The 288,358-nt window shown below is 38.4% G+C and overlaps 1 pseudogene; it reads right to left on the reverse strand.

Annotated features, from left to right (window-relative positions):
- Positions 1-42,866: 42,866 nt before the first annotated feature.
- Positions 42,867-183,359, reverse strand: LOC149175728 (UDP-glucuronic acid decarboxylase 2 pseudogene; annotated as a pseudogene).
- Positions 183,360-288,358: the final 104,999 nt, after the last annotated feature.

Below are 288,358 nucleotides of genomic sequence, written 5' to 3' on the forward strand. Positions count from 1 at the left end.
TCTACACTTAGACGATTGTCTGTCCTATGTACATGAAAATGAATTTATAAAGTTGAGCATGGGAATGCCCGCCTCAGCTAGATCATGAAAATATTATGAAGATAATGTATTGTATTGTATCTTATTATAGGTCTCCTCCAAGCTTGAAAGAACTTCGGATCCTCATAATAAAGCATTTCACCCGACATCAAAAGATTAATGACCTCATGCTTTAGGGGGCAACTTTTATAGACATTTTTGGGCACTACAACCCCAAGCATAAAATGTCCATAAACCAAGGGCTCCTAAGTCCCTAAAAGTGTTGTTCTAACCCCTAAAGGAGCTAGGTCAACTGATTACAGCTTCTCCCAGAAGTTCCCCATGAAAAAATTCTCAGAATTGGTCAAAACAGGATCATTTCAGCTGCTCCATAGGCTAAGTGCATTGCATCTCACCCAAATACACTGTGTGGGTGTGTTGCATTTCAAAAATCCATTCTATGGGGTGCGATGGGTGAGAAATGACAAATGGCAGTATCATTCCGCGAGGTGGAGAGGCATGGAATCTTCCAGAAACTTCTCCTGTGACACTTGCCTCTCTGAATTCGACCAAGGATGAGTAAGAGATCATCAATCTCCAAGTGGAAGCAAAAACTATCAGAGGGAAGAAACTAATGAAATCACAAGCTGACTCATCTCCCTTATAGATATCTATATATGGATCCCTCATCCCAGAGATCAGGAGGCTAGAATTTTGCATATTGTAAGGAATTGTTGTTGGTTTCTTGAGATAAAACATCATATTGTTGGGTGATCTAAGCTTTGTATGAGGTGAAGAGGGGCTTCCTTGCTGAGAGGATGATGCTGGGTCAGAACAACTGGTTGTAACTCCCCTTGGCTCTTTCTTGTTTATCAATAAAAGCTATTCAAGTTTTCCTCCATACTCTTGTGTCATTTATATTTGCTGCATTTGTATGGTCAATTTACATCTGATCCTAGATTGTTTATGATTATAGATCCATGTTCTTGTATAGTGCTATGCTATTGTGATCTTACAGGTACTCTGTGAAGCTAGGCGTGTAAGGGAACAAGTAGCGAAAGACTATCAAGGAAGAGAGGAATCAAACCAGGAGATTAGCGGAAGACAGAGGTTGGTCTTCTTTGTTCTTCTCTATCTATACTTCATAAAGGAAAAACGAAAGTAGCTTTACTTTGTTTGTTTCTAAGGCAGCTATCACACCTTAGTGGGATAAGCAGTTCTGAGTAGACACTTTTCCCTGTAACACCCACTAGCAATTGATTGGGCCTTTGACATGGATGCGGTGATTAACCTGAAGAAGTGGAAGATGAAATTTGAGAGGAAGGCACTCAGGGTTATTGTGCCACTAGACCTTGTTGAAGGAGTGCACTATACTGAGCCTATTCGTGACTTTGTGGAGGATGATGATGATCTAGATGAGATATACAAGATCATGGCACGAGACGAAGATTGCATCAATCCTACAATTGATGGATGAATTAAGCGGGAGAGGGATATTTCCTGTACCTCAGACTCGGATGAAGAACTCGAGCACTGGAAGAATTTGTTGCATGAAGTATCTACGTTGTGCTACAATATGATGACAATTTCACTACAGGGCATATCCGCAGAGATAAGAAATCTTCCTCACTATGACAATTTGAATGATGTTAATCCCTTTTTGGATGATTTTGAAAAGGAGATGCCCAAGGAACATCGATTCCAGGAACTATAATTGGCGTTGCACGCTATGCCTGCCCAATGGTGGGGTAGGCACAAGGAATGTTTCATTGACTAGAAGGAATATAAAAGTATGATGAAGCTAAGGTTTCGATATGCTAATACCCAGATGACTAAGAAATATAGTACGAAGGATGATCCACGTGAAAACTTGGCACGGTGGAATAAATCTTGGGGAGAAGAACCTCAACCAGAGTGGGTTCATGTTTTCTGCCATAACTTAGACACTATACCTATGAATTGGTATCTAGAAACTAAGCTACATCATGGAATATATGAATGGGATATTCTGCGGGAAAGGTTCTTATTAACTTTCATCTTTGAGGATGGGTTTCACTGCATTGATGAGATGCTACAAGAAATTAAGGTCACTATTTTTAGAACGCCTGAAGAGCCTATGGAATGGGTACAACCAAACTGGTCTACACAGTTGCACCATGCATTGGAATGCTACAGTATGACTATTGAAGAAGAGGAGGATGATCCATGAAAAATCAACATTCTAGAAACTAAAGGTTAATGCGAGGTTGAAGGACCTAAGACAGAGAAACCTGATGTAACAGAGCTGCTGAAAGCCTGACAAGTAAATATTGGATCTGAAGCAGAGCCTAAGTTCGTGAAGATAGGAGACTATTGGGATGATGATACATTCGATAAGGTGGATGAACTGCTGCACGGATATCAGGATATATTCCCAATGAAGTTCTCAGACCTGAACGGTATTGTATGAGACTTAGGGGTTATGAAAATTACTTTGAAACTTGATGTGAAGCCCATTAAGAAAAGACCTTATCGGCTCAATCCAAAGAATAAAGAAAATGTGCGCAAAGAGCTTGATAAGATGTTGGAGGCTCAAATTATTCAGCCAGATAAAGAATCTGATTGGGTGAGACCCATGGTGGTTCAAGAAAAGAAGCAACATGGTGAAATTAGGATATGTGTAGATCTGAGGCGATGAATGATGAAAGTTTGCATGATCTGTTTCCAACACCATCTATAGATGAAGTGTTAGAGAATGTTGGAGGACAAGAGGCTTATTCATTGATGCATGGGTTCTCAGGATACCATCATATTAAGATCACGTTAGAGGACCACAACAAGAAAACCTTCACAATGTATTGGGGTTTCTTTGAGGATATAGTAATGCTATTTGGGTTGAAGAATGCACCCATGATCTTCTCCACGGTAGTAATCATGGTGTTTAAGGAATTTTTTCATAAATTCTTGGAGGTATATTTTGGTGACTGGATTGTGTTTGGATTAGTAAAGCGTATTGTTGCAAGTTTGTCCTTTATGCTGGATACATGTTGTAGATACCAAATCATGCTAAACTTGAAGAAATGTATATTCTATGTTCCTTTTGGAATTTTTCTAGGCCATGTAGTATGCAAGCAGGGATTGATGGTGGACCCTATGAAGATAACAGTGATTGTGAATTTAGAATCTCCCAAGAATGTTAAGTAGTTGCGTGCAATGTTGGGCCACATAGGCTACTATAGGAAGTTTATCAAGTCTTATGCCTAGATAACTACATCGATGGAGAAAATATTAAAGAAGGATGTGACTTTTTTTTGGGATGAGGAGTGTCAACAGAGTCTGGATGTGTTAAAGGACAAGATGGTGATTGCGCCCATCTTAGTATTTCCAGATTGGAAGAAAGAGTTCCATGTGCATGTAGATGCCTCATGTATTGTGTTGGGTGTGGTATTGACCCAGCTTGGCGAAGGTGATATTGATCATCCAATAGCATTTTCCAGTAGGAAACTGTCAAAAGTCGAAAAGAACTATTCCACTACAAAGCACGAGTGGCACGCAATGGTCTATGCATTGTAGAAGTTTCAACAATATTTGTTGGGTGCATGCTTCAAATTGTACACAAATCACTCCGCTCTCAAGTACCTGGTCAACAAGCCTATGTTGGGGGGGCGGGGGGGAATCTATTGGTGGTTGTTGCTATTCCAAGAGTATGACTTTGAAGTAATAGTGACGCTGGGATGGTTGAACACAAAACCATATCGCCTAAACCAGATTGAGATAGGTGAAGAACCAACCAATTTGGAAGATGTGCAACTCTTTGTTGTGTGCATTGCAGATGATCATTTCGCAGATAAAATTCAGTTTATGACTACAGGAAAAACTATGGAAGGGTATTCTACTCAACAGAAGAAGGAACTGGTGGTCTGCACTGCTAATTTCTCTATTATAGTAGGGCATTTGTATAATATGGGAAGAGATTAAATATTGTACCTATATGTTCCTAAGTTTAAACGCACTAGTATCCTCACTAATGCAGATGAAGGAGTGGTGGGAGGACACTATGTAGGTAGAGCGACCATACAGAAAATTCTACGCCCAGGGTTATGGTGGCTGACAGTGCATAAAGACTCTAAGGCAATTTGTAAAACATGCCATGCTTGTCAAAGGATGGGCAAGCCTTTGCGAAGAGATTAATTTCCCTTAAATCCTTAGGTTTCATTACAAGTATTTGGAAAATGGGAAATTGACTTTGTAGGTTCGATACAACCACCAAGAAGGAAGACAGGCATGCAGTACATTATTACTACGATGGAGTACTTAACCAGATGGGCATAAGAGCAGCCAATGAAATATTATACTACTGCTACTGATCCGAATTTACTGTTTGAATAAGTCTTAACATGGTTTGGGTGCCCTAAGGAATTGATAAGTGATAGGGGTACATATTTCCTAAATGAAACAATTAGCCCAATTCTCGAAGAATTCTAGGTGTACCATAAAAAAAGTGTGTCCTATAATCCTCAATCTAATGGTACAATGGAAGCATTCAATAAGGTTCTGGAGAATTCATTGAAAAATGTTTTCAACGTGAAGAGGAACCACTAGGATGTACGCATCCCAAACATTTTATGGGCATACAAGACAAGGTGTAAGAAGTTGATAGGTCAAACTCCGTTTAGGTTGGTCTATGGGATCAATGCAGTGATGCCTATGGAATATATTTTTCCAAGCTTGTGCATTGTGGCTTTGCATATATGATAGATTGTAGACCTTAGATGAATGGCTTGCACAGTTGGTGGAGTTGGAAGAAGACCCGTTTCTTGCAGGAATTCACCAGCAAGTGGAAAAGGAACGTCAGAGGACCTGGCATGATAGGCATATTAAGTTGTGCACCTTCAAGGTAAATGATCTCATGCTGTTGTATGATAGAAAGTTCACAAAGTTTCCAGACAAATTCCAAATTCACCGGTTAGGCCTGTATGTTGTTAAAGAAATCACGAATGGTGGCACAGTTCAACTCGTGAAGCTGAACGGTGAATTTTTTGCTGGAAGGGTGAATGGAATTCAGTTGAAGTTGTATACAGGGGATCCTACGCCTATGCAATGACTATATGGTAGCAAGATAGTCTTAGCACTCCAAGCAGTTGCAAGGGAGAGTGGGACTATAAAATACACTACCCCAAGAAGAAGAAAACACAATAAGGGGGTTGCGCGAGGAAAGAAAGTAGCGCACCAAGAGAAGGTGAAATAGAAGAAGTTGTGATGGATGAACAATGTGCCATGGGGGTTGGTGCCATGTAGCTGGGTCTGAAAGTAGCTGTTGAGGTCACTGTTCATGATTGGATAGCAAAAATGTCATTAGGAGAAGAGAGCAGGTGACATTTATGGCGAACATATTTGGAGATCTACCACCAAAGACACATTGATGATCATAAAATGAGGGGAATGGTTGGATATGAATTTGAAATCTCCTATAAATCTCACATTTTGGTCTGCCAAAGAAAACTTTTCTTTCTAAAAGTTGTTTATAAGCCCTCTTGTTTTTGCTCTATGAATTAGAAGACTTGAGCCCAACATTCACGAAACTTCCCGAATATATCCAGAAGATTATCCTTGAATAGATGGCTGAGCCTATGAGTTTTGAAGTCACTGTCTTTCAAGAAGAGGCCCTTGAAGTTGTGTCAATGGAAGTTATTTCATTTGTGCCTATGGAACTGAGGACGCCTAGGGTGAAGAAATCAGCTGCTAAGGAGAAGCAGAAGAAACCACAACTTGTATCACCGAGCAAGAACCCTGCAGATATTCGACGGAAAGAGAGAAAGGACAAGGTAAAGCAGCTGGAGGAACCCATGGATTTAGATGCAAAAGAAATATGCAATGGAGTTTAGGAATTGGATGCTAATGAGGGTGAGCCTATCACTAGGCGCCCGATTTATATCCCTCCATAGAAAGGGAAAGAGAAGGTAACCAAGGACCCAGATTCAGGTAAGTTCATGATCTCTATTTCGCTACTACCGGAAGAAGTGGTATTTAAGGCATGCTATTAGTGCGTATCCCTGTGTTAAAACTAGAGGATTGGGATCTCGCCGACCAGGAAAAGTTTCCTCATTTAGCCACCAATAAATACGTGACCAAGTTTTACTATGAAGAGGCTAGGGTCACAAGGTTGGAATTGATGAAATGGGTAAAAGGCATCGAGCAAGCAGGGTTATTACATATGTTATGTGTGCCACACTTTCACAGATCAATTATCAATACTTTGGGTGTGCGCCAATTTCTCATGCTGGTGCACGGATGAGGTTCCGGTGCTAGTAATTTCACTGGCTACACAATGCAGAAAGGTGGTGCAGTACAACTAGGTGCAGTACCTCTACAAAGAACTTTTAGCAAATTTCCACGAAACATAGGAGGAAAGCAAGGCATTTCACTATGCCTGGCTCCTGCTGCTGGTTGTACTAGTTGCATGGTGACTATCACAGGATAGTCAGTTCCCTTCATATGATGAGGAATTACTAGAGGTAGCGAAGTTCGCTTCGCTATGGGAAACGAAGGATTCGGAGAGGATCATGGAGTCAAAATTCTTCTGGATGTTGGTTGATATGGACCTCTACACAGTGATTAGTTAGAGGCCAAGGTTATTTCCAACGTTGTTTTAACATTTGTGGGCCTTCGTGGAATTTAAAGCCAATTTTCATAATGTATCTATTCGCACAAGGAAAGACCCTAAGAAGATATGGCACAAGCTGCCATACCTAGTTACGGAGGCCGATGTACAGGAGATTAGGGGGTCATGGCCAATAGAGTGGCGACAACCAATAGATCTTGGTGCAAGTACTAGCAAAGGTAGAGGAATATCTTCCACGTAGACGACAGCTACACAAAAATGGAAAGAAGCATCACAAGTAGCAGCACGGGAGTTGGCCGATCAGAAGAAGAAAGAAGTTGTCACTCAAGACACTGTTGCTAAGGCAGTTGCCGATAAAGAGAGCGTTGTAAAAGAGGGAACATTAGAAGTTGAAGCATCAAATTCCCCACATACTAAAGAGAAGGAAAAAACCGAGTCAGAAGGAGGTGGGGGTGATGAGAAGAGAACTCCCTTCAGGCTTCCAAAGCGACAAAAGGAGACAACTACTAGACAAAGGAAAATGAAAGAAATCAAACAAACATGCACATGCAGATCCAATGGTCCTCATTAAAGGGAACTTGGATGAGATTGGCGACAAGGTCCAAGATACAACAATGGAACTATGGCAAGAGTTTGAGCAACAATACGTGCAAACACTGGGAAACATCTAGAAGGATCTATGCAAGCTGTAGATCCAAGCAAGCAGAATTCAAATGAGCATTGGACAAGCGAGCAGGGTTCAATTGAGCCTACAATGTGCGAGAAAGAGCATAATGGAAACATAGCGGACTCTGGACCTCATAGTCATTCCCTTGCCAGAAGGGACATTACCCGTAGAATCATAGGAATATAATGTCCAACTCGAAATGATCAAGGGCGTGGGTATGAATTTACTCATGCTTCCCCTTCATACCCTCCATGCACTTCATCATGGAGTTTTAGATGAGCTTTGGATCAGAGAACAGTGCGCACTATCTGTGATTAATGAAGTTAAAATGAACAATGATTAGATCTTCATTGAAAAGGTTCAGACTCTTAAGGAAAATGAAGAGCTAGCAGTGTGAAGCCAGAGCCTCGAAGCAGTAATTACACAAGTGTGTAATTCCATACCGGAGCTGCACATTCCAAAGGATGTGACCGCTTCAACAAAGGTTTAGAAATTTTCCACTGCATTGCGATAGTATAAGGAGGATGTAGGTTGAGTCACTTTTGATTTTTAGATCTCATAATTTCAATTGAGGCTGCAGTTGACTACTCCACCGAAGGTGAGGGAGTAGCATAGTGTAGCGATCAAAGAACACATGTCTACCATGGATAGTACAGTAACAGGCTGCAATTGTCTCTTTGAACATGCAATGGAGCTATGGACCATTTTGCAGGATGACTCAAACCTATAGAGATTAGGTACAAAGGTCAGAGAGGCACAATATAGGGTTGATGAGATCAAGGTGACTCCGTGCACTTTGGTGCAGTCCAGTGCGTCGTGCGCTTACAAGAAATGAAGGTGTTGCAAGCACAAGTTGAGGAGCTACAACACAAACAACACTTTTTGAAGGCTCAGATTCAACCATGGACAGAGGAAGAAAACTGGATTACTCTAGCTATCCAAGAGCAACTAAAGAATTTCCAGCAGACATAGAGGACCACGTGCCTTGCGATGGAGGGGCCAGCTACAGAGACACTTGTTGAAGAAGTGAAACATGCCACCGTACAGAGCATAGTGGACCTTGAAGTCTTGAAGATGAAGTTTAGTGAAGTATGCCACAAAGTAGAGAAGCCAGCTGAGTGACTCGAGCGAAAGTCACCATATTGGTGTTGGTGGCTTGTTGGGATGGGATTCCTATCATCAAATTTTGTGAGTAAAGTCAAGTTTTCTAATAGTTTTTGTGAAAAATGTAATGTCTCTGCGAAGTATGGAAGTGGAGCGCGAAGCTAAGTAAGAGTCAAAGGGGCATTAGTCCCTTGTATGGATAAGTGATAGGTTGGTTTTGAGACTCACCCATGGTCTGTGGGCCATGGTATTGTAATGAAAATGTTATATATAGTTGAGTCATGGTGAGTCTAAAAGATAATTTTTGATAGAGAATCGTTTCAGGGGCAAGGTGTTAAGGCAGGAAAAGTATATTTCCTACACTTAGGTGAAAGGGGAAGCCTCTTGCAGGTGAGTGCACAAAGACCTTGGTAAGTCTGTAGCTAAGTGTGCAAGCCCCTACAACTCAGTGCGTAAGGATAAGAAGCTTGTATCTGAAGGTTTACATCTTGATCTTGATAAAGACCATTTTGAGCTGAATTTGTGTATTTGTGCCTTGTTTATTTACTTCTGGATAAGTTTATGTATCTTCGCTCTATGATCTATTTTATGTAAATTAATGCTTTATTTCTGCGCGAAATGGATAGATCTATAATATTTATGCATAATAAGTGTTAGCCTCACTCGCTGATGAAAATGCCCACTGGCTACTTCACTGATGTTGCTGAGACTTTCAATCTGACAACCACTGTCAATTTCATTGGCATTTCCCCCATTTGTGAGCTAAAAGGAGAGACAATCTTCTTCAAATTATTGTTGAACTCCCCCCCTTGAGGTGTAGGAGTGTTTCACTGGTGTACTCTCCCATTCAACTGCATGAGAGTACCATCTTCATTTTTACTGTTGGTTGCATTATGTGCGAGTGAATTCGATTGTAAAACTTATACAATCTTTTAACCATTGGTGACCATTACCAGGGATCAATCCATGAATAATTTATCTTCAATCTAGTTGATTGTTGTTGTTTGTTGCATTGTACTGATGGATGATTTGACTTGCCACAATGGTGACAATGATGGAGATCAAAACATTGAACTTCGAGATGACCGATTATTTGACAATGAAGGCATTTTGGTGTGACTGCAACTTTAGTGTACGTGTATTTCTGTTTTTCTGCAACTTCAGTTTCTGTGTATTTTTGTTTGTCTTCAACTTTCTTAGAACTAGCCAATGTGATTTGTGCTAGAAACCCTACACTGACAAACTTAATGGGCCTTGAATAATCTGGGATATGCAGGTTGGTGTCATATTTGACATATCCTAAGCCTCATCAATTTCTGTTACTTTGGATTTCTTCCAATGGCTTCATGATTGATTTGGAAGAAAGTTGAACTAGATCAGGGACCACTTCGACAGTTGATGTTGGTTGGATCAGTGACTTGGAATCATCAGTTGTATTTGTATTTATCAAATACTTGGAAGCATCACTCTTCTCTAGCAACTCAGTTCTTTGTAGTTGTGACTCTAGTTGAAGGAACTCAATCATTTCATGTGCACATTGAAGATGCACTTGAATATCAGCAAGAGTTATTTTGTTGATGTTCACCATGTCGCCAGCTGATGGTAAAATCAAATTGTTAAGAATTGGGATAGTTGAATGTGTGTCACCTTGATAGCTTGCTCACTTTGAATTCAGGCTCACTTGTACTGTTACTTATTGTTGATGCTTTAAACACTTTCTAGAGTTTTATAATGTGGTTGCTTGAACTCTTGATTTCACGCTCACTTGATGACAATCGCTTTGTTTGAATGCTTCACTGACTCTTTGTGAATTCTTCAATCAACTTCACACTGGCTCGTTTGTTATAGATGTCGTGCTTGATGGTTGTTTGAATATCACATTTTCTTTCTCTAGAGCTTAACTCACTTGCTTGATGCTTGCTTCAACCAGTTTCACGCTTGCTTGATGTTGTGAACTATGCACGTGCTTGAACTCACTCTCATGACTGATCAAAAGAAGGGTGTCGAATAATATCGAGGATGCACCCAAGAGACAAATGTGGCAAGTTCAATCTTGATGACTCAGTTGAAGACTTACTTGACTTAACGTATAATAATTCAAATTAGGGTGTCCATTACAACTGAGAATGCACCCATACAATTTAGTTAAAAAATGTTTATCAATGAGTGATACAAAAAGTGTTGATGATGTTGTTGTCTTCTTAGCTTGAAATTCTTGATTTTGTAGCATCCTTAAGTTGATTGCTTTGATTACATGATGTGAACTGTGCTTGCTTGGAAGATCATCTTATCAAGTTGATGAAGTGACACTTTGTGCTTGTGTACTTTAAGCTTGATTACAGGAGCTTGATTAAACGTTCTTATACTTAAGCTTGCTTATGTGCATGTAATTGTTTAATCATAATACAAAGAGATAATTTGAACACAAGTCAAGCACATGCATTCATTACACACTGTGTACCTAAGATCCCCTTATTCAATTTCAGGTGGATCTAGAACACAAGCACCACAAAAATTATGATTTTATTAATTACTGGAGTACATCATTCTTTGTCACAACTTTGTAGTGTAAACTTCTCAATCAGAATGTCACACTTGGAAACTTTAGAAGCCAGTTGTCTTCAAAAACTTTTTGCACTGACTCAATCGCTCTCAAAGTAAAAAATTACTTTAGAGTACAACATTGACTTTCTCTAAAAAAAATTCACTTATCACTCCAAATACAAAATATGCATCTTATGACTTCACAAAATCACTTATTTCTCCATTACATAAAGAATTAGAAAAACTCTTTATCCCTCCAAAATGTACAAGAATCACTTCAAAAAATATCTATTACATACTAACCTTCTCAAAGTTCTCTTATATCCAATAATCTCCACTTATATGTTTCTCCACTTTCTTAAAAACAACCATCAACATAAAATTTATTATTATATGTTTTTTACTTTCTTTAAACTATCCAATGCACATGTGAGAAAGTAAAAAATTTATGCACTTCAGAAATTCACCTTTAACTCCACAAAACAACAAACTATGCAATCACGCATGTTGGACTCAATGTTTCTCTTCAATATTCTGGTAGAAGGTCTCCACATTGATTTCTTAAACTCCTTTTTACAATTTTTTTTGGCCCGAAGAAGAGACGATTCATGTTTTCCAATTCCACTGTGTCATAGCCATACAACAAAATGCACCCAATTCCACATCAACAATAGATTCTTTGCTCAAGCCGGCTCCAAATATAGGTGCGAGGGTTACTGATTGTCTTCTTTCTTTGTGGCTCTACATAAAATCTCCTCATTACATTTTTGCCATGCATGGAGCACTATACTACACAAATCTCACTACTGAATAATTTAATACGTTCTCTCAATTTAATTCAGACTTCAGGAAAATTCAATGCTTGATACATCTATGCATTTTCTTCATGCCCAACATGGGTTGCTCATGTTGGTGATGTTGTGCTTCATACAATGCTCGAACTATCATATATCCAAGGTAGCCAACAACAAATACAGCATTCAACCTTCCATAGTTACACAAACAATAACATATGCACTGTGGCTGGGATGTGCAGAGTTGTGTCAAGGAATAACAAGGTTGAAGCCTTGCCTAAATTCTTAAAATTTTGTAAATTCCTCACACGTAGAAAGTGTACATACGTTGGCATCTGCTCATGAGAAACGTTCTTCTCTATACATCAGTGTATGCACTGAATTGCATACATCAATGAATGTCATACAACAATGAATTCCTTATAGTCACCACTATAATACATGAGACATTAAAATGGCATCTATAATCATGTGCCAACGTGTTACTCACCCTGAGTTAGACTCGAACAACTAATCTCATATATTGCAGGAATTTATAGCAGTCTGCACCGCTTACTTCCTCGCCAAGGGAGGAGCACAAGTGACATTGATAGAGAAATTTGGTATAACATATGTGGCCTCGAGCAAGGTGGGGGGTTTCCTAGCCTTAGACTAGTGCAATGGTAGCCTAGTGTCGTCTCTTGCAAGGGCCAGCTTCCTTTTCCATCAACAACTCACCGAGGAGCTAGATGGGTTGGCCTCTTATGGGTATCAATGGTTGAACACTCTGAGTCTCAGTATTCAAGAACAACTCACTTCGAATTCAGAGAAATCAAGCCTTAAATCCACTTCGCATTCATAGAACTTGGAGCTTATTCCATCTTGGGTCGATGGCAATGGTGTTGTCAATCCTACCTCCATCGAAACCCCTCAGACGACTACCCAAGTTCATCCTCAGTTCTTTACCAAGGTAGTTCTCTCGGCTGCAGTTGAGAAGTATGGTGTTGTCTCTTTTCTCACCATGCATTTGATGGAAAAACTAACACACTCTCTAGCAAATGAAAAACTTTAGTCTACTCTCAACAAACACACATATTCTCTATTTCCTTCAGCACTCCCATGAAGGGCCAGGCCAATATGGGCTCTGATACCACATGAAAAGATTTAAGAAACTAATAATAAAAAAACTCACACTCATAAAATAAATATCAGACATAAAGAAAACCAGACATGGTGGAAAAGGCCTCAGCCTTATAGAATTCCTCACATTCTCATTATTAATCAATCTAATGTACAAAGAATAATAATAGTACAAATAAATACATGAGGAAGTTGGTCTCAAGAGAGTACGTCTATCTTGGACACTATGGTTGAGAAAATATCTCAACAACACACTAATCTAGGAGAACTAGTTGGAGAGAATCTCTCATCCTATCTAAACTCCCTAGTTTGAGAAACTAACTCCTAATTCTCAAGATTTGATTTATTTAATTATAATTTTGGATTTATAATTGTCTTATTATGAGAGTGAGGATAATAATAAGTATAATTAACCACCTTCACAGAGCTCTGGAATTTGTTAAATAAATCTGTTGTAGTTAACTTCTCGAAAAGGATAAATTTGTGTGAAGACATACCTAGGTTACAAAGGATTCAAAAGATATAGTTTATTGCGTGAAAGTAGCGAATCTATGTCTTTTATGCCTATTAAGTACAATCAAGTACCTTCGTGAAGACGTGAAGGTCATTTCGGTAGATTTGTAGTAGCTGACAATCGGAAGGGATAGGTTTGGGCCAAGGAAAATCTAAGCTATAAGAACCTTAGGACACCATCACATAGGCCTCTAGATGTAGAAACCTCGTTCTAGAATCCCCCAATACTGCTACGGATGAGACTACAGTCTGTGCTACGTAGGTTGTTGCCAAAAGGGCCAACAGTTAGGGTTTTGTTGGTTGGCGTGAATAACTCTGAACTTGGGTCAGGCCCCATTAACCCAACAATTTAGCTTAAAACGTAGCTACAAGTCACTTCTTACTCCTTTTCCTCAATCATCATTGGGCTTCATAAAGATGCCCTAAATAGAACAATAGGGAATTAGAAGGAATTATAAATATCAATGGCATAAAATTGCATAAAGTTCTTGTTCTTTCACCTTGCTATGGCCATTCTTACATAAATGAGGGAGAAGCTATATTAGGATGAAGAGAGGTGTTTGGAAGCTATATTGCACTAAATGATCCTCAATTACAATGTATATTCATCACAATGTGCATGAAGTATTTATCCCATCATACTTAGAGTGTCCTTGGGGTTATCAAATTTGATGGCTAAGAAGGATATTGTGGGCTATTAGTAGTGCAACTTGGAACCATCACTTTCTGCAAGAATTACAAGATTTGACCATACATTTTTTACTCTAAATAATGGGAATGGCATCCCTCAAAATTTATCTTAGGAAAAAGTATGGTGTCTCAGAAAATAAATTTAGCAGATCCTCAAAGGATTAGAGAAATGATTTTTAAGGTTATAAAACCCACATAAGACAACAAAGAAATCTCAACAAGGAAAATATCCATTAGATATTTCTTAAAGAAAAATTACAAATAGGTGATGGGTTGAATACTCCCACATAACTAGATAGAAATTCTCACAAAGGAAAATCCAATTAGATGGCCCTTGATATACCACTACAAATAAGCAATGTGGGTGAATGCATACTAGTTTAAGAACCATTTGTACTTTAATGCAAACCAACGTCCAACTCAATTGAATTCATTGCATATTATAGCATTTAATGCATGGCAAACATTCCAAGAAAGCTAAACTCCACCTATCACCAGCCCACACCACCTTCTTAGAGCCAGATGAAATTATAGATAAATTTGTTCTTAAATTTCTTAAAAAAATAAAAAACTCTAAAAAAAACTAATCAAACCTCTTATATATATATATATATATATATATATATATATATATATACAAAAAATAACACTATATATTCTTTACATTGATATGATAATATTTAAAATGATTAAAAAAAATAAAAATACTATAATATATGAGTTTGAATCAAATTTGATATGACACACATGGTAATCTTTTAGATATTGAAACTACAAATATGTATACTTAATAACTTACATTTAGAATACACCTAGATTGGGTGTATGACATGCTCTACCCACATGAAACAATGGTTACTCAACTATTAGGTCCCGTCAGCCCTTTGCATGGAAGGATAGATGTTGCACTAACATGAAGCTCATAACATGCAAACAACTAATGTTAAAAATAAGAAATCTAACACTTTTAAGCTCCCTCAAGTGTTTTTTATATATAGCTTGGGGAACAAATTCATTCCACCCTTGTGACATTGTTCAACTGTGACCATAATAGATATTGAAGGTTTTCTTTGAGGCCATAATAAGCCTGGTTTCTTGACATGTAGACAAAGTTCATCACCTATTTTAGTAATTGTGTTTTTCTAAACTATATTGGGATCTTTGAGGCCATAACAAGCCTAGTTTCTTGGCATGTAGACAAAGTTCACCTCTTTTAGTAATTGTGTTTTTCTAAACTATATTATCCCAATTTTCTATGTATTTTCTCTTTATTTGGATTCTTCTAGTTGCTCAGTGGTGGAAGCTCTCCTTCCCCATATACTTTGTTTCCTCCTCTAAACCAATTCATCTCATTTTCTTAGGCTTTTTACATCCTTATCTTATTCATCATTTGTTAGGTTTTAATTCCTTGTGGCCACTCCCGCTTATTCTTCACACCCCTTTTCCTTTTACTTCCGTGCATGATTTTACCATGCCTTGGATAAGTCCTAGTCATGGCCATAAGTCCTAGTCATGGCCATAAAGGTAATTAGAGGAACCAAGATTTTCCCTTTCCATGTGCTCATTAAGTTCTTAACGCTTCTACCACCCTCTACTGGGAACACACTTGTTCAATGACGGTGTGAAGGTAAATTCATGAAGGCAAAAGCTTGCTTTCATAGGAGATATTTATGCCATGATTAAATTATAAAATATGGTACATTAAGTCCCATATATAGGTAACACATAACATAAACACCAAGTATCTGCAAATGGTGAATCAGTAATAGAAAATAAAAATGGTAATGAGAAATATGCTTGTGGAGATAGAAAAATATGAGTAGGAGATTATCTTTTGCATAAATTCCCTTCAACTGTAAATCAAGAAACTAAAATATAAGGTATCATTCCTAGCCAAGAAGATTTCTCATTTTAAAATTGTAATATTGGAGGAGGAGAATGGCAACCTTAAAGCCTTTTTTGTTGACTCTCTTAATACTTAATATGTTTAGGTTGAAATTTTTCGTTTATCTATTTTTTAATAGTATCTTTGCTTTTTATCTAGATTGGATAATTATATTGTTTTTTATCCATCTCGATGCTTTTAAAGTGAAAAAAGTGCATGAATTAGTGCATAAGACCATTTTTATCGGTGGGACCCACTTTGGAAAATTGGAGTCTTAAACCTTGCACAAGTGTTTGAGGATTTAAAAGATGGTTTTTGGGGGTAAAACGTCGTAATTTTAATGCCGCACCTTTTTTCATATTCTTCACACAAAGACCTTTCCAATGGCACACAAGCCACCCCAATCGATGTTTGAATGGAAAATTTATGCCACCCAAAAGTTTACCTTGTTTTTTTCAACACCATAGTTCAAGAGAATGTCACATTAGCCCCCTATAGCCACATGATTATGATGAATAAGACTCAAACAGAACCTATATTGTAGCTTTGGTTAATAGTTGAGGAAGTCAAACTAGACCACTATTAGGGTATTAAGTTGTGTAATAATTAGGCCACTAGCGGGAAAGGGGTTTCCAATCTTTTCATCTTCATTTGTTCGATGAACAAGCAAAGTAGCTAAGATTGTGGGAGAGAGAAAACAGAGAGGATTTTTGCATTGTAGTAGCCCAAATGCCACATATCATACTTCTTCATACTCGCAACCCTTTTCTATTCAAAGAAAGAGAGTAGAGTGGCCTCAAATTTCTAGCGTGGTTTTCTCTCGAAAACCTTTCCCATGATATATCTTGTGCCAATCATGTTTTCTGAGTTTTTATTTTGATGTTCTTCATTTTCTACATAAATTTTAATCTGCATCTATACACAATAAACACTAATCTATATATCGAAAAATCTAAAGATAAACAAACCCTAATAGTATATATTTTCATAATTCTAAATACAGTTTTATTGATTTGTTGTGGTGAACTCTTTAATAAAATATCTAGAAGACACCTTTCATAATAAACATAATTTAAAATTATTTAATAATATTACAAATATTAATTTTTTATTTTACTTTACTATGATTTTTTTTTTATTTTACTTTACTATGATTTTATCATAATAAGATAATAATAGTTAATTTTTTTCCAACTTCTCATCTAACCAAAAAAAAGAAAAAGAAAATAAAGGAAATCAAAATCAAAAACTTATATTTAAAACAATATATATTAACGTTGTTACATATAATAATCCATTCTGAAATTGATAGAGGATAAAATTTTTAGATATAATCTCTAACATTGAAATGATACTTATATTATATTTTAATTTTATTTACATAAAATATTTGTTAATAATATAATAATAATATAATAATGAGAAAGGAATGTTAAATATTATTCATTAAATATTATTGGTGTTTGTAAAAAAGAAATTATATATATTTAATTTAAATTTTTTATTATAAAGTTAAATTAATAGATTTAATTATTAGTGATTTGATATCTTTACACTTATTTATATTGTTGGAGATTTCTAGAAGTGAATTGCGTAATGTTTTTGATTTATCCAAGATTTACTCCATCCATCATCAGGGACCAAAAAACTTTTGTCTCTTTGCTCTTTGATGATGGATGGAGTAACCATCTGAAACTTTGGTCAGATAAAAAACATTACACAATTCACTTTCAGAAATCTCCAGCAAAATTCAAATATGTTTTGAGTTTATATATTTATTTTTAAATATGGTGCATATTTTTAAAAATTATGAGTTTAAGTTGTTTAATTTAAAAATATTAAGTATTTTCCAGATTTTCCAAAATGCTAAATTTATTTATGTATTGAAAAATATGTTTTAAATAAAAAAATATCAAGACTCACTAAAAATTATATTACTAAATTCCTAAAAAGACCATTTTATTTATTTTTAAACTATACCTTTACTTATTAAGATAATAATATAAAATATAAAATTTTAAATTAAATTTTTATTAATATTTAAAAGAAAAGTGGAACATTCTTAACCATAAACCTATTTAACATTCAATAAAAATAGGAATATAAATTTCAAAAAATAATGATATAAATTAGAACCATGGAAAGAGATAAGAATGTATAAGTAATAGTTCTTTGTCCTTTAAACGAATTAGTAACCTATTGCAACTAAATAATCACTAAACTTAAATCTCAACAAAAAAAACAAATATGGGATTTATGCATCAACGAGATTTATGTATTGACTTTTGAATTAAAGTATGATAGCTAAATCAAACCACTTTATGTTTTTTACTCCATTCGGAATGTATGATTCAATACAAATGTTTTTTACTTCATTCTTCTTGTAAAATATCGTGATGCATTGAAATGTTAGACTATTTTAAATTAACTAATTTGATGTATTTATTTAATTTGCAATTTAGATATTTATTATAGTTTTATTCCATCAATCTTATTGAATATTATTGCAATGCATTCCAATGTGGATGAACTCTACATACATCACTTAAAAATAATTTTAACCAATAATAATCAATTATCTGTTTTATAAAAAAAATATTTAATTATAATTATGATATTATAATTGACTATATTAATAATTAATTAACATTAACTTATCATAATTAGTTATATTATAAATAATTATTGTAAACCATCATTCATAAATTGAATATCAAATTGTTGAATATCATAATGCACAATAACCCTTTACAAAGAAGTTGGCTTTAAATGCAATATTTTTGAGTTTTTGTGGATTTTTCACTGAAATCCGACAAAAAAAATTATGGTGAAATCTTGACTTGTTTCGTTTAAACTGGTTTTTTTATTGCACCTATTGATTCAATACTCTCGAAATCCCTAATGCACTTCGATTGTGCGGAGATTGCCCATCAAAATTTTAATTTCGGTAAATCCCTGCAAAATTCTAGACAAATTAGATCCAAAAATAAACGAAATAACTTTTCAAAAAACCATACTTAACGACAACTCAGTTTACAATATTCTATAATATGAACTAACCCTCACAAAACATCATAGTGTGACATTAATTAAAATGAATCAAAATCAAACATCGTCAAATTTAACCACATTAAACAAAGTCAACTACAAGTATCCAAGCTAAGCCATAAGTAATTAAAGTAATTGAAAATTAATGAAAGTCAACCTTAATCATTTAGCTCAAACATAGAAAATCAACTATAGCCAAACACATTCAACCATAGTTAGAAACATCGACAATATTAAAGTTAAATCAACGATACTCCAACATATCAACCACAATCAACAAGTGTCAACCAACCTCAACCATGGTGAACCATATCTATCCATATCAAGACATAATAAACCACAATCAACCAATGAATCACATTCTATCATATTAACAAAAAGAAATGAAAGTTAATGATAGACAACCACATCATGTAAGGGAGACAAGAGTCATCAATGTCAACCAATTCCATCTAAGGGTTACAAACGTTAACTATAATTAGCTATAGTTAACTACAATCAACCAATTTAAATAAGTTTAACCGTCCTCAATTTCATTCAATAATAATCATTGAAAGTCAATAAAGGCTAACCATACTTAATTCAACTATAATCCACCTAGGTAATCAACCTCAATCACTAATACGAAAACACAATGAACCAAGTCAATGCTTGTAAAAGTCAACCACACTTAGCTTAGACATGAATAAGTAACTATAGTCATGAAAGTCAACCTTAATTATTTAAGTCATTGAAAGTAGACAAACTATATTTAAGCACATTTGATCATAGTCAACTATTGTCACCAAAGTCAACCACAATGAACCAAAGTTACCAATGGTTATATGGATCAACTACGTTTAACTAAATCAATATAATTCAACTAAACACCACGACGGCATTAATTTATAGTATGTTAATGCAAGGCATACTAAAGCATTATTAACCATAGTGAACAATATCAACCACATTCAACCATGCTAGCCAAAGGAAACAATTGTCAACCATAATCAACTACCCTACATGAAGTAACTAATTTGAGTAAAATCAATCAAAGGTGACAAAAGTCAATTATAATTATCGCAAGTGAGCCAAAATCAATTTATTTCAACTAAATTCAACCATATTTTATGCCATTCACCCATAGTTAGGAGAAGCTAATGATGATTGACCATAGTTTCCAATTTCAACCACAATTACCAAATTCAATCACACTCACAATTAGTGTATGTGATGATTTTACATAATGGAAACCACAATTTACCTAGTTTCCAAGATTAGCAAAAACCATAATAAACAAATGTCAACCACATTCAAACTCATTTTTCTTTACACATGTCAACCACATACAACTATAATCAATAGAAATTTACAATGGTAATTTAAGTCAATCGCAGGTACACAAATATAATTAACCATATTTTATCATACTCAACTAATGTGATCAAAGTCAACCACAACCAATTATGCAAAACCATAACCATCCTAGAATTAAGCCACTACCAAAATTTAACCCCTATAAAAATAAATAAATTACACCAGGATCAACTATAATTAAGAAAAACAAAAACAAAACCAATAACATTAAAACACACTCCACCCTAACTAACTAGGATAACTCCTGCATATCCAACCCAATTTGAAACCAACGAAAAACAACAACTCAATTCGAAACCAATCAAAATCAAAATCAACAGGAACATGATACATCTCTTTTTTTCAATCAACCAACTCAATTGAAAGCAACGAAAAACAACAACTCAATTTCAAACCAATCAAAATCAACGGAAACATCATATATCACCTTTTATTAAATCAACCAATATTAATCAAAGTTAACAAAATTAAGTGAACCAAAAAAACCAATGTGAATGACATACGAGGATGTCACAGACAAAGATGTCAGCTGTGTAAAAATAAGTCAACTACAATCAGACCTCGTCTCTCGCAATTAATGAAATACAACAACAATGGACTACACTACCACTTTCAACCAATGTGCGCTGTGAACCACAATCCACTGTACCTCATGATAACAGAAAAAGAATCACAACCAATCACACTAAACGAAATTGTCAATACAAAGTATCCAAGTCAAGTAAAAGCAGGGAAACTAAAACACAACAAAACTCAATCATAACTTTGACTTCAGACGACCGATGCCAGTGAACTTTAATTAATGTTAACGAATAGCAATTCAATTTTACTGAAGCCCAACACTAATCTCACCAACCATTTATATCAACCATGACGAAATTTTTCTGCGACTTCATAGGATTTTTTCCACTGTATGAATTTCCAAGTAACGCGTCCCAACTTCTGGAAGCTAGAGGGAGAGCAAGCCCTTACGTGCTGCAGGTTTGGAATTGGGAAATTGTCCAAACATTTCTGCCCGTTTGTCAATTTCAACTGCCTCTTCTGCGCATTGTAATAGGCCTCGCTGCTGCAAAGTCAGACGCTGCCAGTTGCAGGAAAGTCCACATGTACATTTTTTCTAGACATATTTGATTAACTGAGCCAAGCTGTGTCAATGTCAACAGTTTTCCAGTCCATTATAGTACATCCTCTGCTCAATCTGCCTTAAGGTCAACCGTTTTCTGAAATTTGTTATCATGATTTTACTTGGCCGAGTGTCTTGTTTGTCAAAATCGATCGTTTTTCTGCTCTTTTGTCGTCTGGTTTTTCTTAGCTGTGTCTCGTTTTTCAAAATCATTTAGGGTTCCGAGCCCTCTGTCCGTATTAATAGCATGTTGAACTTGCCGTTATTTTAATTACTAAATTATATTGAGTCATTGTCCCATGATTCGTCGAACAGTTTTCTGGTTCGTCCAGTTGATTTCGATTTCATTACGAAAACGATATACGTCAATTACATAGCAAATGGTTTATATCACCGAAAAACTGCATCATGCGAATTCAAACTTATTCTGTAAAAGATAATAATTCGCACGGTTCTAAATGTATCCTTTTCTTATATAATTATTTATTTAAAATATTATACAATGGAAATTATGCACATATACTTGAAGATGTGAAAGTATTTTTTTCTTTCACTTAGCTAGACTAGGGGATTTGAATACCTGAGCTTTACTACCAATTATTCTATGGTCGTTGACTTTTACTATTTCTTTTTTGGTGGTTGATATATGGGAAGCATTTCAATATAAAAACAATCACCAATTGAGTTACCTAAAAGAAGAGTTATCTTTAATTTTTAAAAATATCTTTTATTATATTTAATATAATTAATATTGGTCTAGTCTAAGTGATAGATTAAATAGGTTTTTTTACAATATGAATTTAAATTGTTTAATCTATAAAATTCCAATATCCTAGAGGTTTTTCATGGTGCTGATTTCATTTATATATTAAAAAAGCATTTTAAACAACAAACAATCACATTCTTTCTTGAAATTGTTTTGCGAGATTCTAGTGAAAAAGTCTATTTCGTTTATAAGTTAGACTACACGGTTATTATCACATTTCCCATCAAAGAGACAAGGAAACCTAAGATCATAGAGCACTTCACACTTTTCCTTGAACCCCTTAATCTCCCGCCACATGTATTTTGGCTCTTCTTCGATGAGTTCTATCAATCCTTGTTTCTTCTTCATTTGGTTAGTTCAGTTCAATCCTGCTTTCACCACCTCTATTTTGGCCAGTCGATTCAAATATTTGACAATCTTGTCTACTTTATTCGGGTTCTCCCCAAGGGGTCCCTTGAGTGCTTTCATTTCCCTGCGGGCTAATTTGACAATTGTTATCATCCCTTCAATGAGATTTAGGTGCCTCCACTTGTTGTGCATTAATTTGGTGATCTTATCCCAAATATTTCTCCTGACCATCTTAAACTCTGACTTGGTGGCATGGGGGCTTCACTCAATGAACCTCTGACATATCGTGTGCGTTCGTGGCATACTAAACAATATCCCTAATTTGATTACATATTGGAAAATACCTTTAAAAATTACATTATTTAACCCCCAACCAATATGAACCCAATACACCTTGCCAATTTAAAAACCCCTACTTTCAATAGATATTTTAGGTATCCACTTTTTTTATTAACATTTGTTATAACCATTTATATTTTTCCATTAACCTTCAACTTCATTTTTCAATATAATAACCCTTTATCCCCATTATATCCCCCAATATATTACGTCATTTTTTCCTCAATATATATCCCCCAATATGAACCCACATGGTATGGTATTTCTCGCTTAGTGAAGCCCCCGTGCTTGGTGGGGTGTTTCTTGCTTAAAACATTCAACTCAACCTCAATCTTATCACCACTCTCTTGGGCCTAATATAATTCTATCTTTCCTTTGTCTAGCTCCCACTCCAAAGTCCATCACATGCCTAGATGTCAGCCAATTATGATCCAGCCTCAGATGTAGTTCTATAGATTTTACTAGATCAGGTATCACCACTTGCAGTGCCCACTTCATGTGTGTCTCATGTAGATGATCAGTTCAGATATTCAGTTCCCTTTCCTGTGAAACTGTGATTCTTTGTTTGTGATTCCCAAACACCAAGTCAAATTGAGGGGAATGTTATCTCATGTACTTAAATATCATTATATTCAGTCGTGACCTTTATTTTCCAACAATATTATCTATCTCGTATGCATTGTATCATTGTATCACATTCTAACCCATTGATGCCAACATATCATGTACCATGTATGATGTACTTTCTAGCTGAGTTCGACATTGCTGGGCACACATTATTATTTTTACTTAGTTATCTCAATGGGTATGGGTATGCCTCCCTTGCCTCATTTGCGATCATGTAATACAAACTAAAAGGAGAGTTATATTAGCTTAGTAGGTCTCACCCCTTCCATTCCTCTATCCTTCCTTGCATTGTTTCATCTCTCTCTCTCCCCCCTTTCGTGTCTAGTGGAAGTATAACCTACAACATATTCCAGTCATACCATTCACTTCTGACTCTCGTCGTACATTGTGGGGGAATTTTTTGTCACCTAATGGATGATCACCTAGCCATTTCTAACTAGGTGGATCAAAATACACCATGTAGGATTAATTTTACCATAGTAAGATCACTTTCACCATAGGAAATAATTTAGTAAACCATTTTTATTAGATTATTTCTAATTAAAATTTAAAAAACTCATGAGAGTAATTGAATAAATCATTATTTCTTTAATATCTATAGAAATAATTATTAAATCATTATTTGATAATCATTCCTTTTCACATTTGACTAAATCGCCATGGAATAACTAAATAAATCACTATTTATTTATTATTCCTTATTCTTATTTTTAGAATAATTGTTAAACTATTATTTAATAATTATTTCACATTTACACTTTTCTTAATCTTCACAAAGTGATTAATAAATAATTTTATTTGTTAATTACTTCAACCATTTTCTAAATAAAAATATTTGACCATTTTGAATATATTTCCCCTCTCCAAAAAATAAAATAAAGTATTCCTAATCGCTAGATTTTCATTTGGTCAATAATATTTTATTATTTTCCAATTCGTAACTGAGCCCAATACTTTTTTAATAAATAAGAGGGTTTTCCATTCATTATGTTGGCATTATGACTAATGTGTTGTCCTTGATGGAAATCTACTTCATAAAAATGTCCACATGATGTTTATGTAGACGCTACAAGTGACATAGACAAAGGAATATCAGTTAAGAGAAAAATAAATGATAAAGGTGAAGGTTGTAAAGTATACATGATTCCTCTAAATCAAAGCCGCATCCATACGCTGGTATGGTGACTAAGAGTCGTGTAAAATTTCCGCACCATGGTATTTTCAATACAAGGAGCAATGAAAACGCACAAATCTAAAAATACGAAGTATGGTATCATATGTACTTTTTTTATTTGCTTATTATCTAACTGTGATAGGTCTATGGTGTTAATGATAATCTGACATGACTATAAGATATTAATGGTTGCAAAGTATATTATTTGGTTGCAGCAAAAGTATGACTCAATGATTTCAGATCTATACACTGGTTTGCCTCTGTAAGATCGTCTACATATCTGGATGTCCTTTTGACTAGTAGTATATATATTCTGCAGTATTGAAAGATCTTTATGTTGGTGTGAAGTCTGAAAATCATGTACATAGGAGAATGTGATTTATAATAGTTTTGTACATCTACTAGGGTTTTGCAGTATGAACTCATCATAATGGTTCATTTATTTTGTTTTGTTTTCTATTGTCTATCGATGTAGTCTCTCTTACAATAATTTGTGTTGAACATTACTGATTGGGTTATAATGATTATGAATTAGAGGTTGACTAAGTGATGATGTTACTTTGTGATACTATGTGTTTGGTTCAGTGATCTATGTTGGCTTCAATATCTGTATGGGTGATTGATTTAGTGGAAAAATGATTGAGATTTAGTTATAAATATTTTGAGATATATACATGGGTATTCTTTAGGAGAAGCACATACATATGTAGGTATGATTAATAATAGTAGTGTATACAATTTGATGCATTATTGATTAGTATTTGCAGTGGCAACAATTGGTTCCTATGATGGGTAACAAAGTTTGACTTTGTATAATAAGGAGTGGTTATGCATTGGTATGACTTATTCCAATTTTATAAAGTTTCACTGGTTACATTATTAGATTTGATGATTCAGTCTTTGAATAGTTTATTTCAGAATTGTTGAGAGTGGATCCAGCTTGAAACATTCAAAAAAGTGATCGACAAAGAGATGAGGATAGGAGTCTTCACAAGGGGGGTTGTAGCTCCTTTCTAGTAGGAGCTAGAAACCGATAGAAGATTGTATCCTTCTACAGGTACGAGCCTATGTACTTGTTAAAGTATATGCCAGTACAAGATTGTAAGAAGATTAATTTTAATAAACGAAGAAGACAAAGATGACACCAAAGGTGGTTGTCTCCCACATTGGGTTTCAACCTAAAAATCCTAGTGTTCATATGGTTGTGTGTGTTAATGTTATATCTACTTCACAACTTCTCATAGTTGTTGTTTTATTAATGAATAATGGAATAATAATGCATTGATTAATGTTGGAGAGATGGTCAGATAAGTTATCTAGATATACACAGGTTTCTATAGTAACAATCACATACATACACAAGTTTCCTTTACAACAGTTGTGTATAGTAATCATAATAAGAAATTGAAATTGAAGTGTGTAAAAATGATGATTCACCGCCCCTTTCAGTATTTTTCGTAACAATTGGTATTAGAGTAAGTCCTTAAGAATAAGCTTGATCACTTGAAGTGGTACCAGAGTAGGTTGTCTTGATGCGATCTGCATGAGTGAATGCTAACTAGGGACAGGCTCCAAAGAGGAGAAGGAAAACTTAAATCCTTTGATATCGAAGTGGGCTGTGCACCACAAAGATGGAACATGGAAGATGACGAAGGTCAAATGGAGGAAGAGAGAAATTATCGCAAGATCTTCTTCACCATGGTAGAGAAAGTTGACAAATTGTTTACAGAATATGAGAAGACAATCAAGCCTGAGAAGAAAGAACCTGATTACGATGCATCGATAAATCATGAAGGTCGAAGAGGAGATCCTCCTTAACTGCCCTCTCCATCCTCTAGTGACGTTTTTCCTTCTTCTTCTTCTCATCACTCTAATAGGAATCATAGTAATACATCTAAGAAGCCATTTTTTAAGCTAGATGTAAAGTTTGATTTACCCACAGATAATGGAGAATGTAATGCAGAGAAGCTAAAAAATGATATTAAAGAGATCAAGATTTATTCCTGGATTCAACATATCAAGGAATATGTGGCCATGATCTAATTAGCATCTCTTCGGCTGAGAGGAACTGCTCTTGTCTGGTGGGAGAGAAAGTTGCAGAAAGGCAGCACAAACATGGGTAATCTCCTTTCTTTTCGGTCCAATTTTCTTTCTACATTAAAAGATCAGTTTTATTCTTTGGGTTATCGACAAAAGGATTTAATGGAATGGCAATATTTCAGACAAAAAAATGGGTCAAAATGTACAAATATTTAGAGAATATTTTAGAAAACAGGCATTGAATTTGGGCATTTCACTTGATTCATAAAAAGACTATAACAAAGTATATTGGTGCTTTACATAGTTACATCAAGAATTCTTTATTGTTATTTGAGCCTACTACCATTGATGCGGCTAGTGTGAAGGGCATTCACCTTGAAAGCGGGGGAATGAATGATAAAGAAGAGAAACCAAAGAAATCATATTTCAAACCTCATCATGCTAAGTTCAAAGGAAAATGAAAGGGAAAGGACAAGAAGGTAGCTACAACCAAGAAGGATGATGGAGAAAAACCATATTGAACAGATTGTAAGAAGGAAGGCCATGATGATGAATAGTGTTGGAAGTTGCATCCATAGTTGAAAGCAAAGAGATTTGGTGGGAAGAAAAAGAAAATGATGGTGATGCCATGTAGTAGGACCTTGGATCTGATTTCGGTGATAATACATTGATCACAGAAGTGAGCACACAAGGTACTATTTCTCTTCATGCTAATGAAAATTTTGAATTGCATGCAACTACAAGTTCTTCAAATGAGCCACTTGTTAATGAACGAATGAAAATTGCATTATTCCACATTAGAGTCATAATGAAACATACTAAGGTGGAAACATTGTTTGAGCTAGCCTCACAAGGAAATTTTATTTTAGAATCCTTGGTTAAAAAGTTAGGATTAGAGACAAAGTCTCATCCAAAACTTTACCCTCTTTGTTGGGTGTGTGATAAAGCAAAATTACATATAACCAAGCAGTGTAGAGCTAGATTTTTGATTGCATCCAAATGAGTAGATGAAGTTGACCTTGATGTTGCAACCTTAGATATCTATAGTATTGTATTGAGGAGTCCATATTTTTATGACAGGAAAGAAGTTTTCTTTCACCATGAAACGAAGTATCATCTCACAAAAGATGAGGTGGAATACATTATTAGAGCTGATCGCTTTAGAATCAGTGAGAAATTTGTAAGTGTAAGTTATATGAAGATGTTGATCAATTCTAGCAAAGTGTGCATGCTCATGGTTGTGAGAGAAAAATATGCAGAGACATATGAAGCTTTCCAAGGTTGTCATCCTACTCATAAAAAGGAATTGTAAGAATTTGTTTCTAACTTTGATGGGATTTTTCAGGAACCAAGTGGGTTGCCTCTGAAGCATGAGATCCAACATGAGATTCAATTGCAGCAGAATGTTGCCTTACCCAAAATTCATATGTAAAGTTTGTCATCCATTGAGATGGAGGAGATAAAGAAGCATGTACAAGAATTGTTAAACCAAGGGGTCATAAGGCTAAGTTCTTATTTATGTAGTTCACTTATTGTTTTGGTGCCAAAGAAGGATGAAACATGGATGATGCATGTGGACAAGAGGAAATTTAATAAAATAAGGTTGAAGAATCATTACCCTCTCCCTCACATTGATAATTTGTTAGATCAATTGACAAATGTTGTCTATTTCACAAAACCAAACTTGTGGAGTGGTTATCATTAGGTTAGGATTGTAGAACATGATGTATGGAAGACTTCATTCAAGAGAAAATAAGGGTTGTTTGAATGACTAGTGATTCCATTCAGACTATGTAATTCTCCGACCACATTCATGAGGGTGATGAATGATATTTTTTGACCTTTTCTTGATGATTTTGTGCTTGTGTATCTTGATGACATTATTTTCTTCAGTAGGACATGGGAAGATCATGTGAGTCATGTTAAAAAGGTGCTTGATGTTTTTCAGAAAGAAAAATTGTATGTCAAAATATCTAAGTGTGAATTTGGTAACACCTCTTTGGTTTACTTAAGTTACATTGTTTCAGGTGGTAAATTAAAAATGAATTCTTCTAAAATTAATGTGATTGTAAAGTGGCCTATACCCACCAATGTTACAAAGATTCATAGCTTTTTGGGTGTAGTACAATAATGGAGAAGGTTCATTGACAACTTCTCTGTCATTCCATCTTATGAGCACCAGTATTGCAGCAAGAATGTTGCAACTCCTAGGGCTACAAACTTTAATTTACCAACCCGGGGTTTGTACAAACTTGGAGGTGACAGTGTTGTATACACAAGTAGATGTGATGTGTCTTCTCTTTTTCACTTCTAAGTTGGTGATAGACCACTAAGGTTTCTCAAACTAGCCTTCTGTTGATTTAGAAGAAGCTTGATTACCAATCAAGAAAAGGGAAATTTGCACTAAATGAAATGTTATCTACTGTAGTAAGGAAAAGACTAAAATCCAATGCTTAAACAAACCATTCATCTAATTAACTACTAAGAGGCTTTGATTCAAAATAATGTTAATTTAACATGTGTGTAATCCTACTATCCTAGGCATGCAATTTGAAACATCCAAAAATTCTACTGTTGTGCATGTAAATGAACAAAATAACCCTTTTTCCTTTTTGTCTTTTTGTGTGAAAATGTGAATGCTAACTTCTCTTGCTGATGTGGCAGGCGAATTAGGGATGATGGTGAATGGTCAGATGGATTGGGAGGAAAATAGGCATCTTCCCATATCTTCCTAGATGCTTTTCCCAGAATTCGGCCTCAAACCAGGCCACTACAAGTCAACCTACAGGATGTCCTAATGCTCCTACAGGATCATATGTGTTCCTACAAGATATAAACGAGAAAAAGAAGATTGATTTGGAAGGTCTTGTAGGGCTTAGGGAAGGTGAATGGTGGGAGAAATGAGGCAAGGTAGTGCCTAGGACACCTTCAGAGCTCAAAATAGAGTTTTTGAGATGGTTGGATTTTCTCAACAAGCTTGGAGAAGTATTCTTATGGAATGATGAATTTCGTGAAGGGACTTAGTGAAAAAATTCATAATCATAGATGGATGAAGCTAGGATGGGGTTGTTTGTCATGAAATCTCTCTGTACTGTTGAAACTCCTATACTACATCAATCACTAACATTTATCCATAAATAATGTCAAACAAGAAAGATTCAATTAACTAAAGAAAAACATAATTTCATTATCTAGTTGCCTATTTTCTGCATGGGAAAACTTGCAAAATAATGTGAAACCTTTAGGAAATCTAGTGCAAGGCTAAGTATATCAAAAATGAAAACTAAATCCTACTCTTAAAACTAGTAAAATGCTGGCCTATCAAACAGAATACCCTAAATTCCATAAGGAATCAAAATTCAGTCTTTTTGGGGTTGCATAGGAGTTCTTTCCTCAAACTATGGTCCCTGAAGCGAGGAGTGAGGAAAAATCTAGCTACTATCAGTTTTTTGATATTTATTTATCTTCCTAAGCTAATGATGAAGCAATGCACAAATGGAAAAAAACTAATTAAATTGACAACTACTTGCAATGAAATGATGTTAAAGACAATTCAACCATTAATCTATGAAATCAACTAAGCATACAAATACAAGAAGAGGAGCCTTTGCTATTAGGGTTAGAGCCTAACCCAAGAGTTCAATATCTTTGAGTCAACTTAGTGTTGGATCAAGAAAATACTCAATCTCATTATCAAATAAAAAATTACATAACAATATCTTCCACAAGTCTTGAACTCGAAAAATGCTTAGTGCTTTTACATAAAAAATTTGAAAGCTAATGAGTCTCTAGGCCTCCTTATTTATACAACTAAAGTCTCCAACGACTTCCTTAAATCTAGGGAGGCTTGCCTGTCCTTTGATCTTTATGAATCGGCTTCTTGCAACCCCTAGCTAGTGTGATTTGATCGAGGAATATTCGAATGAGTGAGGAGTAAATGAGGAGGATATATCTCATACAATCTCTCCTCCTTGTCTCATTCAAGTTTCTACCCTTAATTAGCCAAAATTGCCAGTATTTGCTCTCAAAAGCCTACAATCAATACACATTAGTCCACTAGGCATAAAATCTCACTTCTACTCATCTCATTAAGCAAAATATACTCAAAATATGTAAGGAATTATGAGAAGTATTGATTTAGATAAGCTTGGAGGTGTATTAAAGTTCATATAGTTACCCACTGAGGAGGCTCATCATCACAATCCTACTAAAAGTGTTGCTCATCCTCTAAGAAAATCAATCTATATCCATGTCTTTCATTGCTCTAGTGGACTCCTTGACATCCCATGCTTCTGTTGTAGTTTCCTCTTCTTGTGCATAGAATCCTGCCTTCCTCTCTTTCTTTCTTCCTCTTCCTTCCTTCCTTCCAACATTCCTAAGAGCAGTGGTGGACTAAGTCTCAAGCCAATCCAATTGACTTTGAGTCTTTGGAGAGCTTTCTTGTACATAGGTGCTTTGTTTAGTGCCTCTCTCATTCTCTGAGGAGAATTGTACTCTCTCATTTTCTATCTATAGGGAAAAGTGTTCCATCTCCTTTGGCAAGTTTGTGTCCCCTAACAACCTGAAAATGTCCTCAAAGTGTGTGACTGCCTGGTCTTGGGCAGCAAGGTACCTAGGTGAAAGTTTAGGGTCATTTTCAATCAGGTTGTGGGTGTTGATGACAACCATTGGATTTGATTGCTCAACTCTTATCATGAGGGGTTTTGTCTCTTCTCTTTCCATTACTTTCTTCATCTCTGCAGCTCTTCCCTCCTCATGATTCATCCATGATGCCAAGGCCATCAATTGTAAGTCCCCTAGTTTTGAATTAGGGTCCCACACATTCAGATATATCAAGGCCAAGTTATGTAGATAAAACTCAAACATTTTAGCTCTATACTCCAAGGTGCTTTGATCACAGAGACCAATGATTTTTCTGTAATCTTGGAAGGGCATAGTGCCTCTCTGTGCTAAAGAATTTATTTGGAATTGTAGCCATTTTTCCTTAAGATACAATGCGTAGGACTTTGCTGGCATCCTACAGTGGATTGCCTCTAAAGATAAACTGGCCATGGATGCGAATTGACTTTCTCTCTCTTGTAATTGTCCCCTTAGCCATGCATTCTTTGCTTCCAACTAAGCTTTCATCATTGCCTTTTTGTCCCTTAAGTTGCTTAGTTCGTTTCACATCTCCTTTACTTTGTCCTCCATGTGGCCTATATCCTCCACTCGTTTAGATTTGGAAATTTGCATCCACCTATGTGTTCTTGCCCTTTTTTTCTTAAGCTCAAAGAATAAGGGGATGGAAAATTTCAGTGGAATGACCCTGCCCGCTTCAATGAACCTGTTGTAAGTGTCAAGGTTGGGTTGAGGACTAGGTTCCCTCAGTTTTGGATCCTCCTTCGTTGCTCTTGATGCATGATCCCTTCTTGGTCCATCTTCTCAGTTTCCTATAGGTTTAGCAGAGTTTCTTGTAGGATGGCCTCTTCTTCTTGTAGGTCCTTCTGTGTCTCCTATAGGAGACCTTTTCCTTTGGATGAGGTAGATTTGGTGACTGGCCTCCTAACATAAGTGATGGGAAATTTTGGAGAGGCTTTCCCTCATGATCCTTCTCCCTAATTTTTCTGAAGGGGAGCTACATTTTCCTGCTGCTTTGGGGAGTCTTCAATGACAATAGGAACTTTGGTGGGTGTTTGAGGTTTTTCTTAGTTGATCCTTGTACTTTTTCTTGTCCTAAAGTACAATGGGGTTTGTATCTATCTCTTCCCTTTTTTCTTGATAGGGGTACTTAGGTCAGTGAGGGTGGCTGTTGCCTCTTTCTCTATAGGTTCCAGAGATACCATTGGTGATTCCTCCCCTTCTTTGCTTGGAATTGTAGACCTTTGCTTTTCCTTGCCTTTTTTTTCCTATTTTCCATTCGCCTTCTCATCCTTGTCTCTCTCTTCCTTTTCTCCACCCAGTTCCTCACTCTATTCATCAGTTTCTTCTTTTGCATCTTCTTCTGTCTCTTCATCACTTTTCTCCTCATTTTCTTCCTCTTATTCCTCCTCTGTTCCTCTTCATCCCTCTCTGTTTCCTCCTCATCCCTCTCGCTAGCAGTAGGGGTTTTGTCATATTTAAGAGCTTTTATGTCTCACTCTGCTTGCATGTCTCTAAATGTTTTCCATGTAATAGGGAGTCTTAGGTTTTGGAGGGAATATTCTAGGATAAGTTTAATTAACCCATGATGGGCTAATTGTTGATGTTTTCCTTCCTACACCTTGATTCTCATAGCTATCACCGATTAAAGAGGAAAGTAGGGTATGCTTAGTCTGTTTTGAGGAGGTGTGTCTACTTCAAACCTCAGTTCTTGGAGAAGCATGAAATGGTATCCATGTACCACACTGTACCTACCTTCACCTGATATATACTTAATGAGGTGGTATCTAATTTCATTCCAAGGATATGGCAGGCTTTCTCTTCTAACCCCATTTTTGTCTTCCATTGCCTCCTCTCCTTCCAAAAATAATTTCTTCTTTGAAATTTGGTTGTTACCCTTATCTTCCTTTCTCCAAGGCAACCCTAAAGGAACTGTGGTGATTCTTCCTATGACTTCAGGGCCAATTTCTCTAGAGAGGCCTTTCACCACAGTAATGGCATGGGTCCTAGTCAGTGGTATGAGTAAGAGAGCAAAGTCTCTAGCTACCTCATCATCATATCCCCTCATTTTTCCAAAGAAACCCATCCAATTGTGTCTTGTGAAGATCTCTACTACTGGAGGGTACCGATGAATTATCACTGTGTTTGTGGGTTCCCTCTTATTAAATCCCCCTGTCATTTTTCCTCTGATGATTATTGAAGCTTGTAGGGGTTTAATTCCAAATTATAATTGGTGAGAGATTTGAAATGACAATTCTATATACAATTTCCCTAGACTACAATCTCCTTAATGCAATAGAAGGTTTTTTATTATATTTCTAACTTGGAAAATGTGGGAAGGTATAGCTCCTACATCCTTGTCACTTCCTCATGAAGCCAACCTTCGGTTTTTCCCTTCTAAAATTCTCACCGCAAATCCTTTAGATGACTGTTATGTATCATGTAGGTTCTCTTGTAGGATCTTGTAGGTTTTCCTGTAGGATCCTATAAGTGTTGCTATGTTGTCAAACTACTCACTGTTGCTTCTGTAGACATTACTTCTGGGGCTGAGAGAAACCTTGCTTCAATTTATCCTTGAGATTGTGAATGCCTCCTAAGCAAGGGAATCAATGATTTATTTCCTCATATGGGTGATTGAGTGGGATGGTGTGCTAGCGACCAAAGTACAAGCAGCCACGTTTGGACCATTGGTCCCACTACCACTTCATCATTTCTCCTTTCCTCGTAATTGTCTCCCACTTCGGTCATCCGTAACTTAACCACTTTTGGCCTTATCTCCTCTTTCTCTTGGTGTGACTGTTTCCACGTTTGTAGGGAACTAAATGTATTCTCCTCGTTGACTGGTCGAAGGTGGCCAAGTTAATTGGCCACCTTTTCTTATAAAACCAACTCTTTAACAAATCTACATGTTTGATCATATTATGCTAATGAGAGAGTTTAAGCAAGGTGACATACCTGTGGTAAGATTCCTTGATGCTGCTTGTTGGAGATTGATGTCCTTGTTGTGTATTTGTCGTGTGTGTTTTCCTCTTCTTATTTTTCCCTCTGATGGTTTTTTATTTGATGTGCAGGTACTGGATGGTGATGTTGTTGATCCTGATACTACTACTAAGCTTTGGAGGAGCTTCCTTAACATTGGGATCTCCATGCTGAAGCTGACTGCAACCTATGTAATTTTTGTTTTATGGGATATGTTGCTACAGGATTTCCTACAGGAAACCTATAGGATGTCCTGTAGTTGCCTCTGCCCTAATTTTTCGGTCATTCCTTCACTTTTGGAGCATGAGGATTGTTGTCATGGGAAGAGAAGGGGTCTAATGGTCGATAGGTGAGAGGTATAGCCTTCAGGTGTTGTCCCCTTGTCCTCTATTCTTATCCTCTTTTATTTGTTTTTTTCTTGAAAACTGTAACCTTTTTTAAACTGACTTATTGGATGAATGTAGGCGTAATCATGGTGGAGAGAGGCATGATGATGAGGTGGTGAGGTAAACATTTATTCTTTTGAGACAACCATGTCATCCCCTTGCTCTAGTGTCACTTTTCTTGGTATTCCCAAGCCACTGTAATTCCTACAGGATCATCCTGTAGGTTTTCAGGGAATCCTGTAGGTTTACAACGAATCCTATAGAAAACACAGAACCCTTGCAAACTAAGCTAGATGAGTGCAAAAATGGAGGGAATGTAGGGATTATGAAAAATATGTAATGGAGGAATGGAAATATGAACTATATATGTCCTTTTTCTCCTCTCTTAGTGCTCTGATCCTCCTCCTATTGTCCTACAAACAACATTTTCAAATTTTTTATTTTCTCTCTTCTTTTTTTTCTATATCTTTTTTTTTGTTTTTTTCTCTTTTTAGAAAACAACTAGTCTGCCTCCAAGAGGTTTTCATCCTAGCTGCTTGCCCTTAGTGCCTCAAAAGAGGATTTCAACCCAATAGTGGGACTCAGGTGCCTCATGGAGGTCTTCACTTGAGTCTATTTATTTTTCTCTCTTTTTTTTTTTCTTTTTCTTTTTTTCAATGACTTGATGGGGTAGAAGTTGAGACTTGCTCCACTACCATCATTGTATTGTTGATGCCATTAATGAATTATTTATTTGACAAGGGCTTCTTGTAGACCTTCAATCTATGCCCATTGACAAGTAAAGGAATAACCTCTACATCAATGGTTCTTATCTACACTGAACCATTACGATGACATTTTTCTATGATATAAGGCCCAAACCATCTAGTCCTTAACGTGACTTTAAAATCCTTGTATCTAGAATCATAAAACAAAGCACAATCAACTTCTTAAAATTGTTTGTCCTTATGTTCTTGTCATGCCAGATATTCCTTTGAACTTGAGTCACCTCTGTGTGTAAGAGGGCCTGCATTCTAAACTTATATAACCCATTCAACTGGATCAATCTCTCTTGTTGTGCCCCGGTGAGATCTAGATATAGTTGTGCTTCCATTTATTAAGGTGTTTTATTCAAATTCAATTGACAACAGGGCCTTTTTCCCATAGACCAACTCATAAGGATTGAACCCAGTGGTGGTCTTCCTGGTGGTATTGTAGGCCCAAGTGGCCTCAACTAATCTATCTACCCAATCCTTTCTACTGCTACTGATTACTTTGGTCAGAATTCCCTCCAGCACTTTGTTCCACATTCCCATTAGCTTGTGGCTGGTAAGGAGTGAATGCTCTATGCTTGATATTATGTTGGCTTAACAAATTTTCAATCATGTGAGATGTAAACTGGTTGCCTTGATCAGTGACCAGTTCTCTAGGATACCCAAACGTATAAAATACATTTTACCTTTCTTTATATCCTTGGTCTCAGCCAACTTGGTTAAATAATTAGTGAACACAATGATGTATTGCTTTGCCTTGATGGAGGTCAATGGGTCCAATGAAATCGATGCCCCACTTGTCAAATGGCTCGAAAGTCACTTGAGGCTATAGAGGCATTCATCCCTTGGGGTAGGTTTCCCCATCCTTTGGAATCGATCACACTAACTAGTATACCTCCTCACATCCTCGTGAATGGTGGGCCAGTAATAACCAGCTTGTAGCACCTTGAATGTTATCCTCTTGCCTACAAAATGACCTCTACAAGGACCATCATGATAGGTTAGAAGGAAGTCAAAGACTTCCTCCTCCTTGACACATCTTCTCAGAATTTTATCTAGGCCTAGTTTGAAGAGGTTACCCCCAATCCAAGTGAGTTCTTCCTCACAATCTTGCTTTTTTCTTTGGAGGACAAGTTTGGTGGAAACTATGCAGACACCAAGTACTTTGCTAAGTTAGCAAACCATGGAGAGAGAATTGAAATGGAAAATAAGTGTTCATCTGGTAACTCATCATCAACCATTGCTTCCTCCATCGTAGGCAAAGTTAATCTCGATAAAAAATCTCCAACAACATTCTCGTTGCCAGCCTTATCAATAATAGTAAGATCAAACTGTTCTACTAAAAGTAACCATCTAATAATCCAGGCATTTACATCAGGTTTATTCATCAAGTATTTAATTATAGCATGATCAGTATGTGCAAATGTTTGGTAACCTATAATGTAATGCCTAAATTTTTTCAATGAATTCACAACAGCTAGGAGCTCCTTCTCAGTCACTATATAGTTCAGTTCAACTTTTGACAAATTCTTACCGATGAAGTAAATGGCATATGGTAACTTGTCATCCATCTGGCCTAGAGCTACTCCTATGGCTTTGTGAGAGGCATCAGCATGCATAGGGAAAGGAAGGGCCCAATTTGGGTCTCAGAGAATAGGGGCAGTGGTCAACTTGTCCTTCGAGGTGTCTAGGGTCTCTTGACAACTTTCTGACCATACAAATTCAAATTCTTTAGCCAATAACCCAAATAAAGGAGAATCTAACTTGCTGAAGTCTTTTATAAATCTCCAATAGTATGCAGCTAAACATAGAAAACTTCTGACATCCCTCTGTTTTTGCAGAGGTGTGACCATTTGGATGATGGGTATTTTATTTAGGTCCATCTGTAGTCCTTTTTGGGATATTGAATAACCTAGAAAAATCCCTGCAGTCATCAAGAACTCACATATTTTGGGACTAAGGGACAAGCTCATTTCAATGCATTTTTTCGGCACCTTACCCAAGTTCGACAAAGCCTCCTGGAAATCACACCCATAGGGTGGAAAATCATCCATAAAAATTTCTACTACGTCATGGAATAACTCAGCAAATATACTCAAGACTACCCTCTGGAAAGTGGCAGGGGCATTACATTGGCCAAAAGGAAGGACCCAATAAGTGAAAGCACCCCAAGGACAAGTGAAGGTGGTTTTATCCTGGTCTTCTAGGGGATTTGATTGTACCTGTTAGGTTCCTATACCAATAGGTTTCATTTTTCATGATTGACTATGGAAGTGCCAAATATGTTCATCTTTTCATGCTGCAAAGGTTCCATATTTTGTATACAGATAAAGAAAATTAAAAAATGTAAAGAGGGTATGCCCTAAAAGAAAAATCAAAGGGAAAAAAGAGTAAATTGGTCAGAAAAAATAATAGAAATGAACCCCAAACCAAAAGACCAGGAAAGTGGCCAGTCAAAATGCCACTGCTATCTTGTTTGCAAGTTCACAATGTGCAAATATTGTTGTTTATCATATTTGATGGATGGCCCAACAGTTCAATCTAGACCATGCCATGTTTGAATCTGTTGTTGTAGAATAGAGAATGAATATATGTCCAAACATTTCAAGCTTGGTAGATAAGTAGATAGGTAGAGAAAACAAAGGAGCCCGACTGCTTAATCTGGGCCCTTGGAAGAGATAAGGGTAGACTTAGACAGGAGGGCAGTCAAAAGAAAAGAGGACAATCAGGGTTTGCTAGTTTAAGTGCACCCAATCAAAAGGAAGAAAATATGTTAGGTGTATTAGCCTGGGTAGGCAGTGTGAGGTTGCAGAAGCAAGTTTATAACCAATTTTGTCTTGTCAAGAAAGACTCATCTCATCAATGACATTGGTACCATGGCAGTTGTTTGGTTGCATAACAATGGAAGAATGACTAATTCCCCTTCATTCCCCCAAAGATCACTTGCTAACATCCCCTCAAGGACCTTGGGATCTGCCCAATAAGTCCTGTTTCACTTCTTTCTATGAGAAATGCTAAGTTAAATTCTAAGTTTACTTAGTGAAAAGAAGCCACATTTCTTGTGTAAAAATCATCATTCCAAACTATTTCCATTTCCCTATGTCTAAGTTTCACTCTTTAAACTTAGCATTTATTTATCCTGTTTCATGCCACAAAGTCATATTAGCATTTAACTCTATTATTTTAGCTCCCTAAATCATTTCCCCATCCCTATCATACAAAAACTATATAAAGGACCCAAAAAATGTAAATATCCCCACCCCTTGGCACTATAGCGATATAACCTAAGTTTGGGAAATACTAAAGTCCATTTGGGATTTTTATTAGCCCTTTCACATCCAAAATACTTTGGGGTTAATTTAACATTTGGTTAAATTAATAACCATGCTGACCCCCTCACACATAAACCTTACCATATTACCCTTCGAGTTCATATATTTCGGGTTTTGTTTGATATTTGATTAAACAAATAAACCATATCCCCGGCACCGAACACATAACCCATATAACCTAAGTTTTATACCCCGCATATATTACAAAATGTTTGAATACAGCGTGGGCCCCCTCGTTATGAAACCCCGTGGCTTTAAATACCCGTCCGCCATTCAATCCTGGACCCGCAATCCAACGGCTGGCGGCGAATATCGCGTGCCCCGATCTACCGGAGATTAGCGTTCGGGGAATTGGCGATATTGCTACCGTACCCCCGCCATACGTCAATCGCCCGGTGTGATCAGAGCCCCCCTTGCAATATCGCCCCGGGCCAAAAGCGGTGCGGGGAAAATCGGAAACCACCCGCCTCCTTCCGCTGACGTTAGGCCCATGTCACCGCCTGACCGCGCATCCACGTCACCCCCCAGCCCTCTGCAGTGCTACCACATCATCTGCCGATATCACCGCCCTACCGCCGTGTCACATGCCATGTCACCATACGAGTCAGCCACCATGTCACTCTTCGTACCCGCTATGTGCCAAAAATACGTCATGCTGACGCCATCCTCGAAAAGTGCCAAAAGCGCTAAAATGTCCAAAATTCAATAAAAAGTCATGAAAACGACTATTTTGGCTTATTTTCTATTGTTATGCTGGCGAAGAACGTGCATGCGGTTTATGAACAATCTGCCACCAAATACACATAGTCTGTCAACCTACGAATTCGGCTCCATAGCCCGACCCTGAAGCTCGAATTGTACCTGCTAGTTGCCCTCGGTGCCATAAAAAACAGGTATTTACCCGCTGTTGACCCATAAACCCTGTTTTTCCGTAGTTTCTCCATTAAAATTGATTGAACATCTGCGAATTCACACCAAAATGCACTCTTGCCCCTGAAATTCCACCTATAAACTCACTAGTTGACCCCCTGTTCAAGAGAAACCCGACAAATTTTCCCTCCTTTGCAAATTCACTATTAAAAACACATTTTTCGTTTTCGCCGACAGAGTCTGCAAACTGCCCATGCATTCACTCCCTTTGTCAAAATCCTCTACAAAATTTCACTCATTTAGCTAAAAAACATTCCCACTTCCTCTGCAGTTTACCCACAGAACCTATCAATCGAGTGAATTCATTTAAAAGCCTGTCTAAATTCTGCAGAATTTGCTCTTTTACCATAAAAATTTACACAGTATGGCCACATTTATATCAAGGTCTAGTCTGCTAGCTCCCTTACAAAGCTTCAAAGACAAGTTTTACTGTTCAGTTGTTACCCCAATCCAAATTTCAGATTATAGACATAGAGCATTCAAGATGGCCACTCCAGCAGCCTTAAACATCACTCCTCTCAATGCACCTCACAAGGAACTTGAAGCATTGCCTTTGGCTGATAGGGACCACCTAATTCAAGACCTGGTTGGTGACAAAAACCACTTGCAGACCTTCTGTCAGCTAAGTAGCAGTTAGCTGAACAACAATGACATTTATGCCATTTGGGAATCAAACTTGCCCATTTACTTCCTCCCTTCTGTCAATATTTTCCCTGAAATTATTCGCCTCTGCTGTGAAAACTATGACCCAACTCAAAGAGCAGTCAAGTCTCCATCTGGGAGCACCCTCTTCCAAATAACTCCTGACTCAATCAACGAAATGCTAAACTTCAAGCAAACTCAGCTTCTGATGCCTCTCTCTATGAAATTCCTGCTTGATGAAGGTCCTAAACTTTCCAGCTCTGAGATAGCCCGAATTGCCAAAGTATTCATGAGAGCAGATCGCTAGCCAACAGGGCCACCTCCTTTCCTCTATGTGTGCTTCAATTAAGTGGGCAAGTTACTAGTTGATATGATATCCTATGTACTAGGTTTCAAAACAAGTGAGCACATTGATGAAACTATACTAGTCATGTTGCCTGCATTTAGCCCAGGACAACCCCCTGTTGTCAAGTATAATTATGCCAAATTCATCTCCAATAAGATACATGACCAAATAATAAAACTAGATAGGGAGAGAGTCTTCAAATACTCTTCTTACATCTACCATCTATTTATGTATTATCAGCCAGACTGCTTCTAATGCCCCATCAAACGATTGGACTCTAAAGGGGAAAAAAGGTCTGTGATTTTCTGGACCTCAGTCTTTCATGAAATCCACAATTCCCCCTACTCTTACTGTGAGATCATTGACATGTTTGTCTATCCAGTTTTTTGTCTCTTGAAGAGAACTCCTCTTGCTAGGTTATCCTATGACATGCAGAAAATATTGTAGCTTTCAAAGAACTACAAAATAGGTGACTGGTACTTTTACCAGAATCACACTGTCATTAGGATCTATGGCTGTGAGCTCTGTCCCTACAGGCTGCCCAAATATGTGCCAATGAGACTGTTTGCTTTGGAGTATTACAGGCAACTCATCAATTCAGATTTAACTCATTTTCACAGTGCCAAGAAAAAGGCTCGCCTGAAATTCAAAGACCAACTAGGCCCCTTTGTCATGAACAAGAAAGAAGGTTGGCAAGATGTTGATCAAATATTGGGGGAGAAACTCAAGTTAAAGAGGAGTTTTTTGTGGGTCCCTTATGACCCAGATGGCTTTATTAATGCTAGAAAAATAAAATATAGGCTGTCAGCCTATGAGCATTGTAAAATCCAACAAATTGAACAATTTTCCAACCAGGATGAGTGGGTGCAAGGGACACTAGTTGAGGAATTCACCCAAGAAGAAATTATGGAGCAAAATGTAAAAGATTTGGAAAAGACTCTTGACTTGGATTCTTTTGAGCAGGTAATATTCAAACTGCCACAACAAGTCGGAGAGGGCACATCAACCGCTGCAGCTTCACAAGCTGCCCAAGAAAGATCTACACCAGCAATAGGTACAACAAAGGGAAAGGAGGTAATGGATGCAAAACAGGAAACAGTGATAGAACAACCTAGCACCTCAAAGGAGCAGAGTCAAGGGCAGGCCCCTCCATAGCAAACTGAGGCACTACAGGTGCCAGCTTTACAGACTCCTCTTAATGAGGAAAGAGGTAAAAATAAGGATAGGGAAGCGACCACACCCCCAAGTGGGTCAATACAGCAACCAGAAGCCAAAAGACAAAGAGTTGATCCTCAAGTTGAGGAGGAAATAAGTGAAGAAGTCATAGAAAGCCCGAGGAGTGGAAGAGAAACTAGCCAACAAACACCTACTAGCTCATTCCAGCAAGAGCAAGAGAAGCAGCATGGTATGGAGGTGTCTTCCTCAAGGCAGCAAAGCAAGAAACTGCCTGACATTAAAGGAACATTCATGGAAATCAAGGCTCAAAATGAGTTGTTAAGAGTATAACTATATGATCAATTCCTCAAGACAACACCCTCCAAACGACAGAGATTAATGGTAGCTTATGACTTTAAGGAGGAAAAAACGATTCTGAGTCATTTCAAGCCCAAGATACCACAACCCCAGACAACTGTAGATTATATAAAGACAAGCTTAGAGGTCCTCTCCAACGGAATACACCCGATGGACCAGATAGAGCTACATAAGCAAACGTGTGAAATGGTCTATGCCACCCTAGCAGACAAGGCCATGCTGGCTCATCAACTCAAGGAATCATTGAAAAACACAAACACTCAATTGGACTTGGAAAGAATGTCTTCCTCTGCCAAAGATAATAGAATAAAGACATTGGAGGAGATCATTGTAGAACTAGGACATGATCCTAAGAAGGATGCTAAAGCCATCCAGGCCCTCATAAAGAAAAAAAAGGAAGATATTGTTGCACTAAGAAAACAATTGAGGATACTTGCAACCATGCACCCTCAAACTGCAGAACTTGTGCAAGAGAAAGAAGGTGAAGATACGATGGATTTGCTTATGAGGATGAATCAAAGAATAATCCAAATAGAGGAAGAGTTGGAGAAAGCATTGCAAGGCAAGCAGGGAGAGTCAACCTCCCAGCCACCTCAAACAGCTCCAATTGTTGTCACTATTCCTCCCACACAAGCAGTAGCAATCCCTCCTGTTATCCCAGCATCCACAACAACTACATCAACTACAGATGCTACAGCAGCAACAACAACAACAACACCTGAATCTAGCATGAGCATGGAAGAAATGATGAAATCGGTCAAAGAGCTAGAATATCAGGTGAAAGAGATGAAAGTGGTGACACAACAAAGACAACAGGACAGTAAACACAGCAACCGCAGATTAAAGACGCAGCTCTAGCCGTCTCACTCAGCCAAAAAAGTCAAAAAATTTCTAATAGACTAAACCACCAGCACACCAACAATTACTGCAGCATTTATTTCTTTCATTTACTTCTTTTGAAGAGTTGGTGAGGGAACTTATTGCATGAAGACTCATCCATAAGATATTTTGTATCTCATTTTTTGTATAAGTACCTCCCCATAGAATGTATTAGGGGTTGGTGATTTTCTTTCTGGACTGCATTGTAAACTATCAGACTGTTCTAATACAAAAGTTGTTGAAGTTCACTGTTGATGATCATCTGGATGTGGATTTGATTTTCTGGGACCTGCTATAGAATTCCTGTGTCATTCTATGGAACAATAAGTTATTCTAAACTGTGTTTTATGTTTTCTGTGTCTGCAAATTTCACATATGTTCCATAATCTTAGTAACAGGGAAGAAGAATAGCCCAGGATTTGTTTTAATGCACCCTCTGCTCAATCTCTGCTATTAGTTATGTTTTCTTCAGGATTAGTCATAAATATGAATTCTGAACTGCTCATGTTTGCACTAATTCCTTCATTTCAATACTGTTTAGGAATTCTTAATTGCTCCTGGATAATATTCATACATTTTCTCTCTACCAGCATAATGAAAGATTCTTGATTGCCTTTCATTCCCTGACATCATTCCATCAATTTCCATATTTTAAGTTTGCTCCAAGACTGCCTATCTTTCTCTGTAGCATTACCATTTACCCAAGAAACACTTTCAGCAGTACACCATCATTGACTCCATTGCCCAATAGTATAAACTGTTTTGGACTTGCATCTAGATCTATTTGATATCACCATCCAACAGACTTAAAACAGAACCCTGTGCATCATAACTAGCATAAAATATTTCAAAACAAAGCTAAATTACAAAGAGAGAGCCCTCTCTGGTTATAGGTAGGCTAGGACATGCAGCTAAAAGATTGGTTAGTGGTTACCTCAGCTGTATTCCCTCCAGGAGGCCGGGAACAACCTGAGTGATAACATCATTGGTGACTCCACTGGGGAATCTGAATGTTTGTTTATAACTGATGTCTATTTTCTAAAGCTACAGATGGAGCCTGAAGTTAACCAGGTAGCCTTTGAAACTGTCTTTGCTCTGCATTTACAGGAGTAAATAAAAGCTGCTTCAGTCAATATCCAGTATAGTTTTAGGCTATAAACAATTGTTCCAAACATTTGATCAGTTCCCTTGTTTTAACATATTCAAAGGAAAGCCCAAAGCCTCCTATATTTCAAAGAAATCCTTGTAGAATATTGTAATAAAAAAAAAAAAAAAAATTGTGATCTTGAAACATTGCTAGAAAATACCAAAAACAAATTTAGAAGCTGGCTCCAAAGAAGAAAACTCGTTACACAAGGTCAAATTTTGACCCAGATCCTCCAACTGTTTTTGAAAATCCCAACTTGATCCCGAAGACCCTTAGGAAACAAGAAGAATAAGAAAAATCTACTGATTCAAACCTTCAAACAATTCAGCAGAACTATATCCCAACTCCTATGAAAGCATCAGTCCGTCCTCAGATTACTGTTGCTTCTCCTAGTTCTTCATCCACCTCCCAAAGCACCTTCTCCACACCTCCATCCACTACACATATTTCTACTGCAGTCCCTGTTGTTTCAGCTGTCCCATTTCTTCCTGTTGCCCCATTTATCCCTGTAAATATGGCAAACCATTATGCTCCTCTTCAGTTGCCTGGAAATCCAGGGGCTATGCCTCAGGATTATCAGAGTAAAATCACATATTTTGATGGTACTAGCTCCTATACAACCCAGCAACACACTAAGAAAATGCAAGATTATTTTGAAAATTATGAAATAGATGATGATGATGTGAGAATGAATATTTTCGTCCAAAGTCTAACTGGTTATGTAAGGATTTGGTTTAGAGCACTTGCTGCAAACTCAATAGCTGACTCAGAAGCTCTTTATCAATCCTTCTTAAACAGATGGGAAAAGAAGAAAGACCCTTTACACATCTTGACAGAATATGACAATTTGAAAAGAGGCCCACAAGAAACTATCCAAGACTATTGTGCTAGGTTCAACAATGTTTATAATGCTATTCCTCAAAACCTTAGACCTCCACCTGATTTAGCTTTGATCAATTTCCCTGATGGATTTGATTCTGACATGACATATCAACTAAGGGAAAGAGCCCCTCCAAGCTTAGCAGACATGCAGAATATAACTATTTGTGTGGAGGAAAACCTAATTGCTAAACGAAATCGGGCAAGAGTTGAAAGAAGAACAACTTTCAAAGAAGAACCTTCAGCATTCGAACAAAAACTAGATGCAATCATCAAAGGTATGGACAGAATTGGGGATAGGGTGGAGACTATTGAAAGAAAGTCATCATGGGAAGGTCAACCAAGCAACACTGCAAGAAACCCAAACTTTAGAAAAAATCAGAATCCAAATGTTGGAAGGGCTGGCCCTGACCAGAACATCAGAACTCCATTTCAAGAGAACTATGCCAGAGCCTCAACCTCTAGTGAACCAACAGAGGACACCCAAATCAATCTAATGGTGTTAAACAGTGAGCAACAAATTTTTCTAACGCAAGAGGACCAAGAAGCTCATAATATCAATCAATTTCAAACCAAATCAGGTGAGTCATTTGATTTTAGGGAAGGCTATGATGCAGCAGTCTATGAGGTTCATAAACAGTACAAATTAAGAAGTAGAACCATAGATGTGCCTGAACCTATCAAGCAGAAGGATACCAAACAACTAAAGAAAACAAAGAATAAAGTTGTCATGATAGAACCCTCTAATAAAACAGACCCAGACCCAAACGAAGTCACCGTGGAAGATATATGAGACTTACAGTCTTCAAAGAACCAGTCATTCACATCCTATTCTTCAAAAGAAAACTTAAACTATTCTCTTGAAAATAATTTCAATCATACCTCATAACAGCACTCATAATCAAGAGAAGATCACTGAAAATCTAGCTAAAAAGGAAAAGCCTACTGTCCATAATCCAAAAATACAGATAGAAAAACCTTTTAACTTAGAAACAGAAATAGGTAAGCTAAAAATAGCTATACCTCTCTCTGAATTGGCCAAACATGAAGTTTACAGACAACAAATCAATAGGTCACTCCAAATACCAGAGAATAGGGATGCAGTCAATGTTCTAGATGATCAACCAGAGTTGATTTTCGGTCCGGAAGTCAATGGTAAAATAGTAGATGGAGGGGTTCCTCCATTCTATGTGAGCTTAAACATTCATGACAGGGTGTTGCATTATGCTATGTTTGATTCAGGAGCCTCCCATAACCTAATGCCTAAATCTGTGATGGAGAGACTAGACCTAGATATCACAAGGCCATACAAAGACATGTTCTCATTCGACTCCAGCCAGGTCAGGTGCCTAGGCCTAATCAAAGATCTTTGTATATCTTTATTCCAATATCCAGCTAAGACAATCTTGATGGATGTGGTGGTAGCTGATATTCCACCTAAGTATGGTATGCTTTTGTCCAGATCTTGGGGTGCAAAACTCCAAGGATATTTGCAGCTAGACATGTCCTATGCCACTATTTCAATCTTTGGATAGCCAAAGAGATTATACCAGGAAATACTAATGAAATATGTGGTTAGCAGTCAAGAAAAACCCCAAAACTTCCCCATCTATTCAATGAATTCCTACATGGATTCACTCATTTTATTTAATGCTGGGATGTGTCCCAAAACTGATGTCAAATTCCTAGAAGTAGCACAAACAGAAAGCATGAATGAACAATCTAGTGCCCCAGATCAGAAAACTGTTGATGTGATTGATACAATAAAGGGAAATGACATATCATATGAGTTACAAGAGCCAGATTGCCCACTGAACAAGCTTCTGAAACTCTTAAGGCTTATCATGACCAAGAGATCTTATGGTACTTGGAGTTAGATGGCTCTGTGAACAAATTAGGAGTAGGGGTAGGAGTTTGGATACACAACATGCAAAATGACCATGCTGAAGGTCATGCATATAGGTGAAATTTCAGATGCACAAACAATATGGCCGAGTATGAAGCCCTTTTGTTAGGTCTCAAACTGATTAGAGGTCTAGGGGCAACCAAGGTTTCAATTCTAGGGGATTCAGATTTGATTATACAACAGATGAAGGGAAATTTTGTTACAAATGATCTTAGGCTGAGAGCTTACAGAGGGGCAACTATTGAAATACTTAACACTTTCTTAGAATCTCAGCCCACCAAAATTCCAGGAAAGCACAATTTACATGCACATAGCTTGGCAACTTTTGCTAGCACTTGCAAGCTACCATTGGAACCCAACCACCATTTCACTGCTGAAATCAAACACAGACCTGCTATCCCAGATAATGTCAAAAATTGGTAGGTCTTTGAAAATGATACACAGATAAATAATTTCCTAACTTTGAAAGGGGAATTCTCTAGCATAAACATTGATACTAGCACTATGGATGATCAACAGCAAATAGACAAAAGTGAGCAAAGCATATTAGCTGAAACAACAAATCTGGTTTTGCACCCAACAACTTTTGATGAAAAAAACTTACAAGAGCTGAAGCAAACAGATTTTGATGAAATGGCTGAGGCAGAAGCTGAAGTAATTGAACTGAAAGACAATTTTCTGCCCATGGGCTTAACTCCTTTAGAGGACATATTTGATTCAAATGATATTTCAAGGAAGCCAAAAATGTAACCTCTCAATGTAGAAATCGAGGACTGTAACATTGGAACCACAGAAAATCATAAAATGATACAGCTATCTAAGACATTATCCGCTGATCAAAAGCTAAAATACATTGAGTTGTTTAAAGAGTTCCAAGATGTCTTCGCCTGGAGTTATGAGGACCTCAAGTCCTATGATACTTCGGTCATCCAACACACTATACCTTTGAAAGAGAATAAAAAACCTTTTAAACAGAAGCTTAGAAGGGTGACTCCCGTCCTTCTTCCCTTAATTGAAAAAGAAGTTAAACGAATGTATGAAGCTGGAATCATTGCACCTATCAGGTTCTCAGAGTGGATTTCAAATCTAGCGCCTACTAGGAAGAAAACCGGAGAGATAACACTGTGTGTTGACTTGAGAAATTTGAATAAATTCTCTCTTAAGGACCATTACCCCTTACCAAAAATGGATCATATCCTACAAAGGGTAGTGGGAGCTTCTAGGATCTCATTGCTAGATGGGTTCTTAGGATTTAATCAGATTTTAGTCCACCTAGATGATCAAGACAAAACTGCCTTTACAACACCTTGGGGAACCTTCAAATATGTCAAAATGCCTTTTGGACTCAAGAATGCAGGGGCCAAATTTCAAAGAGCAATGGACATAGCCTTTGCCAAAGAAATCCATGATTTCTTAGTCATATACCTAGATGATCTCACTGCGTTTTCAAAATCAGACAAAGAACATTTAGAACATTTGAGACGGGTGTTTCTAATTTGCAGAAAATATGGCATATCATTGAATCCAAAGAAATCATTGTTTGGCCTAGAAGAAGGCAAATTCCTAGGTCATATAATTTCAAAATATGGCATCAGTATTGACCCCGACAGAATTCAAGCTATTCTCCAAGTCCCTCATCCAAGAAACATTAAAGAACTGCAAGCTTTTTTAGGAAAGATCAATTTCCTAAGAAGGTTCATTCCCAATTTGCCCGAGCTGATAAGACTATTAAACAACATGCTGAAGAAATATTCTAAAATCAAATGGATGATGGAAGCTAAACAAGCCTTTTAGGACATCAAAACAGCCGTAACAAAAACACCAGTTCTCACAAGTCCCAAGTTTGATAGAGATTTCATCATTTTTTCCTTTACATCTGAGCATACTATTGCTACTGTCCTATTACAAAAAGATGACCAAGGATGTGAAAAGCCCATTGCTTTCTTTAGCAAAGCCCTTAGAGATGCTCCCCTAAAATATCAGATCATGGAAAAGCAAGCTTATGCCCTTGTAAAAGCCATCAAGGATTTCAGAGTTTATATCTTGTACTCACATGTGATAGCCTATGTTCCAAATGCTGTGGTTAAGGATATTTTAACTCAAGAAGGAATTGAAGGTAAAAGGGGCAAATGGATAGCCAACATTTTAGAGTATGACATTGAAATCAAGCCCACCAAACTGATAAAAGGACAAGGATTAGCCAAGCTAATGACTGAAACCAATTTTCAAGCCCTTGACATGAATGAACTGGATAACGAATAGGAGATGGCAACTCCACAGATCAATCAAGCCTTTTTACAATCACCTTGGTATGCTGACATATGTTTTGTCTTATTAAATCTGCAAGCTCCTCCAGGGTTATCCAGGACTAAAAAGAGATTCTTGAAAATGAAGGAATCAAAGTTTTGTATTATAGACAATGTTTTATTTTGGAAAAGTCATGAAGGTATTTTGCTTAATTGCCTAACATTGGATGAAACTCACAATGTGCTCAAGGAATTTTATGTAGGAGACTGTGGAGGACACTTATACTCGAAATCAATAGCTGATAAAATCCTAAGGGCTAGATTTTATTGGCCCTCCCTATTAGCTGATGTGAAAAAATTTGTTGTTTCATGTCATAAATGCCAGATCTTTGAAGGCAAGAGAAAGTTGTTACCTTTACCCCTAAAACCCATTTCGACTGAAAGACCATTTCAACAATGGGGTCTAGACTTCATTGGTGAAATCCACCCTTCCTCCTTTGGCCAACACAAGTGGATTTTGACCGCCACAGACTATTTTACCAAATGGATAGAAGCCATCCCTTGTAGACAAGCCAATGACTCAATCATCATGCAATTCTTAGAAACCAACATCTTGTCTAGATTTGGCTGTCCAGAAAAAATTATTACAGACAATGCAACAGCCTTCAAATCCAAAAGAATGATCAATTTCTGTCATAAGTACCACATTACCTTGGGCCACTCCACAACCTACTACCCTCAAGGTAATGGCCTAGCTGAGTCATCCAATAGAAGCCTCATTAACATCATCAAAAAGGTCTTGGAGGAGAATAAAAAGAATTGGCACAAAAAGCTTGTGAATGCACTATGGGCAGACAGATTGACCACCAAAAGATCTATTGGAACAAGTCCATATGAATTGGTATATGGTCTAGAGGCTGTTTTCCCCTCCTCCTTAGGAATCCCTGTGATCAAATTACTGCAAGAAATACAAGCTGAGCCTAATGATATTCATAGAAGGATCAATCAAACTATTCACTTGCAGCAGACAAGAGAGGAAGTATATCGGAGAACCCAGGTTCTGCAAGATAAATTCAAGAAGATCTTTGACAAAAGAACAAAAGCTGAGGACTTTTTCATAGGAAACAAAGTGTTTAGATGGGACTCTAGGAGGAAAGATAAAGGGAAACATGGGAAATTTGATTTTCTCTGGAAAGGACCATTTGTTATTCAGGCTGTACAAGGTAATAACACCTATTTTTTGAAGAGCTTGGATGGCACTGATACTGAGGAAGGCCCAGTCAATGGGCGAATGCTCTAGCATTATTTTGATTCCCTATGATCAACATAACACAACTGTATATTGTACATAAATATTTGTATGTCCATCAGCTTTCATTTACAACGATTAGATAAGGAACAAGATGCAACAGATTTAGAGGACAAGGTCAAGGAATTACACCACTTTTGGTGCATATTTTGAATTTACCACAAGAAATCGAAAAGAAGACTTGGGAATTATAAAGATGATGATAAATACTTAGAGAAACCAAATACTCAGAGAAAATAGCAAAAGACAGAGCTATAATTTTGCACAGATCAGCTCATAAGGACTGCATACAGGCTACAAAGATTCAGATCATTAGTTTCCAGGAGAAGGAAGTTTTGAATTACAGCAGCCATATAAGAATAAGGCCATCTGACCTGCTGTTCTTGGCTTTTCACCAGGAAAATCCATCCCCAAGTGGAGCCATTGTTAGGTTCCTATACCAATAGGTTTCATTTTTCATGATTGACTATGGAAGTGCCAAATATGTTCATCTTTTCATGCTGCAAAGGTTCCATATTTCGTATACGGATAAAGAAAATTAAAAAATGTAAAGAGGGTATGCACTAAAAGAAAAATCAAAGGGCAAAAAGAGTAAATTGGTCATAAAAAACAATAGAAATGAACCCCAAACCAAAAGACCAGGAAATTGGCTAGTCAAAATGCCACTGCTATCTTGTTTGCAAGCTCACAATGTGCAAATATTGTTGTTTATCATATTTGATGGATGGCCCAACAGTTCAATCTGGACCATGCCATGTTTGAATTTGTTGTTGTAGAATAGAGAATGAATATCTGTCCAAACAGTTCAAGCTTGGCAGATAAGTAGATAGGTAGAGAAAACAAAGGAGCCCGACTGCTTAATCTAGGCCCTTGGATGAGATAAGGGTAGACTTAGACAGGAGGGCAGTCAAAAGAAAAGAGGACAATCTGGGTTTGCTAGTTTAAGTGCACCCAATGAAAAGGAAGAGCTAGATCTGTTTCTTCAACTTGTCCTGACGATGAACCACACTAGTTGGTTCGAAACGCGTCGACAAATGAAATTCTATGTGATATGTGCCGAAATCTTTCTCTAACTTGATATGGATCCAGAAGCCTAAACTCTATATAGCTATTGGAGGCTCAGCTCAGACTCTTTAACATGAGGAGCTAGATCTGTTTCTTCAACTTGTCCTGACGATGAACCACACTAGTTGGTTCGAAACGCGTCGACAAATGAAATTCTATGTGATATGCGCCGAAATCTTTCTCTAACTTGATATGGATCACAGAAGCCTAAACTTTATACCAATTATTATTTAACTTATAAAGTTTTGTAGGTCTCATTTTTATTCATTAGGTCATTTAATTAACTAATTTTCCTTTTAATTATTAATTAAATTATGATTTTTATTATTTATTTTGATTGTCTTTATTTCTAATACTTTTAAATTAAAATTATTTATATTTTTTTGAGGCTTTTATTTGACTATTTATTAATTAACCTATAGTTTTTAATTATTAAGTTTTGATTTTCTTTATTTCTAATACTTTTAAATAATATTATTTATATTTTTGAGGCTTTTCAGGGTCATTATTAATTAACTTATAGTTTTTAAATTATTAGGTCCTTAATTTATATTTTTAAGAATTAAAATATTATAATTATTTTTGACCCCTGTACTTGAGTCAAACTAGCCGTTAGAGATGATAGCTGTTGGAGGCTCAGCTCAGACTATTTAACATGAGGAGCTAGATCTGTTTCTTCAACTTGTCCTGACGATGAACCACACTAGTTGGTTCGAAACGCGTCGACAAATGAAATTCTATGTGATATGCGCCGAAATCTTTCTCTAACTTGATATGGATCACAGAAGCCTAAACTCTATTATAGGAAGAAAATATGTTAGGTGTATTAGGCTGGGTAGGCAGTTTGAGGTTGCAGAAGCATGTTTATAACCAATTTTGTCTTGTCAAGAAATACTCATCTCATCAATGACATTGGTACCATGGCAGTTGTTTGGTTGCATAACAATGGAAGCATGACTAATTCCCCTTCATTCCCCCAAAGATCACTTGCTAACATCCCCTCAAGGACCTTGGGATCTGCCCAATAAGTCTCGTTTCACTTCTTTCTATGAGAAATGCTAAGTTAAATTCTAAGTTTAGTTAGTGAAAAGAAGCCACATTTCTTGTGTAAAAATCAACATTCCAAACTCTTTCCATTTCCCTATGTCTAAGTTTCACTCTGTAAACTTAGCATTTATTTATCATGTTTCATTCCACAAAGTCATATTAACATTTAACTCTATTATTTTAGCTCCCTAAATCATTTCCCCATCCCTATCATACAAAAAACTATATAAAGGACCCAAAAAATGTAAATATCCCCACCCCTTGGCACTATAGCCATATAATCTAAGTTTGGGAAACACTAAAGTCCATTTGGGATTTGTATTAGCCCTTCTGCATCCAAAATACTTTGGGGTTAATTTAACATTTGGTTAAATTAATAACCATGCTGACCCCCTTGCAATAAACCTTACCATATTACCCTCCACGCTCATATATTTCGATTTTTGTTTGATATTTGATTAAACAAATAAACCATATCCTCGACGGTGAACACATAACCCATATAACCTAAGTTTTATAGCCCGCATATATTACAAAACGTTTGAATATAGCGCGGGCCTCCTCGTTGTGAAACGCCGCGGCTTTAAATACCCATTTGCCATCTGATCCTGCACCCGTAATCCAATGGCTGGCGGCGAATATCGCATGCCCCGATCTGCCGGAGATTAGCGTTTGGGGAATTGGTGATATTGTTGTCATACCCTCACCATGCGTCAATCGCCTGACGTGATCGGAACCCCCCCTGCAATACCGCCCCAAGCCAAAAGTAGTGCGGGGAAAACCGGAAACCACCCGCCTCCTTCCGCTGACGTTAGGCCCACGTCACCGCCTGACCGCGCATCCACGTCACCCCCCAGCCCTCTGCAGTGCTACCACATCATTCGCCGACGTCACCGCCCTACCGGCGTGTGACATGCCACGTCACCATATGCGTCAGCTACCATGTCACTCTCTGTACCCGCTACGCACCAAAAATACGTCATGCTGACATCATCCTCGAAAAGCGCCAAAAGCACCAAAATGTCCAAAATTCAGTAAAAAGTCGTGAAAACGACCATTTTGGCTTATTTTCTATTATTATTCTGGCAAAGAACGTGCATGCGTTTTATGAAAAATCTACCACCAAACACGCATAGTCCGCCACCCTGCAAATTTGGCTCCATAGCCCGACCCTGCAGCTCGAATTGTACCTGCTAGTTGCCCTCAGTGCCACAAAAAACAGGTATTTACCCGCTGTTGACCCATAAACCCTGTTTTTCCGCAGTTTCTCCATTAAAATTGATTGAACATCTGCGAATTCACACCAAAATGCACTTCAGCCCCTGAAATTCCACCTGTAAACTCACTAGTTGACCCCCTATTCAAGAGCAACCCGGCAAATTTGCCCTCCTCTGCAAATTCACTATTAAAAATGCATTTTTTGTTTCAGCCGGTAGAGTTTGCAAACTGCCCATGCATTCACTCCCTTTGTCAAAATCCTCTACAAAATTTCACTCATTTAGCTAAAAAATATTCCCACTTCCTCTGCAGTTTACCCACAGAGCCTATCAATCCAGTGAATTCATTTAAAAGCCTATCTAAATTCTGCAGAATTTGCTCTTTTACCATAAAAATTTACACAGTGGGGCCACATCTATATCAAGCTCTAGTCTGCTAGCTCCCTTACAAAGCTTCAAAGACAAGTTTTACTGTTCAGTTGTTACCCCAATCCAAATTTCATATTACAGACACAGAGCATTCAAGATGGCCACTCCAGCAGCCTTAAACATCACTCCTCTCAATGCACCTCACAAGGAACTTGAAGCATTGCCTTTGGGTGATAGGGAACACCTAATTCAAGACCTCGTTGGTGACAGAAACCACTCGCAGACCTTATATCAGCTAAGGAACAGTTACCTGAAAAACAGTGACATTTATGCCATTTGGGAATCAAACTTGCCCATTTACTTCCTCCCTTCTGTCAATATTTTCCTTGAAATTATTTGCCTTTGCTGTGAAAACTATGACCCAACTCAAAGAGCAGTCAAGTCTCCATCTAGGAGCACCCTCTTCCAAATAACTCTTGACTCAATCAACCAAATGCTAAACTTCAAGCAAACTCAGCTTCTGATGCCTCTCTCTATGAAATTCCTACTTGATGAAGGTCCTAAACTTTCCATCTCTGAGATAGCCCGAATTACCAAAGTATTCATGAGAGCAAATCGCCAGCCAACAGGGCCACCTCCTTTCCTCTATGTGTGCTTCAATGAAGTGGGCAAGTTACTAGTTGATATGATATCCTATGTACTAGGTTTCAAAATAAGTGAGCACATTGATGAAACTATACTAGTCATGCTGTCTGCATTTAGCCCAGGACAACCCCCTGCTGTCAAGTATAATTATGCCAAATTCATCTCTAATAAGATACATGACCAACTAATAAAACTGGATAGGGAGGGAGTCTTCAAATACTCTTCTTACATCTACCATCTATTTATGTATTATCAGCCAGACTGCTTCCAATGCCCCATCAAACGATTCGACTCTAAAGGGGAAAAGAGGTCTGTGATTTTCTGGACCTCAGTCTTTCATGAAGTCCACAATCCCCCTACTCTTACTGTGAGTTCATTGACCTATTTTTCTATCCATTTTTTTGTCTCCTAGAGAGAACTCCTCCTGCTAGGTTATCCTATGACATGCAGAAAATATTGCAGATTTCAAAGAACTACAAAATGGGTGACTGGTACTTTTACCAGAATCACACTGTCATTAGGATCTATGGTTGTGAGATCTGTCCCTACAGGCTGCCTAGATATGTGCCAATGAGATTTTTTGCCTTGGAGTATTACAGGCAACTCATCAATTCAAATTTAACTCATTTTAATAGTGCCAAGAAAAAGGCTCACCTGAAATTCAAAGACCAACTAGGCCCCTTTGTCATGAACAAGAAAGAAGGTCGGCAAGATGCTGATCAAATATTGGGGGAGAAACTCAAGTTAGAGAGGAGTTTTTGGTGGGTCCCTTATGACCCATATGGATTTATTAATGCCAGAAAAATAAAATATAGGCTATCAGCCTATGAGCATTGTAAAATCCCACAAATTGAACAATTTGCCAACCAAGATGAGTGGGTGCAAGGGACACTAGTTGAGGAATTCACCCAAGAAGAAATTATGGAGCAAAATGTAAAAGATTTGGAAAAGACTCTTGACTTGGATTCTTTTGAGCAGGCAATACTCAAACTGCCACAACAAGTCAGAGAGGGCACATCAACTGCTGCAGCTTCACAAGCTGCCCAAGAAAGATCTACACCAACAACAGGTACAACAAAGGGAAAGGAGGTAATGGATGCAGAATAGGAAACAGTGATAGAACAACCTACCACCTCAAAGGAGCAGAGTCAAGGGCAGGCCCCTCCATAGCAAACTGAGGCACTACAGGTGCCAGCTTTACAGACTCCTCTTAATGAGGAAAGAGGTAAAAAGAGGGATAGGGAAGAGACCACACCCCCAAGTGGGTCAATACAGCAACCAGAAGCCAAAAGACAGAGAGTTGATCCTCAAGTTGAGGAGGAAATAAGTGAAGAAGTCATAGAAAGCCCGAGGAGTGGAAGAGAAACTAGCCAGAAAACACCTACTAGCTCATTCCAGCAAGAGTAAGAGAGGAATCATGGTATGGAGGTGTTTTCCTCAAGGCAGCAAAGTGAGCAACCCCCTGGGATTAAAGGAATTTTCATGGAAATCAAGGCTCAAAATGAGTTGTTAAGAGTACAACTATATGATCAATTCCTCAAGACAACACCCTCCAAATGGCAGAGATTAATGGCAACTTATGACTTTAAGGAGAAAAATATGATTCTAAGTCATTTCAAGCTCAAGATACCACGGCCCCAGACAACTGCATATTATATAAAGACAAGCTTAGAGGTCCTCTCCAAGGACATACACCCGATGGACCAGATAGAGCTACACAAGCAAACGGGTGAAATGTTCTATGCCACCCTAGCAGACAAGGCCATGGTGGCTCATCAACTCAAGGAATCATTGGAAAACACAAACACTCAATTGGACTTGGAAAGAATGTATTCCTCTACCAAAGATAATAGAATAAAGACATTGGAGGAGATCATTGTAGAACTGGGACATGATCCTAAGAAGGATGCTAAAGCCATCCAGGCCCTCATAAAGAAAAAAGAGGAAGATATTGCTACACTAAGAAAACAATTGAGGATACCTGGAACCATGCACCCTCAAACTGCAGAACTTGTGCAAGAGAAAGAAGGTGAAGATACAATGGATTTGCTTATGAGGATGAATCATAGAGTAATCCAAATGGAGGAAGAGTTGGAGAAAGAATTTCAAGGCAAGCAGGGAGAGTTGACCTCCCAGCCACCTCAAACAGCTCCAACTGTTGTCACTGTTCCTCCCACACAAGCAGCAGCAATCCCTCCTGTTATCCCAGCATCCACAACAACTACATCAACTACAGATGCTACAACAACAACAACAACAACAGCACCTGAATCTAGTATGAGCATGGAAGAAATGATGAAAGCAGTCAAAGAGCTAGAAGTTCAGGTGACAGAGGTGAAAGAGGCCAAAGAAAACTTGGCCAAGCTGGAGGCAAGCTATGATAAGTCCAAGATGACAGTGGCTGAGAAACAAAGAGAAATAAAAGCCTTGGACAGCAAGATAAAGGCCTTAGAGAAGGAGCTGACTTTAGACAAAACTCTAGCTGAAATCAAGAAGATTTTGTGGGCCAAAATTGGCCAGTCAATCATTGACCAATGGAAATCGATTCAGACCATACATGAACAAATAGAATTGATAGGCCTAGCTCAATTTGAGACTCAAAGGGCTAGAGCAGCATTAGGAACCATGCCTGAGCAAGCAAACATAATGATTCACCTCCTAAGCACTCATACCAAAGAGGAATTGGCAGCATTAGACATCAGTAGTAGGACAGATACTATTCTGACAGCAAAAAAGGTGTTGACCCTAAGAAATTTTGTCCAAACACTAGAAAGAAAGTGTCAGGAAATGTAGGCAGAAATAGATGATTTCAAGTTAAAGCTTGCGACATTACAGAGCAGAGGATTGCCCAGCCTATTAACCAGCGCTGGAAGACTATTGACCCATGAGCAATATGCTACCAGGATGCACAATTATGTTTCAAATCATATTACAGCGTCCTCAAGTACCTCAGAAGAAACAAAGCCTCCCTTTGGACAGAATCTTTATGACAAGCTAGAGAATCTATTCTTCATTGAACATAAAATAAATCATCTTTTTGAGGTTCCACCCAATTTTTACAGATACACTGAAGCTGATGAAACACTAGTTAAAATACAAAGACATCAACTGCCTACAGAGGATTGGTGGCAATCAATGCTGGAAATTCTACCCAGGTAATTTGATTTCTGTTCCCTTTTTGATCAGTTACAGACTTTAAACCAACTACAAGTCAGTAGATTTGGATATACGGGCCACCAGTTAAAGCATGAAAGCAACACAAAGAAAGGGTCAAATTATGACTGCAGCTTATTAATAAAAGACCAAGCAGGACAACAAAGTGGTGACACAGCAAAGAAAGCAGGACAACAAACACAGCAACTGTCGATTAAATATGCAGCTCCAGCCATCTCACTCGGTCAAAAAAGTCAGAAAATCTCTAACGGACTAAACCGCCAGCACACCAACAATTACTGCAACATTTATTTCTTTCATTTACTTCTTTTGAAGAGTTGGTGAGGGAACTTATTGCATGAAGACTCATCCATAAGATATTTTGTATCTCATTTTTTGTATAAATACCTCCCCATAGAATGTATTAGGGGTTGGTGATTTTCTTTCTGGACTGCGCTGTAAACTATCAGACTGTTCTAATACAAAAGCTGTTGAAGTTCACTGTTGATGATCATCTGGATGTGGATTTGATTTTCTGGGACCTGCTACAGAATTCCTGTGTCATTCTATGGAACAATAAGTTATTCTAAACTATATTTTATGTTTTCTGTTTCTGTAAATTTCACATATGTTCCATAATATTAGTAACAGAGAAGAAGAATAACCCAGGATTTGTTTTAATGCACCATCTACTCAATCTCTGCTATTAATTATGTTTTCTTCAGGATTAGTCATAAATATGAATTCTTAACTGCTCATGTTTGCACTAACTCCTTCATTTCGAATATTGTTTAGGAATTCTTAATTGCTCCTGGATAATATTCATACATTTTCTCTCTGCCAGCATAATGAAAGATTCTTGATTTCCTTTCATTCCCTGACTTCATTCCATCAATTTCCAGATTTTAAGTTTGCTCCAAGACTGCCTATCTTGCTCTGTAGCATTACCATTTACCCAAGAAACACTTTCAACAGTACACCATCATTGACTCCATTGCCCAATAGTATAAACTGTTTTGTACTTGCATCTAGCTCTATTTGATATCACCATCCAACAAACTTAAAACAGAACCCTGTGCATCATAACTAGCATAAAATATTTAAAAACAAAGATAAATTACAAATAGAGAGCCCTCTCTAGTTGTAGGTAGGCTAGGACCTGCAGCTAAAAGATTGGTTAGTGGTTACCTCGACCGTATTCCCTCCAGGAGGCAAGGAACAACCTGAGTGATAATAGTACCCACTAAACCCATCTAGGAAATAGAAAAACTTCTTCCCTGACAAGCCATCTAGCACATGGTGAATGAAAGCTGGAGGGAAATGATACCTCTTTGTTTCTTTGTTTAACTCTCTGTAATCAACACAAATCCTCCACTTCCCATTTTTCTTTGGAACCATCACCAAAGGAGAAACCCACTCACTTTCTAAGATAGGGTAAATGAATCATGCATCTAGCAGCTTTTCCAGTTCTTCTTTGACTATATCCTAGAGAGATAGATTCATTCTCCTTTGTGGTTGTTGGATTGGTTTGCAACCTTCTTTGATATAAATCTGGTGAGTACACACTGAGGGGTGCACTCCCTTCATTTCCTTGTAACTCCAAGCAAAGGCATCCAGATGTTCCCTTAGCATATTGCACAATTTTTCTTCTTGGTATACAGAAAGAGAAGAGTTGATTTTCAAAGTTCTTTTAGGGTTGAATTATATGGTTTTGACATGGTTAGGGTTTGAATCAGCTAAGCATAGATCAATTTGATTGTTTCTCTTGGTTTCCTTTACTACTTCTTCTAAGGATAAGGTGCTGGGAGTTGGACATTGGAGTATGTGTTCAATCAAATCATCTTCATTCAATTTTCCTCCTCCCATGGCTATCTCTAAGGTATAGAGTTTGGTTGAGTAGAATTCATATTCTTTCTCCTCTTCTAGCCATAAAGGTAAGTCATGTTCTAGAGATGGTTGAGCAAGAAGGTACAAGGCTAATTGCTTGGACAGATTCCCATTTTTTATAGTCATATTTCCAGCCCTGCAGCTAATGTAGGCATCAACAGTGGCTAACCAAGGCCTCCTGAGTATGAGAGGATAACCAATAAGCTTGGCCTTAGACTAGAGAACTAGGAAGTCTTCAGGGTACTCCCAAGAGTAAATGGAGACCATCACATCCTCAATAATCCCCCCAACGGTTACTGTGGATCGGTTTGTAAGTTGCAGGATTGTTGTGGTCTTTCTTAATGAACCCTAGTGTCATAGACATTTTTGTGCCTTACAGCATTGAGCATCAAATGTCCATAATCTAAGGGATCCGAAGTCCCTAAACATGTTGTTCCTACCCCTAGAGGAACAAGGCTAACAAACCACAGCAATTCACAGAAGTTCTCCACCAGAAACTGCTCAAAAACAAGTCAATTCAGGATCAATTCAGTGACTCGACTAGCTGTCTGCGCTGAATGTCAAAGCCAACACTGGCTACCTGCGCTGAATGTCAAAGCCAACACTGGCTACCTGCGCTGAGTGAGATTGGACATGTGGCAAGTTCATTCCACAAGGTGTCAAAACCCAGGAAGCTTCCAAAATGACACTTGCCTCAGGGAATTCGACTATGATGAGTAAGAGGTTCCAAATCTCCAAGTGGAAGCAAGAACCTCCAAGTGGAATCAAGAACTGATAGAGGGAGAGGACACTAGTTAGATCTCAAGCTGACTCATCCTCTCTCCAAACATCTATATATGGATCTCTCCTCCATGAGATCTAGAGGCTGGAATTTTGTTATTGCAAAGAATTGCTGTTGGTTTGAGACTTTAATCATTGGGTGATTAATGCTTTGAAGGGAGGTGAAGATAGGAATTCCATTTTGCTGGGAAGGAGATGCTGGATTGGAGCCCTCTGGGTTGTATCTCTTCCTGAACCTTGTTATTCATCAATAAAGCTATCTTGGTTTCTCCTATATACTGGTGTATCTTTGATGTATGATTGCATTAGTATGTTTAGTTTACTTCTAATCCTGAACTAGTTATGAATATGAATCTATGTCTTGTGTAGTGTTCTTCTCTTGTGATCTTGCAGAAACCTGTTGAAGCTGGGCGAGCGAGAAGGCAAGTAGCTGGGAACTCTCCAAGAGAAGAGAAACTGGATCGAGGGACAAACGGAAGACACCGGTTAGTCCATCTATCTCTCTTCATTCTTAATTCATAAAGGAAGAATTCTAGAATAGCTATCTCTGTTTGTTGCTAAGGCACTGTCACACCTTAGGTGGATAGGATCGTCCTGCATAGACATTTTTCCCCACAACAAATTGGCAACTCCACTGGGGAGATTTGTTTAGTCATTTTATTTTTGTCTCTATCATTGTTTGTTTCATAGACTCAACAACAACAATCGAACTGCTTCTGCTCTTCTCAGATGCAAAGTAGGTAGTTGCTGCTTTGATCCAATCATTGGATTTGTCTATGATCTGAACAATGGACTCACAAATGATTTGACGATCCTTTGTGATAGATCTTAGTACCCCCTCAAAGCATCCCTTTGATTGTACCTTGCTTGTTGCTTTTATTTGGCCTGAAACCGTTGATTAATCAGCAATCTGTGACCCAGAACCCAGTGAGAAACTCTCGTTTCTCCTTCAGCGCAAACCCTGTGAAGGAGTTCTGAATTTCAACGCAGGTCCCGTGAAGGCTACCTGCACTGAATGTCAAAACCCCAGTGTTGAGGTTGCGCTGATCTAGTTTGGCCTTGTGCAGCTGGGGTTCTCTGCTCTGTTTTGCCTTGTTTTGATCTCTGATTTTTGCAGCCTGTAACCAGCATAGGTACCAGTCTGATAACTCCTTTTCTCTACTTAAATTACGCCTCCTTTTGTACAAAAAGAATGTGAGTGTTTTTATGTGTTTGTGGCGTCATTTACAGTTTTCCTTTTCATGAGTGAAATAATCATCCTGTAGCCCTTGATTCAGATCTGTTCATTGTGATCTTAGGAGAGAGTTCATTAGTTGTTTACAGTTGATTATACATTTACTTTTGCTTATTGGTTTGAGTTTGTCTCTTTTAAGTGTCGAAACAAGTGTTCATTTCAAAAGTCGTAAAGTGTTGTATTCTCTTCTACCCTTTCTGATTTCGAAAAAGTAAACTTGTTTGTATTTGTCATTTAAAAAGCGAATTCAAAGTTGTACAAAAAGCTTTCTTTGTAGGCATCAATACTAAGAAAGCGGAAAACAAACACCTGCATTGTGCATTTTCTTCTTGATAGTTTGCATGCTTGATTTAGGAAAAGTGCATTAGAGTGTGATGATTGCTCTTTGAGAAAAGATGGTGTCTTTCTCTTCCCTTTGTAGCTAGGATTTTCAAAGTTGAAAAGATATAAAGCTTGCTTATCATCTTTAGACTGCATTTAGGAATTGTATCATACATCTCGTGGTGATCCAGAAAGGCAAACTTCTAAAAAGATCAACTTAAAATAAACTGAATGAACTTAAAAACACTTTGCAACATAACGCACAACATAAAGGTCTAGGCTAGAGACGTGTTCTGGCGTCGTAAAGCCTGGTGACTGTCGATCTCGTTGAAGGTGGGTGATTCCTCCTGAGGGACGATAGCGCCAGTACGGATTGTGCTCCCACGTACCGTCGCGTATATATTGGGAGACCCCTATAGGAATAAAACCTTTATCCTTAGGAAGCCGTGTCGGCCGCCCTACTGATCGCAATGCACTGAACACAGCATTCAGGAAGATCGACCGCGCGTACCTTAAAAAGTATTCTGCGGTTTTGCGAAAAGTTTGGCACACCCTCTGCCTAGAACTCCAGAGCAGTTCCTTTTGGACTTTTTCAGACTCTATAACAGAAAAAGTCCATCTGAGCATTTGTCACTTCGGGCTCATTAAAACATCGAAGGAGACTAGAGTCATCTTTAGCTTTTTCTCGACTCTTTAAAAGTGAAAAAGCAAGTTGTGTCTAAAGCGTCGTTAAAAAATTTATTTTAAACGAAACAATCACCCTTTATTCCTGCGTTGATCTTTAGGTTGAAAAGATGGAGCCCACCAACCAAGGAATTCCCCTTGATGGAAATCCTAGTCCCTTCTCCTCTTGGGGAGATGTTGGTGCGCCCCATATGGCCACATTGTCGCTTCCAGGACTGACAATTGGCCTGTCGGTCTGGCTCTTTTCAACCAATGTCATTCAAAACACCATTATTCCTGAACAGTCGAGTCAACAGTTAGATCAGACCAGAATTGCCCACCAGCCTTCGACTTCATATAATTCTTCCTCTCATCCTTCCTCTTCGCTTGATGGAACTGGTAAAACAAAAAACTGAGTTCCTAAGGAGAAGAAGGAAAAGAAGAAGAAAGAGAAGAAGAAGAAGGAGCCAAAAGTGACTGGGGGAAAACAAGTGTCGTCTGACAAAAATCCACACACAGCACTAGCAAGGCCTAAATCGCCATGCGTCATATGCAAGGGAGACCACTTCCACAGAGATTGTCCCTGCATCCCTCGGATACTAAGGGACTAGTCTCCCTGTCTGCACAATTCGGTGGCGTCAACCTCTGATAACCATGTTGACTGCACACCTTCAACTAGTGAAAGTGAAGCCCCAGGACAGAGAGGGAAAGCTAGATTTCCCTGCAAACTGTGTGAAGGCGACCATGCCATCCACCGTTGTCCCTTCTTAGACGAGGCAAAAAGAGTTTTGGAAGATCGCCCGATTTTACGAGCGCAACTTCCTCCTGGATATCAAAAACTCCTGCCAAGTCCTTCGCTAGTTGAGAACCCGGCTGGCCCGCTCAGGTGGTCAGTCGAAGCACCTATCATTGAAGATGAATCGTCTGAATCCATACCTAACAAAAGTCAAAAGGTTGAGGCGGCAGTTGACCCAGTTTTGCCTTCAGAGGCTCTATCTTCGAATGATACCATCACAGAGGAGAATAAAGACGACACCGTCCAAGTTCTCTTCATTAACACAGACTCTGACAAACAAGGGGGCAATTTGCCCATTCCTTTATCGTAGGAAGGAACTTCGTCAAGGTCATACCCGGCCGTCTATTCGGTCCCACCACCAAGCAACCTAGTTGTCTCGTTTGACTGGAACCAACTAGGCAGACCCCGGTTACCAGCCAGTATACCATTCAGAATTATCGTTCAAATATACAGAATGGTAACGACTGGCACTATTATTGATGAGGGGGCATCTGTGAGTATCCTTTCCTCTATTGCTTGGAAAGCACTTGGTTTGCCAGCGCTTTTGCCTGAAATGAGAAATCTATCAGGCTTTGATAAAGGAACCAGTCGACCTTTAGGGATCCTCCCCAATGTGCCTATCACATTGAAAGGGAAGACCATTCAAATGAACGTGATGGTCGTTCAAGGACCCTTGGATTATAACCTACTCCTTGGACGAGACTATATATATTGCATGGAAGCCATCGTCTCCTCACTCTTTAGAGTAATGTGTTTTCCGCATGAAGGAAGAGTGGTCAAGCTCGTGGACCAACTTTCGTTTCTCGGATCACGCATCGCAAATAGTCATACACCATCCCTAATGTTACACTAAAAAATGTCACCTTGACTACTCACAGTTAGTATGGCTCAAATCAACAGTCATGCTACCCTCTTAGGCAAGTCTCATGCCTCTGTTATCCATCTCAAACTCAAAGAAGAGAGAAAGTCTTGTAAAAACTATGTTTATCTCTGGGGTCGCAGGTTCTCTCTAGCCTTACCTGCGGGGACGCTGACCATGTTCACAAAATCTGCGTCCATGGACGCTCTGTATGTTAAGGGACAGGTGCGTCCCTCTGTAAAAGGCAAAATGCGCGAGTTTTATCTTGAAAAAGTTACTTGTGGTTACTTCTAGAACATTCTAGAGGTCGGTTTGATGAAATGGATGCGCCTCCAGTTGGTTCATGTATCTCTATTAAGGGGGAACTTATCCCATCAATAAGGGAGCTATCCCACCCAAAGAGGGGGATGATCCCATTGATAGTGGACCTGAATAACCTCTTTACAGCACTATAAATAAAGGCATTGAGCCAGAAGGAGAAGAGGTTGGAGCTATACATTTTCTTTGGGTAAATGCTGCAGGATTTAGGTCTTCCATTAGAGCCTTTGTGAGGAGAGATTGTCTTCACTTGATTCTACTTGGGAGAGGGTGAGCTTTGTCAAAGTAGAGGAAAACCCTTGATGGACCCTGGGAGGAACTTGCACAACACCAAGGCCAGGTTGTAAGAGTTTCTTTGTTTCGTTATTAATACAAACTGGTTTATTTTTCTCAATAGCTTGTGTTAATGAGTTATTTCATGTGTTCCTTGGTCTGCATGTTGAATATATGTTTTATTATATGAAATGCAAGTGCTTGGTAATTGTTTGATTGTTTGTGGTTGCAGGAATTGACTTGAAGGAGGAGCTCATCCGGATCGTCAAGAACGGACTTCAACAACAGCGTTTTGGAATAAGGTAAGCCTAAACACTTGTAGTTTTCATGTTGTAAAAGGTGTATTTAGAGAAAGATCACTCCATTTTGTCTTGTTTGTCATTAGAATGTCTTAGACTTCTAGGAAGGTCAGTCGTGTCCGCACCCTTGACAAATTCCGTGTGACAAATTGGCGACTCCGCTGGGGAATCCATTAATGAGAGAGTCTTTTCCTTTATATGAACTTTGCTTTGAGAAAATCATTTTTATTTTCTGGTTTTTGACTGTGAGAATTAGTATTTGGGTGGCTTAGCTTTAGATTTAGTTAGATTTGGTTTTTCTTCATTTTTCCAGAAGGACGCACCCTCTGAGTACTGCACAGTGCGTCTTTGGACGCGCTGTTGCCGTCTGCACAGAGCGGGGCCGCACCTGTGACAACGGGTTGCCTGCGTCTTCCTGTAAAACTTAAGAAAATTCCATTTTTGCTTTAAATTGCTTTTAGATTTTGTTTTTCCTTAGTGTTTTCTGCCCAGATCCTTTAGTACCCTGTCAAGAATTTTCACCTGAACTAGTTTTGTGAGCTTTGAGTGTTTTAGTGGTTTTCAACGAAGTTTAGACCTAGGGTTTGATTTTTGGAAAGGCTTTGTAGTGACTTTGATAGTAGAAAGTTGTCCAGCCTTAGATCTCTCTGGTTAGTCAACCTTCTTAGAAGTCGGGCCTGTCGTAAAGTCTCCTTTTGTGAGCAACTTGCCATTTGAGTTGTTTTGGGTCAAATTTCGAATTGCTTGTTTATAAAGTATTGATTTCCATTTTACAAAAAGAACAAAAAGATTAGAGTTTTGTTTTGGCTAGTTTTTGGTTCTGCAATAAGCTAGTCCTTGATTTGATTGTGATCAAGTAAAACACCTTAGAAATAATCATTGTTAGTTTTGGCCTCGTTAAGATTGCTTAGAGTAAATTTGCCTTTAGTTTGCTTATGAGTGCATTTTCATAGATTTTAAGAGTTGTTAAGATTGATTTTTGGTTATATTAGATTTATTTGCTTTATTAAAAGAAAAATACAAAAACATCTTCTTTAAAAGTCTTGTTTCAAGTAGCTTTTTGTTTTTGAAAGAAGAAAAGAGTTTTTTTTCGTGCATGTAAAGAGAGGTTATGTTTTTATGCTTGGAAAAGAAAAACGAATTGTTTCTTTGATTGTCTTCAATTAAGAAGTTGCTTTTATAAAGATTGCATTCTCTCAACTTTTTAGTTAAGCAATTCATCGAAAAAGTAAAGTAGTGGATAAATCATTCTAGGTGCATTTTGTAGTGGTTTCGAGTCGAGTCAACACACCACTGGTTTCACTTCCATCACCTTTTGACTTAAGAAACAACCTTAAAAGTAACGCTTAAATTAAAATCAATCTAGTAATCTTTATTTTTCTAGGGCTCTGAAGCACCAACATAGCTTAGGCTAGGGTCTTGGAGTAGGTGAGTACTTAACTCTCCAAGACTACAAAACCAAACAGATAGTCTATCTTGAGTAGAACAAATCCAATTGTTTCAGTTACATTCTGGGAAAGCTCCTCTTAAAGGAGAAGCACGAGCTCGTGTCCGAACCAGTGAGGGGATCATTCCTCCCTCGTTGGGAACGACGCCAGGCAGTACGTATTACAAACGGTAAACCTCGGATTAACCATTGTCGAGGAGCCAGGGGTCACTTATCGGTAAACCTTGGATTGTTGTCAAGGAGCCGGTAAGGGGATTGGAGCTTGCTACTCTGCCCTTGCGTGCTGTCGGAGTTTAGACTGTTCCCCCAGGTGTAATTGTTGTGATTGGTAACCTTAGTGGCCATAATATCTAGGATTCTACCCAAGGTGACGGTGGAGGGAAGGTCCCACTGTACCTGGAGCAGACGTCGGTTATACTCACTTGGATTTTCTGGGGGGTTCGCTTCACTTCGAGACGGTTAAAGTGGAGGAACTTGGTCCAGTCTATTCATTAAGCAGGTTGCCGGGGTAACTGTTCCACCCACCATTTCTGTACTGAATCCTGCGAGGTTGGGCCTAATCACCAACTAGCGCTTTTGGTCCGGAAGACTACTGTTTGTGTGTGGTTTGACGCTCTAGATTATTTAGGCGTGTGCTTCAAATTTGTTTGGTTCTTTAGAAGACTTTAGGTGGTTTGATTTGAAATTTTTTACTTTGTTTTCGTGTGTTGTAGTTAAAATCTTTAATTGTGGCGGAATTACCGAGACAGTCCCGTAGACTTCGGGGCAAGTCTCCTGAGATTGTTACCGGAATAGATTTGTTAAGAAAACTCCGTAAATCGCGGGGTGAATCTCCTGAAGACATTCCGGGTCATTTAGAAGGGTTAAAGGTCCTTGTAACTCCTCCTAGTGGCAGTAGAGTAGGATCACCTGAAGAAGGAGAATTTTCCTTGGTAGTCCATCCAGATTACCAAAGTTTAGAAACAGGTTACAATCCCGAAGCTGTTACAGTTTCCGAGCTTGCTGGTAGTTTTTCATCTGCCAGTGAAACAGGCGAAGAACCTGAAATTTCCGAACCTGTTACTCCAACTCCTAGTGTTCCTGATTCACCAAGAATAGAAAGAATTATCACCGAAAATCTTCCTGTTGGATTAATTGCTATAGAAGAACTTGTTCCAGAGGAAGAAATAGGCGTTTCTGATTCTGAAGATCTAATTACCCTTGATCTAAGGGAGCGTGAATCCATCTTTTACAGTCCTCCTAGAAGTGAATCTTGGTACCTTGCATTAACCAATTTTTTAGACAACTCAGTAGGTTTTTCTACACCTCGTACTCCGGTTCCACCTAGAGGAATTCATTCTCCTGTAAATATGTCTGGTCAGTCATCTGTGTTTTCACAAAGTCCTGAATCATTTTTACATGGCGGTCCTTCTGTTCCTACTGGGTATCAATCACTTTCTGGTACCTTTGCGGGAGCATCTCCTCAACCCATTGATCATGGGTTATTAGTTGGAAACAGTGGTAATGTACCATTGAGTATAGGTGACGTTTATATGATGTCAGGTTCAACTCCCATTAACCAACCTCAAGGTGGCCAATTACCGCCTGGGGGGCAACCTTCGTTAATGCCTGGGGGGCAACCTCAAGGTACTTCATTCGTGACTGGGGGGCAACCTCAAGGGTATCAACCCCAAGGGTATCAACCCCAGCCTCAATATGTACCCCAAAGTCAACCTCAGTATCAATATCAACCTCAAGGATGGCAACCTCAAGGATGGCAACCCCAAGGGTATCAACCCCAAGGGTATCAACCTCAAGGATACCAACCTCAAGGTCAAGGTCAACCCCAGTATTCGTATTTACCTCAAGGTTATCAACCTACGGGTCAATACCCTGGTCAAGGTTATCAACCACCTCAAGGGCAATCATATGGGACTGCACCTTACAGTTATCAACCCTATCCTCAATACGGCTATGGATCTCAGTATCCTCAACCTGTTACGAGTCAATACCCTGGAATGTTAACATGGGATCCGTCACAGGGTCAACAGATGTCGCAACCAAGTATACAGTCGGTACCTCAAGCAGGACAACCTGCAGTTCCTGGTCCACCCCAGCAACCGCAACCTGTCCAGTCAAGTGTTCAGACCCCTGTAACTTCTGTAGTTACTCAGCCGCCAATTGCACCTGGTACTCCACCTCACACGGCTGCAGCAACTACCGCTTCATCTACCATGCTTACTTCTGGAGTATCGGCAGCTCCGGTTTCTACTGTCCCTGTAACCACTCCTCAGACATCTGTACCGTTGTCTGGACCCACGGTTCAAACCACAGTCCAGATGCCTGCAGGCCAACCTGGTACAAGTACGGTTGTTACTACTCAACCTCAATTTGTTCAACCTCCGTACCAGGGACAGTATCAACCTGGGCAAGCTGCCCAACAACCGGTTTACCAGTATCAACCGTATCCTGGGTACACTTATCAACCTCAGCAACCCCAGTACGGTCCGGTTAATCCTGGTTTTCCAGGAGGATATAATATCCCAAATGCGACTCCTGTTCCTAGTTATCCTGGATATCCTCCTCCTGGGGCTGGTATTGTGACTCAGAGTTTTAGAGATCCTAACCGGCAGTTACCGTTTATTGCGACTTTAGATTTACCCGACTTGACGCGCCTAACGAACGATCCAATTCAATATCTTCAGTTCTGGCCGCCAATGCCAAATAAGTTGCCCAGCGATATACCCAAGTTCGAAGGTAAGTCTGGAGAGGATCCGTCTAATCACGTGATGACTTACCACCTCTGGTGTGCATCAAATTCCATCTCAGATGATTCCATCCGCTTACGTCTTTTCCAGCGTACACTCATTGGTCTCGCAGCCAAGTGGTACATTGAGTTACCACGGGCCTCTTTTTACAACTTTAGCCAGTTAGCTACCTCGTTCTTAACTCATTTTCAGTTACCAGTCAGATACGATAATGGTACAGAATTATTAACTTCGCTAAAACAATCGACATCCACGTACATTTCTGATCACATCCATGAGTGGAGACGTCGAAGGAGATTAGTGAAAGTTTTTATCCCGGACCAAATCTTAGCTGAATGGTTTGTCAAATCATTATTACCAAGAATTACTGAAGATGTAGCTAAGGCCGGAGTAGTTACTGAGGAGCAAGTCATTGCTCAGGCACAATACCTTGACTTAGTTTACACTCAGTCGGGTACGTTACACGAGAAAATTCCGGATCTTCCAAAGTCAAACCAAATCGCTGCTGCTCCTTCGGGATCTCATGCCGCTGATGGTATGATTGGTATCGTGACTACGAAGAGTAAGAAGAAGTCTTCCAAGGCCTCCAATACTCCAATTATCACTTTGCCTGATTCTCCGACAGGAGAGTCTTCTCCTCCTGAACTTACCGCCGACATTCACGCTGTAGAGTCATCTACGGCCAAATCAAAAAACGGTGGAAAGAAGAAAGGAAAGAAGAAGGCTAAAGCAGACAAGGCTCCAAAGGAGAAAACGGAAAAGTCGGAAACCAATGACGAAAAGCGCAAACCTCGATATCCTTGTCTTATTTGTGAAGAAGATCATTTTACGAGAGACTGCCCTCATCGGGCCGAGGTAGTGAAAATAGTCAAAGGTTCTCCCACTCCTGCTGTGTTAAAAAATCCATTTCCAGAGCAGGAGAATAAGATGATAGGTTCTTCTTCGAATGCCAGTGAAGAACCCATTTTGATGATGTCTCATGTCAGGATTGCGACTCGATCGCAAGATTATGGTAGTAAGGCTCCTGTTGATGGTAAGGAAGCAGAATCTTCTCACTCTAACCCATCAACCTCAGCTCCTGGTTCCGATCCACTACAGATCGAAAAACCTAACCCAGACTTAGTGATTAAGCCGCCCGCCAAGGGTGTACTTCGAAGGTCTGCTTTCAATCCACATGCGAGAGCAGCCCAGAATTACAACATTGTTGAAGACTTAGCTGTTTCACCTTCAGCAATGTCGGCACTCGAAGTGCTGCAATCATGTCCAGCGCAACGAAAATTGCTTTTGTCGGCTATTGGAGCTGTCGATGTTCAGGACCCGAACCTAATGATCTTTGATCTAGAAAGTAGTACACCGCGTCTCCCCCATCAAATGGCTTTCCAAATTCCAGTGATAGTCAAAAACAGGCCTATTCATCGGACTGTGATTGATGAGGGAGCTTCTACGTGTATTATGTCGATTCAATGTTGGAGATCGCTTGGTTCTCCTTCGTTGAACCAATCCCCCACCATCCTTAAGGCCTTTGATGGCCGTGGGTTCCGTCCGTTTGGTATTCTACAAGAATTGCCTATAGGGGTCGAAGGTAAAACCGTTAGTCTGGATGTGGAAGTGGTTGATGCCCCTCTAGACTACAACCTTCTTTTGGGTCGAAGTTGGTCATATGCTATGACAGCGGTCGTTTCATCGGTCTTCAGAGTCATTAAGTTTCCACATAACGGTAAGATCGTGACTATTGATCAGCTGACATACTTTTCATCCGACCCAACCTCTTCAGAAACTATCCAGCATGTTGGTAAAACGACAATCCCTTATAGGGACATTGGTGTAGGTTTAGTTAAGGATTCCGGTTTACTGGGAACTTTTCCTCTCCCTCCACTCAATGCAGACCCTTCGTTTGCAACAATTCATATGATCACGTCAGAAAACATTATTTATGATGATCCTTGGTATGTTCCCTCTGACTCTGAGCTAGACTCACTCGGTGATGTTATGCCGTTGAGTCCGTATGAGATTGCTTATGAAGCTCTTATGTCTTTTACCGACTTTCATTCAACCGAAACCGACCAAATGAATGTGGTCAGTGAAGAGTCACTTTTCACCTCACCCTTAGAACGGATAACGTTTCCCGAAGAAGTGTCATCTGACGAACAACTTCGCGAAATCCTAAGTGTAGATGATCTACCATGGGAAGATCTCCATCACAGATCTTCGTTTTTACCTAAGGATGATGCATTTGAAAATGATTTTTCATCTATCTTTACCGCTGAATATGTCAAAGACGCTCAGGATCCAACGAAACATTCTGATTCAGAGCTGAATTTAGGGAATATTTCTCGTACTATTCCCATTGATATTTCAGTGAAGCCCGGAATCGAGGAGAACATTCATATAGGTGCCGCATGTACTGAAGAAGAAATCCAAACTTACAAGGCCCTATTCCAAGAATTCCGCGACGTGTTTGCCTGGTCTTACGAGGAAATGCCGGGAATTGATCCTGCCATTGTTGTTCATGAAATCAAAACCTACCCGGATGCTAAACCCATTCGGCAACGGTTGCGTCAGATTCACCCTCGAAAAGCGGCTGCGATTAAAGCAGAAGTCGAAAAGCTGTTGAAAGCAGGTTTCATTTATCCGATCCCGTTAACGGATTGGGTATCGAATATTGTTCCCGTCAATAAAAAACAAGGAACAATAAGAATCTGTATCGACTATAGGGATATCAATCGAGCTTGTCCAAAAGACAACTATCCTACGCCTTATATCGATCAAATTATTGATGATTGTGCCGGAAGTGAGATGTTTTCCTTCATGGATGGTTTCTCAGGCTATAATCAAATCAATATTCTACCTGCCGATCAACCAAAAACGGCATTCATTTGTCCATGGGGGACATTTGCTTATTGCAAATTACCTTTTGGACTTAAGAATGCCGGGGCCACTTTTCAACGGGCGATGTCTTATGCATTTCATGACATCAAGCACATTGTGCAACCCTATCTCGATGATTTGCCTGCTCATTCTTTACAACGAGCTGATCACCTTGTCCACCTACGAGCAATCTTTATGAGGTGTAGGCATTATCGAATTCGGTTGAATCCCCACAAGTGTGTTTTCTGTATAGAAACAGGTCGATTGCTGGGATTTGTTGTTTCAAAAGCCGGCATTCGCGTCGATCCCTCGAAAGTCGAGGCTATCATCAAATTGCCTCCTCCTTCGAGTTTGCGCCAACTCCAAAGTTTGCAAGGGAAAGCGAACTTTTTACGCCGATTCATCCCAAACTACGCCGAGGTCACTAAAGGTTTTACACGGTTGTTGAAACAGAACGCACAATTCTTTTGGGACGAGATTGCCCAACAATCTTTTGATGCATTAAAACACGCGTTGACCCATGCACCGTTATTGCATCCTCCCAACTACAACCAGGACTACTTCTTATACCTCGCAGCTTCGCATTCCACCATTGGAATGGTGTTAGTTCAAGAAGATGAATTCAAAGCAGAGCATGTGATATATTATCTTAGTAGAACCTTAAATCCCACTGAGTTAAAATATTCGCATGTGGAGAAATTGGCCCTGGCAGCCGTTCAAGCTGTCCAGCGTTTTCGTCACTACATTCTTCTCCGCAAAACTACAGTTATTTCGGATTGCAACCCTATGATTTATATTTTGACAAAACAACTGCTAGGGGGCAAGTACTCTAAATGGATTGTTATCCTGCAAGAGTTCGACTTGGAGTTCGAGAAGTCCAAGTCTAAGAAATCTTTAGTTTTTGCGGAATTGATGTGTGATTTCCCGAGTGCTGACACAGAGACTGTGGCAGAGGAGTCCATTGCGGACGAATCTTTGTTTCTTATTAGCACTTTAGATCCGTGGTATGGGGATATAATCATCTATCTCCAAACCCAAACCTTTCGGCCTGAAGCTTCCAAGGAAGACCGTCGAAAAATTCGGTTTCGATCCCAGCAATACAGAATTATTGGAGATACACTTTATCGCCGGGGGGCAGACTTAGTTTTTCGACGTTGTTTAACTCACGAAGAGGCTGAGAGAGTTTTGAATGATTGTCACTCTGGAGCATGTGGCGGTCATATGTCTGGGTATGCCACAGCTCAGAAGGTGTTGCGCGCTGGCTATTTCTGGCCGTCTATGTTTAAAGATTGTATCCTTGCTGTCAGAACATGCCACAACTGTCAAGTGTTTGATCGAAAGATGCGCGCTCCACCTGCTCCTCTCCACCCTATAATTGCCGCTGGTCCATTCGCCAAATGGGGCATTGACTTTATTACTTGTAACCCTCACTCGGCCGGGGGGCATGCGTATATCATCCTCGCGGTTGATTATTTTACAAAATGGGCCGAGGCGATGCCTACATTCGACGCAAGCGGCAAGACAGCTGCAGTTTTCGTATTCAATCATATCATAACTAGGTTTGGTGTCCCACAAGCAATCATTACTGACCATGGGAGCCATTTTCGAAACGTCATGATGACTGAGCTTACAAGCCAGCTTGGTTTGCGCCACGATAGCTCTACTCCTTATTATCCGCAAGCCAACGGTTTGGTTGAGTCAATCAACAAAGTTCTAGTCATCATGATTCGACGGATCATTGGTATCCATCGAACGAATTGGCATAACATGTTATTTTCGGCGCTATGGGCATATCGAACTTCAGTGAAAAATTCAACAGGTTTCACCCCTTTCCAGCTAGTTTATGGCTTAGAAGCTGTGTTACCTATTGAATGCGAAATCCCATCACTTCAAATGGCTGTCGAATTACTTCCAGCTACTTCCGAAGAGGAGAAACGGTTATTATACTTGGCTAAATTAGATGAGACTCGACGTGACGCTACTTTAGCTATCGAGACTCACGCGAAACGAATGAAAGCTCAGTACGATAAAAATGTAACCCCTCGAAGTTTTTCGGAAGGAGACCTAGTACTATTATATGATCAAGCTAACGATAAGCTAGGTGCCGGAAAATTCGTTCCCATGTGGCATGGGCCCTACATTGTAAAGCGAAAGCTAGCAAAAGGGGCTTATGAGTTAGTTGATTTTGATGGGGACTCTTTGGGTAAACCCAGAAATGGACTTTACCTAAAGAGGTATTATGCTTAAAATGATGGGTATGGAGAAATTTTTAGATAGGTTAGATTTCCTTTCTAGCTAGCAAGTGTGTTAGTTTAGTCAGTGTGCTTAGCTTAGCGAGTGTGGTTTTTCGTCATTATTCTGGCTTATCTTGGTTTTACTCTTGATATTGTAGATGTCGACGCCTCTCCAAACATACATTGGATTTGCTGATGGTGCTTGTCGTAGTACACGGAATATCTCTTCCGCAGCTTGGGTTATCTATTCGCCCTCTGACGAGTTAGTTTCTATGCATGGGGTAAGCCTCGGTCAAACAACGAATAACATTGCAGAATACAGTGCAGTGGTTGAATTATTATCCGAATCTATTTCATTTGGAATTCGACGTTTGATAGTGAGGTTAGATTCTGAACTTGTTGTATTACAGCTTAATAGAGTTTATGCCATTAGAAATCCTGTGTTATTAAGGTTGTTTTTGAGAGTGCGTCTCTTGGAACGTGAATTTGATTACATTGAATATCAACATATTCCAAGGTCTTTGAATACATTAGCAGATGCAATTGCTTCTCGAATGTTGGACAGACATTTACGATAATCATGCAAGTAAATTTAAAAACATTTCATCACATATGTTAAACAAGATAAGCCGGTAATAGTGATATATATAGATAGAAGTGTGTCAAAAAATATATACATCGTCTTCGATCATAGGTTTAAAACACCTTATGATCGGCAAAATGATAGTACAAAAAGTCAAAAATGTCACATGTGACTACAAAAGTGACTAGTCAATCACTGGTGGTGCTCTCTGTACGACACCACTGCGCGGGCTACCTTACGCAAAAATCTCCTAAACGGTCCAGGGACCGCGACTACGAAGCGCTGAAGCCTGATAGGAATGTCGTCCATAGTAGTCTCAGGTATATCTGCCGTGAGACGCTCTAGATCATGCTCCAACTCAGCTAGTACTTCTGCTGTCGCATCCTGTGGGGCCGGTACCGGTGCAGCTGGATGTAGTCTATCATAAGGCCGGAGGTTGGCTGGACGCTGTGGACCAACATCTGCATTTTGAAAGATTTACTATTAGTTTTGAGACGATATATATAAAAAATACAAAAAATACATAACTAGAAAACTTGTGAAAATAAAAAGTACCTCTGTCGTCCCATTGTTCTCCCTGTGGAAGAACCATGTCCGGATCACCTCTGAAATCCATTCCGGCATACGGAAAGTCCTGTATCACAAAAAGCTGGCCCTCTAACCAGTCAAAATAACTATCTGAGAATCGAACTACTGTCGCGCCCTCGTCAGGATGCCGGGCCATCACCGCAACCCATCGTATCAGCTTTGGCTGCCGAGGACCCAAGATATCAACAGTGAGTTGCTGAGGGATCAGCATTGGAATTCTCTCCAAGGCAAAGCTCACGACTATAGGCCCATATCCAAAAGTCTTTAGTCGTCCGTTCTTTGCCTTGGTCAGTTGGCTCTTCATATGAGCCGACACAGCTTCACACCAGTTGAAAATGGTGCCTTGGTAACAGTCAATTGCCATCCGCATTTGGGATCCGGAAGCAATGTGTAAAGCGGCCGCGCCGCAAATTCTGGTAACCGTGAACGCTATGACTTTGAGTTCCGGTAGAGTGATGTGTTTTATCTCTATGCCTTTTGAATGGTGAGCCCCACGTGTGCACCAATCCTCGCGGAGACTATCAAGGGATTGGCCACCCGGCCTAGTCCCCGCAAGACTGAGTTGCTCACCTCTGTTTGGCAAGCCAGTGAGAAAGTATACATCCGAGGGCTCTATCTCGAGCTGGTGCCCTCCTATGTAAAAGCATTGTTCTTGTACGTTCCATCGCTCAACCAGCCATTCCAAGAATCTTACCTGGCCCCTCATGCCCGGTATGGTCCAATATTTGTATAATCCGCATGCTCTTAGGGCATCCAGGGAAGGTTGATGATTTATTGCAGCTTCATCTTCCTCTACATGCTCTCTTTCTCTCCAGTCTAACATGATTAATGCCCTGCATATCAAAAATAGCAATTAGAAATTGATTTGGGAATTTTTGGTGGTTTTTTGAGAGAGTTGGGGTTTTGAAATGCGCGTTTCTCGGAGGACGCACCCCGGCTTTGTAGCACAGGGCGCCCGGACGCAGCTGGCCTGAAGGCGGGCTGCGTCTTCCGACCGTTTTCCCGTATGAGAAAAAGTCGGGGGACGCAGGTCACCCGAAGGGCACCTGCGTCCGCCGAGAGGCGCATTCCAAAACCAAAACCCCCCCAAAAAATGAAACTAAGACCTAAAAATTAATTCTAAACGGATAGAAATGCAGAGTAGGATGTGTAAAATACCTGGATGAGACGGCGTTCGATTCCGACGGTCAGATTTTCCGCAGCGACCACGGGAAGTTTCTTGTCAAAAGCTCCTTTTTCAACCTCAACAGTGAAACGGTAAAAATGACATGGTAAAAGGTCTTTTTATAGGTTTTTTGGATGAATTAGTTCATTTTTTACCATGAAAAGATGTTTTTGAATGTATTTTTGCCTATTTTAAACAGGTATGAGTAATGTGTTGCTTTTGTGCAGGACAAAGGGATTTCGAGGGAAATTGTAATTTTTCACAAACAAAAATATCAGAGTCATCTTTTAAGCCCTTTTCTGACTCCTAAAACATGAAAAGATCGCCGAGTGTTTCTTTTTCACTCGTTAAAACGGAATTAAAAGACGGTCCCCTTTTAGCTCTTTTCTGACCGCAAAATCAGGAAAAGATTGCCGGGTTTTTGTCGTTTCGAACTCGATAAGGAAATAAAACGACGTGTCCTTGATCGCTTTTTACTTTTCAGGTCAACGACACTATTATGAAAGTACTCCTTGGTCGCAAGATCAAGCGGTTCCCCCAGGTATTATTTTATACTTTTTCGGGCTTGAGGGACACAAATATACGAAAAAGTTCAACGTGGAGTCTCCTTTAGTTTTTTCAGACTCTCTAAAATTGAAAAACGCCGAGTTTCTCCTATACTGGGCTCGTTAAACTTTTACAGTAGAGGACCTGTTCAATTACAAACAGGAACGAACCACTCCTTCCTAGGGTTCGAATTTAAACTAGGTTGGACTCGTCCGAAGGATGAGCTTATAATCAAGCATATGTTATCCTCCTCAAGCTTGTTAAAAATAAAGAGGTACTTGCCAGAAATGGTGGGGGAAAAGAGAGAAGAATGAACCTGTTTGTCACCTTTTGTCTCAGAAGAAACTTTATTACCACTCTTGAACACGACACTTTTCATTCACCTGGGTTGGGAAATCTTTTACCTCACAGTTGACCAAATCACTTTGAAAGTCTTTAACCGGTTTCGGGGATTAACTTTGAGTTATTCGTCACCAAGCCATCTGTTGTGTCGTTATGTGTTCAAGAGGTCTGCAAGCAAAACTTTCATCTGCAAAATACTTGTCATCCATTTGACCATCCCTGAGTCAGTCCTTACAGCAACATTTCTTCAACTTGAACAATGATTTCGTGTTGCGGGCTTGCCTGCAACGGGTCGCTTTCTATCGACATCGACACATTATCTAGAAAGATGACTTAGGAATCGACAGTACCTTGAAGTCTGCATGCATCAATGGCAGGTTTCTCGCCTTTGACGTCAGTTTACATCATTGACTTTCGATCAAAGGATTCCGTGAAGTGTTCGACATCAAAACATCTATTCACATTTCACGGGTTGTGCTTGGTACTTTGAGAACCATTGACATTACTGGTGGTTTCTCTCACGCTTGTTAACAGTTTACATCATTGACTGGTAATCAAGTGGTTTCTACCATGTTCGACATCGAATCATTTAATCACATGGCTAGAATCGTACCAATTCGGGAAGTAGAAGTGAAGACCCTGGATCTAGTTTCTACCATCCAGGCTGCGAGGAGTTTTGTATTCATTATCTATGTAGACTAATCATAAACAGATGGCTGCGTCCATACTGTGTCTACAAAAGTCTATAAAAATGATGTACTGCAAGATCATTCCTGTATCAGAATAGTTAGTCCATTAGTTAAAGTTTTGAATCTGAGTATGGGAATGCCTACCTCAGTGATGATATAATCTTATCCATGTATTTTGTGTTGAAAATTGCAGGTTCCAACCAGGCCATCCACAAGACAATCCTTGAAATGATAAAGCGCTTCACCCTTCCTAGAATTACAAAACCCTATTCTATTCCAGGCTTCGCACTTTAGGGGGCAATCTGTTACACTAAAAAATGTCACCTTGACTACTTACAGTTAGTATGGCTCAAATCAACAGTCATGCTACCCTCTTAGGCAAGTCTCATGCCTCTGTTATCCATCTCAAACTCAAAGAAGAGAGAAAGTCTTGTAAAAACTATGTTTATCTCTGGGGTCGCAGGTTCTCTCTAGCCTTACCTGCGGGGACGCTGACCATGTTCACAAAATCTGCGTCCATGGACGCTCTGTATGTTAAGGGACAGGTGCGTCCCTCTGTAAAAGGCAAAATGCGCGAGTTTTATCTTGAAAAAGTTACTTGTGGTTACTTCTAGAACATTCTAGAGGTCGGTTTGATGAAATGGATGCGCCTCCAGTTGGTTCATGTATCTCTATTAAGGGGGAACTTATCCCATCAATAAGGGAGCTATCCCACCCAAAGAGGGGGATGATCCCATTGATAGTGGACCTGAATAACCTCTTTACAGCACTATAAATAAAGGCATTGAGCCAGAAGGAGAAGAGGTTGGAGCTATACATTTTCTTTGGGTAAATGCTGCAGGATTTAGGTCTTCCATTAGAGCCTTTGTGAGGAGAGATTGTCTTCACTTGATTCTACTTGGGAGAGGGTGAGCTTTGTCAAAGTAGAGGAAAACCCTTGATGGACCCTGGGAGGAACTTGCACAACACCAAGGCCAGGTTGTAAGAGTTTCTTTGTTTCGTTATTAATACAAACTGGTTTATTTTTCTCAATAGCTTGTGTTAATGAGTTATTTCATGTGTTCCTTGGTCTGCATGTTGAATATATGTTTTATTATATGAAATGCAAGTGCTTGGTAATTGTTTGATTGTTTGTGGTTGCAGGAATTGACTTGAAGGAGGAGCTCATCCGGATCGTCAAGAACGGACTTCAACAACAACGTTTTGGAATAAGGTAAGCCTAAACACTTGTAGTTTTCATGTTGTAAAAGGTGTATTTAGAGAAAGATCACTCCATTTTGTCTTGTTTGTCATTAGAATGTCTTAGACTTCTAGGAAGGTCAGTCGTGTCCGCACCCTTGACAAATTCCGTGTGACACCTAAATGGTCTCTTCACGCAAGAAGTGTCTCAACCCACGGTCCGTCCTCCTGATGACCGCGAGTAATCCGGGAGGATATGACTGGAACCCAGGGGGCATGCGTCCTGGTCTACTTCGGCAGGAAAACTTTGGGTATAGGGTAGGTTTCCGCGGGAGAACATGACTACTCCATACCCCGTCCGTCTAGGAAGAGGGGTTGTTCTAGAATAAGATTCTTTTGTCAAAGTTATGTGAGTTGGCGGGCATCGTCACTCACCTTTGTCTATTTCGGTAGACATCGCCGAGGAAGTGTTTTGTTTGAAAGATTAACGAGACAATCTTTGGGTAACCTGAAAGAGGTAAGCCTCTCTCGTTAAAACAATTGTTTTGACGGAAAAGAAGTAGAGGTAACCTTGAAATCGTACTTTATACCTGGGGGCATGCAAACCTTTTGGAGTGCAAGCAAGGGGTGGCTATTTATTTTTTAAATTTTTAGGTCCTCCCTTTAAACCTGTAGGTCTAACCCTTTAAACTCGTAGGATTAGTCGTTTCCGAACTTGCATAATGAAAGGATGCGGGGCATAGCTTTGTGAGATGAAGCTCCATAAAAAATAGAATCTTAATGAGACACTCTTATCATATGACTGGGTTAATTCGAGCAGTTTTAGCACAAAGTTCATGCTCGTTAAAAAATAAACGCAAGATCCGAGCAGTTTTAACGCAGACTTCATGCTCGTTAAAAAATAAACATAAGCAATGAGCAAGTGTTTCCACCAGCGTTTAAGCTCATTTTAAAATAAAAAATGAACCACTACCCGGTAAATAACCACTGTGAATGTAACCTTATCAGCCATTAAAGCCTTGGTCGTGTTTGCACCGTCACCTCCACTTTTCATTTGGCCGATCGTTCACTTCCATATGATTGTTTACCCATTTTGAGGAACAGCTGCGAAGAGTGATTTCACCTAGCCATCCTTGTGACACTGCCGTGATTGGAAAATTCCAACCTGTACCTGGAATCAGCTGCTAACCCTGTTTATCACTCGTTCCTCAAAAGACGAGTCTTCTTTAAGCTCTTTTCAACTGACTCGTAAAATATGAAAAGATTGCCGAGTTTTGGCCTTCCAGCTCGTTAAAGCGACAGGAAGTGCTATCCCTCCTCTAGATTTTAATCTTTTTGGACCTGAGGGATTATTGCACAAAACGATCGAGCGCTTGTTTTGTTCGGCTCGTTAAAACTATCGAAAACTCATCCCTTCTGTATTGTTTTATACTTTTTCAGACTTAAGGGATTAGATGACGAAAAAGGAACTTTGGAGTTATCTTTACGTACCTTTTTAGACTCTCTAAAAATGAAAAGGAACTGAGTTGTCTTTGTTGTTAGACTCGTTAAAATCATTAAATAGCGACAAACTTGTCTTTAGACGAGAACGAGTTTCACTATCGCTAGGCTCGTTAAAACATAGCGATGGGCTTGCCCAAAGGGCAGGTTATAGAACAAGCATATGTTATCCTCCTCAAGCTTGACAAAAATAAAGAGGTACTGGTCAGCAATGACTGGGGAAAATTGGGAGAAACTCAAGAAAACTTTGATGGTAGCAAGTCGCTCTTGAACATGACACTTTTCCTCCGTACCACAATCGGGTTGGTTTGTTTCATTCACCGGTCACATCACCATGGTCTCGCCATACCATCCATATTTGGGGTAATGCTACCGATCCATCGCATCAGTGTCGCCGTATGTTCAAGAGAAGTCGTTCAGAAAAGTCAACCGTGTCCCATCCACTGCCATACATTATCCTTCATCCTTTCATGACCGCCACCCTGAATCATATGTCACAGATCGTTTTCACCTCCATCAAAATCATTAGCTCTGTTCCGTGTCACTGATGTGGGATTCATTAAGGCCCTCCTTTGATGGATCGCTTCTTGTCGACATCAGCTCATTATCCAAGAAGTTGATCTAGGAACAACCCCTTCAGTACTTTGAAGCTTGCATGCCTCAATGGCAAGTTTCTCACTTCCGGCGACAGGTATACATCAGCGACTTTCGACCGAAATATTTTGCGTGGTGTTCGATGCCAAGTCCTTTATTCACACCACGTGAATTGTACTACAGTACCTTGAGGGTCATTATCATTATCGGTGATTCCTCTTGCGCTTGTTAACGGTTTACCTCATTAACCGGTAATCAAGCGATGTCTTTCCATGTTCGACTTCAAAACATTTCTCACATGGATCGACTTGTACTTAGAGTGAAGATCGAACGATTTTGAAGACCCCGGATCTAGTTTCATCCATCCGGGCTGCGATATATATTCAGGAAAAATAAAGACATTGACATGTACATCATTGCAGCAGATAATCATCCTACTCAAAGGATGATAATTTCATCAAAATTATCAGTCTACCATCAGACGATTGTCTGTTCTATGTACAGAAAAATGAATTTATAAAACTAAGCATGGGAATGCCCGCCTCAGCTAGATCATGAAAGCAGTATGAAAAATAATGTATTGTATTGTATCTTATTACAGGTCTCCTCCCAGCATTGGATGAACTTCAGACCCTCCTGGATAAAGCATTTCACCCGATAAACGGCCTCATACTTTAGGGGGCAACTGTTATAGACATTTTTGTGCCTTACAACATTGAGCATGAAATGTCCATAATCTAAGGGATCCAAAGTTTCTAAAAATTTTGTTCCTACCCCTAGAGGAACAAGGCTAACAAACCACAGCAATTCACAGAAGTTCTCCACCAGAAACTGCTCAAAAGCAAGTCAATTCAGGATCAATTCAGTGGCTCCACTAGCTGTCTGCGCTGAATGTCAAAGCCAACACTGGCTACCTGCGCTGAATGTCAAAGCCAACACTGGCTACCTGCGCTGAGCGAGATTGGACTTGTGGCAAGTTCATTCCACAAGGTGTCAAAACCTGGGAAGCTTCCAAAATGACACTTGCCTCAGGGAATTCGACTATGATGAGTAAGAGGTTCCAAATCTCCAAGTGGAAGCAAGAACCTCCAAGTGGAATCAAGAACTGACAGAGGGAGAGGACACTAGTCAGATCTCAAGCTGACTCATCCTCTCTCCAAACATCTATATATGGATCTCTCCTCCATGAGATCTAGAGGCTGGAATTTTGTTATTGCAAAGAATTGTTGTTGGTTTGAGACTTGAGTCATTGGGTGCTTAATGCTTTGAAGGGAGGTGAAGATAGGAATTCTATTTTGCTGGGAAGGAGATGCTGGATTGGAGCCCTCTGGGTTGTATCTCTTCCTGAACCTTGTTATTCATCAATAAAGCTATCTTGGTTTCTCCTATATACTGGGGTATCTTTGATGTATGATTGCATTAGTATGTTTAGTTTACTTCTAATCCTGAACTAGTTATGAATATGAATCTATGTCTTGTGTAGCGTTCTTCTCTTGTGATCTTGCAGAAACCTGTTGAAGCTGGGCGAGCGAGAAGGCAAGTAGCTAGGAACTCTCCAAGAGAAGAGAAACTGGATCGAGGGACAAACAGAAGACATCGGTTAGTCCATCTATCTCTCTTCATTCTTAACTCATAAAGGAAGAATTCTAGAATAGCTGTCTCTGTTTGTTGCTAAGGCACTGTCACACCTTAGGTGGATAGGATCGTCCTGCATAGGCATTTTACCCCACAACACCTAGAGATTGATCTTGAGCATGGTGTCCTTAGTCATTACATTAATGGAAGCCCCAAGATCAATTAAAGTGTGTGGGACAATGGTCACATTGATGTGCACATCTACTACAGGGCTTCCAGGGTCTAAATACTTTGGGCAAATTAGCTACCCCAACATTAAGTCAGGCAATTTTACAACAACATTAATGGTAGGGGTGTCCCTTTTTCGCCTCCCTGGATGTTTGAAACACTTCTATTTAATCAAATTCTTATAAATAGGTACGTCCTTGATGACTTGGAGAAGTGGAATTTTGACACGCAGATTTTTCAATTCACCTAGAAGTTCATTCTCTTCTAGGGTAGGCTGGACTGGATGAGTTAATCTTTCAAGAAAGGGTGGTGGATTCACTCTAAGCATGTTTTCCTCTTTTTCCTCCTCAATGTCCCTAGGTGGAGGTGGAGGTTGGTTACCTGGGAGTACTCTCCCAGATCTTAGGTTGATTTCCTAAATCTCCACAGCATAAGCATGGTAGGATGTCTCTCCACTATACACTTGTTGTGCCTGCCTGTTGTTCATGTTCAAATTTGGCTGGGTAGGCATCTGAAGTTGTTTAGGAGGAGTAGGGTGTAAAAGTTGTTGTTGAGTAGGAGGTGAAGGCAATAAATCTAGATCATTGTTGTATGGGGGCCTCCACCCCTGGGGTGGTGCATTCCACTGAGGCTGTGGCGAAGCATATGGCTTAAATGACTGGCTGGTCAGCTGGGAATGGTACTAAGGTGCAAAAGACCAAGGAGGAGGTATAGACCAGGAGGGATGAGCAGGGGGTCCCCAAGAGGGAATGGACTTGTTCTGGTTATATGCATGGGATGACCCTTACATGCCCTGCAGGTATGGTTGAGGCCCATGAGGTCTCATTTGATTTGTGTAGCAGAGTTGTTCAGTCACCCCTTCAATTCCCTAATACACAAATTTTAGTCCACGTAGAGAAGGGCACTTATATGTGGAGTGGTTTTCTTCATAGACCAAGCAGATTTCAATCAGATTTAATAGACATTCATTCTTAGGGTGCTTCCTTGTGCATCTAGGGCAGAAAATGGCTAATGCTCTCTCTACTTCCTCCTGCGTTCTCTTCATGTGCATAGTTTCCATCTGTAGGGAAAGGGTTTGTATCATTTCACTCTTGAAATCTTCCAGCATATTTCCAATTTCACCTTTGATGGATGTGTTGGAAGAGGATGGGTTTCGCATTGGTTGACTACCCCTACCCTTTTTCCTAGCTTCTATAGAATGATTCTTAAAGACAATCTTGATATATTCATAGGGTGGTTGGTAGATGTCCCCTCGTGCTAGTAGGTTTATGGTATCCAAAATATCTTCCCTTACCCCTCTGAGTAGGACCAACTTTAGTGACTGAGGATCAAGTGTGCACCTGGCCCTTGTGTAGCTAAGCTGGAATCTTTATTTATAATCCTCTAGGGATTCATCATGCCCTAAGGTCATCCTAAAAATTTCTTCTTTAGTGTCTTTGGACCTACAGTAGTCTTGATACTTGTTGTTGAAGGCTTGTTGCATCCGAACCCAAGTTGTAATGCTATCCCTAGGTAAACCCATGAAACAACGCAGAGTTGCATCCCTAAGAGTGGATGGGAATAATTTCAAATTATTTTCATCAATGGTGTAATCATAATTTCTGCATATAACAACAAACTCAAACAAGAAAGTATCTGGATCTTGTGGGGTCAGGACATGGAAATGAGGAAGAGGAGAGGGACTTATGTTTTTCATCTTGGTATCCCCATTAGTTTCTCTGATGGGAAAGGCACCCTCAATTCTTTCTCTATCTCCTTTGTCATTTGTATTCTTAGCCATTAGGTTAGTTGGAATGGGTTCTCCTTCTTCTTCTCCCCTATAGGCTCTTCAAATATCTCTAGTTGTTCACCTAACAGGTCCTCCAATTCACAGCCACAGAAGAAGAGGGAAGGTTTGTTGTTTGAAGTGGTGGGAGTATTTGGTAGAAATTTTCCTAAGTTATCCCTATTACTACGAGGCATGAAAGAAGTGTTTTTGTTTTTTTCTTTTTTTTTCAAGCTTTGAGACTAATTGTAGAATTGAAATCACAAACTGAATGGAAACTCACTGCTTGAATGAAACCTCACTTGTAGAATGTAAAAGAAAGAAAACTGAGTTACAATTACTTATGAAAAAATGAAGCTAATAGAGGAATGTCAGAGATAAGAAATGGAAGAAAGAAAGTAGAAATCACATCTTACTCAGATACCTCCCTAGCAACAATGGTAAAAAGTGATGAGCACTAGTATTGTAGCAAGACTGGTACAACTCCTGGGGGTACCAACTTCACTTTATCAACCCGGAGTTCGTACAAACTTGGAGGCAACAATGTTGTATACACAAGTAGATTTAATGGGTCCACTCTTTGTCACTACTAAGCTAGCGATAGACCACTAAAGTTTCTCAAGCCATCCTTCTATTGATTTAGAAGAAGCTTGATTACCAATAAGGAAAAGGGAAATTTTCACTAAATGAAATGTTGTCTATTCTAGTAAGGAAAATACTGAAATCAAATGCTTAAACACACCATTCATCTAACTAACTTCTAAGAGTATTTGCTTCAAAAGAATGCTAAGTTAACAGGTGTGTAATGCTATTGTACTAGGGATGCAATTTGAAACATCCAAACGTTCTACTGTTGTGCATGTAAATGAACAAAATAACTCTTTTTCCTTTTTGTCTATTTGTGTGAAAATGTGAATGATAACTTCTCTTGGTGATGTGGAAAGTTAATTAGGGATGATGGTGAATGGTCAGATGTCTTGGGAGGCAAGTAGTGGTCTTCTCCTATATTCCTAGGTGCCTTTTCCACAATTCTGCCTCAAAACAGGCCACTACAGGTCAACCTACAAGATGTCCTAATGACTCCTAGAGGATGTCCTCACTCTCCTACAGGATCCCCTATGTTCCTATACGATACAACCAAGAGCAAGAGGAGGGATTTAGAAGGTGGTGTAGGGCTTAGTGAGGGTGAATGGTGGGAGAAATGAGGCAAGGGAGTGCCTAAGACACCTTCAAAGCTCAAAACAGAGTTTGTGAGATGGTTGGATTTTCTCAACAAGATTGGAGAAGTATTCTTATGGAATGATGAATTTGGTGAAGGGACTTAGTGGAAAAAGTGATAATCATATATGGATGAGGCTAGGATGGGGTTGTTGGTCATGAAATCTCTTTGTACTGCTGAAACTCCTGCACTGCATCAATCACTAACATTTATCCATAAATCATGTCAAACAAGAAAGATTCAATTAACTAAAGAAAAATAGAATTTCATTATCTAGTTGCCTATTTCATGCATGGGAAAACTTTCAAAATAATGTGAAACCTTTAGGAGATCTAGTGCAAGGCTGAAGATATCAGAAATGACAATTAAATCCTATTCTTAAAACTAGTAAAATGTTGGCCTAAGTAACAGAAAACCCTAAATTCCATAAGAAATCAGAATTCTGTCTTTTTGGGGTTGCATAGGAGTTCTTTCCTCAAACCATGGTCCCTGAAGGGAGGAGTGAGGCCAAAGCTACCTACTATCATATTTTTGATATTCCTTTATCTTCCTAAGCTAATGCTAAAGCAATGCACAAATGGAAGAAAACTAATTAAATCCACAACTACTTGCAATGAAATGATGCTAAAGACAATTCAACCATTAATCTATGAAATCAACTACGCATACAAATACAAGAAGAGGAGCCTTTTCTACTAGGGTTGGGACCTAACCCAAGAGCTTCATCCCTCAGAGTCAACTTAGTGCTGGATCAAGGAAATGGTCATTCTCATTATGAAATCAAAAAATTACATAACAATGTCTTGCACAAGTCTTGAACTCGAAAAATTCTTAGTGCTTTTATGTCAAAAATTTGAATCCTAATTAGGCTCTAGGATTCCTTATTTATACAATTGAAGTCTCCAATGACTTCCTTAAATCTATGGAGGCTTGACTCCCAAACTCAAGATGAATTGGCTCTTCAACTATTAGTGGCTCGGCTGCCTTTTGATCTTCATGACTTGGCTGCTTGCAACTCCAAGCTAGTGTGATTTTATGCACAAATATTCGAATGAGTGAGGAGTAAATGAGGAGGATCTATCTCCTACAATCTCTCCTCCTTGTCTCATTCAAGTTTCTGCCATTAATTAGCCAAAATTTCCATGATTTTCTCTCAAAAACCTGCAATCAATGCACATTAGTCCACTAGGCATAACATCTCACTTTTACTCATCTCATTAAGAAAAATATAATCAAAATATGTAAGGAATTATGAGAAGAGTTGATTTAAATAAGCTTGGAGGTGTATTAAGGTCCATAAAGTTACCTAATGATGAGGCTCATCACCATCCCCCTTACATGCATTGACGAGTGTGAACAAAACCTTTCAATGGGGAGGAAAATAACAAAAGGCCTTTGATATACTGATAGAGAAGATCAATACCACACCCGTTTCGGCCTTACTTGACCTCTAGCAGCCTTTTGAGATCAAGACAAATTCCAGTTGATACGCCATGGGAGAAGTGTTGATGCAGCAAAACAAACATGTATGTTACCATTCATAGACATTCTCCCAAGTTGCTGTGAACTATCACACATACTAAAAGCAGTTGTATGCGTTGGTTCAAAGCATGAAGAAGTGGAAGCATTGTTTGATCGACAAGTAGACCATCATTCACATAGATCACCAACATTTGCATTACCTTCATTTGCAAACCAAACTTCAACAAGCATGTCATTTGAGATGGAAGGGATTCCTCTATAAGTTTCACATGGTAATAAAATACAATAATGGCTCTAGCAACAAAGTGGCAGATATGTTTCCTCGCCCTCCTATTTATGCATCTATAGTTTTGAAAAATGTTTTTTGTCCTTTGAAAGTTATGTTGAAAAGTATCTTCATTATGATGATTTCAAGGAGATTTATGCAAAGCTTACTCATGGATCACAGGTGGACAATTAGCATTTGGAGGAAAAGTTGTTATACCACCTTGGAAAAACTTATATCCTCACCAATGAGAGAATATATGTAATTAGAGAGGCACATACCTCTCTTGTGTTAAGTAATTTTGGTGTAGGGAAATATTTGTGTCATTTGTAGAGGTTCTGTTATTGGCCTCACATGAAAAATGTTGTGACTCAATATGTAAAGGGATGTGTGTTGTGTTCATTTAGCAAGCCCACTAATAGAAAATTGGGGCTTTACACGCCACTTCTTGTTCCGAGTCATCATTGGGAAAGTGTGTCAATATATTTTGTAGGCACTTTGCCTTTGTCTAGGAGAGGTCATAACTATTTGTATGTTGTTTTGGATAGATTTAGAAAGATGTGTGTAATAATGCCTTGTAAAAGAAGGTCACTATAGAGCAGACTGCTCATCTCTTCTTCCAATTTGTATGGGTCCACTTTGGGCTGCCCACATCTATTGTGTCTCATTGAGACTCTCACTTTCTTGGAGAGTTTTAGACATGTTTGTGGAGAATTATGGACACCAAGATGAAGAGGAGAATGACATTTCTTCCACAGACCGATGGATAAACAATGTTTGTTAACCGCATAGTGATACACTTACTATCAGGTTATTGTGGCAACCATCCCAAGTTGCGGGACAAGCAACTTCCCTATGTACAATAGGCATACAACCATGGAGTGCATTACTCCACTTAGAGATCACCATTCGAGACATGCTTTAGATATGTTCCAAAGGGTGCCTTAGACATGGAATTTGGGAGAGATGAATATTCCAATAGGAAATATGACAGGGACAAAGAACAGAAGTTCATTCAGTAAATTCAGATGATTCACCAGACAGCGCAAGAGTAGTTGAATAAAAGTCAAGCTTAATACAAGGCTCAACATGACAAGCACTGAGTCAATCACCAATTCCAAGTTGGAGAAAATGTGTGGCTACACATCAGTAAAGATAGATTGAAAGGGGAAGCAAATAAGTTGAAACCAATCCAATATGGCACATTCAACATATTACAGAATATTAGAGTCAATTTTTTTCGTCTCAATTTTCTAGCACATGCATATGTACTCAATGGTGAATGTTGAAAACTTGAAGCTTCATGAGCCTCATTTGATCATGGACACCAAAGAGGTTGGACATGTTCCTACAATGGATTATTTTGCACCTGAGTACTTGGACAAGCTATCAGAGGACACCATTGTTGATAGGAAGACTAGGACTTCACGACGAGGGAGACATGGAGTACATTCATATTGATTTCAAAGTAATGCGTCCAAGTAAGGCTCGATGGATTGAAAAGGAGAAAGTCAAGGAGAAATTCCCTCACTTTCTAATTGACTGATAAAGCTTTTGGTGGTCCAAAAGCTCATTAGTGGGGAGGAATGGTCCACGTGGCTCAAGAATAGAAGTGGCCTTGAAAAATCTCAAGAATAAAAATCATTAGATGAAAGTGAAAATTTGACCAGATTGTAGTTATCGTTACCCTGATTCCAATGGTGTGAACAACACTCAAATCTAAGTTCGCAAGCTCAGAGTATAACTGGTCAAAGTTTTGGTCAAAGTAGGCCAAGTGGGAGTCACTAATGAGGCAACAATTTGGCGAAGGGATGGCACATGGAAAATGGTGGTTGGAAAGGGTAAATTTGTCACCTCTTTAATCTTACCAGTAACCCTTAGAAGTTTGAAAAAAAAATTAGGCATTTGGGCTACATATATGAAAAATATAAAAAATATTAAAATATTGTGAGGTGAGCCACCCCCCCCCCAACGGTCGATTTAAAATAAAAAGGGTTGGTGGGTGGTCAAACCCCATCAACAACTGCATATGTATTATGTATCATATAGCAAAACTAAAACGAGGGTGGATCGCCATTAACTTTCCACCCAACCATCATACCAAGAATGGCGTATCATCAGGGGTGATGGGGTTTGAACCTTCCCAGCTAGCTAGTCTGCCCGCGATACGAGTGGCCCCATACAACGAACCATCCAAAAATAAATGTCACTGACCATAATAAAATAATCGCCAAATATTCAAAATGATGTGCTGACTATGTTAATCAAACAACAAACCAAATATGGGTGCGATGAGTTTTTGAACCCATCTCACCCCCACCTTAGTTGCCTCTTCCACCAACTAGCCAACGACTCATATGTTATTGGCTTTACCCTCAGTTTAATATAAAAACCTCAATTATTTTCCATTCGAATGGAGGTGTGGCAGACTGAGGAGCTGCAAATGTGTGTGCAAGGAGAACCAAGGGCACCAAGGTCAGAACCACGCTTAAATAGTCACAGAAACCAAGAAAGATTCTAAAGGAATCTTGGGAGAATATTCTTGCAGGGAATATTAAGGGAATCTAAAGATTCATTATACCTCTAGAGGTCACTTTCTCATAATATGGTCATTTTTATAGCCGTTTGACATGATTTCATGCCACAAATCCAATGGTGATTTTTGTTTCTGCATCTGAGCTTTGAATTTTTTGTCCATGATAGGTTATGAGGTATAAGGTTCATTTATGTAAAGTTCATTGTAATTCATTTTAGATTCCATTTAATGAAAGAGGCCTCCCCACTTTAAGCATGGCCTCAATACATAGCCCACATTGGGTGAAATTCATACTCAAATCATTTGTGTGCCTTTCATCTCATGGTTGCTTTATGATTTCTATTTTTTCATGTGTTTACATTAATTGGTTATGTTATCACTCAGGTTGTCCCTTAGCTCCTTGAGGGATACGGCCAGGGTAACCACAAACGAATCTTTGGACTGCAGGTGCTAGCCCACCAACAGTCAGAGAGGGCTCTCTCTTTAGGATTTAGCTTTGTTGATGATGATTTCAGGCTAGTTACTGGGTACAAGGGGTTTTGTTTTAGTTTTGGTGGGATGGATGATGCTTTCAAGTAAAGAGGCAGAGATAGCATGAAAGTTTTAGAACCATTGGGCGTGGAGTTAAGGAGTAGAACTGCTGGTGCGTTTTCTTGGTCGCAAGAGGGAATATGGAGCAAGCTAGCTGCACATGAAACAATTTTTCAAGCTAAAGCATGGAGTGAAGGCTAGGAATGAGAGGCAGTTAAGAATCTCTTGTTCAGCTTAGCAGAGGGAAGGTGAATGAGCTCTATCTAGGAGCAGTAAAGAATCTCTAGATAATTGTCAAACATGAGTGAATTAGGGGAAATATGAGCCAAAAGGAATTCATATTCATTTCTAATTCAGATGAAAACATATAGAAACAACAGAAATTGAGCATAGAGGGCAATTAAACCAATTCTAAACTATTCATTCTTTCTGCTATTTTGGATGGTACATCAATGGAAAACAAAGGTAAGAAACACTTATTGAGTCATGTTGCAGCACAAGAATTCCACATTCAATTCTTCAGAACATTCATACACAGCACATAGTCATTCCTCCAAGCTTTTCAGTAGTCTATGATTAAGTAAAACATCAGGTATATAGAGCGAGTCTCTCTTGGAGCTATACAACCAACCAACCATTTTTACAGTGAACTAGGGTCGTTTTTATAAGTAAAATATCTATAAAGATCAGATTTTAGACAAATCTATTGTAATAAGTGTCTTTAACCTAATACATGTCTGAAATAAATGCGGGAAAATATCCTCGAGCTGCGCTGGATGTAGCTGTACCAAAAGGAGTTTAATGTGTTGTCTTTATGGCTCTGTGCTGATCACTTAGCCATAACTATGATTTGGGTTTTGATCAATGCTCTTGAGTGGCTCTGGGGAGCATTAATTGTGATGGGAGAGCCTTTATTAGCCTTTACTGCTTTCTTTGACTTTGTTGGAGGTCATTCAATGTCCACCTGCATTGGGAATAAAGGTTTTCATTTAAAACATTCGACTGATACTCTTTGCTGCTTCCTTGATATGCTTTGGCACTGAATGTGCGCTTTTCTCACTCCTAATACTCTTTGAAACGTTGCATTGACCTTTCATGGCTACTGTTCGGCCCTCTGCTTGCTTTTAAAACTGTGTTTGCTCCTTTCTGAATGCTGTGCGAAGAAATTCATGTCATTCTGCGCCTTCCGGGCCTGTTGAAGCCAAGCCACAAAAGGGATTTCCATTTCGGCCTATTTCCCGAAGCCATGTGCAATTAGCACTCACTAATCGCGCATGAAAAACTGCCTCGGATTTTGATTCCGGGCTTCCTAGGCTGCGATTTGCGCCTTTCGCGCTTTTTGACGGTGATGTCAGCATGACGTCATGCGGTGGGACCCAGTATGGTAGGTGACATGGCAGGGTGACGTCAGCAGGCTGACGTGGCAGTACGGTGGGTGACATGGTGGTACGGTGGAGGAGGTTATGTGGCGGTGACATGGCAAGGACACGGCGGCAGGAGGCCGACGCAGGATGATGACGTCAGCATGACATGGCGCTGACGTAGGAGGGGGTGTTAACAGGAAAAGTGTCTATTCAGAGCGACCCTATCCCACTAAGGTGTGACAGTGACCTTAGAAGCAAACAGGGAAAACTACTTTTGTATTCTTCTTTATGAACTATAAACGAAGAGAAATAGGATGAACCAACCTATGTCTTGCGCTAGTCCTTTGATCCAATCTCTCTCCTCTATGACAGCTTCCAGCTACCTGCTCCCTTACTTGCCCAGCGTCACCAAGTTCCTGCAAGATCACAGAAGAAGGAAACTACACAAAGACATGGATTTATATTCATAAATAGCTTAGGATCAGATTTAAGCTAAACATACAAATGTAACAAACATCAATGATACACAAGCATGTAGGAGAAACTCAAATAGTTTTATTGATAAAAAAAGAAGATCCAGGAGGATTTACAACCGATGATTCCTGATCCAGCATCAACCTCCCAACATAGAATCCCCTCTTCACCTCCAACAAAGCATAAATCACCCAATACTCTGATATCTATCTCAAAACCAACAACAATTCTTTGCAATGTACAAAATTCCAGCCTCCCTAGATCTCTTGGTGAGGGATCCATATATAGATGTATGCAAAGAGGATGAGTCAGCTCATGAATTGATTAGTGGCTTCTCTCTGTCAGTTCTTTCTTCCACTTGGAGACTGAGAGTCTCTTACTCATCACTGGTCGAATTCAGTGAGGCAAGTGTCATTGGGGAAGATTCTGGAAGCTTCCATTGTCTCTCCACCTTGTGGAATGACTCTGCCACTTGTCATTTCCCGCTCAACACACCCTGGTAGTGCATTTAGGTGCGTTGCAACGCACCTAGCTAGTGTATTTGGGTGCTTTGCAACGCAGCTAGCTAGTGGAGCAGCTGAAATGATCCTGATTTGACTAGTTCTGAGCAGTTTCTGGTGGAGAACTTCTGGGAGAAGCTGTAATTTGTTGACCTTGTTCCTTTAGGAGTAATAACAACACTTTTAAGGACTTAGGAGCCCTTGGTTTATGGACATTTCATGCTCAGAGCTGTAAGGCACAAAAATGTCTATAACAGTTGCCCCCTAAAGTATGAGGCCGTTTATCGGGTGAAATGCTTTATTAGGAGGATCCGAAGTTCTTTCAATGCTGGGAGGAGACCTGTAATAAGATACAATACAATACATTATCTTCATACTGTTTTCATGATCTAGCTGAGGCGGGCATTCCCATGCTCAGCTTTATAAATTCATTTTCATGTACATAGGACAGACAATCGTCTGATGGTAGACTGATGATTTTGATGGAGTGATCATCCTTTTGGTAGGATGATTGTCTCTGCTACAATGCTGTACATTTCAATGTCTTTATTTTTCCTGAATATATATCACAGCCTGGATGGATGAAATTAGATCTGGGGTCTTCAGTCTCATCCGATCTTCACTCGAAGTACAAGTCGATCCATGTGAGAAATGTATTGAAGTCTAACATGGAAAGACATCGCTTGATTACCAGTCAATGATGTAAATTGTTAACAAGCGCGAGAGGAATCACCGATAATGATAATGACCCTCAAGGTACTGCAGTACAATTCACGTGGTGTGAATAAAGGACTTGGCATCGAACACCACGCAAAATCTTTCGGTCGAAGGTCATTGATGTATACCTGTCGCCAGAAGTGAGAAACTTGCCATTGAGGCATGCAAGCTTCAAAGTACTGAAGGGGTTGTTCCTAGATCAACTTCTTGGATAATGAGCTGATGTCGACAAGAAGCGATCCATCAAAGAAGGGCCTTAATGAATCCCACATCAATGACACGGAACAGAGCAAATGATTTTGATGGAGGTGAAAACGATCTGATGATATATGGTTCAGGGTGGCGGTCATGAAAGAATGAAGTATAATGTATGGTAGTGGATGAGACATAGGTGAATTCTCTGGATAACTTCTCCTGAACATGTCGGCGACACTTATGTGATGGATTGGTAGCATTTACCCCAAATGTGGATGGTATGGCATGACCATGGTGATGCGACCGGCGAATGAAACAACCCAACCCGACTCAGACACGGAGTGGAAGTGTCATGTTCAAGAGTGACTTGCTACCAACAAAGTTTCTTTGAGTTTTCTTCCGAATTTTTCCGCAGTCATTGCTGACCAGTACCTCTTTATTTTTGTCAAGCTTGAGGAGGATAACATATGCTTGTTCTATAATTTTCTCTTCGGGCAAACCCATCGCTATGTTTTAACGAGCCTAGCGATAATGAAACTCGTTCTCGTCTAAAGACAAGTTTGTCGCTATTAATCTTTTTAACGAGTCTAACGACAAAGATAACTCGGTCCTTTTCATTTTTAGAGAGTCTGAAAAGGTATGTAAAGGTAACTCCGAAATTCCTTTTTCGTCATCTAATCCCTTAAGTCCGAAAAAGTATAAAACAATACAGAAGGGATGAATTTTCGATAGTTTTAACGAGCCGAACAAAACAAGCGCTCGATCTTTTTGTGCAATAATCCTTCAGGTCCAAAAAGATTAAAATCTAGAGGAGGGATAACACTTCTTGTCGCTTTAATGAGCTGGAAGGCCAAAACTCGGCAATCTTTTCATATTTTACGATTCAGATGAAAAGAGCTTAAAGAAGACTCATCTTTTGAAGAACGAGTGATAAAATGGGTAGCAGCTGATTCCAGGTAAGGTTTGGAATTTTCCAATCACGACAGTGTCACAAGGATGGCTAGTGAAATCACTCTTCGCAGCTGTTCCTCAAAATGGGTAAACAATCAAATGGAGGTGAATGATCGGCCAATGGAAAAGTGGAGGTGATGGTGCAAACACGACCAAGGCTTTAATGGCTGAAATGTTTCATTCACGGTGGTTATTTACCAGGGGATAGTTCATTTTTTAACGAGCTTAGACGCGGGTGGAAACATTTGCTCGGTCTTATGTTTATTTTTTAACGAGCTTGAACTACGTGCTAAAACTGCTCGATTAATCCAGTCATATGATAAGAATGTCTCATATAAAAAACGGCAACTTTTAGATTTTTGCCCCACATCCTTTCTTGATCCAAGTTAGTAAACGAGTAATCCAAAAAACGGATAAATAATCGCTCTTTGCTTACACGCCAAAAGGTTTGCATGCCCCCAGGTATAAAACAGAGTTTCAAAATTACCCCTCAATTTGCAGACAAAACATTTGGTCTATCAGGAGAGGCCTACCTCTTATAGGTTACCCAAAGATTGTTCTATTCACACAGCAAACAAAACACTTCTTTTGCAATGTCTACCAAGATAAACAAAGGCGAGTGACTTAGTTCTGCCAACTCACATAACTTTGACAAGAGAATCTTATTCTAGAATAACCCCTCTTCCAATCACGGACGGGGTACAGACTAGTCATATTCTCCCGCGGAAACCTACCCTATACCCGAAGTTTTCCTGCCGAAGCAGACCAGGATGCATGCCCCCTGGGTTTCAGTCATATCCCTCCGAATTACTCACGCTCATCGGGAGGACGGACTGGGGATTGAGACATTTCTTGCATGAAGAGACCATTTAGGGATGGTATATGACTATTTGCTATGCGTGATCTGGGAAATGAAAGCTGGTCCACGAGCTTGACCACTCTTCCTTCGTGCGGAAAACACATTACTCTAAAGAGTGAGGAGACAATGGCTCCCATGCAATAAATATAGTCTCGTGCAAGGAGTAGGTTATAATCCAAGGGTCCTTGAACGACCATGACATTCATGCGAACTGTCTTCCCTCTCAATGTTATGGGCACATCGGGAAGGATCCCTAAAGGTCGACTAGTTCCTTTATCAAAGCCTGTCAGATTTCTCATCTTAGGCAAAAGCGATGGCGAACCAAGCGCTTTCCAAGAAATAGAGGAAATGATACTCACAGAAGCTCCCTCATCTATGATGGTACCAGCCATGACCATTCTATATATTTGAATGATAATTCGGAATGGTATGCTTGCTGGCAAACGGGGTCTGCCTAGTTGATTCTAGTCGAAGGATACAACTAGGTTGCTTGGAGGTGGGACCGAGTAGACGGCCGGGTATGGCTCTGACGAACTTCCTTCCTACGGTAAAGGAATGGGTGGATTGCCCCCATGTTCGTCGGAGTCTGTGTTGATGAAGAGAATTTGGACGGTGTCATCCTTGTTCTCTTTAGTGACTGTATCATCCGAAGATAAAACCTCTGAAGGCAAGACCGGGTCAACTGCCACCTCGACCTTTTGACTTTCGTCTGGTATGGATTCAGTTGGTTTATCTTCAATGACAGGCGCTTCAGCCGACCACCTGAGCGGGCCAGCTGGGTTCTCAACTGGTGACGGACTCGGCAAGAGTTTTTTATATCCAGGAGGAAGCCGTAACGGTGAGACCGGATGATCATCCAAAACTCTTTTAGCCTCGTCTAAGAAGGGACAACGGTGGAGGGCATGGTCGCCTTCACACAGTTTACAAGGAAATCTAAGTTTCCCTTTTCGTCCTAGGGCTTCACTTTCACTAGTTGACGGTGTGCTTTCAAAATGATCTCTAGAGGTTGATGACACCGGATTGTGCAAACGAGGAGACTAGTCGCTTAGTATCCGGGGGATGCAAGGACAATCTCTGTGAAAGTGGTCTCCTCTGCAAATGACACATGGCGATTTAGGCCTGGTCAGTGCTGTGTGTGGATTTTCATTAGACGACACTCGTTTTCCCCCATTCGCCTTTGGCTCCTTCTTCTTTTTCTCTTTCTTCTTCTTTTCCTTCTTCTCCTTAGGAACTTGGCTTTTAGCTTTACTAGTCCCGTCAAGCGAAGAGGAAGGAGGAGAGGAAGAATTGGAGGAAGTAGAAGGTTGGTGGGTAACTATGGACTCGTCTAACTGCTGATTCGATTGTTCAGGAATAATGGTGTTTTGAACGACATTGGTTGAGAAGAGCCATACTGGCAAGCCAATTGTCAGTCCTGGAAGTGACAATGTGGCCATTTTGGGCGCACCAACATCTCCCCAAGAGGAGAAGGGACTAGGATTTCCACCAAGGGGAATTCCTTAGTTGGTAGGCTCCATTTTCTCAACCCAAAGATCAACGTAGGAAAAGGGGATGAATATTTTGTTTAAAATAAATTTTAACATGCTTTGACACAACTTGTTTTTTCAGTTTTAAAGAGTTGAGAAAAAACAAAAGATGACTCTAGTCTCCTTCGATTTTTAATGAGCCTGAAGTGACAAGTGCTTAGATGGACCTTTTCCGTTAAGGAGTCTGAAAAGGAACGAAAGGGACTGCTCTGGAGGTCTAGGTAGAGGGAGTACCAAACCAATCGCAAAATTGCAGAATACTTTTTACGGTACGGTAGTCAATCTTCCCGAATGCTGTGTTTGGTGCATTGCGATCAGTAGGGCGGCCGACACGGCTTCCTATAGATAAAGGTTTTATGCCTATAGGGGTCTCCCAATATATACTCGACGGTACGTGGGAGCACAAGTCCGTACTGGCACTTATCGTCTCAAAGTGGAGGAATCACCCAACCATCAGTGAGGACAACAGTTACCAGGCTTTACGACGCCGGAATACGTCTCTAGCCTAGACCTCTAAATGTTGTGCGTTAAGTTACAAAGTGTTTTTAAGTTCATTGAATTTATTTTAGGTTGATCTTTCTTATGAAGTTTGCCTTTTGGGTTCACCATGAGATGTAGATGTAATTCCTAAAATGCAATCTAAAGATGATAAGCAAGCTTTTATCTCTTTTCAGCAATGAAAATCCTAGCTACAAGGGGAAAAGAAAGACACAATCTTTTCTCAAAGAGCAAAGAGCACACTGTAGATGCACTTTTCCTAAATCAAGCCAAACAGACTGTCAATATGCAAATGCACATGTGCATGTATTTTCTTTTCACTTTCTTAATATTGATGCCTAAAAAGAAAGTTGTTGTACAAATTTGAATTCGTTTTCAAGTGAAAAACACAAACAAGCTTCTTTTCGAAATCAAAAGGTAGAGATGATTACGACACTTTATGATTTTGAAATAAACACTTGTTTCGACACTAGAAATTCAAAAATTCAAGCCAAAGGCAAAAGTAAAAGCATAATCAACTGTCAACAACAAATAAACTTTCTCCTAAGATCAAAATTAACACTTACGACAGATCTAAATCAAAGGATGACAGTATGACTATTCTACTTTTGCAATGGGAAACTGTAAATGACGTAACAAACACACAAAAAAAAATACAGTTTCTTTTATACAGCTGAGGCAGAATTAAGGCAAAGAAAAGGGGTTTTTAAACAGACACACACACTGATCACAGGCTGCAAAAATCAGAGGCAAAACTGGAAAAAATGAGCAAAGAACCTCAGCTGCACAGGGCTAAGCTGATCAACGCACCTGGTACACAGAGAAACTGGATTGCAACGCAGGTTGCCCTCTCGGGAACTGCACTGAAATGCAGGAACTCTTCACAGCACCTGCGCTGGGGCAGAAACGAGAATTCTATCTAGGTTCTGGGTCATGGTTTGCAGTTTAATCTATGGTTTTTGGCCGAGTAAAAGCAATCAGTAATGCACAATCATAGGGTTGATTTAAAAGAGGTTTAAGAGCTATCACAAAGGGTAATCAGATCATTTTTGAATCAACTGTTCAAATCATAAACAGATCCAGTGAATGGATTGAAGCAGCAGATGTCTACTTTTCATTTGTTAATGGCAAATGCAGTTCGATTCGCTACTTCTAAGTTTATGAGACGAACAACAAGAGAAACACAAACAAACTAACTAGACACGATCCCCAGCGCAGTCGCCATTTTGTTAACGGGAAAAGTGTCTATTCAGAATGACCCTATCCCACTGAGGTGTGACAGTGACCTCAGAAACAAACAGGGAAAACTACTTTCGTATTCTTCTTTATGAACTATAAACGAAGAGAAATAGGATGAACCAACCTATGTCTTGCGCTAGTCCTTTGATCCAATCTCTCTCCTCTTTGACAGCTTCCAGCTACCTGCTCCCTTACTTGCCCAGTGTCACCAAGTTCCTGCAAGATCACAGAAGAAGGAAACTACAAAAAGACATGGATTTATATTCATAAATAGCTTAGGATCAGATTTAAGCTAAACATACAAATGTAACAAACATCAATGATACACAAGCATGTAGGAGAAACTCAAATAGTTTTATTGATAAAACAAGAAGATTCAGGAGGAGTTACAACCGATGATTCCTAATCCAGCATCAACCTCCCAGCATAGAATCCCCTCTTCACCTCCAACAAAGCATAAATCACCCAATACTCTGATATCTATCTCAAAACCAACAGCAATTCTTTGCAATGTACAAAATTCCAGCCTCCCTAGATCTCTTGGTGAGGGATCCATATATAGATGTATGCAAAGAGGATGAGTCAGCTCATGAATTGATTAGTGGCTTCTCTTTGTCAGTTCTTGCTTCCACTTGGAGACTGAGAGCCTCTTACTCATCACTGGTCGAATTCAGTGAGGCAAGTGTCATTGGGGAAGATTCTGGAAGCTTCCATTGTCTCTCCACCTCGTGGAATGACTCTGCCACTTGTCATTTCCCACTCAACACAACCTGGTAGTGCATTTAGGTGCATTGAAACGCACCTAGCTAGTGTATTTGGGTGCTTTGCAACGCTACTAGCTAGTGGAGCAGCTGAAATGATCCTGATTTGACTAGTTCTGAGCAGTTTCTGGTGGAGAACTTCTGGGAGAAGCTATAATTTGTTGACCTTGTTCCTTTAGGAGTAATAACAACACTTTTAAGGACTTAGGAGCCCTTGGTTTATGGACATTTCATGCTCAGAGCTGTAAGGCACAAAAATGTCTATAACAGGGGGGAAGGAGGTATCCAGTTTCGGGTGCACTGCTTTTGTGGGCAGGCGGTATAGGAGGAGGGGGCTCCGCCATACCCAAGAGGGTGACGCGTGGCGGGAGTACGATGGGAAAAATTCCCATCTCCCAGGCATTAACCCTTGGCACATCGGGGCACAAAAAGGCCCGCCCACCGTAGATCTTGGGCATGCCAGATCTGACGGTCGGCGACACGAGCAAGGCGGCGGATGGTTAGGGACGGGGCCCATGCATATTTAATTATGTGCTTTTATATGGCGCGGGGGGGGGGGGTTTAAACATTATAAATGTGGGTTTTGGGTTATTTGAAAGCGGGGGAAATATATTTATATGCGTGACCTTAGGATAAGGGCGGGGAATGGGTATTGTAGGGTTTGGACTTAGGGGGAAATAGTTGTTAGGGTGACCAGATGTTAGACTAACTCCTGGTTAGGACACGGAAGGCTAATGCTAAGCCCCAAATGGGCTTAGCATTTCCCAAACTGATAAAATAGGGCTATAGTGCCTAGGGATGGGAATATGTACGTAGGGGAGTTTTTTAACATAGTTTTAGTAGGGGAAGGGGAAATAGATAGGGAGCTACATAGTAAAATTAGTAGTTAATATGACAAGTGATAAGAAAGTGCTAAGTATGTGAATCTTAGGCTAATAGGGGGGGAATGATTCATATAGGAAGTATGAACATGCCTTGAGCAAAGTAGATCTTTACCAAGGCAAATGATATGGAAAATGATGTAAGTGAGAGGTATCAAGCAGATCTTGACCCCTTCAGGGAAGTTAGTGAGTGATTTGGGAAATGAGAAGAAGGGGGAGTTAGACATGCCTCACTTGAGCTCCTCCGAATGGAAAACTACATCATAACTATAATCTGTGAAGATATAACACCTGAAAACATGAAATGGATTGCAGAGCATGATTCTGCAACCACAAAACTACCTACCCAGCGTACTTACCTAGCATTTTTTCTTCTTTTTGCATAGGTGCACTTGGACTTGCAGACCCAGATTATCCTTTTCTCTTTTTGGCTGTTCCTCTATCTAAGTCTACACTTATTTCTTCCAAGGGCCCAGATTAACCAGTTGGACTTCTTTGTGTCTCTACCTATCTATAAATCTACCAAGATTGAACTGTTTGGTCAGATAATGACTCTCTATATTCTAAAACAAAAAATTGAAACCTAGGGAAACCAAGATTAGGTTGTTTGGACTTCCCTTAATAGAAACTTCTTCAAAAATGGATAACTCCTCAAAATTGGGCTACAGTAGTGGCATTTAGACTGGCACACTTTCATGGCCTCTTCTTTAGCCTCTTTTTAGGAAATATGGAGCATTGCAGCATGCAAAGTATGACATATTTGGCATGTGAAAATGTCAATCATGAAAGATGAACACCTGTTGCAACAGGAGGCTAACAGATTACATTGTATTTTATAAGAAATTCTATATGCATCCTTAAAGTTAAAAGATCTGGATCAAGAAGGAAGATTCATCAAGATGAGAAACCAAGAGAGAGTAGCATTTATCAGGCCATCATTATTTAATGGAACCAACCTGGTTTTCTAGTAATTCAAAACATGAGCTTGTTTATGGTCACTGTTGGGTAGGGTCCCCCTAGGTCAAATTTTTGTCAAAGTTTTGTAAAGAACTTGTATTTTGAGGAGAGGAACATGCTTTGTGCAATGTTTTAGGAGTCATAGGGGCTTTAGTGTGGGTCAAAGCCCCTTTTTTTAAAAGAATGGGATTAATATTAAGTTCCAACTGTGGTTGGCGGACCATGGTATTGTAAGAGGAAAAGGATATATAAAGGCGTGTCTTAGTAAGTGAAAGGTAATCAATTTTTGCTCATGTTTGGAGTCTACAATTGTCATATTTTTCAGTGTTTGAGCAAAGGAGAAGTCGCTTGCAACTATGTGCATGAAAACCTTGGTAAGTCTGCAACTGTGGGTGTAGGACCCTGCAGCTATGTGGGTAGGCCTGTGCAACTCTATGGGCAGGGTAAGAAAGATTGTAATTGTGAAGATTTGAAGTTAATAAAGAAGATTTTGAAGGAAGATTTGTGTACTTACCTTTTATACTCTACTTTATGTGATTACTATTTTCTTTTTTGTTGCACAATAAAGATAATATCATGATTCATATCTAAATGTAGTTACAATTAGTTATAGTTAAGATCCATTGATTCATGCACATTAGATAGAATTTTAGATCTTTGAGTAGTCTTTTTGTGTGAATAGATCATATTCGATACAATATTGAGTAAGATCGTGTAGCACAATAACCGATCTATAAATAAGATTAAGCCAAGGTCCACACTCCATATCCTTCTAGATCCAAAAAATTCGTCCCAACTTCCCCCAATATTGCCTCAGGTGAGACTGTAGTCAGTGCAAGAAGATCGTTGGCGAAAGGGTCGGTGGTATAGGTTTTGTTAGTTAGCGCAAAAAACTATAAACCTAAGTGTGAGCCCCTTAAGCCAACAAATAGTTATGTTGTTGGGTCCGTAATGTGTTTGAGGGATATGTGATATGGCATGCAACCAGAAAAGAATTCAATGTTGGGTTTATCTGAAGTTTTGTGAATTTGTAGCACAAGAAAATAGAAATCTCCCTAGGGTCAAAGATTTATGTAGGGTAGTGTCCCCCTAGGTCAAAGTTTTTTCAAAGTTTTGTAAAGAACCCACATTTTGAGGAGCGAACGTGCTTGGCGTAGCATTTTAGGAGTCATAGGGACTTTAGGGTAGGTCAAAGCCCCTTATTTTGTAAAAGGATGGGATTAATATTGAGTTTTGACCATGGTTGGTGGACCATGGTATTGTAAGAGGAAAACGATATATAAAGGGTTGCCTTATTAAGTGAAAGGTCACCAATTTTTTCTCTTCTTTTGAGTCTGTAATTGTCATATCTTTCTATGCTCGAGCGCAGGGGAAGGCTCCTGCAGCTGTGTGCATGGAGACCTTCATAAGTCTAGTGTTGTTTGTGCAGGCCCCTACAGTTGTGTGTGCAGGGTATGAAAGATTGCAATTATGAAGATCTAAAGTTAATAAAGAAGCTTTCGAAGGAATATATATGTAATTAGCTTTTGTACTCCACTTTATGCGATTATTCTTTACTTTTGTGTTGCACAATAAATATAAGTTCAAGATTCATATCTCAATGCAGTTACAATTAATTATAATTAATATCCATTGATTCATGCACAGTAGATGGAATTTTATATTTGCGAGTAGTCTTTTGGTATTAATAGATAAGATTCAATATAATATTGTGTAAGATGGTGTAACACACTAATATATATGTAAGTAATATTAAGCCAAGATCCACACTCCATATCCTTCTGGATGTAGAAACCTAGTTCCATAATCCCCCAATATCACGTCAAGTGAGACTACAGTCTGCGTGAGTAGATCATTACCGAAAGGGTCAGTGGTATATGGTTTTGTTGGTTAGTGCAGTTAACTCTGAACTTGGGTCTGATCCCCTCAAGACAAAAAATGGTTCCGTTTCTAGGACCAAGATCTTTCTATGGGATATTTGATGTGGCATTTGACTAGAAAAGAGATTCAAGATTGGGCAAATCTAAAGTTGTGCAAATTTGTAACATAAGCGAATAGAAATATACACTTGTCAATAGGAAGGTGGTTCAAAAAGTATATATATACAAAACAACATGAGATCTTATTTTCATCATTCACGAATGAGTTGCACGAGTGGCTTTCAAAAGTAGTTGGACAAAAGACCAGTTGGAAGTGCGACTAGCCTACTGCGTGGACTACAGAGTTGATTAAGAGACTCAAGGAGACTAAAAATAAGATCACAAGAGTTGTTGATTACTGGATCAATAGTATTCTCAGAGGATTTATTACTGAATTTTAGATTGACACATCAGTATCCTACAGTGAAGCTGAGTTTTGGTTTTTCAAGGGTCCGTGAGGCAAGTATTTGAATTCCTTAAAGATATGGATTATGATGTTGTTATGTGAAAAGGGTCTACTACACATGCAAGTGGATTGATGTTTAAAATAAATATTGGATCTACACGAAGTGGAAAGAGATTCATAATAGGTTTCAATATTTTCATTGAAACTATTTACAATCTATTATTGGGTGAATAAGAAAGAGAAGAAGAAAGAAGCAACCCTAGCACACCTAGAGGTGCATCACAGTGAGATAATCAAGGCATTTCTAGGATTCCCCATATGATCACTCCATCACCAACTTCACCCCGACCTCATACACCTACACCTCCACCTCCACCTCCACTTCCCCCATTTAATATGGCTAACACCCTTAAGATGCCTCATTTTAGGGGTGAGGGATAAGACAATGCCGAGCAATTTTGGTTTGTCACAAAAGCTGTATGGAATGCACAATAAATCAATGATTAAGGTATGAAGAAAGGTCAGCTTGTCACAACACTACAGGAGAGAGAATTTTCATGGTATATTAAGTATAGTACGACAAACCCAACTGCTTCGCTAGCTAAGACAAAGAAATCACTGAACGCAAAGTTCAAGAAACCAAAGTCGCAGTCACAGTGCATTACGGAGGTAAAAGAGATTAAGAAAGAAATCAACAAGACTGCTTGGGAATTAGATCAGAGACTAAAATTTTTGTTGGGGCAAGTCAGCTTTGAGATCTCCAATGAGCAACACAAATAGTGGTATATAACTGTGTTATTACTGCATCTTAGATTACCCGTATCACAACAAAATATCGCATGACAAGCTTCAGCCTTAGAAATTGCGATGAAACTAGAAGCATCATCGATACCTGATAATTACGTTGGAGTTCAGAAAATATAGATCTAGTTAGCGAGCTTACATATGGAGTTACAAGATTTCAAGAAGTGAAAAGAATTTCGGCTTGATATGCGCTCAGATGTTTGGTGCATAAAGTGTAAAGTTGAAGGTTTTTATAAGGACTAGTGTTCCCTCTATCGTGATTATTTGGCTACTAGAGGTGCTAATACTCTGAAGCCAGAACCTAGTGTTGGGGCCATGTACTGGATCAAGTGGCTGGTGAAGTATTTGTCATGTCGCAAGCCAACACTTGACTGACCACTATTATTTGTTACAAAAGTATGTACAATAGGCAAAGAAGTTATTTTGTAACTTTTGTCGGTCAGAAGGACATGATGAAAGAAATTGTCGCAGCTATGATTTGATGATAGAGAAAATTACGGCGTACAAAATTTAAGATGAAGGTTGCATGCAGGAAGATCGTGATTCACCTACAACCTACAGAGGAATTCAGGGCTGAGGACGAGGTTGAGGAGGGGGCACTCGACAAGATTGGGGTCAGATTATATGTTATAACTGTGGTGAATCTAAACATTTTGCATAGGATTTTAAGAACCACACTACCCCTTCCTGTAAGTATTGTAGACAGTTCAACCATGTAATAGAAGGTTCTCCTATTTTTATGGCGAAAATGTAAGAAAAGAAGAATCAGTAGCCTACACAAAACTTTCAAATGATGAGGGCTGAACCACACGAAGATGATCCAAGTGTTAACATAGGGACCTCAAGTGGTGTAGCTAGAGGAGAAGATAAAACAAAGGGAAAAAATATTATGGTGGATACGTGGGTCAGAAAGGCCAGAGAAAAATGTATTTGGTTTAATATGTAGAGGGAGAAAGAAACCTTCATGGAAGAAAAGAAGAGTTTCATGGACCCAGGGGCTTCGACATCGAAGGCACAAATTCCACTAGTACCATGGAAGAATAGTCTTGACGTAGTTACTGTGATGGAGAACCCTAATCCGACCATTTCGAGGTCCTTTCTACCGACATGTATGAAGTTTCTAAGGGATCAAAAAGGAGTGGAAGGATTGCCACAACTAATTGACAGCTACATTGGTCAATAGAACCCACATCCTTAACAATGCACAGTAAACTAAGAATGCAGAAATAAGAAAGGAATTGGCCGAGATATGTGATCAACTGTGCAAATCGGTGAATTCGAAATGGATCAAGTAATTCTTGACTTGGGCTCAAATGCAAATGTATTACCAAAGCATAAGTAGGAGTGAATGGGGAAACCAAAGCTACAATGGTCACCGATTCAGTTGTGCATGGCCCATCAACAGAAAATCAACCCGATGGGTCAATTGCATGGAGTTGTTGTGGACATTGAAGGAGAAAGTGTGGTGGTGGAATCCAAAGTTATTGAGATTGTGGATGATAGAAATTCGTATCCAGATTTACTTGGAATTGATTAGGATTTTGATATGGATTCCATAATCAATATGAAAAGAAGAAGTATGGTACCAAGGTCATTGGTCCATTGGACTTCTCTGAAGGAGCATGGTATACAGAACCTTTCAACAACGAATATGGCGATGAAGATGTTGACCATATCTATAATTTAACTCCTTACGACAAGGATTGGATCAACCCCACTGCAGATGAGATGATAATCTAGGAAAATGATAGTTCGTGTGTCTCAGACTTTGATGAAGAATTGGAGAATTGGTAGAATCGATTGCATGAAGTTTCTACTATGCACTGTAACAGACACGTAAAATCTCTTCACTCCATATCAACAAAGGTATGCAATTTACCTTAGTATGATGGGATAGGTGATGTCAGCTTATCTGTTGATCAATTTGAAAGGGATGTACCAAAAGAACAATGGTTCCATGCCTTGGATATAGATTTAAGGTCTACAGCTACGTGATGGTGCGGCACGCATAAGGACATTATAGGATATTGGAAGGAATATCACTGATTGACGAGGCTCATGTTTGGTAGGATGATCCCCATGGACATTTTTCTCACTGGACTATCGCATGTGGTGAAAAACCTTAACCAAAATGGGTACACATATTTGTCCACACTTTGTTTGTGATACCGATGAATTGGTATCTCGAAACAGAGCTGCAACATGGCACCGCCAACTAGTACGGTCTGAAGGTAAGCTTCATATTGACCTTCAACTTCCAATATGAGCTTTTGTGTATCGATGATGCCCTCCAAAAAATCAAACCACCAATTTTCGGAACACCAAATGAGCCAATGACATGGGTACCCAAGGATTGGACTGCACAGTTGTAGGACGCAACACAATTATATAATATGACTGTGGACGAGGGTGAGGAAGATCTGCGCAACATTAAAATCCTTGAATTAGAAGGACAACGTGAGGTGGCAGGAACTTAAGTTTAGATACCTGACATAACACAACCTGTTAAGACGAAGAAAGTCAATATGGGCTCAGAGGTGGAGCCCAAATTTGTGCGCATCAGAGATTACTGGGAGGAGGATAAAAGAGGTAAGGTGGTTGAATTAATGCGTTATTACCAAGAGATTTTTCCAATGAAGTTCACATAGTGAAAAGGCATTGTAGGTGATCTAAGCATCATGAAGATCACTTTAAAGCCAGATGTGAAACCCATAAAACATCGACCATATAGGATAAATCCAAAATAGAAAGAGAAGGTGAAGAAGGAGCTTGAGAAGATGGTCGCAGGTAGAATAATGAACCCTATGGAAGAATGTGACTAGGTGAGCCTGATGGTAGTGCAAGAGAAAAAGACTAAGGGTGAGATAAGGATTTGTGTTGATTTAAGAAAGTTGAATGGCGCATGCGTACATGACCAATTCCAAACACCATTTAGTAATGAAGTTTTGGAAAATGTGGGAGGACAAGAGGCCTACTCCTTTACAGATGGTTTTTTAGGGTACCTTCATATTAAGGTCACACTGAAATATAGGAGTAAGACCAATTTTTCCACTAAATGGGGATCATTTTAGTATACAGTCATGTCGTTTGGGTTGAAGAATGAACTTGTGATATTCTCTAGAGTTGTTGTTGCAATGTTTAAAGAATTCATTCAAAAAATTCTGAAGGTTTACCTTCATGACTGGACACTGTTTGGACTATTAAAGAAGCATGTTTTGAGCATGCGCTTGATGTTGGATACCTGTTTATCAATTTACTTGTCTTAAATTGTTACATAAATTATTGACTAGAGTTGGTAAACTTGTGAAGTGCAAGTGCCCTATATATGCTAGAAGTCCTTTTTATTAAATCATATTATTAATATGCATGATTGAGTTATTGAACATTACCTCTAAGGATGTTTTTCATTCTTATCTTAGTCTTCAACGAAAATGTATTTAACAAATTAAATATTCCTAAAATTTCCTCACTCCTTTCTAATGAAATAAAAAATTCTCTTCACACTTGCAAAATGAAACTTAAAGCAAACTCACACTATCTCATTAAGAAAACTTAACTGGTTTATTGCAATGCAAATTTAATCCCTAAAATGAGAATTATTCATCTAACATTCTAGCAATACTTTGCATAAAAACCAAAATGAAATTGACTTCTACTCAAAATGAAAACCACACATTTACTCATTATGAATCACTCATGTTTTTGAAATGAAAACCATAAAGAAATCACTCATGCTTTGAAATGAAATAATGTAAAATGAAACTATAAATAAATCAATGAAAAGTGATTACACTACCATTAACATTATTATAAATCAACTTGAAAAAGGAATGATTAGTGAAATCTTTCTATCGCTTTTTGATTGAAATCAAGACTGTAGAAACATTCTAAAACATACGAGAAATTAGCAAAATGATAAAGAAAAGATACAAAAAATGAAAAACCTTCACTGTTTGTAAGGGCCCTCCATAAACAGGTGGTCACAAAACTTTAATCGAATAGTCAGTTATGCATCAAGGCTTCATTCTTCATTAAAGGGTAAAATAGAGTTTGAAACAATACTGTTTCATATAAAAATTAACCTCATGTTCATGTTTGTTGCACGATATTTATAAAAGCCCACGTCAATGACTACTCGAGGGTTTTACGACTACCCTAGCTAACAAAGTTATAAATTAAGGTTCTAATCAAATATCAAGATATCATTTCTCACGATTTTCTATTTGGAAAAGAAAATCATGAAGCATAGGAATTTCGAACTCAAGCTCGCCTGTTCAGCAAAACGTTCACTTTACCCTTTGACCACGCAATCGAACAATCCTTTGATGATCTAGTTCAAATGAATAGGAGGAAATCGTTAAAGGGATCAATATCCACTTGTCCATATCTTTGTCCTCTTCGATGGCACCTCCGATCCTAGTAAACCTTGGAGTCGGCTACATAAACATAGATTAGTTGTAGAATTGTGTGAATTTGCTAACTAATATAAATATTAACTCAATAATAAGGAACATCTTTAAATATGAAAGATAAAACAATTAAATACCTTACCATGTCAAAAACCGCATATTTTGATGCAAATCGAGTTGACGATGATGGTCAAGGAAAGGAAAAATAGGTAAGGGAGAGTGTTAAAATGAAGTAGTCATGAGGCTCAACATTCCCCCACATGGAGGTCATTGCATGCCCTCATGCAAAATTTCAAAAATGGAAGTTTTTCTCTATCATTGATCCCTCTCAGAAACATGGACTAGAACAACCAAGTTTGTCCTTCATATCTTCTTTCTTGCAACTGTCATTCTAGGCTTCTTCATCAAAATCCTACATTTTAGACATATGACCTTCACTTTTAGAGATTCCTTCTTTTTCTTTAAATTCTTGTTCCTTTCATACCATAAGCCGATATGAAAAAGAATGTAATCATTCTCCATCCTTTGTATCTAATTCTACATCTTTAATGTCTCATTTTCCTTCTTCATATGTTTATTCAATGTCTCCAACTCAAAGACTTCTTGTTTCAAAGTCTTCACGAGTGGAGGTTCTTTTGGATTGTTAGACTGGATTTTCTTTTCATGGTTTATAGAACAAGATTCCTTTTTACAGCTCTCTTCTCCAGAGATTCAATGTAGTCATAGATTTCTTGTTGTACTTGATCTATTTCTAGTGTTTTTTGGCCTAGGCTATGGAAAGGTGAGATGACAGTAGGTGATGGAACTTTCATTTTCTCTTCCTCCTTCAAATTAACAAAATCTGTAGATTATTGAGATGGTTTTTTATTAAGATTGGCACTTCTTCTTACATTTTTTGCAAAACTGTTTTTAGTTTTAGCTTCCTCTATTTTCTTGGATGTTCTTTCATCCTTTTTGCTAGATTTATTTCTTCTAAAAAAATTTCGTTTAATGCTTCCTAAAATTTCTGCAATAAGAGTCTCATCTTCTGACTTTTCATGTAGTTGTCATTGAGGTAAGTTTTTAATATGATTCTCAGATATTCTCTTTCTTCCTCTTTGTTGTTTGCTGCTTCTAAGTGGTTGTTGATCCTCCTCAAAATGATTTCTAACTAGGAAGTTATCCCAATTATCTCCTAGTCTTTCAAGATGAAATTCAATGAGTATTTTTATAAGTTTGTGCTGATACATGGCGTTTTCTATGAATTGGATCCTTTTTTGAGCATTCCCAGACATTTTCCTTAAGATATTTAACAACAAATAAGGAATATTGATTTCAATATCTTCGATAAAATGCATCATCAAACAAATGTGGTAAAATAACATACAATCAAATCTTCCTTCACAGGTGACAAATTTTTGAATTCGTAGCAACAAATTTCAGCATTTACCCTTAAGTGTCGTACTGAGAATTCCTTTCTTAAAAATAGTGATCTCCATACCTGGTTTTTTCAAGAAAGTCTTCCATTCTTCTCCTTCAATTCCCTTGTTCTTAAACCATTTCTCTCCAACTCTTGATAGTTTGGCAGCTTCAACAATAAGAGATTATGTCACTGCAAACTTGTTGTTTCCAATTTCAACCTCTATGCCATCTAAATCTTTGGCAAATGATTTGGTTACTTCCTTGTTAAAACCATAAAAAATTTCCACGAACTCTAGCCATTGTGCTTTCTACATCATTTCCTTCACTTGTGGATACCCTTCCATGAATTTTCTTCCATTTGGTTATGTTCTTGCTATGATTCCCATGGTTGAGAAGGTTTACCTTAGAATTCGATTCTTGATAGGGTATGAGTCAGGGTTTTAGGATAATGAATTTGGTGAGAGTATGAATGAGAGCTAGGGGAAAAGCAAGTGAATTGACCATTAGGGTATGAATGGATGTGAGTTGGGCAATTTCAATAATGAATTCAGAACTTGATATGAGTGTTGTGTAATGATGAGGAATGAATGGGTGGTTTATAGCTTCTATTTTGATATGACAAGATATTTTCACCTTACTTTCGACAATGATGGTTTTTGAACTGGTGGTATAATCTCCATATAATTCATACACTAATGTTTTGACCCTTATTATTAAATGAAATATTTACATACCTTTTGAATTGATGATTCTAACATTTTATTGCTCCTTTTTATATTTCCTTCATGTGCTTCCGAGGATGGATTTGATCACTTCTTCAATTGCTCCAATTAGTAGTCCCTATCAAACAACATCTACACAATTCTGTCAAAGCTGTAGATTCTTAGAAATTCTGTAGCTATTTTATTCTAGAAAGAAAAAGAGACATAAAAGGAAAATGAGAATGGTAAAGAAAATTTAGGATGCCAAAATTACTTGGTTTTCACCCTAAATTTTTTATATAAACATGCCAAGAGTGTTGGTTTTCATGTTTATACAATTTTTTTTTTCTATTTTTTTTTTTTTTTTAGGAAATAAAAAGGCTTACGAGTCAAGTTGGAGGAGAAGGAAAATATTTCGTAGTCAACTAGAAATCATTGTTGTCTTGCAAATGTTTGATAAACTCCTCCTTTGTTAATGGCTTATGATAGATTCTCAATCGATGACCATTCATAAGAAAAGTGATCCTTTCTTCATCAATAGTTTTGATCCTAACTGCACATTATCAAAGAATGTTTCAATCTCATAGAACCCAAGCCAATGAGTTTGAAATTTCCCTTTGAAATATTTGAACTTTGAGTCAAAAAGTAATGCCCAATCTCATGACTTAAATTTTCTTTCTTTTATTTATTTGTCATGCCACTTGGATCTTTGTTGTTTAACTAAGTTGCTTCTTTGGATAACATCTTATATTATCTTATCAAGTTCATTTAGCTACTCCATTCTTTGTGTTTGTTCCTCTGAGAGATCAATATCCAATTTAACTATTGTCTTGAAAGTTTTTACTTGAAACTCAATATGAAAAAGGACTTGCTTCTCATAAACAAGTTCATAGGGAGTATGCCCTGTAGTGTTTCTCCATGTGGTACGGTATGCCCATAAAGCTTCTCGAAGAATTTTTTTCCCATTCTCTTCTATGCATGTGCACAATTGCGGTGAGAATTGCTTCAATTACTTTATTGGTGGACTCCACTTGTCCATTTGGTTGTGGATGGTATTGAGTGGACTTTCGATGTTTGATTTTGTACTTCTCCATTATCTTCTGTCCCAACTTGGATGTCAATTGAGTACCTTGATTTGTTATAATTTACCTTGGGACACCAAAATGAGTAAACATATCCTCAAAAAGAAATTAAACTAAAACATTTTCCATAGCAAAAGGAAGTTATTTAGATTCTATCCATTTTGTAACATAATTAGTGAAAACAAGAATGTACCTTTTTTGCCTTGACAGTGGATTGATTGGACTAATAAAATCTAAAGCCCATTTTTCAAAAGGCTCAATAAGTACCTGAGGTTGTGGAGGCATTTCATTAGAGGGAATAGATTTCCCCATCCTTTGACAACTTCACACCTCTTGACATACACCTTGGCATCATTAAAAATGGAAGGCCAATAGTATCCTAAGAGAAGGACTTTGTAGGCAGTTCTTTTTTCAGCGAAGTGTCCTCCACATGGCGCATCATGACAGGATTTCAGTATCTCTAGTGCTTCATATTCTATAAAACACCTTCGAATGATCAGATATGGCCCTGTTTTGTACAATTATTCATTTATCCATGAATAAGATGCACGAATTTGAATTACCTTCATTTTTTCTCGAGGAGATAAATATGATGGTAAATTCCTTGTAGGTAAATAGTTAGTAGTATCTGCAAACCAAGGTGATTTAGTAGATACTGCAAGAAGATATTCATAAGGGAAATTGTCTACTATAGGTACATCATTATTATCATTTTGAATCCTAGACAAAATTCAACAATTGTATTTTGTTTCCCAGGTTGATCCAAAATATTGATTTTAAGCTCTTGCGACAACAACAACCATCTTGTAATTTTGCCATTAGTGATAAGTTTATTCATTAAGTACCTAATTGAAAAATGATCTGTATGTACAAAAGTTTTGTAGCCAGTAATATAATGTCTGAATTTATTGATGGCATGGACAACAACTAAAAACTCCTTTTCTATTATAGTGTAATTTAACACTGCAGGAGTCAAATTTTTATCGGTGTAATAAATGCCATAAGGAGTTAAAACCTTTTGTCCTAGTACAACTCCTAAAGTTGTGTCTGAAGAATCAATTGAAATGTGTAAAGGTAGTTTCCAGTTTGGTCCTCTAAGCATGGGTGCTTTAGAGATTTTCTCCTTTAATGTTTCAAAGGCCTTTTGGTAATCAGAATTCCAATTGAATTCACAATCTTTTGTGAGTAGTTTGAAAAGTGAGGATGCAATTTTTGTAAAGTTTTCTGTAAGTATTAAGCAATGAAACCAAGAAAACTTTTAACATCCCATTGACAAGTTGGAATTGATAATTTAGAAATAACTTCTACTTTAGATGCGTCCACTCTAATTCACTTTCTCGAAATATGGTGTCCTAAAAAAATTCCCTTAGTAAACCTCATAAAACATTTTTCATGGATTCATGAGAGATTTTCCTCTTTATATCTAATGAGAACCTTTTCCAAAATTTTAAGAGTTTCTTCAAAATAATTTCCATAAACTGGAAAGTTGCCCATATACACTTCCACACAATCATGAATTAGATCGGACAAAATGCCTAATACTTCTCTTTCGAATGTTGCAGGTGCATTACATAATCCAAAAGGATGTACTCGGTAAGCATAAGTTCCCCATGGGCTTGTAAAGGTAGTTTTATCTTGGTCTTCTGGGGCTACTTTGATTTGATTATACCTGCTAAAACCATCTAAGAATGAAAAATATTTCTTTCCTGCCAATGTATCTAAAACCTGATATATGAAAGGAAGTGGAAAGTGATCTTTTAAAGTGGATTTATTCAATTCCCTATAGTCAATACATACTCTCCATTTTCCAATGTTTTTAGGAATAATTACTAAGGGTGAAACCCACTGACTGTCTGATATTGGATAGATGAAATTTACATTCAACAATTTTTGTAGTTCCTCCTTAACAATTTCCTTTAGATTTTGGATTCATTCTTCTTTGAGTTTGTCAAATTGGTTTGTCATTTTCTTGAATCTAGACATGATGTATAAAAGTATCACGATCAATTCCCTTCATGTCAGTATATTCCCATGCATAGGCAGAGGAATGTTCTTATAACATCTTTATTAATTCTTTCTTTTGAAATTCTTCCAAATTATTATTGATATTCAAGTTTTTTCCTTGAAAGATTTCAGTTGTAGAATTTCCAATTTTTTCCATAGAATGCAAGGATAGTTAACGAGATGACAAATATTCAATATTGCATTGTTATTGAAAACTCTGACTAGATTCACAATATGATTAAGATTCATTATTTCCCATTAAATTCAAAATTTGATCTTCTTCATCTATTTGTGAACTAGTAAAGATTGGTCTGATATCAATATCATCATCTATCCATTCTTCATTTTCAACTTCTATTGTTTTTTTGCAAGTGGATATAGTTTTTGAAAATAATACTGAGATGGGGGTGAATCAGTATTTATAAATCAATAACTTTTTCATTTCCATAATCATATTTATATACACTACTTCAGTGAAGGGAACTCATGTGTTCACGCAAATGTTTTTAATGTAACCAGTGTATATACAATGAACTTATGATTCAGTTAATTCATCATACGTTGACCTTTAATCAATTCATCAATACATTATTAAGCATTAAATAGTAACCCTGTGCAGTAATAACATAATAAACCATAACACATAAGAAACACACATGAATACCAATATTTAAGGTGGAAATCCAATGTGGGTGAAAACCACCTGTTGCTGTCATCTCTGTCTTCTTTTAATAATAAGAAAATCTGTTTACAATCTTGTACTGGTGCAGACACATACCAGTATGCAGACACCCACCTGCAGAAGGATACAACCTTCTCTCATTCTTCAACTTCTATTGGAAGGGAGCTACAACCCCCTAGTTCTTGTACTAGCCAATACGTTTACTAGAACATAGGCTCTAGCCTACAGAAGGCTAAAACCCTCACTCATTCTCCAGCTTCTTCTGGAAGGGAGCTACAACCCCCTAGTTCTTGTTCTAGCCAATATGTTTACTAGTACATAGGCTCCAACCTATAGAAGCATACAACCTTCACTCGTTCTCCAACTGCTACTGGAAGGGAGCGCCAACCCCCTGATCAAATCACCAACCATTACTAGCAGGAAGCTTCAACTTCCTCACTGAAGAGTCCAACCCTCAGCATCCTCCACGGACCACATTTAATAAATTTTCATACTGGATACTCTTGGTACACAACAACACAATATGTAGGCCAAGTTTCATCAAATTTTCACACTGGATGCATTAGTAACATTGAAGCTCAAACTCAATCACCACTGTAATACAATCATCAAATACATCTGCATCAACCAATCACTGAAACCCAATCATCAATCTCTGATATAACTGAAACAATCAATCACTGAAACCTTTGAACCTCTGACACAACTGAATCAAACAATCACTGAACCTCTGACACAACTGAATCAACCATTCATTCAAACTTAATCAAATTCAACCAATCAACTGGAATAGACAGATCATTGTAACCAGTACACAAATTTGAACCCAGAACACTGCATCAACAACCAAAACTAACTGTAACCTCAAAAGGCATGTGTCAGAATGTATACGCTCCTTTAATGAAGAAAACTTGCGTGTATATGCTACTTCCTTTTGCCCAAAATGTGTGCATACACATACGCTTCTTTTGTTTCATAAGCCCACATGTATACGCTACTTTGGAAAAGGTGAACTAACATATACTTCTTAAACCATTTTCTTTCTTCAATTTCTTGATTTTGATCTGTAGTCCTTTGTTCCTTCATCCTGTAGGAATTTACAGGGTAAGTTCCTCAGACAGAACACCAAAGGACACCGCTCACAAACAGATCATAGATCAATACACCAGTACTTTTGACGTGGTTAAAACCCCTAGAGAGGGAAACAATCCATGGCCTGAGCCAATGCGGTCACTTCAGGAAATTTATTAATAAAAGAATGAAAATTTACATAAACTTCTCTCATGAACGGTTGACCTACAAATGACCCTCCATGCTCTTTAAATAGAGATCATGGACCAATCGGGTGTTAAGGATCAAGTGTTGATAATACCGAGGAGAGAATGAACCATCAGATCACTACATATCGTGACCGTCGGATTGTAAGTTACAAAATGTACATGGTAAAGAAACACACTTTACCTAACTCTATACCTAACTCTATACTAGACCAAGTTGTACTTAACTATTTCCAATGTGTCGGAATATCCTACCATCCCCCCTTAAGAAAAAATTCGGATAGGATTGAAGGATTTACAAATATGACACAATAGGAGAAGGAAGGAGGCACTAGAACCTATCCCCCCTTAGTGACAACTTCCTGAACTCCAAACATAAATCGAAGTTTAGTAAACTTCGCCTCTGTGAGAGCCTTTGTAAAGATGTCTGCAACTTGATCATCTGTTGAACAATATTACACTTCAAGAACATGGTCGTGAATGAGCTTTCTGATGAAGTGCATGTGCAGTTCAATGTGCTTTCTGCGCTAATGTTGGACTGGATCCTTGCATAGTTGAATGGCACTTTGATTATCACACCAAAGTGTAGTTGGATGCTGCTGCTGAAAGCCAAACTCTGATAGGATCTGACAAAGCCACAAGGCTTCCTTACTAGCTTCTACGGCACCACGATACTCCGATTCTGCTGAAGAAAGAGAAATGGCACCTTGTTTCTTGGAAGCCCATGTAATAGGTCTTAAACCAAGAGTGAACACATAACCTGCAGTAGACTTCCGATCATCAGGGTCACCAGCCCAATCGAAATCAGTGAAACCAACCAATAGAGGAGATGCTTCGACACTGTAATGAATCCCAAACTGAATTGTACCTCGAACATAACGAAGTATTCTTTTAGCTGATTTCCAATGACTTTCACGTGGGTTTTTCATAAACCGAGCAACAAGGCCAACAACAAAGGAAAGGTCAGGACGAGTATGGGTTAGATACAAAAGTTTTCTTACAAGTTGACGGTATAAGGTAGCATCAACTTCAGGAGAAGTACAAGTGACTGAAAGTTTGACTCTAGACTGAAAGGGAGAAGGGCCTGGCTTATAGTCTTCCATGTGAAAATGGCATAGAATATCACAGGCATACTTGGATTGGGAAAGGGAAATACCTTCCTTGGATTGCAAGACTTGAAGACCAAGAAAATAACGTAAATGTCCTAAGTCTGTCATTTCAAACTTCCTTTTAAGGCTAGACTTCACATGGTTTATAAGGTTGGGATCATTACCAGTCATGATAAGATCATCAACATAAAGAACAAGAATGATAAGAGACTTGCCCGCTTTCTTGGTGTAGACAGTGTTGTCAGAATGACACCAAGAAAAGCCAGATTCTAAAAGAAAGTTATCCATTTTGGCATACCAAGCTCGAGGAGCTTGCTTGAGACCATAAAGGGATTTCTTAAGCTGACATACAAGGCTGGAGTCTGTTTGTATAAAGCCAATAGGTTGTTCCATATAGATTTCTTCATGCAAGTCCCCATGCAAGAAGGCAGATTTAACATCCATCTGATGGACTTCCCATTTGAAAGAAGCAGCAAGGGAAAGAACAAGGCGGATAGAGTTCAGTTTGGCAACAGGGGAGAAGGTTTCAGTGTAGTTAACTCCTTCAACTTGTGAGAAACCCTTAGCAACAAGACGAGCTTTATGTTTATCAACTTTCCCATCTGGTCCATACTTGGTTCTGTAAACCCATTTGCATCTAACAAGTTTCCATCCCTTTGGTAGAGGAACAAGATCCCATGTATCATTTGTCAATAATGAATGATATTCTTCATTCATAGCTGCTTCCCAATCTGGATGGCCTGAAGCTTCTGCAAAGGTGTCAGGATCATAATTCACTAAAGCTTGAGCCAGTAAAGAAGAGGCTCTATCGAACTGAGAACGTGTACATCGCTGATTTGTAGGATCACCGGCAAGATCACCTGCTGCATCCCGAGTAGCACAGACCCATTTTGGAAGCTGAGGAGCTGAAGGAGGATCCTGAGAAGGTGGGGGAGGAGTTTCATGCTTGCTTTCATCATCTGAAGAAGAAATATTTTCAAAAGTAGAAGCGATAGGGAGAGGTGGCACATCCGCTGAACTAGGCTCGCAGGCCAATATATTTTCAGCAAACTTTACATCTCTTCTAATGATAACATTTTTGGACTTAAGTGGAATAAGTCTATATCCTTTGACATCTTCAGAATATCCAACAAAAATACATTTTTAACTCTTAGGTTCTAAAGCTTTATGTTTCTCATCAGGAATATGGGCCCATGCTTCACTTCCAAAAACACGAAAGTGACTTACATTTGGTTTGATTGAGCTCCATGCTTCTTCTGGAGTGATATTCTTTAAAACCTTAGTAGGAGTGTGATTTATTATGTAATTTGCACAGTTAATTGCTTTTGCCCAATAATGAAGACTAAGTCCTTTAGATTGAAGCATATAATTAGCCATTTCCTTTAAGGTGCGATTCTTCCTTGCAGCTACACCATTTTGTTGTGGAGTATATGGAAGAGTATGTTGCATTTGAATTCCATTCTCAGTGCAAAAGTTGATGAATGTGTTTTTAACATATTCTCTGCCATTATCATATCTTAGCTTAAGAATTTGATGTCCAGATTGTTTTTCAACAAAGGCCTTAAAGGCCAAGAACATGTTAAATACTTCACTCTTGAGTTTTAAGATGTACACCCAAGTGCGTCTGGAGAAATCATCAATGAAAGTTAAGAAATAATTGTAGCCAGAGAATGAAGCAACTAGAAGTGGACCACATAAATCACTATGCACGAGCTATAAAGGGGCTGAGGCGTGCCAAGAGGCACGTTTTTCAAAACTATCTCGATGATGTTTTCCGAGTACACATCCGGAACAAACACCATCTCTGCAAGATACCATTGGAAGACCTGTCACCATATTTTCTTTACATAGATTCTGAAGAAAGCGATAGTTTAAGTGACCAAATCGCTCATGCCAAAGTTTGCTCACTTCATCATTATGAGCAACAAATACTGAGGGAAGATTTGATGACCCAAAGTTGTGAAACTTACACAACCTTGTAGAATTATCAGCAATGCCAGTAGCTAAAATCTGTCTAGGATCTCTTAGGTCCTTAATTAGAACATCGTGAGGTGAAAATTCAACAATTTTACCTTCACCTGAATGGGTTATCTGATATACAGATAGAAGGTTGCAGGATAAGGTTGGAACACATAATACATCATTAAACTGACCATTGTCTAGATGAACAGTTCCAGTCCCTAAAACACTAAGAGATCTATCATCACCAACATATATATTTTTGGTGTTACAATCATTTAAAGAAGAAAACATGGCTTTGTTTTTGGCCATGTGATAAGAAGCTCCAGAATCAATGAGCCACTCATGAGAATGAGAAGAAGAAGATACATTTACTGCATAGCCAGGCCGAGATGCTTGACAACCACATGCAGAAAGTGCCATTCCTGAAGATGAAGTTGAAGTTGAAGAGTGCTCCAAATGGATGTTATGCTTCTTCATTGCTGCTTCCAAGGCTTCCATCTTCTTAAAGCATTTGGATTCTAAGTGGCCATCTCAATTACAAAAGTTGCAATGTCTATCAGTCTTCTTCCCTTTATTTTTATTTGTCTTATCATTTTGTTGAAATGATTTTTCATTTTGAGGATGAAATTGCTTAGGACCCTTGTTTGGTTTAGGACCATTCTTTTTAGGATACAACTTCTTAGGATTCTTTGGATTTGGTTGCTGTTGGGCGGCTAACTATTTCTTAGAAGAGTTTCCAAGATGAAGAAGACCAAGGTGTAAGAGTTTTTCTTGTTCTCTTATTAAAGAATCACAAAAGGTATCAAAGGAAGGGGACTTGTAGGTTTGTCCTTGAGAAATGAAGGCTTCTCTTGTAGAATGGAAGGTGGAAACAAACACAGAATAGGCTGGTCCCAACTTAGTAAGAATGGAGTAGATAAGGCTACTATCTTCTTTCTTAACCTTAACACCTTCCAAGAGAAGTCTAAGGGTCTTGAACTTGGACAAAAATTCTTCAATGCAAGAAAAATTATTGGGGTCCAATGTAAAAAATTCATTTTCAAGTTGATGGGCTTTAAGTTCATTTTTAATTCCAAAGACTTTAGTAATCTGTTTCATTGCTTCATCAGGAGTGTCAAGTTCTGCAATGTGGAATCTAAGATTTGGAGAAATAGACATCCTTATCAACCCATGTGCTTGGTCTTGTCTATTTTCCCATTTAGCTGCCTTGTCTTCATCTTTCAATTTGGTCTCTTGGCTTGTGGCTATTCTGTAAAGACCTTTACTTCTAAGAAAATCCACAATGTAGGACCACCATTGGAAGTAGTTGGTGCTGTCAAGAATAACTTGGCATGGAATTTCCATTTTAAAAAACACTGAAGTTATAGATGCTGAAACTAAGTGTTGCAATGGAAATATCTCGAAAAATTAGGCTGCTTCAAAAAAACGGTTCTGAAAATGGCTTCCGGATGAAGAAGTTATGCCTTTTTGAAGAAAATTTGATGAAGTCATCGACGAAGTGCGGGAATGTGCGGAAATGAAAAAATCCGCCCCCAAAAAATGGAGACTTGAACCCAAGACCTCTACTCTCATAAATTAGCTTTGAGCTATTCAAAAATTTTCTGTGAGAGAGAGAGAGAGAGAGAGGTTGATGCTTTGGGTTGCGTGCTTGCTTTGAGAAAGCTCTTTTTCCCTACAAAACAAAAAAACACAAAACCCAACACGGATATACAAAAAAAACGAACCTTGTAGCTCAAATTTAGCTTTAGCTGGAAACTAAATACTTTCAAAAATGAACCTTGCAGCTCCAAGTTAGCTTTAGCCAGAAATTAAATATTTTCCTCAATGTTTCTGATTTTCCGAGATCACACTAAGGCGCAGCGGGAAAGAGCATACGCATGAGAAAAATCCTTCCTTTCTGTTTCTGATTTTCCAAAATCGCACAGAGTCATAGGGCAAAGAGCATATGTAGAAATGGAAGGTATAGATCCGGTAATAAAAAAAGTTAAATAAACCGAAAACCGAAATAAACAGAGAGAAAATAACTGTAAACTGCAAATAAACACTGGATACCTCCTGATCTTAAAAACGATGCAGCTATGGCTATCGAAAACCTTTTTGCATGAAACGAAAGTGGTTCCTCACTAGAATAGATGCTCCCAACAGAGCAGTCCTCTCAGCCCGAAAGTAGTCAGAAACAGTAGATCTAGGAAACGGTAGTCAGATGCAGTTCTATCGGCTTCGGATTTGGATCACCAACGGACGCGGCCCTCAAATAGCTCTGATACCATGTAGGAATTTACAGGGTAAGTTCCTCAGACAGAACACCAAAGGACACCGCTCACAAACAGATCACAGATCAATACACCAGTACTTTTGACGTGGTTAAAACCCCAGAGGGGGAAACAGTCCACGGCCTGAGCCAACGTGGCCACTTCAGGAAATTTATTAATAAAGAATGAAAATTTACATAAGCTTCTCTCATGAATGGTTGACCTACAAATGACCCTCCATGCTCTTTAAATATAGATCATGGACCAATCGGGTGCTAAGCCACGGATCAAGTGTTGATAATACCGAGGAGAGAATGAACCGTCGGATCACTACATATCGTGACCGTCGGATTGTAAGTTACAAAATGTAGATGGTAAAGAAACACACTTTACCTAACTCTATACCTAACTCTATATTAGACCAAGTTGTACTTAACTATTTCCTATGTGTCGGAATATCCTAACACATCCTATTCTCTTTTACCATTACTTTGTTTCCTCTGAATAGACTTGTTATAATGTGATTTGCCATATTACTTCTGAAATGATTCCTTTGAACTACCCTGCATTTTGTCACATATGAAAACACAACTACCATGCATTCTGTCACATCTGGATATCTCTCATGTAGATTCATCTAGTTACCTAGATTCATCTAGTTACCATGTACAAGTGAGTTGTTCTACTACAAGTGGGTTGCCATCAAGTACAACACATGCATCATAAGGCCAACAATAGTGTGAATTTCTTTGTTGAGCTCCCATAAAAAATAAACATATCACCAGATTTACAACTTAGAAAATCATCGATCGTAGCTAGTCATGACCTTCCTAGAATTAATTAATGTCCTCGTAAGTTATTCTTCAATGTTAAAATCATAAAATTGACAGGGTATCCCCAAGAATCTAAAGATACATATATATGTTCTAACATGCCGTTAGGTTTTATTGCAAATCTATCTACCAATTATAACAATGTAGTTGTATATTGAAGATTAGAAAGTTTAATTGATTCGTAGTTTGTTTACTCATGATGTTTATAGCTACCCCTAGATATATCAATGTATTTGGGATCTCTACACCATTGATACATGTTTTCACAATCCCACATCCTGGATCAAGATATTTCTAAATTGTTCCCTTACCCATCATGATATCTGCAATTTTTCCAACTATTTGGATTCTTTTGACTTCTTTTATTTTTGTTCCTAGTCTTCTTATACTCAATTCCCTAATTATCTTTGTAAAAAAATGCTATTTCCTTAAGGGCTTACAGAAAAGGTATTTTTATGCAAACATTCTTTTGTTCATCTAACATGTTATGATCAGGTAATAAAATATGTTTTTCTACCCCTTCATGAATTTTTAAGCTCTAAGGAAAAGGTGGTTTTGAAACAGATACTAAAGGTTGTTCCATAATAGGAGTTGAGTTATTTGAAGGTTGTTTTTGAGTTTTCTCTTTTCCATTAAGAAATTTATCTTCTTAAGAGATATTTTCTTTTTCACTTTCCTAAATAATAATTGATCGGGACTTTTTCTGTAATATTCTACTAGATCTAAGTTGAACATTGTTTAGATCTAATGGAGTTATCATGAAAGTTTGGAAATTTTGTCCTTCCATATTTTAAACATGTTGTGAATTTGTATTATTATTTATATTTGGAAGTGGTTGGGAAGGCAACTGATTTAGTCTTTGAGGAAATGGTTATGAAAATTGTGGATTCAAATTGTGGGGTTGAGTTTGTTGAACAAGTTTAGGATAATATTGTGGAGGAAAAGTAGGATATGATTGTTGAAATTGTGGATATTGAGGATATTGAGGGTACTTTCCAAAAGGATTTTACCATCCTTGTGATGAAGGTCGTGGCCAAGATTTCCAATGCATTTGGGTAGTCCAATTACTTTGTGATGGTTGTGTAAATGGTTGAGTGTGAAAACCTTGAGCTATATTTGGTTGTGGATTCTCCCATGGTGTTTTAGCAATAAAACAAAGAGGGTCTACGTAATTTGGTACTCCTTCTTCTTGATAGAAAAATTCAAGACCTGGTATTGAGGGAAATTCTTTTGTATCATGATTTTCCTCACATATAACACAAGTTTTTACACTCTTTAAATCAAGATGACATTCTCTCAAGGCAGGTTTCTTTCTACACTTTTTTCTTGTTTTGTATTTCAAGGGAGTCATTTTGTTAACTAAGGCTCCCTAAAATATTTGTTTTGAAACTATCAAGCAAATTACCTAATTCGACTCTACTTACTATCCAAGTTGCAGATTTATTAATCCTTGATAAAATAGGATCTCTTGTATTTTTCCCAGTTCTTTCTTTGCCTCTTGAAATGTGTATGCATAACTCACAAATATCTCCAAGTGACAATTCAGAAATGTCTCCCTTACCCATTAGATTGAGAAGATCAATCAACTCATCTCTAATGGATTTCAATAAGAGAGCTTTCAAAGTTTCCTCATCTGAATTATTCATTTTCTTCCCTTTGAACATTATAAGAAAATCTTTCAACGAAGTCTTCAAGATTTTCATCTTATTTATCTACCATTTTAAATACTTCAACCTTAATATTATGGGGCATACAGTAGTCCTTATATTTCTCTAACAATGTAGTTTTCATTTTTTCCCATGTTATTATGGAATTTATTCCTAAACCCATAAACCAATTTAATGTTGCATATTTAAGGGTTGGAGGGAATAATTTCAACTTTTGATCATCATGAAGATAATCATATGATCTATAAAAGACTTCAAATTCAAAGAGAAATGTTCGAGGATCTTCACTCCTTGGTCCATGAAATTTTGGAAGGATAGAGGGTGAGATGTTTTTCATTTGCATAGTTATATATTCATCAAGGAGAGGAAATCCAAAGGGGTTTGGATTTATATCTTATCCTCTCCCTCTTCCTCTTCCTCCACCTCTTCCACCTCCCCTATTTCCCCCTCTTCCTCCTCCAATCCTAGGTTGTTCACCATTAACATTACGTACCTCTCCTTCCCCTTCTGCATCCATTGTAGATTATTTAGAACTAATATAGGGTTCTAGTTCCAAAATTTGGTTTTCATCTTCCTCTATTTCCTCTAGTTCTTCGATCAATGGTTTGTTAAAATAGGTTTCTTCTTCCTCTTCTTTAGCAGGAACTTCCATCTCTTGCGCTAGAAGTTGTTCTCCGGTTGAAGATAGGAAAATTACTCCTATTTTTGGAGATATGGTATCGTATTCTTATATAATGGCTTCTGTTGATGAAGTTGGTGAATCCCTAGGTTGCACTTGAGATCTTAATACCTCAGAGAGTTTGTGTGTGCCTACTATGGATGGAATTTGAGTTTATGTCGGTGGTGTGGCACTATGATGTGATGGTGGGGTGAGTTATGTTGTTGGAATTAAACTCTTACCTCTACCTACAAATATACCCCTAGAGTATCTTTCCCTTTGCATATCATGTTTTTGTTTTTGTTGTTTTTTTTTAATTTATAAAAATGAAAAAGGCAAAGACTTCTATTTACACTTCCCCGAAAACAACACCAAAATTTTTGTCAATTTAATTGTCTTAATTATTACATAAATTATCGACCATAGTTGGTAAACTTATGAAGTGCAAGTGCACTATATATGCTAGAAGTCCTTTGCATTAAATTAGATTATTAATATGCATGACTGAGTTATTGAAAATTACTTCTAAGGGTGTTTTTCATTCCTATATTACTCTTCAAAAAAATGGATTTAACACATTAAATATTCCTAATATTTCCTCACTCATTTCTAATGAAATAAAAAATGCTCTTCACACTTGCAAAATGAAACTTAACGCAGACTCACACTATCTCATTAAGGAAACTTAACTAATCTATTGCAACACAAATTTAATATCTAAAAAAACAATTATTCATCTAACATTATACAAATCCTTTTCATTAAAAAAAAAAATGAAATTGACTTCTATTCAAAATGAAAAACACACATTTACTCATTATCAATCACTCATCTTTCTGAAATGAAAACCATAAAGAAATCACTCATGCTTTGAAATGAAGTACTCTGAAATGAAACTATAAAGAAATATATGAAAAATGATTACACTACCATTAGCATCATTATAAATCAACTTGAAAAGGGAACGATTAGTGAAATCTTACTATAGCTATCTGATTGAAATCAAGACTACAAAAAACATATGATCAACTAGAAAAATGATAAAGAAAAGATATAAAAAATGAAAAAACATCATTGTTTCCAGGGGCCCTCCACAAATAGGTGGTCATAAAACTTTAATCAAACATTTAGCTACACATCAAACATTCATTCTTCATTAATAGATAAAACATAGTTTGAAACAATATTGTTGCATATAAAAATTAACCTCCTATTCACGTTTGATGCACAATATTTATTAAATCCCGTGTCAATAAATATTTGAGGCTTTTACGTCTACCCTAACCAACAGAGTTCTAAATTAAGATTCTAATCAAATATCAAGATAACGCTTCTCATGATTTTCTATTTGGAAAAGAAAATCATGAAGTGCAGGAATGATGGACTCTCACTCACCTATTCAGCAACAAGTTGACTTTACTATTTAACCACACAATCAAACAATCATTTGATGATCTAGTTCAGATGAATAGGAGGGAATCATTAAAGGGATAAATCTCCACATGGCCATATCTTTATCCTCTTAGGTGGCACATCTGATCCTAGTAAACCTTGGAATCGACTACAGAAACATATATTAGCTCCAAAATTGTGTGAATTTAGTAGCTAATACAAATATTAAATCAATAATAAGGAACATTATTAAATATGAAAGATAATACATTTAAATACCTTACCATGTCAAAAACCTTGTAGTTTAATGCCTATTGAGTTTGTGATGATGGTCAAGGAAAGGAAAAATAGGTAAGGAAGAGTGTCAAAATGAAGTAATCATGAGGCTCAACAATACCTGCAAGAAATATCAAATCTCATTGAACTTGAAAAAGTGTATTTTTTGTGTACCATATGGAATATTACTTGGAAATGTTGTTTGGAAGAAGGGGTTGATGGTGGACCTTGCAAAAATCATTGTTATTATCAATCTGGATGTGCCAAAGAATGTGAAGTAGCTCCACACAATTCTAGGGCATAATCATTATTATCGGAAGTTCATAAAGGCCTACATGCAAATCACTGCGCCGATCGAAAATTTCATGAAGAAAGATGTCACCTTTTGTTGGGATGATGAATGTCAAAAGAACCTCGAGCTCTTGAAGAAAAAAATGGTCATTGCATTGATCTTGGTGTTTCCAGATTGGAAGAAGGAGGTCCACGTTCATGTATATGTGTCGTATATGGCTTTGGGTGTTGTCTTAGCACATCCAGGAAAAGGTGATATCGATCACCCCATCAGCTTTGGGAGTTGAAAATTATCTAAGGTAGAAAGGAATTATTCCACAACAGAACATGAGGGCTTGGATATGGTATATGCACTACAGAAATTAAAGCATTACTTATTAGGCACACACTTTAATATCTTCACGGGCCAAATTATGGTAAAATACTTGGTAAACAAGCCTATGTTGGGGCGGAGATCTGCAGGTGGCTCTTGCTATTCCAAGAATATGGTTTTGAAGTAATAGTCAATCTATGATGATTGAATGATGGGTCAGATCATCTATCCAGAATTGAGATCGACGAAGAACCAACAAACATCCAACAGGGACTACTTGATGTGTAGCTCTTTGCATTAAGGGTTTTTGATGATCATTTCAGTGATATCATTTTATTATTTTTCTACCAGAGTAGCCCCTCCAGAGTATACAACTCAACAAATGAAAGAACTTGTAGTTAGAGCTGCAAAGTTTTCTCTGATTACTGGGCATTTGTATAAAATGGGCCCCTACGGGATATTGCGCAGACATGTCCCTAAACATGAAAGATAATATTTTTGCAGAAGAACATGGTGGTGTCCTGGGAGGAAACAATGCAAGAAAAGCCACTGGGCAGAAGATATTAAGAGCGGGACTAGGGTGGCCCACGATGCACAAGGATTAAAAGGGCTATTATAGTGCTTGTAGTGTCTACGAGAGGACCAGAAGACTATTGAGAAGGGATGAATTTCCACTAAATCCACAAGTCACCTAGAAGGATTTTGATAAATGAGAAATTTACTTTGTTGGTACGATCAATCTACCAAGAAAGAAGATTGGTGCACGCTACCTTATTACTGTGACAGATTATTTGACCAGGTGGGATGAAGCATAACTAGTAAAGGATTGCAATGTAGACACTGCTATGCAGTTTTTCTTTGAATATATCTTGTTGAGATTTTGGTGTCCAAAGATATTGATGAGCAACCAACAATCACACTTCCTATACAACACTATTGAAGCATTAACAAAATAATTTCAATTTCATCACTAGAAGAGCAGCCTTATCATCCTTAGGCAAATGGCATGGTTGAGACTTTCAACAAAATTTTGGAGAACACTCTGACTAAATTATGCAATGGCAATAGAAACGATTGGGATACACACATACCAACAGTTTCATGGGCATACAAGACTACCTGCAAGAAGTTGACAGGGAAAACTCTGTTTAGATTGTTTTATGGACAAAAAGTACTAATTCCTATGCAATACATATTATCGAGTCTTAGAATTTTCACAGTCATGGACATCACAGACAACAAAATTAAGGAGGAGATATTGGATCAACTACTCGCACTCAAGGAAGATTGTTTTATTACAGGATTTCACCAACAAGTGAAGAAATCCAGCGAAAAGGCTTGGCACGAATAGCATATTAAGAAAAACGATTTTAAGAATTGAGAATTGGTTATGCTGTATGATAGTTAGTTCACAAGGTTCCCTAAAAAATTCCAAATGAATTAGTTAGGACCATATATTGTCAGGGATATCTCAGATGGTGGCGCAGTTTAGCTAGCGAAGCTAAATGGAGAATTCTTTCATAGGCGAGTAAATGGTAGTAGGTTGAAAATGTAGAGGGATGATTGCATCACTGGGACTGCATAATGACTATATGAACGAAGAAAAGTCTTAGTGCTATAGGCAGTTGGAAGGAAGCACGAGACATTAAACTACTCTACTAAAGAAGGACTCTGTCGAGGAGGATGTGTTGTGTGGTCTTCAAGAGGATGGCGTAGATGGAGGAAGTTGTGACAAAGAAGGAGTAACTACACTACATGAAAGGGTTTGATGTAGTTCATCCAGAATATGACCACTGGGGTTGCTACAGTTGATTTGATAGGGAAATTTTTGTTAAAAGGAGTAGGGGGAATGCATTTAATGAGCATATATAGGCAAATTTGCTACAAAATTCTCATTTGTGAGGTGGATATAAAGGAGATCAAGAAGTTTGAAATTTAAAAAGGTTATAAATATAGAAACATGCTCCACATTTGAACACTTTTCTAACTGATAATTCGACTGGAAATTTTTCGCTTAAGTCTGAGCCGAGCGTTCTGTTGCATGAATTGGGAGGAAATTGAAAAATGTTTTCTTAGACAAGAGCTAGGATTCCTAATGACTGCTACACTGCCATTGCCTATCATCAGGTTGAGGTCCCCAAGGAAGAAAACTACTAGCGCAAGCGCGCAAAAAAACAAGCAGCCTCCAGTGAGGAAATCGCATAGAAAAATCACTAAGGAATAGAGAACTAAGTAGAGGTTGGATAAGTAGAAGTAGTCGATGGAGCCCCATGATTCAGATGTGGAAGAAGTGGCCAACATAGTAGAAGATATTGGAAAAGAATATGTGGAACCAATCTCTAGGTTTCCACCCTATATGTCGCCTTGAAAAATGACCTCCCAGGTTAACAAGGACCCATATGCTATTAAATTCAAAGTCTTTACACCACTGTTACCGGGTGAGGTGTTGATTGAGGGAGAATTGTTGGCAAGGATGCCACAACTGTAAATGGAGGGCTGAGATCTTAATTATTGGAGAAAGTATCTACAGTTCTAGCCCAAAAGTATTTGAAATAATTTTACTATGAAGAAGATGGAGTAACAAAGGTCGAACCATTGTCGTGGGTAGTAGGAATTCAGGGAGATGGGTTGTTGAATATGCTCTCTATTCTACACTTTGGGTACAACAATATCAACACAATATGTGTGTGCCATTTGATGGAATCGGTTCATGATGGTTGTTTGTGGCTGGGGGAAAGGATCCCCATTGGTGATATGTTGATTAGAAGTATAATTGTGCTTCCCTACCGAGGAGAAAACTCCGCCAACACATTCGTCTGAAAATATTAGGAGAAAACATTGGTTGAGACGATGAAGAAGGAGTATGATTTGATCAGGAAGTCTAGGGGATTTCTCATCAGCTCCATTAATGATCAACCTATGCATTTTTCCATGCACATTTTGGCTGGGAAGATAATGAGAAAGTGTTGGTGGATGAGATACCCGCACCAATCATATCATTGGCTACATAATACAACAAAGATGTCTAGTTTAATTGGGTGAAATATCTTTGCCAAGAAGATTCGGATGATTATTGGGAGACACAAGAAGAGGGAAAACAATTCCACTACATGTGGTTATTTTTGTTGATAGAATTGACATCATGAAGAATGCCAGAGGAGTCACAGTTCCCCAATGTGGACCCTAAAATCTGTGAGGCTACGAGGTTTGCATCACTGCGGGCTTCGAAGGAGCTGGCCCATGTTACAAGGAACAAGATGTTCTGGGCCTTATTTGAAATAGATTTGCACACCGTGATCAGCTAGAAGTTGAGGCTATCACCAGTTCTATTTGAACAATACAAAGCAATTGTAAACTTGAAGGCACACTTTCACCATGTACAAATTCATGCTAAGAAGGACCTAGAGAAGGTATTGTACAAGTTACCATTCTTAGCCACTAATGATGACATTGCACAAGTGGTGAGAAACTGGCCAAGTGATTGGCTAACTCCACCAATGGAAGGAGCCGAGAAAGAATAAGTATGCATGAGTCGAGTAGTGAAAAATATTTTAGGTGTGCAGACCATGAAGTAGCCAACCAAGAACGATAACAATAAGGGTCAAAAGAAGGTGACTGAGAAAGTCAAATTCAAGCTAGAGAAGGAAACTATGCCAGAGACAAAGAGCGAAGTTGAGTAGAAGGAATAGGCCACCAGAGGCGGTGATCAGGGTGGTGAAAACCCTTTTGTTGACACTGATGATGTAGATTCCCCTTTCATAGTTAAAAGGTGGAAATGAAGTGTTGGAGGAGCGTGGAAGAAGAAAAAATTGGAGAGATCCACTGGCGTAGAACTGATGGTCCTCACTGAGGAGGACATTAATGATATTGGAGACATAATTTGAGCTGTGATGAAGGACTTATAAGGGAATATTGAAGACCAGTATAAAGCCATTTTGACAGAGGTCCAACAAGGCCTTAAGAAGCTCAAGGTTTAGTGGGGTGTGGCTCAAGCGAGCATGGTTCAAGTGAGCATGGCACCATTTAGCACAGGTATAGTAATCAAATCTAAGCTCTAGGCTATGAAACTACCAAGTGATGCTTTACATTTTGACACTAGCGAAGATCAGGAGAGCCTGTAGCAATGGAAAAATATGAGTATAAATTTAGTGGTGCTCCCCATTTAGACCTTGCACAAGTTACATCAGGGAGTAACTAATTAACTCAAGATATGCAAGTAGCATGTTGTGTTCATGATTAAATAAGATAAATATGATAACCAACTGATGTTCGAGCATAAGAATCAGTCAATCAAGGATCGAGATGAGTTAGTTGCACACAGACAATAGCTAGAAGGGGTAGTCGCCAAAGCCTCCAACAAGCTACAAGAGCTTCAGATCCAGACATAGGAGGCACCTAAAGAGAAGCATCAGAAGCTTGCTACAACAATAAAATAATCAAAGGAAGAACTTGAAAAACTCAAATTTGAGTTCGAAATGTAGATCACAAAGTTGTAGATGAGGCTATTGCTAGAAACTCCACCAGAGGTTCTTAGGAAACACACAACGGATATAAAGGTTGTTATGAAATATAAAGCTGCTACAGTCAAGGATTGTAGCTAGATATTCAAAGACACTATGGAGATATGGGCCTCGCTGCAGGAGGACCCACATGTATAGAAGATACAGACAGAGATCCACGATAAGTAGAACCAATTTGATGAATCAAAGTGATGACGAAGACCCTAGCACCTATGCAATGGTATTCCCATCTCCAGAAAGGAAAGTTTTTGCAGGGACAGACCAATGAGCTATAGCGAAAGGAGAAGATTCTTTCAGTACAGATGAAGTCATTCAGCTCTCACAGACAGTGGAGAGAAAGTTGAAGAAGATAAAGCATACACAAAGAAGCATTAGTCTCGTGGCAGTAGGGCCGACGACAAATAAGTTATTAGAGGAAGTACGATGGGCTTGAATGTAGTGCATAGAGACACTTCAACCATTAAATGATGCATACATTGGTCTCAAAGAAAATATTTAAAACCTACCAGCTGAGTGACTCGGGATGAGTCACATCTTTGTATCGGGGGGCTATTGGGTAAGGTCCACCTAGGTCGAAGTTTTGTCAAAGTTTTGTAAAGAACCTACATTTTGAGGAGAGGAATGTGCTTCACGTAGTGTTTTAGGAGTCATAGGGGCTTTAGGGTGGGTCAAAGCCAATTATTTTGTAAAAGGATGGGATTAATATTGATTTCTGACCATGGTTTGTGGACCATGGTATTGTAAGAGGAAAAATATATATAAAGGGTTGTCTTAGTAAGCGAAAGGTGATCAATTTTTTCTCATGTTTTGAGTCTGTAATTGTCATATATTTCTGTTTTCAAGTAAAGGGGAAGGATCTTGTAGCTGTGTGCGTAGAGAACTTGGTAAGTCTGCAGGTATGTCGACAAGCCCCTACAACTAGGTGTGTAGGCTAAGAATGATTGTAATTGTGAAGATCTGAACTTAGCAAAGAATATTTTGAAGGAAGATCTTTGTACATACCTTTTGTGATCTAATTTATTGGATTAATCTTTACTTTTTTGTTGCAAAATAAAGATAATATCAAGATTCATATCTGAAAGCAGTTACAGTTAATTAAAGTTAAGATCCATTGATTCATGCATAGTAGCTAAAGTTTTAGATCTGCGAGTAGTCTTTTGGTATGAATAGATCAGATTCGATATAATATTGAGTAATATCACGCAACACATTAATATATATGTAAGTAATACTAAGCCAATATCCACACTCAATCTCCTTCTGGATGCAGAAACCTGGTTCCAGCATCCCCCGATATCACATTGGGTGAGACTGCAATCTGTGCGAGCAGATCATTTCCGAAAGGGCCTGTGGTATAGGGTTTTATTGGTTATCACAACTAACTTTAAACCTGGGTCTGAAACCCTCAATCCAATAATCACTTGGAGCTAACGTTTGGGATGTCATTGAAGGAGGCTATCAAATATCCATCCTCCATTCCCATAGGTGAAGAATAAAAGAAAAGACATGAGACCAATGCAAAGGTTGTCAAGGTTGTCAATGCAAAGGTTATGCAGCTAAATACAACAAATTCTATATGGGACATGATCATCCAATGTTATGAAGCTAACACTAAGGTAAAGAGTGCCAAACTTCAAACATTCAGAATTCAATATGAAACTCTTAGAATTCATAGTGATGGAAGTATTTCAAGTTTCTTTCCTAGGGTAGATGACATCATTAATTCAATGAGAAATATTGGTGATGAAGTAAGAGACTCATTGATTTTTGATAAAGTATTAACATCTCTAACCCCATATTTCTATTCAAAAGTATCTTCCATTGAAGAAATGTGGGATTTGAAGAACCTTATTGTTGAACAACTTCATGGGATCTTAACCTCTTATGAAATGAGAAAATGGGGTCCCTTATATATCAGAGAAGTAGCATTCAAAGCTACCTCAAAACGAAAATAAAAGGAAGATCTTAAGGAATCAATTTACGTATCAGATCAAGAAGAGGTGAACTTCGTAAAGAAACTCCAAGTATGAACTAGTAGATTTAAAGGTAAGACTCCTTTCAAATGTTTTTCTTATGGAAGAGTAGGTCACTATGCTCCTAAATTCCCTTATAAATAAAACCATGAAAAATGGAATAATTCAGAAAATGTAAATATTAGAGGAAGGTTTGAAGACAAGAAACATTTCTACACACACGAAGATAGTGATGGTCTTTAAAATGGAAAAGAAGGCGAGTTGGATCAAGAATATAAATTACTAATGGAATTTGAGGATAAATGTATTGATGGGTCTCATGTTGTTTTTATGGATGCCCTAGAAAAAAACGATAATCTCATTCAAGAAATAACTAAGTTTAAAATTCAACTAGAAAAAGCTAAATTAGCAGAAGACGCACTGAAGAAACAAATTCTAGAAATAGAGAGGCATAATGAAAGGTTAGAAATAGAAATAGTAAGCCTAATAAAGGAACTTGAGAAATTAAAAGGTGTAAACCTTATATTTTCTAAAGGATATGAGACCCTAGAAGAAATCATCAAATTTCAACTCTCTCCTCTAATAAAAACAGGTCTTGGATATAATGGAGAATCATCAAAGACTGTGAAATCTTCTGAAATAGGTATGAGAAGCTATCTCAATGTATTAAAGGGAGGTAGTCCACAAATTTCTAGCTCTCAGCAAAGGAATGAGGGATAGAATGTGTCTCAATTAAAAAATCCTTACCACACTCAAAAGGGAAACTACAAAAAAAGGTATTATACTCCTAGGAAATTCTACTTCATTGGTCAATGCTTCATTTGTAATAATTTTGGTCATAAGTTTTCTCAATGTGTTGCTTATAAAAAAATGATGACTGGAGAAGAAACAAAACAAAAGAATGAGTTTGGATTAAAGAAATACTCTTACAATACTTTCTCGACTCTCCAAGAGGAAACAAAATGTTCATCTTGCAATAAATTTAGGCATAGAGAGACTAAATGAAGAAGCAGAATGAGACCAACTCTTCAGAATGAACAAAAGGAAACAACATCCAAGGTATGGAAAAAGAAAACTATAGAATCTGAAAATTGTGGTTTATCTTTGTATGGAGGAGATCAAGAAAATCTATGGTACATTAATAGTGGATTCTCAAAGCATATGACGTGATAAATATAAGTTTATGTCTTTTAATGAAATAAAGAAAGAAAAGAATGTAACCATTGGAAATAAGTCACTTATTGCTTTTAAAGGGAAAGGAACTGTTTTGTTTGTTGATGGATTAAGACATAACTTGTTCAATGTTAGTCAAATGTGTGACCAAGGGCATGGGGTTGTTTTTAGATCAAATAATTATGTGGTACAAAATATCAATACATGTAAGATCATAATAAAGGGAAAAAGAACTCCAGGTAATGTCTATGTCTTGTAAGGTTGCAAAGAGCATTGTTACTCGAGAAAATTAGAAGAAATATTGCTTTGGCACAAAATATTGGGACATCTAATATTCAGTAAATTACATAATTCAATCAAAATGGGAGTAGTATGTGACTTTCCTAACATCTCTTTGCCAGAAAACAACATATGCAAATCATGTCAATTCGGTAAGCAAAAGAGAGTTCAATTTAATGTTAAAGAAGTTACTTTAGGTATGCCACTTGGACTTATTCATACTTATTTGTGTGGTCCTATGAGAAAGAATTATCCTCGAGATGAACAATACTTCATATTGTTGATTGGTTATTTTACTAGAATGTGCTGCATTGGCTTATTAGGACATAAATATTAAGCATTTGATAAATTTAAAGTATTCAAAGATCTAATAGAAAATGAGTTAGATTTAAAAACGAAATGTCTTAGAATTGATAGAGGAGGACAATTTATATCAGATGTGTTTTTCGACTTTTGTGAATAGCATGGTATTAAGAGGAAATTTTCTATAGTTAAAACTCCTCAACAAAACAAAGTGGTAGGAACAATGAACAAAATAATCCAACAAATGGCACTTGCCATGGTTGATGATTTTAGAGTGCCTAATACATTCTTGGGGGAAACATCACATACAATCATGAATATCCTCAACAAAGCTCATATTCAGGTAAACAATGATAAAACTCCTTATGAACTATGGTTTAGTAAGCCTCCATCTGTCAAACATTTTAAATTTTTTTGGAAGAAAATGTTACATAAAGAATAATGACGACAAGCTTGGGAAGTTTGAATCTAGAGTTAATGAAGGTATTCTCCTTCAATACTGCTCTAGAGGAAAAGGATATTAATGCTACAATAAAAGACTTCAAAAGATTGTTGAATGCATTGATGTTGTGATTGATGAACATCCACAGGTACTAGAAGGGAAGCACCAGAAAATGATGAACTTGCTTCTACAACAAGCAAAGTGGTTGTAGCAGATGGAATTGATGAAGCACTAGAAGAAGGAATTGAAAGCACGAAAGCATCAAAAAATACTCCTTCAAGGTGTGTTCAAAAGAATCATTTGGAATCTCAAATTCTAGGTGAAAAGGAAGTTGGAGTAAAAACAAGAATAACTCTTACTGGACCTTCCAGTTACCTACCCTTACTATCCACAATGGAACCTCAAAATGTAAATCAAGCAAGTAGAGATGAATTTTGGGTTAAGGAAATGAATAAAGAACTTTATCAAATACAAAACAACCATACATGGGAGTTAGTACCAATACCTCATCATAAAGATATTATTAGGACAAAATGGGTGTTCAAAAACAAACTAAATGAAAATGGAGAAGTGATTAGAAACAAAGCAGGACTTGTTTTCACAGGCTATGCTGAATAAGAAGGAATAGACTTTGAAGAAAAATTTGCACCTGTAGCTAGACTTGAATCCATGAGAATGTTTCTTCCACTTTCAAGATTTCATAAATTCAAAATATTTCAAATGGATGTTAAATCTTCATTTTTAAATGGGGATCTAGAAGAAAAAGTTTATATTGAACAACCTGAAGGATTTATTCTACGGAATCATAAAAATATTGTCTGCAAGATTAAGAAGGCTTTGTATGGATTAAAATAAGCTCCTAGTGCATGGCATTCTCGTCTTAACCAGTATATTCAATGACAAGGTTTCAAAATGGGGTCAGTAGACAACACATATATATAAAATTCGATACAGATAAACTTTTAATATTTGTTGTTTATGTAGATGACATCATATTTGGAAGTAATGTAGAAACTATGGGTCAAGAATTTGCATCATTTATGCAACAAGAATTTTATATGTCTCCACTTGGTGAACTAACATACTTTCATGGTCTTCAAGTTCAAAAAACAAATAATGGTATCTTTCTCTCAAAACCGAAGTACCTTGAGAATATTTTGAAGAAGTATGGATTGGAAGATTGCAAACATGTATTCACACCAATGGTAATAGGATGCAATCTTAGTTGACATCATGATTCTCCTTTAGTGAATCAACCTGAATATATATCTTTGTTCAGAAGCTTTCTCTACCTTACAGGTACGAGACCAAATATTATGCATGTAGTTGGGATTGTTGGATGATTTCAAGCAAATCCTAAAGAAACTCATCTCCATGCAGTCAAGGGAATATTCAAGTATTTACAAGGAACTCAAGATTTTGGTCTATGGTATCCAAAAGATGTATATTTTTCACTTCATGCTTACATAGATGCAGATTGGGAAGGTAATATTTATGATCAAAAGAGTACTAGTGGAGGAGCATTTTATTTGAGACCTTGATTAGTGTCATGGTTCAACAAAATATAAAGCTCCATTGCATTATCTACTGTTGAGGAAGAATATGTTGTTGTTGCAACTTGTTGTACTGAACTTCTTTGGATGATGCAAGCATTACAAGACATTCAAATCACTTGTCCTCAACCTATACCTATTTTGTGTGATAATGCTAAAAAACAAAATAAAAAACATTAAGAAAAGAACAATTAAAAAAATACATATATAATTAAATAATTAAATAAAAAAAAAATTTAAACAAAAATAAAAATTAGAAAAAATAAAACTTATATTTAAAAAATAAAATTGGATATGGGCCCAAGCAGCTGCCTGCCCGCCGAGGGCTTGCGGGGCATATTCTTCGGTGTGTTTGGATCTACCCGGAGCTCCCAACCAGCCCAGGGCCAGGCACTGCGGCGGCCTGGCAGGCGAGTAGCTGCGCATGCCCATTTTTTATTTATTTTTTTTTTTAAATTTGATTTTGATTTTTTTTATTTTATTTTTAATACTTATATTTTTTAATAGTTTTTAAATGTTTTATTTTTAAAATGTTTTTTAATTTTTTATTATTATTATTATTATTATTATTATTAATATTAATGTTGTTTTTAATATCTTTTATTTTGCCTTTATTTGTCTATTTTTTTATAATTATTATTTTATGTTTTTTTTCGTTGAGTTAACTTTTAAAAAACATTGTTTTGATGTTTGAAGCTCTTTCTAATTTGTTGTAATGGAAGAAGAATGAGTATTTCATTATTTTTCTTATATGTTTAATATTTGTATTTTTTAATTTTCACTTTAATTTTTATGTGAATCATTTTTTTTTGGCAAAAAATGGTGATTAATATTAATTTTTGATATAAAATTTATAATATTAATATATATATATATATATTTATCTTTTAATTTTGTTATGATTTTCCCATAAAAATCATTTATTCAACATGTCATTTTTAACCAAATTTGTCAAAATGTGTATTTTTTTCATTGTATTGATATTGAAAATGTGTATTTTTTGTCAAATGTTTAAAAATATTGGTTTTTTAGCAACAATTATTTGATGTGCATTGAAATATTAACTAACATTGCATAAACGTATAGACAATCCTAACTTTAAAATAATCGCCCTTTTTAACTTCATCATCTATTTGAGAAAATGAACAATTTATAACAAAAAAAATGTAAAAGAAAAATTAAAAAAAAAAACCCAAATACATAAACACACTTAAAAATAAATATCTCAAGGAAGAAGAAGACAATAGCGAATGTAAAGTCTCAAAAATAAACTCTCTAAAAAATGGGGGGTTGATGTTGCATGAAGACTTTTCAAAATCAACATGAAAATTACTCACATCTAAAAAAAAATGTTCATAGGAAAATTGCAAGTGCCAAAAATATGTTAAAAAAAGGGTTATTCTAAAAAAACACTTTTCAAAATTGGGCTTTTTATTGCTACTTTAAAAAAATGGGTACTAGGTAATTTTCTCGTTTCATAGGTAACTATGTTCAAGTTGCAGACATATTTACAAAGTCACTTCCACATGATTCCTTTGAATATCTCATGCAGAAACTAGGAGTGGTCTCTACATCATCATCTTGTTAATTATTCTAACAAATATTTCATGTTTACGGGGAGTTGAGTGAAAATTATTACAGTTTACTTTTTGTACACATTTCTCATGAAAGAAATTTGTGTATATACGCGATTTTGGTTCTAGACAGTAGCATATGTTTCTCTATGATGAAGAAACAATGAGATAGTCTCAGGGAGAGGTTTTGGTATCTTTCAATCAATTGTTCTTTGGCCCTCCTGTTGGCCGGATAAATCGATCTTGCGGACAAGGCTAATCTCCCTAGTATCAGAAGATAGTCTAGCAACAAACAAACAAACAAATCTATCTTTCTCTAGACATATGCGATTTATAAATAAATACTATAAAGGTGTTAAGACCCTACCTTAGATCCAATGCTTGTTCATAGTAGCCATCCTTCAATCGTTCGAAAGAGTTATCTTTGAGAACCTGCAATCACAAACAAGAAGACATCAAATAGCACTTGCATAAAAAATATCATAAATCATGTCTATTATGGTGATCAAGGAATCCATAAAATAAACCATGAATCAACAGCTTACTGAGAAAAACAAACTTATTTTTATTAACATTGAAGTAGAAGAACCTTACAGCCTTTTTAGCCTTGATGTTGAACAAGCTCTTCCTGGGGTCCGAAACAGAAATTTCCTTTACTTTGACAAGCCTTGCACTCTTCCAAATGAGATCATGGAGGTATGTAATCTCTCCTCATAAAAACTCAACTAAGAAGACCAAGTTCTAGTAGCATTTCACCTCAAAAATATTCAGCTTTTTTACCTCCCAAGTAACCAGCTCAATGCTTCATTTTATAGTGCAGAGGAGGAGGCTACTGGTCCACCTATGAAGGGATAGAATCCTCCTTCAAAGGGATAAGCTCCTCACATCAAGGGGTTAGCTCCTTAAGGTATGGGATGCATGAACTTTAAGAGAGCAAACTTGCCACCTCAAGATTCCTTCCAGAAGCTTCTAGAATGACTGAAAGTGAGTTTTTTAGAATATATTCGCGCATTTTTAACTTTTACAGGGGTCCGCACTCATAACACATAGACAAAGTGGTCAGGTGAATAGGAGACATGACCATTAGGTGTAGGACCGCAGGTAATGCAAAGAGAAAGTGTGGAACCAGAGTTTTAGAGACTTTTGAGGGCTTTCTCTTATTTTTAAGGCTTGATATGAGGAACTGAGGTTTAAGACTTGCAAAGGAGGAAAGTATGAGTGGTAATGGACTCATAGAGATTGTAGAATGTCAAGGTCACAACTTTTTAGTGCAACAGATTTCCCCCTAAAGGGCGAAGTCTGTAATAGATGAAGATAGAGGTTGTCATCTATGAAGAGTGAAGTACTTTATAATTTCAAGGATCATCATGTGGACACCCTAGTCAGAACTTGTAAAAACATTGAATGCAAAATATATATATGTAGACATATCATCGCTGAGGTAGGCATTCCCATACTCAGATCAAAACTGACTAGAAAAATAGCTAAACTATCTTGATACAGGAATGATTTTGTAATACATCAAGAGTATAGACATATGTAGGTACAAGATGGTCGTAGCCATCTGTTTATGAATATTCCACTATATAATGAATAACAAATTCCTCATTGCCCGGATGGTAGCAACTAGATCCAGGGTCTTGATTTCTGCTTCCCGAACTAGTACGATTCTATCCATGTGAATGAATGTGTCGAAGTCGAACATGGTAGAAACCACTTGGTTACCAGTCAATGATGTGAACTATTAACAAGTGTGAGAGAAACCACCAGTAATGTCAATGGCTCTCAAAGTACTCAGTACAATCCATGAAATGTGAATGAATGAGTCGAAGTCGAACATGTCATAGAATCCTTTGATCGAAGGTCAATGATGAAACCTATCATCGAAGGCGAGAAATCTGTCATTAGGGCATGCAGATTTCAAGGTACTGATGATTTCTAAATCATCTTCCAAGATAATGAGCTGAAGTCGATAGAAAGCAATCCGTCGTAGGCAAGCCCACAACACGAAATCATAGATCAAGTTTTGAAAAAATATATTGGCGAGGACTGACTTAGGGATGGTCAAAAATGGATGATAGATATTTTGCAAATGAATGGTTTATTTGAACTGACCTCTTGAACACATAACAACACTATAGATGGTTTGGTGACAATTGACCCAAATCTAATACCCAGAAACTAGCTGAAGACTTTCAATATGGTTTGATTAATTGTTAGGCAAAGGATTTCCCAACCTAGGTGAACAAAAAGTGTCGTGTTCAAGAGTGGTTAACGGCTTTTCTAAAACACAAAGTGTAACAAACAAGGTCATTTTTCTCTCTTTCCCCCACCATTTCTAGCAAGTACCTCTTTATTTTTAACAAGCTTGAGGAGGATAGCATTTTCTTGTTTAAAATCTCATCCTTCGGATGAGTCCATCTTAGTTTAAAATTCGAACCCTAAGAAGGAGTGGTTCATTCCTGTTTAAAATTGAACAGGTCCTTTACTGTTAAATTTTAATGAGTCCAGTATAGGAAAAACTTGGTGTTTTTCAATTTTAGGGAGTCAGAAGAAAAACTTAAGAAAACTCCATGGGGGTACTTTTTCATAAAATAATTCCTCAGGTCCAAAAAAGGATAAAATAATACAGGAGGGATGACATTTCCAATACTTTAACGAGCTGGAAAGGACAAGCACTCGACAATCTTTTCATATTTAACAAGTCTTAAAAGGGTTTAAAGAGGACTCTAGTCTCGTCATGGTGACGAGTCCAATGTCATTAGGGTTTAATGAGTTCGACATAGGTAAAACTCAGAGTCTTTTTCATGTTTAGAGAATTTGAAAAATACATGGAAAAGAAAACTCCAAGGGGGGTCCTTTTTCATAAATTTGTGTCCCTCGAGCCCGAAAAAGTATAAAATAACACTTGAGAGAACTGCTTGACCATTACGATCGAGGATTACTTTTCATAATTAGTGGCCTCGATCCGAAAAAGTAGAAAAGTGATCGAAGAAACTTCGTTTCGTAACTAATATCGAGCCTGAAACGACAAAAGGCCGGTGATAGTTTCATGTTTATACAGTCAGAAAAGAGTTGAAAGTGGACCGCCCTTTTATTTTATTCCACGAGTTAAAAGGGAAAAGCTTGGTAGTCTTTTCATCTTTTACGAGTCAGAAAAGAGCTTAAAGAAGACTCGTCCTAGAGGAACGAGTGGTATAAAGGGTAGCGACTGGTTCTGGTAGTGGTGGAACTGCTCAAAACATGTAATGGTTAAGAGGCTGGCTAACAAAACCACTCATCAACGTGGTCCCTCAAGAAAGGAAAAGAAACCAAGTGAAAGCATATGATTATCCAAACAGATGGTGGCGGTGGAATGAAAATAACCAAGGCTCATCTAGCAGAATTTAGCAGATAAAAATGACGATAACGAGATGTAAATCATGTATGGGTTCATTTTTACACAAGCTTGAACCATGGAGAACTCTGCTTCGATTCGGTTTCATGTTTACACAAGCTTGAAACAAAAAACTATGCTTGTTATAAGTTCGCATGGTCCCAACATAATGACTCAAATCGACGTACATGCCCCCCAAGCTTCATTGCATTCAACGAGGTGGATGGAATGAAAGTTCACTTTCGAGATCTTAGTAAGACTCAAAGACTCAATTTGGAAAGGGAGTTGTTTCATTTTTTAATGATGTTGACACGGGAAAAGAACTATCCTCATAACCCTTGTTTCATTTTTTAAACGAGCTTGACACAAGAGAAGGAACTATGCTAATAACCCTTGTTTCATTTTTTAAACGAGCTTGACACAAGTCAACAAACTATGCTCCATGACCCTTGATTCATTTTTTAATGAGCTTGACACAAGATAGGGAACTATGCTCCACACACCCAGTTTCATTTTTTAACGAGGTTGACACAGGAACAAACTATCCTCGAGACTCCTTGTTTCATTTTTTAACGAGCTTGACACAAGACAAGGAACTATGCTCCAGACATCTGGTTTCATTTTTTAACGAGGCTGACACAGGAACAAAACTATCTTGAAATGATAGAAAGTGAGTTTTTTAGAATATACTCGCACCTTTTTAACTTTTACAGGGGTCCACACCCATAACACATAGACAGAGTGGTCAGGTGTGCAGGAGACATGACCATTAGGTGCGGGACAATAGGTAATGCAAAGAGAAAGTGCAGAACCAGAGTTTTAAAGAATTTGGAGGGCTTTCTCTTATTTTCAAGGCTTGATATGAGGAACTGAGGCTTAAGACTTGCAAAGGAGGAAAGTAAGAGTCGTAATGGACTCACATAGATTGCAGAATGTCAAGGCGACAATTTTTTAGTGCAACACCTCCAGTTTTGGTATTGATTGGTTACAGTATGTTGATATTCACATACTACTAGATGTGATATTAGCTTATCCTGGTTATGATTTGTTACTTTTGTTTTGAATTTACTAATTCATTAGTTGGATGTGATCAGTTCTAACAATGAATATCTCGCACAAGTTCAAGGGGAGTATTTTCTATATTTCTAGAAGTGCATTATTGGCATTGTGATTTCTTGAGAGTTCCTTGTTACATAATGATGCATATGATTGGTGATGTTGTTCATGACACATTTTTTCTTGTAGTTTTGGATGATGACTATACATTTCTTAAGAACTTGATTATGTTATGATGCTTTATGATGATGCCCTTGGTTCTCCTATATGTTGGTAATACATTATGATGATGTAGGATCCTATATGGTATATGATGGTTGTGAAGACTCTCATGGTGTTGCTTTGATTTTGGTCATAAGTTTCATAGTTGTCTCTTGATATAAAGGTCATGTAAAGGCCAATGATGTAATCATTGTAATACTTAGTCATGTTTGGACTATTGGGGTCGATTATGTTTGTAATCCCATTATTTTTGGCATTTGATGTAACGTTGAATCAAATATGTAACCCCAATTTGTTGGCTGATTAATGTAAGAATGAGTCGTTAATGATAGGAAAGGTCATATTTGGTTGAGTCATATAGTCATGTACTTGAATATTTTCTAGAAGATTCAACATATGCTCAAGGGGAGCATGGCCAATGTTCATATTCAGCAAATCAGACCTATAATGATCCTCTCTACAAAGGGAGAAACCCTTTTCCCTTCATTTCAAAGGGGGATAGTACCTTGGTGTTTGAAGAAGAATTCTTGGAGAGAAGATTGGTATGTCTACAGATGTGTTTATAGGTATCTACAAGTAGTGGTGACCAAACACCAAAGTGGTTGCCATCAAGTCCAAAGGTGGAGATTGTTGGCATTCTGACTAGTGTGTTGTCCTTGATGGTAACCTGCTTGATAAGTATGTCAACATGATGGTTATGTAGATGCTACAAGTGAGATACACAAAGGAATATTAGCTTAGAGACAAAGAAATGATAAAGGTGAAGTTTGGAAAGTATATCCAGGTCCCGTGAATGAAGGTCACGTACATACATGGGTATGGTGAATAAAAGTCATGTAAAGTTTCCACACCATGGTATTGTCAATACCAGGGGTATTTACCATGCTATTGACCCATAGTAATGACCATGACAACATATATTTGATCTTGTCAAAGAATACCATCGGCATTACGAGGGGATTGTCATAAGGTATTGGCTTAGGCCTAAGCTATATAAGGAGAAGGAGATCAAAGTGTTAGGTGTGCAAGTTTTTTGTTTTCTATGAATGATTTGATATGAAATAGTTTGCATAAAGGATCAAAGAAAAGGCATGGATCTAAAAATCTGAAGCATGGTATCATATGTACTTGTTGTATTTGCTTATTATCTAACTGTGATAGATCTATAGTGTTAATGATACTTTGACATGAATATGAGCTAGTAAGGGTTGCAAAGTATATTCTGCCATTGTATCGAAAGTGTGACTTAGTGATTTTAGATCTATATGTTGGTTTTCCTATGCAAGATCACATACATATGTGTGTCTCCTTCTGACTAGTCATGTATATATTCTGTAGTATGGATAGCTATTTACGTTGGTGTCATTTATGGAAAGCGCATACAAACATGAGAGTTGTTTATAAGAGTCGTGTACATCTGCTAGGGTTTTCCAGTATGAAATGATGATAATGATTGACCTATTTTGTTTTATTTTCTACTATTTATTGACAAAATATCTCTTACAATAATTTTTGCTTAACAATACCGATTCGGCTAAATTGATTATGAATTATAAGTTAATTAAGTGATCATGCTACTATGTGATCATTTGTATTTGGTTCAGTGATTTATGTTAGCTTTAGTATCTGTATGGGTTATTGATTTAGTAGCGCAATTTTTCGGATTCACTTATCAATATTTTGAGATATGTACGTGGGTATTCTTCAAGAGAAGTACGTACATAAGAAGGTATGTTTAATAATAGTAGCATATACAATATATGCATGCTTGATCAAGGTCTGCAGTGGCAAGAGTTGGTTTTTGTGTCGGGTAAAAGAGTTTGACTTGGCATATTGATGAGTGGCTATGCATTGGTATGATTTATTCTGAATTAATCAAGTTGCACATGTTACATTAGTAGATTTGGTGATTCAATATTTGAATAGTTGATTTCAGAATTGTTGAGAGTGGATCAAGTTTGAAACATTGTGAAAAGTGATCCACAAAGAGCTGAGGATAACAATCTTCACAAAGGGGGTTATAGCTCCCTTCCAGTGGGAGCTGGAAAATGAGAGAAGGTTGTAACCCTCTGCAAGTAGGAGCCTATGTACTAGTTAAGGTTTGCACCAGTACAAGATTGTAAGAATATTATTTTTGTTAAAGAAGAGGAAAGAGATAACAGGAGCGGTGGTTTTCACCCACATTGGGTTTCCACCTAAATATCCTGGTGTTCATATGGTTGTGTGTGTTAATGTTCTATATTATTATTAGATGCTCATAATTATTGTTTAATTGGTGAATAATAGAATAATAATTAACTGAATAATGCTACACATATGATCAGACAAGTTATCTAGATATATGTTGGTTTATGTAGTAACAGTTACGTACATACACTAGTTTCCTTTACAACAGTCGTCTATAATAATGAAAATAAGAAATTGAAATTGAAGTGTGTATGATACTGATTCATGCCCTCCCCCCGGCTTTCATTATTTTTCCTAACACATTATTCACTATGGTCATTATCATCATCACCATTATCACCTCATAACATTTGAGACCCACTTAGGTTCCATATTTCTTTTGGGTTTTCTATGTTTTTAGATAGAAGAACAATATCGCTGAAGCATAAGGACATAAAAAGGACCCATCCCATGGAGGGGGATTTACACACCCATGTTGTAAATCTTATTCACTAGGTGTTTCAATAACATTATAATTATTTTCAAAGCTTCTATTGGGTTATTACACTTTTTTTTTCTATTGCTATATGTTTTAGGTTTGCATCAGATATTTCTTGGAGGGTTTTATCATGTTTTATTTCATATCTAAAGCATAAAGGTAGCCACATATTTACTATACAGCCACTTCTCACTAGTGACTTAAGTGAAGCATCTTTGGTAGAGATACTAAGTATTTTCATACTAACAAAGTGCCTCTAGTTGTGTTAGGGAACAACATGGAAATATTACGATTACTCAAATGAAATGGAAATCTACCATTAGGTATAAATAAATTATCTACTAACATGTTAGGATGAATAGTGGTCCTGTGGGCATAGATGTGAATGTGTATTTTGAAACTCCAACATGTCACTTAGGTATTCTACTTGTAGTGGAACTAGAACCTCTACTAAAAATGAATAGAGGGGGCATGATTGATGATGTAAAGGCATCTACAGTTGATGTACTAAATGGAGGGTGATGGGATCTGAGTATGTCCTATGAGAAAGAGAGGATATTCTTGGTGAAGGTGGTGTGGATGGGATATTTGGTAGTATACGATGGTATCAAAGTTGTATCAATTATACTATTAGGTAAAACAGGTGTGGAAACACTATATTCTGCCATCAAAGTGACATCGACGAAAATAGGATCTTGGTTAGGACTAAATGAATGAAAAGATTTAGTCAAGTCAAAAACCCCACTTAATAAGATCAAAAATGAGATATCAATTAGAAGGCAAAAATGATGAGGTGGAGGAGTTCCATAAACCACTTTTAAAACTATAGCCACTTGAGAATCACCCAAAGTGTCCCTTGAAATAGATATGTTGTAAGTAGTGGAAGGATTAAGCTTACATCTATGCGAAAGTAGACCCTCCTGATCAAAATAAATAACCTCAAAACAACAACAACAATATTAACTAAACTTATCCATAATGGAGGCAAAGTATATGTACAACAATACAAAGTAAGTAAAAGCTAAGTCCATTAGATATGACCAAACATCATACACCTAAAAAATCTATGGAGAAAGCATTAAAGCCAATATATCAAAGATATATTATTATAGCTAGAGGTTGGTTAAACAAGGCCCAAGTTATCTGTGAAGATATTTTTGGGGCAATTACATTGGCCTCGTACTTAACATCTAAGCACTCAATGAAAGTATCCTTAATTTTGTCTAGGAAACCTCTGGGGAATCTGAGTAAGTATTGACCAACATCAATCGCAAGTACCACAAGGGCATCCCCCTCATGGTCACCTATATAAGGTCTATATGATTATGGCCATTACGATTACGACGTACAACCACCCAATCTGGGGGGGAAAACATCAATATTCTCCACACACAATGGTAGGGTATTTAGCTCACTACCACCTTAAGAAGACCCTTTGGGTATGTGTAAACCTCATCACTAAGACCAAGTGAAGTGGGGTAGATCACTCCACTATCTTGAATGTGACCTTAATCTTGATTATTGTGTTGGAAGTTCTTCTAAAGAAACATGTTAATTTTAGTGGCTATTCTTTAATATGAATGTTAAATGGCATGAAACTTAGATGGTGTTATGACTTGTTTCAAGGAAATATTTGAAAAATATGTATATGCAACTTTTTCTTTCAGCTAAATCTACAAGAGAGTTATATATTTTAAAATGTAATAGAAAATTGCCCTTGTAGCCCTCTCACTTGTCATTCTCATGTGAACTATAGATCATAATAAAAAATGCAAGAATATAATGAAAAATATAAAGGAAAATCAAATCAAACACACTCAAAAGAAAAATCCTAGTTTTAAACAAGCACACATTCAAATAATAAACCACACTTACAAGTAGATAAAAAGGCGAGTTATAGGAAAATGGTTGCTTAGAGATATCTAATTTCCAATGTCTTTTTTGTGACTCAAACCCAAAAGGGTTAAAAACCATAACAAAAGATAACAAACAGACCTATTTTAAGTGGATATGAAATATTTTGAACTAAAAAAATTCAAAGGAATCTAGATCTAAGGATGACCCAACTATAAGCTCAAATGCATGCAATAAGGTTACAAAAAATTCTGATAAAACCTCATCAAAAGTCCTTATTTTGTGATTCAGAGTTGAAATGGAAGTATTGTTTTGATAAAGATAAAACCCAGTCATTAATAGTGGTATTGACACTTTTCTAAGACTATGGAGGAGATATTAACAGGTCCTTGACACATATCTAAAGTTTTCAAAAGTAGGGCTTCAAAACTAAATTTCCCTAGGACTCCTATTGACCATTCAAATTAGAAAAGAAAACAAAAACTATTGGATTAATAGACAAATTCTATGTGTTGTAGTGGCTACAACCACCCTCCAAAATTTGTCCTAGGCTTCATTTTGGAACATCCCTTCTAAATTACAAAAGCTCATCTTACACTGACCCAGATACTTGTGCTTTGATTGAGCCTCGTCTTCACATCACGACTTGTGTTTTCTTAGTGCATTTTCTCTCTAACCCACAAGCTGATATTTTGACTTGGTTTCTCACCCAGTTTCGGGCTTGTCTTAGAGAACTATGCAATTCTTGAGGATAACCAACCTTACTCTTGGGAATTGCACAATCCAATATGACAGTGAGCCTTCAACTCAAAATTTTTACAAAGTGAATTACAGCCAGCCTTTAGCTGGGAAATCACGCAGAGCCTAAGTGGTATCCTAGAGCCACTTAGCCCAAAAATTGTGTAGAAGCCGCCGCCTCAAAAGTTTCTTAGTGCATGAGCCAGTGAGTTCCCCACGCCTTCCCACAACTATGCAATTTCTCCAGGAAATGCATTGCAGCTTTTCCCAGGAAATAAAAAAGAAAAAAAGGGAAAAAGGATCCCTAGAAAATAGGGATCTATTTTTAGAATCTCGGAGGAGACACTTGAGTTATTTTGGGAACTGCTGCCAAGTGTCACTTTTTACTTGATTTTTTGTCATTGCATCATAAACCCTAAATCGACAAAATCTATTTAATCAGTGCAGCTAAGATCATTTTCACATCCAATCTTAGAGCTTTGGAATTCCTGAGGAGATCAAGGAACCTTCAGTGCGATCGTCATCGATTTTCCGAGTAAGTCTTACTTTTCTAGTCTTTTGTCCCTTTTTCTGTTGCTCTTTCTTGTTTAGCTTGTGAGAGTGATGTTTCACTTGTTTTGTTGAATGCATTCTAGAGTTTTAACTTGTTTTATCTTGTATAACTATTGTTTTAAGCTTTGCATTGCCTTTCCCAAGTGTCACATGCATTACCTAATTTTTTCAATAGCGATTGTCATTGTGGCGGTTCTCTCAACATGCTTCATTTTCCTTCAGTTTGAATGATTCCTACACTTATTTTAGTTACATGCATCATCACTCAAGCATATATAAACTCAACATCACACTATCCTTCATATCTGCTCATTTTTAGCACTCCTCTTGTGCACATATGGGCTTGCCTTTCCCAGATCTCTCTTTCCTATGCATGTATTGTGCATTCTGGGAGATCAAGGCCCAGCCTTGGCTTTTGGAATTACGTAGAGGATGCCTTGGCCTACCTACAATTGTGCACTACGCAGTTCTAGGCGCCAACCTCCCAATCTTGACCACTAAGACTTCGCAATGCATAGTCTCGCCCAGCATGTGGCCAGACTGAACTACACATTGCGTAGTTTAGTCAGCAAGCCTCCCTCACTAACTATTTATAGTGCGCAATGTGTAGTTATAGCAGGCAATGAATCACCTCTGTGAACCAAGATTGCGTAATCCCTCCCAACATTTTCCCAATTTCTTTCTTTGGTCTTGTATTGAATTCATTTTGGTTTTAAGATAACATGTGCATACCATACGTTTCCTCTCTAGCTCTAGGTACAATAGTTGTTGAGCATCTCTCTAGATGTTACAGTTAACAGTGCTTCCAAGAGAGTTACATCAAAGGAAACTATTGAGAGTATTACTAGGGAAGAAGTTGGGTAGGTTTCAGTTAACTTACTAGTGTATGCAGACACTCACTTGTTCATTGACAAGGGCATGAAGTTGACATGGAAACAAATCAAGAATATCTTTGCAAAGGACTTAAAGGAGGACTTAGATGACTGGGAGGTTTGTATCAGTGCCTAGTGGTTAGGATTTTGCAAGGTTTCATACATGTACCCTACCTTCCCATGTACAAAAATTATCAGTTGGATTGTCTCGTACACAGATCCAGAGACTATGACATTGAGCAATGCCATTAGGATAGAGATTGCCCCTTTCAAGGTAGATATCTATCATTAGATGTATTATTTACCTCAGCTGGCGAGGCGTATGGACACACTTTTCTATGCCACCCATAGCGAGTTGAAGATGAGAAATATAGTCAAGCAATGGGTGAAAGAGCCATCAAAGTTCAAACAAACACCCAATCATGTTTGTAAGAACAAGTCTCTTAGGAATGCCTACAATTCATAATCATATTTTCATCTCGAGTATACGGTCCAAAGAGAAGCTAGACCTTTCCTAAAGGTTGCATAGCTGTGTGTTGATGGTGATGGACCCACCAACATGTTAGGGGATCTACCTGGTGAGAAGTCCCAACTAGATCTCAGACTATTTGGAGTAGGAGTCCTAGTAGTGGGTAGTACGGTATGGCCTTGACTGGCGTTGCACGCAGAGGCAAGTAAGATGTCCTTGTTGGTAGAAAGGGTGTGACCTTGCAACAAGTCAAGGAAGGTGCATGAAAGGTTCTAACACAGGGAATGGGGAGTAAGTGTGCCCCTTAGAAACTTGTGATAGCACGCAACTTGAAAGGGAACACACAAGCATAAAGACATCACAAGATGAAAGAAGGATAGAGGATGATCCAAAGTGATGAATTATATCAACAACATACTTTGATAAGATTCATACAAACACATACGAAATAGTCCATACATATATGTGTAAATTACAACTACATAAATCATTAAAGTAACCAGGATAGCCGAACTACAATAACAACATATGCATGAAGCATGTTGGCTCTGTTATATTAAAAAAGCGAAATATCCAATCATGCATACAACCATGAATTCCACTAGCCCTGATAGCGGAACATTACAGTCAATCTTGTCTGCTCCTCCAAAGAGATGTAATAGCTCTGCACTATGTAGAAGCTATGGCTCATTAAAATACACTCCAAGTTTTCTCTTAGTTATCCCTATAGGAAGATTGACCCCCAAAAGCCTATAAAATGAGTTATGAGGTTCTATAAATAGAAAAGGTCGGGGAAACCCTTGACATTCCCCTTTGTGACTCTTCACCTACCCTCATGACTCTTCAACTACTACACGATTGTTACATTCTACTATTGACACTTGGTCTTTCACTTTTACAACATGTTTACATTACAATATGTGCATGTACACATGTGAGAAAAAAAAGGATTGAGTAAGCCATCCAAGACATCACTAAGACTCGGACAACTATGGGAAGACTAACCCTTCGACATCCTCGTGATGATCAACGATGGAAAACTAATGCTAATATTAGTAGTCTGTTATTGTGTCTATGTACTCTATGGTGACATCCTTTTGAGAGCAAAATCTTGCCTTAGTTTCATCTGGGTACACTAATTTGGCACCTCGGTCCAAAGGGTCAGATAAAATGCACATCACAATCTTGTGCATAGCCGAACTAGCAACATAATGGTGCATAGTTTCTGCGCTCATCTGCAAGTCTGTGCTGGTGGCTATGCGCATCAATTGATAAAATTACATGTCCAGCTCCAGTCAGACTTGGTTCTTTGTCTTCGCCTCAGTGAGTGTGCCAATGGATGGGATCGCATGCGTGCCCACAATGACATCCATGCTCCTAAACACTTGTGCATGTGAAGCTTGCAAGATGGTGATGAGATGCGAGAGATCCTCATAGTCCTAGATATGACTCTAGATGTGTGCCTTCAACTCGACTCCCTTTGGCTTGACATCTTTGGCAAGTGCAATGGCGCTCCCTAGTACCTCATTGTCCATATCTGCATGTGATAATTAGGAGTAAGTCTGACAACATGCAATTTCTCCTAGTACAACATTGCTGCCAACCATTGATATGGTATGCACGGTGACAAATCTAAAGTACAAATTCCACATGACTATCTCGAGAGATGACACTTAATCTGGTATCGCTCTCCTTAACTTTTCGCTTGTAACTCCTTAACCATGCACTCGTTCTTAGCTATCAAGAATCTAACACTTGAGCTGGTGGCATCAGCATATGCTTTGGTAGCATTGGCCAATGTGGCTTGATGTCTACACACATAAGATATAATCACTTGCTCTTCAAACTACACAGGACATACATGGACATCTACAGTAGGCACTCTGCATGACTGCACAACTTTGTGTTGTGACTCATCGAAAGATATGTTGTGAATCTCCACTTCTAGATTGTCTTCAAGTATTTTTTTGTCTCATTGATCACTTGGGACTTTCTCTGCTTATGAATCCAATGAAGATGGTGGAGTGACCTCTTGATTCTGAGGCACAAGGTCAATGTCTTGATTTGACACTAGCTTAACCATATATGTGTCCATCTATTCTAGCATATATTCAATCTCTTGACAAAAGTCCTACTCTTGTGAACGCTCACCCATTATGCTTTGTGCCAGTTGCTCGGATGAGTCGATAACCTGTATGGGTGCAGTTTCATCAATATGTGCATGATGCACCTCTAGTTGTTCATGTTCCTGTTGCACTTCCTTCTCTCTTTTTCACAATTCTTATTCTCCCCTAAGTTAATTCTTCAACCCCTAAAACTCCTTTTCTACTTCCTCTAGCTTCTGCTTCTTCCTTTTCCTTTGCACAATCCTTCTGTCGTGATGTTGCCTCTACGCCTCAATCTCCAAATTTTCTCTTAACACAAGTGGATCTACCTTGAAATTGCATCTTTTTTCTACCTATAGGCTATCAACAACCTTCCTCTTGCCTCTATCAAGTACAAGTCTGCTGGCCTTTCATGCTGATGATGATGCTACTCTCTGGGATGTTGCTTCCATCTTCTTTTATAACCACTCTAAAACTATGCTAACTGGTTCATTGAGCCTTGAGAAGTGATAGAAGTATATCCATGGGTCTTCCTCAAGCAAATGACACACGCCATGGATCCAAGGATGATGCAGTCTCGCACAGTGGTCCTTCACTATGCAATGCGGGTCATACAGATTGAAACTTTTAGTGTCGAATGTGAACCTCTTCAATTCCTCCGTCTCAACCTCATCATGCTTGAGATTCTGGATCTCATACAACCCAATCCACAAAGGAAGAGTGGGTCAAGGTTCCTTCTTCTTCCTATCCAGTCTAGCTGACAACCCTATCGAGATGTGATATGACACTTCTTACATGACCAACTTATCCATGGAAAACTTTGGTAAAACATGTGGAGCCTTCTCCACACTATACATATGGATGAAGGTGCTAAGGGGTGAGGCATAGCAATTTTCTATGTTAACTAATGCCTCCATCACTTCCCACAACATGAAAGGTGGATCCTTATCAAAGATCATCCTATACACTGGGGCGATGAAGTGGTATAATAGTTGTATGATAACTCCACAGAAGCTTCATTCAGAGAACAAATTACAATAAGTGTGCACAAAGGTCTATGAAGTTGTGCATGCCTAACACAAGCCTTGGAATTATTGACGAGCATAGACTACATCAAGTATGTAAGAGGACATGAAAATACTCACTTACTAAACTTTGGGTGGATGTTGAGCTTCTGTTACTTGCTCCTTCAACCTGAGAGCCAAAATGTTAGACTAGTTGTAACTTCTTACTTCACTTGCGAGTTGATCCAACACAATCACCCAACTCTATAGGAAGGTTTCGGTGCTCTCTTGGTCATATAAGAAGCATGCGAAGATGACAAAGAGATGATATGCCTTCTGTAATATCCATGTCTTGTACACTTGGTTGGGTGTTTTTTGGAACTTAAAAGGCTCTTTCATCAAGCTCTTCAAGATGCCTCTTGAGTTTGCACTACTGCTAGGTCTGGTGAAGGGTGCATCCACCATGATCACGAGTTGCAGCAAGTGATACATCTCTTGAATGTCCTTTGCCTTGAAGGTAGCAATTTTTGTTGCACTGACACTGCTCAACACCATTGTCTCTAGATCATTATGTGAGACAATCCAGTGGATCATGTCTACCCACGGGAATGCGGGATACCTACATGAAATATGGTACAAGCCAGACTTGTCTATGGTGACATAGACCCTACGATCTTCCAGATTCTCCTCAAATCTGCCTAAAAAGGTGTCATTAACATCCTGCCATTTCATCTTGACCTCCTTGTCTATTAGTAGCTTAATGTCTTCATAGATGGGCAAGCTCATAAACACTTGCTCAATTTCATCTCCAGTTGCACTATAAATGGTGTCCTTTGACCTTGCTCTCTTGGAAGCCATTTTACCTGTACTACTGAGAGATGGATGAACACCTATGATACCTAGAGACAGAGAAACACTCATGGCAAGCACAATGTCATTTGAAAACCAAAACAAATTTGAGGACTGAAATTCAACACACCTGGGTGACTAACTGGAAGATTTGGACAATTTTCACTGGGAGGCTCAGAGACTGATTACCAAAACTACGCAGAACACAACCTAGACTATTGGCGGGCTAACTAATTATTGAAACTACATAGAGCACAGTTTGGCTTGGCTTGCTGAAGACTGAAATTGCGTAATGCAGAGTTTTAGTTAGCAGTAATTGCAACCCAGTCAATTTCATCTACGCAATTTTAGGGGCCAGCAAGGCACTGTCTCCTAGAATTGCACAGAGCAATCTTGGAGGCCATTGTGATGCAAGCTCTATGTAATATCTGGGATGAAGGTAGAGCCTTCACTCTCAAGGATGCATAGTGCAAGCTGGGAAAGGCAAGGTCCGGGCCAAGGCAACCTAGACATGCCAATGAGAGACTAAAAACATGAAAAAGGATGAATGCAAGTGTGAAGTTGAGCGTAGAAAAGAATGAATGATCATGCATGTAAATAATGACTGCAAGATTCAATAAACAGGAAAACAAGTGATTGAAGCGAGACGTTGTAACGATGATTGTTAGTGTATAAATAGTGTCATGCATGCAACAACAGTCAGATGCAATGAAAATCTTTAACATTGCTTCTACAAGCTAACATGCATTAAAATAACATCAAGTGTTCAACAAAACCAATCAAACAACACTCACACAAAGCGAAATACAAAAAGAGGAAGAAAAGAAGAAAAATATATGAAAAGCGAACTTACCTAGAAAAATCTGAGATGAGTGTTCCGAATGCTCCTAGATGTGATGGGAATGGAAGAGCTCCAAGATCGAAGTGAGGAATGAGCTATGAAGCATACAATAAATAGTTTTGATGAGATTGAGGCTTATAATGCACATGCCACAAATCTAGGAAGAAGAAACTCTCGGTAGGTGGTTTCTAAAATGACTTTTTTATGTAACCTCCAACTGCTAAAAATGGATCCCTAAAATCTAGAGATGCTTTTTTCTTTTTTTCCTTTTTCTTTTTTAGGAAAAGTAGCCCATGCATGCAAAGCAATATTGGTCAGTCCTGGAGCTAACCGATCAACTTGGGAGCACATGCAACAGAATAAAAGCCTTGGAGTGACTTCTGCGTAGTTTCTAGGCTAAGCTAATCTGTCTACCCCTCAGGATTTGTGCAATTTCTGGACTGAAGCCATGGCTATCAACGAGAATTGCGCAGCTTTTGGGAGCAAGCCTAGTGATGGGCTGCTCTGCATAATTTCCAAAGGGAAGGTTGAATGCTTTCTCTGTGCATTTCTAGAGAGGAGCATGCTTCTTAGATGGTCTACACAATTCTGGAGAGGAAGTTTGGTTCCCCTGTAGTTTTGCACAATTATCCAAGTGAGCACAACAACCAGAAAATGACCAAGTTATGGAATTTCAACTTGTGGGTCGGAGGAAAACAAGCTAGCAAAGACAAGTTGATAAGCCACTGAAACTCAATTGAAGCATAATTACTTGTCAGTGCAAGACATGCTGCTAACAATGGTTGGTAGGGAGGATCCAAAATAAAGCTAAGGAAAAATTTTGGAGGGTGGTTGTAGCCGCTACAACATTGTGTTAGACTAGTTGTTGAGTGATGGAAGGCTCTTTAGCTGGTCTAGAAATCTTCCTAAAGATGAGCAAGAAAGATTCTACATATCCACATACTTACTGGATGCAATATTTGCCTAGGAACAGTTTCCTGGCATGAGCTGCAAAAGGACACCAAAAGATTATGCCTTCAATATTTATTGCAAGATTCTTTCCGACTTCATCTACCGACGAGTAATGGTAAGACTAATTGAACATTTCATCATCTTTTTATACAAGCTGATCTTTGAGTGGGATCCACCTTGCATGTCCCAAGAAGCGATGGAGGTGATACTTAAAATTACATATTGGTATCCCTCACCCGGTGGCACCTTCATCAAAGTGTTTGGTAGAGAGAAGCCTCCGCATGTTCTACCAAGGTATGCCATAGACAATCTGGTCATGTAAGAGCTTTCATATCACCTCTCCACAGGGTTATCATCATCACTACGCAGGAAGAAGAAGGCACCATGGCCTACTCTTCCTCTGTAGATAAGATTGTATGAGATTGAGAGCTTGAAATATGTCAATGCCGAAGTTAAGGAGATATTGAATTTCAAGTTCAGCACCAAAGACATCAATCCATGTGATCCCACGGTACTTGCAAGAACCATTGTGCAAAGTTATACTATCCATGGATCTGTGGGACATTTCATTAGCACGAGAGGGACCCTTGGAGATACTGTTACACTAACTCCAAGCTCCACCAGCCGGTCAGTATGTCCACATCTTGGAAGGCTTCTTTGCAAGCAACAACAACATGGAAAGAAACAACAACAACGAAAATAAGTAGAAATACGGTGTAGGACAAAGGTAAGAGGAAGACTGTCGAGAACTGAGAGACTGATAAAAGCTACAAGATGAGAGTAGATCCTATCACTAAGAAAGAAACTTTGGCAGTGGATACAAAGAGGGAGTAGTGGCTAAAGAGCACAGAGTGAAGGAATAAGGAAAAGCAAAGGATGGAGGAAGTAGAATGAAAGTTGTAGGAAATGGTGAAGAAGTTGAAGGAGAAGCAGGAGTTGAAAGGGAGAGAAATGGAAGAGAAGAAAAAATCGTAGGAAGAAGAAAGGAAACACATCATGACAGAGTAAACAACACCCATACAAGTTGATGAGTCAGAAAAAATAGTAACTAAAGAAGAGGGTGAACAAAATGCGAGATCAGGAGCTTGCTCCATAGATTTAGAAACATATTGAAGTGACGGACATGGAGTTGGGGGATGAGCCACAAAATGAAGACACTAACTACATGCCAAGAGCACCCAAGATAACCTGTCAGTCTCCTCTACCTCTAGTGTCAAAACCAGTCAAGAGCGAGAAAGGAGAGGTTGTTTTCCTTGGAGATGATGCGGTTATGGATGTGTATAATCTTTCATTCAATGAGTTGCAGAAGAAGATTGTACAGGCATGGAGGAAATAAATTCTGGATTCTCACGTGTCACATGCATTAATCAAGGAAAGGGTGATAGTATCAGATATCATGCAACATCCAACTGACATTGTTAATGCCACCTTTGCCTATGCAGGAGCCACAAGATCTAATGTTAAGTTCTTGTTGGACAAGAATGAACAAATGCCAAAGAAATTGTAGGTATTCAGTAAAGAGGCAAAATAAATCACAAAGAAGAGCACAATTTCTGCAATGGAAAACATGAGGAAATTGATACTTCATGAAGTATCAACACTTGAGACTACCATGTAGAATCTCTATGACAAATTCATCACTGTGCATAAAATAGTTGTCCATGTGCATGGCTTACAGCAGCAAAGAAAAAAGTTTGTTCAAACTCTCAGGGACATACATTCTGCCATGACCCATGTGCAATTGTGGACAATGCGGTACAAAGGGGCCCCGCTCAACTTAACAAGGATGATGAAGCCTCAGCCAGATCTAGACAAAGCAAAGGTTTGGATGCTGATCCAGAACTATGAGTAGTTTTCTCCATTTTTTAGTAGCATATAGGCCTCATATGCATGGTTGTACACTAGTTTTCATGTCATGGTCAGAACACACTGGATCCTTTCAATCAGTTCCCTCACCGAGGCTAAACACAATAACCAAGTTCGGCTAGAGATCGACGCGTACATGGAGTGGCTAGGGTGAGAGGACACCAAGGATGAATTGTAGCTCAATGCACATAACATGCATAAGTACATTGGTGGTCTTGTCATGGTCAACACCAAGCTGCACATGCCTTCAGATGAGTTGGATAAAGGTTCCAAGACCATATGCTCAGATCTTATGGAGGCAAGAGTCTGCTATCAGAAAGACACCATCAAGTAGTTTGGGGACATCTTCTCATAGTACCAAGCTTGGAATGAGTACGTGCCCGAGAAGCACCATGTGGAGGTTGTCGAGTTGGTCTTTCCCCAAACTTCAAATTCATAGTTTTTGTCTTGTTAAGATGTGTCTAGCATATTTTTTCTTACATGTGTACATGTGAAAAATGTAATATTATTTGTAAATATGTTGCAAGTGAAATTCCAAGTGTCATTAGTGGAATATGAAACATCATCATATTATGTAATGAGTTACTTCTAAAGAATTTGAAGAGTCATGAGGGTAGTCAAAGAATCACAAAGGGGAATGTCAAGGGTCACCCCACCCTTTGTTATAAATAGAACCTCATAAATCATAGAGTAGGCTTTTGGGAGGCAAGATTTTGGCTAGGCTTAGGCTTAGAAAAGGCTTGGGAGTATTGTGACGAGCCTTGGATTCTCCATAGTGTAGAGTGAGTATATATCTTTGGAGGGGTTGGTGTTCTTGACTGTAATGTTCCCCTATTGGGGCTAGTGGCTATCAATGGTGTACATATGGATGGAACATTCACTTATAATAATTATAACAAATCCAACAAGCTTTCATGCATATGTTGTTATTGTAGTTGGATTATTCTGGTTTCTTTAGAAATTTATGTCATTTAACTTATGCATTTGCCTATGAACTACTTTGTATGTAATTGCATCAATCATGTTTAATGTGTGTTGTTGGATTAACCTGTCACTTTAATTTTTGGACTATTCCATATTTAGCATGTGATGTCATTCCACTCATATGTTCCTTTCGAGCTACATACTATTACAGGCTTCTAAGGGGCACACTTCCATTTCCCCTATGTGTGTTAGAACCCCCATGCATTTCACTTGACTCACTACAAGGTCACACACTTGATTTAACCCAAAGTTATCATACTTACCTTTGCATGCTACCGCGGTCCAGGCATTATATTACCACCCATTGCTGGGATTCCTACTCCAAATGATTTGAGGTATAGGTGGGACTTCTTACGTAGGAGATCCATACTTATCTTTATGGGCTATCGCGATCAAGGCATTACATTACCACCCACTGTTGGGACTCCTACTCCAAATGGTCTCAGGTCTAGTTAGGACTTCTTATTGGGGAGATCCAGTGAATATTGGCAAGTACAACACCGTCAACATTTCTGGTGCTAGAAGGAGGGTTAGATGAAAAGTTGAGTCCTTGAAGTCTATTTTGAATTTCTACACATCATTCATGACTTATGTCCTAATTGAAACCCAACATGTTTTTCTCACGTTGTTGATTTCGATGTGTCGGTGGATGTTATCGATGACTTGCCCAAATACAAATTCAGTGGCGATAATGGAACAACCCTATTCAGGTGCACAATTTCCTTTGGTGGCTTCTGTCACAGGCATGATGTCCCCTCGGATGACATCACCTATGGGTTGTTTGCCTTCATGTTCAAAGGGCACGTTAAGAAATGGTGTCACTCATTGCATGCAACCTCTATACGCTCTGATGATCATATGTTTAAAGAATTATTTTGTGCTTTCATTTCCTATGACGGTAAAGCACTCAATCGAAAAATTTTAAAATTTTGAAAAGCTTTTGAAGAATCTCTTCAACAATTTCACGATCGTTTCCTTCATTACTGTTATGAATTTCCTAAATATGAAGTCGACTGAAACTTTTTTGAGGGAATATTTCAATATCTTGTTTACATTTTTTGGAATTGATCTAAGTTAGAAACTTTTGACTCTATCCCAACATACCTCGATATTAGAGCTTCATTATCTGAAGCAGGTGAAGTTGATAATCCAAGTGATCCTCCATCCCCTTCTCATCAAGCAGATCTAGCTCTGTAGGATGATGTGGGAGAAGTTGGAACCCACCTACTGATCTGTCACCATCTTCTCCTACCCCACCTTCTCTAGATTTCTATGCAGATTTGGACTGCAAGCGTGATGGTTGTCACGTGGTCTCATCTGCTCAATCCCCATCCTTTTGTTTCTCTGATGCTCCAGATTTTGGTGTGTTGCTTCATTTGTTCCCAATTCTACTTGTGGTGTTCACGATGGTCAAGTTGTGGACAAAGCTGTTGTTGAACAACCAAACTACACTGTTATTTTTTATAAGTATGTGTGGTATCATGAACAGGAAGTTATAGTGAAGGATGACCTATTTCCATCTGCACCCCATCCGGTTTATCCTAACATCTTCCACAATTCTGCCATTTCTGTTCCATCTTGTGAAAACTCATCTCCGGATGTTTCCACTTCCGATCATTCACATAACAGGTGGGATGTCAGTCTTTCATTTGATTGTAGAGAGGACAAATGGTTCCCCCTAGATCCACCCAACATCTCATCTTACATTTCCAAAAACATAGAGAGTGAAAATATTTATTTTTCATTACCCCCTCTTTATGATGCATCAGATCATCAGGAAGTCATTATTCATCTCGAATTTTCTGAACGTGGCTATCATGATCTTTTCACTCACTCATCTGATCACGATTATAATTCACCTATTGTTGATCTCTCCAAGCCACTAGTATTTGATGATCCATCTTCTGATGAAGTGGAAACCCCTAAAGATGTTGAGGCACTTTAGCTCAATCGGACGGTTATGTCAGGTTCTCGTAGCCTTGAGGTTAGTTCCACTTCCGATCAGAAATATATTGAATCTCTCCAGACTACTCATCGCTCTCTTGGTCATATTGAATATCAATACATATCAAAGTTTTCACATCCTCCACCATAAAAACATGATCCTATTACTCACGCATTTGAGGAGTCATTCATAGCAAGCACTGTTGTGAAGCAAAAACTTTCTTCTTTCTTCATGTTTGCTCATTTGTCATGATCGAAGGTGTGTACGTGCTTATCTTCCATGCACAATGTGATGGGACACCATGATACATATGCAGAGTGCTATTCATGTGATTTCAAGGTTTACTCTCATGTGGATGCATTCAAGATTCGAACCTTGTGGTTCACATTATCCTATATTTCTCATTGGTTGGTATGCTTCAGTATATTTCCTGTCAATCCTATTGTTGCCTACATGGGTCAACCAATGTGCTAGTCACTGCATTAGAAATATCACTTCACATGAGTTGCCCCATGCTCTATTTAGCTTAGGAGTAGGAGTAGTGTTTTTATTTTGTTGTTTTGTTTTTTATTTCCTTACTTTGTTTTGCTTTATCTTCTTGCTTTCCTTTGCTTGTTCACTTTCACATCTGTAGCTTAGTTTCCACATGAAACCGTGTTTGGCTTACTAGTTAAGCTACGTGAAATCCAAGGGGAACTTGTATAGCTAACAACACTTGGTTATCTATCTATTCCCTCTCCTTATGACAATCTTCAATTTCTTCTAGTTGATGATACCCTGACGTAAAATATGTTCCTTTCAAAGAAAATCATGGTGAAACCATGATGCTTTCACTCTTAACTAGTACCACCTACTCTAATCTATTTTCTATTTTCGGTTAACCATTTTGAACTTAGTGAAGTAGAGTAAGAAGAGGGTGAAACCTTAACAAGTATGTTAGAGGTATATATAAACATCCTTCTCTAAAGGGACAACTATTTCTTCTCTCAAGAAGTCGAGATCCCTCTTTCGCCTCATGAAATAAATAAGTTCCTATGCATAGTTCTTGAGAAATAAAAATAAAAAATAAAATAAAGTTAGAAGAAGAGAAATACTTCCTCCACAAATAGGTGAAGCAAGTAACTCTGTTGGGGTACTATCCAGGCTCATTGGTAGCAGGGAAATTCTTGTGTTCCTGAAGTGACTCTATTGGGATACTATCAAGGCCTGCTTGTACTAGAGAAAAACGAGAGATGAAACTTAAACTCTAGCATTCTATATTACTTGTGCATTTATATACCCCTCATCCCTAATTGAAATAACTTAGTTTGACTTGGCTTGGTATGTGTGTTGCTGATAAAGGAAATGGCAGGGACTACATCTTTAACTCAATATAATGAAGAAGCTATGACAATCGAGGAGTTGAATAGTACTTCGAGAAGAGTTAGACTCACTTTATACAAGATAAGATCCATACAGAGAGCTCGAATTCTATGAGTGTTTCACCACTGTTGTAGAGGTTACAAATGCCCTCCAAAATTTTTCCTACGCTTCCTTTTAGAGCCTCTCTTCTAAATTACAACAGCTCATCTTGCACTAACCTAGGTACTTGTGCTTTTATTGAGCCTCATATTTGCATCATGGATTGTGTTTTCTTAATTCAATTGGTGTTTAACGTACCGGACCATCTCTTGCTTTGGTTTCTCACCCAGTTCTAGGCTTGCCTTATAGAATTTCACAACCCTTGAGCGAAACCAACCTTTCTCTCAGGAATTGTGCAGTCTAAGCTAACAGTGAGACTTCAACTCCAAAATTTCGCAGAGCCAATTAACAGCCAACCTTCAACTTGGAAATTGCATAGAACCTGAGAGGCAACCTAGAGCTACTCAACCAGAAATTGTGTGAAAGGCTCTTGCTCAAAAGTTGCTAAGTGCATGAGCCAGTGAGTTGCCCAATCCTTCCTAGAACTGTGAAATCTCTTTGGGAAATGAATGTCATCTTTGCTTGAAAAAGAAAAAAAAAAAAGAAAAACTAAAAAATAATCCCTAGAAAATAGGGATCTATTTTTAGTAGTCTGAAGGAGATACTTGAGTTATTTTGGAAACTCCTTCCAACTATCGCTTTTTCCTTGATTTTTGGCCTTTGCATCATAAACCCTAAATCAAACACATCTATTTAATCAATGAAACTAGAGCTCATTTTCACATTCAATCTTGGAGCTATGGCATTCCTGATAAGATCGAGGAATCTTCAATGTCATCGTCCGTGCTTTTTTGGGTAAGTCTTACTTTTCTAGTCGTTGTCCATTTTTTCTGTCTCTTTTTCTTTTTTAGCATGTGAGAATGTTTTTTCACTTGTTTTTTTAAATGGATTCTATCATTTTAACTTGTTTTAGCTTGTGGAGTTGTTGTTTTAAGCTTTTCATTTCCTTTCCCGAGTATCGCATGCATTATGTGGATTTTTCACTAATGGTCGTCGTTGCAATGATTCTCAACACATGCTTTGTTTTCCTTCTGTTTGATTGATTCCTGCACTTGTTTTACTTAAATGCCTCATCACTTAATAATATCTGCACTCAGAATCATATCATCCTTCAAGTCTGCTTGTTTTTCAGATTCCTCTTGGGCAGATTTGGGCTTCCCTTGCATGGATCTCACTTTCCCTTACATGAATTGCACATTCTAGGAGATCAAGGCCTAGACCTCACTTTTGGAATTGCACAGAGGCTACCTTGGCTTGGATTCAACTACGCATTGTGAAGTTCCATAAGGAAGCCTCCCAGTCATGGCCACTGAGACTGCATAATGCGCAGTCTCTCCTGGGCTGTGCCTAGATAGAATTGTGCATTGTGTAGTTCCAGTCGGCAAGCCTCCCTCACAAACTGTTGGGATTGCACAGTGCATGGTTCCAACAAACATCCAATCACCTTTGTGACCCAACATTGTGTAATCCCTCGCAACATTTACCAGCTAACATTTGCATGCCATGAGTGTCCTCTCTCTCTCTCCAAGTACATCAGTTGTTGAGAATCTCTATAGTAGTTATAGTGAGGATGGCTTCCAAGAGACCTGCATTGAAGGAAAATATCAAGAGTAGTATTGGGGAGGAAGTTGAATTGGTGTCAGTTAACTTGCCAATTTATGCAAACACTCAATTGTTAATTGAGAAGGGCATGAAGTTGACATGGTAGTAGATCAAGGATATATTTGCAGAGGACTTCAAGGAGGACTTAGAGGAATGACAAGTTTATATCAGTATCCATTGGTTAGATTTTTACAAGGTTGCATGCATGTACCTTGACTTCCCATGTGTGAACATTATCAGCTTGACTATCTCACACACGGATCCAGAGACTATGACATTGAGCAGTGCCAGCAGGATAGAGCTTGCAATTTTAGGGTAGAGAAATATCATCAGATGTATCATTTACCTAAGCTAGGGAGGCGCATGGACACACTTTTCTATGCCAACCACGGCTAGGTGAACACGAGAGATATATTCAAGAGCTGGGTGAAAGAGCCGTCAAAGTTCATCCAAACACCTAATCATGGTTATAAGATCAAGTCTCTCAGGAAGGCCTATGAGTTATTGATCATATTTGGATGCCAAGTGTATGGTCAAGAGAGCACCGAGACCTTTCTTGAAGGTTGGGTAGTTATGTTAGACTATTTGGTGAGTGATGGAAGGTACTTCAACTGGTCAGACTTGTTGGCTTATCAGTTGAAAGTCCATGTGAATAATGCTTGGAATCCACCCAAGGATGTCGAAGCAAGATTCCACATGTCTGCATACATCTTGGATGAAATATGTGCCCAACAACAGTTTCCTAACATGAGCTCAACATGGTCACCAAAAGACACTGCCCTCAATATTTATTGCAAACTTCTTTTCGACTGTAGCTACCAAGGAGTAATGGCAAGGATGACTGACCATTTCATCATCACTTGTAAAAGTTGATCTTTGAGTGAGATCCACCTTGCATGTCCCAAGAAGCAATGGAGGCTATACATAACATTGTAGATTGGTATGACTCACCTCGTGGCACCTTCATTACAGTGTTTGGAGGAGAGAATCCTTTGGATGTTCTACGAAGGTATGCCATGGACAAGCTAGTCATGCAAGAGGTCTCATATTGCCTCTCCATAGGTTTATCATTAGGACTACACAGGAAGAAGAACACAACATGTCCCACTCTTCCTTTGTGGATTAGATTGTACGAGGTGAAGATATTGAAAGATGTCGATGTCGAAGCTAAGGAGATATTGAAGCTCAAGTTTGGCACCATAATAGTCGTGGTAGAATTCCATGTATAAAAGTTAAAGACAATACCTGTAGTTGATGGGAAACTTATTCCAAGATGAATTTTGTTCAAGACATCCTAGGGTGTGTTCATTTGGTTGTTTATGGCTAAGAAAATTGGACAGGAAAAATGGCCTTTTTGGCACAATTATTTATGAAAATAATGGAAATTAGGAGAAAAAGGAGGTGAAAGGTCACTGGTTGCGTGTGAGGAGGAAAATGAAGGAAAATAATGGAAAATGAATAAAATGAAGGCCTCATTCATAAAAAGGCTTCTAAGGATCAGTTGATAATATTTTGTTAGTTTAGCTTTGGAGCTCTCCCATTATTCTCTCTCTCTCTCTCTCTCTCTCTCTCTCACTCTTGGACACTTAAAGTTTCTTAGAGCACTTTATCATTAGAGTAAGAAAGGCAAAGAAGGTAAGAGGAATCAAAGATGAAGCAAGAAAAGTCAGGATCAAGTAGCTACAACAGGCTTCATTGCAGGTTTCGACTTGTATGTGTACCTTCCTTTGTAGATTTGGCATGCAAGGTATTGCATGTGGTTATTTTCTATCATGGAATGGGTTTTTCCAAGTGTGATAGTGTTCTTTAGCCTAGCCTTAACATTTCAAGATAGCTTTGATGAGATGGGTTTCTCATATTCAGTTAATGCGGGATGGCTAAATGGATTCGAAGATGAGTGGTTTGGATCTCTGAAATGACAAACACATGGCCTAGTTTTCCTTGAACTGGAGTATGGATCATAGTAAATCCACTAGCTTTTTAACCCCTGAACCAGACTATGGGTTGCAGTAAAGCTAGGATTGTGCGCCTCGGTGGACCTAGGAATCCTTGCCAGTGAATGACAGGATATACAGTAAGGACAAGAGGCATATCTCTCTACGTTGGGCCTAGTAGTCCTAGGATGGGATGTACAGTAAAGACTGGAGAGTGTGTCTCAGTGTAGGGCCTAGTGATCCCTAGATCAGACTATGGATTGTAGTAGATCTAGAGAGACTAGGAGGTGTTATCACTCAGAAGTTTTCCCTAGAAGTTATTAAAAGAAGGAATAATCTAAGGTAACCACAAACCAATCTTGAGACTCATGTTCTACCCAATCTAAGTTCAGAGAGGGCTCTCTCTTTATAATTTAACTTTGTTTGGGTGGGATTTTAGGCTAGTTCTTAATGTTCATGAGGTTTTGATTTTGGTTGGGTGGTGAAATTCTTTGAAAAGATGGATAGAGCTAGTTTCTTCAAGGGATTGGGCTATGGAGTCAATAAAAGGATAGCATAACTGGATCATATCATTAAAGGGAGTGTTAACAAGGCAGGCTAGCAAATCAAAAGACAAATTTTCAATGGCTGATGGATGGAATGATTCTAACCATGGTGAAGGGCAATTAAAGATCCTTGGACCAGGATTAGAATGAGGAACAGAGGTTGATCATCAACAAAGGGAAATTAAGAATCCCTTGCTACATAGACCAAAAGGAAAACTACGAAAGCTAAGGAGCAGCCAAGAATTCCCTAGCTAGGATAGTTTACTAGAAAACATTAAGAATGTAAACAGTCAAGACAAAGTGCATTTAAGCAAGTTCTGAAATATCATTCCTAGTTTAACATTCAGATTTCATGGAACCACATATGATTATTAGGAAACATAAGGAAAAACAATAATACACATGAGAGAATACTTATTTGAAATCCGCTTTACACAAGAATCCTGAAAAATATATAAGCTTTATTCCATGATCCAGCAAGCCAATCCAGTTTTTTGATAAAATAGGACTTTGATTTGAGAGATAAGTCTACATAAATGTCTTTGAATCCACCCTAAATACTTCAAAATGTGAAGTTTTTATACAAAAAATATTTACAAAATATCTCATAACAATCTGAGATTTAATCTAGGGAATCAAAATATCTTCAAGCATGAAGGTAGGGACAGATGGAAAATTGTATCATGTTGTCCCTTTTATTGTGGTAGTGCTAGATATTACAGTTGAGTTTGAGCCCTTTAAGTTGGTTGATATTTGTACGCTGGAATCATCTTCACTTTGATCTTTCACTGATACTCTTTAACCTATTGATCTGTCTTTAACTGTTTCATTTGGATGCCTTCAGATTTACTGTGGTAACTTATAGTAAATCTGTCATTTTTTTCCCACCATTCATCCCCGAGTAACTTTAGTTTTAGAATTCTTCTATAAATTTCGTTTGCCTCCGTGTAATTAGCAAAATTGGGCTTGGCGACAAATAGATGTTTCACCTCATATTCTAGGAAAAATATATTTTCAAAAGTATCATACAATACTTTTGCAGTTGGTAGGGCTTTGATACCTGAAGTGCTTGCTTGTTCCTTAGCCAACTTCCTTAGTCTGTCAGTGCAGTCCAATTGGATCATAAGTTTATCATGGATGACCATAGGACAGGGAAGGCCTTTGTCCCTCAAAATTTGAAATTTGGCCATGAACCTGTCAATGGCCACCTGCATGTTCTGGCACTTGTTTTCTAAGTTAACCATGAGGTTTCTTTTGGAAAGAACCATTTTGACTTCCAGGATGGCTTTAGTCCTATCCTCTATACCAAGCTCAATGAGCTCATACCTATTCTTGTTGTTCAGTAAGTGGATGAGTTGATTAGCATCCTCAGGCATCTCGCCCAACTCTTCCCTTACTTTCTAGATAGCCTCAGTGGCTACCTTCACCAATTCAGTTTACTCAAATATTATTTGAATTGATGGCTAGAGCATTTCTTTGGTCTATCCTAGTGGCTTGTGGAATGTTAAATCTTTTTCTAGGACTTTGTTCTTCTCACCCATCCTTAGGGATTTCTATGTTTCTTCTCTCTGTTGAATTTGGGTAAGCTTACAATCAGTTTCTAAGCTTTCCACTTTCTCCTTTAGCCTTTTCAGCTATGTTGCCTAGATTGACATTTCCTTCATGGCTTTTACTAGCTCTATTGTTTTCTCTATTGATTTCTAAATGTCAATTGTACCTGTTGTGTAAACATATCAACAACATGTAACCTACATGTGTACATTAGGAAAGAATATTACTTAGGGAAAATGAATGAACTGAAGGGGGAAATGGATGTTTATGAGGGGATTTGGTACTTATTGCCTCTAAGTCATTGAGTCGAGGGTTTGGTCCCTCCAGAAGTCAGAGAAATGCTCTGATCCTTTTTGACTTAAGGTTTTTAAGTACTTTAATCTTTATTTTGGGAAATTAGTTAAGTAAAAGGTGAAATGAATGAGGTAAATTAATTAATTGACTTTGATATCCATCCGCATGCTTGAGTGCAGATTCTCATTTGGAACTTTTATGATGAAAAAGATGATGCACCTGTTTTTGTCTAATTAATCATCAAAATTATACAACCTTCCTACTACTTACCCATCTACTCATCCTACCATTTTTACTTCTCTTTATTAGGGTGCATTTAAGCTAGCAAACCCTTATCAAACATTTTTCTTTTTCTTTACAATAGTAAACTATCTAAATCTGACCTTATTACATCCAAGGGCTCAGTTTAAACAATTTAGCTCCTTTTATTTACTCTACCTATCTACTTATCTGCCAAGATTAAACAATTTGGTTAGATATTTATTCTGTATCTATAGACATGAAATTCAAAACATGAAATAGTCAAGTTTAAACATTTTGACTATAATGGATTTTGGCAAAGATTACAAACTGCACACAATCATTATTTTGCTCAAAAAGTAAATAGTAGTGGCATTTTGACTTGCTCACCTTCATGGTCATTTATTTTTCTTGGGGTTCATATTTTTTATCTTTTTATTCTTTTTGTCATTTGATTATTCTTTTAGGACATCCCCTCTTTACATTTTTTTTAATTTTTTTGAATATGGAAAACATTTGCAAGAAGCAAAGGTATGTACATATTACAGGTTTAATCTCAGCCATTCAAAAATTATGATTCTTATTGGTATAGGAACCTAATAGGAGGCACTCAAATTCCTCACTGTGTAGGTGGATAACTCTAATGGCATTCCTTCTTGTTGTTGTTTCTTGGTGTGTTCTATGAGTCCCACATTAATTCTTTGAATATGGCACAAGGATGATTGGATGAAGAGAGCCTTGACTCAGCCAATCTATTGCTGGGTGGAGGTGGTAGTCCCATCTTCGATTGGTTTATTGCATTCATTAATGATAAATTCATTCCCTTGATTTTCATGTGTAAATGTACTGATGTATATGTGGATTTTATGGTTGATATGTTTATGATATTTATGTCCCTGTTATGTGGGTATATGTATGTCTGATGACAACATCTACGTATGGCTCTCAACATGTTTTTACTTGTAAATGAATGGATAATGTATATATAGACTAATAGACGATAATGTAGTAAATGACATGAGCGAAAAATGGTTCATAGTGATTCTAAGATAAGTATGAGACCACTACATTTGATTCTGTTGTTTACACATGTAGGTTACATGTTGATGATATGTTTAACGAAATGCCTATCATGACTAGTAGGCATCTGATTTAGGTCTTGTTCAAATTATTGCTTTGGCATCATTGTTTTCTTGTTTTTTAGTGATCTTAAGATAGCACTCCATTCTGGGTAGTGACCTAGGCTCTAGGCCTAAAACACTGTCTTAAATCCTAGGGTCATTGGCACCGAACTGGAAACTTGGGTCCTTGGATATTCGCACATAAGCCTGTGAGAGAGAATTTGTGTTTTTGGACACTGCCATGCCTATAGCATGAGAGCGACTAAGGCCTAAGATGGTTAAAACTTTAGTAGGACCTAAGGGCAAGATGTATAAAGTGTTTGATTGGTTTATGTGGGTCCTAAAGCTGATGTTGGATGATTTTGTGTGATGTTTTCATTGATTCCACTTCCTTAAGGTCACATAGGCGGTCGAATCTAATGATAGTAGCCTCTCGTCGCATGTTTACCCCGATTGGCTAGTTACTTGGGTATATGTGGGAGGAGCATGTTACAGGAACCAAATACTTCAATCTGTATGATATCCATAGTATTTATAAGAACCTTTGTGTGAAGGTGTACTATCCATGGTTCCACGATACATTTCACTAGCACACGAGGACCCTTGGAGATATTGTTACAATCACTCCAAACTCCACATGCCTGTCAGTATAGCCAGAGCTTGGATGGCTGCTCTATAGGCAGTAGCAATGCAATAAGAAATAACAACAACAACAATTAGTAGCAATCCAGACTAGGACAAAGGTAAGAGGAAGATTTTAGAGAACCTAGAGGCTGAGAAAAGCTACAAGATGAGAGGAGATCCTTTTTTTTCTCTTCTGGTGGTTCACAGACACTCGTAATCACTGGGTGGCTGCTACATCCATAGATATATCTGAGCTTGATCAAAGTTATCATGTCCCGTGGCCAATAGCTAGGCCTAACCCCAAGGGCTTCAGGGTGAATTGACCCTATGACCTCCTGAATGGTGAGGGACTTATTTGACCAGTTTAGCTAACCCTTGGGGCTTTTCGCAAGGACTCAACCAACTGAGCTAACCGACAGGCCTTAAGATGAAAGGAGATCCTATCACTAAGAAAGTAGCTTTAGTAGCAGAGGTAAAGAGGGAGAAACAAATAAAGAGAGTAGAGCGAAGCAAGAAGGAAAAGCAAAGGCTAGAGGAAGCATAATGAAAGTTGCAAGAAACAAAGAAGAAGTTGAAGGAAGAGTAGGAGTTGAAAACGAGAGAAAGGGAAGACAAACATAAATAGGAGGAAGAAGGAAGGTAAGGCGCGATGATTGAGAAAACAACAGCCATACATGTTGAGGAGTCAAAAGAGTCGACAACTAAAGAAGAGGGTGAATAGATGCAAGATTGAGAGCTTGCTCAAAAGATTGAGAAAGTGATTGAACTGAGGGACATGGAGTTTGGGGATGAGCCACAAAATGAAGACACCAAACTCATGCCAAGAGCATCTGAGGTCACCATTCAATCTCCTCCACCTCCAGTGTCAGAATCAGTCCCCAACGACCAAGGAGAGGTTATTCTACATAAAGATGATCCACTTATGAATGTGTACAATATTTCATTCGATGAGCTATAGAATAATATTGTACAGGCGCGAAGGAAAAACTTTCTGAGTGGTCGCATGTCACCTACATTCATGAAAGAAAGGGTTATATTTTCATATGTCATACAACATCCAAATCTAATTTTCGATGCCACCTTGGCTTATGGACGAGCCACAAGCTCTAATTTTAAGTTCATGTTGGCCAAGAATGAACAAATGGAAAATAACTTACAGGTGGCCAGGAAAGAGGCAGAACAACTCAGAAAGCAGAGCGTAGTTTCCGTAATGGAAAAGAGGAGGAAATCGATACTTCATGAAGTATCAACACTTGAGACTACCATGCAGAAGCTATATGATTAATTTTTCACCGTGCATAAAGCAGTTGTCCATGTGCATGGCCTACAATAGCACATAAAAAAATTTGTTCAAACTCTCGGGGACATACATGCTGCCATCGCCCATGTGCAAGTGTGGACAATGCAGTGCAAAGGGGCCCGACTTAAATTGACAAAGATGATGAAGCCTCATGAAAATATGGAGAAAGAAAAGGTCTAGATGTTGATCCAAAACTATGAGTAGCTCACCCCATTCATCACTAGCATATAGGCCTCATATGTACGGTTGTACAAGAGTTTCGATGTCATGGTCAAAATGCACATGATCTCTTCAATCGATTACATCACCGAGGCTAAACACAAGAACCAAGTATGGCTAGAGATCAATAGGTACATGGAGAAACTAAGGCGAGAGGCCATCAAGGATGACTTGGATCTCAGTGCACATAGCATGCAGAAGTACATTGGTGGTCCCGTCATTGTAAACACCATGTTGCACATGCTTTACGACAAGTTGGATATAGGTTCCAAGACAATATACCTAGATGCTACAGAGAAAAGAGTCTACTATCAGAAAGACACCATCAAATAGTTTGGGGACATCATCTCATAGTACCAAGCTTGGGATGAGTACGTGACCGAGAAGCACCGAGTCGAGGTTGTCGAGTTGGTATTTCCCAAAACTTCGAAGTCATAGTGTTTGTCTTGTTAGTTTCTCTCTAACCTATTTTGTCTCACATGGGTACATGTGGAAACTATAGTACTAATTGTAAATATGTTGTAAGTGAATATGAAAGGTCATCATATTAATTAATGAGTTATTTGTAAGGAATTTGAAGAATCACAAGTGTAGCCAAAGATTCACAAAGGGGAATGTCAAGGGTTACTCGATCCTTTTTTATTAATAAAACCTCATAACTAATAGACCATGCTTTTGGGAGCCAAGATTTTGGCTAGGCTTAGGCTTAGAAGAGGCTTGGGAGTACTGTGATGATCCTTGGTTTCTTCATAGTGTAGAGAAAGCATACATCTTTGGAGGAGGAGGTGTTCTTGACTATAATGTTCCACTATTGGGGCTAGTGCTAGTCAATGGTGTATGTATGGATGGAAATTTCACTTATAATAATTATAATAGAGCTAGCACACTTTCATGCATATGTTGTTATCATAGTTGGACTATTCTCATTGCTTTAGAAATATATGTTTCTTAACTTAATTTTCTTATGAACTACATTTTATGCAATTGTATGAATCCAATTGAATGTGTGTTGTTGGATTAATCTGTTAGTTTAATTTGTGGACTATTCAGCATTTTAGCTTGTGATGTAATTTTTCTCATGTGTTCCTTTCGTGTTTCATACTATTACAATCTTCTAACGGGCACACTTCATTTTCCCCTCCATTTGTTAGAACCCCCATGCATTTCACTTGACTCGTTGCAAGGTCACACACTTGCTTCAACACAGAGTTATCATAATTATCTTGACGTGCTACCACAGTCAAGAAATTGCATTACCACCCACTACTGGGACTTCTACTCCAAACGGTCTGAGATCTAGTTGGGACTTCTTACCGGGGAGATCCCTTCAATGTTGGTAGGTCCAACACCATCAACACTATGAAAAAGAATCAACTATGATTCCCCAATGGAGTTTCCAATCCTATTTTAAAGAATTTCCCTTGCAAAGGTAAGATACTTTAAAACAACAGGCCTACCCAGGCTTAAATCCATGGTAGACACATTAATTATAAGAAATATCAAGAGTAGATTAAATTGTGTGCCTTCTATTTGAAGGGTCTATATTTTGTAAAGCCACCTAGGGTTACTACAAAGAACTTTTCTCCTGACTTCTTTGCACCTATTTTATCACAAAAATGACATAATCCACAAAATATATCCTCCTACAACACCCTTTAACATCACTAAAATTAACCTAGATACAAACACATTAATCATTACAATAAAATAATTTGTTTTTTTCTTGGGGGTTGGGGGGGAGTAGGAGCAATTATTTACATTACGCAATAATCAATTACACATGTTTCTTTTTTGCAACCATTTTTCCATGTCCCTTCTCTCACCACAACTCAATGTCAAGGAACACAATATTTCTAGCTTATCACAAGGAGGAACACAAGTTTCCAATCCGAAAACACTTTGTTATAATGAACCTTTCTCTCTTTCTTCCATTAAGTTATTTTATTTTATAGATGGCTTGGAGGAGTGGTCATAATGCATCTCGAGACTTTGTTGACTATGTTTGATATGGTTCTTTCATCCTTATACTTAAAAATTGATCAATTTCAAGATTTTTTTCTCTTGTCTATCCACATTTTTGCTTGAGCTCTCTTTTCTTAAATAGCTGAAGAGTTGTTGAGCCTTCAACTCTCCCCTTTAAGTTAATAAGAGTGTGATTAGGCTTAACAAGAATGTCTAGTAGTGGTATATGTGAGTTGGAGAAAAACCTTAGCTTTTGTGCAGTTTCCATGGAGTATATTTTGCATTCCATACTTCAAATTGATGTTCTTCCACAATGAAACCAAGGGGGTGGAACTTTGAGCTATGGAGTGCTCAGATGCTAAAATTCTATACCATAATATTTTTTGTATTCTAACTCTCTTCTTGGAATCACATACATACCTTCAAATTAAAGAGGGAAATTTTGGAAACATAATACTTTGGGGATATGTAAATTTGGATTATTCACTTGAGAGGAAGGTGAAAAGCCTGAAGTAAATACCAACAATCTTGAGAAGTGGAATAGGTCTATTAGAATATGAAACCAAGGGTTAGCAAATTTTGTATTTACATGTATATCTTGTGAATAATAAGTATTATATGGTAATCTAATTATCATGCATCTACCTGTGGGTTCTAGTATAAGGTTATAGCTTACTTAAGGAAAATGGGAAATAAAAGATATGGAAGATCATATTCTATTCAAATAGTTATTTTGAAAAGCATATAAACACATTATGTGAAATTTTATGATGGTCTTGATTCAATCTCCAATTAATATGTCTCCAAAAAATGGAAAATATTTATGGATCATAATGTTCAACAAGACATGTGAAAAAGATAATAGTTTGAATTTGTGCAACTATATAAATCAAAAGCTAGTAAATATCAAAACACTTACTCAATGATACATTTTACAATGTCAATATTTAAAAAAATCATAAAAATAGTTAAATTATAACACTATTTTAAATTATTATTAATATTAATTATAAAAAGAGTTAATATATGAGTTAGATATATATATATATATATATATATATATATATATATATATATATATATATATATATATATATATATATATATATATATATATATATATAGCTACAAAAAAATGTAACAAGATTCTTAATCATGGAGATTCAACCCCACTTCACCATGAGGATTTTTAATGTGTAAATAAATTTTATTACAATAGCATTGACCAATACGATTGTTTATGAATATCATGGTTTATCAATATAACATACCCAATAAAGCATAACTTATTTCATAATGTTCTTGAATATTTCATAAAAGTTAAATTCCTACAATCAACCTAAAATTATTGATAATTAAATTAAAATTTTGGAAGATTTATTTCAAAATAGACACACCAACGTGCATGTTTATTTTGGAATAGGGCTTTCGAAATTATAATTAACTCTTAATAATTTTAGTTTAATTAACAATAATTATTTGGTGGGTGGTAGGAATTCAACCTCCACATACTTTTTAAAAATAATTTTAGTACTAATCATAGATCAAAGGTTGATATTTATCTCAAAAGTAGTTGTGCCCTTTCTTCTCTTTTAACTAAATTATTTAATAAAAAAAATTCCATATGAACATGAGTTTTAGTTTTAATAAGTCGGAGTTAATCTCCATGGTTAAGAATCTTGTAATGCCTTTTTTTTTAATATTTATATGTTTAACTAATTTAAAAGAAAGTCTTAACTTTTATTTCTATACCAATATGGGGGAGATGTTCTCAAGTTTAACATGTTGACTTAGTAAATATAAAACAAGATGAAACAAAATTAAAAAAAAAAAAAATAGAAAGCATAAAATTGTCCAACTCATGGTTTTTTCCCATGGTATTCTTCTCTGATGTAGCCTATTTAAAAGCTAATAATTAAATTTCCTTAGATCTATCTTAACTTAGTATCTTCAAAGCATCTAGAGGGATCAAACTACAATTCTCTCTCTTGATTTGCAAATCTCTTTTACAGTGAAACAACAAAATTGATCCCTCTCTGCCCTTAGGAGATCCAGACTTAATATGGATATAGGTTGAGTTTTAAATTTTGATAATGTGGGATGTATAATGAGTTAAGCTTTTCAACACCGATTGATGTCTACAAGCTAGTTAATTTGAAAATATTTACTAGTTATTAGGTAGATGGTAGGGATTTAAAGTCCATCCCATATTCTAAAACATTCTTAGTAGTAGTAACAAATCAAACATTGAGATTTATTTGAAAAATAGTTATGTTTTTTTGTTTAAATTCATTAAATAAGAAAGTGTTATGGGTTTTTGACATGTGGCATTAGTGAGCGACAATGTTGTAACAACGTCAATTGAATCGTCAAGGATCTTTATGGTTCCCAATCGTGTTACATGTTTTTTAAATGTATATATGTTTAAATCATATTTTTTATTTTTATCATTGAAATTAAAAATAATAATTAAAAAAAAGTTACAATTTAGTTAATTTTTATGTCTTTTTTAAATCATAACAATCTAAGGCTTTTTGTTTTAAATCAAAATGAGAATTTTGTATTTATATGCAACTATACAAATGGATCATAGCAAATCTATGAGGTAGTACATATGTATATATCTTCAAGTTTTCCCACTACAAGTTTTCCCACAAGAAAAAATAAGGTTTTGTAGGTACATACCTTATAAACTTACCCAATAAAAAACAAAAGTTACATTTCATACTATAACTCATTGATAACGTTGTCCTTCAAAGTGTACTACCAATCCATTTTGCTCTCAAAAGAGGAGAAGAAATGACTTGACTATTGCTTTTTAAATCTCCCCATCCCAATTTACACCCTTCATTAACACATAAGTTCACATTTTTATTGAGATCAAGGAGATCATGGAAATATGTTATTGAAGAGAACCCTTCTTTTTCTTTCTTAAATCTTTTCATAGCACTTTCTGATGTTTTTTTCCTCGGAGAGTAAGTCTTCAACAAATATACTTAATTAAGAAAGAAGGAGTCTCCCAAAATAGTGGGAGATGTTGCCCATTTTTCTTTTGCTAACTCAATACCATGGTAGAGGATATAAGATTCAACTTTGGTTGTTTGTCATGCATCATCCCATGAATACTCTACAACTTTAACTTCCAGTAATGTAAGGCATATTAGGAAGTAATTATTTTGTTGTTTATCCATGTTTTCTATTCAATACCTTGATAATATTTATCTCCCATGTGGTTATGCATTTTTCATATTCTAAATAAATTGATAAATTTTTTAAAAAATGTGTTATTTACAAGTGTCATATGAAATGAGTTATGGTAGCCATCATATTCTAACAAATCCTACTTATAGATTAATAATCTCCATGGTAAAGTTGTTGTAAATCTCTATGTTTCCATATTTTTTTTAAATGTTTGACACATATATTAGTTATTTATAGTTAATAATCAAATCTTAGTAATTTAAAATAATGTTATAATTGAGTTAGTTTTTGTGTTTTCTTTTAAGCAACATGATATGTCTCATGTATTAAGTGCTTTGATACTTATTATGGATTGATGTGTATAGATTGTTATATGACACCACTAATTTAATGATAGATTTTCAATCATACATCATAAAATAATGAATTAAATTTATTGAAGGTTATATGACTCCAATAATATAATCATAGATTTTCAATCATAAAAATAATGAATTAAAATATGAATCACTCTTTCCAATTTGTGAAGCAAACACATAACTTTTTTATTTATAATAGGGTCATAATTTTTTAAAAGAATTTGAAAGGGGCATATACAAGTGCGCCAAGAAGTCAATACAACAAGAAAGATAATAACCATTACACCCAATGACCCAATAAGAAAGATAATAACTATTTCACCCAACCACCCAATATATAATTGGCAATTACAAAATAAAAGACATCCATTCCATAATACTAAATTCCAATCCACTTGAAAAATCTAAAAATAATATTAAAGAAATTTATTTTCACACAAAATGAAATATATCTTTTTCATAATATAATTGAAATATATTTTAATAAATGACTTTATTTTCTAAACCAAATCTTAAAATATTCCTAATATTTAAAATTCTATTAGATTTAAGAAATTTAAAAACACTAAAATCTGATTGAGTACAACACGAAATACAACTACTTCATATGTAACACCCAAACAGTCCCAAGCTGGGATCGTTTCATGACTAACCTCCAAGCCGGGATCGTTTCATGACTAACCTCGCAAACCTGTTGGAAGATGTGGCACGGGGCACAGCCTGCGGCGACATTCCTGAACAAATCTACGCGACGTCGAGTGAAGGCAGCGAGGGCTCACCCACTGCGTACGGGCAAGGAGTGTGCGCTAACATACTCTCTGTGTCTGACTACACCGGCTGCGTGTATTACGTCTGCCAGTCGCTGTCGGCCCTTTGCCCGAATGTCATCGGCGATCAGATTCAATACGGTAGCGAGTCTTACGTGCGCTACGAGCATTACCGCTTTTGGTAGCAACTGTTACATGACCATCGAGCAGTACCGCCTTTTGTATCAACTATACAACAGCCGGAGATACCAAATGCTTTTAAATAAAACCCTGCGATATTGGTGCTTGTTCGATTGCTATAGTTCAAGAATGTCTGTTTATTTCACATACAAATCTGATTTGATAATATAGTATTTTCTTGTTAGCGTATTCTTGCTATGCCAAGGGTGTCTATTTTTTTCATAAGGCAAAAAAAAAAAACAAAATAATAAAATACTATTTGTTGAATTTGTTTATTCCTGCTATGTTTTGATTACTCTTTTTCCTAAATAAACAAATTATTGCCTAGTGATATATTTCATTTGCATTTGCATGATAGGACTGTTTTTGTTTTTATCTCATTAAAAGCTGCAATAGATTTGAGGTATAGACAAAGTGATTTGAGTTGGGTTTAGTCAATCTCTAATTCAAATCTCATAGAAAGATTAAATATAAGTTTTGAATATGACTAATTTTAATCTTTGTTTTTTTAATCTTTGTTTTTCTTAATTTCTCCTTTTGTATGATTGAGTTATTTATTTATTTTTTTTACATATTATATTAAATTTATGTCTATGTATAAATCTCATATTTTATATTTATATAACATATTTTTTTTTTATTTTTTTTTACATATTATATTAAATTTATGTCTATGTACAAATCTCATATTTTATATTTATATAACATATTTGGTTAATTTAAAAAGAATAATGGACATTTCTGTATAATAGAAATAGTCTCCTCTTCATTCTACTTGTTACAAAGTCATTTCATTTATTTTTAATTTTATACACAAATCCCATATCATTGCTTATCATGAAATATTTTGTTAAATTTAAAACGAATTATATATTTTTTCGAAGAGGGAACATATGCTTACTGGTGGTGTTGAGATAAAAATCAGACTTGAATTGAAAAAGGAGGAGTTACAGCTCACAGGTGAGTACTGCACCTCGAGACTGCACTCAAACAAAGAGAACTATCTCCGTACACTCTACTTCCATCAAATGAGCAATTACATCATTAAGTACATTACTAGAGATTAGGAAGTTGCAACCAAACTCCTAAACTCTATGAACAAATCATAAACTAAGGAGATACGTTACAACTTGTGTAACCATTTCTCCATTAATACAAAATAATATTAATTATTTTTCAACTCCCCCCCTTAATGGAGAAAGGATTATCCTGAACTCCTAGCATCCCTCTAAACAATTCAAAATTTACACGTCCAAGTGGCTTAGTAAACATATCAGCCATGTTATCACAAGTTTTACAATATTCAACACATATTTCTTTTGACTGTAGTTTCTCTCGATGAAGCAGAGCTACAATGCTCTTCTTTTTGTTGCTCCATGCTATGACCCCAAATCCAATGCTGAATGAGTAACCTGTGACAGATCTTCAATCATTCAAGTTACCTGCCCAATCGGAATCTGAAAAACCTGCTAGAATAACATCAGAAGTGTCAATGTAGAAAATGCCATAATTACTAGTACCACTAATATACCTCAACACACTTTTTTCTGCGACCCAGTGACTTTCGAGTGGTTTTGACATGAACTGGCTAATAGAGTATGCCAAATCTTGTCTAGTCATAGTCAGATATATCAAACTGCCAACTAGCTGTTTGTACATGGTTGCATCCACCTCTTTAGTACCGTCGTCACTACTCAACTTTAAGTTCTGTTGTAATGGTGTTGCTGCTGATCTGCACTGCTCCATTTTGAACCTTTCCAGCAAGCTTCTGGCATACTTCCCTTGAGTAAGAAAGGTTTGTCCAGAGTCTTTCCATACCTCCAATCCCAAGCAATAATGAAGGTTTCCGAGGTCTTTCCATCTCATACACTTGTGACATCTGATTTCTTTGATCAGATTGTTAGCATTCCCTGTTATGATCATATCATCTACATACAAAGAAATCAAAATAATTTGCCTCTGTTTATTAAACTTGGTATACAGATTTGGATCATTCAAGCTCCTATGAAAGCCATGCTGTACAAAAAATGAGTCAATTTTCTCATACCACGACCTGGGTGCCTATTTTAAACCATAAAGTACCTTTTTCAATTTACACACAAGATGTTCCTGCCCCTTTTTCACAAAACCTTCAGGCTGTACTAAATAAATTTCTTCCTTCAAGTCACCATTCAGAAATGCAGACTTAACATCTAGCTGGTGTAGCTACCATTTGTGTTTTGTTGCTAAGGAAATTAGTATTCTAAGGGTGTTTAATTTGGCTATAGGAGCAAAGGTGTCATCGAAATCTATTCCCTCTTGCTGTGAGTAACCCTTTGCTACCAATCTAGCTTTAAGTTTCTCTATACTCCCATCTGCATTTATTTTTGGTTTATACAACCATTTTCATCCTATGGGGGTTTTACCTTCAGGCAATTCAACCAAATCCCAAGTATGGTTTCTATTTATTGATTCTATTTCCTCATACATTGCAGCCCTCCATGCATCAGATTTACTTGCTTCCTCATAATTTGCAGGTTCTACAATGTTTAAAAACTTTGACATTAATGCATAGTCTTTCAATTTAGAAGGTAATCGAGTATTCCTACTTGATCTCCTTGGTAGGAGACTTACCTCAAATCTGTCTATTTCAGCCTTTTCTAGGCTTGCATTATTGATTACATTTTTTGTTACTTCTTCTTCTTGTTTCTGCTCCTGCTCTTCATCTTCCTCACTGTTTTCTTCCATTAGCAATGGAATGTGCCAATTACTGTTAGAGTCATCCTTTCCTTCTTCAACCTGTTCTAGTTCTAATATTGTAAATTCCCTAGGATTCCCAAGATTGAAAGGACCAACATGTTCGCCCTCCATAAGTCGCATAAGACCTTCAACCAGATCATAAACAAACTGGAAGCTCTGTGTCTGTTTCCCATTTCCATAGACTATCAAAGGCTCCTTGCGCAAAGCCTGACTAAAAAAATTACTTACAACCCGACCATCATGACAGCACATTCGCGGACTGTATGTATTGAAAATTCGAGCAATCCTAACCTCAACATTTTCTCTCCTGTGATAATCCATAGTGAGAGTTTTGGTTGTTCTCCTACCCCCATCATAGCAATTGCGGACTCCGATGGGATTAACATTGCCCCAGTAAGCTTCAGTTTGAGGATGTTCAAGAGGATCTCCATAAACCTCACTAGTACTTGTAAGCAGAAAATGTGCCCCAACACACTTGGCAAGTCTGAGTATGTTCAAGACTCCCACATCATTAGTTTTGATAGTGTTCATAGGATTGTGTTTGTAATGCACAGCAGAAGCGGGGTAATCCAAATGGTAGATCTGATCAACCTCCAACAATAAGGGTTCCACAAGATCATGCCTTATCCGTTCAATCCTCGGATTGCCAAAATGATGCAAAACATTCTCCTTCCTTCCTATGAAGAAATTGTCAACAACAATAACACTGTCACCTCTTGTCATGAGCCTGTCAAGTAGATGACTACCAACAAAGCCAGCTCGACCCATCGCGACAACTCGCAGGGACTTTCTCTTCAAACAAAGGGGCACTTTAGCTCCCGAATTCACCATCGAACCCAAATGATACTGAACAAACCGAGAAACAGGAGTCTCATAAACAACCCGATGAGGTTTGTCGGGCATAAACCTTCCATTTTCATTAACATTAGAAACCAAAAAACCAGGCTGAAGGATAAAGAAAGTCGATGTGATGGCAATTCCTATCAAAATAAACAGTAGACGCTACTCCCTGAGCAAATAATCTACTGGCCTGATAATAGACCATGTATTTTCTGGCTTAAGAGAGTACTCGTCACTGTTATTCATATTGGACTGATAAAATTTCTGATCCTCTGATGAATAAGTCTTCAATGAGCCACCACCGGCAAGTCCGATCTGCTGCCACCAAATAGATCGGTAACTCCAATGCGCCACCACCGGGCAAGTCCAATCTGCTGCCACCGAACAGATCAGGAACTCCAATGCGCCACCACCGGGAAACTTCAATCTGCTGCCGCCAAGTAGATCAAGAACTTCAATGCGCCACCACCGGGCAACTCTGATTTGTTGCATTGAAAAGATCTGAAATTTCAAAGTGCCACCACCGGACAAGGCCGATCTGCAAAAAATTGCAGATTTTCCAAAGAGAAAGAGGCTGGCACTTCTCGATGGCGAAATACCCGCGTCGAAAAAAAAATCGACGCATCTCACAAAATTGGCGCAGTTAAGGCTTGATTTTCCGTGCCAATAGCACTTTCTGGCGCGCTGGCGCAATTATCACTCTCAAAACAGCGCCAAATGGTGCGACTGTTCCTTAATAAATGGCGCCAACCATTTTTTCCGCTCAAGAATGTCGCGACTGTTCGCGACGAAACCGCGCCAACCCTATTTTCTGCTTAGAGATGATCAGTCATCTGAGACCTATCTTCAGGTGTTACTACAGTCCACCTGATTCTACGAATACTTCTGTACACTCCACCGCCACTACAGTTCTGTAATCAATGATGCATCCTTAAAAAAGAAAAATTAAGGCTATCCCTACTCTGTGCTCTGATACCAAGATAAAAATCAGACTTGAATTGAAAAAGAAGGAGTTATAGCTCACAGGTGAGTACTGCACCTGGAGACTGCACTCAAACAAAGAGAACTCTCTCCGTACACTCTACTTCCATCAAATGAGCAATTACATCATTAAGTACATTACTAGAGATCAGGAAGTTGCAACCAAACTCCTAAATTCTAGGAACAAATCCTAAACTAAGGAGATACGTTACAACTTGTGTAACCATTTCTCCATTAACATAAAATAATATTAATTATTTTCAACTTGTTGCAAGTGGATTATGCAAAGTGATTTTCTAGCATTTCCAGATCAAGCATAAGTGTAACTTCATCTTAGTTTTATATTTTTTTACATTGTAAAATATGAAAAATTATTATAGATCCATTTAAGGTTTATTCTTCAAAGGATTTCATCTCTCTTTGATACAATGGTTGCATTTTCAGATAGAGCATAAGTGTAACTTCATCTTAGCTCTACATTTTTTTACATTGCAAAATATGAAAAATTATTGTAGGTCCATTTAAGGTTTACAATTCAAAAGATTTCGCCTCTCTTTGACAGGGTGGTTTGTGCACAGTGATAAAATGTTTTAACTATGTTTTTTCAATTATTTTATATAGTTAAACTTATAGGTTCTATAATTGATAATAGATCTTCAAAAATTTTAATTTAATTATGGGTAGTGACTAATTATTTAAGCTATAGTATAATATTTATAGTAGTATTCACACATCAAGGGTTGAGACTTATGCTCCCTAATTTTAGAATTTTTTGATCCATACGAATTTTGATAATGTCTTTCAGATTAGTCAAATCATAAGTTGTTTGATTTTATACCTTTGTGATCCATACTAATTTTGATAATGCCTTTCGGATTAATCACATCATAAGTTGCTTGATTTTAGACTTTTGTAATCCATGTTGATTTTCATAATGTATTTTGGGTTAATCACATCATAAGTTGTTATTGGAAGTTTCAAACCATGTAATGTGGTGCATCCTCACTACAATATATCTCAAATTTATATAATGTGGCTTTTTTGTTTAATTTATCTTAAATTAATTACTTAAATGAATTTTCAAGTCAACATTTTGTCATAGCATATGTTATTGATAAGCCATGGTATTGGCCAATGGTATTGTAACAAAAAATGTTTATAAGTTAATAATTTTCATGGTAAAGTATTGTAGAATCTCCATGGTTATGAATATAGTTACATATTTTACTAAATGTATATATATTTAGCCATATGTTAATTTTTTTACAACTTTAGAAAGTTATATTTACTTAATTTTTATGATTTTTTTATTTATCATATATTTATAGCTATATGTGTTCACCAACCATTTAATTTAGTATATACATATCTATTATTGAACTCCACATTGTTCACATTCAAATATTTTTTATTATTAATATATTTTTAAATATATGTCCCTCTCATATTGTGTATCTCTCTATTGTTATTTGATATTTCTCTCTCTCTCTCTCTCTCTCTCTCTCTCTCTCTCTCTCTCTCTCTCTCTCTCTCTCTCTCTATGTACCTATCTATGTAATTGATCTTGAAGTATTTTACTTCATGATTATAGTTAAATATTTTATTTATAAAAGATTTGAAATATTTTTTTAAACGTCTATTTACTAAGCATATTAAAAATTGAATGAATTGCACATCCCTCTTATTAAGAAGCAATTGAATTTGTTTGCATTCAAGTACATTTTATTCCAAATGAGTATGAAAATATTTTATTGATTGTCAACCTTAAATATATTAATATATATTAAATTTATATATTTCTTAGAATTGACATTCAAATATTTTTTTTAATAATAATATTAGAATATTTTTAAAACTTAAAAGAAGTACACATCTTAGCTTAAATATATAAATATAATAGTTTTCTCATCAACTCAACCATTTATTTACATTTAACTCAAACAAATTTCAATGGATGCCTTTTTTTGTCACTAAATGGCCATATGAAGTAGGTGCTTGCTTCTAATCCCACCCCATGCTTTGAATACACCACTTTTAACTCACTGGCTGCAAATGACTTGTGATACCAAAAGAAAAAGGCTTCTTATTTTGTAAAGCTTGACATTTCTGCACCATAGTCAAGAGCATGAGCACTACTACTAATTTAATGTGGCTTGGTAGGCCAATTCATGGGGATATCTCCCTCCTTGTGATCTCTGAAGTTGTGGGTTGAAAAAAATTTGAAACCCATGATCAAGGAATCTTCACTTCAGCTTTATGCAGAAAAGGTTTTTTTACTTTCTTTTTTCTAGAACAAGGATGATCAAGGCCTAATCTTTTGAAGAGGACCTTACTTCATGAGGTCCCAATGGTTATATCTAGATTAATGGAACCCATATTTTAACCCTGAAAGTGATGTCCCATATTCCATCCATATTTTGGAAAAGCTCCATTTTTTCCCCTACAATATTGGAATGATACTACTAAGAAATATTGAAAATTACCTTGGGAAATAAATTATTCAAGCCAGGCCACTAGAGGGTACCTTCTCCTATGAAAGGATATCCATGGAGGTAGACTTGGTTAAGGGGATCCTAGCATCAACGACCCGAAATCTAGATAGTTGGACCCTATTAAGTAGGCTCACTATGATCATCTTCCTTTTAAGTGGAAAGTTTCCCATGAACATCCCCACTTTTTACACATCTGCAAAATGAATTGGGAGGAGCAACAAAAATAAGGGAATGAGGGAGAACAATGGGAACAAGAAAAGACAAAAATAGGCCAAGCTAAATAACATGAAGAAACCCCCAAAGCAACAAGATCATAATCGAAACAAAGGGAAAGCATGAGCATCCCCTAAGAAATCCACACCGTGGGAGGGGAAGGATCTAATAAAGGCCAAAATGAGAAAAATAACAACTTCTAGGCTCTCATTTCACTTAGTGAAGAATTTTAATTTAATTATTAATAATTATTAGGTGGATGGTATAAATTTACCTCCATGAAATATTCTAGAATATTTATAGTAATATACACAATCCAAAAATTATAGATTTGTCTCCAAAGTAGTTATGCACTTTTTTTCATTTTAATTAAATTGAATCTTGGAATATGGCTACTACAATTGTAGTTTAATTGTTAACTAGGCTAGGTCCATCTTAACTATGGTTCTACCAAGTGACGAGAGGGATCAAATCTCTTTTCACTCTAAAAGAGGTTTGCATCTTAGGAGATTTGATCCCTATTTTCCCTTAGTTGATTGAGAATTAAGATGGGTCTAGGAATGTTTAATTTCATCATATAAATAGGTTGTATTCTACATGAATAGAATGGGTCAATACCATGGGTGAATACGATGAATTTATTTTTATTTTAACATTATTTTTTTATTATTTTCATTTCATTTTGATAGTAAAAATGTTGTCAAGGATATTTCTATTTTTAGGGTTAAACATGACATTACATTACATTACAGCATCTCTATCATGTTGGGCTCAACAACACCCATTTGCACAATACTTTTTAGGTGTACATATCCATGGAGTATTCTAGAATATTCATAGTAGTATACAAAAATCAAAAGTTTAAATTTATCTCCAAAGTATTTATGCCTGTTTTTTCATTTAGATTGATTAATTAAAAAATTAGCATGTGGTATTGATAAGCCATGTTATTGGCCCATGGTATTGTAAGTAAGCCTATTTACAAGTTTCCATGGTAAAATTGGTCTAAATATCTATGGTTAAGAATATTGTACCATCCTTCTCTAAATATATAAATCTTTAACACATATGTTAATTCTTTATAGTTAATAATGAAATAATTGTAATTAAAAATAAAGTCATAATTTAGTTAGTAATTCTGATTTATTTTAATTTTAGTAACCTAAAATGTATCACTTGGTACCTGTTTTGATGCTTGTCCACTAATTTAATCTATATAGATAGAGTAATTATATATTTTCAATCATAAATAATGAAATAATGAATTGAAATATAAGTCACCTGAGAGGTGTGAAAATACACATAATTTCTTTAGTTTTTTCGAAATGGGCACTTAAACATGGGTATGAATGAGAAAAATTCTCATGATTTTTGTCTAATCACTCCCAAAATTTAATGGTAGGGAGAGATGTTTCATATTACTTATTTATTATGTGCGACTCCTCTTTTGACTAAAATGATTTCCCAAACAAAATGAAATATACCCATTTAAAATCTCATGTGGTTGGGTAAGGATGATATTAGTAGACAAACTATAAGGGTAATTTTGAGAATTTCATGGTGCATCCATGTGAAGAAATGAATGATAGCCTATATCCAAAATGAATTTTTTGTTTGTTTTCGTGACTGACAAAGAGTGGCATGAAACCGCGTCATCCTTGACGTAATGGAGGTTATCCTACTCACACAACCATGTCTTGTAAGGGCTATACAACATAGGTGTCCCAAAAAAATTGAAAAGAATCACAATAATACTTTCCGTTTGAAGGGATTAATATAGGTTATATTATTCCATTTGAGGAAACAATGATGATCAGGTCATTTGGGTTTGATTTAGCTCTAATTTTGTTATCGTTGGTGATGTGTGCACAAATTCCAACCTTAGTGTGGGTCTCTAAAATGTAGAAAATACCATATGGAACTAAAGAAATATATTTAATACATGCCATCATTACAAAATGATCCAACGCTAGAGCAGTAAACAATGGAATATTCCTAAGAAGAGGAACAATTACTATCCCCTAAAAGCTCCAAATATGGGCATACCATTCTAAGCTTAGCTAATGAGTTATAAAAGGCATATAAGGTAAACGAATTAGAAATCCTCCAATAGTAGGTTGATCACTAGACCAATATAGAGGTAAGGCATAAAAAAGTAGAGAAGGATAGGGAAATGGTAACATAAAAAAAATTTAATCCGAAGATAATGGGATATAGAAAAAACAAAAAAGGAGGCAACTCAACCCCTCATCAAGGGGCTACTTATACAAAAAGTAAGAAATGAGGGTCCTCTCCAAAGTGAGCCTTCCTTATCCAATTTGGGTAGACTTGTTTGAACCCTGAAATTTTCCCCCACTACTTTCTTGAGGCATGAGACATGGAAGAACAAATGGATTTTTAAAATAGGTGGCAAGGCCAGTTTGTAAGTGACTGCTCCTATGCACTAAAGTATCTAATAAGGCCATAGAATTTCCGTACTAGTTTCTGGCAACCCTTTTCTTTCAAAGATGTTAACTTATATGGTTGGAGTCACATGAATACCTAATCCACTTCTTGAAATGAGCACTCAAAATGATGTTGGTCATCTTGTTGCTTCATTTTGTTCTGAGATTGATGTAGATGATCTTTGAGATGAGCAATCATGGTGGAATAGTTATGGAGGACATCATCAAATTAATGTACGTTAGAGCATCCAGGGATATATGAAACTAGTGAGGGTCTGACTTTTCCATACACCGCCTCATATGGTTTCATTTAGTGGCTTAATGATACTTAGTATTATACCACCATTCAACTAAAGGTAGCCATTGTACCCATTGATATTGCTTGTCTAAAGTGAAAAACCTCATATAGGTGTCTAAGAATTTATTGATCGCTTTTGTTTTACCATTGGTTTGGGGATGATATGCGGTACTTAGTTGGAGTTGTGTGCCCTGTAGCTTGAAAAATTCTTGCAAAAATTTGCTAGTGAAAGTGGGGTCTCAATAAGACACAATGGAAGTCAGCATGCCATGCAGTTTGAAGATCTTGTCTAAGAAAAATTGAGCCACCAAAGTGGGGGTAAACGGGTTTGGTAAAGCATAAAGATGAGCATATTTGGAAAGTTTGTGAACAATCACCATGATGACTGATTTGTTTCCTAAATTTGGGAGACCAGTGATGAAATCCATGGAAACATATGTTCAGACAAAAGAATGGAGTGGAAATGGTTGTAAGATTCCCAATAACTTGATTGTTTCGCCTTTGTTGCATTGGTACACATCACATTCAGATACAAAAGTAAGAATATCATTGTTCATGCTAGTCTGAATAAAGAGCAACGTGCTCGAGCATAAGTCTTCTGAAATGGTGAATGCCCCGTGATCGGAGATGAGTGCAGCTCATCCAAGATGCAGGTTTTGAGGGCAAAGGCTGGGGATAGCACTACTTGATCCTTGTAGGGAAGAGTATCATCCTTCCAAGAGTAGTCTGGTAAGGAATTAGGATCTTCTCTTAAGTTAATAATGAGTTGGGACAGAGCAGGGTGGGAGAACCATTCATTGTGGGCCTCTTCAATCTAATATCATATGGGTAGAGAGAATGATAGAAGGGTGCTTTCATCCTCAAATTGGTGCAAGAAGGCATGTTCCACTACATTGTCATGCCCCTTCTTGTAAATTATCTCATAAGAATATAACATCATTTTGGCAAGCCATTTATTCTTTTATGGTGAAAATACACGTTTCTCTAGAAAATATTTTAGGCTCTGATGGTTCATGCAGATTTGGAAACATCACTCCAATAAATATGGTTAGTATGTGTCTATTGCATGTAATATGTCCATTATTTCGTTCTCATAAGTATATTGGCCCATATGTTTTCCGTTGGGTTTTTGATTGGTTAAATCCAATGGCATAAATTCTTTCATTAATACAGTTCCAATACCCATACTTGAAGCATGACATTCAATCACAAAAAATTTGGTGAAGTCGGGTAAGGCCAATACAGGAGTGGAGAACATGGCTTGTTTGGGAGCCAAGAAGGTATGTTAAGTTACATCAATGCAGAGAAATGAATTTTTTTTTATAAGATTAGTGAGGGGTCTGGAAATGCATCCATAATTGCGGACAAATTTGCGATGGTAGCTAGTGAGACCCAACAATCCCTTCAAAGTTTACAATGTTTTTGGTTGAGGCCAACCTTACATTGTCTGAATATTTTCTGGATTAACCCTCACTCCTTCATTACCCACAATGAATCCCAAATACTCTACTTCTTCCATGCCAATGGAGCAATTGGATAATTTTGAAAAATAATTTGTGATCTTGGAGCAGTTGCAATATTTGGTCTACATGTTGAAGATGTTTGTCCCATGTTATGTTGTAGATGATAATGTCATCAAAGAAAACCAGGACAAATTTTCTAAGATATGGTTTTGGAAGGTAGTTCTTGAGTCTTTTAAAATTAGATGGAGCATTACAAAGACCAAATGGCATGACCATGAATTCATAATGGCCTTCATGAGTTTGGAAGGTTGCCTTGGGAATGTCTACTTCCTTCATGTGTATTTGGTGATAGCACCAATAGAGTGTTGTTTTTCCATGATCTTGGGTCTAGGATAGAATATTAGAATCTATGACACTACGAAACCAACAATCACAATGATAGTAAGTTTCACAGCAGAATATAAACAACAGTAAATCTACTAGTGCAAAAAGTATACACAACTTTTTACAATTTTCAACCCAACTTTATTATATTAATCAACATATAATACAATAGTCTAGGGCTCTTGTACTAGGGGTAATGGCCCTCAAATATCCATTAGTAAGATAATACAAAATTAGATCTTGGTATCATTCCATCAATAGGAAATCTACCCTCAACAAGATAATCTGACCATCTGGCTGATGTAGTTGACTCTCTCATCTCCCCTCAATCATACCCTATACCTTCCCAGTCCTTCAACTCCCAATGTACAACACTTCCTCTATCAATAATCCAAGTCCATATGGCCACTGAACCTCGACTATCTAATTTGCTCACTGGTTGTACCTTAGTCCATCAAGGGCACAACACATCGAGACTCCTATCAAGCTGTTCACAGCTCCACTTGTGAACAACTCTCAATATACCCACTACTACTCCTCATCTACTCAACGACTTCAGCCCACTATAGTATTCGTTCGTAGCTCCAATTAAGACTAACATAGGGCATAGAGGGATGCCATCTATCACTGCAAGATGTCCATCTCCCACAATGAACATGAACTAAGCCCATCATCTATTGTAGATTTCCTTCTCCACACACAAGTCAAGGGTTGCACAAACTATTCCTGGTTGATTAGACTCATGATCTCAACAACTACCACTCTAGCAACCACCTAGTTCCATTAATATGGTGCACATTGGGCTCCAACTTAGACACTATCACACTGTCCTCCAACAGACCATAAATTCCCAACCCACTATCCACACATGGTCCACTCTCACGCTACCCTCCAACAGACCAGAAATGACCAATCCTGATGTACCATATGTTCTTAGTTAGGGAATCCAACATGTATGGAGACCATTCCACATGGATGCTAATAGAGTTCTCAAATTTTCCTCTCCTAGGGCACCATCCACTAGCATCAATTCAACCTTAACGCATTAACATAATACATTCCTATCCCTCCTTAGCTTCTGCATCACCCTGGTACAGTCTGCTACATTCTCAACCCTCACTCGCTTCTTGCGCTGGAATTCTTGTACTTGCACGTTCCTGCACTTATGCTTTCCTACAATCGTGTTCCTACAATCATGCGTTCCTGCACTCACGTGTTCTTTCACTTGCACTTTCGTCTACTCTCACGTTCATACACTCACGTGTTATTTCACTTGCACGTTCCTCTACTCTCACATTCCTGCACTCACATTCCTACACTCACGCATTCATGTACTCATGCTTTCATGCACTCATGGTCCTGTACTAGCGTGTTCCTACACTTTCACGTTCCTATACTCATGCATTCCTGCACTTGTGCATTCCTAAACTCATGCTCCCAGACTTGTGCATTCCTAGACTCGCACGTTACTACAATCACGTTGCCTTTAATTATGTGTAGTCTATGAAATATGCTTCTTAGATCTGTCAACATTCCTCACACTTGACCTATATTTATTGGAATCAAGTGGCTCTAATGATTTTTCTTTGGGCACTACTTTAACCTCAAGCTAACCTGCCCAACACAACAAATCTACCCATATTAACTTCAAAAATTCATCTCTCTTCAACCAAAACTCAGAGTTGGATGATTTTCAATGTGTTGGATTCATCTCGACTATTAGTGTTAGTCTTTGAAGCCTTCAACCAGTGATGAAATATTCTCTTACAAAGTGGTATTAGGGTGCCAAAGTCAAATTTTGTCATTTCAGTGAGTCAAGTAAAATTTGGTCACTAGGTATTAGGTCTAGGATTTGTTTTCACTCCTTTCAAAGTTGTCCAAATGTCAGTCCAGGTCACCATTCAGCTAAGTGTACCATCATTCAAATGGTTGTCATCATCATTTCATGTTCCAATGGGTCATTTTACACCTTGTTTTTGTTTCAGTTGTACTTGGGTAAGGCTCATTTCCCTCTCCTAAGGTTTTCAAGGTAATCTCTCTTGGATGGTCAAATCATCAACAAAACTTGTGTCCTAATGTTCATACACCTTCCCCTATCCTTAATGTACCTTATTAAACACTTCCCATCATTGATATCCCTTAAATTCCTCACTTTCCCACAAACCCTAGTTTCTTGGTACAATTTGACAATTTTCTACGCTAAGCCTGTCTTTTTCCCTTTTGGACCCCTTCCCCTCACTCAATCTTTGAAATTCCACTTTCCCCTATTTCCTAACATCCCTCCCTACTTCCCAAAATTTTATCAAGAATTTAGAAGGCCCTTATCCCGTTCATTTCACTTCATTTCGATAAATCCCTTGTTCCACACATCGGGATAGGTTTTACTCAAATGATGTTTTTGAGCATGAAAAAATGAATTTGTAAAACATGAGAGAGGTTATTGTCCATAATAGGCCAAGGAAGAAAAAATTCCTTCATTTTTTACACAGGTGTCATTGTTTTACATAAATGTTAAAAATACAAGTTGCCTCAAGAGAGTTAATGCACCTCTGGAGTGACGTTGGGAAAATCAAGATTTATCCTAGCTTGGCTGGCCAAATGACTTTTTGGATGAGTAAAATGATAATTAGACACAAATATATTTCGAATGAGCTATCATGAGCTCAATTTTTAGGTGAGTAAGACCTTCAAACGTTGACTGAAACAACACTCTACATTTAGGCAGCCTCATTTTGCACATTTTTACCAGTCTTGGGATATTTGACTTTTGACAAGGCAAATGACCTGCACATTGTAAAATTCTAGATTTTCTAGAAGGTAGACTCAATAAGATTTCCAACGAGCTATCACACACCCAATTTAGACACCGGGAAGGCCTCCAAAAGGGGTCTCCAAAATGGCATTGCACACCTATCAGCTGGCATTGTGCACTTGTTGACTCTTGCCAGTGTAAAATTACGCTGGCGCTGCACATACAATTGGTGCTGCGCACCTGTTTGAGGGCGTTGTGCACCTATTTGTTATCGGGAAATCTAATGTCTATGCAGAACTGCTAGACCCACTAAGGCTGGTAGCTACCTTAGAAACAAACAAACTAAAACCACTTTCATTTTCCTTTATGAGAAGTAGATGAAAGAAGAATAAAGGAGACCAACCTCAGTCTTGCGCTTGGTTCCTTGCTTGATTCCTCTCCCTTCTGACAGGTCTTGGCCACTTGTTTCCTCGTCTACCCAACTTCAAAGATCACCTGTAGAATCAAAGCAGCATAACACTATCCAAGAAAAGAGATCTACTATCATAAACAATATAGGACCAGATATATATTGACCACACAAATGCATAAATCATCAATCATACAAGAATGTGGAGGAAAACTTGAATAGCTTTATTGATAATCAAGAAAGAGAAAATAGGATTACAACCAACTGATCTGACCCAGAATCATCCTCTCATCAAGAAAGCCCTTCTTCACCTCATGAAAAGCTTAGATCACCCAACACTATGATGTTGCACCAAGAAACCAGCAGCACTTCCTTACAAGATACAAAATTCCAGCCTTTGGATCTCTGGGATGAGGGATCCATATATAGATGGTTGCAAGGGGGGTGAGTCAGCTTTTGAGATTTGATTAGTTTCCTCTCTCTGATAGTTCTTGATTCTACTTGGAGATTGATGATCTCTTACTCATCCCTGGGCGAATGCAGAGAGGCAAGTGTCACAAGGGAAGTTTCTGGAAGATTCCATGATCCTCCATCTTGCAGATTGACCCTGCCATTTGTCCACTCTCGCCCATCGCACTCCATAGAAGGGATTTTCAACATGCATCACACCTACTGTGTGTATTTAGGTTGGATGCAACAAACTTTGACCATGGAGCAGGTGAAATGGTCCAGTTTTGAAGAATTCTGAGTAGTTTTTCATGGAGAACTTCTGGGAGATGGTGTAATTAGTTGACCTTGTTCTTTTAGGGGTTGGCACAACACTTTTAGGGAATTAGGAGCCCTTGGTTTATGGACATTTATGATTGGGGTTGCAGTGCCCAAAAATGTCTGTAACAGTTGCCCCCTAAAGCATGAGGTCGTTAATCTTTTGATGTCGGGTGAAATGATGATGAGGATCCGAAGTTGTTTCAAGCTGGAAGGCGACTTGTAATAAGATACAATACAATACATTATCTTCATAATATTTTCATGATCTAGCTTAGGCAGGCATTCCCATGCTCAGCTTTATAAATTCATTTTCATGTACATGAGACAGACAATCGTCTGAGTGTAGACTGATGATCCCGGTAGAGCCATCATCCCTTAGATTGGATGATTATCTATGAAGCAAGGATATACATTTGATGTCTTTATTTTCCTGAATATATATCGCAGTCGAGATGGATGAAACTAGATCGGGGACTTCAATCTCGTTTGATCTTCACTCAAAGTACAAGTCAATCCATGTGAGAGATGTTCTGGAGTCGAACATGGAAAGACATTGCCTGATTACCAACCAATGATGTAAGTCGTTAACAGGCACGAGAGGAATCACCGGTAATGATGATGACCCTAAAGGTACTACAGTACAATTCACATGGTGTGAATAAGGGACTTGGCGTCGAACACCACACAAAATCTTTTGGTCGAAGGCGATTGATGTAAACCTGTCGCTGGAAGTGAGAAACTTGCCATTGAGGCATGCAACCTTCAAAGTACTGAAAGGGTTGTTCCTAGATCGACTTCTTGGATAATGAGCTGATGTCGACAAGAAGTGATCCATCATAGGAGGGCCTTAGTGAATCCCACATCAATGACATGGAATGGAGCAAATGATTTTAATATAGGTGAAAATGATCTGGTGATATAAGGTTCAGGGTGGCCATCATGAAAGAATGGAGCGTGAATGTATTGCAGCGGATGAGACACAGGTGAATTCTCTGAGCAACTTCTCTTGAACATATTGGTGCCACTGACATGATGGATCGGTAGCATTAACCCCAAATATGGATGGTGTGATAGAACCATGGTGATGTGACCAGTGAATGGAACAACCCAACCCGACTTGGATGCGGAGTGAAAGTGTCATGTTCAAGAGCGAATTGCTACCAACAAAGTTTCTTCAAGTTTTATTCCCATTTTTTCCCCAGTCATTGCTGACCAGTACCTCTTTATTTTTGTCAAGCTTGAGGAGGATAACATATGCTTTTTCTATAATTTTCCCTTCGGGCAAACCCATCTCTATGTTTTAACGAGCCTAGCGGTAGTGAAACTCGTTCTTGTCTGTTATGGAGAAGTTAGTCACTATTCGGTTTTAACGAGTTTAATGACAAAGATAACTCGGTCCTTTTCAATTTTAGAGAGTCTGAAAAGGGACGTAAAGAAAACTCCAAAAATCCTTTTTCGTCACATAATCCCTTGAATCCGAAAAAGTATAAAACAATACAAAAGGGATAAATTTTCGGTACTTTTAACAAGCTGAACAAAACAAGCGCTCGATATTTTTGTGTAATAATCCATCAGGTCCAAAAAAAGATTAAAACATAAAGGAGGGATAGCACTTCCGGTCCCTTTAACGAGTTGGAGAGGCCAATGGCTCGATAATCTTTTCATATTGAAAAGAGCTTAAACGAGACTTTTTTTTTGAGGAACGAGTGATAGATTCGGGTAGCAGCTGATTCTAGGTAAGGTTTGGAATTTTCCAATCACGGTAGTGTTACAAGGATGGCTAACAGGATCACTCTTCGCAGCTGTTCCTCAAAAGGGGTAAACAATCAAGTGGAGATGAATGATCGGCCAATACAGAGTGGAGGTGATGATGAGAACACGACCAAGGCCTCAAAGGCTGATGATAATACATTCACGATGGTTATTTACCAGAAATTGGTTCATTTTTTAATGAGCTTAAACTCTGGAGGAACATTTGCTCGTTGCTTATGTTTATTTTTTAACGAGCTTGAATTCTGTGTTAAAACTACTCGATATAATGGTCATTGATTTTCTTGATTTTACCATTAATGACTTTGTTACTTCAAAGATTGTACCGCCTGCTCAATCGCTTCATCAAACTAGTTAGAAATGAACAATATATGTTGAAAAATGAGTCAAAACACTAATATTTTACTTGAATTACGTGAAAAGTAATTTAAAAGTGGTTTTTTACCTCTCATTTTACCATTTCATTTGAACTTTGGTTTGTTGGAGCTTTGGAGGTGCTTTCCCCCCTGATTTTCACTAGCTGATTCTCGGAGATTTTGTGGATGATTCTTGGCGCCGTCTAGACCAGGTAGGAGATAAACCTGAGCTCTTTAGTTTCATTCTTTCCTTTTTTAATTCTGAGCATGTTTTCTAGTTTTTCTGAGCCTTTGGGGTTTGAAAAGCTCGCCCGGGCTCCATCGCACCCTTTCTACATCGAAAGGTGCATTGCATGTTGGCCTGGCCATTGGCCAATTAGCATGTTACGCACCCAGAACACCACTGGGGGTGCGATCGGCGCAAGTAGGGAAATTTGTGCACAGTTTTTCATGGAAATTTTTTGCCTGTTTTTCACCAAATCAGGATCTGAATCTTCTCTTGTTTGTTTCCAGAGATTCATTGGAGCAAACTTCCTGTTACATGGCGAAAACGTGAGCATGAAGAAGAGGACATGCTTGCTTTAAATGATCTGGTTATGGTAAATGCACTGCGAAACTATGGCCTGTTCAAGTTTTTCCGCATTTCTATCATGAGGCAACAAATCAACTTGTTGCAATATTTGCTCGATGCATGGGATCCTACCAGCCATGTGTTCCAGATTAGGGAAAAATCTATCCCCTTGACTGTCGTGGACATCTATTTTTTGACCAGCTTATCGAGGCGAGGTGCCCCTGTCTCATTATCAGGTTCGGCCCATGGGGGTGAATCTGTGAGAGATTATATTCGCAGGTATTGCAGAGAGGGATCTCAGCCGGGTAAGGACGGAAAGATCAATATCCGAGATGTCACTAACAAGCCCTTGAGGACCATTCTGTTCACTTTTGCTAGGATGGCTGGTAGTGCAGCTCTTCATGTGGCCAACCGATCTTATATGCAGTATGCCTTAGAATGCCTTTAACCAAAGGTGTTCAACTAGTGTGATGCAGTACTCTTTGTGATGAAAGAACAGTTGACCAAGGTGAAAAACGGAAGATTGAAGAGCTTTGGATATGGTTCTATTTTGATTGCTTTTGCCTTGGAAAAGATCCCACTGATGCAGCCGCAGTATATTTCACTTGGTTTACCTCCACCAACTGAGCCACAAATGCAGAGATGGGTCGACCATATGTCCAGACATGTTGGTCAGTCTCAGGTTTCCTTTTCTGATACCTTCTTCGGGTGGTTCGATCGTCAGGAGATGGTTTTTTCCGAGTATCCATATGCTGGTATGGATTTCCAGGGTGACTCGGATTTGGTAATGCCGGCTGGCGAGCAGTGGGGTGCCATTGGTAAATTATTTGACCATATCTCTATTTATCATTTCTCTTTATAATGTCCTTGTTCTTTATTCTATCAAGACTAATCAGAACTCATGTGCTCATGTAGATGTTGGACTAGTCCAGCCAGTAGTATGCCTGAGAGTGCCAGCTGTTGCTCCAGCAGGAGAGGCTATGGGAAGGGCTATCCTTCATGACCTCGATGTGGCCAAGACTCTTTCAGCATTACAGGATTAGGTCGAAGGCCTCACTCTTGGTATTCTAGATGTGAGGACTGATGAGCTGCCTTTGAGGTTGCAGCAACATACTACCGGCGTGCCAAGTCGATGGACTAGGCTTTTATGCATGATTGCACAGGCGGTGACTTGTTATCACCAGCATCGTTAGACTAGGGTGCCCCCTAGCATTTTGAGTTTTGGGTCATTTGACCAATTTTGTCTTGGTTACAGAACATTATGTGTAAATGATAAACAGTTATATATATTTTTTTGATTTTCAGAGTTTTATTTTGGTTAAGTTACATGATCCTGATGCAAATATTGATGAAATGCTTCCTTTTATAAATGTTGCAAATGTTTATCTAACACATAATCTGCCAAGGAGTCTGTTAATGTGTTTAAGTTTCTGGAAATATGTTGATATTGAATAAAATCAAATTGCCTTTCCAAAATCTTGACCCTTAAGAACATGCGATAGATAGCTGGATTTCGGACGGAGTAGATACCAGTGAGTTCTAGTATGATGAGCTATGAGTCTAGCCTGATGACAAGTCGGCGTACGCCATGTGTGATGGCATCCAAGAGAAGTTCTATCAATGCACTATATTCAGCGATGTTATTTGTTGAACGACCAATACATACCCCTCTGAAACTTACTAACTCGTTGCTTCGATCAAAAATGGCCTAGGACACAAAAGATAGGTTCCGCGAACTACGACTCGCTCTGTCAGCATATCCAGCAAATGATTCCAATAGGTTCGACATCTGCAACAAATGTAAAAAGTGGATTACTTGACCAAAACGATTACCCTTAGCGAAAACAAAAATGTAACAAAAGCATATGGGTTACTACACTGAATCATGTGTAGTAACGCTTAAGGTACAACCTGTTACGGGGTTGCGCCAATGGAATCCCATCATAATCCATTAACTCGTAGGCTCCTTTTGCTAATACATGTTTAACAATATAGGGGCCCATTCATAAAGACTTGAATTTACCTGCTCCCAATTTATCAGATTCTTGGTCATAAAGTAAGGCCAAGTCACCTTCTGAGAAGACACAAAGTTTGACATTCTTGTCGAACTGCACCTTGACTCATTTCTTATGGGCATCTTCAGCCAAAGCGGCATCACAATGGTTTTCATCCAATTGGATTAGTTCCAAGAAACGAGCCTCCTCTTCTGAAGTTCCGGGGAGAAGGTCGACTGCGAGTTTGAGGGACGAGATTTCACACTGAACTGGTAAGATTGCTTCTAGGCCATACACTAGTTGAAAAGGTGTAAATCCAATTGCATTTCTTACCGATGTTCGATATGCCCATAAGGTCGAGTACAGGATTAGGTGCCAACTACTTTTGTGGACCCCAATCATCCTTTGCAGCATCCACTTCGGGACCTTGTTGATTGCTTCAACTTATCCGTTGGCCTGCGGATAATACAGAGTAGAGCTGTCATGGGACAACCCTAATTTGGCAGCCAATTCAACCATCATATGATTGCGAAAATGCGATCCATGATCTGTGACTATAGCCTATGGGACGCCGAATGTAGCTATTTTGCCGGTATTGTTTAATGTAGGAATCGCCTCGACCCATTTGGTAAAATAGTCTACCGCGACTATGATATACCCATGCCCCCCGGTCGAGGTGGGGTTACATGTCATGAAATCAATCCCCATTTGGCGAATGGCCCAACAACAACTATTGGCTGCAGAGGTGCGGGTTTTCTCCTGGTTTTGCTATCGAAAATTTGACATGCATGGCAACTTCTGACTGTGGTTATGCAATATTTGAACATTGTTGGACATAAGTATCCTGCTCGTAAAAATTTTTGCGCCGTAGCGTGACCAGATTGATGACCCCCACACGCGCCTGAATAGCAATCATTCAGGAATTTTTCGGCCTCCTCATGGGTGAGGCACCTCGTCAGAATTGTATCGACACCATGACGGTAAAGCGTATCACCGACGATCATGTAGTCTTTTGATTGGTATCGAATACGTTTTTCTTCAGAGCGGGAGGTATTAGGCCTATATTTTTGGGTTTGGAGATAGATGATTATATCTCCATACCAAGGATTGCTTGAATATATCAGAAACAAAGATTCATCCACGATGGTTTCTTCGGATGTTTCATCGTTGGACGACGATGGGAGATCACATAGTAATTCCGCGAATACCAGGGATTTCTTCGATTTGGATTTTACAAATTCCAGACCGAACTCTTGAAGAATTGCTAACCATTTTGAATATTTGCCCCTCAGCAACTATCGCAACAATATATAAGTCATGGGGTTGCAATCTGACAGAACGGTAGTTTTTCGAAAGAGGATACAGTGTCGAAATCTCTGTATCGCTTGATCAACTACGAGAGCCAGCTTTTCAACATAGGAATACTTGCTTTCTGTAGAATTTAAGTTCCTACTTAAATAATATATAGGATGTTCAATTCCATTGTCTTCTTGAACTAAAACCATTGCGATGGTTGTATCCGCTGCAGCCAGATACAGGTTAAAGTCTTTTTGATAATCAGGAGTGTACATTAACGATGCTTTCATTAGGGATTCCTTTAGAGCATCAAAGGAAGCTTGCGCAACCTGATCCCAGACAAAGGGTACTTATTTTTTCAATAGACGTGTATAACCTTTAGCAAGTTCTGCATAATTTGGAATGAGCCTCCTCAGAATGTTTGCTTTCCCTTGGATTTTCTGAATCTGAAGAAAATTTGAAGGTGGAGGCAAATTTATGATTTCCTGAACCTTACATGGTGGTAATCTTCCCATGGCGCCCCTTCAATTACCATTGAATGAACAATTCCTTCGTCATTGTAATGCACTCGCGACCAAGGATCTAAAGGGGTGCCATATTCCTTAGACCTATCTATCCAAACGCTTGATGAGCGTTGATTCGGGTCTGCCTCCCATGCCGAAAACATTGATTGCTACAATATTTCTATTGGGCTTGGACGCAACACCTACGGATGATCCATGTTAATATCGTTTTCTGAGATCTTTTGAATTGAACATATCATATTGCAGGTTCCTACCATTGCCACTTCCACCAGATTGATTGGAGGCAGGAGGGCAAAAGTCCCCATTAATATAGGGTCTTTTAGTAGGCCTACTCCAATATTTTGAAGCCTATGGGGGCTTCCATGGATCATCGGAATTCTTCCTATAACTTGGGAGCTATTGGGGAGAAATGTTTGTTGGTCGACGATTGTAATTCCTCCTTGAAAAGGAAATGCAATCTTTCTAAAGTAGGTCGACACAACTGCTGCCATAGCATATATCCATGGTCTTCCCAGTAGGATGTTGTAATCAAGGTTTCTGTCGATTACTTCGACATCTATTTCTACTGTTTTCCATCCTAGTTCAACTTGCAAGTTACTTAGAATACCATACGGGGTATATGTTTGTCCATGAAATTATTTTAATGTTGTCGAAGATCGCGACAAGGATGGAGATCCTAAAGTTTTCCAGAAACTCATCGACATAATACATGTAGATGCCCCCTCATCAATAATTGTTTGATGAACAGTTTTGTTGAGGGCTATCACTTGAATGAGGAAAGCTAGTTGAGCTAGTAACTGAGGATCGTATCCTTTATGATTAAAGGACACAAGATTAGAATCCTTTGGGTCTATCCCACCTATAGCTGATAATAAAGCCTACTTTTGGGATGGGCAATTTTGCAGTACCTCAAACGTTGACACAGCGGATGGCGATTGGTCCAGATCTTCCACTATATTATAATGCTGTGCTGCTCTGGCACGAGGATTAAATGTAGACTTGTGTACTACTCCCTTTGGCAGTTTTATTGTGAGCTCTAGAATGATGGACGACGCAACTTCTGTTGAAGTTTTTGACGAACTACTAGGTTGATCTTTATCCTTGTTGTTCGACAGCTGTGGATTCCCGTAATCTTTATTCCTTGTCGATATCAAAGAATCATTTTGCTGTTTCGAAACCAAAAACATCAGTACTTGGGACGGGGAAGCATTTTCACTAGTAACCAGATTTGTCCCTGGATTTGGAAACAGATCAGTCAATACCACCGAGGTTTTTGAATTCTTGAAGAATCTTTTAAGCTTAGCTTTATGTGGACAATTTTTTGTCCAATGATCCTCATCACATATTAAGCATGGATTTTTTGGTTTCCTATCTCCAGGAGGGTTTGCAGAAGGATTTTCAGGTGATGATTCCTCTTGTTTCTTCTTCTTCCCTTTTTTTTTCTTCTTGCCTCCTGGTTGCTTGGTTTCTTTGCATTTATCATTCGAGACGGCATTTACTTCCGAGGCGAGAAGTTCTTCTTTTTCATTTTGACTGGAAATATTATGGGATTTTTTAGATGTAGCCTTTGTTGATTTCATGTCTGTCGTACCAACCACGCCATCGCCGGCATGAGGGTCATTGTTTGATTTAGGAGGAGGAGGGACGGAAAATTCTGGTCTGGGAGCGTCAGGGATTTTATCGTAGAGCATGCCAAAATGAGTATAAATCAAGTCTGAATATTGTGCATGAGAAATTACTTGCTCTTCAGTGATGACTCCTCCTTTTGCCACATCTTCTGTAATGGAAGGTAATAATGACTTAATAAACCATTCAGCTAAAAGTTGATCAGGAACATACGTTTTTACCATTCTACGATGACGTCACCACTCATGAATATGATCGGATATGTGAGTGGCCATTGTTTGTTTGAAATTGGTAAGAAGTTTTGTTCCTATTTTGTACCTTATTGGTAACTGAAAATGGGTTAAAAAGGTTGTGGCCAGGGTACTAAAGTTGTCAAACGAAGCTCTGGGTAACTCGATATACCATTTTGCTACCGGACCCGTTAATGTCCTCTGAAAAAGTCGAAGCCTAATCGAATCATCGTTTAGGGTGTTTGATGAACGCCACAGATGAAATGTCATCACATGATTCGACGGGTCTTCACCTGGATTTCCATTAAATTTAGGAATATCTGACAGAAGTTTATGTGGAATCGCTAGCCACCAAGGGGCGTAAGCAATTGGATCGTTCATTAGCCGATTTAGATCTGGTAACTCTAAAGTCGCCACGAAGGGTAACTGTTGATTCAGGTTTGGCGAAGCATACCCTGGATAGGATGGAATGGCCTGAGCAGTTTGTCTTTGCATACCAGCATAATGCATTTGATGCTGGTAACTTTGGTAAGGTTAATGGGCATAACCACTGTAGAATGGTTGATTTTGACCGTTTTGAATATACGGCTGCCCACTATTTGCAAAGATTTGTTGCTCAGATCCTTGGTATACTTGTTGGAATTGCGGTTGTTGGTATTGCACCAACCATGGTTGCGAAGCCATGTGCTGTTGTCCAATACTGACTGTTTGACCAAGATGAGGGGTAATTGTACCCATTTGGGACTGTGTCATTCCACTAGTTGGAGATTGTCGTTGAGTTGCAGGGACAAGAGGTTGTTGCATTACAACCTGAGAAACCTAAGGTTGGCATACAACAGGCAACGCTTGTACTTGCAACACAGTCACAATAGCCGGCGTAGTTGGCATATTTGACATAGGTAAACATTGTTGCATCGAATATACAACTCTTGGTTGTTGAGGCAGTATTGGCACCCAACCGCTAGATGTAATTCCATCATAACCTGAATTTTATTGTGAACTCTCGTATGGTTGTCCTCCCGGAGGAGACAATGGAAGTGTATATTTGCCCCCATACGGCAGTAATCCCATACTCAAAGGAATTGTTTGTCCTTGAGGACCAGACTACCCAAATTGACATCTTAAAGGATCAATTTGCTGAGACTCAACATAAGAGTTCCCAGATACTATTCCGGATGAACAAACAGGAATGGACCATACTATCGAAATAGCCCCTGAGTGGGCCGCTTATAGCGATTGAGAGCTAGTTGGGACAGATGGTATGCCGATGAACATTTTTGGAGTGATAGCAAGAAGTTCCGTCGTCGCTGTGTCGGATGACATAGTCCTAGATGTCGACAGTTGTTCAGACATTTCTAGTCTATCCAAAAGATTTCCTAGCGATTCTACAAGAGCTTCCGATGACGGTAGACTAATTTCTGATGAAGAAGGATATAGAGTGATCCCGACTCCAAATCGCGATGGAGTACTAGATGGAGGATCTTCCACAATCTTTTCTATAGCAATCAAACCAGGTGGAAGAGGTAGACCGTCAGGTCAATAAAATATTTCTGGTTCCGAAGAAGGTATAGAATCTGTAGCGACAGATGTTTGGGGAGTAACAACTTCTGAATCAACTGTAGATGGAGCTGGTTCAGTAATACAAGTGTTTACCCTCACACTAGGATTAGTTCAACTGTCCTTTGGTGGCTGCTGAACTTCTTCTGTAAAGGCAGGGATACCAGAAATGTTTCAAGTAACCGGAGCCTCCGATAGTGTTGGAACACTTGTTCTAACTTTACCAGGGGATTTGGAACTGGTTAAACGAGTTCGCTTTGTCTGTAACAGTTTCGACCCTGGAGACAAAGACGGTTGACTCGTAAGCCTCCGCGAACGACGGGGTTTCAATTGACTTTCTTCCATGATTGCGGATTACTCAATCAACTAAAAATCATGGGGAAGTATGTTTCCGAATTAAATAAATTTTAGACGCTTTGACACAACTTGCTTTTTCAATTTTTAAGAGTCGAGAAAAAACAAAGGATGACTCTAGTCACCTTTGATTTTTAATGAGCTTGAAGTGACAAGTGCTCAGATGGACCTTTTCTTTTAAGGAGTCTAAAAAGGAACGAAAGAGACTACTCTGAAAATCTAGACAGAGGGATTACCAAACCAATTGCAAAACTGCAGAATACTTTTTACGGTATGACAGTCAATCTTCCCGAATGTTGTGTTCAGTGCATTGTGATCGATAGGGTGGACACGACTTCCTATGGATAAAGGATAAAGCCTATTGTGGTCTCCCAAAATATACTCGATGGTACGTGAGAACACAAGTCCGTACTGGCACTTGTCGTCTCAAAGTGGAGGAATCACCCAACCAACAGTGAAAACAACAGTTACCATACCAGGCTTTACGACACCGGAATATGTCTCTAGCCTAGACTTCTAAATGTTTCACGTTAGGTTCCAAAGCATTTTTAGATTCATTAAATTTATTTTATAGTTGATCTTGCTTAAGAAATTTTCCTTTCAGGTTCATTGCGTGATGTAGATGTACAATTCCTAAAATGAAAGCTAAGATGATAAACAATCATTTGATCTTCTTTTTGCAATGAAAATCCTAGCTACTAAGGAAAGAGAGATGATTTTCATTCAACATAGAGCAGAGAGCACTCACTATATGCACTGTCCTAAATCAAACCAAAAAACAGTCTAAATGCAAATGCACATGCATGTATTTGTTTTCAGCCTTCTTAATGTGTGAATGAAGAAAGCTAAGCGCAAATCTGAATTATTTTTCAAAGCGACAATTACTAACAAGCTTCTTTCCAAAACAAAATGATGACAATGACGGCACTTTGTTATTTAGAATTGAAAACTTGCTTTCGACACTTGAAAAACTACTAATTCAAATCAAATACAAGAGTAATAGTGTAATCGACCATCAAGAACAATCATATTCTCTTCTATGACTGAAAATGACACTTGCGACACTTTCAAATCAAGAAACGACAGTTCAATTACGCTACTTCTTTGTAAAAGAGAACTGAAAATGACTCAAAATGCATAAAACATTTACAGTTATTTGCACAATGGAGGCGGAATAATGGCAAGTAAGGGGGTTTCCAACAGAGGTGTACTGAATATAGGGAGCAAAACTCCTGAATAGAGCTGAAAAGAGTGAATGCAAAAGCCAAAATCTAAGAGTAGAAGACGTCTGATCAGCACACCTGTAGCACAGGGAAACTGAAATGCAATGCACCTTCTACACTCGGGAAGTGCGGTGCATTCAGGTTCCAAAGAAGAGATAGTGCAATGGACCAGGGATGAGACTTTAGCTGGGTTCTGGGTCACAGTTTGCAGTTCAGTTCAGGGATTTAGGCCGGGAAAGTGGTAATCAGTAAATCAATCACAGGTGTAGATCTAAGGAGGTTACTAGAGCCAGCACAAGGGCAATTAGAGAGCTTGTAAATCGATTGTTAAATTCATAAACAAAACCTGGAGATAGACTGAAGCAACATTGATCTAGTTTGCACTTACATAGAAAATGCATTTCGAAGGCTTGCTGGCTTGACTTCAGGCTCCGTCTGTAAGTTTATAAAGTAAACAAATGTAGATAAACAAACAATCTATTCGCTCCCCAGTGGAGTCGCCATTTTGTTAGCGGAAAATCTAGTGTCTATGCAGAACTGCTAGTCCCACTAAGGCTGGTAGCTACCTTAGAAACAAACAAACTAAAACCACTTTCGTTTTCCTTTATGAGAAGTAGATGAGAGAAGAATAAAGGAGACCAACCTCAGTCTTGCGCTTGGTTCCTTGCTCGATTCCTCTCCCTTCTGACAGGTCTTTGCCACTTGCTTCCTCGTCTACCCAGCTTCAAAGAGCACCTGTAGAATCAAAGCAGCATAACACTATCCAAGAACAGAGATCTACTATCATAAACAATATAGGACCAGATATATATTGACCACACAAATGCATAAATCATCAATCATACAAGAATGTGGAGGAAAACTTGAATAGCTTTATTGATAATCAAGAAAGAGCAAAGAGGATTACAACCAATTGTTCTGACCCAGCATCATCCTCTTAGCAAGAAAGCCCTTCTTCACCTCATGAAAAGCTTAGATCACCCAACACTATGATGTTGCACCAAGAAACTAGCAGCACTTCCTTACAAGATACAAAATTCCAGCCTTTGGATCTCTGGGATGAGGGATCCATATATAGATGTTTGCAAGGGGGGTGAGTCAGTTTTTGAGATTTGATTAGTGTCCTCTCTCTGATAGTCCTTGATTCCACTTGGAGTTTGATGATCTCTTACTCATCCCTGGGCGAATGCAGACAGGCAAGTGTCACAGGAGAAGTTTTTGGAAGATTCCATGATCCTCCACCTTGCGGATTGACCCTGCCATTTGTCCACTCTTGCCCATCGCACCCCATACAAGGGCTTTTCAACATGCATTGCACCTACTATGTGTATTTAGGTGGGATGCAATGCACTTTGACCATGGAGCAGGTGAAATGGTCCAGTTTTGACCAGTTCTGAGTAGTTTTTCATGGAGAACTTCTGGGAGATGCTGTAATCAGTTGACCTTGTTCTTTTAGGGGTTAGAACAACACTTTTAGGGACTTAGGAGCCCTTGGTTTATGGACATTTCTGATTGGGGTTGCAGTGCCCAAAAATGTCTATAACACTATTGAACACTCCCAAAACACTGCTAAATCACCTCAAATCACTTCAAATCGCCAAGGTCACCTTCTTTACAAGTAAGTAAATTATTCCTCCTTGCCAAAGAGTGATTTTGTCTTGCTGGTTTTTCATCCTTGAAATCAAAACCCTAGTTTTCACTATTCACCGTAGTTTTTAAAGTCTATTTATCCACTATGGTTTCACTGTTCATCAAGGTCACTCATTCATCTTTGATACTATTTCTAAACTCCCAAACCCTATACATAAACATACCAAAACCCTTCACTCCCTAAATCCCATTCATATCCCATTTCACCTCACCTAATCATCTTAAAATCTCTTCATAATCATCTTTCATCCATCCACCTTATCTCATCATTCACCACAAGTGTTCACAAACAATGAAAAAAATCCAAGTGACTAGCCAGGGAAGAGGCAAGGTTAGAAGACAAAAGGAAAAGGAAATTGAGAATCCTAGGGAGATTTGTCTTGAGAAGTCAACATGCACTTGGAGAGGTTGCTTGAGAAGGCAAACAAAGAGAAGAAAATACTTTGTCACTTAGCCTATCACTACCTAACCCGGAACAATATTTGTAATGCAAGGACAAAGAGGCTAAAAGCCAAACTAAGAAGAGTCTTGAGGAATAAGAAAGAGCAATATAAACTCAAGAACTTGGCTGAAGCATCATTGGCCCATCGAAGCACCTAACAAGGATCATTCATGCCAAATTTCAAGAAATTTGGAGAAAATTTTGACATTTTTGAATTCTTGAAATTGAAAAACAGAATTTTCCAATAGGTGGTGGTGTTGCGCTTTTGTTGGGGACACTTTCTTGCAAAAAGGTTTATATTTTTGGAATCAGCATGGAAAAATATGGAAGCTCGAAAATGGCTGAGAATTTTGGACAAGTTCTAGGTCTCCAAAAGGGAAAAAAAACACCCAAAAAGTGCCCTCTCTGCTACTTTTTTGCCACACAGGAAGCAATCTTGGGAGAATCAATTTTTGGAGGGGCAAATGGGCTCCAAATTTAGAAATTCAAGTTGTTCGAGAAAGTAGAGTCATCGAGCTTTCCAACGAGCTATCCTGCACCTGATTGGACTCCAGGAAGCCTTCCAAAATTGGCCTAGAAAAAGTGTTGCGCATACGATCAGTGGCGCTGCGCATAGGATGAATTTTGTCAGTTTTAACCGATTTTCTAGATTTCACCTAATTCTTGCTACAGTTGACTTTTTTTTGCTCTCTTGGTGAAATTAGCATGGACAACGATGTAACTTTATGTAATTATGTATGTAAAACACTTAATAGCGTAGATACATCAATTCAAAGGTGGTTTTGAGCTGAATGAATTGGTTTCCTTGGTTTTAGAGGCAAGAGGTTCCACTACCTATATTCCTGTTCTTAGTTTATATATGGTTGAAACCACCCCTTTTCTCATGGATTGGACCTTGATAGCTATCTTGAGTAGTTTCCTTACCTATTGATTCATTTGTAAAGGTTGGAATTTGGCAGAAGTGTTGGACTCACTGAACATTTTGTATCAGTAGTTGGCAAGGAATAAAACCAGGTTTCACTGCTATTTTTGTGGGATTCTTGTGATAGTAAGTTTTATGTATTGTTTCTTCTTTGTAATGAGTTTTTATATTGTTTTATATGTATCCACATCTCTCTCTTTCTTCTAAACTAAATGAATCAAGCTGAATGGACAAAATACACTAGATTTACAGTGCTTTGTCTTGGGATTGCATTTAGTTTTCAATGTTTTCAAGGTTTGAAGAGGATTCATAGTTTCTTGTGCCCTCCTCAATTCCTTAGTTGTCTTACTCTACCATCTCAATCCATTGCTAGTAAATAAACTCTTGTCTACCCTATCCCATAGGACATGACTGTATCCTTGAGTTGATTTCCTGGATCCAATCTGCTTTCTCCAATTGATCCATCAACCAAAATCTAAAATCAAACCAGAAACACTAATCTACTATAGCTAGCCAAAAATCAGCATTCATTTCAGTCATCTTAAGCCCTAGTTTCCATATTCTGATTGAGATTAACAAGGAGAGAGCCCTCTCCCGACATAGTAGGGCTAGCTACCAAGTTAATCGTGGGTTGATGTTACCCTAGACCTGCATTCCTTCAACTTGAGGTAGATCCAGGCTCTAACATCAATGATTAATATCATCCCATCCATCACATATAAAAATATACATATTTTTTCCCCCAACATCGAAGGGTGAAAAAACCCAATTAGCTTGGGTTTCAAGCCCACAAGGCCATTTGTAAAGCTCCTTCCTCCAACCCCTTCGATCTTCAAGGCTTGGAGTACCTCCTAAGCTATAAAAAATGAACACGTAATTATAGCTTGGTAAATACTTTAGCACCATGCAATTCATCAAGAACATCATCAACAACTAGAATAGGAAATTTGTCCTTGATAGTGAGCTTGTTAAGGGCCCAAAAGTCCTCACACATGTGCCATTCTCCGTACTTCTTTAGAACCATGAACATTCAAGATGAATAAGGGCTAATACTGGGATGGATAACATTGTCTTTGAGGTGTTCCTTGATGATTTTTTCAATTTCATTATTTTGGGAAAAAGGATATCGATATGGGTGGACATTAGGTGGCCGGGCATCCAGAACCAAAGCGATGCTATGATTATCTTCACCCCTAGAGGGTGGAAGCTCTTTAGTTTTTTGAAAGACCCAATGGTGGTGATCTAATAACTATTGTATATCAGGGTGAATATGAGGAGTATTGGATTCAATGGCATGTATGGAATTAAATTGGGTGAATACTCCATGATGACCCTTTTTTAAAAGCTTCTCCATTCGATTTGAGCTAATGATAGTAGGAGTACCTTCCTCGAGTCCCCTCAATGTATGCATTTGGTGGTTATGCTTAAAGCTCATATCTAACTCCTGGATATCCATTGTGAGAGGGCCCATTGTGTGAATCCATTTAACACAAAGGACAATGTTGCAACCAACCATTTCAAGGGAAAACATGTGGGTCTTTAGGTGGTAGGCTCCCATCTGAAGCTTAATATTTTCATAGCACCCTTCACATTTTATGGACCCCCCATCAATGATAAAGACTTGGAAATTAGATATTACCCATAAAAAGAAATTATAAGCTTCTATAACTCCCTTATGGATAAAATTATGAGTGTTTTCACTATCAATCAATACCACAACTGACTGATGTTTAATAAAGCCTCAGATTTTGAGAGTCTAAGGCAAAGAAATTCCATCCATGGCATGTAGTGATATAACAAACTCATGTGGCATAGATGTGAGATCATTGTTTGGGTTTCACCCACTTCTTCCTCATGTACCTCAAGGGATGGAGCTTCGTCTACTGAGTTGTTATTAGTAGCATCAATTTGAAAGAATTTTGGTTCCTTCCATTTATGTCTGGTGGAGTGCTTGTCATCATAGTAGTAACACAGTCCTTGTTTCATTCTTTCGGCCATTTCTATCGGTGACACCTTTTGGACCTTAAGTGTTTGGGTGGGGCCTAGAGCCTGGGTGGGACATGCCTTAGCAATGAAATTTGGAGGATTGGATTGGGCATTGAAGGCAACTTCTACATCTAAGGCCTTGTAGTATGTGTCCAACCAAGTAGCTGGGTGGTGAATCTAGTTATGGGCTTGAATGGATTCCTTTAGGCTACCGATGAAACATTCCAAGTAAAAGTCATCTCCTAGGCCATTAGTTTTGATGGCCAATTGTTCAAAGGGTGCAATGTAGTCCTATACTATACCTTTATGCTGAAACTTAGTGAGACGACCCAAAAAATTAGATTCCAGGTCAAAGTGATCACATATGGATTTTGAGAAGATGTTCCAATTTTCTCACCCTGGATAACATTTCTAATGTCACTGCCACCACTACAAACTCTCTTGGTCCAACAAAATCGCTCCCACATGTATTTTAGCTCCATATTTATAGATATTGTGAGGGGAGAAATATTGTTCCATTTGTGCTACCCATACCCCATGGTTAGAGCCATCAAATTTGTACATGTCTAGCTTGGGTGTCTGGTGGCTCGAAGAGTGGTGATTTCCATGGAAGTGAATGTGATGGTTGGATTCTCCTTCTATGTGTGCATCAACACTAGGCTCCTCCCTACAAGATGAATTTATAATGTGTGCTAGTTGTGAGATTTGGGTGGAAATTTTTGCCTCAAATTCCTCAAATTGTTTCTCATGTTTCTCAACCTTCACAGTTGCCCTTTCTTTAGCCATAACTTGAGATATAGTACCTAGTATACAACAACCCCGATCAATTTTTTGGGATTAATTAAGAGTAGTATGATTTGAAAGAGGGCAAGCTTGAGAGTCTAGTGGAGTGGGTCACTTAAGGTCACGTTGGAAAAAAATTTGGGGCCATCGGAAAATTGGTGGCTTACAAATGAATGGTATCACCGCAACCATCACGTCATCCTGGAGTTTATGGAATAGGTCCCTTGAAAGCATTTAACGATGGCCTTAGACTTTTTTTTTACTTTCAGAAAGTATTTTTACTCCCATCTCATCAATACTATAGTGAACGAATTTGAGAAACCTTGACACTACCAAATACCCTACGAAAATTGGGCCTGTAATGTAGTAAAAAAAACCCCAAGGTCATTGTACTGCATAATGTGTGGCATCAATCTCATTTGGACTATGGCGGCCAAAACCCTCACTACACAAATAGTTTTATCTACACTCTTAAAACCCCAACTACTGAATCTGATCAATACGACAACTACATAACCCCAACTATTGGATCTGATTTAGACAACGGTAGTCAAACCCCAAAAACTGGGTTTGATCTGGAAAACAGGGTAGAGGGTGATATTTAGATAGCGTAGGGAACTATGGTCACAAAGGAGTGTCAGGTGTTATAGATTGCAATATATGTAGGGTTCCATCAATAGTACTCAACCCAATCTTTCATAAGGAGGATCGATTGTACCCTTAGTCTTACTACCTGAGAACCCTATTGTACGTGCAATTAATCTCCCTGAGTGTTGTTCTTAATATACTATAGAAAAAATATGATCGATGACTTATCTAAGGTTAGGTTTAAGGTTATCCTAGGCATCTTCTAATAGACCCAAGGGTATGTCGAAGTGAAATCTATGCGTGGTTCTATCTCATGCACTACTACTCGAAGGGGTACCCACAGGGATTACAAGTTAGTCCAACTAGCATGACCACCTCTTGTAGTTCCTACATGGATGCCTCCCCAAATCTATAGGTTTATACACTCAAGGACATATCTTGTTGTTTAAATATGTCAGAAAATGTCTCTAGCCTAAGAAAATTTTGAGAAAATTGGAGGTACACTGGGCCCTAGAAAGAGATCTGATGCCACTTGTTATACTATTGACCTCCAAGAAATCCAAAATTCCATAAATGGGAAGAAATATAGCCAAAAACATATAATTATCACATGAAATCAAACAAATTGCAAGATCTTTTTTTATTCAAAAGAAGATTAAAATGTTCAGTTGCCTCTTCGAGGGGACAACCTCCAATAGAGCATAACTTAATTACAATAATGCTCATTGATATTTCCCTTACTAACTAACACTATTTATAGCTCAATGACATCCAAGACCCTAACTACTATTGGTTTTTTTCATAACACGGGTTAACCACTTTATTTATTAACTATGGCCGATTTAAAATTAGTTGTGCTCCATTTTTTATAAAGCAGTTCAACCACTTACAATTATTATTAATGCAGGCTTTATTGACTCTTTAACTAACTATGACTATGACTCGACCCCTTATGCTTATTACATAAATAAAGGGGTTAGTTTTGGACCCTAAAAAATCCTTAATCTCCATCGAAATTTGAATCAGAGTATCCGATCAAGTTGAAGTCATGCACCTATGTATACTGGATTCCAAAATCTCGAGTTCCCTTTAAGTACTTTAGAACTCTTTTTGAAGTAGACCAATAACCCTCACAAGGTTTTTACATAAATCTGGAGAGGATTTCAATAGAAAATGAAATGTATGGTATGGTATTAGTTAGGTATTTGAGACTCCCTATGAACTATATGTACTTTTTTGCATCCTCAAATTCTTTTCCTTCAGTGGATGTGATATTTAAGTTTTGTTCCATTACAGTAGTCAAGGGATTGCACTAAGCCATGTCAAACATGTTAAACAGATCTCCAATGTGCTTCTTTTTAGAGAGTAACATAAACTTTGGATGTTGGGTTACTTCAATACCAAGATAGTAGTGAACATAGCCCAAATTTGTCATTTCAAAACTTTTCCTCAATTCCTTATTTATAGATGCAATGTAGCTCTTATTATCATCAGAATATAATCTACATACACCACAAGATATACAATTATTTTTTTAACTTTCTTGAAAAATTAAGTTGCATCATCAAGATAATAATGTTTGAAATTGAGTTTCAGAAGATGCTTCATCAATTTCTCGTACCAGTCGCGCAGTTCTTTGTTAAGGCCATAAAAGGATTTTACAAGCTTTCATACTTTATGTTCCTAACCCTTCACAACAAATCCTTCTTTTTGGAGCATAAAAACATTCTCTTTTAGACATCCATTCATGAAATAAGTCGTGTACATCCATTTTATGGACTTTCCAGCTGTTCTAAGCTGCCAAGGAAAAGAGTGTCTATATGGAAGCCCATTTTGTTGTGGGGGAAAAGGTTTCCTCATAATTAACCCCTTCGTTTTGTGAAAACCCTTTTGCCACAAGTCCATATTTATGCTTGTCACATGAGCCATCTTCTTTATACTTGTTCTTGAAGACCCACTTGCAGCCTATTTTTTTGGTTCACAACGGAGAATCAACCAGCTTCCAAGTGCCTTTATTTATCAAAGAATCATATTATTTCAGCGTTGCTTCTTTCCATTCGTCATGAGAAGTGGCTTATTTGAAGGAAGTTGGTTCAAAATGTAGAAAAATTTAGTTCACAATCATAGGAAACATCCATCAATAGATGAATGAGGATCGTCTACATCACCTCCAATATGTCTGGTTGAGATTCTTGTTCCTATCGTTCCAACTTCATCAGGACCAACACTTTCAAGTGCCTTTGTCAACCATTTTGGAGGACCTTTCCAAGATGGACCGAGCTGCTTAGTTGACTGATTTGGGGTTGAACAAAGATTTAGTCTCCTAATTTTGTCAATCACATCACCCAAAGTGCCATCAGCGGTTGGTGCTTCATGCCATGGAGATAGTACTTCATAAGAAGATTCCATAAATTGATCGAGTATAGGGATCCTCCCTTCAAGATGTGGAATCTCATTATCAAACTCTCGAAAATATTTTGCGTGTCTAAATCTACCCAAGCAATCAATCTGTCACTCAACAACATTGTGAGTCTTGGAAGATTCAAAAACGTCACATCTCTAGTTATTATAAACTTCCTTTTCACTTCATCATAGAGACGGTATGATTTGGAGTTATTTGAGTACCCAAAGAAGATACATTTGTGACTCCATACACTGAGTTTGTGTTTTTGTTCCTTGTGTATCAAGGCATAACATGTGGAACCAAAAACCCTAAGATGTATCACCATAGGAATGTGGCCATACCACATTTCATAGGGAGTCTTGTTTTTATAGCATTAGATGGTTAATTATTATTTATATACACAACACATAGAATTGCATCAGCCCAAAACATCACCTTAAAATTCTTGAAAAACATCATGGAACGTACCATATTTAATATTTTTAAGTTCATTCTTTTAGTTACTCCATTCTGTTGTGGATTATAAGGAACGAATGTTTGATGTTTGATCCTATGTTGACGAAGATAGTTTTCAAATTAATTTGATGTATATTATTTTCCATTATAAATATGAATACATCCAATATGAGATTGTGCATCATTTTCAATCCATGCATGAAACTTCTTGAATGTTTCAAAAGCTTCAGATTTATTCTTAAATAAATAAACCCAACACATTTTGGTGTAGTCATCAATAAATGTCATCATATATTTATTACCATTTGTAGAAGGAATATGAATTGGCCCACATAAATCAAAATGAATGAGTTTAATTTTTCCATCTACTCTCGAATGAAAATCATGAAAATATTGTTTTCTATGCTTTCCTATGATACAAGCATCACATTGCTTAAGCTTCCTAGGAATTGTAGGTAGACCAGTAACACCATTTTTCTACAACAAATGAAGGTTGTCATAGTTCAAGTGCCCAAATCTAGAATTCCATAAAATACTTGATGGAAGTGTACCTTCATCATAGTGAGAATTGTATGAAAATTTATCTGCACGTGCAGAGGTTCCTTGCAACTTCAGAAGTCTTTCTTCTTCTATCCCAGTGATGAAAAGTGAGTGATTTGATGTTTCTCTGACCTCAACCTTCCCATCAAATATGTGAATGGAGTGTACTTCTTGGTGGATGTGGACCTAAGACAACAAGTTTCTCCTCAACTCTAGGAGTTATTGAACATCATGTAGAAGAAAGTCTAGAATCCTAATAAGTTTGATCCTAATTGTGTCAAGCCCTGATGGATTGAGATTTGACATGTTTACAAAGTATATTGCTCCATCAACATTATCAGTTAATTCTTGAAAGAAATCTCTTCTAAAATTCATGTGGAAAGTTTCTCCTGAATCATGCAACCAATCATATTTTCATGAAGTAAGTGAAGCATTGAACAAGTCTCGAGTTACTCCAATGTTGCAGTGTGCCACAATATAATGAGCAAAGTCGGGTGCTTTTTATTTACCTTTACCATGTGTTTTACCCTTGTCTTCATTTATTTCCTGCTCAATTATATCCCGAGGAAACTTATATGTGGATGCATCATGTCCATATCTATTTCATCATATGCAATGAAGATCAGACCTTTCTGCTCAGAAATGTTTTCCCCCTGCCTATAAAATTCTTCCTTCCTCTTCCTCTTCAACCACCTCTTCCTCTAGAAGAATCATGTGCACAATTATTCTCTTTTTGTGCAAGGAACACAACTTCTTCAAAAGACTGATGAGTTTTCTTCTTCCAAAAACCCTTCTCTCTTTCAACATACTTCTTATGAAGGCAGTAAAACGTAATTTCCTTAAGTTTTCCACTTGTTTCCAATGACTCAAGATAATGTGAATAAGTAGGATATAGTGCCTTGTCATAATTTATGAGAGGAATATCTATTTCGACCCCAATGGATTTAATATCATGCATAATCGATATTACTTCTTATGCTAAGGCAAGAGGGTCATCATTTTGAAACTCAATAATGAACAACTTAATCATGAATTGAACAGCTTCAAGTTGAGAGTGTGAGGCATACAATTTATTCAAATTCTTTAAGGCTTCAAACGCATTTGAAAATGGAAAAATATGTCAAATCACCTCTTGATTTATGAAGGATGAAATCAAGGCATATGCCTTGCTATTCTTCTTTTCTCAAATGATAAGGTCCTTGTCTGAACTAGGCTTTTCAGGTGCATTTTCTCCTTCTCCTTCACTAGCTCCTTTCCACAACTCATTGAAAATGAGGGTTTGTTCTATCTTCCGAGATCACTGATGATAGTTCTCTTTTCCAGAGAGAACTACTCCCATAATGGAGATGAGCGAATGCGTCATAAAATATGAACTATGCCGAAGATAATTACAATAATTGTAAAAAAGATTTAATTCCTTTGTAATAAAGATGACTAGCTGCCCACGGGGCTTTGGATTGATGGTGAATGGGTGCGCTGTTAAGGCACTCCTTGCGATAGGTCACCGGTTCAAATCCCTCATTGGTACTTAGGTTAGTCTTAACTAGAAAAAAAATAAAATAAAGATGACTAGCTATATCTTCAAAAATTCATCAATTAAATAGCTAAGTTCCTAAATATACACTCCAAAATATACCTTGGTATATATTGTTTCATGCAATATAATATATGACCATTAATAAAAACACCTAAAAAAATTCATATGCCATTATTTATATATCATCGCCCTTTTGTTTTTAAATGCATTATACAATATTCATAAATAACATGTAATTCAATGCACTTCGATCATATATTAAGTTTCTCCTTAACATATTATATGCACATCATATATTCCTTTTATATGCTGAGCACATCTTCCTACCACTCTTAATATGACCATACAACATCCTTTTAAAAATCTCAAGGCATATATAAAATTAACTTCACACATGAAACAACATCATACCATATATGTCTTACAACCATTACATCGATCATCTTTAAAATCCAATGTACCAAATAAAAACATTCAATGCACAGTCTCGAAATCATTCTTTTCGGCACCTATGGATTTCCATAGCATACATCAATGGGCCAACAATGTTTAGTCCAGTAGCATGCAACATCCACCATGAAAAGGGTTCACTTCCAACATTCAATCCTCCAGAAAATTCAACACTCCATTCAATAAACCATTTAGTGCATAGAAATAAACCTTTGTACTATGTTCTAGTGTCAATTCAATGTACCACGCGCTTTGGATTCTTCTCTCAACATTTTCAATCATAGAGAATATATAACCATTTTGACCCAATACACAATATTAAAAAAAGGGATTAACACAGAGGAAGTTACCAACGCACACTAACATATGGCATTCAAAGTTATCCAAGCACAAGTCCAACGCTCAAATTGTCCACTCTCAGCCAACCATCTCCCTTCAACACTACTTCAACACAATTTATTTCAATAGGATATATGCAGAGGGATAGAGCACAAAGGAACAATGGCAAAGAATAATTGTAGTGTAAAGGAGTTACAAGGAAAAAAAGGATAAAAATGGGGGCTAGCTCTAATACCATGTCAGGACAAGAGTAACTCTGAACGTAATTATTGCATTGCATTAAGATATAACATAGATATATACATGGAGAGGGAGACTATTGGGTTTCGTATCCCAATGTCTCTTCATCTTCCAATTCCCTTTATTTTTCAATTTACAATATTTACATGGATTTACCTAATCCCAAAGATTAGGTCTCATCAAAACCAAATAGAATCAAGAGAAAAACTCAGATTTCTAAAATTGTGAAAAAAAATTAATGAATTCAAAATCCATTTAATAAATTAATAAAATTAAATTTTAGATCCTCATTGCTTCCTTGTGGAGAAGTTATCTAGCCAAAATTAATAATTTAAAAATGAACACCATAAGACCCTATCAGGTAGAAACATACATACATGTATACATATATAATAATATATCATCCTAATCATGTTGACAACATAATTACCAAATAAGATAAGGTCAAGGTTAAGATAACTCCCTTTATCTGTGTATATTATAGAGGAAAATGACCTCCTAATAATCTCAAAGTTGAAATATATTTTGTCATAGTCCTATTTGCTAGGGTAACACTCCCAAGGAACTAGCAATATGAGTTATAATGCTCCCCATGCATGAACTAGGGGCATTAGTCCCTAGGGTAACTCTCTTTGTTGCCTTAGGGGCAACATTAGTCAACTTTTGTGAGGTTCTGGAGGTGAAAGGAGTGGGTTGAGTAAATAATATCCCACATTTTACTCATATGTCAGCCTAAAAAGCAAGAAACATCCATCTTTGATTGGTTTGAGGATATTGATATTTCTAACGAAGTCTAATAGAAAGGAAAAGAGCAATAAAGCAAGGTAACATCGTAGATTTTTCTAAAGGGAACTCATGAGAGAGTTGGCAAGGATTAGCCTCTCATTCTATATATTGGAGGCTTGGGGCATTATGAAAGAGGTCAAAATTTTGAAGGATTTCCAATTTATTGTTGAAACTTTGTATGAGACATAGTGGTTTACCAAGTGGTTAAGAAGAGAGAGAGAAAGGAGTTGCAGAAGTAAGGGAAGTTTGATTCACTAGATGGTTGTAATCATCCTTTCCTATTATCACTATAGACTTGTAGTTGTGTTGTATACTATATGGTGTTTATGTTGTGATTCAATTATGTATTGATACAATGCCATAGTTTATGATTTGGTTAGATGCATGTTAATTTTTATCCTTATGTATTACTATTTTGATTATCAAGGTTATATGTTGTAGGATTACTTATTGTCTTGTCTATATGCAAGTGTTGATCTAGGAGCTAGCAGAGAGGTCTTCCACTCCGCTACATTGGGTTCTCCAGAAAAAAATCATCAAGATCTGAGGTAATATCTTCCCTCCTACCTTGAATATCATTTTATTTATATGCATATGCTCATGTTTCTTTGTGCCAGCTACAGCGAATCTGATATGTCTGCCAAGGATCCTGGGACGATTCTTGAGGGTATTCTAGCCACAACCACCCATTCATTAATCCCTATAGTAGAATTGGCGACTCCGTTGGGGAGTATACTTAGTTCCCGGTTTTCTCCTACCAAGTTCCTAAATCTCTCTTTCTTCTAGGCCCTCCTGTACTTCTTGGTTCCCTTTTTGACCATTCAGGACTCTTCAACACCCTCCTCTCTATGCTCAACTTTTGTTCTGATCCCAAAAGACTTATCTTTGAGCTTCAGCCCCCCTAAGGTACCCAGTAGTGTAGCCAGAGATTTATAACTCTCTGTTGGCTTGCAGACAAAGCGTTAGTGTAGTCAGTGACTCTCTGTGCCCTCTTTTTGAAGTGCTTTAGCTAGCTAAACCTTGATCAATAGCTAGTTCTTTGAGCTCCTGGGTTGGGGAACTTGCCTATATCCTAATCAAGGATCTATAGTTGTGCACTTTTGTTTGGTTTCCTATTTCTTGAGCATTTTTTTCTTTATAGGAAAATAACTTCATTTCCTATGTTTTTCAGAAAAAATAAAAATAAATAAATATAAATTATATCTATATATATATATATAGATATAGATATTAAGTCTTCTGTTTAGTTGATTAGATTCTGCATTTATTTGGTTTAGTTATTAGAGAACATGTGTGTTTGCATGTTGTGCTTTTGTTTTATTACACTCGATGCATGGTACTGATTAGTGTATAAATGATCCTCTCCTTGTAGAAATAACTCATTCATTGAACTAAAATTGAAAGCATTTTTTGCATGTTTGTGTCAAAGTCCCAAAAAACTCCATACATCAACACCCCTTGCAAAGATATTAACAAAGTAAATTTAAAATCGATCTCATAATAAAATCAATGAGCAAATATTTTTTGAGTATACAAACATATTAGTCTAGGCTAGGAACTTGGTTTAGGCAGTTGTGAGTTAAGTACCCAAGATTATGAAATCAAGACTAGTGTCATTAAAGAGCGGAAATCCTCCTGCACTCATACTATCTAGGACCACTCTAGTCAAAGTGGAGTTAAATGTGAGACAACATTGGAATGTGAAATAAGGTAGCCTGCATTCGATTGAATCTCCTTTAAGTATTTTGTGTATCGGGGATTCCTTCGGGGGTATCAGAGTTGAGTCAGGGACTTAGGTATCCTTCCCACACAGCGTACTATCTGCGACCATGTCCCCCTGGAAGTGTCTGTGATTTGAGGTAACCATAGTGGCCATAATTTTTAGGGACGACTAGAAGGTTACTCGGGTCGGCTTCCGTGGTACCTAAACAGATGAAGCTACTCTGTATTTAGTTTTTGGGAGGGTCCTTATCTTCCTGAGAGTACTTGGCCGCTTAATATGAGGTTCGAGCGAAGCTCAAGAGTATTTTAAGTGTACATTTTTCCAACTCTCTCTTTTATTCATTGTGATACTAGGTTTCATCTCCAATAAACAGTGGTTATCAGATAGAGTCATATCCCCTACTTGTTGATTTACATTTTAGAGTATTTTTTATTTTTTAGGTGCCAATTTGTTTTTACTGAGACTATCATCAATGTTGGCAATAGTAATGTCTTCCTCCACTGACTATGGAGGATCTGCTGAGCCTTGGTGAACCAGATTATATATCTTTAGGTAATAAGTCTCCAATATCTAACACTGAATCAGTGAATACATCCCAAGACTGAATACTGTTATAATATTTTTTTCACTGAAGGTATTATACCTCCTTATAATCCTCCTATCACTAACCCTTTGGTACCTCTATTGATTCAATTTTCAACTGTACCTACAATGTCCTAAATTGTACCTACATCCACTATTTCATCAACGACTAACGGGCCATGAGCTTTTGTGGAGAACTTTCATCCACCCTCACTTCCCCAACCAACAGTTAGTACTACACCACTAATCATAAACTCCTCTATCCAAATTGTGCCAAGTCCAAGAAAATTAGTTACACCCAACATGAGCGAGACCCAATACATATCAGTTTTTGCCCCTTTTTTGTTTGCTCCTATAGCTTCAGGTAGCACTCCAAATAGTGCTGTTAGTAGGGGTCCCCTCAGTACTCCATTTGGTTGGAATCCTTTGTTTAGTTCAAACCCCCAAGTTCAAATGTCGAGGGCACTATTCCCAACATGTACATACTAGTAGGGGGCATTATAGTTCCGCCTCCTTTTATAGGAAAAGATGGTCAGTCATTGATTGACATCAATCGTCCATATGTTGGTCAAGTGTTGATGGACAACTACGTGGCTGGCAAGATCCCTCAACCCAATCTCGCTCAATCCATTTAGGCACCCCATTCTCAACCTCAATTGATTCAAGGGGGCAATTATTATCATGGGGGAAATCAAGATTATATCCTCTAGCCTAACAACCCATATGGATAGCCATAATATATGATTGTTCCTCAAGGAAACTATTATTCTGAAAATCCTATGTATAATTCTCAGAACAATATGATGGGCAGAGCGCAAGGACCCTCAAGTCATTCACCATCACCTTCTTCAGAGTTGGGGCTACCAAATACTTTCCCTTTTTTGGTAACAATTGACATCCCCAATATGTACAAACTGACCAATGATCCCATTCGCCATAACTTACATTGGCCCCCAATCCCACACAAAATTCTTGTTGATATCCCAAAGATTGAAGGAAAACAAGGGGATGATCTGGGTACAGATGTCACCACCTATCATCTATGATGTGCATCAAACTCCATGGTGGATGAAAATACTTGGCTCCAGCTCTACCCCCTCACCCTTACTAGCAATGCTGCCAAGTCATACATTGAGTTAACATGCACATTAGTTAATACCTTTGGAACCTTAGTGATGAAATTTTTAAAGAACTTTCAGCTACCCATCCTCTATGAAACCAAGACAGGAATCCTTACCACTTTACGCCAAGACACCTCCACCCATATCTCTAATTACATTCATGAGTGGAGACATAAGCAGAGGCTAGTCAAAGCTCCCATTCTGGATGATCTACTAGCAGATTGGTTCTGTAAATCTCTTCTTCCCCAAATCACCAAAGATGTTGCCTTAGGTGGTGCACTCAGTGAAAACGAATCCATTTGTAATGCCCAACACTTATATTTGATTTATTCACAGTCTGGCACATTATATGATGTAATTCCCAATGCCACAAGAATTCCAATGCTGCCACTACTTAGCAACCTGGCACGCACGCTAATGGCATTATCGGCTCTACCTTTGGGTCTGTTGTAAAACAAAATAGCGGGCACATTTCCTAGTTGTCTATTGATCCTACTACCTAATCAGATGCTCTTCCTACCATTACGATAAACTATGTATAGTCTACACAAAAACCCAACATTAAGAATAAGAAGAAAAAGAAAAAGACTGCTCCTTCTGAAGAGCAGTCGGCCAAGCAATCCAACCCAAAGATGAAAGCGGTTGTGCCACCTAAGAGTGGAAAGGACAAAGCTATCAAGCTCCATTGCAAAATCTATGTGGAAGACCATATGACACATCATTGTCAGTGCCTCCAAGAATGCATAGCTTTTCCTTCTCAAAAGGACACTCCCTGTACCCCTATGGTCCAACACAACCCCTTCCCTGCTCAACAACAACACCATCTTATTGCAAACCCGCCTCAACCCCCACAAGGGGGTAATGATGGTTCACATCATCCTTTAGTTGCTGAAGGATTGTTGACTGTTTACACCTTTGAAACAGTTGACCTTCAAACACGAGTCAAAAATTATGGAGCTCTAGTCGCTAACGCTCAAGACACTGCCTCGAGTTCAAACCCACTACTGCCGAATGATATTCATATTAAAAAGTTGGTCATTGATCTTGTAATTCTCCACCAAAAAGGGTCACTTCATCACACAACAAGTAATACATCTCCACACGTTTCCCATAACTACAATATTATAGAACATTTGGTGCAAGCACCATCAGCTATGTCGGCACTCGAAGTATTGTAAACTTGTCCAGCACAAAGGAAATATTTGCTCTGGGCTATTGGTGCAGTTGACCATCAGGATTCCATGCTAGAAATATTTGACATGGATAAATGTAAACCTCTACTTTCCCACCACCTTGCATTTTATGTGAATTTATTTTCGAAAGGGCGACGGGTACATAGGACTATCATTGACTAAGGAGCTTTCACCTACATCATGTATACTTCATGTTGGCTCACCTTGGGATATCCAACCCTCTCTCCACCGTCGAATTCCTTTAAATCTCTCGATGGACATACATTCATCCCAAAAGGTTACCTTGCCGAATACCCCATCACTTTGAGTGGGAAAATGGTAATGGTGGACATTGAAGTCGTGGATCGAAAACTCAACTATAATCTTCTTTTCGATCGCAGTTGGACTTATGCCATGACTACTATCGTGTCTATAATTTTTCACATCATCTTATTTCCATTGAATGGAATAATAGTCACAGTGGACCAGAAGTCCTTCTACACCCTAGATTACTCCTTGTTTCCTAGCAGCACTATACATTTAGTGGGTGCCATACCTGACTCTTATGTCAGTATTGGTACTGGTATTTTTGATCCAGGTGGATATTGGTGGCCACCTACCAAGTCCACCTAGACCCCCACCATTGTTCTTCTCAGCATTTTCAGTTTCCTTAATTGTAGCACAACTTACTATTTTTAGCAGTTTTTCGGGTCTTGAACTTCCGGAGCCGTTTTGAGGCCCTAAACGACGTTTTTTTGGGGAATCCGAGGGAAACATGGGTCCATGGAATGGACCGATGTTGCCCGTTCCAACAATGATAGTGCTCGGATAGATCTTTCTAACGAGCTATTGTATGCGTCAAACGGAGATCATATGCCAAAGTTACGACCCCGGGAAGTTGATGTACCAACTTACCCCAAACGAGGCCCATAGTTTTGGCGTTTCATCTTCTAGGGTTAGGTTTTGGAATGTTAAGGGTTTTTCCACTGTTTCTCAACAATAAATAGGCCTTTGAGCCTTATTGTAAGACAGTTCAGAGGCATGTAGCCATCACATCTCTTCTCAGAGATAAGCTACCATCGCCCTAGCTGGTTTCTTTCCATTTCTGTTTGTAAGCATATTTCAGTATTTTCCATTAATGAAATGAAGTATTATTTCTGCTGCATCTCTGTATTTATGGTTATCGCATCTCTGTGTTTATGGTTATCTCTGTAATCTATTGCGTTCCTGTCTAAATCCGGATCACTTTTGAAGGGTTCTTCCCTGATGGGTTTCTTTCCTCTCCCTGCACCTAGAGTTCCACATATGGTTTCTATGGTCTCCACTATTCCTCATGGCCCAACTGATCCATAGATCCTCTCGGCACTTCTGGAATTGACTCTTATGCAGAAAAATATTGTTGTCACCAGTTGAATTGGCCTATCAAGCCATTCAATCTACATCTGATTCTCCTGTCACTTTGGTCACGTCCAAAGGTACCACCACCTCTCCCACAACGACTCCCTCTAGCAATCTCCTCAATCAAGTCCTACCTTCGGACAAAGTTATTCAAGAGATCATGTGTTTAAAGGAGTAACCATGAGAAAACTCTCACCATCATGTTTCGATATCTGATTTAGACACGAGCCCTATACAAATCATGTCCTTTGAATCACATGAGGTCGTTCCCTCAAGTTATACAACTGTCTAAACTTTGGATTTGGAAGGGAACATGGGAAATATTTGAAAGGAAATGCTCATTCATATCTCAATCAAGACATGCATTATGGAGAATATACAGATTGGAGCCTATTACAATCCTGAGGAAATTGCAACCTTCACCTTCCTTTTCAAGGAATTTTGTGATGTATTGGCTTGGTATGATGATGAAATTCCCAGCATAGATCCATCTATTATCAAGCATGAGACCAAGGTTTATGACAATGTTAGGCCTATCCACCAAAGACTCTGACTAGTCGACCCCCGCAAAATTGCAGCCATTAAGACTAAGGTGGAAAAATTAATATGTGTTGGTTTCATTTACCCCATTCCTTTAACGGAATGGGTTTCCAATCTGGTTCCTGTAGATAAAAAAAAAGGTACCATATGGGTTTGGGTTGAATACCCGTATTTGAAAATTATGTGTCCAAACAATAATTATCCAACACTATTCATCGACCAGATAATCATAAATTGTGCCAGTTGTGAATCCTTCTCATTTATGGATGGTTTCTTAGGCTATAACCAAATCACCGTAAAACCCACGGACCAACACAAAATCGCCTTCACTTTCCCTTGGGGAATATTTCCATATATAAAATCCCATTCGGTCTAAGGAATGTTGGAGAAACCTTTTAATGGGCCATGGGCTACACATTCCATGATATCAAAGACATTGTTCAATCTTACTTGGACAAACCTTCCAGCCAATTCCAAAAAGCGAGCCCAACACCTAGTTCAACTTTGAGAATTTTTTCTTAGGTGCAAGTTCTATAGCATATGTCTAAATAGGCACAAATGCATTTTCTTTGTTGAGTTTGGATGCCTATGTGGTTTCATTATCTCCAAACATAGGATTAGGGTAATCACAATAAGGTAAATATAATTACTCAATTGCTCGCCCCACAACCCATTTTACAACTCCAACTTTTGCAACGGAAAGCAAACTTCTTATGAAAATTCATCATGAGCTATGTCAAGCTAATGAAAGGATTTAAGTGCCTACTGAAGAAGGGAGTACCATACTTATGGTATGATCAAGACCAATGATCATTTGATGCCTTGAAAGAGGCACTTATATCTACCACACTATTTAGTGCTCCCAACAATTTGCACGACTTTCTCCTATACATGGGATCCTCGCCATCTTCTATTAGTATGGTTTTGGTTCAAATCCATGATTATTTAAGTGAGAATGTGATATATTATCTCTCAAAAGGCTTGGATGGGCCCAAACTCTGATATTCACATGTGGAAAATATGTCCTTGACAGTTGTCTTTGTTGTCAATCACTTCCAACACTATATACTACTGCAACAAAGTATCCTCATCGCTTTGGAGAATCCCATGAGGCATGTTTTGTCTAGTCAAGTCATCAGAGGAAAATATTCCAAATGGATTGTTATCCTCCAATAATTTGATTTGTCTTTCGCCATTGCCAAGGTGAAAATATCCTTAGTCTTCGCAGAACTATTATCGGATCTTCCCATAGTTGATCGAAATGAGATAGCCCATGATCATCTTCTGGATGATGTTGTCTGCATGATCAACGCAGCTAACCCTTACTATGGTGAAATTCTTGTCTACATCCAAGCAGAATGATTCCATCCTATACTATCATCAGGTGATCATAATCGCATCCACCACCAAGCTCGACGTCATTTAGTGTTGAATGATACTTTATATTGTCATGGCGCTGATATAGTTCTTCGACATTGCCTCCCTCATGAAGAGGTGAAACACATTTCAAATGACTACCATTCTGGGGCATGTGGTGGTCATCTTTCTGGCATGGCTACTGCCCATAAAATTTTACGCGTAGGATATCACTGACATACCTTATTTAAATATTGTATCAAGGCAATCCAACAGTGTCACCCTTTCCAAATATTTACAAAGAAAATGCATGCACCCCCATCCCTCCACCTGGTTATCTCTGTCCTCATCTTTTCCAAATGTGGCATTGACTTCATCACATGCAACCCCACTTCCTCTGATGGAAACAACTGCATTATTGTCGTTTTGGACTAGTTTACGAAATGGGATGAAGCCATTCCCACTTTCCCGGTCGATAGAGAAACCACGGCATTATTCCTATTCAATTAGGTGATCTGTTGTTTCAGTGTGCTCCCCACGATCATTACAGACAATGGTTATCACTTTCAAAACCATATGATGTTTGACTTAACATCATGGCTCTGTCTTAGGCAAGAACAATCTTCCTCCTACTACCCACAGGCTAAATTGGCCAAGTGGAAGCCATTAACAATGTCCTCAAAACCATTATCCGCTAGTTAGTAGGAAATCACAAAACCCACTGGCACCACATGTTATATCCCACATTGTGGGCATACCAAACTTCATTCAAGATTGCTACAAGATTTACACCATTCCAACTCACTTATGGATTGGAAGCAATAATACTATCGAGTGTCAGCTTCCTTCACTGAAAATCGTTTTTCAACTCTTGGCCGACACCACTGATGAAGACAAGTCCTTACTATATCTCAATCAACTGGATGAGACTTGTCGAGATGCCAAACTGGCCCTTGAAACCCACAAGCATCGAGCCAAATCCTAATATGACAAAAATGTCAAGCCTCATTCTTACCAAGAGGGTGATCTTGTTCTACTTTATGATAAAAAACACGACCTCTCGGGGACAAGAATGATTCAACCATTGTGGATAGGTCCATATGTCATCACCAAGGCCCTCTCAAAAGGTTCCTATGAACTTTAGGACTGTGAAGGAATCCCACTTGTGGAGTCCCAAAATGGGCTCTATCCGAAAATGTATTATGACCAGTATTGCACTAGACATGTACTTTGTAATTTTATGTATTTAAAAGTTTTGGTTTTTTTGTTGTGGCTAGATTTTATGGATTATTTTGAGTATTTTCCGCATGCATGTCTCTTGTTAAAAAAATTTATTCATCACCCTTATCATACATAGGATATTCAGATGGTACCAGTCGTCAGACACGACACATTGCATCAGCTACTTGGGTCATTGACACACCTGAGTCAGAACTGCTGTGTTCCAAGGGAGTTTTTCTTGGCACTGCCACCAACAATATTGCTGAGTATATGTCTGTAATTTCACTTCTCACTGAAGCGTCATCTCAGGACATCTCCAATCTGGTGGTCAGGTTAGACTCTCAGCTAGTCATTATGCAATTGACAAATCATTATCACATTCGCAATCCAATCTTGTTACGTCATTATTTAAGGGTACAACTCTTGGAACGTCAATTTGATTTTATTACATATGAACACATTCATTGAGAACTTAATATAGTTGTTGACTTGTTAGAAAATTATTTAGTAGATTGGCATCTATCTTATTCATTATAGATACATGCATGAAAGTAAAATTGTACACAGTTAAAAATTTACAAAAACATTTACGTCAATAAATACCAATATATATATAGATATATATATATATATAGATATATATATATATCAAATCCAGTCTTTTACATCAAAAATTTCCAAAACTTGGGTGTTTTATGTAAAAAATGGGTTTACTAAGCCTCGCTATGACACCCTATAGCTATACCATGCTATTGCTAAGAGACTATTGCTCATCAAAACTCAGAACACCTCTAGCTAACCTCCTAAGAGGAGCTATAAGCCGCTTAGGCACACCCACTGTGTGTTGTTGCATATGAGTAGGGATCTCCCTCATGTGAAGAGGAGGCATACGAATGCTTAGACCTTCGAGGTTCCTAAGAACCTCATGGAGACTTTTCATTTCATCTCACTCTTTGGTGGTTGCCACACCTACTCCACCCCCAGGTAGCTGGTCCCCCCACCTCGCTTGGAGGACATGCCCGTAGGACGCATTGGTGCCACATCTGTGTCAATCAAACACTTCATGTCAATACTTGTTCATCCATAAAGTCAAAAACATTACATAACCTTCAAAAGTTAAAACATACTTTTTGTACTTTAATAAAACCTTCTTACCTTGTTTGCCTCACTGAGTGCTAGGTAGCAACATCAACTCTGGATCTCCCATGAAATCCATGCCTGTATAGGCATAATCATTGATCATGATAATATGGCCACTAAGACACTCGACGAAATCATCTTCGAAGAAGTGTCGAATTGGTCCGCTTCTAGTCTCAGGAACTAGGGAAGCCCATCGCCCTTGCCTTGGCTCCTTGGGACCATCCTGGCCGAAAATCATTATTTGCCTCAGCACGAGAACTCTCTCAACAAAGAAGGATACAATAAGAGTACCATACCCAAATTCCCTTTTGGTACGAGTCTTACAAGATGTCAGTTCCGCCTTCACCTGGTGAAGAACTCCCTCACATAAGTTGAATATCTGGGGCTACAAATAGTCAATGGCTTGTAACAGCTGAGCTTTTGTAGCTACATGCAGGCTCTTGGACCCCGCCAAGCACACGATCATCCAAATAATGGCCCTCATAGGTCTAGTTCTGATCGGCTCAATGGGGACCCTGTTACTAACTAAACCACTACCTAGCCTTCAATGAGTCTAGATCAACTCAAGGGTGATTCATGGATCTATTTTGCCACTGGTCAAGTTTAATCATGCACCTCTACACGATAAACCTATAATAAATTAAATATCATATATTTCGATCGTGAGCTCATGATCCCTGATCTGGAACACACCTTGGTGTTCATCCCATCGTTGGATAATCCACCTGGAAGTTCATCCTAACCCTTCATCATGTTAATTCTAGCTTAATTCAAGAAGCTACCTCTACGTAAAGCAAGTAAGCATTTAGAATCATTAAGAATTTGTAGTTCTTCACTGTCGTGAGCTCTTTCTCTCCAAAGACCCATGATGATGGCTCAAAATCTGAATCAAATCATCCAAAAATCAGTCAAAATCATGGACAAATCATTAACAAATCATGAAATGGGGTTTTAAAGTGTGCCTAGGAAGCCTAACGCTCCCCCCTAAGTCCCATAGGGCATGTTAGTGCACCCCTATAGGTTGTGAAGGTTGTTTAACGCTTGTCCAGCCCTAGGAGGCATCGTTAAGCACAGTACATTGTGTAGGGCTTCCCCAAAATCCAAAATTTCACCCCAATGTAGCTAAAAAAGGAAATAGAATGAAAGATTAGGGTTAGACCATCTACAAAGAACAGACGGCACATCGAATGGTCACCTGCATTGCTCACAATCACTTAGGGAAGATCTGCTCCTTGTTCACTCCAAACACTCTCACATAACTGAAATGGTGAAAATGAAGGCTTCCAAACCTTCTTATAGTCACTCTGGAGGTATGACTCACCTTAGTTAGTCATTGAAATCAAATTTTTTCATTCCTATGTTGTTTATCATACGTGATTTTGATATACTGTCAATATTACTTATGCTTTGATGAATAATTGTTAGTGTTGAAAAGAAAAAATGACCATGTTTGACTCAATATGAGTGCTTTATTTTATGGGATATTTTCTCAATCTTGAACTAAAAAATCCCTGACTTATCGACGTCAGGCTCACTAAAATCCTACAAGGATGGTACGAGTGCTTTCCTTTTTGGGACCTTTTTTCGCTCTTTGAAAAATCCCGGAGTTTTTTCCCTTCTTCGAGCTTGTTAAATCTAGGAAGAAGGCATGAGCAGTTATTTTATCTCTTTTTCCTCGCTTATTAAACTGAAAAAGATATATTGATTTTTCTTCCTTTGATTTGTTAAAATTTGATGAATATCTATTGAGTTTTCTTCACGTGACTCATTAAAATTTCACAAAGAATATCGTGTTTGCTCTGTCCCCTCGTACTCGTAACAAAATGAGGCAAATGTCTATTTGAGAATAGGTTTATCAATTTATATGGACTCAATATACTAACTTATCGAAAAGGAACTGTGTTGGGTATACTATTAAACCTTTGTCACACCCGGTTATCGACTTTGACAAAGGGACCCCCCTGAACTTTCTCTTTACAATCTTTTCAGGCTCTCTAAATATGAAAATACCATCGAGTTTACCTGTCTGGACTCGATAAATTTAATAAGATGGGGAAAAACTGGACAACACAATTTCTCTATGTCTGTATTTGGAAATATGTTTTGGCAAAAAGCGTTCCCTTGAACATGGAACCCCCTCAGAAAAACCTCTTTTTTGTGAACCTCTTAGCTGAACCTTACAATCCTATGACTTTGGCCTATATACTCTCATGTTCCGCATCCCTATATCCTAACACTATTTTGTGTTAATGGGCGTAAATTTTCCTATTTAACCTTTGTATCATGCCTTCTATTGTTCAAGGGATTCCTTTATCCTTTGTATCAATTGTCACTCTTATACTTCCATCATGCCCTCCGTCAATTTGACCCATTTCTCAAAATTTAACTTCAAAAAAAAATCATTCTTGTTGCTTTTCATGTCAGCTTATGCAAGACACATCATTGGCTACCTTTTGATAGATATCTTCCTATCAACTTCAAAACTCTATCTAGGAAGCAGATCCAGAGACATGTCAGTGCCTTGGAACTTGCAATCATTAGTGGAAGGTTACCATGTGTTTGATCAGTGGTTTTCATTACTAGCTCTTGATCGAATGACTCTACGAGTGTTTGACTAAAACATCATTTATTCACACTCGCTAGATTGTATTGCGCATCTTTGAGACCATCATCATTATCAGTGGAAATCCTTGCATCCATTAACAATTTTCATTATTGACTAGAAATCAGATGATTTTTCACATGTTTGACCTCAACTCCTTTATTCACATGTGTCAAAAGATGCTATTAAGATTAAGTGGTGATCAAGACCTTGGGTAGAGACTTACATCACTCAGCCCTGTTTCTTGTCCCAAGCTGCGCATATTTGTTTTGGAGACAACTTGTTAGGATGATCCTATTATGACACATTTCCACATTGTGCTTATCTTTGGACATGATCGTCATATCTCTTTGTTGAGAAATCACTCTAACATAGCTACTAAGCATGGGAATGCCTGACTTAGGACATGATTTTATATTTTAACATATGAGGTTGTATCAGGTTTCTTGTAGTCCTGAAGCTCTTATCCTCTCTTTATTTTTTTCCAACACATCAATTCTAAAGTATTTCAGCCATCATCTTTGTCTCTGATATCACACTTTAGGGGGAATTTGTTATACATGAAAATGACCTCCTCATTAGCTAGGAGGAGAAGGATATTTTGACTGAAGGTTTGACCAAGTTCACAGTTCTATTTGCTACGGTAACACTCGCTAGGAACTAGAAAGATGAGTTATAATGCTCCCCAAGCATGAACCAGGGGCGTTAGTCCCTAGGGTAACTCTTTGTGTTTCCTTAGGGGCAGTGTTAGTCAACGTTTGTGAGGTTTCGGAGGTCAAAGGAGTGGGTTGACTGAATAATATCCCACTTTTTACTCATATGTCAGCTCGAAAAGCAGGAAATATCCATCTTCGACTGGTTTGAGGATATTGATATTTCTAATGGAGTCTAACAAAAAGAGAAAGAGAAATAAAGCAAGTTAAAATCCTAAATTTTTCCAAAGGGAACTCATGACAGAGTTGGCAAGGATTAGCCTATCACTCTAAAAGAGGTTGAAAGGTTGAAGGATTTCCAAGTTATTAGCGAAAATTTGTATTAGACATAGTGGTTTACTAAGAGGTTAAGAAGAGAGAGAGAGAGAGAGAGAGAAAGGGGTTGGAGGAGTAACAGAAGAAGTATTCACCAAATGGTTGTAATCATCCTTTCCTATTTGCAATATAGACTGTTATTGGGAAATCTAGTGTCTCTACAGAGCTGCTAGTCCCACTAAGGCTGGTAGCTACCTTAGAAACAAACAAACTAAAACCACTTTCGTTTACATTTATGAGAAGTAGATAAGAGGGGAATAAAGGATACCAACCTCTGTCTTGCATTTGGTTGCTTGCTTGATTCCTCTCCCTTCTGATATATCTTTGACACTCGCTTCCTCATCTACCCAGCTTCAAAGAGCACCTGTAGAATCAAAGCAGCATAACACTATCCAAGAACATAGATCTAAACAATATAGGATCAGATATATATTCACCACACAAATGCATATATCATCAATCATACAAGAATGTGGAGGAAAACTTGAATAGCTTTATTAATAATCAAGAATAGCAAAGAGGATTACAACCAATTGTTCTGACCCAGCATCATCCTCTCAGCAAGAAAGCCCTTCTTCACCTCATTAAAAGCTTAGATCACCCAACACTATGATGTTACACCAAGAAACCAACAGCACTTCCTTACAAGATACAAAATTCTAGCCTCTGGATCTCTGGGATGAGGGATCCATATATAGATGTTTGCAGGGGGGTGAGTCAGCTTTTGAGATTTGATTAGTGTCCTCTCTCTGATAGTTCTTGATTCCACTTGGAGATTGATGATCTCTTACTCATCCCTGGGCGAATGCAGAGAGGCAAGTGTCACAGGAGAAGTTTCTGGAAGATTCCATGATCCTCCACCTCGCAGATTGACCCTGCCATTTATCCACTCTCACCCATCGCACCCCATAGAAGGGCTTTTCAGTATGCATCACACCTCTCGTGTGTATTTAGGTGGGATGCAGCGCACTTTGACCATGGAGCAGGTGAGGTGGTCCAATTTTGACCAGTTCTGAGTAGTTTTTCATGGAGAACTTCTGGGAGATTATGTAATCAGCTGACCTTGTTATTTTGGGGGTTGGAACAACACTTTTAGGGACTTAAGAGCCCTTGGTTTATGGACATTTATGATTGCGGTTGCAGTGCCAAAAAATGTCTATAACAGTTGCCCCCTAAAGCATGAGGTAGTTAATATTTTTGATGTTGGGTGAAATGCTTTATCATGAGGATCCAAAGTTTTTTCGAGCTGGAAGGTGACCTGTAATAAGATACAATACAATACATTATCTTCATAATATTTTTCATAATCCAGTTGAGGCGGGCATTCCCATGCTCAACTTTATAAATTCATTTTCATGTACATAGCAGAGACAATTGTCTGTGTGTAGACTGATGATTCTTGTAGAGCCATCATCCCTTAGGTTGGATGATTATCTGTGCAGTAATGATATACATTTGATGTATTTATTTTTTTGAATATATATCGCAGCCCGGATGAATGAAACTAGATCCAGGGTCTTCAATCTCGCTCGATCTTCACTCAAAGTAAAAGTTTATCCATGTGAAAGATGTTCTGGAGTCAAACATGGGAAGACATCGCCTGATTACTAGCCAATGATGTAAGCTGTTAACAGGCGCGAGAGGAATCACCGATAATGATGATGACCCTCAAGGTACTACAGTACAATTCACGTGGTGTGAATAAAGGGACTTGGCATCAAACACCATGCAAAATCTTTCGGTCGAAGGCCGTTGATGTAAACCTCTCACCGGAAGTGAGAAACTTGCCATTGAGGCATGCAAGCTTCAAAGTACTGAAAGGGTTGTTCCTAGATCAACTTCTTGGATAATGAGCTGATGTCGACAAGAAGCAATCCATTATAGGAGGGCCTTAGTGAATCCCACATCAATGACACGGAACAGAGAAAATGATTTTAATGGAGGTGAAAACAATCTGATGATATAAGGTTTAGGGTGGCAGTCATGAAAGGATGGAGCATAAATGTATTGTAGTGGATGAGACACAGGTGAATTCTCTAAGCAACTTCTCTTGAACATATCAGCAACACTGACATGATGGATTGGTAGCGTTAACCCCAAATATGGATGGTGTGATGGACCCATGGTGATATGACCAGTGAACGGAACAACCCAACCCGACTCGGATGCGGAGTGAAAGTGTCATGTTCAAGAGCGACTTGCTACCAATAAAGTTTCTTCAAGTTTTCTTCCCAATTTTTCCCCAGTTATTACTGACCAGTACCTATTTATTTTTGTCAAGCTTGAGGAGGATAACATATGCTTGTTCTATAATTTTCCCTTTGGGAAAACCCATCGCTATGTTTTAACGAGCCTAGCAGTAGTGAAACTCGTTCTTGTCTGTATGGACAAGTTTGTCGCTATTCAGTTTCAACGAGTTTAAGAACAAAGATAACTCGGTCCTTTTCAATTTTAGAGAGTCTGAAAAGGGACGTAAAGAAAACTCCAATAATCCTTTTTCATCATATAATCCTTTGAGTCCAAAAAAGTATAAAACAATACAAAAGGGATGATTTTTTGGTACTTTTAACATGCCGAACAAAACAAGCGCTCGATATTTTTGTGTAATAATCCCTTAGGTCCAAAAAGATTAAAATCTAAAGGAGGGATAGCACTTCTGGTCACTTTAATGAGCTAGAGAGGACAATTTCTCAGTAATCTTTTCATATTTTACGAGTCAGTTGAAAAGAGCTTAAAGGAGACTCGTCTTTTGAGGAACGAGTGATAAATTCAGGTAGCAGCTAATTCCAGGTAAGGTTTGGAATTTTCCAATCACGGCAGTGTCACAAGGATGGCTAACAGGATCACTCTTTGCAGTTGTTCCTCAAAAAGGGTAAACAATCAAATGGAGGTGAATGGTCGGCTAATACAGAGTGGAGGTGATGATGAGAACACGACCAAGGCTTCAAAGGCTGATGATAATACATTCACGATGGTTATTTACTGGAAATTGGTTCATTTTTTAATGAGCTTAAACTCTGGGGGAACATTTGCTCATTTCTTGTGTTTATTTTTTAACGAGCTTGAATTCCGCATTAAAAATACTCGATCCAGTCGTATAATAAGGATGTATCATATAACATGGCATTTTTTCAAAGCTTTTCCCCACATCCTTTCTTTATGCAAGTTAGGAAACGACCAATCCTACGAGTTTAAAGGGTTAGGGGACCTATAAATTTAAAAAATAAATGGTCGCTCTTCGCTTGCATGCCAAAAGGTTTGCATGCCCCTAGGTATAGTGAAGTAGAGTTTCCAGGTTACCCCTCAATTTGTAGACAAAACATTTGTTTTATCGGGAAAGACCTACCTTTTAACAGAGGTATTTTATTCTGGTCTAACTCCATTTTCCTAAATGGATGGGTGTGTCAACCAGTCATATATCCTTCATGGAAACCTAATCTATGCCCAAGGTTTTCCTGCCGAAACAGACTAGGATGCATTCCCCCTGGGTTTCAGTAATGTCCTCCGAATCACTCACGCTCATCAGGTGGATGGAATGGGGATTTTTGAGACATTCCCTGCGTGAAAAGACCATTCAGGGATGGTATTTGACTATTTGCGATGTGTGAACCGGGGAATGAAAGCTGGTCTACGAGCTTGAACACTCTTCCTTCATGCGGAAAACACATTACTCTAAAGAGTGAGGAGACAATGGTTCCCACGCAATAAATATAGTCACATCCAAGGAGTAGATTATAATCCAGGGGTCCTTGGACTACCATTACGTTCATGTGAATGGTTTTCCTTCTCAATGTTATCTGCACATTGGGAAGGATCCCTAACAGTCGACTGGTTCCTTTGTCAAAGCCTGTTAGATTTCTCATTTGAGGCAAAAGCGGTGGTGAACCAAGCACTTTCCAAGAAGTTGAGGAAAGGATACTCACAGAAGCCCCTTCATCTATGATGGTACTGGTCATGACCATTCTATATATTTGAGCAATGATTCGAAATGGCACACTAGCCGGTAAGCGAGGTTTGCCTAGTAGATTCCAATCGAAGGAAACGACTAGGTTTCTTGGAGGTGGGACCAAATAGACGGCCGAATACGACTCTAATGAACTTCCCTCCTGCGGTAAAGGAACGGGTAAACTGCCCCCATGTTCATCGGAGTTTGTGCTTATGAAGAGAATTTGGACGGTGTCGTTCTTGTTCTCTCCGGTGACTATATCATCTGAAGATGGATCCTCTGAAGGCAAGACCGGGTCAACTGCCACCTCGACCTTTTGACTTTCATCTAGTGTGGATTCAGATGGTTTATCTTCAATGATAGATGCTTCGGCCGACCACAATGGCGTGTCAGCCAGATTTTCAACTAGTGACGGAATCGGCAAGAGTGTCTTATATCCAGGAGGAAGCCGCAATGGTGAAACCGGGCGATCGTCTAAAATTCTTTTAGCCTCGTCTAAGAAGCGACAATAGTGGATGGCGTGATTGCCTTCACATAGTTTACAAGGAAATTTACATTTTCCCTTTTGTCCAGGGCCTTCACTTTCCCTAGTCGATGGTGTATTTTCAACATGATCATCAGAGGTTGATGACACCGGATTGTGCAAACAAGGAGACCAGTCCCTTAAGATCGAAGGGATGCAAGGACAATCTCGATGATAGTGGCCTCCTTTGCAAATGACACACGGCGATTTAGGCTTGGACAGTGCAGTGTGTGGATTTTCGCTAGACGATGCCTGGTTGCCCCTTTTCACCTTTGGCTCCTTCTTCTTCTTCTCCTTCTTCTTCTCAGTTACTTGACTTTTGGCTTTACCAGCTTTATCAAGTGAAGAGGGAGGAGGAGAGGGAGAATTGCATGAAGTAGAAGGTTGGGGTGTAACTTTGGTATCGTTTAGTTGCTGACTTGATTGTTTAGGAATCACGGTGTTTTGAACGACAGAGGTCGAGAAGAGCCATACGGGCAAGCCGATTGTCAATCCTGGAAGCGACAATGTGGGTATATGGGGTGCACCAACATCTCCCCAAGAGGAGAAAGGACTAGGATTTCCCCCAAGTGGAACTCCTTGGTTGGTGGACTCCATTTTTCTCAACCTAAGACCAACGTAGGAAAGGTGATATTTATTCCGATTAAAATAAATTTTAGATGCTTTGACACAACTTGTTTTTAAATTTTTAAGAGTCGAGAAAAAACAAAAGATTACTGTAGTCGCCTTCAATTTTTAATGAGATTGAAGTGACAAGTGCTGAGATGGACCTTTTCCTTTAAGGAGTCTAAAAAGGAACGAAAGAGACTACTCTGGAAATCTAGATAGAGGGATTACGAAACCAATCGCAAAACTGTAGAATACCTTTTACGGTACGACAGTCAATCTTCCTGAATGCTGTGTTCAGTGCATTGCGATTGATAGGGCAGAAGACACGGCTTCCTATGGATAAAGGATAAAGCCTATTGTGGTATCCCAATATATACATGACGGTACATGGGAGCACAAGTTCGTACTAGCACTTATCATCTCAAAGTGGAGGAATCACCCAACCAGCAATGAAAACAACAGTTACCAAGCTTTACGACACCAGAATACATCTCTAGCCTAGACTTCTAAATGTTGTGCGTTAGGTTCCAAAGCGTTTTTAGATTCATTAAATTTATTTTACAGTTGATCTTGCTTAAGAAATTTTCCTTTCAGGTTCACCGCGTGATGTAGATGTACAATTCCTAAAATTCAATCTAAGATGATAAACAATCGTTTAATCTTCTTTTTGCAATGAAAATCCTAGCTACTAAGGAAAGAGAGATGATGTTCTTTCAACATAGAGCAGAGAGCACACACTAAATGCACTGTCCTAAATCAAACCAACAAATAGTCTAAATGCAAATGCACATGCATGTATTTTTTTTCAGCCTTCTTAATGTGTGAATGATAAAAAGAAAGCTAAGCGCAAATCTGAATTATTTTTCAAAGCGACATTACTAACAAGTTTATTTTCAAGAGAAAATGAAGACAATGACGACACTTTGCGATTTGGAATTGAAAACTTGCTTTCTACACTTGGAAAACTACTAATTCAAATCAAATACAAGAGTAACAGTGTAATCAACTATCAAGAACAATTGGATTCTCTTTTATGATTGAAAACGACACTTACGACACTTTCAAATCAAGAAACGACAGTTCAATTACGCTACTTCTTTGTAAAAGAGAACTAAAAATGGCTCAAAATACATAAAAAAAATTACAGTTATTTGCACAATGCAGGTGAAATAATGGCAAGGAAGGGGGTTTCAATAGAGGTATACTGACTACAGACAGCAAAACTCCTGAATAGAGCTTAAAAGAGTGAAAACAAAAACCAAAATCTAAGAGCAGAAGAGGTCTTGTCTGATCAGCGCACCTGTAACATAGGGAAAGTGAGATGCAGCGCACCGACTACACACAGGAAGTGCGATGCATCCAGTTTTCAAAGAAGAGACAGTGCGATGGTCCAGGGACAAGACTTCAACTAGGTTCTAGGTCAGAGTTTGCAGCTCAGTTCAGGGATTTAGGCGGAGCAAGTGGTAATGATTGAATAAATCACAGGGGTAGATCTAAGGAGGTTACTAGAGCCACCAAAACGGAAATTAGAGAGTTTGTAAATCGATTGTTCAATTCATAAACAAAACCCCGAAGATAGACTGAAGAAACATTGATCTACTTTGCACTTGCATAGCAAATGCATTTCGAAGGCTAGCTAGCTTGACTTCAGGCTCCGTCTGTAAGTTTATAAAGCAAACAAACGTGGACAAACAAACAATCTATTTGCTCCCCAATGGAGTCGTCATTTTGTTATCGGGAAATCTAGTGTCTATGCAGAGCTGCTAGTTCCACTAAGGCTGGTAGCTACCTTAGAAACAAACTAACTAAAACCACTTTCATTTTCCTTTATGAGAAGTAGATAAGATGGGAATAAAGGAGACCAACCTCTATCTTGCGCTTGGTTCCTTGCTTGATTCCTCTCCCTTCTGATAGATCTTTGCCACTCGCTTCTCGTCTACCCAGCTTCAAAGAGAACCTGTAGAATCAAAGCAACATAACACTATCCAATAACATAGATCTACTATCATAAACAATATAGGATCAGATATATATTGACCACACAAATGCATATATCATCAATCATACAAGAATGTGGAGAAAAAATTGAATAGCTTTATTAATAATCAAGAATAGCAAAGAGGATTACAACGAATTGTTCTGACCCAACATCATCCTCTCAGCAAGAAAGCCCTTCTTCACCTCATGAAAAGCTTAGATCACCCAACATTATGATGTTACACCAAGAAACCAGCAGCACTTCCTTACAAGATACAAAATTTCAGCCTCTGGATCTTTGGGATGAGGGATGCGTATATAGATGTTTGCAAGGGGTGAGTTATCTTTTTGAGATTTGATTAGTGTCCTCTCTCTGATAGTTCTTGATTCCACTTGGAGATTGATGATCTCTTACTCATCCCTGGGCGAATGCAGAGAGGCAAGTGTCACAGGAGAAGTTTCTAGAAGATTCCATGATCCTCCACCTCGCAGATTAACCCTTCCATTTGTCCACTCTCGCCCATCGCACCCCATAGAAGGGCTTTTCATTATGCATCACACCTCCCGTGTGTATTTAGGTGGGATGCAGTGCACTTTGACCATGGAGCAGGTGAGATGGTCCAATTTTCACCAGTTCTGAGTAGTTTTTCATGGAGAAATTCTGGGAGATGATGTAATCAGTTGACCTTGTTTTTTTGGGGGTTGGAACAACACTTTTAGGGAATTAAGAGCCCTTGGTTTATGGACATTTATGATTGGGGTTGCAGTGCCCAAAAATGTCTATAACATAGACCTGCAGTTGTGTTGTCTACTCTATGTTGTTTATGTTGTGATTTAGGTATGCATTGATGCAATGCCATAGTTTAAGAGTAGCTTAGATGCATTTTAATTGTTATCCTTATGTATTACTATTTTTATTATCAATTGTATATGTTGTAGTATTACTTCTTGTATTGTCTATATGCAGCTGTTGATCAATGATCTAGTAGAGAGGTCTTCCACTCCGCTACATTAGGTTCTCCAACAAAACTGCATCAATATCTGAGGTAATCTCCTCCCTCCTACTTTGAATATCATTTCCTTAACATGGATCTGTACATGTTTCTTCGTGCCATATGCAGCTAATATGATATGTCTGCCAAGGATCCCAGGAGGATCCTTGAGGGTATTCTAGCCACAACCACGCTTACATTAATTCCTATAGTAGTGTACAACATGCACAACATTGAGAACAAATATTCCCAACATAGCTAAGGCATCTGATGCATCAAATACATTTACTTCACCTTTCTTACTACCTTTCTCATGATTGTCCTGCCATCGTTCATTTACTCCAATGGATCCAACCAATCCAACTGGTTGTAACATTCTTGCCTTCAGTTTCCCTTATACATGCACTAGGCTTCATCTAGGTCTTACATCACCTGTTGGGTTTAATTCATCCCTTTGCAAGCTTCATTAAGTTTCCTAATCCTCAAAAAAATTCCAAAGACCCTCAAAACATAAAAGAAAAGACAAGAAACAAACATGAAGAACACCATGGAAAACCAATATCAATACAAAACCACAAACAAAGTGGCATGACCAAGAATGAGACATAAACATAACTACAAATCAAGCACAAACAATTCAGAAAAGACAGAAAGCACAAAACTCCGAACAAATAGCGTGAATCAATCCCCATGGGCTCCCGATGCCTCTAAGGGAAAGCTTAACATGAGTCTTCTTCAAGATTTCATGGTAGTCTCTTTTTCCATTTTATCCCTACATAATGTTTCCATAAACATATAACTGTCAGTGTATAAATAAATGTAGCAATATAATAGTTATCTTACATTGTTGTACTCAACATGCTGACTTGTAACTTGTTGACAGTGTTGGACCCACCAACATGTTAGGGGATCTTCCCAGTAATAATTCCCAATTAGACCTCATACTGTTTGGTGAAGGAGTCCCAGTAGTGGGTCGTATAGCAATGCCTTGACTGCGATTTCACACAGAGGCAGGTAAGATAACTCTGTTGGTAGCAAGGGTGTGACCACTGCAGTGAATCAAGGAAGATGCACGAGAGGTTCTAACACATGTGGGTTGAGATGAGTGCACCCCTTGGCATCCTATAATAGTACTCGGATGGGAAGGGAACACACGAGCGAAGATACATCACAAGCTGGAAAGCAAGTCAGTTGGCAATCCAATGTGATGGTTAAACCAATCAACACATTTCAGAAAGATTCATACATACTCATACAGAATAGTCCATACATGCATGCATAAGAAATAAAATATATATGCCATTTACGGTAAACAAGAAAGTTGGAATACAATAAAACACATGCATGAAACTTGTTGGATATTATCATATAAAGAAGTGTAAGTTCCAATCATAAAATACATCAATGTACACCCAATAGCCCAAATAGTGGAACATTATAGCCACATCCACCTGCTCCTCCAAAGAGATGAACTAGCTCCATGCAATGGAGAAGCCAAGGCACATTACAATATTGTCCAAGCTCTCTCCAAGATAGTCTTATCGAAAGCTTGGCTAACCAAAAGCCTTTACAATGAGTTATGAGGTTCTATTTATAGCAAAGGGTGGGGTGACCCTTGACATTCCCCTTTGTGACAATTCATGTACCCTCATGACTCTTCATCTACTCTATGACATTTACATCCAAATATTGACACTTGAACTTCCACTTGACATGAGGTTACGTTACAATGCACATGTGCTCGTGAGAGACAAAATGGCTTGAGAAAGCCATGCAAGACATTATTGACACTCGGTCCATTGAGGTGAGACCAACTCTTTGACATGATTGTGATGGTGAAGGTGGTGAGCTAATGCCAAGTTTGGTCATCCGTGATGGTGTGCATGCACCCCATGGTGACATCTTGACGAAGCAAACTCTTGCCTCTATTGCATCCAGTGCATTGGTATGGCTCCTTCATCCAATTCATCTGCTAACATGCGTATGGTCTTCTGGGGTGCGACTAAACTGGCAACACACTAATGCATAGTGTCTGTGCTGATCTTCAAGTGTGTGCTGGTGGTCATACGCATAAACTTGTTGAAGTACATGTTCAGCTCCATTTGGACTTTCTTATTGTCTTCGCCTTCGTGAGTGTGTTGAATTGGTTGGATCGCATGCGTGCGCACAATGATGTGCATACTATTGAATCCCTTTCATGTGACCAACAACACTTCTCATCATGTCTGCTCCGTGCCAGCTACTAGGATGGATATTTAACTTGTACAGACACAGTTTCATCCGTGAATGTATGTTGTGCCCCCTGTTGTTCCTATTCCTGCTACACTCATTCGCTTGTATGTGCAACTTCATGTCCTCTCTTGAGTTGTTGCTTCAACACATGCAACTCCTTTTTTGTTCCATTCTTTGTCTTCGTGTGATCTTCATGTCACGGCATCACCTCATTACCTCACGTGATCTTCATGCCTTCCTTCCCCAGATCATACAATGTTGTCTCAGTGAAGGCAGAGTCTTAGCCAAGGTTACCCAGACTCGCCGACGGGAAACTAAATGGCAATGTGAGTGTGAATGCATGGTGATACTATGTGTAATCATAAGTGAATGATCAAGCATGCAAATGGTGAATGACAAATTTAAAAAATGGAACAACATGCATGTGGGTGAGGCAAGTCACCGAATGAGCAACTGTTCATGAAAAATAGTTTCATGCATATGACAGCAATGAGATGTTGACGAAAACTAAGACGGTGCTAGTAAAAGATAGAATGTATCAAAACAATAGCAAGCACTCACTGAAATCAAGAAGACAATGTTCATACAAAGAAAAAACACAAAAAGCACCAGAAATGCAATGTAAGTGATGGAAAGCGAGCTTACCCCAAAATAGCTGAGTTGAGTGTGCTGAAAACTCCTAGATGTGATGTGGGATGTTATAGATGCAAGGTGGATGTGACGAATGAGTTTCACAGTGTCCATATGATGAGTTTTCATAACATCAAGGTTATGACGCGCATGCCACAAATCTAGGGAAAGTGACACTTGGTGGGAGGCTTCTGAAATGATCCTTGCATGTAACCTCTAACTACCAAAATAGATCCTTGAAAAAAGGGATGCCTTTGTATGTTATCTTGGGAGAAGAAGCCCATGCATGCAAGTCTATTTTGCTCGGTCCCAAAGGGAACCGGTCAACTCAGCTGCTCATGCAAGAGGCTACTCAGCTGCTGGGAGAAAATGCACATTTCTAGCTGGGAGCTTGGCTAGCTGCCCAAGAGATTTGCATAATTTCTGGGTAGAGAAGCTAATTGCTACCCAAATTTGTGCAAATTCTGGGATGAGCAGCCCTGCTAGGGAAAATTACGCAATTTTCATTAAGTGTTGATTGCCAAAATTATGCAATTCTAGAGCCCAGCAGGCTACAAGTCAAGATTGCACAATTTCTGGAGGGAAGGCTAGTTTCCATCCAGAATTGTGAAATTTCTTGGGGGATCTTCTCATCCTACAGCTGGACCAAATCCGGGTGATCATCCTGTGAGGGGAATTCATCGAGTTGTGATTGATATGCTTCCTTTGCGCAAGAAAAACACTGAAGCTTGTGTACTTGACGAAGCAAAACATGCTATTGTGAAGGTTGGAAGGGAGGCTCCAAAATGAACCTAAGGAAAAAAATTTGAGGGTGGTTCTAGCCGCTACAACAGTTGGCAACACACTAGTAGAACTCCAGCTCTCTGAATGGACCTTGTTCATGAAAATCAAGTCTAACACCTATGGAGGTATTGTTTAGTTCTCAACTCCTCTTTGTTTCCACACTAGCTCGATTCTAAGATGTACCATCTGCCAAGCTCTTGGTCGATTGACACACATTCCAAGCCAAGGCAACAGAGTTGTTTCGATTGGAGTTGAGGGGTATATTGGTGGACAAGCAGTATAGTAGTCAAAGTCTTAGTTTCATCTTTGGCGTTTCTCAACTGTGAGTAGGCCTGGACAATACCCCGATAGAGTCACATAGGAACACAAGCATGGCTCCATTGCTAGCGAGCATAGTCAGTACCCAAGCAGAGTTACTTGCATCACTTCTTTACACAAGAAGCCTTTCTCTTCTTTCACCGTATTCATTTTCATTTTTTTCAAACTTTCTTCACTTTTTCATTTTTTTTTATTTCCATTTTCGTAACTGTACATAGCACTTATTCATTTCAGAGGCAGAAGGGGGATCCTGACTTATTGAGAGCAGAAGAGGTTGTTCCTACATAGGAGTAGTTTATTATACCTTTGACGTGATTGTTAAGGCTTTCCCCCTCACCTTACTCTACTTGACTGAGCTGACAAGGGTTAACCCAAAAACAACCGACTAGAGTAGGTGCCACTAGTCAGTGCACAAGCGTTGTGTTTTCACCAAGGTTCACTTCGAACAATACGTATTCTCATTTGACGTACCATGGACTAAAAGTAACAATTTCTTCATATATAGGGAGGATGATAGATAACTAAGTAGTGAAAGTAGCACAAGGCCTCTTGTGCTTTACCCATATTTCTTCAAAAGTCATACATGGTTTCATGTGAAACTATCCTACGAAACGAAACAAGAGAACTAACAAACAACAAAGAAAAGCAAGAGAAGAAGCAAAAGAGAAAGAAAAGAAAGTAAGCAAACAAGCAAGAAGACAAACCAACAAACAAAGCAAGTAAGCAAACAAGCATGCAATCAAACACTCCTCCTACTCCTAAGCTAATAGTGCATGGGTCATCTCATGTGAAATGATACTTCAAATGAAACCATCAGTGCATTGGTTAACCCATGTTTGTGAAGTCATGGTTCGCGAATAAGACAGTTGTGCGAACCAACAAACAAGAAATATGTAACAATGAATACAAACACACTCCGAGCTTACAAGTGACCATAGAACAAAGATGAGTGAAAGTGCATGACATGCATTTTGTGGTGCTACCATGATGTTTTGCTACACTGCATGCAGATGTTTAGTGTATGCATTCTCTTGACTATGACATGCAAGAAAACGTGAGAAAGGTAGACCACTTATGTTGTGCATGTGTGCTTGTTGTGTAAGATTCCTCCAATGCATGAGCGATGGGATCATGTAGTTTGAGTGGATGAATAAAAGTCTGGGTGTTTGGTTGATCTTCAATGCAAATTAGAGAGTGATGAGGAGCGTTGAGTGTTTCAACAATTTCCTGACCAAAAGTGAAACCAACCTCAGGACAATAAGGGCCTGACATAATCATCAGCTCGGGCTAATGTGCCTCGATAGTCTAGGGGGTTTCGACCTCATTGACAGATAGATCATCGTAGACCAGTGTCTTAGACAGACTAACAATGATTGAATCAACATTGTGATTGGATGAGGAAGTGAATAGATCACAACAACCAATATCATAAAATTCGAGATGTTCGTCGGCATCCTCATGATTTGATGAATAGGGCAGAGGGGTAGATGAGAAGAAAAGATGTTCACCCTTTATTTTTTCAAAAAAGATAGATGACAGATTGGACAGATTTTTCAAGAAAGTCATGTCCTCTCCACACTATTATTACAGACTGACATCCAACGTGTCCTGTGAATGATCGGAAATAGAAACATCCAAAAATGGGTTTTAACAAGGGAAATCAGCAATGGAAGAATCACAAGGGATGTCAAGATAAAGTGGATTTGGCGTGGCTTAAAAGGAGTCATCCTTCACTGCGAGTTCTTGTTTAGATTCCTGCACACACTCGTTATGAATGATGCCGTAGTTTGGCTGCATAACACCAACTCCGTCGACAACTTGATCCTCATTCATAATAGGTGAGGAGTCTGGAATGGAAGAACACAAGATAGTACAATCCGAAGGATCAATAGAATGTGAGGAAAAAGGTCAAGGGAACATATCCACGTGACAGCCAATATGCTTGCAAGCTAAATCTGTGCAAATATCAAGAGCAGGTTTGGTGGGAGGATGTGACAGTTCAAAAAATGTGTGTGCCAGATCTCCCACATCAATCCTCAGTGGTCGATTTTTTTGATGAGGTGAAGGTGGACAGTCACTTGTGATAGTGACTATGCCTACTCGTGATTGTGTAGTTCCATCACTGAAATATGAGCGAGATTTGAGTGATTTCAAGAATTTTGGATTTTTGGATATGTGAATAAGATACTCAAATCTCCCATCAATAAATTCCCAATCAATATCATCTTTTGGGAATCAGTATGCAAGATTACAAAAGCGTGTGTAAAATTGTTCAATGGATTCATTGGGTGCTTTTCATAATTCCATAATTTCTTTGTTGAGTGCTTTATAGTTAAAGTGATTGAATTCACGATCTATCTCTACGACTAGATGAGCAAGAGAATGAATATATTTTTTGGGCACTATGGCAAACCAGTGCATGAGGAGCCCTCAAAGCATGTAGACGAATAGTACGCAGCTCATGTATTCTTGAAAAAATCCATGTCTTTCACATGAGCCTACAACGCCGATCACGTGCCTAACCAAGCCTATGTAGCCTCCACCAACAAATGTTTTATGAGACAAGTTATCTGAGAGATTTTACGAGTTGATGAAATTGTTTACATAAGACATAAATTCTGAAAGAGCAACTCGGTAGTTAGTCATGACAGATGTGTAGAGTTTCAAAACATATGCGAGGACTCAGCTTGTCATCTGGCCCTTCTTCTAGCACCAAAATGTTGACGGTGTTGGAGACATCAACATATCAGGGGATCTCCTCGGTAAGAAGTCCCAATTAGACCTCAAACCATTTCATGTAGGAGTCTCAACAGTGGGTCGTATAAAAATTCCTTGACCGTGATTTTGCACATAGGCAAGTAAGATAACTCTGTTGGTAGCAAGGGTGTGACTGTTGTAGTGATTCAAGGAAGATTCATGAGAGGTTCTAACATAGTTGGGTTGAGATGAGTGCGCCCCTTGGAAACCTGTAATAATACTCAGATGGGAAGGGAACACATGAGCAACGATACATCACAAGCTAGAAAGCAAGTCAGATAACAATCCAAAGTGGTGGTTAAACCAATCAACACTTTTCAAAAAGATTCATACATACTCATATGGAATAGTCCATACATGCATGCGTAAGAAAGCAAATACATATGCCATTTAGAGTAAACAAGACAACTAGAATACAATACAACATATGCATGAAATGTGTTGGCTCTTGTTATATAAAGAAGTATATGTTCCAGTCATACAATACATCCATGTACACATGCTAGCCAAAGTAGTGGAACATTACAGCCACATCCACCTGCTCCTCCAAAGAGATGAACTAGCTCTGTGCAGTGGAGAAGCCAAGGTGCATTACAATATTGTCCAAGCTCTCTCCAATATATTCTTATCGAAAGCTTCGCTTACCAAAGTGTTTACAATGAGTTATGAGGTTCTATTTATAGCAAAGGGTGGGGTGACCCTTGACATTCCCCTTTGTGAAAGTTCATCTACCCTCATGACTCTTCATCTACTCTATGATTGTTACATCCAACTATTGACACTTGAACTTCTACTTGACATGACGTTACATTACAATGCACATGTGCTCATGGGAGACAAAATGGGTTGAGAAAGCCATAAAAGACATCACTAGCACTCAGTCCGTTGAGGTGAGACCAACTCTTTGGCATGATTGTGATGGTGAAGGTTTTGAGGTGATGCAAATCTTGGTCATCTCTGATGGTGTGCATACACCCCATGGTGACATATTGCCGAAGCGAACTCTTGCCTCCGTTCCATCTGGTACATTGGTATGGACCATTCTTCCAACTCGTCTGCTAACATGTGCATGGTCTTCTTGGGTGCGATTGAACTAGCAACACACTAATGGAAAGTGTCCATGCCGATCTTCAAGTGTGTGCTGGTTGTCATGTGCATCAACTTGCCGAAGTACATGTTCAGCTCCAATTGGACTTGCTTATTGTCTTCGCCTTAGTGAGTATGCTGAATGGGTTGGATCGCACGTGTGCACACAATGACATGCATACTGCTGAATCCCTTGCATGCGACCAACAACATCACTCACCATGTCCTCTTCGTGCGAGCTACTGGGATGGATCTTTAACTTGTATGGGCACAGTTTCATCTGTGAATGTATGGTGCACCCCCTATTATTCCTATTCCTACTGCACTCATTTGCTTATCTGTGCAACTTCATGTTCTCTCTTGAGTTGCTACTTGAGCACATGCAACTCCTTCTTTGTTCCATTCTCTGTCTTTCTGTGATCTTCATGTCGCACCATCACCTCATAGCCTCATTCTCCAAAGTTCCTTTAATCATCAGTGGACCTGCTAGAGCTTGCAACTTTGTTTTGCCTATGTGTTGTCAACAACCTCCCTCTTGCATTTGTTTCATTCATTGCATTCGTTACATTCGTTATGCTATCGTCAGCTGTTGTTCATGATGCTTCTCAATGTGATTATGCTGCTATCATATATTGATGTCCTTGTCTACAAACAACTTGATATCTTCATGAATAGGAAAGCTCATAGACATTTGATCGATTGCATCTCTTGGTGTGCTCTGAATGGCGTCTTCGACTCTGCTCTCTTGGAACCATTGTACCTACACTGCTGAGAGGCAGATGAATACCTGTAATACCTAGAGACGTGCAAACACTCATAGTAAGCAATCTGTCAGTCGAAAACCAAAATAAACATGAAAATGACTGATCATGAAGGTTGCGGAATTTCAGCCGAGAGGTCAGGAGACTGACTGCCAAGACTATGCAATGCACATTTGTTGGCTACTTGGGGCCTCACCCAAGTTCAGCAATGAGTTTAGCCAAGAAAATCCTGGTACTACCAGCCCTTTCAGGAACAGTCCACGGTGCTCGGACTGAAGTCTCACCTGAGGTAGTATGGGATGGTGCTGGAACTAGGTTTCCACACCCTAGGGAAGTCTTGATGAAGTCTGGGAAGTTCACGAACCGATCCTGCATGCTTGCACTATTATGCGCAGCCGTCTGTCCTTCACGACTTATGTAATTGCTTCGGTGTATATTTGTAGCAGCATGAAGAGATGCAGTCTAGATCCTTTATCCTTACTGTTCCTTTATTATAGATCCTAACTTAATTATGTGGGCCCAATATTCTTATAAATCATTCAACATTTATAACCAGTGTGCGCAATCATAAACTGTAAAGAGATGCATAAATATCACAGAAATAATAAACACATAGTATTCCAAAATAAACTTATCTTTTATTAATCTTTTGCTCAAGTACAATCCTAACTTCGTCCTATGCACTCCGCTGTAGGGGTCTGCACACAAAGCTGCGGACTCTACCAGGCCTCTGCACACACAGTTGTAGAGGCTCTCCCTACTACTACAACCCAAGACTTGGACTTACTATCTTAGAATGACTTCCTCATTCAGAGCCCCATAATACTTCTCAAAGCTAAGACTTAGAGTCTCTTTTACACTTAGATCCTTGCTCTTTTGATACAATCCCATGGTCCGTGGACCATGGGTACACTGAAGCACTCTACATTAAATTATATTATTTTAAGGTAGACAACCCTAATCTCTCACGCTCCACACCCGCATTTTGCGGGGTCTTTACATTACTTTGACCAAAACTCAGGCTTTAAGCCCCAAAACTTGCTATGGGGGCATCCACTGCCCAACAACATTAACGTATGGTTGTTGACTGCTGGAATTGCACAATGTGCAATCTCAGTTGGCAATGGTTGTAGGCTTAGTAACTTCATTGCGCAATTTTCTGGGCCAACAACCACTGTCCCTCAAAAATGTGCAAAATAGTCCTAGAGGGTAGTGGCTAGGAAGAAATGTGAATTTCTGGAGAGGGAGATAGAGCTTTCCTTCCCCAAATTGTGCAATGTTGTCTCAGTGAAGGCAGAGTCTGGGTAGAGGTTGCCCAGACTCGACGGGCAACTCAATGTGAATGTGAGTGCGAATGCATGGTGATACTGAGTGCAAGAATAAGTGAATGATCATTCGTGCAAATGGTGAATGACATGTTCGAAAAATGGAACAACATGCATGTTGGTGAGTTAAGTCACCGATTCAGTCACCATTCGTGAAAAATAGTTTCATGCATGTGACAGTAGTGAGATGTTGATGGAAACCAAAACGATGCTACTAAAACCTAGAATGTACCAAAATGACAGCAAGTGCTCATTGAAATCAAGCAGACAATGTCCATATGAAGCGAAAACACAAAAAGTGCCAGAAATGTAACATAAGTCATGGAAGGAAGGCTTACCCCAAAATAGTTGAGCTGAGTGTGCCGACATCTCCTAGATGTGATGTGGGATGTTAGAGATGAAAGGTGGATGTGAGGAATGAGATCTGTAGTGTCCATCTGATGACTTTTCATAACATCGAGGTTCTGACGCGCATGCCACAAATCTAGGGAAGGTGAACTTGGTGGGAGGCTTCTGAAATGATCCTTGCTTGTAACCTCCAACTACCAAAATAGATACCTGAAATAAAGGATGCCTTTGCATGTTATCTAGGGAGAAGCAGCCCATGCATGCAAGTCTATTTTGCTCAGTTTCGGAGGGAACCGGTCAACTCAGCTACACATGCAAGAGGCTGCTCAACTGCTGGGAGAAAATGCGCATTTTCGACTGGGAGTTGGACTAGCTGCCCATGAGATCTGCACAATTTCTGTGCAGAGTAGCTGATTGCTTCCCAAATTTGTGCAAATTATAGGCTGAGCAGCCCTGCTGGGGAAAATTGTGCAATTTTCATTGTGAGTGTTGACTGCCAGAACTGCGCGTAATTTTGGAGCCCATCAAGCTACCAGTCAGGACTGCACAATTTCTGGAGGGAAGGTTGGTTGCCCTCCACAATTGTGCAGTTTCTTGGGGGAGCTTCTCAGCCTGCAGCTGTACCAAGTCCGGGTAGTTAGCTTGTGAGGGGAATGCATCGAGCTGTGATTGATAGGCTTATTTTGCGCAAGAAAAACATTGAAGCTTGTGTACTTGACAAAGCAAGACATGCTACTATGAAGGTTGGAAAGCAGGCTCCAAAATGAAGCTAAGGAAAAAATTTGGAGGGTGGTTATCGTTGCTACAACACTTGGCAACACACCGGTAGAACTCCGGCTCTGTGAATGGACCTTATTCGTGAAAATAAAGTCTAACACCTCCGGAATTATTGTTCAGTTCTTAGCTCCTCTTGGTTTCCACACTAGCTTTATTGTAAGATGTAGCATCTTCCAAGCTCTTGGTTGATTGACACACATTCCAAGCCAAGGCAACATAGTTGTTTCGATTTGGGTTGAAGGGTATATTGGTGCACAAGAAGTATAGTCGTCAGAGTCTTAGTTTCATCTTTGGTGTTGATCCACTGCCAGTAGGCCTGGAAAATACCACGACGGAGTCACATGGGAACACAAGCATGGCTCCACTGCCAGTGAGCCTAGTCAGTACCCCGGCGGAATTACTTACATCACCTCTCTGCATAGGAAGCCTTTCTCTTCTTTCGCCTTATTCATTTTCATTTTTTTCAATCTTTCTTTACTTTTTTATTTTTTTTATTTTCATCTTCATAACTATGCATAACACTTATTCTTTTCAGAGGTAGAAGAGGGATCCTAACTTATTGGGAGCAAAAGAGGTTGTTCCTATAGAGGAGTAGTTTATTATACCATTGACGTGCTTGTTAACGTTTTCCCCCTCACCTTACTCTACTTGACTAAGCTGACTAGGGTTAACCCAAAAACAACTGATTAGAGTAGGTGACACTAGTTAGCACACAAGCATTGTGTTTTCAACAAGGTTCACTTCGAATAGTACATATTTTCCTTCGACATATCATGGACAAAAAGTAACAAGTTCTTCATACAAAGGGAGGACGATAGATAACTAAGTAGTGAAAGTAGCATAAGCCCTCTTGTGCTTTACGCAGCTTGCTTCAAGATTCATACATGGTTTCATGCGAAACTATCCCATGAAATGAAGCAAGCGAACTAGCAAACAACAAAGAAAAGCAAGAGCAGAAAGAAAAGCGAAAGCAAAGCAAGTAAGCAAACAAGAAAGAAGACAAACAAACAAACAAAGTAAGTAAGAAAACATGCATGCAATCAAACAACTCAAAAGAAAACACTACTCCTACTCCTAAGCTAACAGTGCATGGTTCATCTCACATGAAGTGATACTTCCAATGTAGCAACAGGTGCACTGGTTGACCAATGTTGGTGAAGGCATGGTTCACGAAAGAGAAAGCTGTGTGAACTTGAAAACAAGAAATATGGAACAATGAAGAAAAACACACTCCGGGCTTACAAGTGACCATAGAACAAAGATGAGTGAAAGTGCATGACATGAATTCTATGGTGATACCATGATGTTGTTCTACACTGTGTGCAGATGTTGAGTGTATGCATTCCCTTGACTATGAAATGAAAGAAAACGTGAGAAAGGTAGACCACTTGTGGTGTGCATGTGTGCTTGTTGTGTAAGATTCCTCCAATGCATGAGTGATGGGATCGTGTAGTTCAAGTGGAGGAAGCGAAATATGGGTGTTTGGCTGATCTTCAATGCAAAGAAGAGAGTGATGAGGAGCCTACAGTGTTTCAACAATTTCCTAACTGGAGGTTAAACCAACCTTAGGGCAGCAAGGGCTTGACATAACCATCAGCTTGAGCTGAAGTGCCTCGACGGTCTAGGGGGTTCCAAGCTCACTGACAGATAGATTATCATAGACCAGTGTCTTAGATAGATTAACAATGATTGAATCAACATTGCAATTAGACAAGGAAGTGAATAGATCATGACAACCAAGATCAGACAATTTTAGATGTTCATCGACATCCTCATGATTTGATGAATCGGAAAAAGGGGTAGATAAGAAGCAAGGATGTTCACCCTCTATGTTTTCAAAAAAGATAGACAACAGATTGGATGTATATTTTGAAGAAGATGTGTCCTCTCCACACTATTATAATAGACCGACATCCGACATGTCCTGTTAATGATCAGAAGTAGAAACATCCAAAAATGGGTTTTCACATGGGAAATCAGCAATGGCAGAATCACAAGGGATGTCAAAATAAAGTGGATTAGGCGTGTCTGAAAAGGAGTCATCCTTGACCACGAGTTCTTGTTTAGATTCCCGCACACACTCATTATGGATGATAGCGCAGGTTGGCTACATAACACCAATTCCATCGACAATTTGATCCTCGTTCATAATAGGCGTGGAGTTTGGAATGGAAGAACATAAGATAGTACAATCTAGAGGATCAATAGAATGCAAGGATGAAGGTTGAGGGAACAAATCCAAGTGAAAACCAATAGGATTTCAAGCCAAATTTGTGCAAATATCAAGAGCAGGTGGGGTGGGAGGATGTGAGAGTTCAATAGAGGTGTGTGCATGATCTCCCACATCACTCCACGGTGGTGGAGTTGTTTGATGAGGTGAAGGCAGATAGTCACTTGAGACAGTGGTTGTGCTTGCTCATGATTGTGTAGTTCCATCACTGAAATATGAGCGGGATTCAAGTGATTCCAAGAATTGCAGAGTTTTAGATATGTGAAGAAGATACTAAAATCTCCCATCGAGAAATTCCCAATCAACATCATCTTCGGGGAATCGGCATGCAAGATTACAAAAGCGCGTGTAAACTTTTTCAATGGATTCATCAAGTGCTTTTTGTAATTCCATATTTTCTTTGTTGAGTTCTCTATAGTTAAAGTGATTGAAATCACGGTCTATCTCTGCGACCAGATGAATAAGAGAATGAATATATTTTTTGGGCACAATGGCACACCAGTGCATGGGGTGCCCTCAAAGTGTGTAGACGAATAACGTGCAGCTCATGTATTCTTCAAAGAATCCATGTCTTTTAGATGAGCCTACAATGTTGACTGTGTGCCTAACCAAGTCTACGTAGCCTCCACCATCAAATGTTTTTTGAGACAAGTTATCCGAGAGATTTTATGAGATGATGAAATAATTTCCATAAGACATACATTTCGGAAGAGCAACTCGGTATTTAGTCATGACAGATGTGTAGAGATTCAAAACATATGTGAGTACCTAGCTTGTCATCTAGCCCTTCTTCTCATGCCAAAATGTTGAAAGCGCTGGACCCACCAACATGTTAGGGCATCTACCCAGTAAGAAGTTCCAATTAGACCTCAGACCATTTGGTGTAGGAGTTCCAACAGTGGGTCGTAAATCAACGCCTTGACCGCGATTACGCACAGAGGCAAGTAAGATAACTTTGTTGGTAGCAAGGGTGTGATCGTCGCAGTGAGTCAAGGATGATGGATTAGAGGTTCTAACACAAATGGGTTGAGATGAGTGCGGCCCTTGGCAACCTGTAATAGTAATTAGATGGGAAGGGAACACATGAGCAAAGATATATCACAAGCTAGAAAGCAAGTCAGCTGGCAATCCAAAGTGATGGTTAAACCAATTAACACATTTCAAAAAAATTCATACATACTCATATGGAACAGTCCATACATGCATGAGTAAGAAAGCAAATACATATTCCATTTAGAGTAAACAAGACAACTGAAATACAATACAACATAAGTATGAAATGTGTTGGCTCTTATTATATAAATAAGTGTAAGTTCCAGCCATACAATACATCCATGTACACATGCTAGCCACAATAGTGAAACATTACAGCCACATCCACCTGCTCCTCCAAAGAGATGAGCTAGCTCTGTGCAATGGAGAAGCCAAGGCATGTTACAATATTATCCAAGCTCTCTCCAAGATAGTCTTATCGGAAGCTTTCCTTACCAAAATCCTTTACAATGAGTTATGAGGTTCTATTTATAGAAAAGGGTGGGGTGACCCTTGACATTCCCCTTTGTGACAGTTCATCTACCCTCATGACTCTTCATCTACTCTATGACTGTTACATCCAACTATTGACACTTGAACTTCCACTTGACATGACGTTACAAAACAATGGACATGTGCTCATGGGAGACAAAATGGCTTGAGCATGCCATGCAAGACATCACTGACACTTAATTTGTTGAGGTGAGACCAAATCTTTGACATGATTATGATGGTGAAGGTGGTGAGGTGATGCCAAGCTTGGTCATCTGTGATGGTGTGCATGCACCCCATGGTGACTTATTGCCGAAGCGAACTCTTACCTCTGTTCCATCCAGTGCATTGTTATGGATCCTTCATCCAACTCACACACTAACATGCGCATGGTATTCTTGGGTGTGATAGAACTGGAAACACACTGATGCATAGTGTTTGTGCTAATCTTCAAGTGTGTGCTGGTTTTCATGCACATCAACTTGCTGAAGTACATGTTCAGCTCCAGTTGGACTTTCTTATTGTCTTCACCTTGGTGAGTGTGATGAATGGGTTAGATCACATGCGTGTGCACAATGACATGCATATTGTTGAATCCCTTGCATGCAACCAAAAACACTGCTCACCATGTCTGCTTCATGCCAGCTGCTGGGATGGACATTTAACTTGTATGGGCATCGTTTCATCCGTGAATGTATGTTGCGGCCCCAGTTGTTCCTATTCTTGCTGCACTCATTTGGTTATCTATGCAGCTTCATGTTCTCCCTTGAGTTGTCACTTTAACACATGCAACTCCTTCTTTGTTCCATTCTCTATCTTTGCGTGATCTTCAGGTCGCGTCATCGCTTCATAGCCTTATTCTCCAATGTTGCTTTCATAATCAATAGATCTACTTGAGCTTGCAACTTTGTTCCACCTATGCGTTGTCAACAACCTTCCTCTTGCATTCATTGCATTCGTTACATTCGTTATGCTGTTGTTAGTTGTTGTTCATGATGCTGCTCAATGTGATGATACTACTACCATATCCTGATGTCCTTGTCTACGAACAACTTGATATCTTCGTGAATAGGAAGGCCCATAGACATTTGATCGACTGCATCTCTAGGTGCACTCTGAATGGTGTATTCGACTTTGCTCTCCTAGAAATTATAGTACCTGCATTACTGAGAGGTAGATGAACACTTGCAATACCTGGAGACATTGAAACACTCATTGCAAGAAATCTATTAGTCAAAAACCAAAATAAACTTGACAACTAACTTGCAACATACTAGTGTGACTGATCATGAAGGTTGCGTAATTTTGGCCGAGTGGTCGGGAGACTGACTACCAAGACTGCACAAGGCATAGTTTGGGCTACTAGGAGACTGACTGACTGCTAGAACTGTGTAATGCACATTCCCGTCTTGCTGCTAACTATTGGAATTGTGCAATGTGCAATCTTAGCTGGCAATGGTTGTAGGCTCAGTGACTGCATTACGCAATTTTCTAGGCTAGAAACCACTGTCCCTGAAAAATGCACTAAATAGTTCTGAAGGGAAGTGGTTGGGCATAAATGTGCATTTTTGAAGAGGGATACAGAGCCTTCCTTCCCCAAATCATGAAATGTTGTCTCAGTGAAGGCAGAGTTCCGGTCGAGGTTGCCCGAACTCGCCGACGAACGTGAATGTGAGTGTGAATGCATTGTGATACTGAGTGTAAATGTAAGTGAATGACCATGCATGCAAATGGTGAATGATAGGTTCAAAAAATAGAACAACATGCATGTTGGTGAGGCAAGTTGTTGAATCAGTGAAAAATTCATGAGAATTAATTTCATGCATGCGACAACACTAAGATGTTGATGAAAACCTAAATGGTGCTAGTACAAGCTAGAATGTATCAAAATGATAGCAAGAACTCATTGAAATCAAGAAGAAAGTGTTCATACGAAGAAAAAACACAAAAACCACCATAAATGCAACACAAGTCATGGAAAGCGGGCTTACCCGAAAACATCTAACTTAAGTGTGTTGACAACGCCTAGATGTAATGTGGGATGTTAGAGCTGCAAGGTGGATGTGGGGAATGAGCTCTACATTGTCTAGCTAATGATTTTTGATAACATAGAGGTTTTGATGCACATGCCACAAATCTGGGGAAAGCGAAACTTGGTGGGAGGTTTCTAAAATGATCCTTTCATGTAACCTCCAACTACCAAAATAGATCCCTGAAATAAGGGATGCCTTTGCACGTTGCCTTGGGAGAAGAAGCTCATGCATCAAGTATATTTTCTCAGTCCCGAAGGGAACTAGTCAACTCAGTTTCACATACAAGAGGTTACTCAACTCCTGGGAGAACATAATCATGTCTAACTGGGAGCTGGGTTGGCTACCCAAGAGATTTGCGTAATTTCTGGGTAGAGCAGCTGACTGCTGCCCAGATTTGCACAAATTTTGGGTTGAGCTCCCTGCTAGAGAAATTGCACAATTTTCACTGTAAGTGTTGACAACCAGAATTGTGTAATTCTGAAGCCTAGGAGGTTGCCAGTAAGGATTGTGTAATTTATCAAGGGAAGGCTAGCTTCCCTCCAGAATTGCGCAATTTCTTAGGGGAGCATCTCAACCTATAGCTAGACCATGTCCTGGTGATCATCCTGTGAGGGGAATGCATTGAGTTGTGATCGACAGGCTACCTTTGTGCAAGAAAAATAAGGAAGCTTGTGTACTTGATGAAGCAATACATTCTGCTGTGAACCTTGGAAGGGGGGCTCCAAAATGAAGCTAACGCAAAATTTTGGAGGGTGGTTGTAGCCGCTACGACATAACTGAACAAATACATATATGATCTCTCAAGGGACTTTAATTCCTTGATGAATCCTGACATAACTGAAAACCAATTATTTACATATCAAATACATTTTCATGAATCTAGCACATATCCACATAATTTCAGAAAAAATCAAGGTTAAGAATACTTCCTATATTCATGCAAAGCACTCATTCATTTGGAATTTCAGTTTTTAAACATAGCCAAAGGAATTCTCATCCAATTCAGTCTTTTAAATTTTACCTTATTGCAATTGAATCTTATTACATGCTATCACCTCATCCGGTTGTTAGTTATATAAAAAAGTCAATTTTTACCTTGTCCTGCTAATACCAAGCATGTTTCCCTCCAATTTTTCGCACATGCCAGCCACATGTTTCAAATATCAAGACATCATGTCTATTAATTCAAACTTAGCCTTTACGAAGACTAACATCCATGTAATAATCAACTCATATTCATTAATGATAATACTAAAACTAACACTCACTTGTAATCAAGTGCATATCATCTGTCTCAACACATAATGTGTTAGTAAAATTGTTTTAAAACAAGATCATTCCTTTAAGCAATCTTATAGACACATACCCATATCATGCAATTAATCAAGCATTCAAATAACCTGTAAACATAGCATGTTAGATAAACCAAATAGACAACATGATCCAGGTGGATATCGGTGGCCACCCGCCAATTCCACTTGGACCCCCACCATTGTCTCTTTCAGTTTTTCAGTTTCCTTAATTGTAGCACAGTTTACTTTTTTTAGCAGTTTTTTGGGTCCTAAAACTCCGTAGCCATTTTGAGGCCCTAAACGATGTTTTTTTGGCAATCGACCACCAATGACTATATTTTTGTAATTTTTTAGATCATAGTCCTCGAAGAGATCTTTCCAACAAGATATCATGCACGCCAAATAGAGATAATATGACCAAGTCACGACCCCGGGAAGTTGGCTGCCCAACTAACCCCAACGGGGCCCATAAACTCTTGGTGTTACATCTCCTCGGGTTAGGGTTTTGATTGTTTAGGGTTTTAACTAATTGTTAAATAATAAAAGGGTCCCTGAGCCTCATTGTAATGTAGTTTAGAGGCATGTAGCCACCACATATCTCCTTAGAGTTAAGCTACCATTGCTCGATCTAGTTTATTTCCATTTTTGTTTGTAAGCATATTTTAGTATTTTACATTAATGAAATGAAGTATTATTTCTGTTGCATCTCTGTATTTATGGTTATCTATGTAATTTTTTGCATTCATGTTTAAATTCAGATTAGTGGTATCAAAGCAGTCTTCTCTTTCTCTGTTTTTCTTTGCATGTCCCCAACGAGGTCAGGATATAAGGAGTCAGGGCTTGAATTGGTTGAACCTTTGCAAGACCAGCCTCACAAATCTTGACGGCCTCCCATGGTGGATGAAAATAAAGGTGAGGTGGTAGGAGATCCTATCAAAATATTGCTTCAAGAAGCCCTCGAGTGACAAAGGAATGCGATGATGGACAACTTTTCCCAAATCCTTTAGCGACTACCCAGGGGCGTGTTGTGGTCACCAACACCCCCCCTCTTTGATTGGTATTAGCAATAACATCAAGCAAATGGGGACCCTTAACGAAAATCCAAAAAACATTTTATCAAAAATTTTTGTATTTTAAACTCCCTAAAAGCTATATCGCATCGCAAGGAGAGAGTGAGACGTTTTCCTATGCGCATAATAAGCTGCGAAGAAGCGACGCGAAATTCATCGCATCGCTTATATTGTGAAGCGATCTTAAATGAAAAACTTAAGGAATCGCCGACGGCTGACATGCGACATATCGCAACATCGCATAACCAACACACGATGATTATGAAACTGCGATCTGCGATACTGCGATCTGCGATTTGCGATCTGTGATGAATGCGATCACCAATTCCTGCGATGATACATCTTAAACGACGCAATCCTCGACACTGCGATGCGAGTCGCAGAAATCACTCATCGCAAAGGTTCCTCGGCACAGCGTTCAAGGAAAGCTGTCTGCAGACCAAATTGAGCACGCACCTAAAAAGAATTTAATGATTGTACGCCAAAGTATCCGAGAAGGATTGTATTGTGTTTTTCGAAGAGTCAGTTCATTATGAGTGTCATGATTATGCATTCATTAGAGCTTAAAGATTTCATGTCAATCTTTTCGTCGTTACTCTTTTTCTTTGCGTAAACTACAAGACAGCAACTAATATAAATCAATATGCAGGAAACATCTAAGGAGAACAGAGAAGAAATACCTTCGCAAACGGATGCCGCATGCAACAGGACCGCGGATTCGAGAGTATCACTCAACAGAGACTGATGGAAATAGACTATCCAAGACTCAGAGTCAAAGGTGCACAAAAGCAGCATGTTCACAAAAGATCCTGAAGCTTAGACTGGGTAAAGCAAAAAGAAAAACGCTAAAGAGGGAAAGCGCTCCAGAAAAGCCTGGAACAAAGAACGGAAGCAGTTTTTAATTCAGAAAATTGTCCAGAGAGAAAGGTCCCTGATTTATTCAGTCATTCGCAAGGCCAGAAAGCGAAATAGCAACAGCACAATCAGTTTGAGAGAAATTTGGGTTATTACCAAGAATACACGCAGCGAATACACCGAGTCAGAGGAAAATATCTTCTAGTTTGTCAGAAAAGCGGTGTCAGCTCTTGTTGTTTCTATTTTCGTAACTCAAATGAAATAAGAAGACAACCAGCCGACTCTTCCCAGGCGAATGTTGTATTTCTTACAGCACTAAGGAGCAAATACATAAACGGTTAGAAATTAGATTTAAGTTTTAGAAATAAATTTGCTTTAGTAGAAGGGCGTTCATTTGAAACCGTGTCCTAAATTTATGTAATTAAGATTAATTAGTTAGCAGTATTTAAACCCTTCTCAGGCATTTAGAGAAGGGTCCGGAAATTTGTCAAAAAACTTGTCCTCATAACATGCACTTTTGCACCCTCGGAGGGGGTTTTTGGTGAATGGATGGATCGAGATTTATTAATGTTTGCATTTAATGTCTGCTACTGATGTTGCACTTTTGTACTCTTAGTAGATGTTAGAACAAGTAGAGATAAATCGTTATTGCTTAAAGCTTATGAGTGGAACCAATAATAAATGGTACTTTTATCTCTTGACCTGTTTCTGTTCATATTCTTAAAGTGATATGCAGTTTCAGTTGTTTATACGTTAATGCATGAATGCGTGGGTTACCATTTGGCACTTCTGTACGGTGGAGTCATTTATTTGTGCTTGATATATGAATAACTCATTATGCGATATGCTGTTCACAACTGTTTTGCCTAACTTTTTATGCAGAATGGTTTATCTTAATTGATTTCTATTCTTATGATAGCTGAATGATCTTTATTACCAGTTATTGTTTCAAATCTTTTTAGATCGCATAATAGAAGAAATACACTCAGGTTAGTGTAGATTAGATGTGTTGTTTTTCCTTTATTAGATTACAATAGCATAGAGTTAGCTTAGAGGTTTGAATTAAATTAGCTTAGAACACTCCTAGATCAACATCATTCAAATCTACACACACACACACACCCCTTAGATTGGGAAACTGGTCCCGTTATCCCCAGTCGGACCCGCTATACCAAACGGATAAGGAGCTTCCAACCAAGGTCCGGATCGGGTGGGTATCCCCCTTGTTTTCGACCCGATTTTCGGGCCTTCAACATATTTGGCGCTAGAAGGAGGGCCCGAACTATGAATGGCATCTAAATCAAAATCTAAACACCATTCTGAGAGTAAATCACCCTCACCAACTCCCCCGACTTCTCCAGTATGATTAAATCCAGAGTCAGAAGTTGCTTGGGTATCAACCGCTGCTACACACCCTAATATTTCAGACCAACCTATCATTGAACCCCCTGAAGTTCAAACTCTGATTCGCAAACTCCGGGGATTTTCTATTTTTTCTCAGAGGTCTGAAAAATCTCAAAGCAGCGTGACTTCGTAGTACAATCCTGCTCATCCTCTGACCAGATTAAAGAGAGAAAAATTTGGCATCCAGCCAACTGAGTTCCCTCTTCCCACCAGGAAAAGAGCAAGGAAAACACCACCAGAGTCTGACAGTGAGACTCTTTCATCTACGTCGTCCATCTCAACCCCCTCACCGCGAAGTCAGCCACCCACGTCTTCATTTCAAACCATTCATCCATCTTCCACAACCCCTCCTCTTCAATCATCAAAGATCATAATACCTTCATCTTCCCAGCATCAGGGATCATCCTCTGCACTTACATTCACTAGCAGCTCAACAATGGCCCAGTCTCCATGGAACAATCCTGGGGCAGTTTTAATGCCTCCACCTCTGAGCCCAATACCGGCCCATCCTGAGAAATGGCTACCCAAGTTCAATCCAGAAGCAGGCATGCTAGCTGAAGAACATATCAATAATTTCATGCTTTCTGTTAATCTCAACGGAGTTACCAACGAGGATGCTGTCGTCCGGCTTTTTCCCTACACAATGCAAGGAACAGCCGGGTCATGGTACTTTTCATTACCTTCCGGGTCTATCACAAGTTGGGACACTTTTCAAAGTCAATTTCTTACCAAATTTGGCGATGACAAATCAACGGCAACATTAATAAATGACCTATCCAATCTCAAAGCCGAGGCTAGAGAACCCATCAAAGACTTTAACTTACGGTTCAATAAAATCCTCAACAAAATTCCTGCTGCTTCCCAGCCCAGCGAAGAAGTGAGATGTGAATGGTATATTACTGCCTTACCATCGAACTTGGCAATCTTCGTGGATAGGGCAAATAAGACAACCTTAGTTGAAAATTTGACAGAGGCGATAGTAGTAGAGAAATGCGTAGTAGCCCTGGAAAAGAGATCTGCGATAGAGGAACACAAATCTAAGAAAGTCTCCTACAAGGAAGACCCCAAGAAGAAACAATCGAAAGATCCTTTCCATTTGGAGGGATTACAAAAAGTGTTAAAAACCATGTTCAATGAGATGATTGACATAAAAAAACAAGTCGCAGAAACTTCTTCGAGGAAGCCCTATAGAGCTTTTAAAAGAAATCCTTCAATGGAGGTGAAACCGCCCAACGCTATCTCAAACGTCGAATCTAAAGAAGAAGAAGAAGAAGAAGAGGATACCACTGAAGGGCAGACCGATGACGAAGAAGTTGTGGAACTACAAGGAATGTGGGATTTCATCCTCCCACAAGAAGAAGATCAAGAAGCATTTCTGGTTAGTACACGAAGCAAAAATCAACTTGATCCTCCCCAAACTACCCCCAAGTAGAAGGGCGCAAGCCCTGCAGCAAAAGACAAAGTCGCAACAAAGAAAACAACCGCGAAGGCGACTCAATCTAGCCCAGTCCGATCGGATCAAACACCTCCATAAAGAACACTCATTGTGTCAGATGAAATGGAGTATAACATTATTGATGACATGAAAAAGACTAGGGCTAATATCACTCTTTATGAGTTGAGCAAATTGAAACATCAACAGAAGATAATGATGAAAGAATTACATGCTGTACCTACTACATCCCTGCCTACAGTTGTAGCTTCCCACAACATGGGAAGACCTCCAACCAACACGATCAATAAGATTGACCCAAATGACATCGCCTTGATTGGAGGGAGATCAAGGTCTCACATTCCCCCTTTTCTTCTCACTTACGAAATTTTCAACAAAAACGTGCACAATTGTTCGATAGATTCTGGTGCTTCAACGAATATTTTACCCAGATCTATATGTGCCAATTTGAATGTTCAATCGCAAAAATCGCAGTGCGCATAGTTCAGCTTGATCGATCCCAAGTCGAAGTGATTGGTGAACTTAATCAAGTGACCATAAGATTGTCATCTAACCCGAAGGTGTGTCAGGTTATTGACATTCTAGTAGCTGATATCCCTGAATTCTATGGCTTAATTCGTAGCAGGGATTGGTCCGAAAAACTCCATGGATATTTCTCAACCGACTGGTCGCACATGTGGTTACCCTACAATGGTAAACCGAATCAAATAAAGGTTGAACAAGAGTTACACCAGAAGTACATAGTGACAGAATTGGAGGGAGAAAATGAAGCAATAGCATACAATAGCAACATCATAGGAAACTACTCGGTAGATTCTTTCCTTGGCAATTTTAATGCTCAGACCTCACCTTACTTAGAAAATTCAGTTTTGTCCCAAGTAGAAAATTTTTCCCAAACTGATGATTCGAAGTGTGTTAATTTTTTAGATAACTCTGTAAATACATCTTTGTTTTGGAAATTATATTTTGATAGCTCCAAATCTAACGAGGGAGCAGGAGCAGGATGCGTTTTGATTAGCCCAAACAGAAATAAGACCATGCTTATGTGCAGGCTTGAATTCGATTGCACGCACAATACAGCAGAATACGAGGCCTTGGTGCAAGGACTATACAAAGCAATCGGGTTGAACGTTAAGTACCTTCAAGTCTTCAGAGACTTTGAAATTGTTGTCAAACAGGTACGTAACACCATACATTGCCTATCAGGTCATTTGAAGCACTATCAATCTTTAGTTCAAGATCTGACTACACATTTCATAGCATTCGATATTTCCTCAATCCCAAGGCTCCAAAATGCGAGCGCAGACCTGTTAGCTAACGTAGCCTCTAGACTTATTCCCTCCGAAGATTTTAGTCCAGATAGATTCTCTATAGAATTAATTTTTAGACCGTCCATCCCTGACAACATTACAAACTGGAGAGTGTTCAATGACGATCCAGACATTGTAAATTTCCTCACTTCTGAAGGATCCTACTCAAATCAAATAATTGACGAAGACCATCACGATCATAAAATACAACAGCATAGTACTGATAATGCTATACCTAAGTCGGTGGTTAAATTAGAAGACTTATATGATTTGAAAAGTCGGTTTAAAAGGTCTACAAATGCTAAACTTTACAGTTCGACTCTGAACTACGATTTAGTAAACCTAGGAACCGATGAGAAACCACAAAACGTCAATCTAGGCCACAGCCTAGCACCTGAAGAGAAATTAGCATACATCCGTCTTTTGAGACAATACAGACATGTTTTTGCCTAGAACTACGATGAGTTTAAAACATACGACGCTTCTATCATTCAACACACTATCCCGATGATTGACAATGAAAAACCTGTCCAACAGAAGCTCAGAAAAATCCACCCCAATTTAGAAAATCAGATAAAAACTGAGCTAAATAAGTTGTTGAGAGCCAGAATAATCTTCCCCGTCAGACATTCCAAATGGGTCTCTAATATGGTACCTGTTAGAAAGAAAAACAGAGATATTTGAATTTGTATTGATTTCCGAAACCTCAACAAAGCCTATCAAAAAGACAATTTTCCCCTCCCACCTATGGAGCAGATATTACAGGCAGTAGCAGGCTCAGAATTAATGTCTTTTTTGGATGGATTTTCAGGATACAATCAAGTGCTGGTGCATCCCGATGATCAGCTAAAAACCACATTCCGAACTAAATGGGGCAAATATGCATATCGGAAGATGCCATTTGGTTTGATCAATGTCGGCGCTACATTTCAGAGAGCCATGGACATCGCATTCAAAGGCTTGGTCAATAAATCTGTAGTGATTTACTTGGATGATATAACAGTGTACTCCAATAAGCGAACCGACCACCTCAAAGACTTGAAACAAATCTTTCAACGATGTTTAACGTACGGGATTTCACTTAACCCGAAGAAATCTTTTTTCGCATTAAGTGAAGGAAAACTTCTAGGATTCATAGTGTCAGAATCTGGAATTCACATTGAACCTGACAGAATTAAAGAAATTTCTGAAATATCCATGCCTCATAACAAAAAGGCCATGCAATCTTTCCTTGGTCAAATTAATTTTGTGAAGAGATTTGTCCCAGATTTCTCACGTATTGTTTCTCCTTTGCAAAATATGATCAAAAAGAATTCAAATTTTAAATGTGGTCAAGATGAGCATGAAGCATTCAACTTGATAAAACAAGCCATCATTAACGCTCCATCTTTAGCAACCCCGAATTTTTCAGAATCTTTTATCTTATACACATTTGCCTCAGAAAAATCTTATGCCGCGATTCTAACTCAAACAAATCAAGAGAAAGCGGAAGCTCCAATCGCATTTTTTAGCTCAAATTTACAAGGTGCTGAACTCAACTATTCCGATGTAGAGAAACAGGCGTACGCTGTTTTCAAAGCAATCAAATATTTCAGACCTTTCTTACTCAAAGCTCATACTAAGGTCATAGTACCGTTTCCAGCGGTAAGGAACCTTCTGATACAGAAGGATGTGGGCGAAAAAAGAGCAAATTGGATCACCGCTTTATAAGAATACGATCTTGAGATCAAACCAGCAAACATTGTAAGAGGCCAAGGATTCTACAAAATGTTGGCTGGAGCATCGCAAATTCCTGAGAATTCATCTGACGAGGTACATACGTATGAGGTAAGCCTAAACGATGTGGAATCATTATATGCTGACACCATTTATTATCTTAAGAACGGGTATGCTCCATCACGCCTGGATCACACCAAGAAAAGAGCTCTGAGGTTGAAAGCCAAACAATACCAGCTCATAAATGATGTTTTGTTTAAAAGGAATTATGATTCTGTGCTTCTTAGGTGTCTTGAGAAAACTGAAGCCGAAAAGGTTTTGCAGGAACTCCACGATGGGCCAGCAGGCGGACACTATGCTGGAGATACTACTGCACATAAAATCTTACGTGCAGGATATTATTGGCCCACACTGTTCAAAGACTCACACAGTTACGTGAGGAAATGCCAAATCTGCCAGACTGCTGCAGGGAAACAAAAGAAACCGTCCATGCCACTACAGCCGGTAAACATCGAGCAACCATTCAGCCAGTGGGGCTTGGACATAATAGGTGAGATCGTTCCTCACTCTTCTAAGCAGCATAGGTACATCCTAACGGCAACATATTATTTTACTAAATGGGTAGAAGTAGTTCCTCTCGAGACAGCTAATTCTGAAAATATTATTGAATTCATAGATCAATTTATAATCACTAGGTTTGGATTGCCGACGGCCTTAATATTTGATAATGCTTCATACTTTTCTGGAAATACAACGACTGAGTTTGCACTTAAAAGAGGGTTTAAACTGAAATATTCGACCAACTACTATCCGCAAGGTAATGGATTGGCTGAATCAACAAACAAAAACCTGATTAGGATTATTAAAAGAATAGTCGACCAAAACCAAAAGAATTGGCACAAAGAGTTGGTAAATGCTTTATGGGCAGATAGAATAACGAAGAAAGCTTCAATCGGCACTTCTCCCTTTAATTTAGTTTATGGGAAAGAAGTGGTTCTTCCAACTCAGTTAGTCATTCCTTCTTTATCTTTAGTACAACACATCGATGAGGTACCCACCTCCTCCATACAACTAAGACAAATGGAAATAATTAAATTAGAAGAACGACGAGAACAAGCTAAGAAAACCCATGCTCATCACCAATCGCTAATAAATCCTCTTTTGACTCAAGCATAATGACCAGAAAATTTTTTCAGATGGGAGATTTAGTTTTGAAATGGGATAAGGCTCATGAAGAAAAGGGCAAACATACGAAATTTCAGAAACTGTGGCTTGGTCCTTTTCAGATTGTAGAAGTCATAGGCCCATCGACGTTTGTGTTGCAGGATTTAACAGGTAGAAGAGATTCTTTGCCTGTTAATGGACAGATTCTTAAAAAATATTTTCCATAGAAGATTACTCTTCTATTTTTTGTAGGATAGTTTTAGTTTTTATTCGTTTTCTCTTTCTTATGAATAAAATCGGTTGCAGATGGTCACTAAAAGGGTTCATGAAAAGAACACCAATTCTCTATCAGATTTTGAGCTTTTCGCTTGTACAAGTAGCAAAAATTTTCAAAAGATCTGATTTTATTATTGACAGGTAGAGTTAACTTTACCCTAAACATTGATGCTAGTTTCAACTTCAAAAATTTGATGAAAGCAACCTTTTGGTCAAAAATTGTTTTATATCAGCACAATGAAAGGTATCAATAATAAAATAAATATTCTCTGTAAGGTTGCTGCTTTCAAACTCTATTATTGTCGTCCAGAGCTTTCTTAAGGAAAGACAATGACTTCCTCCCTGCTAAAGGAAATCGCAACGTTCAGAAGAACAATCCTGGAAAACACTATATCTCAAAGAATAAGAGGTCTCATCACGAGCCAGCTTATCATGATCACAGATATTATAACTTGCTGACTTTGCCAATACTGTCTACCAAAACAGGGCAACGACTCAAGATTGTTGCAATCAAAAGACAAGGGGTCTCATCACGAGCCAGCTTGTTCAGCAAAAGTGCAAATCAAGTGAATGACTGTGTCATAATTTTGCCACCAAACCAAGACATTGTTCTTTAGAGAATAAAAAAAGGAAAAAGTGTCAAAAAAAAGGTTTTCCTCTGAAATGTTGTAAATAACCTCAAGCAGGATAAAGGATCATTGCTGGAAAAACAGGTAACCCTGTCGAGGCTATGGACGCTTGCGGGCAGCAGAGGCTCTACCTACGACGAATGAGCATATTTTAAAAGGCCAGTGCACAGAGAAGACCTTATTTTATCTTTAAAAGACCAAGTAGTGTCTAGTGTGAATACAAGAACTAAGCCTGAGGAAACAAACGATTGGAATTCGAAAAAGCTGAGACGAAGTATCAATGTTAGGATAAGACATAATATACTCTATCTGTCCATAACAAAATTTAGATATATGAAAATTTTTCTGCTTCGGAAGTTGAAATTCAATAGAAAAACAAAGATAACTGGTTCTTCATAGGGAATCACCATTGTTGTGGTCACCAACACCCCCCTCTTTGATTGGTATTAGCAATAACACCAAGCAAATGGGGACCCTTAACGAAAATCCAAAAAACATTTTATCAAAAATTTTTGTATTTTAAACTCCCTAAAAGCTATATAGCATCGCAAGGAGAGAGTGAGACGTTTTCCTATGCGCATAATAAGCAGCGAAGAAGTGACGCGAAATTCATCGCATCGCTTATATTGTGAAGCGCTCTTAAATGAAAAACTTAAGGAATCGCCGACGGCCGACATGCGACGTCGCATATCGCAACATCGCATAAACAACATACGATGATTATGAAACTGCGATCTGCGATACTGCGATCTGCGATACTGCAATCTACGATACTGCGATCTGCGATACTGCGATCTACGATACTGCGATCTACGATACTGCAATCTACGATACTGCGATCTGCGATTTGCGATCTGCGATGAATGCGATCACCAATTCCTGCGATGATACATCTTAAACGATGCAATCCTCGACACTACGATGCAAGTCGCAGAAATCACTCATCGCAAAGGTTCCTCGGCACAACGTTCAAGGAAAGCTGTTTGCAGACCAAATTGAGCGTGCACCTTAAAAGAATTTAATGATTTTATGCCAAAGTATCCGAGAAGGATTGTATTGTGTTTTTCGAAGAGTCAGTTCATTATGAGTGTCATGATTATGCATTCATTAGAGATTAAAGATTTCATGTCAATCTTTTCGTCGTTACTCTTCTTCTTTGCGTAAACTACAAGACAGCAACTAATATAAATCAATATGCAGGAAACATCTAAGGAGAATAGAGAAGAAATGCCTTCGCAAACAGATGCCGCATGCAGCAGGACCATGGATGCCAGAGTATCACTCAATAGAGACTGATGGAAATAGACTATCCAAGACTCAGAGTCAAAGGCGCACAAAAGCAGCATGTTCACAAAAGATCCTGAAGCTTAGACTGGGTAAAGCAAAAAGAAAAACGCTAAAGAGGGAAAGCGCTCCAGAAAAGCCTGGAACAAAGAACGGAAGCAATTTTTAATTTAGAAAATTGTCCAGAGAGCAAAGTCCCTGATTTATTCAGTCATTCGCAAGGCCGGAAAGTGAAATAGCAACAACACAATCAGTTTGAGAGAAATTTGGGTTATTACCAAGAATACACGCAGCGATTACACCGAGTCAGAGGAAAATATCTTCTAGTTTGTCAGAAAAGTAGTGCCAGCTCTCGTTGTTTCTATTTTCGTAACTCAAACAAAAGAAGAAGACAACCAGCCAACTCTTCCCAGGCGAATGTTGCATTTCTTACAACACTAAGGAGAAAATACAGAAACGGTTAGAACTTAGATTTAATTTTTAGAAATAATTTTGCTTTACTAGAAGGGCGGTCATTTGAAACCGTGTCCTAAATTTATGTAATTAAGATTAATTAGTTAGCAGTATTTAAACCCTTCTCAGGCATTTAGAGAAGGGTCCGGAAATTTGTCAAAAAACTTGTCCTTAGAACATGCACTTTCGCACCCTCGGAGGGGGTTTTTGGTGAATGGATGGATCGAGATTTATCAATGTTTGCATTTAATGTCTGCTACTGATGTTGCACTTTTGTACTCTTAGTAGATGTTAGAACAAGTAGAGATAAATCGTTATTGCTTAAAGCTTATGAGTGGAACCAGTCATAAATGGTACTTTTATCTCTTGACCTGTTTCTGTTCATATTCTTAAAGTGATATGCAGTTTCAGTTGTTTATACGTTAATGCATGAATGCGTGGGTTACCATTTGGCACTTCTGTACGGTGGAGTCATTTATTTGTGCTTGATATATGAATAACTCATTATGTGATATGTTGTTCACAATAGTTTTGCCTAACTTTTTATGCAGAATGGTTTATCTTAATTGATTTCTATTCTTATGATAGCTGAATGATCTTTATTACCAGTTATTGTTTGAAATCTTTTTAGATCGCATAATAGAAGAAATACACCCGGGTTAGTGTAGATTAGATGTGTTGTTTTTCCTTTATTAGATTACAATAGCATAAAGTTAGCTTAGAAGTTTGAATTAAATTAGCTTAGAACACTCCTAGATCAACATCATTCAACTCTACAAACACACACATCCCTTAGATTGGGAAACTGGTCCCATTATCCCCAGTCGGATCCGCTATACCAAACGGATAAGGAGCTACCAACCAAGGTCCGGACCGGGTGGGTATCCCCCTTGTTGTCGACCCGATTTTCGGGCCTTCAATAGGGTGACACATCTAATAGCTACTCTAGAAACACCACACCATTTAAGGTACAAGTTAACTTTGAAATCCTCATATTTGAGGGTCAGAGAGATGCAGATGTTGTAGATAAATGGTTAGATCTGCTAGAAGGGTATTTTTCTGTTCATAATTTTTCCAGTCGGGGAAATATTACTTTTACTCTTCTCAAAGCTTCCCCCCACATCAAGGACTCATTGGAAACCTACTGTGAGTGGAAGGATGAAAGTACGACCTCTCTATCTTTAGTGGAACCAACATGGAATTCATTTCGGGATGCCATCGAGGAGTAATACTACCCTGTAAGAAGCTATGACAATAAATATATAAAGTGGACCACACTGCGATAGGGAAGGGACCAAGACATGCCAGATTTTACAAACATTTTTCATACCCTTTGCACAAAGTTGGGTATCAAGGATTCTGAGTGCCATTTGGTACTCTAATATTGCAGCTGCCTACATAGGTACCTCTAGGACGAGATGGAGTTCCTGGACATCTCCTCGCTGAGCACAATGTACCAATATGTTGTCAAGATCAAGAAGAAGTTTAAAAAAAAGAAGCAAGACTTTGGATCTACGAATCCGGAGAATAAAGGACAAAGAAAAGGTGGGGTGACCCAAGCCAACTCGTCAAAGCCACAAGAAAAGAACAACACCACACAGTCAAATAAGGACACAGGAAAGTGGTGTGAGTTCCACAAGAGCCCCACTCAGAGCACAAGTGAGTTTCGATCCAAGTAGTCATTGGTGGCCGAGTTGAAGGCTTCAGAATTAGATGCATGTTCCGACACTGAGCCAGAACCCAACAAGAGAAATGAGAAAGGGAAGTAGATCATTGATGTGGAGCCTAGTGCCACTGTTGCCACCACTAAGATCTAGAAGAATGAGCTCGAAGATCCAGAGGAGGGCGAGCGTCTTTTCCACTCGATGTGGGTTAATAGTTTGTCGCTATAATTTATTGTTGATAATGGGAGCCAAAATAACCTCATTTCAATACAGGTCGGGAAGCAGCTAGGACTACCGACCATAACACACTCGAAATTGTACAACATTGAGTGGCTTCACCAAGGACGAGATCTTCGAGTCCGCTAGTAGTATCACCTTCCCTACAACATCAAGCCCTTCACAGATGAGGTATTGTGTGATGTTGCACCTCTTGATGTTTGTGATGTATTATTAGGCCAACCATACTTATGGAAGTGACATGCTATGTATGAGTTAAGGCCTCGCACTGTTATTATTTCTTTGTGTAATACATTATACAAGATATCAGAAGTAGCCTAACCTACCGCCACTTCTTTGATATCTACTAAGAAAGGCAATAAGATCATCTCCTAGACTAGGAAATTTATTTTATTTCTGGTTCCCTCTCAAAGTAAGGGGAAGATCGTAGCCACATCCATGACCCCCAAGAAGGGTTCCTCCATGCAGCAGAAGCACGTGGATACTCTCATGAAATGATACAGGGACATCTTCCCCTCAACCACAAGGGTATGCTACACTGTCAGGTCAAGCATTCGTTTGATCTGACTCCCAGAGCACCTCTACCCATTGGGCCGATATATTGCTGCTCCATTCTAAAAAATTCTAAGTACAAGAAGCAACATGATCAACATCAGGTGTCATGCAAGTTTTAGTTGGTCGACAAAGTTTGGTTGCATTTTTCGAAAGAATGCCTTACTATATCCCATCGGAAGCTCAAACCACTCCGATATGGTCCTTACACCATTAGCAAAGATGTGGGAAACAATGCTTTGGATCAAAACAATCCCGCATTCCTTGGCTTGTACTGAGTGTTTATTGTGGACTGCCCTTGACCATGCTTCCCACCATTACTGAACACATTAGAGATTGCGGAACAACTCACAAGGGACCATTGTTTCCTAAGGGGGGAGGAATGATCCAGGTGGATATCAGTGGCCACCTGCCAATTCCACTAGGACCCCAACCATTGCCTCTTTCAGTTTTTTAGTTTCCTTAATTATAGCACAATTTACTTTTTTTAGCATTCTTTCGGGTTCTAAACTTCCAGAGACGTTTTGAGGCCCTAAACGATGTTTTTTTGGCAATCTACCGCCATAAACATCTATTAAGTTGTTTTTTCAATCATATTCCTTGGAGATATCTTTCCAATGGGATATCATGCATGTCAAACAAAGATAATATGACCAAGTCATGACCCCGGGAAGTTGGCTACCCAACTAACCCCAACGGGCCCATAAACTCTTGGTGTCACATCTCCTTGGGTTATGGTTTTGATTGTTTAGGGTTTTCTCTTATTGTTCAATAATAAAAAGGCGCTAGAGCCTCATTGTAATGCAATTTAGAGGCATGTAGCACCACATCTCGCCTCAAAGATAAGCTACAATCGCCCAAGGTAGTTTATTTCCATTTTTGTTTGTAAGCATATTTTAGTATTTTACATTAATGAAATGAACTATTATTTCTGCTACATCTCTGTATTTATGGTTATGTCTATAATTTGTTGTCTTCATGTTTAAATTTGGATCACACATAATGAAACTCATACCTCAATGTATCTTAGGGGAGGCTATCACACCTGCACAAGTCAGTCGATATTAGTATGCCACAATATAACAAATATATCAACTCATACCTAAATGTGATAAAACTAAGCATATTCTGTTGGAAACAATATTAAGACTACGGGGGAGGGGGTGGACAAGTATTAAGCCTAATTTTAACTTTTATGCCAATTTATCTTTACTCATTCGGTTTGGAATCCATTATATGAGAGAAACCAATAACAAACCATAATAACATCCATATCAATCGACACAAGCATACACATCATGAGCAGCAAACACATGAGACATGAACGTTTTATGCAGAAACCCCTTCGATAAAAAGCCACCAAATCTAGTTCTCGTTATCGATGAAAACAAGAGCACCTACTCTATTACATAAATCTATTTGTGAGCCATCACTCATAGGAAGCACCAACTTCCTTTGATTGTTTGCTATCACGCACTAGGAGGATGCACTAACTCCCTCCATTTTCAGACACCTAATCAGCCTACCAAAAGCACCATCTGAACCACCAATGTTATGTATTTGTTGCAAGAACCAACTTGTAGCTCCTTGTATTTATGCAAGCACCAACTTGTAGGAGGCACCAACCCCCAAGCCTTTTCATCCACCCACTAGAAATTGAAGCACCAACTTCTTGTATCCAGGCTCCAACCCACACTCAAAACAAACCATGTTGCTCACTGTAATTGATAGCCTCTCTACCTGTTTTCATCTCCTTGCTCTTTTCTTTTCTCTTCCCTTGGCCCACACAACATTCTACCCTCTACACCTTTAGAATAGCAGGTTGTTCCACTCAAAAGAACTCACTACACACAACTCTCTCAGTAATCTATCCACACCACAATGCCATAGTTTTCTTGGCCCTCTGCTCTCAAGAACACACATTCAACACTCGACCCCTTCTGTTCCACAGGATCTTCTTAGTCCCTCACACAACATCACAGAATTTTGGGGAATCTTTCCACTACATAGGAACTCTTAGCCTCTTCTTTGCAACATAGGCTCACTCAACCTTTCCTCAATAGTGCACTCACACCCACAGAGTGTCAAGTAGTAAAAAGGGTCTTTTTCACCTCTATTTACACTACATTAACTTATCAATCCAAGAACGATTTGTTATCTCAAAGAGTGTACTCAGTTTGAGGCGGTCATTTGTCAAAGTAATGCTAGTAGTATAGTTCTCTAAATACAAGATTAAACGAATGCTTAAAAAAATATCTACTTACAAAAAAGCTCCTTAAGACTCAAATCATGCATTCAGAAAACTAGAGCAATTTATCAGTCAAGGGTACAGTAGCAGTAACTCATCCCTCTGTAAACTGATGTAATTAAGGATAACCAAGGAAAAGATCATCAATCTGGGAGCTAGACAACAGATGTCAATACTCACTACAGTCTCAGATCGTTCTGCATGCCAAAACAATGATAATACAAATAACAGGAAATGGAACAACAACTAGTCTTCTAAACAAGATTGAACAGCAAAGCCTTAGTCTACAGAAATAAATGCAGCAATCATATCCTACAGGAATCGGATAACAATCTTCACTCTAAAGATAAATAGGACAACAAATGGAAATAGAACAACAACTAATCAGACATGAAATATAGAACAACAACTAGAGTCAAATATCAATGTACAATGAACCAAGATAAATAACACATGCGGCACACTTAATATTAAGAGAAACAGTAATCTGACTTCGATACAACAGGTATCAATCTCAGTTATAAAGAGCAACGATTGTAATTCGTAATGGAATAACAATGTCAGTTGAACAACAATCGCGATTAAGTGTAAACCATAGATGAATACAGTAATACCAACTTATGAATGTTACAACACGGTTACTATATAATTGAACAACAATAGCATTTTGTAAGGAACAACAAGGTTATATCAATGGTTAAAGGAACAACAACGCATTACAAAGTTAGAATGAACAACACAACATTCCTGTCATAGAGAACAACATTACTCAGTTGAGCATAAACAAAATATAACAGAACCGTGATGTAAAATAGCAAAACAAATTAGATTACAAAACAGAGCTAATAATCAAAACCACACACGAATTAGAGATAATGGTATAGGAGCAAGTGTTCCACAAGGGCCGGGCCCTTAGCCTCTAGGGACAAACCGCTTGAAATTACTCCAGAATCAAAGATGGAACAATAACCAGATTTATATTAAAACATCAAGGCAGAGTTACAGTGGATCACTTCTCAACGAGAGTCGATGATCAAAGTTTCAGTTACAAAGGAGAATTAAATAAAAATAACAACAAGTCGCCCCCCGAGCTAGCAGTGCTGCCCCTTCTTATAACAGCCAAGCAGAGATTTCAAGGATGCAAAAATAGTTAAGACAACAATCCCTCGGGATCAGACGATCTTGAGGGATTTGCAAGACTGTTAATTCCTAGTTATCCATTTGTTCTCTTGCACCGATTTGATATCTCCTTTTCCCTTTCTGGGCTGATACGCTCCAATTTGGATTGTCTTGTTTGCATGTGGTTTCCTGCTAGAGGGACAACAATTAACTTTGTCCTGTCTTTTCCTTTGGGATGACAATCTTTTGTTTTCTCCTTTTTCTGCATAAGAAAATGGCAATTATTAGTTGTTTTGCGTTGCATACAGATCCCTTAGTTTTTTTCATCATTTCTTATTATCTCCCTAGTTCATGATGCAAAGAGGTTATTAGTTTTAAGGAAAATATGACAAAATAAACAATAAAAACATACCTTCTTCAGTACTCCACACACCCCCCTGCTTACCCTTTTTCATGCCCTCATGAAAACATTGCAGTTGACATGTAAGGTGATAAGAGAGTAGGCCGGAAATGGAATCTCATGTGGTCCTCTACAGCCGTGATGCCTAGCTAGGTGCTCAAAAAGATATCTTGTCTGACCCTCAGGCATCTCATACAAGGCTTGGTATCCAAGTGCAGGCTGCCAAATAACCAGACTACGGAACCTACAACCTAACCAAGATGGCCCTTCCTTCAAAATAAGTTCACCATAGAGGCTCAAGTGATCAGTGGCTAACTTAAAGTTCTCATAATTAAATGGTTTCTTGAGTTGGATATTCGGATTAGAGGTCTGATATCGAAATTTAACACCTGCGATGGCAGGGTCCTTAATGGTAAAAAAGTATTCTATCGCTTACCGATTGATTGCTGTATGAATGGGTCCTAATGCTTCAATCATGCCCAGAGTCCTCATGAGGTTCCTATGTTTATTCCACAACTGTAATGGATCTCTAGGCTCAGCTCTTACCCATAAGTCAAATCCATTTTCTTGTCTTTGGAAAGCATTACAGGCTTTAAGCCATTTGATTTGATTAACTCCAAACGAAATAAATGTCTGCAGTTGGATATCCCCAACGAAAGAGCCGGGGTTCTGCTCTGTCTCTTGATCTAACTCAAGGTTATGCAAATATAATTCACAAAATAATCTTTGAACCTTTACTCCATATTGCTTACAACAGTTTATGAAATCATCAATAGTATTAATTTGTATAGGGGCTCCTACTTTGACAACCTTAATTTTCAATTGCAAGTATCATTCCATTAAAAACAAGGCTTAATTCTTAGCAGGGGCTCTACATGCTAGGACGTCAGTGTACAAAGAGCATAAGGTATCCATTTGTCTGATAACTACATCTAACCTATGAGTTACCTTTGCGACTCTTTCTTCTTCCTTTTTCCATTCTTCAAAAGCCTAGCTTTCAGATAGATTGACATTCCTTAGCTGTTGTTGTAATTCTGCATACTTTTCTCGAGAAACTGTTTGTTCTACAAGTTTTTCTACTGCTTGTTGAGCTTACATCAAACCCTCTCATAGGGTTACTATCCTCAGATCACTATCCCACATGGTAGTGGTAAGCAGAAGGTCTACCTGAATCTTCTTATTGCATCGTTTCATTTTTATGGTTTGCATTCCTTCAGAGGGTTGTGCCTCTGTCTGAACTTCTTTGCCACAGGTTGATATATCATCTGTTTTCACTTCAACATGGGCAACAGTTGAGTGTTGTTCCTTTCGGTTTTGAACGGAAGGCTGGACTTGAGTCCTCTGAATCTTTTTCTTGGGGGGTTTTGCCAGATTGGTTGCATATCTTACCCCCAAGGTCGTTTTTGCTTTCTTTCCTTTTTTCAAAACCCTAATTTGTTGTCGAAGTTGTGCTATCACATTCAGTAGTCTTTGATGTTCTTTTCGTAATCTCTTAATTTCTTCTATTTTCCTAGAAAGAACAGTTGTCTGTTTACTCAGGCCTGGACTGTTGTCTTGGCCAATTCCCTGGTTCTCTTCTTGGGGTGCTCCTTCATTGTTCTGATCGGGTTGCTCAGGAGTAAAAACCATGACTGGTTCTGTTATTTCCTAGGTGACTTCTTTTTCCACCCCTTCTTCTCCATGAAATTCTTCCGGTGTAGTCTGGTTGGGAACAGATTGTTCCTCCTCTGCATCTTCATCACTTTTCTCTTTAGCTATACTTTCATCATGAACAGAATGATTCTCTTCTTCTTTTTCATTGCACAATTCTTTAGATGCATTTTTGTCCTGAGAAGAATGATCCTTTGGTTCTTCCTTGATATGGAGGTCTAGCGGGCTGAGAGGCTAAGCATATTCACCCATATTGGCCAGAATTTGGGCCAATTTGTCCTCTTGCAATGGATTTTGCAATGGGATCTCTTCGCGTTGATTTGTCTCTTCCTCCACTTGCCTAGACTGCTCAATCTCTTCCTCTGTTTCTTCTTCCTTATTTTCCTCCATCTCTTTCTCATTCTCCTCTCCTTCCAATTGTGGGGGTTGCTCATCCCCTGAATCATCTATCTCCACTAGTTGGTTGGTATTCCTTTGGGAATTATCCTTCCTCCCTCCGATCCATGCCAATTTGACTAATTTCCTCCGTTTCAATGGTCTATTCACTGTAATGGTAGCACGTTTTCATTTTGGGGCTAGGAGAGTTAGTCCCGCATCTATCGTGGCAATTAGTTCTTCCCAACTGCTCTGTTGCTGAGCAAGACTGTGACTAACTATAAGTCGTATCAACCCATGTGACTTACTACCAATTCTATGTGTCGTGATTTTTTCATGCTTCGGGCAACATCATGAAGTAAAGAATTTAAAAATGCAGGTAAATTCACAAAGTATTTCTGTTTTAATACGGCTAAAAGTTTAAGTTGTCATGGTCTTACCACATCTTTTCGACCTTCACAGGTAATCTAGCTCCGAATGATCTTCGCCAATTCTGCCCACGGCTCTCCTAATGCTACTCGTAGAACTCCCTTTCCTTTTACTGTCAGGTTCTGGCATTCATCTTGGAAGATTTTTATGATTTTTCACAGTCTCTCCTTCTTTAGAGTCCACACAGGTCCAGTGGCTGGTAGTCCCAGGACCTCTGCAATTATGTCATCGGTGACTACTATGTGTCTCCCTCTCACCATGGAGTGATATTCTTGCATGTTCTGCAAGAATTCTACTACTACGGTCTCATTGGATTCCTGTAAATGATTGAGATAAACTAGCAATCCTGCCCTTGTGACGATTTCGCGTGCAGCATCAAAAACTGCCAATACCTGTGGTTCTCTCCGAATTGATATTCCTCCCATGTTTTAACACGCTGTAAAAACATAGAGATGGCAATGGAACAACAGGCTATTCAAACTATTAGAAATATAGAGAAAATAACGAAATAACAAGCTTGTTCAAATCCCGAGTCACTTACTAATTACTGCAGAGCATAATATGGAAAAAGCTTAGGAACATCAAGACATGCAAATTGGAAAACGATATACTATTAATCCTTGCTATTCCGAAGTAAAAATTCTCTGAATAATGGTCTGACACGTATACCAGCAAATTATGAGGTCACCTGCTTCCCTCCTGCAATGTGATAGGCCGTCCTCGGCCGTCGAATGATGGAATGGCATACCGAACTGCCATGGTACAGAGTAATAAAGGAACAACGTATACAGAAATGCCATGTTTACAAAGGGACTTGGTTGTTGAAATTGAGGTGTATAATAGGATCGCTTAAGAAATAAGAGAATGTCATGATATGATGTGAGGCTGGGAGGATAGGACAGCTGACGTGCACAAAAAGTCTGATCCAATAATTATCAACTTTTCTGTCATGATTGGTTATAATAGATTTTCATGTGTTTAAAGGTTCGAGGAAGTTATATACATAATCTCATTGGACCTATTATAAAGGTATAAGACAAAGAAGGGTGTTGGTGATTACTATTGGTGTATAAGGAATCTGACTTCAATACCATCAATAGAGCTCTGTTGCCCACATGTGTCCATAACCTTGACATAGTTGTTTGTCTCACCCATGGAGCCATGATCCTTTGTGTATGCTTAGGAAGTGTTCTGTAATGTCAAAATGAAGGTCATTATGCTGGCTTGGTAACCAGTTAAACCATAATGCCATTCACCAGGAAGGAGTGAAAGGTGGGTAGGCCAGCTCGTGATGAGACCTCCTGTTCCAATGACTCTTTATTTTTTCTGATGTGCCTCTTGGATCATATCCCTGGTGTGGTGGCCATAGTGGGAATGCCACTTCAATTTCTTCCTTATGATCATGGTAGGCTGGCTCTTGATGATACCCCCTATCTTTCATTTGACAACCCATATTAGCAAATCATATAAACATTTTTTCTTTTTTCTCTTTTATAAAGTACTCTCCTATTTATACACAAAGGGTGGTTCAGCACTCCTTAAGAGTAGGAATGGTGGAAGAAGTCTTAACATCTCAATAGAAAAATATACCCTTTGTTCTTATTCCTTAATAATTACCAAAGAAGATTATGGGAATTTAAAAAGAACCACCATGATAAAGACAACCAATCATATCAATATTGGTAGAATAATGACAGCAAACTGATGAATAATTGTGTCCTTTCCTCTTTCCTCCTATCAATGCAAAGCAATTTCTTGTAAAAATAGCAATTTTATGTAATCCACTGATTTCATTGTGCTCTAGTTTTGTATCCATTGCATAAGTGTATAGTTGTGCTCCAAATCACAAAAAGAGTCGAAACTATTCTATATTGAGAGGAATAGTAGCTACCTTTTGATTCAAACGGCAAGGAGAACAAGTAAAAGGAATATTTCAAAGAGGAACAACAAAAAAGCAAGTGTTGTTCCTTTAGAAAAGGAACAACGGAAAATACAAGTGTTGTTCCTTCGAGAAAAAAAGGAATAGCAAAAAAATGCAAGTGTTGTTCCTTTGGAAAAGGAACAGCAGAAAATACAAGTGTTGTTCCTTCGGGAAAAAGGAACAGTAGAAAATACAATTGCTATTCCTTTGGGAAAAAGGAACAGCAGAAACAAAAAGTGTTGTTCCTTTGGAAAAGGAACAACAAAAAGTGAGAGTGTTGTTCCTTCGGAAAAAGGAACAACAAGAAAACAAAAGTGTTCTTCCTTTGGAAAAGGAATAGCAAAATGAAAGTGGAAAAGGAATAGCCAAAACAAAAGTGTTGTTCCTTTGGAAAAAGGAACAGTAGAAAAACAAAAGTGTTGTTCCTTCGGAAAAGGAACAACAAAATGAAAGTGTTGTTCCTTCAGAAAAGGAACAACAAAAATGACAGTGTTGTTCCTTCGGAAAAAGGAACAATAGAAAAATGCAAGTGTTCTTCCTTTGGGAAAAGGAACGGCAAAAACGATGGAACTGCTGAGCCTACAAAAAGGAACAACAAAATGCAGAGGTGTTGTTCTTTGAAAAAGGAACATCAAGGCGGTGAGAATGTTGTTTCTTCCTAAAAGGAATAGCAAAGTGAAAATGCAAAAAAATATCTACAGACAATAATTTACGGTAAAAAAACAAAGGAATTATGTACAAAAGTTAAGAATAGTTGAATCACTTAACGAACCAAAGGTGAGGAAGATTTCTCTTCCTCCTCCAAAATTTGCATGTCGGAGTCGTCGTGGAGCTGCTGGTAGAAGGATTCCCGAGTAAGTGGTTTGCGATATAGTCGAACTCGGTGGCCGTTTTCCTTGAAGGTATGTCCAGATCTGTCAATGGTGATTAGAGTAAGGGTGCCATTATCATGTACGTTCTGGATTTCATATGGTCCTAGCCAACGAGTCTGAAGCTTCCCGGGAAAATCTTGAAACCTGGAATCAAATAGGAGCACCCAATCTCATTCGTGGAAGACTTTCATTTTAATGAGAGCATCATGCCATTTAGCTCGTTGCTGTTGGATCAATGCAGAGTGTTGAAGGGAAGAGAGCTTGATTTCATCTAGCTCATTGATCTACCATAATCTGTTAATCTGTTCTTCATTTAGATCTATACCAACTCCTTGTGTTGTTCGCAGTGTTTGTATCTTGAATTCTATCGGGAAGATGGGTTCCTTTCCAAATACCAGTTGGTATGGAGAATAGCTGATAGTTCTTCTCCATGTTGTTCTGTAAGCCCACAAGGCTTCTGGTAATCTTGCAGCCCAATCACATTTATGTGATGCAATGGTTTTTGTTAGGATTGCTTCTATTATTTTATCGCTTCTTTCTACTTGACCATTTGCCTGTGGGTGGTATGGAGTAGTGATTTTATGTTGGATATGATAGGTTTTTAGTGTTGCAACAATCTTGTTACCAGGAAACTGTAGTCCACCATCTGTAATTATACCTCTTGGAAGCCCATATCACACAAATATATGCAACAGGAATTGTATGACAAAATCCTCTGTAGTTCTCGGCAATGCCTCTGCCTCAACCCATTTGGTGACATATTCTTTTGCTACCAAAATATATGTTTTCTTGTTTGAGGATGGGTTAATTAGACCAACAAAATCAAGGGCCCATCACTCGAATGGTTCAATAACTAGCTATGGATTCAGCAGCATTTCGACGGACTGTCCAGGGCATCCTAGTCTTTGGCAGCTGTCACAAGCTTGAGCGAACTTCTTTGCATCTTTGAAGATCGTCGGCCAATAATACCCTGTTTCCAGCACCTTGTGACCAGTTCTTTGATCAGTGAAATGTCCGCCACATGGTACATCGTGACAAGCTTTCAAAATTTCAAAAATTTCATCTTCGCGGACACATCTCCTAATGTGCATATCTGCCCCTGTATGAAACAGGTAGCCCCCAATCCAAGAAAATTGAGTACTTTGCTGGACAATCTATTTTTGTTCATTGGGGGTCAGATGTTTTGGTAATTTTCCTACTACTAAGTAATTTGCAACATCAACATACCATGGTGTTTTAACAGTGACAACGAACAAATGCTCATCTGGAAATTGATCTTCAACTACTGCTACATCTACTGGTTCTGGCATTCGCGAGAGAAAGTCAGCTACAGGATTTTCTTTTCCAAGTTACTATTTTATTGTGATATCAAATTCCTACAATAAAATCATCCATCTGGTTACTCTACCATTTGTGATTGGTTTATTTGCTAAGTATTTGATGGCAGAGTGATCTGTATACAAGATAACAGGATATCTAGTAATATAATGCCTGAATTTATTGACAACATGTATTATAGCGAAAAATTCCTTTTCAGTAACGATATAATTCAATTCTGCAGGAGATAAATTCTTGCTAATATAATAAATTGCACATGGCTTTTTATCTTCTTCTTAGCCAAGGACTGCTCTAATAGTTGTATCTGAAGCATCTGATGAAATTTGAAATGGCAAGTCCCAATTTGGACCTCTAAGGACTAGCGTTCTTGACACAAGCTTTTTCAAATCCTGGAAAGCACAGTCGCATTTTTCTATCCAAAGAAAGTCAACATTGCCTGTTAGTGCATATAGACGTGCAGCAATATGAGAAAAATGTTCTATAAATCTTCTATAATAACCAGAAAATCCAAGAAAACTACATACCTCTGTTTGAGTGGTAGGAGTGGGAATTAGCAAAATTATTTGAATTTTGGCTGGCTCTACCTGTATGCTAGCTACTGAGATATAATGGCCTAAAATAAGTCCTTTGATCATCATCATATAGCATTTTTCATGGCTCAAACAGAGCCTAGTGGCAATGCAGTGCTGGAGCACTTTTTTGAGTCTGTCCAATGCTAGATCAAAATCATCTCCGTATGGTATAAAATCATCCATGTATACTTCAAGCCCTTCTTTTATTAAGTCTGAAAAGATGCTGAGAATAGCCCTTTGAAATGTGGCAGGGGCATTGCATAGGCCAAAAGGTAAAACTCTGTAGGCAAATGTTCCCCAAGGACAAGTAAAAGTAGTTTTGTCTTGGTCTTCAGGGGCAATCTAAATTTGATTGTATCCACTGAAGCCATCTAAGAAAGAAAAGAATTTCTTTCCTACCAAAGTGTCTAATACTTGGTCAATGAATGGAAGGGGAAAGTGGTCTTTTTGTGTTTCTTTATTTAGCTCTCTATAATCTACAAAAATCCTCCACTTTCCATTCTTCTTTGGCACTACAACAAGTGGAGAGACCCATTTACTATCGGAGATAGGATAGATGAAGTTAACATCTAAAAGTTTTTGAAGTTCAGCTTTTACAATATCTTTTAGATGATGGTTAAGTCTCCTTTGTGGTTGGAGAACAGGTCTCGCATCTTTCTCTATATAAATGTGGTGTGTACATAACTTGGGATCAATTCCTTTCAGTCAGCCAGTTCTAATAAAGTGGAGGTCGGTTCTACTGATGTAATGCCCAGTTTTTGACAACTGGTGATTGTTAAGATATTAATTGCAGCTCCTAGATCAACTAAGGCATTTGAGAAGGTTTGTCCATTGATTTGTATGGTTACTATTGGATTTCCTTGGTCTTCATATTTAACGGGTGTTTCTCTTCCTGATAATAGATCAGATAAGGTAACAACTGCTCGGACTTTTGGGTTATTTGTTATTTTCCTCCTTGATTTTCTTATACATATATTTTTGATGGTTTTTTCATACATTGCAATGTCTTGAATGGCTTGGAGGATGTACAATTTTTTTAGTTCTCCCACAATGTCAAAATCAGGATGTTGTATAGCTTGAGGTATAATTAATCGTTCTAGGAATGGGGGAGAAGATGTGGTTTCTTGATCATGAATTTGTTGTCTGGTCACATCCTCTTCTTGTGGCAGTTTTTCTATAGATAACTCATTTTCGACTTGAGCTTGCAACTTTGTTCAACCTATGTGTTGTCAACAACCTTCCTCTTGCATTCGTTGCATTCGTTATGTTGTTGTTAGTTGTTGTTCATGATGCTGCTCAATGTGATGATACTACTATCATATCCTGATGTCCTTGCCTACGAACAACTTGATATCTTCGTGAATAGGAAGGCCCATAGACATTTGATCGACTGCATCTCTAGGTGCACTCTAAATGGTGTATTCGACTTTGCTCTCCTAGAAATTATAGTACCTGCATTGCTGAGAGGCAGATGAACACTTGCAATACCTGGAGACATTAAAAAACTCATTGCAAGAAATCTGTTAATCAAAAACCAAAATAAACTTGACCACTGACTTGCAACATACTAGTGTGACTGATCATGAAGGTTGCGTAATTTTGGCCGAGTGGTCGGGAGACTGACAACCAAGACTGCACAAGGCATAGTTTGGGCTGCTAGGAGACTGACTGACTACTAGAACTGTGTAATGCACATTCCCGTCTTGTTGCTAACTACTGGAATTGCGCAATGTGCAATCTTAGCTAGCAATGGTTGTAGGCTCAGTGACTACATTGCACAATTTTCTAGGTTAGCAACCACTGTCCATGAAAAATGTGCTAAATAGTTCTGAAGGGAAGTGGTTGGGCATAAATGTGCATTTTTGAAGAGGGATAGAGAGCATTCCTTCCCCAGATCGTGGAATGTTGTCTCAGTGAAGGCAGAGTTCAGGTCGAGGTTGCCCGGACTCGCCGACGAACGTGAATGTGAGTGTGAATGCATTGTGATACTGAGTGTAAATGTAAGTGAATGACCATGCATGCAAATGGTGAATGATAGGTTCAAAAAATGGAACGACATGCATGTTGGTGGGGCAAGTTGTTGAATCAGCGACCATTCATGAGAATTAATTTCATGCATGCAACAACACTGAGATGTTGATGAAAACCTAAATGGTGCTAGTACAAGCTACAATGTATCAAAATGATAGCAAGAACTCATTGAAATCAAGAAGAAAGTGTTCATACGAAGAAAAAACACAAAAACCACCATAAATGCAACACAAGTCATGGAAATCAGGCTTACCCAAAAACATATAACTTAAGTGTGTTGACAACTCCTAGATGCGATGTGGGATGTTAGAGCTGCAAGGTGGATGTGGGGAATGAGCTCTACATTGTCTAGCTAATGATTTTTGATAACATAGAGGTTGTGATGCACATGCCACAAATCTGGGGAAAGCGACACTTGGTGGGAGGTTTCTAAAATGATCCTTTCATGTAACCTCCAACTGCCAAAATAGATCCATGAAACAAGGGATGCCTTTGCACGTTTCCTTGGGAGAAGAAGCTCATGCATCAAGTATATTTTTCTCAGTCCCGGAGCGAACTAGTCAACTCAGTTTCACATGCAAGAGGTTACTCAACTCCTGGGAGAACATAATCATTTCTAACTGGGAGCTGGGTTGGCTACCCAAGAGATTTGCATAATTTCTGGGCAGAGCAGCTGACTGTTGCCCAGATTTGCACAACTTTTGGTTTGAGCTCCCTGCTAGAGAAATTGCACAATTTTCACTGTAAGTGTTGTCTGCCAGAATTGTGTAATTCTGAAGCCTAGGAGGTTGCCAGTAAGGATTGTGCAATTTCTCAAGGGAAGGCTAGCTTCCCTCCAGAATTGCGCAATTTCTTAGGGGAGCATCTCAACCTATAGCTAGACCATGTCCTAGTGATCATCCTGTGAGGGGAATGCATTGAGTTGTGATTGACAGGCTGCCTTTGTGCAAGAAAAATAAGGAAGCTTGTGTACTTGATGAAGCAAGACATTCTGCTGTGAACCTTGCAAGGGGGGCTCCAAAATGAAGCTAAGGCAAAAATTTGGAGGGTGGTTGTAGCCGCTACGACATAACTGAACACATACATATATGATCTCTCAAGGGACTTTAATTCCTTGATGAATCCTGACATAACTGAAAACCAATTGTTTACCTATCAAATACATTTTCATGAATCTAGCACATATCCACATAATTTCAGAAAAAATCAAGGTTAAGAATACTTCCTATATTCATGCAAAGCACTCATTCATTTGGAATTTCAGTTTTCAAACGTAGCCAAAGGAATTCTCACCCAATTCACTCTTTTAAATTTTACCTTATTGCAATTGAATCTTATTACATGCTATCACCTCATCCGGTTGTTAGTT

The sequence above is a fragment of the Pinus tabuliformis genome, chromosome 4_1, assembly GCF_031772625.1.
Source record: "Pinus tabuliformis cultivar Carrire ecotype Pingquan chromosome 4_1, CPIR1, whole genome shotgun sequence".
NCBI classification, from domain to species: domain Eukaryota; kingdom Viridiplantae; phylum Streptophyta; class Pinopsida; order Pinales; family Pinaceae; genus Pinus; species Pinus tabuliformis.